A 201,972-nucleotide genomic window follows, 5' to 3' on the forward strand; every position below is an offset into this window, starting at 1 on the left:
CAAATCTTAACAGAACATTAAAAACTGTAAAACTTTCATCAAACATTTGTTGAGTATTCCAATGAGCCAAATGTAAATAGTTCAATAAAAGCTATATTTCAGACTATAAATTTCGTTTGTTCAGCCCTTTTCATGAGTTGTTTGTTTCAACATCATTTTGACCTGAACAATTTTTTATGTAACGTATAGTTCACCATATCGTTTTATTATGCACTTTTTACTATTGTTCGACCATAATTCAACTGACTCGATTAATTGCAGCTAACGATTGTTGGATGGGACGGCAAATCCAACAAGATGCAAACGAGGTTTGGATTAAGGCCACATCTAATCCGAACACATTTGAGGAGATTGACAAGGAAGCAATTGAGTAAGTTTCTTGAAAGATGACAATTTCACGGTTTGGGAGACTACCCTGTCGGCATTTTGGGCAACTGCACAAACCGCCGAGCCAAAGGTACAATAATGTACAACGTAAACTCACAGCCCACCGAATGCGTCTGTTGGAAAAGACAGATCACAGATCTTTATCATACCGTACATTTTTCACTACTATTGAATGGAAACTGTAACGTTAGGTGTCAATTATCAGGAAACAGCTCATGAACCCATATTGCATCAAGAATAGCGCTGGTTGGTGATTCATTTACTGTTTCTACGTACTGATTTACTCAAACATTGACTGTTTTGAAATTCTTCATTAAATTAATTTTAATATAGAGAAAACATATTTGAAATGGAAAAGGTAATTTTGTTTTATAATTTTTACTTTCTGAGTGTTTATTCAACCCAATGCAAATTTTAATTGGACTAACAGCACCTAATACGATATGTAGAGCATATGGGAAATCACTTTTTCGAATATTTCTTCACTTTTCCAATTTTTTCTCGCCGCATGAACTTTCCTTGGGTGAAATGGAACACAACAAAATAGACAGCTTAAACCGAACGACCCGTTCTCGAGCGAGAACACATCTTGGTTTTTATTTATAAAATTGAAATAATTTTTTCACAATACACGATCGGTCATTGATATGAAATTTCACGAAGCATCCAACATTTAAGTTCCAAATTTAAATTTAATTTGCTAGAATTAATCGTATCACTCACCTTACTTGCAATATAAAAATGCCCCCGACTTGCATATAATTGCAATGTCGATTTCCCTCGGGAACCTTGGTTTTGATGTCTCTGTCAGGGAATCGCCGCATGTGTCGTCAATTTCGACCAATCAGAAGTGGGTATTTCCGTTAGTACAGGAGTTGAGATTTTTCAATTGTTCGATAGTTAGTTTCATGACAAATATTATTTTATTCAAGATAAAAATTTGTTATGGAGTGCCGAAATCGATTGACGCAAAAATTTCATCAATCCATCATGAAATGACTGAGCAATAAGCGTTTGAAATTGGACACTTTTCAAGATGTACTCGATTTTCGGTTTTCAATTTGTACCCCAATATGTTCCTGAAAGACGTAATCCTACGTCAAAACTCGAATCTCGCGTTTTCGTATTTCTATCTTCCCTTGTCACCCTTACCATCGCGTAAATTACCAGTACATAACGAACCTATATCGAGTATGTTTCTTGTGTTCAACCGTAGTTTTATAGTGCTGTATATATTGCTCTTACAAAGCATGGTTTTAAGAATATTTGAGTAGATACATCATTAGAGCACTCATGTGCAGGACTGATGATAATGAATGTACCATGAATGTTCACCACTGGTATTCCCACTCATCTGGTTAATATTGTCAACTTGTTAAAACATTGTTTATTACTCACTGTCACGGAATGCGGTTGCTTGCGATTCTGAGTCCACATGACCAATGTCATTAAAACATGTTTACGAGTCGAGTTTCGAGCACAATTTCATATCACTACGCAATTCAACGAGAACGAGCAATAATCCACGCGGTAAATGACTTCCGAAAACAAACCGAATTTGAAGCTAGGGAAGAAAATCCTGGTTTGGGAGTCTAACCATGGGCAGAGAAGTATTCCCAGCGGGTGCTCCGCTCACAAAGCATTGGCACCCATAATACTGTTCGGCCAGATATTCTCACTAATGCCGGTCAGTGGATATTTTAGAAGTTCTCCTGACGAAATAAATTTCCAGTTTAAAAGCTTGCGCTTTGCTTTAGCATGTGTGATGGTGACGACGATGATATCGATCTGTTGTCTGTTTGTTATTCATCTTTTCCAACGCGGAATCATCGGACTTGGAAGCGCTGGTAAGTACGGATCCAAAAATTTTCACGAGTTCCCAGTTAAACCTCCATTTATCTACAGCCGGCGCCATTTATTATCTCGTCATCATCTTCGCTATGATCGAGTTCATGATATTGGCTTCCAACTGGCGCTCGATCATGTTACGATGGGCGGAAGAAGAAAAACCTTTTTTGTACTACCCGTATGAAACAGGACAAGGACTTCCGCTGGCCTCACTCACCGTACGAATCGCCTTTGTTATCATATTCATGGCTTCCCTCGAAGACATCCTAAACTTTGTGTCGGCATACAAACTAAACGAACTGCACATGCAGATCTGTCCGCACGCGAACGACTTTTGGCGTAATTTCTTCCACCGTGAACATCCACATATCGTGCAACTGATACCATATCATCCAGCACTGGGTGTAGCCATTGAGCTGGCAATGAGGGTGGCAAAGATAACCTGGAATTACAGCGACGTGTTTATCATTTGCGTGTGTCTAGTGGTGCAGCGACGCATTCACCAGTTCAATGGTCGAGTACAACGGCTTATCGGACGCGACCAGCTCCCACGGGAAGTGTGGAGGGAGCTTCGAATGGATTTTTTGAGTCTCAGTGACCTGGTAGGCTTTCTTGATGCGAAGCTTTCGAGGATTATCCTAATGTCGTGTGCGAATGACATGTTGTTCATCTCCGTGCAACTGTACAACATTTTCGAGTAAGTTCTTTTTCTGTGATTTGTATTCATAATGATAACTCTTCCGTTATAACTCCTTCATTTCATTAGTTTGAACTGTAGGCATCAAACTCACCTTGTGGGGGGAATATCCGGGAAAGTATGCAATAAATAACTTGAGTTATGGTAGAACTCAACGAAACAGAACGTAAGGTCAAATCATCTCAAATGAAATTCTTATTGATCATTGATCAGAAAATAACCAGAGTTTCTAATTTTAACTCCACGATCTTGTCGCTTTTGATTACTTCATGTCACCTGACAGCATTTTTAGTGACATTCACGCCATGTTTAAGCTCAACAGATCCCCCCCCCCCCCCGTTAATTATCGAGACAGTTATTGTTTGTGTCGAATTTTGCTGGAAAAGTTTTATTAATTGTTCCGACACAGTTGAAATATCACCTAAATGTTACGGTGACTATACTCTACTGAAACAAAATTGTTTTCTCAGAATGAAGACAACTTATGACAAGTCAGTTGTTGGGTTTTTGTTGTTTATAGAGGCTTCTCTCCACCAACGGTGCTTATCAAAATTATTGTTAAAAAAAGAGGAAAACTCACATCTATAGGAAAATTAAAAAAAAAACTAGATAGGGTCCTTCGCATTAGACTAAAAACCATATACCTGAAATTTCGGTGAATAAAAATCTGATAAAAGTAAAATGACAGACAGAAATCATAGACATCTAAGGTTAAAATGACGACACATAGTCATACACAACATGAATCGAGGTTTATAAACAGCACATTCAACATTGCACGATACACTAAAATATAGCCGAGTTGTCCCATATTCCAAAATCTGCAACTGATTAAAACACAATCAAAGTTTTCTACCATATTTGTCTACCAGAAGCTTTGAACATTCCAATTTAGCATTACACCGGTTTTTTTATAAGCAATAAACTATTGTTTAACACTTAGACGGCCATGAGTGTCGCACTGCACTCAAAAATTATTCCGTTGGGGCTCATAGTTTGGCATAATTGCTTGTATTATTCTATGATTTTTATCGATATTTTACTCTTTCACCTTGAGATGGGGCCGATGGGGCAGCAATCTACACACGGGTAGTTTTTGCCCTTATATGGCAGATCGGGATGAAATTTTATGCTAGATGGGTTCCTGGCACCATCTAGTATAAGAATCAATCATTGGACCCTCCAGGTTTTTACGAACTTTTCAGCCAAAACAACATGGCCGTCAAAGTGTTAATGAATTGTGAAAGTTCCCTTCACTTGATACAATCAAGCTTGATTACAGCTTTAAAAATTCATGATGGGACAGTTATGCCTAGAATATCAACATGGAACAATTTAACGTTTTTTTTATGTTAAATAAAATAACATCAAAAAATTAATCGTAAAATAAGCGGCAGCCAGGAGGAAGTATTAAGGACACTTCATTGACGAACAATGAGAACAACAGTTGGTCTTGGTTACTTCCTTGAGGCACTCCCGAAAGATTGGAGAAACTCACAGATTGCGCAGATCCAATGTTGACACACATCCACCGATCTGTTAGATAAGAGTTCAACCATATCGTGAATCTCGAGGAAATGCCTAGTTTGTTCAGTCTAGCTATCAGGATTTTGTGATCGACACGGTCGAAAGCATCCTTAAGGTCTGTATACACTGCGTCCACCTGAGTGCCTTGCTCCATGCTGCGCAGACAGAAAGAAACAAAGTCGACCAAATTGGTAGCGACTGACCTTTTTGGGAAGAATCCATGCTGATCTTGTGATTGATAGTTCTTGCAACAGCATCATTTACGATGATTTCGAAAACTTTCGAACAGGCGCCAATTTAACTTGATGTTGTTATTTAAAATACTAGAAACAAACAATATTTTTTTTGTGTTTTCCAGAAAATTATGCATGAAAACATCCTTTTATGAAGAAGTGGATGATCTGCAACACCTTTGCAGAATATAAATCTCATTGTTATTAGGGATTCGCTAACAAGGTGTGCACGTGGTCTGTTATCCTTTTTTATTTGTTTGAGAATTAGACAATCGACAATTACGATGGGACATGGGACAATTGAACTTGATGTTGCCTTTTTAAAGCTGGGAACAAACAATAAGTTTTTTTTGTGTTTTTCGGGAAGATTATGCATAAAAACATCGTTTCATGGAGAAAAGTGAAAATTATCAAAAAGTAACATGGGACAACTATGCGTAGAACGGCAGTGTTGGCGGTGTGAACGAACCCGAATGTGCATTATCTGGCGGATCGCGAGAGCTCCGGTTTGATCGAGTCGGGACTGACTAGAGCCACTGTATAAAAACCAGACGTGTTCTCGACGAGTCGGAAAAACCAAGAACTATTTCGTGGAATAAAATTTCTAAACCATCAAGTACCTTCACAAATTGCGAGTCGCTCTCCGTCCAAGCAATTAACACAGATTTGTGTGGTGGTTTCATGCTGTGATTGGTGAATTGTGCTGGAAACAGTAGCTGTTATTAATCGGCATTAGCACCGGATGGTTATGCCTGGTGTGGCGTGGTGGATCATCGACCGAGCCGAGGACCAGAGCTGAGATTCCGAGAAGAAGAACCCCTAAAGACAAATCAACGAAGAACGCAATCTAAATCTCCGCCTGATACGGCTATCCGAATACGCGAGCGAAAGCAAGAAAATATTGTGAGCTCTGAGACTTAACACGACACTTGTGAGCAGTGTTGTCACACGTACAGATTTATCTGGAATGGTACAGATTTTTTCGCTGTTTTTGGTACAGATTCTGTACGGTACAGAGTACAGATTTTCTTCAAAAAGTACAGATTGGTACAGATTTTTTTCGCATGTGAGATTTCTTACATTTGAACAAAGTGACATTCAGGTACATGTCGACTTTTACGCCGCAGTATCGCTTGGTGCGGCTGATCATAAAAGTGTTTACAATGCAATAATTGGTCATTTTCATTAGGAAGGAATTTAATACAAGGATCGTCTGAAAGAATTCGCATCGGACGGTGCGACCGTGATGATGAGAGTTTCGAATTCCTTAATGCACTTGATGAAAATCGATTGCCCAGAATTACTAATCGTCAAATGTACCTGTCATTCACTGGTGTTGTGTGCTAGTTATTCACGTGAGAAAATCCCTGACTATCTTGAGCATTTTTTGAGAGACATATATAGCCCAAACACGACTGATGAATTCGAGGCAATTCAGGAAAAATTTGTTTCAGGCGTTTCCACGATTCTACGATGGGAATATACAAGATCTGGAGAATGAACTCTGTATCCTAAAGGTAAAATTACTCCGTAAGAAAATAACAGTTTCAGAAGACGAGCATATGCAAAATTGGATGCCCAAAAAGAATTGACGGTTCCCTCGCATTTTCGGCGCTACGATGCCATGTTTGTAACGTTCTCACTATACTTCACTCCTTGGCAACTGTCGAGCGATTTTTTTCTGAATATTATCAGAACAAAAATCGGCTCAGCTACGATATTAAGATCAAAAGATTTGATCATATATTTTTGTTTCTATAGATAGAAGAAGCTATAGGAGTGAGTTTTATCACATTAAAATCAATTTCCACTTTCGAACAAAGATCAACTTCTTTAGCGCAAACATCAAAATGACTAACAAATCACCACAGAAATGTTTCTTGTCCTCTAAAACCTTCACATGTTTGATTGGTTTTCGAGGTCAAAAACCCCTACATACCAATTCTCATGTCGATCGGTTCAGTAGTTTTCGAGTCCATAAGAATCAGACAGACAGAAAGACAGACAACTTTGGCTTGGTTTGATGAAACTAATGAAACGTTTCATCGAAACGGTGTATGTATTCGAAGACTCAATTCAAGGAAGCATGCTCTGCTCACCGTGCATACAATCGCCAAAGATATGCTGGTTATGTGAGGAGAATCCAGGAGCAATTGCGTCGCAATCCAAGGATGTTTTGGTCGTTTGTAAAATCAAAGCACAAGGAAGATGGTTTACCCCTGACTATGTCACTCGGAACCTCTACAGCATCGACGAACGAAACGAAATGTAAATTGTTTGTGCAGCATTTTGCGTCAGTTTTTAGCAAAGCTGGTCCGGAAAATCCATCCAATGAATTTCTCGATACTGTTCCTGCTGATCTTGTCGATGTTGACTGCTTCTTTGTATCCGAATAAATGCTTTTTAGAGCGGCGCACAAGCTTAAGTCTTCGTATACTCCTGGACCCGACGATCTACCAGCAACAAATCTGAAACGATGCATTCAACCACTATCAACGCCACTCCTGAAGATTTTCAGACTTTCAATGGAACAAGCAAAATTTCCTGCAGAATGGAAAAAATCATACATGTTTCCAGTTTTCAAAAAAGGTGAAAAGCGGTCTGTAAGTAACTACAGAGGCATCACTTCGCTGTGCGCTGGCTCTAAGCTGCTGGAAATAATTGTGAGTGAAGTAATTCGCTTCAGCTGCAGGAGTTACATTGCTCAAGAACAACATGGGTTCGTACAAGGCAGGTCTGTTCATACAAATCTGATGGAGTTCATCACGTTTTGCATTGACAATACTGGATCCGGTAACCAAGTTGATGCTATTTACACTGATCTGAAATCAGCTTTCGATAGGATTGACCACGACATTGCCTTGAAGAAGTTTGCTAAACTCGGATTTTCTAGTAGCCTCTGCCGCTGGTTGGAATCGTACCTCAAGGATAAAATACTGCAAGTCAAAGTAGGTTCTTCGTTGTCGAATGTTCTCGTGAATGAAACTGGAGTTCTCCAGGGCAGCAATCTCGGTCCCTTGCTATTTGTACTATTTTTTAACGATGTCACTGTACCGCTTGATTTTTTAACGATGTCACTGTACCGCTTGATGGAAGGTGCAAACTGGTATATGCCGATGACCTGAAAATATACATCGTTGTGGAAAGTTTGGACGATCACTACGTTCTACAATCACTGCTGAACAAATTCTACGACTGGTGTAAAAAGAACAGAATGACTATTAGCATTGAGAAATGTATCGTTATTTCATTCCATCGAAAACTAAGCCGTGAGATCTTCTATTTTGACTATCGTATCAATGATCAAAAGCTTGAGCGTGTGGAGTGCGTCAAGGATTTAGGCGTCCCGATTGATTCCAGATTGACATTTCGAAACCACCAGTCTGCCGTAATCGACAAAGCCAATAGACAACTTGGATTTATGTTTAAGATTGCGAGAGAGTTTGATAATCCGCATTGCCTTCGCTCTTTATATTGCGCGCACGTTCGTTATCATTTGGAAAATGCTTCAATCGTGTGGTCACCGTACCACAGCAACTGGACGAATCGAATAGAAGCCATTCAACGTAAATTCATTCGGTACGCCCTTAGAGAGTTACCTTGGAATAATCCGCAGAATCTACCGCCATACGAAGCAGCGGATTTTTGCGTATGCCACGGAACCGTTCGGATTTCACAAAAAATTCACCGTTTCAATCCATGTGTTCAGCATTTAATGAGTTTTACCATTTATTTGATTTCAATGAGTCCTCATCTGTCTTCAAACTGAAAGTGCTCCAGCTGCTTAGCTCAACTAGATAATTTAAGCGGCTTAAAAATGATGAATCTCTTAATTGTTTATGTTTCAACGTAGTGTTTGTTGCCCACATGTATATTTGTAGTTTTTGTTTCATGTAGACCATGTTAAGTCCGATGAATGTATACATAAATAAAAATAAAATAAAATAAAATAAATAAAAATCAGAAACGATTATTAACCCTTTGCGGTCGTATTAGATTTGGGCATGGGTGTCGTACTGGTCGGAATTATTTTTTCTTAAAAAAACAGTGATATATGCAAAATTACGAAAAATATACATTTTTTAAATTTTGTTTTGTGAACTATATATATATGTATTTACTTAACAGTGTTTTTTTAATGTGATGTTTTTATATAAAAAATATATTTTATAATTCGTCTTCGAGTGAAATCTTTCGAAACAGTCTCCAAGAGTAAATCATATGAGGATGATCAATACAGAATTTTATTTCTAGTATCCGCTGAATTTGTGCTCCCTTGGCCGAGTGGTTAGCGTCACAACTAACATGCCGGGTGTTCGGGTTCGATTCCCGTTCTGGTCGGGGGAATTTTTCGTCAAAGAAATTTCCTCCGACTTGCACTGTGATCACGCGTATTCTAGAGCTTGCCACTCAGAATGCATTCAAGGCGTGTTACTTGGCATAGAAATCTCAACTAAGTACTAATAAAAATGACGCAAGTAATACTACGTTGAGACGGCGAAGTTCCTCTAGGAACGTTAGTGCCATTGAAGAAGAAGAAGTATCCGCTGAATATGAGACACTTTTGCCATTGTTTCAATAAATGTGTAATTAATGCCAGCAATGCGTATCCGAAAAGATCAGCACTTTTCACTTTAAACAAACAAAGATTATTTACATAAGATTATTCAGATGACATAAGACACTTGAGCAAACAATTATTCTACTCTTTGAAAACAACTACTTCAATATAATTTAAACCAGAAGTTACTCAAATAATGATTCCTGCGTATTCGAAATGATCAGAACTTTTCACATAAGATGAACAAATATTTTGTCGCTTGAGACACTTATGTGATTATCCAAATAAAATGAGACATTCAAGCAAACAGTAGTTCTGATACTTATGAACAATCTTTTCCATCACACCAAAGTGTTACAATGGCTAAATTCTGCTTTCATGATTTTTGTCCCACATTCTTGTGCATTCAACGCACTGTACGTTGTCTTGTGTGGGTGACTACTTTGTTTGATACTGAATACCGTTATCTATTACTCATAGGAGCACCACATTCATTCGTGAACAGGTTCACTAGACATCAAGCTTCGTTTAGGAAAAGCATAAACTGATACTTGATTGAGTAAAATATGAGATTACCATGGTTTCTTGCTGTGGTGGCTGAGAGCAGACAAGCGACCACAAAGAGTTAAAGTGCTGTGCAGTATTTCGTAGTTTTGAAACTTTCTTTTCTGATCATGATACACTTCTACTTTTACAGTACACGTAACTAGTTTGGGTAACAATCGCGGTTACAATGAACCTTGTCAAAACAAAACACTTGCGATTTTAAGAAAAAATCTAAAACACAATTTTGTCTATAGCCAAACATTTCTTCGATTAATATATTCACCCTTTTGTTCCACAATCGTTATCCTTCACGGAACTTGAAAACTCCATCCTCCCAGAATTTCTTTGGTTTCACTTTAAAAAAACTGGGCAAGGTTTTTTATGATATCTGGTGAGCCACAATTCTTACAGAAATCTGAGCAAGTGATAATCTAAAGCTGCAATATCTGGTGTATACGGCGTGTAGAGTCACAGCTAAACTTAAAAAAATCCGTTTGGATTCCCAAACTTTTTGACATGTTCCTTGATAACCTGACAAACACTCAATTTTACTATTTTGATGTTTCAAACAAAAATGATCCTGATTTCTGTACTTTCTACTTTATCAGAATAAAAATTATCCGTAGCGAACATACTGGGATCCCTACATTTTTTTTTCTGGCAGATAACAGTCATAAAAACCTACGTCAAAAGTTCTCCGATCCACACTTGTATAATGCTTACTGTTTCTTTTGGTTATTTATCTATTCCGAAGTGATTCGCGTTGTCGCATGTACAGTGTCGACATTTATTGAGCCTTTACAAGGTCGAGGAAACTAGGCAAGGAATCGACTCAAACTTTAGAGAACATACTCCTCACACGAGGAAGAACACATATTAGGCTGTCAAAAAAGTCCTGCGGTATTTCCGCGAGGTATCGTTGTAAGCGCGTAGTTCTAGTTGTATTCATTGTATCGAGTCATACTATAGCTTGTTGGAAAGGTATTTTTTAATATAGTCCTTGACAGTGTTTTGTTTGGTTAAGTCGTTCGTGAGTTATAGTGTCGCATATATGGAGCAAAATAAAGAGAAAATCCGACATATTCTACAGTACTACTATGACAAAGGCCAAAATGCATCTCAAGCTGCCAATAAAATTTGTGCAGTTTATGGACCCGATACAGTTTCCATTTCCACCGCACAACGATGGTTTCAACGTTTTCGTTCTGGTGTAGAGGTCGTCGAAGATGCGCCACGCTCCGGAAGGCCTGTCGTCGAAAATTGCGACAAAATCGCTGAATTAGCCGAGAAAGACCAGCATAGTAGCAGCTGTAGCATCGGCCAAGAGCTGGGGATAAGTCATCAAACCGTTATTAACCATTTGAAGAAGCTTGGATTCACAAAGAAGCTCGATGTATGGGTGCCACACACGTTGACGCAAAAAAACATCTTTGACCGTATCGACGCATGTGAATCGCTGCTGAATCGCAACAAAATCGACCCGTTTCTGAAGCGGATGGTGACTGGCGATGAAAAGTGAGTCACTTACGACAACGTGAAGCTCAAACGGTCGTGGTCGAAGCCCGCTGAAGCGGCTCAGACGGTGGCCAAGCCCTCGTTAACGGCCAGGAAGGTTCTGCTGTGTTTTTGGTGGGATTGTCAAGGAATAATCTATTATGAGCTGCTTCCCTATGGCCAAACGCTCAATTCGGACCTGTACTGCCAACAACTGGATCGCTTGAAGGTAGCACTCATGAAGAAGAGGCCATCTTTGATAAACGGAGGCCGCATTGTCTTCCATCAGGACAACTCCAGGCCACATACTTCTTTGGTGACGCGCCAGAAGCTCCGGGAGCTCGGATGGGAGGTTCTTTTGCATCCGCCGTATAGTCCGGACCTTGCACCAAGTGACTACCACCTGTTTTTGTCCATGGCGAACGAGCTAGGTAGTCAGAAGTTAGCCACAAAAGAGGCCTGTGAAAATTGGCTATCCGAGTTTTTTGCCAATAAGGAAGCGAGCTTCTATAACAGGGGTATTATGAAGTTGGCATCTCGTTGGGAACAAGTCATCGAACAAAACGGCGCATATTTGACTTAAAACAGATGATTGTAACTAATTTTATGAACAAATGAAAATTAAAAAAAAATACCGCAGGACTTTTTTTGACAGCCTAATATTTACCTTTGGTAAAAATGAACTATTGAAACCGTTGAAAAAATTAATGACAATATATTTGCCATCGCCGTGAGCCCCAAAACACTGTTTGTCGCCGCCTTGTAAGCTCAGTTTATTGCGATTTGGTTATGCAAATATTAAAACAATATTTCTAGTGCAGCGGAAAAAAAATTCTCTACACTCTACGACTCGACTATCCCATTTGATTCTTCCCCGTGGTTTGATTTCTACTACAGATGAGCTAGATTGTTTTGTAACGTACACGAAAATTACTCACACATATAAAATAGCGTGCAGTTGTGTGCTCAAAAACACTGACAAATTTGTGAGCTTTGTTAATATAAACCCGCTTTTCTGTATGTTTTTTTTCAAAAAAATTAACTCGGAGGCAAAGTGAACTAAAATTTTGTTTAGAATTCCTCCCAAACTGCACACTATTTACTAACAATAACGCGAGGACCTTTATAGCACACCTGATAACTGTCTACGTTCGTTGATTTGAGTTCACAGTGGTAGACAATAAACCGTCCATTAATGGTGTACTACTTTTTGACGTGGGACTACGTCTTACCCGGATATATGGGGGGTGAAATGAAAAACCTAAACACAGAACATGCAGGGAAAAATGAAAGATTCCGAATGCTTATAACTCGAACATTTCTTAATAGATCGAAAAGATGTTTGCATCAATTGATATGAAATATTTCTACGCATCTATCACAATAAATGAAATGTTATTCTTCCTGAGATAAACAATTGAATAAAACTGTAAAATGTTAAGCGCTATCTAAACGCCCGAACTGCCCGATTTACGATTTCCTCAACACAGACTTCAAAACCGAGGTGTTTAGGGGATACCGGCATTGCTAATGCATGAAAGTAGGATGAACTTTGGTTCCCACCGTGTTGTGTTCCTTGACACAGTCACCTAAACCAAGGTGGCTTACAATACATGGCGTTTGTTCAAAATCTTTACTTACACAGCAAATATATTGAATTCAGTTGAATCCGAAAATACTTTCGTTCAATCAATAATTGAATCAATACCAACAAATGATTATGCCCATGCCAATGGTTGTCCCTCTTGCGGTTATATCATAGATATAACCCACCTATTTTTGCATCAGAAATCATGTTTTCGTTTCATTTTGTATGGACGTAAACACGCGGGTAACAAGATTAATATCAGGGGGAGTAGAAGTATGGATTGAAGTCAGGTTGAATGAAGAGGCAGATTTGTATTCATTAGTCACGTCAATTAGAATAAGTATTACCTACACCCAGTTTTTTTACGCGGGGGATACGTTCCTCGTGAAAAAAACCACGTTAATTGGAAAATCCGCGTAAAAAAACCGGCTTAATTGGAAAATCCGCGTAAAAAAAACCGCGTTGATTCGAAAATCCGCGTTAGTTGGGGAATCCGCGTAAAAACAACATGTCACCTAACGATAGATATCAAATGGGACTATCCTTACGTAGAACGGAAGTAAAAAGTTGATTATTACTCGCTTCCGTAAACATAGTTTTTTCCTGCAACGTCGTTGGTTACTGGTAGCTATAGTTCGGTTTTCCTCACGAATGAGTACATCTGCTGTTGCTAGAAGATTCCTTTGTGATGTGTACACTCTACTGTCGAGGCACGTGCAGTACCGCTGTTGGACCGTCCAGAGCTAAGTAGACAGGGAAATCCATTCACCGTTGTACAGCCCCGTTGTACAGCCCGCTGAGCTACCCATTACCTAACACCCAAAATCCACGTAAGAATCGTGATAAGGTGCAGCACTAATTTCTTTCATTAGCGCTAAGCTCCGTTACAAGCACTAATTACCGCAATATGCCCTGAGGAAACATAAGAGAAAAATTTTAGCGGAGGGGAAGATGTGATATTGCACTGGTCTTTTTTTACGCGGGTACCGCTCTCAACACTCGGGTCTCCTCGCTCTCAACACTCGTCAATCCATTTTCTAGTCAATTCTCATTTACGTTTCTCGGGAACCTATAAGTGTTGCCAAGTGGAAAGCGTAAATAATCGCAGCGAATATATCACAATCAAAGGAATCATCGAATCAGCATAGGATGGGACGAGCGTGCAGTGGCGTCAGATAAGTTTTGTTTTAATTTTTTTTTCAGATGCGTATTATAAACATTCTTCAATTGTTCAATTATTCTGTATTCTGTATTCTGTAATTATTTAATGACTGATACTCTAAATCTTTTATCCTTTAATTATTTAATTATTGAATTCTTCAATTCTTCAATTCTTCAGTTCTTTAACTCTTTAGTTTTTTTTTTAAATTCTTTAATTGATAAGACTCTATGGTTTGTATCTATGGGAGAAGAAATAACTAAAGCACAAGCATTTTCACTCCCACAGATTTACTCCTTTATCAATAAAAATCATATTAACATTTAACAAATCTCTTCTTTTAACTCAGCTAAAAAGGTGACAACAATCGGAAGGCTGGAGCAATTTTATTTTACTAACCGGCTCTCTCCGCAGATGCCATTTTTTCATAGTAATAGTAATAGTAATAGTAATAGTAATAGTAATAGTAATAGTAATAGTAATAGTAATAGTAATAGTAATAGTAATAGTAATAGTAATAGTAATAGTAATAGTAATAGTAATAGTAATAGTAATAGTAATAGTAATAGTAATAGTAATAGTAATAGTAATAGTAATAGTAATAGTAATAGTAATAGTAATAGTAATAGTAATAGTAATAGTAATAGTAATAGTAATAGTAATAGTAATAGTAATAGTAATAGTAATAGTAATAGTAATAGTAATAGTAATAGTAATAGTAATAGTAATAGTAATAGTAATAGTAATAGTAATAGTAATAGTAATAGTAATAGTAATAGTAATAGTAATAGTAATAGTAATAGTAATGGTAATAGTAATAGTAATAGTAATAGTAATAGTAATAGTAATAGTAATAGTAATAGTAATAGTAATAGTAATAGTAATAGTAATAGTAATAGTAATAATAATAGTAATAGTAACAGTAATAGTAATTGAAATAGTAATCACAAGCTATGTCAATAACACTGACTGAGTGTATCCTATGGCTAACCTTCCCTACTAACATATTTCCTAAATTCCCGAGATATTTATGAGAGGTTGTAGAGTTCTCTGCATCTCTCTTAAGTAAATATCGAACTAACATTCCTTCCTTTTCCTCAGCAGTTGCAAGGACGTGGCCAGGACAATTCTTAACTGTTGGAGAAAGCAAGCCTTCATCTGAGAGGTACTTCCAATCGTCAGTAACGGATGGAGGTGAACTTTTGAAGTAACAGTTCTGAATTCGTACCACCTACGATATTGTGCAACTTGCTTGTTACGGACAGCTGAGGCTTATCGCGGATCGAGTTACAGATCCATAAGATAAGCAATATTTGAGATTATATTTAGAAAAGACCTCCAAGCGAGGTATAGAAACGTTTAGAAAGGACCAATGTAAGGCAATTAAAAGATGTAAGAGCTCAAGTGTTTTGTTAGGCTAGAAAACGCTTGTAGTTCGAAATTATTGCCGGTCATAAATTCAGAATGGACGAATATTTAAATAGCGTCCGGTAAACAATTTAATGCATGCATCATTTAGGATGCATTTTTATTACCCTTTTCCATCCCTAGCTGCGCTCAGCCAGATACACCAGCAGGGTGTAATAAAATAAAAGGATGTTATTTAGAGCGAAGGATGGAAAGGGGAAATCCAAGAATAAGATAGGCGCACCGACGAGGTGCTATAAACTTAAGGTATTTTCTTAGGGTAGTGCAGCCGTCTCAGACTGCACGTTACCATACGCTAGAAGAAGGGACAAGGAAGGTAGATGATCTAAACGAAACCGATATGTTATCGGTTTTCAAGAGAGAGAGAGGAGATGTTCCTCGTCAATCTTAGTTTAAGGAACCATGTATATATTGTGAAACTTTTGAATAAATTTTTTAGTATTGTAACAGAACTCACGCGAAAGCGTTAAAATTTTTCTTTCAATAGAGAAATTTTTCATGGTGGCTCCAGAGAGGAGCAGTGAAGATTTCCAAAGTGGAAAAAAGTGAAACTCGCGAACTCTTCTCGACAGTGGATGCGAGAAGTGATAATTCGCGAAAATTTATCGGCAGTGGATGCCAACAGTGTTAATCGCGAATAAAAAGTCTTTTTCAAAGTTAATTCGCGAACTCTTCAAATAGCAGTGGATGCCAAAGGTGAAACTCTTCTCGGCAGTGGATGCGAGAAGTGATAATTCGCGAAAATTTATCGGCAGTGGATGCCAACAGTGTTAATCGCGAATAAAAAGTCTTTTTCAAAGTTAACTCGCGAACTCTTCTCAGCAGTGGATGCGAGAAGTGATAATTCGCGAAAATTTATCGGCAGTGGATGCCAACAGTGTTAATCGCGAATAAAAAGTCTTTTTCAAAGATAATTTGCGAACTCTTCAATCGGCAGTGGATGCCAAAAGTGTTTCTTTCAACCGAAATAAACATTGTGAATTGATTAAGAAACCGGCAGTGGATGCCAAAAGTGTTCCTTTCAAACGGAGACAAATATAAGTGAATTAACCAGCAAAAACCTTAAGCAGCAGTAGACGCAGCAGCACCAGCAGTAGCACCACCAGAGGTGACAACAACATCCGAGCCAGAAGGCCTCCCAGGACAAAGAGAGAATCGCCCAAGCACCAACACGGAAAGACGGAGATAGGACCGGATCAACAAAAAAGGTGTGATTTTTCCATTTTAGTTTAGTCATGTCTTATCAATTCATTAGGAATAAGAATGGCAATTGCCGCTTGTGCAATGAGCCTGATTCTAGGGACGATTTAGTCGCGTGCGATGAATGTGACCGATGGTTCCATTTGACATGCGCAGGCCTAAATAAAAAACCTAAACAAACAGAAAGATGGATATGCCCCAAATGCAAGACCATAGAGAACGAATTGTTAAGACTTCAAAAAACACAACCAACACCAATAGAAGAGATGATGAATATCCATAGAGAATCTATGCGGGCTCTAGTAGAAACTCTTAAAATTAAGAACGAGGGTAGAGAAGAAACCCCTGATTCAAATAGACTGTTACACCGGCAATCTCTCTTAGACCTCCCCTATTTTGATGGGTCATATAAGATATGGCCTAGATTTAAAATAACGTTCGAAGAAACTACCCTTCAAGGAAACTTTTCCGATTTAGAAAATATAAATCGTTTACAGAAATATCTCAAAGGAGACGCGCTGAAATTAGTGAGCGCTCTTTTAATCGATAAAGCTAATGTTCCAAAAATAATGGAAAAACTAAATCTACGGTTCGGAAATCCCGAAACCATTTATTCGAATTTATTGAAGGAAATGCTAAATGCGAGGAATCCACATTTTGGATCACCCCAAACAATGATTGATTTTGTAACATCGCTTGATTGTTTCGTGACAAATATAAAAATACTAAAACACGATGAATATCTCAATGATCCTAGATTGATTCGTGATTTAGTTTTAAAACTTCCAAACGACTTGCATCATCAATGGATCAAGTTTGTAGCTGATACAAAGAAAACAAGAGATATAATTGATCCATTTATACCGACGCTAGAGGACCTTTATAATTGGTTAAAACCTCAAGAAGAGTTGGCCACGATGCTACAGTCGGAGAGGAAAGAAAAACCTCATAAGAGCGGATATTTGAATACACATGCTGTAAAGGAACAAAAATATAGGCCGAAGCGCCTACCAAAGTGTTTCGCATGCCGAAACGAGCATAAGACATCAGAATGTTCAATTTTTAAAAATATGAACGTTCAACAAAGGAGTGATTTTATTTTTAAACACAGGCTATGTTTAGCATGTTGTAATTATACAAACCACATGGCAAAAGATTGCAGGATCGCAAAGCCTTGTGGAATCGATGGATGCAAACTTAGACACCACGCATTACTGCATAGAGCAACTCAGAGAGATGCTAACCTTAATAATACAGAAAGCGTTAATTGTCATGTAAATAAAGAGAACAAAATACTGTATCAAATCCTTCCAGTTACATTGGGCTGCGGAAAAAAGGAAATTAAAACTTTCGCATTTTTAGACCCTGGGTCATCAGTAAGTTTGATTCACGCTGATATTAAAAATAAACTTGGAACACAAGGGCGTAACAACCCCTTAACGCTGGTTTGGACTAATGGCGAAACTCAGCAAGAACTAGATAGTGAAGAAATTTCCCTAAGTATACAAGGATGCAATAATCAACGTTATAACATACATAATTTGAGGACTGTGTCGGAATTATCTCTTCCCTCACAGTCAATGAATATTCATGAATTACGACGAGAATACAATCACTTAGAAGATATAACTCTCGAAGGATATGAAAATGCTATGCCAAAAATACTGTTAGGTTTACCGCATTCGTTTTTGATAAGCGGTAGGGAGACGCGATCAGGTAAATTTAATGAACCAGTCGCACAGAACACTAAACTCGGATGGGTTTTGTTCGGGCAAACTAACGAACATAAAAAATTGAAAGGACACGTGCTGATGAACGACGAAATTGATTCATCAGATTATTTCAATAAAATGATGGAAAATTATTTTAGCCTAGAAGATTTCGGGATAAAAGTACCTGTAAAAACCTTGATGTCTAACGATGAAAAAAGATCGATTGATATCATGAATTCCACTTTGAAATATGAAGAAGGAAGTTATGAAATTGGGCTGCTTTGGAAACAGGAGGATGTACAATTTCCGCATAGCTATCAATCAGCCATGAACAGACTACGTGGTCAAGAATCAAAAATGCGTAAAAATCAATGTCTACGTAAATGGTATGTTGAGAAAATAAAGGAATATGAAACCAAGGGATACGCTAGAAAACTCACTCCCACAGAACAGCAGCAACGTGATCCAAAAATATTTTACTTACCGCACTTTACAGTTGTGAACCTAAATAAACAGCCCATAAAGCCACGGCTTGTTTTTGATGCCGCTGCTAAGGTTAAGGGAGAGTCCCTAAACACGAATTTATTACAAGGCCCGGATGCAACGACGTCGCTATTTGGAGTGTTAATACGATTTAGAGAAGGAAAATTTGCGATAACTGGAGACATCAAAGAAATGTTTCATCAAGTTAAAATAAGAAAGGAAGATCAAAATGCCCAAAGGTTTTTATTTAGGGAAAACTTTGACGAAGATCCCGACGTGTATGTGATGCAAGTGATGACCTTTGGAGCTACCTGCTCGCCCGCATGCGCACAGTTTGTTAAAAACACAAATGCTGAGAAATTCAGAGAAAGTCATCTTCAGGCAGTAGAGGCCATTCAAAACAACCATTACGTGGATGACTACCTAGATAGTTTCGACGATTTAGAAAATGCCTCAAAAATTGTGAACGAAGTTATTACCATTCACAAATATGGGCACTTCAATATCAGAAATTTTATATCCAACAGTAATGAGCTATTGGGACAAATCCCGGAAGAAAATAGAACGGAAGTTAAAGAAGACTTATTAGGAAAATTTGAGGAATCATATGAAAAAGTACTCGGAGTGTATTGGGATACAAAAAAGGATTTTATTCGCTACAAGGTGGATATTCCTGTTACACAGGAGTTTACGAAACGAAAACTGCTTTCACAAAGCATGAGTGTTTACGATCCACTTGGTTTATTATCACATATAACAATTCAATCTCGAATTCTAATGCAGGAGCTCTGGAAAAGTGGAATAACATGGGATGAACAATTAAACCCAGCACTAAAGAAAAAATGGGAGAACTGGCACACAAAACTGGAAGAAGCAAGAGCAATAAGAATACCACGTTCATATGCCAATTCTTCTCACCCAAAAGAACGAGAACTACATGTCTTCGTTGATGCATCTGAGAATGCTTATGCAGCAGCAGTATACTTAAGGAGTGTATATGAGTCACACATTGATGTCAATATCGTGGCTGCCAAGGCAAGAGTCGCACCAACTAAAATGCTTTCCATACCACGACTCGAATTACAAGCCGCTGTATTAGGAAGCAGATTGGCTAAGACAGTAAAAAACGAGCTACGTCTATCAATAGATAGAGTAGTATTTTGGTCAGATTCCAAAACTGTATTAGCATGGATTCGTTCAGAACCACGCAAGTACAAACAGTTTGTTGCCTTACGGATAGGAGAAATATTAGAAACCACATACGTAAACCAGTGGAAATGGGTGAATAGTAGGAATAATCCAGCGGATGAAGCTACGAAATTATCAAATAGTAATTCAATCTGGTTTACAGGCCCACAGTTCTTATATGATAATGAAGAAAACTGGCCAAATGAAGTTCAGAGAAGCGACACTGACGAAGAATTAAGACCACTGCACACTATTCAATCGAAAGAGTTTAGTGGTCTGAAAAGCATTCACATAAATTGGTGTTCGGATTTTGTGAGATTGAAGCGTTCTGTTGCAATTGCATTCAAATATATCGATTGGCTGAAATCAAAATGCAGGAACCAAAGCTTCAATAAAAATATTGACAAGGAGGACCTGGATTATGCTGAGCTCGTTTTAATATATAAGGCTCAATGGGAGTCATATCCCAAAGAAATGGAACTCTTACAAAATAAAATGAAAATTCATAAGGGAAGTGAAATTCGAGCACTTAGCCCGGAAATTTGCACGGATGGAATAATGAGATCAAAGGGACGTATTGAGAACGCTAACTGTTTACCAACTTCAGCCAGAACACCTATCATTCTGTCCTACAAGCATTATGTGAGCACTTTGATATTACGTCATTATCACGAAAAATATCGACATAAAAACCTGGAGACTGCCATAGCGGCAGTGCGACAAAAATTCTGGATAACAAACATCAGAGTTGCTATTAAGACAGTTAGAAGGAAGTGCCAATTTTGTAAAAATATGTCTGCGGAGCCAATTCCTCCAATGATGGCAGCCCTACCACGTTCTAGAACTACACCATATTGTAAGCCATTCACGTATACAGGCACAGATTATTTCGGCCCTTATGGCGTGTCTATTGGAAGACGCACTGAAAAACGTTGGGGATGTTTGTTTACTTGTATGACAACAAGAGCAGTACATCTCGAATTAGCACAAGATATGAGCTCAGACTCTTTTATTATATGTTTCCGAAATTTACAATATCGTAGAGGTAAAGTGCAAGAGTTGTTCAGCGACAATGGAACTAATTTCATTGGAGCAAGAAACGAATTTGAGAAAATTCTTAGAAGGCTATCAGACGACGGAGTCAAATGGCATTTTAATCCTCCCGCTTCACCGCATTTCGGTGGAGTATGGGAAAGAATGGTGAGAGAAGTTAAAAGCCTTTTACCTCAAAAACAAGAAACCATACCAGAGTATGAACTTAGAACCATACTAACCGAAGTTGAATTCCTCATTAACAATCGCCCGTTAACGCATATTCCTTTAGATACAGAAGACGATGAGGTTTTAACTCCTAATCACTTTCTGTTAGGTTGCGCTGGTGAAGCTGTCATTACGATCGACGACGTTTCCAAAGCAGAAGCAACTCGTCAACACTGGAAAAGAGCGCAATCAATTGTTAAGGGATATTGGAATCGGTGGATAAAAGAATACCTCCCAACCCTAACTAAAAGAAATAAATGGTTGGAGAAGACTAAACCTATAAAGGTAGGGGATATCGTGGTTTTTGCCGATGAAGAAAAGAAAGGTAAATGGCATAAGGGCAAGGTGATAAGAACAACAACTAATATGGATGGGCAAGTTAGATCCGCTACCGTGGAAACAATTAAAGGTGAAATTACTAGACCAGCTGTAAAATTAGCAGTATTAGATGTAAGTAAGAACAATGAAATCGAGAGCTCAAAAGATACCACTATTTCCTCACCACCTCTTAACTTTGTTGGAGTAATTAAAAGTGCCCCAGGGAGTAAAGAGGAAATTAAGGGACCGCGAAATCCTCAAGAATGGGGAGTAAGAAAAACGGTTAACATCGAGCATGTAAAAGAGCTGGCGTCAAAATTGAAACCGAAGCCACAAACAAAAAAGAAAGTCATAGGTAAAATAAGACCATATACCGGCACGATACAAAAGGCTATCGTAACCGCAATGGCAATTCTAGTACTGGTAAATTTGACAAATGCCGTCAACATCCAGCCTATTGAGGAAGGGGGTTTAATGTTTGATCATGTTGGGTCATGTATAGTAAAGCGAGGAATTTGGAGGACAAATATTGTATCCAACTTAATTCCTAACGACGATATTTCTATGCTAGACTCTATTCATTCGAACTTAGAAAGAACCTTGAAGTTCATGGGGAATGTAACTCAAGACAGCGCTTTGACAGAACTTGTAATGTCGATAGAACGACAATGTAACAATGCAAAACAAGAAATAAATTTTTTATCACGATCAAAAAGGAGTCGTGGAATACTTGGGTTTTTGAAAGACCTGTTATTTGGGAGTAATGATGTGGAAGACGAAGTACAGTCTTTGCGTATTCACGAAGAGCAAAAACTTCATGATATCTCACAAACCATGAGACTATTGAATCAAAGAAGCAAAAATATGGGAGATGAATTAAGCGTAAGAATTCGTAGACTAAATGAAGGAATGTTATCTTTGAAGGGAAAGTATTCCGAAGAAAGAACTAATATATTCGCAAGAAAATGTTTTGAGACCACAACGTTAGCTTTGCAATTGATTGATGGCATAACTCGAAAATACAGGATAATTAAGACTCACCCTTTAGCCGAAAATGAAATGCAAAAGGCAATTCAAAATATAAAGAAGCAATTACCAGAAGGATACTCAATCCTTAGAGACCCACTTGCAGTTAAATACAACATTAAAATTGAAAATGGAACAGTAAATATAATAATGGAAAATGTAATTATTAATAAGGAAAACTTCGAAGTATTCAATGTAATCCCTATTCCTGAAAATGGAAGTGTTATAAAAATAGATCACCATGTAATAGCAATTAATAATAAACATGAATTTTTTTACCCAGATGGAAATTTAATAAAGCTTAATGAAAGTCATTATGTGGTAAATCAGCCAGAATTAACCAGAGTTCCAGATTGCATAGCTGGAGCATTACTTCATGAAACGATAAAACAAAAATGCTCAACAAAGATGATGGAAGAACCATACACCATGTTAACAAAATTGAATAAGATCAACTCTATATTGTACACAACGAGCGACCCTAGCAAGATAATAATCCATTGTAATAATGTAGCCATGTCACCGCCTTATAAGAACGCGATCATAGAACTGTTCCCAGATTGTAAGATCCTAACAGAAAAAACTATTCGTTATGCCCAAATATCTGGACATAACGGGGAAGCTAGAATATTTTTTAAACCTATTCAGAAACTACCATATGTACTAGAAAAACCAAACATAAATGAAAATTTGAATACAACTATCTCGAGTAGAAATCCATATGAAAAGGTAGATATAAAGGATACAGTAATACCTGAAGACGATTTTATAAAAAAGAAACACGTATATACATTTGGAGGTACCATAACTGTTATTTCAATGACTATAATAGTAGGAATTTACGTATACATAAAATTAAAGAGAAGAAGTAATAGACAAAATAATAGAAGAAATGATGATCCGCCTTCGTTATTAGACATGATACGGCTAAATAGAGTTCAGGAAGAATCAAGAAATATTCCTATTATTTTAAACCGTGATAGTTGTCTATAATTGAGTAAATCTATGTAGTAGATTTACGGAGTCCGGAATGTTACGGACAGCTGAGGCTTATCGCGGATCGAGTTACAGATCCATAAGATAAGCAATATTTGAGATTATATTTAGAAAAGACCTCCAAGCGAGGTATAGAAACGTTTAGAAAGGACCAATGTAAGGCAATTAAAAGATGTAAGAGCTCAAGTGTTTTGTTAGGCTAGAAAACGCTTGTAGTTCGAAATTATTGCCGGTCATAAATTCAGAATGGACGAATATTTAAATAGCGTCCGGTAAACAATTTAATGCATGCATCATTTAGGATGCATTTTTATTACCCTTTTCCATCCCTAGCTGCGCTCAGCCAGATACACCAGCAGGGTGTAATAAAATAAAAGGATGTTATTTAGAGCGAAGGATGGAAAGGGGAAATCCAAGAATAAGATAGGCGCACCGACGAGGTGCTATAAACTTAAGGTATTTTCTTAGGGTAGTGCAGCCGTCTCAGACTGCACGTTACCATACGCTAGAAGAAGGGACAAGGAAGGTAGATGATCTAAACGAAACCGATATGTTATCGGTTTTCAAGAGAGAGAGAGGAGATGTTCCTCGTCAATCTTAGTTTAAGGAACCATGTATATATTGTGAAACTTTTGAATAAATTTTTTAGTATTGTAACAGAACTCACGCGAAAGCGTTAAAATTTTTCTTTCAATAGAGAAATTTTTCATTGCTCAATGCTAATGCTAATGCTAAAATTCTCATTTTTGTTTCTCGGCGAATGCCGAAGTAGTCCTAGTCGAAGCGAAGCTACAGAGAGGAGAGTCGATCTTCATTTTTCATCTTCGAAGATTTCGTTCCCTGTATAACATTTGAATACGTAAACACACATATTCAAAATTTGAAATCCGTCCATAATTTTTACAGCGTATCACAAAGTTGAATTAATTCATAAATGTTTTACAATGTGTGGGTTGCACACAATTTGACCGAAAAACCTTTGATGGATTACATCTCCATCTGCAACTCGCTCCATAAACGCGACCAAAATGCCATTTTGGATCCAATCAAAGATGATGGGCAATGAAGGGTGATGAAAATGGATCATTACGATATTGTTGAGCGTCAAACGACTTGGGGTATGCGAAATTAACCATCATTAGCTAGCCACAAAACTGGTCTTCACGCGAAGAAAGTCATTCTCTGTTTCTGATGGGGTTGGAAAGGATGTCTGTATTATAAGCTTCTACCAAGCAATCAGTCGATAAATTTCCTCGAGTACTTTTCGCCTCTGGCCAAATTAAGGACAGCGATCCAGAACAAATTTCCCGAATTAGTCAATGTGACAGGCGTCGTGTTCATCAACACAACGCCAAACTTCATATCACATTGACAACACGACACACTATTTTAGAGTATGACTGTGACATGCTATGCTAAACAGCTAAACTTGGATATTGCTCCTTCAAGTTATCACATGTTCAGATCTCTGCCAAATTCTCTCAACGGTAAAAACCTCGACTATATGGACAGCATAAAAACACTTTTAACAGTTTTCGATGAGAAAGCAAACATATGATGGAGGAAGATTGTGGAAGAAACTGTGCATAAAAAATTATAGGAGGTTGTGTCCAAGATACGACCGCATTGTTGATGTAGAACTACGCTGTTATTTTATATAAGTCGCTCATTCATACCTTGGGATATTATTCTATAATGCTGTGAAATTTTAGAAACAACTGCTTAGTAGAATAATTTCTGAAGTGATTTTTTCGTTGTAGAATCATTTGAGGATAATTGATTGATGATTCATTCTTGCCGTCGCAAAACAATACACTAGCTGATCGTATGTCGCAATTTATTTCATGTCAATGCATTGAAAATTTACCTCGAACGCTATTCCGGTGGCCTTTTTCGCAATTGACATAGACTCGGCTACAGCCGATTATATACATGTTGCACCAGCACCATTATTATTGTGTGCTCCCGTGGCCGAGTGGTTAGCGTCATAACTGACATGCCGGGTGTTCAGGTTCGATTCCCGTTCTGGTCGGGGGAATTTTTCGTCAAAGAAATTTCCTCCGACTTGCACTGTGATCACGCGTATTCTAGAGCTTGCCATTCAGAATGCATTCAAGGCGTGTTATTTGGCATAGAAATCTCAACTAAGTACTAATAAAAAATGACGCAAGTAATACTACGCTGAGACGGCGAAGTTCCTCTAGGAACGTTAGTGCCATTGAAGAAGAAGAAGACCAGCACCATTATTCCACATCACATAACTACATTAATATATCTTTGGCATCACATGGAAACAACAACAATGACAATACTTGCAAGTATCAAATATCATGCTACATGTTATTTAGCATTGCTTCTAAGGAATCGCACCTCTAGGCATCGTTCGTACAACGTAAACCAAGCGCCAAACAAGCATTCGCCATAGCATGCATACAGAGCCAAACATTGGTGGATTGAAACTACTGGGAATATAAACATACCTCATCATTTTGCGCTATTCTCAAAAGAAACGCTCCTGTTTATATTAGTGGCCTCGAAAAAAAGTTGCATTACTTTCTCATGCTCGAGAGAAGCGCAGCTGTCACTATAAATGGAGGAAGTTTTGTTATTGGCAAGCGAAACCTAATCACATACAAAATTCCAGAACGACATTTACTCTCTTGGTGACTAAACAAGCGAAATAAACTCTTTTTGTTAATAACAACCTCGAAAACAGTAGCAATGCGTCATTACGATCAATATTAGCGCAAATGCAATTCTAGTTGAAGGGAGTTTTGCGACTGGCACGCGAACCCAAATAACTTATAACATTCCAGTAAGACATTCAAGATGCTTGGTATCTCCCAAATAATTTTTTGATGCACCAAAGGCACCAACGAAGCCCTCATGGTGACGGAAAACAAACAATGTTAACTGCTTGGAAAAAGCCTGAATTATGCCACACAGCTTGTACTCTGCTGTAACACCCATCGATGCGAATTCGCTGATGAGTTTGTCAAGAGCGACCGCCTTCACCACCAGCGGGGGGAGCTTGATTTTGGTTGCTGCCTGAGTGACGGCGTTTACATTTTCGACCTGCGCCGAAATCGCCTACTTCGCTGTGGTTCGATGCAGTGTCACACTCGCGAAGGCACTCACTGCACCAGCATCGCGTGTATCATTAAATCACACTTGCCTCGAAATATTATTGCCCCTGGCAATGCGTTCGTTTTTCGCAGGGCTCGACCTGCCTTCCTCTTCTTCTTGCTCATCACACACTACGTGAAGCGTCCAATTTATGACGCGGAAAGAAAAACACACGATACGAATAACGCGCGAAAAACGAACAGAAAAACCAAACGACGATATCCAAGTTGGATTACCACTGGTGGGGTCCAATTTTAGATCGAAGCGCAGCGAAAGCAAAGTGAACTGGATTGCTCAATAGTTCGATGCCGAATGAAAGTTTGCCTCAGCGAGATCCACTGTTTATGCTCTAGGCAAGTATTCCCCTTCATTCTTCTACTTTTCCTTTGTTCACGGAGACATCAAATCCTACGATTTCCCCTCCGTTAGTCGTCGATAAGTTGCTCGTTATTGACAGATCTGTTCGGGAAAGCACACAAATGGACAGAACAAATGTGTGGGAAAATGGAAACGCTAAAGTTTTCATGTATTTGAACCATTTACAAATGAGGGGATTCTAATGTATAATATAATAAACAAATCTTACGGAATTTCCGATCGGCAAAATCCGTTCACGGCAAAAATAGTTATTAACGTTAACTTTATTTCATAAAAACGTGACCTGTTTTCTGATTAGGCACCCTTAATGAAAGACGTAGTTCTACGTCAAAAATTGAAGAAATGAATGTTTGCCTATAGAAACGATGCTTTTTTCCCAAAAATCGTAACGAACTTTCTGAACAACCCAATATGAGCTACCCTAATTTCTTCCTGATTTTTGAAAATTATTGGCAACCCTGAGTACAGGAAGGACCAAGATCAAACATCATCTTGTTGAGGAGTCATCACAACTGTCTGCTCAGACTAATTATTTTATTGTCAATCCTCGTATATTATAGACAAGTTGTTCCATTATCAACCCCTATGATATGAGTCAAGTATATAGTGAAAAGTGCCCAGTACATATGAATTTGAATGAATAATTCTGTGAACTGAATAATGACACAGTATAACAAATTGTACGCCATAAGTCGGGAAAATATAGTATATCATTTCTCTTCTACCGAAATCTAGGCCGCAACCTACCCTCTTCACAACCATCTACTTATGGTACTCCCTGCTGTTCCTAATGAGTCGCTGTTTCGCCATGCTCTACATAACTTCGGCCCTGTATGAAGCCTCACTACAACCGCTGGATATGTTTCGCAATATATCCACATCACACTGGAATCTTGATCTGGAGCGCTTACTGGATCACGTGTCTCTCAGGTGCATCGCATTCTCGGGCAAACAATTTTTTCGCATAACCCGGCCACTCATTCTTGCGGTATTTGAGTTGTGGTATTGTTTGATCTTCATCTAACAAAATGTTATTTATTTTCACAGATGGCAGGGACAATTATGACTTACGAGTTGGTTCTCTTAGATCAGGTCGCAAAGAATTACAACACTACGGCGGATTGTACTTTTTGAATGAAGGTTTATTCAAAATAACAAAATCTTCGTTACAGGTCACAATATGAAAGCTTGTCAATAAAAATGTTTAGTTTTCAATCAATACTTCGTAGCTCTTAATTGCAACCTCACTGCCACCATAGGGAATATACAGCGTTTGGTGACTCGGGTGGATCTTGCCCGGGGTCAAACTTCCCATATAGTGGGTCCGACCGATGTACAAAGTTTCCCCAGTTGACGTTCGGCCCCCGAGGACGGCGTTCGGCGGAACGCTGCCAAATCCAGCCGGAACCCAAGACACGTTACCATTGCAGAGCACTTCATAGGAATGTTTCGGAATTTCCTGGCCGTTGTAACTGACGTAAGCGATTTGTTTGCTTGGAAGCACTTTTGCGGGAATCTGATCGCCCTCGTGGAAAGCACGTCCAACGTAAATCGGAGAGCTGTCACTGTCGTTACCCGCCAAAATGGCGCCCGGTGGCAGAGGTGCTCCAGCAGAGCAGTGATGCCAGTTAGCTGAAAATCGGGTGTGTCACAAAAGAATGTTTACTGTTAAGGTTTTTTTAAACGTAATTACTTCTCTGTTGGCCGACGAGAACTTCATAATGAAGGAAGCTCTGCTCAGCTCCTCCAAATGGAATGTAGAGGCAACCATGGCTGCGATGAATTTTACCCGGAGTCAAACTTCCCTCATGATGGGCGCGACCAATGTGCAGAGGCTCCCCAGTAACTGTATTTCCACATAGCACGGCACCACTTGGAACATGACCGTTGCTACTATGCACCCAGGTGAAACCATGCCCACTTAAGACCTGTGCGATAACAGAAAAAAGAATACTTTTCAAATACAATTTCTTTTGGAGTGCAAACTAATCCTTTTTTTCTAGAATTGATAAGACACCTATCAATGTATCTCAAAATGCGTTCATCGTTATCAGTACCTCGAAGTTTGATTTGAAAATTTCGCACCCATTGTGTGACACATAGGCCGCTTGTTTACTTGGAATTACTTTCGCCGGAAGTTGGTCTCCTTCGTGGAAAGCACGGCCCACGTAAATCGCCGAACCATCTTGATCGTTCCCAGCGTAAACTGCGGCCGGTGGAACTCCCTGGTAGGCAGACCATGGCATCCAATTGTATCCTGTAGGAATGGAATTACATTAAATCAATTCAGAATTGATGAATTTCTCTGCCTTTTGCAACGTCGCCGGTGCTGATAAGCTTTCATCCACCCACTTGAGAGCACTCATCGTTTTCTAAATATTTAAAAAAATCACAAATCCAAAAGCTTGGCGTTTTGTAAGAGAAATTTTTCACCGTGGTATCCGAAATTGAATCAATTTTCAAAAAGTATTACTCACCAGCATTCATTGTGACTGTGAGGAATCGCGGTTTACGTTTCGGAACAGATGGTGTTCTACTAACTTACTTCTCGCCGGCTAAACTCTAACTGTTAGGTGCCTCTTAAAATATAAACCTTTTGTTATCACTTGTTCCAACATTACAACAGGGTGGGTGACTGCACAAATCGTTGATAAGAGGCTGTCTGTTTTCGTTTTATCTGGCAGCCACTCGAGCCGGATAGATATTGCACGTTATTGAGTATTGAGTAATTCATGGAAAGAAATAGATATCACGACGTCAGTGTTGGAAACACAGAACACACGCTACAGATGTTATGGGTGTTATTGTGTTATGAATAAAAAAAAAATGCGAACCAAATTGTCGAATACATAGGAATTTGCTATCTAGTGCAATTACGCGATTCAGCGAGTTCATCCTATGAGTCATATAAATGCAGAAAATAATGACTAAGAGGATACTGTTATCTATGATATAATCGAGCAAAGGTATCGATGATATTTTGATAGTTTGTAACAGAAAACATAGGATTCAACGAAGTCACGGCTTAGCCTTTTTCTGGAACGGACGTATGAATTGAACACTACTTTTAAGAAGAAATCAATGAAACAAATTAACACGTCGAGCCTCGCTATGCTGTTGCTGCGTTTTCCATTCAACCCGCGTCAAGAGCGCTTGCACACAATCAGTGTCGGTTCCAGGTACCAAAAAAATTAATTTTATAGCAAGAGTATATTTCGAAATTGGATTAGAACGTAGTCACATTTTGGGACATATCCGAAAACAGAGCCTTTTTTTAATTTTCCTACTTTGTAACTGTCGATTCCAGTAATCAACACTCTACTAACAAAAAGGTCAGTGTCGAACCCTAGGGACCGGCGTGAGGCTCAATGTACTGAGCCAAACCATGATCCTCAGCCAAAAGGGGTAAGCAATAACCAAAACCGTCTTCAATTATTTAATACAACACATGAATTATACCCAAGCAAAACATATTGGTAACGATGTTATTTCCTACAACAGATCAACCGGGATAACAAAAACCAATCCAGAGAGGGCATAAGAGGCCGTAATAGTGTGTTCTACGGATTCACAAACTAATGATTCATTGATCAGTGTCAACTGTACAAATTATAGCTTAGTATGAGTCTCAGGTTCCTAATTATACGAAAGTCTATCGACCAATGTATTGTAATAGGTTCATGAAATTTGTCTCAGTTCGTCAGTCTATCCATTAACCCAGTGGTACCCAACCTTTTTTTTTCAGAGGGACCACAAACACGTGCATGGTGTTGCAGGCCGCCATAATACGACCGCATTTTTAATGCAGGTAATAACGAAATTATAAACGGTAGGATAAAAACATTATAAAAATACCAGAATGAAACATATTAGTACAAACATTTGATAGTACAGGTCGGACTCGATTATTAGGAGTATTGACGAATTTTCTCTCGGTAAACGTAATTGTTTTTGCCGCTATACTCGGATTCGGACGAATTTTAGAAATTAAACTTCAACTCCTTTGAAGTTAAAAACTTCCGTAAAATTCACGACCAATTTATTCCGTGTTCATTTAAACTGTATGACTAAACTCGAACAGATACTTTCTTCGACTGACTTGTGTGACGACCGGCAGAATTCAACACAACTATATTGCGAAAGAAGAGATCACAAAAATTCTCCGATAATCCCTAAATCTATGACTGCGTTAGCGCGATCATTATCATGCGACCGAAAGAGACGGATCTACTCCAACTATCTGTGGATCACATGTTGGTTCTCAAAACTAAACAGTATACTTTTTATCTCTCGCTCAATCATATGCCGGCCGCCTTGAAATGCCTTCGAAATCAATTCTTTTTTTTTTTTACGCTAGATACCGTTATACAATTCGGTTTGTTTTGACTGTGAAGTGAGACTGCTACGATTGCTGTGTCTGGTTCTATTATGTCTGGATTGTTGTGTCTGGCGTTGCTGTATTCCTGTGGTGACTGCTTCTGGTATTTCTCGCTATTGTCCCTGGAATTGCGTTGACCTTGAACTCTGTTCCTTTGTTTCAAATCAGCTGATTTGTTGGCGACTGTATTGCTGCTACTACGGTTGTTGATTCTGTTACTGCTGTTTCTGTTGCGATCTGTGATACTGCTGTTGTTTCTGGATGTTGCTTCAACTGGACCGATTATTTACGTTGTTGGAATTCCTTGACACCAGGACTGCTTTTGATCTTCTAATAATGTTGACTTTATTTTCGTGACTGTGACGGATGCTCATTGCATTCCGCTTGTGTTGCTTATGCGTTGCTGCTGTGTCGCTATCAGATAAAATAAGAACGGCTTTTTTATTCTGTATTTATTTAATAGAAAACGACTTGCCTGGACTGCGGAGGCCACAATGGCCTCCGCTGATGCCGTCTGGCACCACTGATGTTCCCTCAGGGTTAACGAAAGGCAGCATATGATGACTGTTCGATGGTGGATGTTGAAAATGACGGCATAAACGTTGTTGACGAGATGATCGCCGAAACTAGCTGGCCATGCTTGACGACGATCAAACTGTTATGTTTGGAGAATGAATAGCGCTCTTCACCTCTAGTGCCGTCACGGGTACCTCAAAATGTCAAAATAGCTGCACTTAGTTTCTGTTTTGATTGGGCGCACAAATGCGCTGGCGTTATACGCCGATGTTAATGGACGAACTGGACGTAGCTAGATGCACTAGCACAACTGTTTGCTTGCTTCATGCAACACAACATGCAACCAACACCGAAACAACACAGATTACCTCAGTTTTCTGGAACTGGTTTCAAATACGAATTCGCCAAGATTGGCTTGCGATTGAGATAGACTGAGAAAAAAAATACGGATAAGCTTTTTGAAAAATTATAAGGTACATAACTTAACTGAAATGCGGAGGCCGACCTCGACCTCCGCCCTTGGGGGAACCCTAGTTCTCCCCATCGCCCGAAACTGTATTATCCCGAATAGGCAATATGCAAATTTTCGAGATTGCCCTACGAAAACTGCCGTACTTTGTTCGCACTGTTACAACGCGTACGTTACCATCCGGTCCAGCGTGAATTTCAGTCACTCGTCCTAGATGCCACTTTAATGGAGGAGTGTTGTCCTCCTTTAGGACCACCATTGTTCCAACTGCAATGTTGTCCTTCTGCCTCGTCCATTTAGTACGATTGTGGAGGTTGGACAAATACTGTTCTGACCATTTTATCCACATGCTTTGAACATAACGCTGAACTTTTTGCCATGCGGACAAACGATTCTCCATAATACCTTGTAATCCTGGTTCTGATATTGCGGTTAGAGGTCTGTGTATCAGGAAGTGCCCAGGGGTCAGGGCCTCAAAATCATCTGGATCATTGCTCAAAGGGGTGAGCGGACGCGAATTGAGGATTCCTTCAATTTGTGCTAATATCGTCACCATTTCGTCGTACTTCAAAATATGTGTTCCTATCGTGCGTTTAAATAAAGTTTTGAAGGATTTCACAGTTGATTCCCACAGTCCACCAAAATTTGGGGAACGTGCTGGGATGAATTTGAATTCTATCTCCTTTTCTACGGCATCCTTCATTACTGTTTCCTGGAACTGCTGGTCATTGAATAATTTACGGAGCTCTTGCAGTTCCCGCTTCGCACCCACAAAATTGGTGGCATTATCGCACATTATTAGACTAGGTCTTCCACGTCGCGATACAAATCTTCTTAGAGACGCCAGAAAAGCCTGTGTGGTTAAATCCGCCACAAGCTCAAGGTGTACTGCCTTCACGACCAGGCATACATACACTGCTACGAAGCTCTTCACAGGACGACTTCGACGATTTGGATAAGCCACATAAAACGGGCCACAATAGTCTACCCCAACTCTTTGGAACGGTGAGCATGGGGTCACTCTTTCTGGTGGAAGGTCCGCCATTAGTTGTTCGTGTATTCTTGGTTTTGCTCTAAAGCATGCCACACAATTGTGAATCACCTTCCGTGCTAGATTCCGTGCGTTCACGGGCCAGAAACGCTCTCTTACTGCCGAAACTAATATTTGCTGTCCTGCATGACACAGCTTGCGATGGTAGTGTGTAAGTATTATCTCAGCCAATGGATGACGATGATCTATCACGTACGGATGCTTGCGGTTGTTTGTAATGTTTGCATGACTAAGCCGGCCGCCAACACAAATTAATCCATTCATTAAAACTGGATTCAGTGAAATGATTCGGGAGGAAGATTGCAACTGACGACCATTTGACAGGTCTGCCATTTTCTGCGGAAAACTCTCCTGTTGTGAGAGCCGAACTACCTTGTGTAAAGCTTCTTCATATTCGTAATACGTAATTGCTCCTGTTCGACGACTGACGTGATTAACCTTTTGAGCATTGTAACGGAAACGATAGATGATTGCTACGATACGAATTAAATTCGGCAGCGCTGATTTCAAGCTGAATATTTCGCTCGGCGGGGTTGATTGCAGAATAGCAATGACAGCACTTTTCTTCTCCATAATTGTTTGATCTAGTTCTTCTTCGTGGATTTGACCACCCTTTGGCCAGTGGGATTCATCGAATATTAGCCAGGAAGGACCACGGAACCACAGCGTCTGATAATGGAGTTGCGCCGGGATCATTCCTCTCGAGATTATGTCGGCAGGATTTTCTACTCCTGCTATATGCTGCCATATCCCGTCTCTTGTAAGATGCTGAATTTCGGAGACTCGATTTGCAACAAATTCCTTCCATCTTGAAGGTGGCGACGCAAGCCAGCATCTCACTATCGTAGAATCCGTCCAAAAGTAGGATTGTGGTTTGATTCGAAGACTGGTTATAACTTTGTCGTACAGATGCGACAATAATAACGCCGATGATAGTTCAAGACGTGGAATCGACTGTTTTCTTTTATTTGTTTTTAAATTCTCTAGAGGAGCCACCCTGGATTTTGACGTTAATAGCTGCACATTCACTTGTCCGTCTCCATAAACTGTTCGCACAAAAATACAAGCTCCATACGCTTTCTCCGAAGCGTCGCAGAATCCATGAAACTGCACTACGTTCGCATGGTTGCCGATTCCAACCCAACGAGGCACCGATATTCCGTCGATTGCTGCGAGATTTCTTCTAAATTCGATCCAATATTGTTCAATATCGACGCTCAGTTTGTCATCCCAGCCGTATTCTTGTTTCCACAGTTCCTGAAGGAATATCTTCGCTTGGATGATGACCGGACCAACTACCCCCAATGGGTCAAACAGTCGTGAGATATCAGCTAGTATCGTTCGCTTCGTGATAGTCGATGAAGTCCATGCAGGTGTGCTGAAACGGAAGGTATCTGTTCGGGGCTCCCAAATCAAGCCCAACGTTTTTACTGATGAATGAGCTGAATCCAAATCTAAAATGGTTCGATCGTCACGTAGATGATGAGGTACGCTCTTCAGGATCGCCTCGCAATTAGAATTCCATTTGCGCAAAGAGAATCCACCTGATTCCAATAATTCTATCAGTTCCTTCACTAATTTTACGCCATCTTCGAAGTTGTCCGTTCCGGTCAGCAAATCATCTATGTAGAAGTCTTGCTTTAACACCCTTGCCGCTGTTGGATATTTATTTACTTCATCATCTGCCAATTTCTGTAGGCACTTCGTTGCCAAATATGGAGCCGAAGCCGTACCATACGTAACTGTAGCTAATTCAAACGTACGGATTGGTTCTATCGGTGAATCTCTCCACAGTATTCGCTGTAGTCGCTGATCTTCCGTGTGGATACCTATCATGCGATACATCTTCGCTATATCAGCGACTATAGCACATTTATGGACCCGAAAACGCAGAATGATGTCCAACAAATCCTCTTGGACAACTGGACCGACCATTAGTGCATCATTCAACGATACTCCTGTACTAGTTTTACAGGAGGCATCGAAAACAACACGTAACTTTGTTGTGGTACTATGCGGTTTCAAAACGGCATGATGTGGAAGGTAGAAGCCTGTCTCTTCCTTTTCATCCTCGCTGATAGGTTTCATGTGTTCGAGTGCTAAATATTCGTGAATGAATTCTGTATACAGGTTCTTGAGTTCTGCATTCATCGAGAATCTTTTCTCCAGTCTCATAAAACGTTTGGCTGCAACATCTTTTGAATTTCCGAGCTGATTAATCAACATTTTTTTCTTAGGTAACGTCACTATGAATCTCCCGGTTTCATCTCGTACTGTCGTTTTTTCAAAGAACTCCTCACATGCTGTCTCTTCGAGAGAGTAAGTGGTTTTCGATCTACACGTTTCCAATTCCCAGAATTTAGTCAGTTGCTCTTGGATGTCCATTGAAACACTAACATGGACCATCGACATTGATGGACCGCACGTATTCTCAGGAATTTTGCCAGCAAGAACCCATCCAAATAACGTGCTCTGCATTGCAGGTCCCTCTGACGTTGCCTTCTGTTGTCCCTCACGTAACAGCTCAAAATAATACTCTGCTCCGATAATGATATCAATTGGACTGGATTCATAAAATAACGGATCAGCTAATAGCGTTGACTCAGGAAGTTTGAGGATCGATGGATTGAAGCTAGAAGTTGGCAGCGACACAGTTAGCCTTGGCAGCACATAAAAGTGCATGTTCGTAGAATATAGCGATATGGTTTTCGTTCTGGCTGTTACTTCCGCACTGACTGCTGTAGTTGACGTGAACCGACTAGATCCTATACCTTGGACAACTAGATAGGATGGAGTTTTCTTGAACCGCAAACTTTCAAAAAATGTGGAAGTCATGAGGCAATGCTGGGACCCAGAGTCCAGTAGTGCTCGTGCTAACTTGAAATTTCCGCAAGAATCTGTCACTTTAACAATCGCCGTTGATAAGAGAATGTTGTGTGTGGGTGTAACGGGTAAAGTGGTGTAGGTTTGACTTACAGTGACCAGACCTGTAGTGGGTTGTGTGGGTGTGCTATGCGAGGTGGCAGACGTAACAGGTGTATTGTTGGTCGACGGTTGATTTTGTTGAATCTGATTCGAGCGTGTGAATTTTGGTTGTCGAAAATGTTGGTCTATTGTCGCGGGTCTTACTTGCGGTGAGGGAACTGGGGATCTTACCTGTCCTACGTGTAACATGGAATGGTGGCGCTGCTGGCAGTGGTGGCACAATCCTTTCTCGCAGGTCCTTGAGAAATGTCCCGGGTGAAGACAATTACGGCACAGTTTGTATTTCGCTACTGCTTCGATTCGCTCAGAAATTTTCATTTTCTGGAATTTAGCACATTTAAAAGCAGAATGCCAAGAATCGTTACAGAATGGACATCGAACACCTTTTCCATACGTGGTGTGACACACTGATAGTTTCGGTTGACGGAAATCTGGATTACTAGGTTTTGATGACGCTACAGCCTGTAATACTGCACAGTGATTACGCAGAAACTCAAGTAGATTGTTGTATGACGGGACATCCTTAGAATTATGATGTGTTTCCCAGTGACGTAACGTGACTGTGTCCAGTCTTGAGCCTACCATGTATGCCAAAATGGTGCTCCATTCTGCGGTTTTCTGACCTATTTTTTCTAGCATCTGTATATTTCTTTCGAACTCGCTAATGAGGTGGTTTAATCCCTCATAGCTTTCCCGTTTCAATACATCCAACGAGAATAAAGAATCCAAATGCGCCTTGACTATAAGTTTCTTATTCTCATAGATTTTCTCCAATGCCTCCCATGCTACTTCATAGTTAGCTGCTGTCTGCTCAATGGAGCTTATTTTCTGAAGGGCATCTCCAGAGAGTGAAGAACGAAGATATGTGAATCGATCCATTGGTGTTAACTGCGTGTTGTTGTGTATGAGACTGCGAAACGTGTCCCTGAATGTTACCCACTCACGGATCTTTCCACTAAACACCGGTAGATTTATTTCAGGAAGCTTGACCTTGGAAAAGGATCCACCTGATTGCCTTGTTTGAGGACAGTCATCATCGTTTGAAAATGTTTGCCGTTTTCTCATCTGTAACTCAAGCAGTTCTGCCTTGAGGTTGCAAAACTCATCGTCAAACTCCTGTAACACTCTGAAGTTCTCCTTCTCGCGTTCAGCCTCTGCAGTCTCTTCTTCACCGCACTTCGTTGACTCATCCTCCAACAGCATCTCGATTTTTGCTCGGGTCTCTAGAAAATCCTTTCCTACTTCCTCCAGCTTCTGAAGTCGCACACTGATTTGTCGATTATCTCTTTCTGAGCTGTAGTTTTCCAAGAATAATCTGATTAGATTCACACTATCCCGCAATTGACGCTCCTTCTTCAGTAATGACCTCAAGTTGGCACTCATTTTCACTTCTCACTGCACTGCACCGGAAAAGTGAAATTAATCACTTTTCAATAATAAATTGACAGATCAACCCAAACGTTCCACCCACGCGACCTCACGCGACACTTCCGATAGACAATGACGAGCAATGGTATGAATAAACAGCGGAAAATATTCAACAATTCAACGATTTTTTGAAGAATGGAATACAATAATACAACCTCTGCTACTTGCCAGAAATAAAACTCGCATGCATTTATTTATTTATTTTCATTTTATTTCAACACCACGGTCGGTCACATGCAACAAACCACCTCCCTTTCTTCATGCAGTACTTCTCTGAGTATTCTTTTATGCAATTTCATCTGCCTTCCAAACTCTCGAATAGCTAAGTCCTCCTCCAGGTATTTGCTCCAAATGATCCCCAGCAGCAGCAATCGCTGTTCACTCCAGCAATAGTGGATAAATTTCTCCTTTTAATCAACTTTTAATTTCACCGAATTTGTATGGAAAAATTCACTTTTCACAATGTCCGCGAACAATTAGTTTTGTTGTCCGATCAATAGAACACAATAGCGTTCTATACGACTTATTGTCCACAGATAATTCGTCCGAATATCCGATCCGTTATCTATAATCCGGAGATCCGGTTCGAAGGACCAATGTTTTTGCCGCTATACTCGGATTCGGACGAATTTTTAGAAATTAAACTTCAACTCCTTTGAACTTTAAAAACTTCCGTAAAATTCACGACCAATTTATTCCGTGTTCATTTAAACTGTATGACTAAACTCGAACAGATACTTTCTTCGACTGACTTGTGTGACGACCGGCAGAATTCAACACAACTATATTGCGAAAGAAGAGATCACAAAAATTCTCCGATAATCCCTAAATCTATGACTGCGTTAGCGCGATCATTATCATGCGACCGAAAGAGACGGATCTACTCCAACTATTTGTGGATCACATGTTGGTTCTCAAAACTAAACAGTATACTTTTTATCTCTCGCTCAATCAGTAATATGATTATGATTTGCACTTATTTATTAAACGGTTTTATCTAGGTTGACCCGTTTGTATGTTTGTGACTTTGTAACTTTGTATGTAGCGCTTTACCACATTAATAGAAATTTAACCCCCTTCACATTGACCGTTTGATCTGAGATTTGGAACACATCTTTATCTCAGAACCTCATCAATATGTATATCAAATGAAAGGGATTGACTAGTAGAACATAGTTGTTTATGAATCGAATGGTTATAGGATTGTCCCACATTATTAGAAAATTGAACCCGTTCCTGTTGACTGATTGATCTGAAATTTTGAAGATACCTTTAATTCTACTGTCATTATAAAACTACGTTTTCCATTATCTTGAAAAATTCAATTTTGCCGTCGCTAAAAAAATGGCAGAATGACTTGACTAGGAGAACACAAGCATAATAAACAACATAAATTCAAAAAGGTCGCCACCACTTGATGGTCGACTATGTATTATTTGCAACCCCTCAATATCGATATCAAATGCAATGATTTGACTAATAGAATACAGTACATCATGAAAATATTCCGAAGAAAATTAGATAAGAAATAAACGTTGAATTTTCATTATCCACAGTTAATTGTTTCATCATTTACCACAGGATTTTATTTTAGTCTCATCATTGCCCTAAATTAATGAAGGAACGGATGTGATAACTACTAACTGCTACTTGTCTAATTATTTTCTAGCATTTAGCACATTAAACCGTTTAACTTAAAAAATTTTTTTTAATTATTTTATTTTCTAGTTTTTAGTAAATTATCTGTTTCATCAGTATACTTCTCTGCATTAAAACCATTCAAAAAATTATTTTTTTTAATTTTTATTTCTTACCTATCTTTCTTTGGAATGTTTTGATGATGTACTGTATTCTATTAGTCAAATCATTTCATTTGATACCATTATTGAGAGAATTGCAAGAATACATAGTCGACCATTTTGAGGTGGCGACCTTTTAGAATTTATGTTGTTCATAGTATAGTGTATTCTCCAAGTCAAGTCATTCAGCCATTTTTTAGAGGTGGCCAAATTGAATTTTTCAAGATCATGGAATACGTAGTTTTATAATGACAGTAAAATTTAAGGTACAGGGTTTTCCAACTTTAAATTCCGAAAGTAAATTGAAATAAAACACACTTAGAATTCGAATTTCGATGAAACTTTTATTTCATATTAAAGTTTGGTTTATGCCATTAGGTGTGAAATATAACATCAAATGTCCACCTAGGGCTTCCTCGCACACCTTGATCCGGAACAGGTAATTTTCGATGACTTTTCGGCACATATGAGGGGGGTATCGCGGTCATAACTTCACGAATGTTGTCTTTCAAATGTTCAAGAGTTTGCGGAGAGTTGGCATAGACACGGTCTTTCGCATAACCCCACAAAAAAAAGTCTAGCGGGTTCAAATCGCATAATCTGGACGGCCAATTGGCATCACCAAAACGCGAAATTATGCGTCCCTCATATTTCGTTCGCAATATGGCCATGTTCGGTCGTGTTGTGTGGCACGTGGCGCCGTCCTGCTGAAACCACATGTCATCTGTAGCGTTGCCTGAACGGTCTTGGCTTTCTTTCATACAACTAAAACTCGACCAATCGTGTTAGCGTGCAACTCTCGACTCTTTTATTTTTCCGAAATTAATTCTACAAACTAATTCTTCTACCTTCGAATTTCTGGGGAGGCGCTTGGAGTTACCCCGCTATATCTGCCGATAAATAATTATGCGCTTCTCTAATAATCAAAAAATGTCCCGTGTGTGTTGAACTACCACGAACCGAATGGAAACTTGAGATTTGTTTCACTCGCACAAAAATAACAAAATTGATGTACGTAAAAAAATGTAGACTCGGTAACAACATAATGTAATTAGAGAAGTGTTCGATTTTCGACAAGGGTGATGCACTTTTGGATCTTGACGACAAAGCGCAAGTGTGCTTCAATGAAATATGGAAAAATGGAGCGAAGCACTCTCCAAGCGTCTCTATAATGATGTCTGAAGCGATTAGGGCCGCTTCATCCCCCCTTACTTGTACAGCTTGAAATAATCTTGAAGAGGTTATTGCAAGCAGATTATACAATAATGTAACAATTAGATAAATGTATTTGATTTTTGATTTTTACTTTTTAGTCATAGGAACTTAAATGATTTTTTTTTTCGGTTGTAATTAAAATAAAACATACTCCCTCAACTCCTGTAATTCCCCAATTCTAAATGGAAACAAAAATGGTCATATCTCCTTCAAGCTTCCCCGAAAGTCTTATCGATCATTGTTGATGAGCTTGTACAGCTTCATTTAAAAATTTCTTGGTGCAATATGTTTATTTTCATCATTCTTGCTGAATATATCTCCCTCTCATTAATTCTTTAATCTTTAATCTTTCATATTCTTTTAATCTTTAATCTTTCATATTCTTTTAATCTTTAATCTTTCATCTTCTTCAATATTTAGTTTTCTTCATTTCAATCTTTATTGTTGGAGGTAAATTCATCTCCCATGATTCTTCTTCGCTTTTATAGCGCTACTTTGTTTACATTTTTTTCTCGATAATCCCACATTTCAGTTACTCATGAACTGTTAAGTAAGTATTGGGGCATACATGTCCTTACAAGAATTCATTCCTGGTTTTCCAGCCCTTCGGTACATTCAAAAGCTATTATTGCGATTGATGGACACATTCTTGTTATAAATTGGCTGTAGACAAATATGACTCAACATTTTACATTTTGTTAAAATCCCACTTCATAGTGTGTATGTAAAGTTTAGAATCACACCTATTCAAATTATCGATAAGTACATTTCCCCATTTTTCCCTGTCCATACAATTAAAGTACGGGAGATATGATTGTGTCTTTCTAAACAGAATAAGCAGTCTTCCCAGAATTGACGGAATATTGTTAAATAATAATTATCCCTTCTTTGATTCATATTTTGATGCCGGGTTTAAATTTCTCTGCTAAATTAATTCAGTCTGTGAATTACATTCTTGAAGCATGAGAAGAATTAGATCGTACTACTTTCTTCTAGGTGCTTAATTTCCTTTCATACACATTTTATCGCCCTTATTCTAAAAATCTCCTAATTTATTTAAAAATTGATTATCCTTCCAACAGTCGATTTGAATTGATTAGGAAAAGGCTTTTCGGCTTCACTTTTTTTTTTAATTTGGTTGTTTTGAGAGGAAGAAAAAATAAATGGTCATATTCATTTTCTCACTGCTGTCCTAATTTGTTACAATGAAATAGTTTGTTTTTTCGTTTATAGTAGTCTAGCTTTTATATAAATTTTTCATATATTACATCTGTTTTTTTTTACACTTTGAACCAACGATTTGCAAGGTTTAAATCGGTCTCACATTATTTGTTTTACATAATTTACTAGAATTCTTTATCTGGTTTCCACACATGGTTGCTATTCTATTTATTTTAGTGTTGGATTCTCAGTACATAATAAAAGATCATGGAACGCGGAATCCGATTTAGATACTTCATGTTAACTTTGAATATTTTCCAAATATGACAATCGTCTAAATATTGACACAAAAATAACTGCCTCGCATCTAATACGATTATTTCCCTTGATGAATTAATTGGCTTTTAATCTTATTTTGATAATTTTTTTTTTAACTTTAATGCTTTATGGGAAAGTTGATGGAATATCATATAGCTCCTATGTCTAGTATTACCGAAATTATTGCTCCTCTAGATTGTCACCTTGTTAGATCCGTATCGCAGTGAGATTACTGTCTGTCCGACTCACATTTGCTCCTTCGAGAACTGACGTTTGTTCCTGTCTTCCTTCTTTTGACCAACGGATAGTTTACCACATTTGATCCGATGTAGATAGACATCTCGGGACCACAGTCCAGCGAAAACTTGAATCGTGAATCAAACTTCTCAGCAGACAACGATGGCTCAACCAAATGAGCTTCTCCAACCGACTCCGTGCGGGAATCATTTTTCTTCAACATGCTTTCCACTTTGCTTTATATGCTTGACAGCATATCCTTATTGTTCGATCAACAACAAGCGATTCATTACCGGAATTTTCTTCTTTGGAGATCACTACCACAGGGGGATGGTTTTTCTTGGCTCAACTATACTAATAATTTCCCACATTTTTTTTTCCTACTGTATGTTCATTTTCGAACGTCACTTATTGTACCGCATTATGCTGATTCATATTTTTTCGATTTTTCTCCTCTCTCACTACAATCTCTGTCCACGCACATTTTCTCAACTAGGGATTCTGTTCGATTCCCAGATTAACTTCAAGGAAATTAACACTTTGTAAACACCACGATGGGTGGGCTGCTGTCCCCACTTGGACAGCATCCCACCGCTGTCACCACTTGTAACGTTGCCTGAACGGTCTTGGCTTTCTTTCATACAACTAAAACAAGACCAATCGTGTTAGCGTGCAACTCTCGACTCTTTTATTTTCCCGAAATTAATTCTACAAACTAATTCTTCTACCTTCGAATTTCTGGGGAGGCGCTTGGAGTTACCCCGCTATATCTGCCGATAAATAATTATGCGCTTCTCTAATAATCAAAAAATGTCCCGTGTGTGTTGAACTGCCACGAACCGAATGGAAACTTGAGATTTGTTTCACTCGCACAAAAATAACAAAATTGATGTACGTAAAAAAATGTAGACTCGGTAACAACATAATGTAATTAGAGAAGTGTTCGATTTTCGACAAGGGTGATGCACTTTTGGATCTTGACGACAAAGCGCAAGTGTGCTTCAATGAAATATGGAAAAATGGAGCGAATCATTCTCCAAGCGTCTCTATAATGATGTCTGAAGCGATTAGGGCCGCTTCACATCCGTATCCATATCTTCAATTTGTGGCAAAAAAATCGGTTAACATGCGGCAATAGCGCTCACCATTCACAGTTACCGTCTCGTCGTCCTCATTTTCAAAGAAATACGGCCCGATGACTCCACCAGACCATAATGCGCACCAAACAGTAACTTTTGGCGGATGCAATGGCCTCTCAACAATCACGTGTGGATTTTCTGAGTCCCACATACGGAAATTTTGGGTGTTCACATGGCCACCGAGCTCGAAATGTGCCTCATCGCTGAAGAAAATTTGATGCGAAAATTCAGCATTTTGCTGCTGTTGTTCGTTCACCCAATCGACGTATGCCCAACGCATTCTATGGTCACCATGCTCTAATGTTTGTACCAGTTGGACTTTATATGGATGTAGGTGCAAGTCCAAATGCAAAATTCGCCACAATGATGTGTTTGACAAGCCCAATTGCTGAGCACGCCGTGGAATCGAAACATTCGGGTCATCCTCCACACTGGCAGCAACAGCAGCAATATTTTCGACCGAACGCACATTACGATGATGCACAGGTTTCACAATATCCGCTACGGATCCAGTTTGTTCGAATTTACGCACTACATTAGCGATTGTGTGCTCTGTAGGCCGTCCATGACGACCAAAATCCGTCCGTAATGATCGAAAAACATTTGCCGGTTTTTCATCATTTTTATAGTATAATTTAACAAAATTAACACGTTTTGCGATGCTAAAACGATCCATATTGTAAAATGGCAGACATTCAACTAACGATATGACGCTGTGGTTGACAGCTATGTCAAACGGTTGTCAGCGCAGGGCTGTATACTTTCGGAAGCCCGAAATGGAAAACCCTGTATGTTCCAAATTTCCGATCAATCAGTCAACAGGAACGGGGTCAATTTACTATTAATGTGGGACAGCCCTACAAACAGTCAAACATACATACCAACAGGGCAAGCTGAATGGAACCATTAGAAAGTAAATGTTTATTTGGGAACTGCGGTCATCTTGAATTTGGATTTTTCATGATCTATTGTGTTCTACCAGTCGAGCACTTTTATTTGATACCCATATTGATGGAGCTTTGAAAAAAAAAATAATCCAACAATTTGGTGTGGCCGCCATCTTGCATTTGCATTCTACTAGTTAAGCCTTTTCATTTGATACCCATATTAGCTATTCAATATGGAATTATTATACAAATTATTCAAAATTTCCGAAAATCAAAAATAAAATACTCCGGATAATCGAGTCTAAAATCCGGATAATCGAGTCCGACCTGTACTGACAAGAACGATAAATGAATGCTTTCACTGAGTGAGGGGCACGAACGTTTCGCGAAGCAATAAAACGCCGATTTGAGCATATTTCAAAGAACACTCAGAACGGCAACAGAAAATCCGAACCGAATCGGGAGTGTGATGGGAGCTCTCATCGCCGAAAAATACCTTCTCCATATCCGACTTGAAATGCGCCGAACTTTGGCGCCACTTTTAACCAGAAAACAATGCTCGAATTCACGAAAAATATTTGATAGATCGGAGAAAGTTACCAATAAGTCATTCACGATTTATCATTTATCCTGCTAGCGACCAGATGATAGCGAAAGCGAGGTTTTCGAAAACCTCAAGGCCAAGTGTTTATGTAGTTCAATTCTCCTCAAGGCCAAGTGTTTAGTTTAGTTGTTCCTTTTTAAGGCAAGAAGCGAATGCAAAATATCAGCATAATTACACTAATAAATCCGAAGACACTCTTATGGCGGGTTTGCATTAGGGAGATCTATAGCTATAGATGGATTTATTCACGTGAAATAGGTGTAAACGGGTGAGAATAAATATGATACAGTTATTCGAGGTATATATAACTTGAATAAATTCAGCATATGTAAACGCTTGTGAATTTCTCACTGGTGAGAAATCACTAAAGTTGGATGCAGTTCTACTTCAGGTGAATAAATTCACCGAAGATATGAATATATTCATTATAGAAGTTCACGCTAGTGTAAACGGTTGATGCGATTTCTATAAATCTCATCATATTTCTGATGAATATATCACTAGTCTAAAACCACCCTTTAATTCATAGAAAAACATTTTAAAAAATCAATTTGCTTATGATTACTCCGGTATTATTTTAGAACGCATACGTAGAAGCAGTTGTAGATGGGAGATTCATGATTCATTTTTGTTCTCGCAAGAACAATGCATGGTTATCCGACTACAAGCATCAATTGCTGACCAATCTTGATATCGGTGGATTTTCAAGCATATTTATGGTTTTTTTATTTCACAAATATTTATAGATTTTTGTGATTTCAATAGTTTGCTTCCAGCATCAAATGCATCATGTGATACATGATCTTCTATCTCCGGGTTACTTCCCATAGACGATTCCATTTTTGCGGATGTTACATTTTCAGTTTTTGAAAGTATTCAAAATACAGAATACAAGAACAAACTTAAATAAGTTCGTCACTTTTATCTGCCTGGTTCGTCACTTTTACCTGTCATTTCGGAACAATGTTGGGAGTGAGAATGGTAAATCATTAAAAATTATTTGAAGTTGAAAAAATCTTCGGTCACACCCTTAATGAATGTTAGTGTTTATACCGAAATTCTTGTAGAGAAAAACAGAGAAGTTTAAGAGAACAATTTGTAGATATCTTTTAATAGAATCAAAAAGTATCTGATAATTCTCCTCGTTTTCAGTCATCTTTCTATTATGTAACCGTTTGTTACAGTTTCGCTAGTTTTTTTTAAAGATTGTTGATGTTTTTAAAGTATGGTCACCTTTTTGTAAACATTTTTAGTAGGGAATGTTTTTGTAAAGTAGGGAAGTAAATATAATTGATGTGATTTATATTTATAAAATCGGGCGAAAATGGTGGCGAGTCGATAGGGTAGAGCATCACGAGGATTGCGAGAGAGAGAGAGAGAGAGAGAGAGAGAGAGAGAGAGTTAGCAAGAGTGCACAGAAAATGGACGCTGTTCAAAGGGACCAAAGAAGAAAAGGATCGAGGAAGGATAACCCTCTGGCCAGGTTGGCCATAATCACAAAGAATCACATTTTTTCGTTAGGGAGACACATTTCCATTTTAGGGTGGTCCGAAAAATAATTTTTTTAACTTTTTCCCAAAAATTCCTTTGTTTTTTAAATTCATAACTTTTGAATCACTGAACCGATTTAGATGATCGATATTTCAAATTGAAGCCAATGAGCTAGCCTTTTGTTGAAAAATATTGAACTTGCGAAGACAATGGATTTTGTTTTCATAATTATTGATTGTAGTTTTTTTTTTGTTTTCATGGCTTTGGACTAGAGGGCACTATATTTTATTAATATTTTTCCTTGAAGGCTGAGAATTTTTTACATAACATATCTCAAAATCAGAGATGCATTTTTTTTTGTTTTTGAGATATGATTTTTCAAAGTTGGCTCATTGGCTTCAAATTGATATGTCGCCATACAAATGAAACACAAATTTCTGCATTATTCGAGAAAAAATGCCTGTCATACAAATGAAACACGAATTTCGGCATAACTCGAGAACTAATCAAGCAAATCGAGACAAATTTGGCATGTGGAGGATTGTATCGAGAATCAACACTCCTCCCCTCTCTCTAAGGGGGAGGTGGGGGCTACCGTACAGATGAAGTTTCTGAATAACTCAAGAACTAATCAAGCAAATGGAACCAATTTCGATATATGGAGGTAGTAGGGGGCAATACACGTTTCTATGGTTTGATGAAAAATTTGTGAAAATTCAATTCCCATATGTTCTAAAATTTCATAGTGAAAAGCGTTGTTAGTTTATTTAATGTTTGTGCTAACGGAATTGATCTTTGTTCGAAAGTGGAAACTGATTTTAATGTGATAAAACTCACTCCTATAGCTTCTTCTATCTATATAAGTAAAAATGGATCGCCGAATGTGTTGATAATAACAAAACTCGAGAAAGGAATTGTCCGATTTAGGGTTGCTTTTTTTTTAAATTTCCTGTATCAAACATTTATTCAAAGTAACGGAGAAAATGTTATTTGCAAATGGTTGGAAAATCTTTAACGGGAATTGTGTCTGAAAATAATCCCCCAATAATAATATTATGATGAGGAGTTTTGGTAAAAGTACTAGGAATTTTATAATAAAAGGTAATTTTAAAGGGTAGATTAGAAGATCAATCAATGAACAGTTCTGCGATTGGACCCATGAACGTGCGCTTAGTAATAAATCGTGAATGTGATAACGAAAAATAAATTTTGGCAGGACGAAGTTTGCCGGGTCAGTTAGTACTGTATAAATTGTCATGGAAGATTGAATTAAATTGTTGTCTAACTCTTTTTCAGTGAATTTAGCATGCGATATTTTTGCATGCACCATAGAAATCATTTTTAGGTTAGTTTTCGTATAAAAAAGAAGAGGTGAGCGTTTTAATCGACCCTGAGAACAACTGAGTAGAGGTTAGCTAGCTCGGCTGACTTCTCGTCCGCATTGGAAATGGGTGGAAATCTCCGGAATTCCCTATCGTTGATTGGACTTAGATGACCCGAAAACTGATTGCTGTTTCTATCACAACCAGCATCCATACTCAATAGGGTTGGATTGTTGGATTGTTGGATCAGTTTTGTTTGTAATCTGATCCCCTTACTCGATCTCTTGCATCACATTGTATAAACAAATATTTCTGTTTGCAGCTGGCCGAAGTGAAAATTGAATGAATGCTACCAGTTGATAACAGCCAACGGCGACAGTATATCTCGACGCTGTGACAGGGATTGAACTCTGACCATCTGAATCAGAGAGATTGACACGGTGACCACGATGACATACAACCACCGACGCCGCCTGTAAATAATACGTTGAATATATTAATAATTCATTACCAATGTCAATGTGAAACAACAATTCGCCAAACCGCGAGAACCGCTCGCGCAGACAACAAAAACAAACGCGCGCTTGGGATCGCCACTTGAACAGCATTCTTGCCCAATATTAATAGAATCTGTCAGCGTCGAAACATTATTTTTGTTAATATAAATGGCCTACAGTTGGCAGTATTCTTTTCAGTTGGTTTTCTCTTTGCGCGGGCTTTGCACGACGTTATCGGTGTGTTACGTTGGTCAGTTCTTTTCATCATCCTAGAATCAAATGCTTCGAAACGGTATAGACATTTATGGATCCCGAAGGAGCCATCCTTTGGAAGATTTCGTGAATACATTAGGTGAGGCGCTGTGGGATTCACAAAAAAACCGCTCCGATATGAAACGCGATTCACCTTGCATTTCTAATTTAGGATCGTGAAAAATCACGGTCAAGAGGGCAACACTCGAACTATGCGGTTTAACTCTCTGAAAAATATTATTCTAGTGTGTAGTGCTTCGTAATACATGAATGTGAATGAAAAATTGTTGATGCTTTCACATCCTCGAGAATGTTTTCGGATGAAAGGAGATGAGAAAACTGATTTACCAGTCATCGATTTGGATTTTATGAATGAGAAAATTTATGTTGTGGAACAATTAAATTCTAGAAGTTCACTATTAACATTATTTCACTAACACAGTGAAACTTCCCGTTCGAGCATGATAAAGGACAAGCGAAGACTCGAAAAGATTATAACTATAGCATTATTCGTAATTGAAATTACAACAAAGAGGACATAATAGTTAGAGTCGTGTAACGTATTGGATTAAATTTGTGTTTGATAAAGTTACAAGAAATTAATGTTGAATTGCTTGAAACGCTCAAAATATCGTATGCGTGATAATACAGGTCGGACTCGATTATATTAGGCTGTCAAAAAAGTCCTGCGGTATTTTTTTTTGAATTTTCATTTGTTCATAAAATTAGTTACAATCATCTGTTTTAAGTCAAATATGCGCCGTTTTGTTCGATGACTTGTTCCCAACGAGATGCCAACTTCATAATACCCCTGTTATAGAAGCTCGCTTCCTTATTGGCAAAAAACTCGGATAGCCAATTTTCACAGGCCTCTTTTGTGGCTAACTTCTGACTACCTAGCTCGTTCGCCATGGACAAAAACAGGTGGTAGTCACTTGGTGCAAGGTCCGGACTATACGGCGGATGTAAAAGAACCTCCCATCCGAGCTCCCGGAGCTTCTGGCGCGTCACCAAAGAAGTATGTGGCCTGGCGTTGTCCTGATGGAAGACAATGCGGCCTCCGTTTATCAAAGATGGCCTCTTCTTCATGAGTGCTACCTTCAAGCGGTCCAGTTGTTGGCAGTACAGGTCCGAATTGAGCGTTTGGCCATAGGGAAGCAGCTCATAATAGATTATTTCTTGACAATCCCACCAAACACACAACAGAACCTTCCTGGCCGTTAATGAGGGCTTGGCCACCGTTTGAGCCGCTTCAGCGGGCTTCGACCACGACCGTTTGCGCTTCACGTTGTCGTAAGTGACCCACTTTTCATCGCCAGTCACCATCCGCTTCAGAAACGGGTCGATTTTGTTGCAATTCAGCAGCGATTCACATGCATCGATACGGTCAAAGATGTTTTTTTGCGTCAACGTGTGTGGCACCCATACATCGAGCTTCTTTGTGAATCCAAGCTTCTTCAAATGGTTAATAACGGTTTGATGACTTATACCCAGCTCTTGGCCGATGCTACGGCTGCTACTATGCCGGTCTTTCTCGGCTAATTCAGCGATTTTGTCGCAATTTTCGACGACAGGCCTTCCGGACGTGGCGCATCTTCGACGACCTCTACACCAGAACGAAAACGTTGAAACCATCGTTGTGCGGTGGAAATGGAAACTGTATCGGGTCCATAAACTGCACAAATTTTATTGGCAGCTTGAGATGCATTTTTGCCTTTGTCATAGTAGTACTGTAAAATATGTCGGATTTTCTCTTTATTTTGCTCCACATTTGCGACACTATAACTCACGAACGACTTAACCAAACAAAACACTGTCAAGGACTATATTATAGCCTTTCCAACAAGCTATAGTATGACTCGATACAATGAATACAACTAGAACTACGCACTTACAACGACACCTCGCGGAAATACCGCAGGACTTTTTTGACAGCCTAATATATAGTCGACCTTTTTTTTTCAATAATTATTTTCAATTTCTATACATAATCGAATCTCAAGAAAACAATGTTTTCATTAATGTATGAATGTCAAACATTAATAGAAAAATAGCTTTTTGTGATTCGATTATGTATTGGATTGCTGCAATAACGGCCTCCACACGCCTTCGAAATACAAGTGCAGGTCCTAATAATGTAGCCTGAATCCATTTCTCTCCAGATACGGGTCAATGTTCATCTGAGGCTTGTTGTGCTCGAGTGGCATTTAAAACAGGTCTTCTTCTTCTTCTTCTTATTCTTCTTCTTCTTTTTTTTCTCCACCTGTCTTGACAAACACAAAAACACAGCGTCGTTCGACGCTCCTCAGCAAACCGTGTCCATTTCAGCAAACATCAAACGACATTCTTGAAATGGATTTCCGTGCGAACACCAGCTACAGATTTTTAAATATTTCAATTGCCTGTTTTCAAAGCAATCGGAACTACTTTTTGGGCCTACAATAAGTAAGCATATAAGGCATTCTATCTTTCGGATAGAGTGATTTAAAACCACTTCGCTTGAAAACAATGATTAACGCTCAAAGGACCAATCGAGCTCTCCTCTAAATTACCCAGCACAAATAACACTCCCCTTGTGGCATTCGTCAAAAAATGATATTAGAGCTCCTTCTTTCAACAAACGATATGGTGCAATATTCTCTACACCATATCAAATATTTCATTTTTTCCGCGATCAGATTCATAGCCAATGTCACCATTTGTAAATAATCTGTATCGAACTGTCATCCACACTTCGTTCTTCGCTAAAGCACAGCAGTGGAACTCCATACAATTCACTGACTAAAAAGTGTCCACATTTTCATCGCTTGTTTACGTGAAGAATATAATTTTTTCAGGCACACTTGATTTGAGAGTGTATGGATTTCTAGCTGTCTTGACGCAAGGTCTTTAATGAAGAATGAAAAGATGGGAAGGTTTATATAAACATGTTTATAATAACATAAGTTTATTCAAATATTAATATTGCCCTTATTTAACTATTCAGTGCAATTTTATCAAAATTTGAAAGAGAAATTAGAAAAGGAATGTTTTTTTCAATATTTTCATGAGACGTCTATTAAAAATGCATGATTACCTTTGCTTTATTAATTACCCTCCCATTATTTGTTAGTTTTTCTTGCTTTTCGTTCTTTGACCTATCATTTTGACAATTCATTTTGAGAGGTTTAAAATTGTGACAAGATAGAAATTTGGTGTGAAAGAGCGAATTGTGGAAAATTAAGTCGCAAATTCTCTAAACTTTATAATTAAAGTTTTTATGTAGTATTTAATTTTTGAGTTTGTTTGAATGACAGATTGAAGTTCATAGAAGAATAAGATTTCATTTGATATTACGATTTTTGAAATCGACTCAATGGTTGTAAAATTATGACGTTTTGGAAGAAATCTTACTTATTTAATCAGCAAAAGGCCCCAGTGGCATGTGCTATACACAAAAGTCGTCTCCATTCACATGAATTTTATATATTTTTTTTCCAATTGTTAACTATCAAACTTATTTCAAGGATCAACATATCATATCTTTCCATTAATCCACAAACATGCCTAGTAGTAACTTAAAAAAAACAAACTCATAAACGACAAAAAGAGTCTTCGATCGTATATTTTTTTATATATTTTTCACAGTTTTATAGTACCATTTGCTTATTGGCGCTTTTTTAGTTGGAGTGCCTTTTAACTGGCAGTTCGCCAGTTGGAGCACGCGCCAATCAAGAAGCAATTATCCGTCATAATTGTATGTCAGTTTTCAATGTCATTTTTATTGAAGGGTCTTTGAACGTTAAACTAAAAAAATGAAGGCACAGCATAAAAGTATTTAGTTTTGCAGTTTGTTTGACAAATGTATTCGTTTGAAAATATTTATTAATATATATATATATATATATACATATATAAAGTAGATTATATCACATCCACTATGCAAGGAAGTTAATGCGTGTTTTTGCATTTTATGCGAGTTTAGATATACATGATCGATATTTTGATTGATATTTTATGCGATTGTGATTTGATACGAATTTATATGTAACTTATCATGTGCAAAGTTATACGATTTAATGCTTGCTGGTGTGATTCGATTTTTTTCACTTTTTCCCAAAAATGACTTTTATCAAAAACTCATAACTTTTGAACCACTAAGCCGATTCAGATTATCGATACATCAAATTGAAGTTAATGAGCTAGTCTTTTTTGGAAAAAATATCAAACTTGCAAGAAATTTGAATATTTTTTTGTAATTCTTGATTGTATCCGTTTTTATAGTTTACATGGTTTCGGGACCAACGGCGCTATATTTTTCTATATTTTTTCTTGAAAACTGAGAATTTTAAACTCAAAATTAGATATGTTCTTTTTTTCTTTTTTGAGTTATAATTTTTTAAAGTTAACCGATAGTTCGGAATATTTATTTCTTCCCCTTTATCCTATTCTCAAAAATTCATAACATTTGAACTTCTAGAGCGATTCAGATGATAGATATATCAAATTAAAGCCTAGAATTTTTTGGAAAAATATTGCACTTGCGAAAAAAATTAATTTTGTTTTCGTGATTAATAATTGTATCTGTTTTTTCTAAATAAAAAATTATAGGAGGTTGTGTCCAAGATACGACCGCATTGTTGACGTAGAACTACACTGTTATTTCCTATAAATCGCCATACATTGGTGGCTTGAAACTACTACGAATATAAACACTTCTCATCATTTTGCGCTATTCTCAAAAGAAACGCTTATGTTAATATTACTGGCCTCGAAAAAAGTTGCATTACTTTCTCATGCTCGAAGCGCAGCTATCACCCTTAGTGGAGCAGGTTTTGCTACTGGCAAGCGAAACCTAATCACATACAAAATTCCAGAACGTCATTTACTTTCTTGGTGACTAAACAAGCGAAATAAACTCTTTTTGCTAACAACAACCTCGAAAACAGTAACAATGCTTCATTATGATCAGTTTTGCGATTGGCACGCGAACCCAAATTTCTTATAACATTCCAGTAAGACATTCAAGATGCTTGGTATTTCCCAAATGATTTTGTGGCGCTCAACCTTACGGCCTGCTTCGCCATAACGTCAGTTTAATGCATTGATGCATTCTCAAAGGCACCAACGAAGCTCTTATGATGACGGAAAACAAACAATGTTAACAGCTTGGAGAAAGACTGAATTATACCACACAACTTGTTCTCTGCTGTAACACCCATCGATGCGAATTCGCTGATGAGTTTGTCAAGAGCGACCGCCTTCACCACCAGCGGGGGGAGCTTGATTTTAGTTACTGCCTGGGTAACGGCGCTTACATTATCGACCGACGCGCCGAAATTGCCTACTTCGCTGTTGTTCGATGCGGTGTCACACTCGTGAAGGCTCGGTTCAGTGCGAGCGCTTTTCACTGCACCAGGATCGCGCGCAGCATTAGATGACGCTTCCCTCGAAATTTTATTGCCCCTGGCAATGCGTTGGTTTTTTGCAGGACTCGAGCCTGTCTTCTTCTTCTTTTTGCTTATCACACACTATCAAAGCGTCCAATTTATTACGCGGAAAGAAAAACACACGATACTAATAACGCAAAAAACCAACAGAAAAACCAAACGACGATATCCAAGTTGGATTACCACTGGTGGGGTCCAATCTAAGATCGAAGCGCAGCGAAAGCAAAGTGAACTGGATTGCTCAACAGTCCGATGTCGAATGAAAGTTTGCCTCAGCGAGATCCACTGTTTATACTCTAGGCAAGTATTCCCCTTCATTCTTCTACTTTTCCTTTGTTCACGGAGACATTGAATCCTACGAATTCCCCTCTGTTGGTCGTCGATAAGTTGCTCGTTATTGACAGCTCTGTTCGGGAAAGAACACAAATGGACAGAACAAATGTATGGGAAAATGGAAACGCTTAAAGTTTTCATGAATTTTATCCATCTACGAACCAGGGGAATCTAATGTATAGCATATTAAACAAATCTTACGGAATTTCCGATTCGTTTAGTATGTAAATCGCCAAAATCCGTTCGCGACAAAAATAGTTATTAACGTTAACTTTATTTCATAAAAACGTGACCTGTTTTCTGATTTGGCACCCTTAATGAAAGACGTAGTTCTACGTCAAAAAATATTTTTTTGCAAGTGTGAAATTATTGACTTGAATTAACTATGTCGATTATCTGAATCGGTTCAGTAGATCAAAAGTTATGAATTTTTGAAAAACATAATTTTTGGAAAAAAGGAGAAAAATGATTGTTTGAACCATCGGTTAAATTTGAAAAATCATAATTTAAAAACGAAGAAGAACACATTTTTGGATATGTTATCTAAAAAAGACGGGTGGGTAATGTCGGGGACATAACCGAAGTGACGTAGGACTATACAAAGGGGACAGCTTTTGTTAAATATATATTTTAAATATATTGTTTTATTTTCTTCTCCTACGTGAATACCTACCTATCTACCTTAAAAATGGATTAGTTTACTGTTTACTCTTCATGAATATGTTGATGGTTCTGAAAAGAACCTTTGGTGTTGTGTTTTTGTTATCACTCGATATTCCCATCTTGTTCGGTTAAACCTTCCTGTTTAGCTATTGCGTTTGCCACTCGCCACAGCTTTCACAGTTGGAAAATTTCTTCCCATCCAGCTTGTGACATGTTGTTCAGTAAATTACATTTGATGCGACGTGCCGGAGAAACACTTTGCCACTCACTGAAACTAATTGTTGCCTTGATGAGCGCCGAACCGAAGCTGCTTTGTTCTTGATGCGGGTTTCCTGATTGTCGTGAGCAGCTTTGCAAGCCAACTCGAGCACTCCGACGGCCGAAACTCTATAATCGCTGTTAGGAATACTGGTGCTCCGGCACCAATCCGTTCGGCCTAGTTACCCTTGCGGAGCAATCAGTGAATGCGACCAACAGGGAACTGGGAACACGGTTCGAGTGAGACCTTGCCTTTCCCTAAACTTGTCCTCCTTTGTTACGTCCACGATGCCGATGCCGTACAACCACACGGGTTTACGGTTTGAAAGAAAATAAGATATTTTTTTGGGGTCCGCGTGTTTTATACTCTAGCGGTACACACTCACAGGATAGAGACAAATCGGCAGACTCAGCCAGAGGGGCGAGTCCAACGAGACGAACGAATGAGCGTTAAAAGGGAGTGATGGCAAAAAAATACATTCATTACGATTTGTTCGCTCGTTGGATTCACATGCAGGCTAAAAAGGGTCCTTTTCAGGATCACAAAATTATTTTCAATCTAAAGAGTTTATTGTTTTGTTATCACTCGATATCCCCATCTTGTTCGGCTAAACCTTGCTGTTTAGCGATTGCATTTGCCACTAGCCACAGCTTTCACAGTTGGAAAATTTCTTCCTATCCAGCTTGTGACATATTTTACAGTATATTACATTCAATGGCACGTCGCACTACCACCACTCAGTATCGGATTGGAGGTAATTTTAACCTGTAATTGAACATTTGCGATGACAGTGGTACAGTGTCGACCTTCAATGTGGGGTCATAATTTGGACCCCGAACTCTATGTTTACGAAAATGTCCAACTAAATATGTCGCATTACTGGTCCGTCCAATTAGCTAAATGTCGAGATAAGTGTAAATTACTGTACTTTCAATCTAGAAGCAATTTAAGAATTGGTGAAAATCAATAAGCTCAGAACAACTGCCAAATTCACATACTCATCATATCCTGGCAAACAAATTATGAAAAAATCAATTTGTGTTTTATTATTATTTTGGATATTGTTTTAGAAAGCATTGAACTGTATTTCCTAAACTCTTTTTTGGAAGGTTTAATGGCCCTGAAAAGCGCCTTGTTTTATGGAATGGTTCCAATTTAGAAAATTTAGTACTCGTGGTTTTGAAAAAAAAACATTTCGAACGCCCTCGATGCCGCCTTGTTCTGGATTTGCCACCAAAGCAGTGCGTATAAAGAACAAACTTTTTTCTTCTGCTACCTGATGCCGTTTTGCGATTGCGTTTGCCACTCGCCACTCGCTGAAACTGCCTGTTGTCTTGATGTCCACCGAACCGAATGTGTTCTGTTCCGAATGCGGGTTTTCTTATCGTCGCGAGCAGCTTTACCAGCTAACTCGATCACTTCGGCGGCCGAAACTATATAACGCCGGCTAGGTGGACTGGTGCACTGGTACTAACGCGCTCGGCCTAGCTACCCTTGCGGGGAACTTCAGATCAACACGGTTCGAGCGGGATTTTGCCTTTCCCTTCACTTTTCCTCCTTTACCATGTCCAGACATGGCTGCTTGTGTTGGTTACCGATGTGGTGTACGGTTTGAATGAGAATGATCGTTACGGAAGGAAGGAAGGAAGGTCTTGTATTATAGAGACTTTAAACTTTTGCAGTTCATTCGTCTCTAGCCTTGAGAAATGCCCTTTGAAAACTCTACTCTACTCTATTACTCTACTCCAGCGCTACCACCTCCGCCCTCTTGCCTTGAGAAAGGCACTCGATCCCTCGCCGTCCAGCTCGTCCAGCAACGATTTTGTCCAGTCGGTGTCCACACAAAGAATGATCGTTACGGCAGCGGAGCGGGAATTTTTAAGCTGGCTCGAGAATTACGCATGTGTGAGACTGCGACCAATGTTTCGTTCATTTTTCTCTTCTTCCTTTCCTATCGTGCTTCATTCTATTTCGCTGCTGCCGCTGGTTGCCCGATTTGGTCGGTACGATTTGAGGAGCACAAAATGGACCATTCAAAAATGGGCACATAGTGCATTTTGACAATGCTTGATATTTCACAATTATTCAATTATTTATCTCAAGAAAAATGAAATGTTATTCGTAATGATAGATGCGTAGATATATTTCCTATCAATTGATGCAAAAACCTTTGCGATCTATTGAGAAATGCTCGAGTTATAAGCGTTCCAAATCTTGCATTTTTTCCTACTTGTTCAGTGCCTAGATTTCCATTTCACCCCCTATATCTTCCGGTTAGACGTAGTCCTACGTCAAAATCCTCAGCTTTCGAGAAAAAATATAAAAAAATGTAGCGCCCTTGAATGAAAACTATAAAGAAGAATTACGAACAATAATTGGCATGGTATATATATAATACTGAAAAATATAGTTTGGTGTTAATTTCCCCGGCAGCTAAAAAGCTGATTACTAGAAACTAATTGAATTTAACGTTTCATTACCTTGTAAATTCTAGATACAATACCAACAGAGGGTATTTAAAAAAAATGGCTTTTTACGGGGTGTGTTCGAAACTGAAAAAAAAAAGAAATTTATTCAGAAATCATATTTTTATGTTGTTTTTTAATTTTTTCAGTTCAGTTTCTATGGCGAAGCTTCATTCGTAAATTACGGCACTGTTATGAATAGCACAGCAAGTTATGATTACAATACGTATGGGATTATTTTGATAATGCATTATACATAAGCCGATAAAAATGCATTATAATATTTGTCCACAGCGTTTCAGCGTTTATATGTATATTTTATTCAATTTTCAGTTCATAATTTCTATCCCATTCGCCGTGTTTATCATGATGATGCTAACATTATATACGAACCTCCCACCTTATATATGATGTCTCCCACCCTCTTAGAGACATCTTAACAATATGTTCAATTTTTAGAGCGTAAACCATCTGTCAATTTTTACACTGTTTACATTTTCTTGCCACAAATCGTTGCCACTTTTTTCTCTCAAGTTCCACTTCTCTTCTCTGGCTAAAGGCTCTGTTCGTTCTGACTAGAAAAGAAATGAATTGGGAGAGAAGAACATAGTGTTTAACACTCTGACGGCTATGGTGTTTTGGACAAAAAGTTCGTAAAAAACTGGAGAGCCCAATTGGTTGATTCTTATACTAGATGGTGCCAAAAACCCATCTAGCATAAAAGTTCATTCCCATCTGCCATATAAGGGTAAACACAACCCGTGTACAGTACTGCACACGCGGCCCCAACTCAAGGTATACAAGTAAAATATCGATAAAAATCTTTAGAAAACATTTTATTTTTTCGAAGTTACATAATACAATAATACAAGCAATGACGTCCAATGTAACATTTTTCGCTCCATGGCTTTAACTTTAAACCCAAATCACGGAACAACAGCTACGATTGGTTTTTCAGAGTTATTCTTGACCGCTAGTGGTGAGAGGAGCGATAAAGATCGATATCTTTTAAGACAATGCTCGCGGAATAATGCTCGGGTCTTCAACTTCGTTTTTCTCGAGTTGACGAAAATGTTACATTGGACCTTTTCAAAAGTTACGCGAGATTTGTTTTCACGTAAAACATGTATTGTGCGCACACAAACTTTGGATGATTTCGCGTGTGTAGTGCTGCACTCATTTCCCCAGCGGACTAATTTTTGAGTGCAGTACGGCACTTATGGCCGTCTAAGTGTTAAGCGAGCGATCGAGACCATCTTCCCGTCACTTTCCAATCACAATTAAAAAGATTACTGAACGGGCGCCAGCTTATATACAGATTTGTGTGATTTCAATAGTCTGTTTTCAAATCATTTTTTAGACTATTGAAATAATTTTTCGAATCAATAAGTAACAATCATATAAATATTACACATGTTATCTTTTGAATGAAGTGATTTTCATCCCACTTCAGCCGCCGAAGAGTTATTACGTTCAAAACCTTGTACTCCAAGTTTCACGCTCTCGTTTTTAACCTACACCCCGGTACAGTAATTAAAGACGTAGTCCTACGTCAGCAAAAAATCATTTATTTAACGTTTGACGTTTAACATACCGAACCAGTTAAAACGCGAATGTCGATAACTGGTCTTCCCTTTTCGCCCAGTTAGTGAATGTTTACTCTATACGTCATGAATAGTGAAGAAAAAAAATGTTTCACAAATTGACACAAAATTGTATCCCAAAAATGCATAATAAACTTTATTGTATCTATCAACCAAATTGAAGCTCTCTAACCGCTCTACAATTTGTTCTTTGGCACCCAACATTTATCTTTTTAAGTTTTGCTGCAATACCATTCAAAACAATTCCTGGTGAGTCTTTTATAAAAATCTTCAAAATCACGATTTTTACTCCACTCCATTTTTATCAAAGATAAATATGTGTTCTTCCTCATGTAAGGATTATGTTCTCTGAAGTTGGATTCGATCCTTTGTCTAGTTCCCACAGCCTTATAAAGGGTTAAGAGTAAAGAAAATAGTCGGATCAAAAAACTACTTTTTTCTCTAATTCGGGATTATTCGTATTGAAATAGTGTAAGTTCACTGGACGTTATTCTGATACAAAGGTGACCACACAAAAATACTCCTTTCAGGTCACAATTGGGTTCAATGGTCAGCGGGCGCAGGCGTTCATCCCCCCAACGCGGTTCGAGGGGGAGCTGATATGGATGGATCTCCGATATACATTGGCCGCGCAGAGCATAATGGGAACATCCTCCCGGCCAAAGTTATTCCCATTCGTAGAGTAGCGTACGTTTCGCCCCACGGAACTGAGATATCAAAACCCCACTTCGAGGTGAATTCAAAATAATAAATCTACCAAATGATTTGTTCATATTTCACAAAACATTTCTTCAGGTTCTTTGTGGCCTCGGATACACGTGGGTTCCCAGCGAGAATGGTGAACTGCCGAAAGGTGCTGTTTGCTGTGGAAAAACATCCTATGGTGAACCGCTGTACATTGGACGGGCCCATCACGATGGGAGCGTCACCCCGGGCAAAATTATACCAAGTCATGGCTGTTTGTACGTTTCTTTTGGTGGCTTCGAGCGTGGTCACCCCAAGTATGAAGTGTTGGTCGAATCTAGGGAGTGTAAGATTCAAATTTGGTTTTTTAATTAAATTTTTTTATGGATCTACGTTTTTTATAGCCAAGAAGCAGAGCGTTGGAGGGCATTGGGTTCGCTCCTATACCAAAGAATCCGTTCCTCCGGGCGCTCTTCTCGCCGGTTACGATAGCGATGGTAGCCAGATTTATCTGGGACGCGTGTATCGACACGGACTGGTTTTGCCGGCGAAGGTGATTCCCCAGAAACAAATGTGTCACACTGGTGATGAAGCATTGGAGTTCGATATGCCCGAGTATGAGGCACTCTGCAGCGCTAATGTGTCCTGGGTGCCGTTCCGTGGCGTATTCCCTATCAACGCTATTTTGTGTGGAAAGGATCGACTTGGTGAGAAACTATACTTTGGTCGAGGTTACTACAACGGTAGCTTGACGCCGGGAAAAATTCTTGAGAGTAGCAAAATACTCAAGATTCCATTCGATTGGAAGGAGATTCCGCTGCGGGAGTTCGACATTTTGGTTGATAACAGTCAGCCAACTACGAAGTGCTGTCAATCGCGTAAGAATGTTATATTAACAAACCCAAATATAATGGTTGAATAAAATTTATCTACAATTTCAGTTGAATGGCAGCCGGGAAGCAATAAATCACCAGCACCGAAGGGCGCTATTCTGGCTGGAAGCGATAGCGATGGTTCTCCTATTTACTTGGGCCGTGTCACGTATCAGGGTAACCAACTGCCAGCAAAGATAATCCCCCGTAAACATCAGTGTCGTACATGTCATAACGGAAAGGAAATCGACATGGTATCCTATGAAGCTTTGTGTAACACGAGGGCTCGCTGGGTACCTTTCAATGGTACCATCCCTTCGAAAGCGATCGTTTGTGGTCAAACGCTTTGGGGTGAAACAGTGTACATTGGACGTGGCCGACACAGGGGCAGTGTGACTCCGGGAAAAGTGCTGGAAAATGAGAAGGTGTTGAAGATACCGTTCGATTGGAACGAAATTCCGATCACTGCTTTTGAAATACTGGTTGAACAATGAGCTGTTCGAAAGTTGAGATGTAGTAAAAAGAAATCCATTTTTACATAAGATTGAAGGCGGAAATCGGACCGTTTTTACAATGTCAAAGAAAGTCTTCAATTGCAAATGAATTTCTTTTCACTACACTATATAGATATCCTAGGTCGATTTGTATAGAGATATGTATTACCATGTATGGTAAGTCGAAAATAAAATAATCTGCAACGTTGGAGGCTACCTGGTCCACATTATCCCAAAACCTGATTTGTAAATCAAAGGATGACAGTTAGAAGTTCAGAAACTTTCATTTCATTGTAGCCCGAAAATATCAAACATATATAAGGAGTAATATGATTAAAAAGCAAAATATTCAAAATTTCGGACCTTCATTACCGTAACGGCGGTTAACCAGCGTCTCTTCCCTCACCGCTCTTCATACACCGGCGTATTCTCAAGTACAGACAAAAGGGCGCTTTTTCCACTGCCACTGACGCTACTTTTTGTTCAGTTCCAGAAAGTTCTCTCAGTAACGGTTTCTAAGCGGTCGTAGTGCTTTAGTGCGGTGTAGTGTTTTTCTCCAGTGTAAAGGAAACAAATGAAAAAATTTCAAATCCGTGTAATGAAAAAAAAAGTAACGCCTTCTTACGACATTTTTTTTCTTCCACTTTGCGAGGTGTTTCGGAGTACTTTCGCTTAGCAAGTATTTTTCTTCAACGTTTACCGATGATATACAGTAATCGTTCGCTAACTGGTCCTGGTTTAACTGGTCTGCTTTTTAACAGGGCGTTGAAAAGCAGAATTTCGTAAACAATCGACGCCATATTCAAACGGAAGATTTGCTGTGAAGGGCATTCGAATGTAATTTGAAATGTTATGAAAATTGACATTATTTTCGCATGACGAAAACATTGATTAAATTACAGAAAAAAAATCCTCAAATTATATTTCATACCTGTTGTCGCACTCAATGCGAAACTTCCATTGGAACCCTTTTTTAAAGCTGATTTAGACGATGCTAGTCAGCGCTCTAGTTGAAGTATCCAGTGAACAGAGAACAGACACTCTGTTCAAGTTCGAGGCCAATTACTTGTTCGATACTGGTACAAGTAACTTGAATAGAGTGTCTGTTCTCTGTTCACTGGATACTTCAACTAGAGCGCTGACTGGCATCGTCTAAATCAGCCTTTAGTTCCCCTTGATTTTATTTGACGTTTAACATACCGGACCAGTTAAAACGCGAATGTCGATAACGTGTCTTCCCTTTTCGCGCAGCTAGTGAATGTTTACTGTGTGCGTCAAGAATAGTGAAGAAAAAATGTTTCACAAATTGACACATAATTTTATCCCAAAAATGCATAATAAACTTTATTGTTTCAATCAACTAAATTGAAGCTCTATAACCGCTCTCTAATAAATGTGTTCTTTGACACCCAACTTCTATCTTTTTGAGTTTTGCTGCAATATCATTCTAAACAATTCCTGGTGAGTCTTCTATAAAAATCTTCAAAATCACGATTTTTACTCCACTGTACTAATTGTAGTCAACTAAAATTTACCTAAACGTTGAAATATTATAGTTTTTATTGAAATAAGCCATATTTGAAATATAAATAAAATCAAACTGAACACAGACAAACCTGTTTTTATGGGTGGGATAGGGACCGCACAAAACAAAATCGCATAAAAAAATCGTACTAAACTTCACCAGTAGCTTCAAAAAATAGTGTTCGCTACAGAATTTGAAAAAAAAAATATTCGGTATATAGGGACGGCATAAAAAAAAACTTTCCTTAAGGGGCATTCTAGTGTAGAGACACGAATTTCGGACGTTTTTTCGAGCTCCGTAAAAATAAAACAAAGAATATTTTTACTATCCATTATATCATTATTTGTTCATCTATTTTTTAGCAATAGAACAAAAATTGAACGGAGAAAAAAATATTCATAACTAGAATAGTTAAGAGCTGATGAAGTGAGAGGGTTCAAAAAAAAAGCCATGGCGTACACGATTCCAGCCCTTCTGGTTATCTTAAACCAAAAAACCGAACCGATTCTGAATCAGTAAAGATGCCGCTATCGCATGAACCTCGGACAAGTCAAAAACATTTTTTTTTTTGACAAAATGGCAGCCGTTTTAAAAACAAAATGCGGTTTAAAACGTTTTTTGTTATGTTTCCCGATCTTTTTAAAATAGTGAAATTTAAAAAATATTATTTTTAGAGGTTCATGTGATAGAGAGATGCCTGCAGATTACATTCAATTAAAAATCCGAGATGAATCGGTTCAGTAGAACTTGGGATACCAGTTTTTAAAACAATAGTTTCGAAAAAAACGCGTTTGAAGTTTATTTTTATTGCCGTACCAGGTTAGATACCTCATCAGTAAAATGGCTCTAACTCGGTATATATCACAATTGATACGCCCATACTTTGCATTGAAGATCGTAGGAACGATCCCCGATCTAAGATAATCTGGATTTTCATGGATTTTCTCCTTCATGAACAGATCAAAATGTACAGAGGAATTGATGTAGTCAGGAAAACAAACACGGTTGGGAATATACGAAGAAGGAACAACCTGCATGGAGGTGAATTCATGATATGAACTCATGAATCCGGAATGAAAATTTAGCTTGATCAATTGCTCAAAGTTTCCGATCACCAATGAATTCATAACCTTACACCGGATGAGGAACCGAAGAGATAATAAATTGAAGCGATCTTTTAGTGGGAGTACGCCTGCCAAAACCTCGAGACTCATGGTATGCGTTGAGGACATACATCCTAACGCAATACGGAGACAAAGATACTGAATTCGCTCGAGTTTAATGAGGTGTGTTTTGACAGCTGATTGAAAACAGAAACTGCCATACTCCATCACTGAAGAATAGTTGTTCGATACAACATTATAAGATCTTCGGGGTGGGCTCCCCACCAGGTGCCGGTAATTGTACGGAGAAGGTTTACTCTTTGATGACATTTTTTACTCAGATACCTAATATGGGCCCCCAAGTACATTTGGAATCGAACCGGACCCCAAGATACTTGAATGACATAGCATGAGTGAACGGTTTACCCAAAAGTTGAAGCTTTGGTTTTGCTGGCCTATGCTTCCTAGAAAAAACCACCATCTCTGTATTCTCCGTGGAGAATTCGATCCCTAGCCCAATGGCCCAGGTTGAAAAATTGTTCAAAGTAACTTGTAAGGGTCCTTGCAGGTCGGATTCGTTAGATCCTACGACAGACACCACTCCATCATCTGCAAGTTGTCTTAGGCTGCAATTTTGTGTAAGGCAATTGTCGATGTCGCTTACATAGAAGTTGTACAGAAGGGGGCTTAAACATGAGCCCTGGGGGTAAATACATATCAAAGATAGGAAAAAAATTAATGATCGACGACTTCAGTTTTTCAAATATCGCACAAAAAATCGCACGAAATTTTTGCACCAAAAAAAATCGCATAAAAAAACCGCACAAAAACAGGTTTTACCGTATAATCGAGTCTAAAATTGTATCACCTGTATTTCAATTGGTGGTCTTTTCGGTTTTTCTTCATGAAAATCACATGTAATCAAGACGAGTTTTTTGTTTGTTGAAAAGCCCCAAGCCTCTAGTTTGCGTTCAAATTATTCAAAATTATAAGGTAAATGATTTTGGTTTGTCCAGTCGAAAATATGATCATGGTTTGTCCACTTTTTTGAATGCTCTAATTCAGCACACCTTTGTCAAATCAGGTATTCAAATATTTCAAAACATATAAATAACATTGTCTTCTTCATGATTTGCAGTAGTTGTATAGTATATTTTTACGGATTCACATGTTTTAAAAGATTATAAGATCCACATTCTATTGATCACAACTTTTAATCAACCTACAGATGATTATTTGGCACGTATTCAGACCGTTTCTGGATTATAACACTTACAAATATTATTCTTGCACACCATTTGTATCAGATTTACATAGCTAAACCATTAAATTACGCATTTAATTAACTCAATTCTGATCATGAGTTGTCCAATTCAATAATGTTGTTTTGTCCACATTATTTCTATGGCAACCGCTTGGAGCGCTGCAGTTTGTTTATTGTGTCCTTCGCGTATAACAGAAATAAAGTTTCTCTATGTTGAGTGTCTTGAGGTGAACACTTTTGAAATGCCCAAGAAAATGCGATATTCTGAGAAAGCCTAAATTATTAAGAAAGCCTAAATTAGAAAGCCTAAATTATCATCAATATGATGACAGTAAACTCAAGCAATGATAAATGCAACATCTACTTGAGAAATCGAATGTTTTCATTCAAAAATGGTGATTTCTAAAGCCGGACAAACCATGATCATTTTTTGGTCAAACCATGATCATAATTCCTCTTTGAGGGAAATCGTTAAAAAACATAAAAATTTTAATAATTTCAACGCCTTATGGTAGTATTAGCAACTAGAGACTTGGGGTTTTTCAACAAACCCAAATTCGTATCGATTATATGTGATTTTCATGAAGAAAATCGATTTGCATTTACTAGTTGCGTAAAAACACCCCAAATTGGACAAACCAAGATCATTTACCCTATGTTTCTTAACAATTTTCATAAAAAAGAAATTATGATCATGGTTTTTCCGGTTTCAGAAATCACCATTTTTGGATGAAAAAAACGAGTATTCAAGTAGATGTTGCAATTCTCATTGCTTGAGTTTACTATCATCATATTGATCCATCATTCATAATTCAGGCTTTCTTCAGAATATTGCCTTTTCTTGGGCATTTTAAAGGTGAGCAGCACTCAATAAAGAGAAACTTTATTTCTGCTTCGCAAGAAGGTCAACAGAACAAAACAAACAAACTGCAGCGCGCCAAGCGGTTACCATAGTAATAGTGTGGACAAACCAACGTCAGCTGCTGTAAATCATGAAAAAGACAATTTTATTTCTATGTTTGGAAAAATTTAAACAGCTGATTGGACACAGATGCGCTGGACTAGAGCATTCAAAAAAGTGAACAAACCAAGACCATATTTTTGACTGTACAAACCAACATCGATCACCTTATTTTGAGAGAGCATTAGAAAGTGAGTAGAAGCAGTAAAATCAGATTCACAAACGATCTCGCGCAAAAGCAGACAACAAAACAAACTGCGTCATGTATTCCGATCGCTCTCACGAATGCGCCCGAACAGACGCCATGTGCTCGCTCGTGTGGAGCACGCGGTTTTTCGGGTTTGGAGTGCATTGCCAGTTCAATGTGGAACGTCGTATGAAAAACAGTTCGCGTTAATGGCATTAAGCTTCGTGTTTTCAATTTGTGACGCGAAAATAATAATGGATTTTCAGGTGGAATATACGAATTTTTGAAATAAAAATAATGAATTGAAGTTCACTTTTCATCTGATTGTGTACTCTATGTAATAGAGAAACACATTTTCTTCGATTAGGATTACAGGGAAACTTCGATACAACGTACCCTCGTTATAACGTACCCTCGATATAACGTACCCTCGATATAATGTCACTCGATATAACGTACATTTTACCTCGATATAACGTACACATTTCCAAAGTGTAAAGGAAAATTTTTTTCAATATTTTTTTTCTGATAGAACAATGAATTATCTGTATTGTGATGCTAAAACAAGTTTTGTACCTTCAATCAATCCCGAAATACAGCTGGTTTTGTGATTCCGGATTCTAAATGAATCAAGCTTTAATCAACAGTACAAAGGGAAACATCATGAGAAAGGCTGGCTTCGTCTTCTGATTGAAATTATTCATTAACTGTACAAAAACAGCAACACAATAATGTATTATAGACTACGTTTGTGAGTACTTTATTATGCTTCGATATAACGTACAATTCGATACAACGTACAATTTTGAAAGTAAAATGTACGTTATATCGAAGTTTACCTGTACTTCTTTCGGGATCGTATCGAGGGTGCCAATTGAGGGGCTCAGAATGAAAGGGGTGTAAGTGACTTGATCGATTCTCTCTTCATCAACTTTTTCTATCGTTATTAACTCTGCTGCAAAAACGTTCGAATTTGAGTTTACTGTAGAAACAGATAGATGAGGTTCTAACCTATCGTCTAAGAATGTGTTTGCAGCTAAGTTTTGACCAAAAGAGAGAGAGTCGATAAAGAGAAGATCTAACATGTCATTTACACCCTTTTCCTTCTGAGCAACTCAATTGAAAAAATTAGAATAAGTCGCATCGCGAAAAATTGTTCAATTTCGAAACTTAGTAATTCTCTTAGTAATTCTCTGGTGAATAAAAATTGTCTGAAAACAGGTCATTGAAATCATGCAAATCTATATATAAACTAGTGATATAACGGATAGTAGTTCGGCCATTCAGATTCAACTTTTTGGCCACTCCCCTGAGCTAGCCATTGGGATTCAGCTTAAACGCTTTCACGACACGCTTGTGACCCTGATCACTAATAGAACATCCATTAATTCGCATTTCTCTTTCCGTTCGATGCTCAGAGTTTCGTAGTAACGTTTGATCACAGGACTCACCGTTGACTGCACGATTCCGAGTTGTTTTCTGATGTCCAAATGAGAGAGTTGAGGATTTTACAGGTGCAAAATCAATTGAGGGGCTTAGAATGCAAGAGGTGTAAGTGACTTGATCGATTTCTTCAGTTAATAACTCAACTGCAAAAACGTTCCAATTTGAGTTTGCTATAGAATCCGATAGATGAGGTTCTGACCTATCTTCCGCATTGTCAAATACAGCTGGGAATGTATTTGCAGCTAAGTTATGACCAAAAGAGATAGTCGATGTAGAGAAATCGATCAAATCACTTACATCCCTCTCATTCTAAGCCCCTCAATTGACGACATTGTTTTTCGGGTGATGCCCTTTTTCCCAAATTTCACAAAACTGACAGCGATAAAAATACAGTATAAACAATACACTCTAAACTTCTTCCACCCAAATTTCCAAGAGAAAATATTCATTGGATAATTTTCTACAGCGTTTTTTCCGTGATGTAATTTGATGTGGGACACCCTTTATTACTTTTATTACACCCTTTATTGTTATTTTCATGAATGCCGCAATCCATGGATTGTCGGTGAGGGGGTATTGATTGCGCTGAGTATTTCCGAGGGGGAATCGATTCCTCCTTGGAGCATTAATTATTCTTTTCCGGCTAAACGATGGGTATGATAATCACTTTATTCGGAAGATAAAATGCCCAATTCGATTAAAATAAGTTATTCTTCATTTCCATTAAATGACAAATTATTTTTTTCTTATTAATCCGTTTATTTTTACAGGTTCAGTTTCATAAGTTTAAAGGAGCCAAACTCTAAACTATATTTCTAAAGGGTGTGTCACATCAAATTGCATCACGGAAAAAACGCTGTAGAAATTTAATTTTTAGGAATTATATCTTCAGCTTTCGCTTATAATCAGATAAGAGTGTATAGATCACGTTGGCCATGCTCACTGTCAATTTTTCGTAAATTTGGAAAAATGTCGTCGAACGAAAAAGAGCGTCGTGAATTAATCCTGTGCACTCATTTCGAGAATCCGGAGTTGTCACATCGGGACATCGGTAAGATGCTGGGAATCGTCCAATCCACGGTCAGCAGAGTACTAAAACGATACTTCGAGAACTTAACCATCGACCGGAAGGTGAAGAACGGCAAAAATGGATGCTCCGAAAGATCACAAGCGCGTAGTTAAGCAGTTTAGACGTGATCCGAGAAGTTCGGTCCGGAATGTCGCCAATAAGCTGAATTTGTCAAGTTCATTCGTCCAGCGGACCAAGCAGCGGGAGGGCCTGCGTACATACAAGGTTCAGAAGGCTCCTAACCGCGACGAAAGGCAAAACATGGTGGGAAAGACGCGAGCCCGGAAGCTGTACACCGAAATGCTTACGAAGCCGCATTGCCTGGTAATGGACGACGAAACCTACGTCAAAGCGGACTATCATCAGCTGCCGGGCCTGTTGTTCTTCTCCGCAGAGGACAAATTCAGCGTTCCGGAGGAGATTCGCAAGCAGAAACTATCCAAGTTTGCCAAAAAGTACACGGTGTGGCAAGCGATCTACTCTTGCGGAAAGCGGAGCGCCCCCTTCGTGATGACCGGCACGGTAAACGGGCAGGTTTACCTTAAGGAGTGCCTACAGAAGCGCTTACTAACACTATTGAAGCAGCACGAGGGCCCGACCATCTTCTGGCCGGATCTCGCTTCGTGCCACTATTCAAAGGACGTGTTGGAGTGGTACGAAACCAACGGTGTCACCTTCGTGCCAAAGGAAATGAACTCGCCCAACGCGCCGGAGCTTCGCCCAATAGAGAAATATTGGGCGATTATGAAGCAGCCCCTCCGGAAGAACCCAAAAGTTGTCGGACTTCAGGAGAAAAAGGGTTTCTGTTAAAAAAAAACTACAATCTGACGTTGTACAGAACCTTATGGACGGGGTAAAGAGGAACGTGCGAGCATACGGGCTTGGGCTCGAAGTATGAATAAAAAGAAAATGCCAAAAGTTGTTTAATAGTTTTTATTTTACTGTCTAAAATTTTCAAAAGGATCGGTCTACTGGGCGAATTTCTACAGCGTTTTTTCCGTGATGCAATTTGATGTGACACACCCTTTACTAGCATATATTAACATGTTTTCTAATTCTATGGTTGATAAAATAGAAAACCGATTACTCGCAGTCGACTCGAGTTCAGAAGGGTGACACATTTTCATCAGGAAAAGGATGGGATGTAAGGAGATGTGTGTTCACACTCACACTCACATTCACATTCACATTCTCATTCACACTGACACTTCACACTCAATTCTTAAAACTTTCCTTACATCTAATATGTATTTACAATTTAACTTATTCTAATGTTAGTAAGAAGGGATTTGATTTCTCGCGAAGAAAAAGGAAAAGGAGAATATAAGGATATAAGGACAATCACACACGAAGATCGATAGCTTTTAGGAAGACATATATTTAGACATGTAATCAAGGTCTAACCGAGCCAACACATCTCTCACTGGCACATTGGGCTGCCTTCCTCTGGCCCGAAGAGAGTTCTCTAAATTCGATCTGGCAACAAGATACACCTCGCACGACCAAACAACGTGTTCGATGTCGTGGTAACCTTGGCCACAAGCACAGATTTTGCCATCGGCAAGATTAAAACGAAAGAGTAGCGCGTCTAACGAACAGGGATTGGACATGAGTCGGGAGAAGGTGCGAATAAAGTCCAGACTCAAGTCCAAACTTTTGAACCATGGTTTGAGGCTAACCTTAGGGATAATTGAGTGGAGCCACCGGCCCATTTCATCTTCGTTCCATTTGCGTTGCCAGTTAGCAATGGTATTGTTACGGACTAAAGAATAAAATTCATTGAAGGCGATTTGACGCTGATAAATGTCGCACCCACCTTTGCTAATGTGTCAGCCCTCTAAATGACAAATTGACCCAAAAACTTGTTTCAATACCTCAAAAATTGCTTTGAAAGCAAGTTATTGAAATAATAACAATCTAACTCATTGATGATGCTTACATTTAACTTACATTAACTCGTCATTATGATATGAATTTATTTTCAGGCACAATTTTCGCTTATGAGTCTTGATTCACCTGCAAAAAAGATGTTTCTTCGTTACATGAAATACATGATTGATACACAAAAGTAAATTTTCATTGATAAATTTTATTTCCAAATCACGTTATTCCATCTGAGAATTTACACCAACATTTAAACAACACCAACGAAATACGAAGCCTTATTCTGCCAACGTGAAATCTAACGGGCCTAGGAACGATGTCATTGTAAAACATATGAGAATTAATTTTTCTCCAACTTTCTCTCAAAGCTGATTTGAAAATTGTAATCATAACATAAAATTTATCTACGGGCAGAGACGAATACAACAAAATAAAGATAGTTCAAATCGGACGATTCCTTTCTCGGGATTTTCGCTAACCAACACATATGGCCCACACATATGGGAATTAAATTTTCTGATTTTTTTCAAAGTTTTCCGAAAATTTTCCGATTTTTCTCTCCGCTATATTGATCTACAGGAAGAGGCAAAAAAACAAGATAAAAACGGCTCAAATCGGACCATCCCTTCCTCGGGTTTTCCGCTTACCAACCCATTCGGCCTTCCATTTTTATTTATATAGATTCATTGAGATTTGAATCAGGTGCAACTTTAAACAAATGTTTACCGAACCAGCGGTAGTCCTAAGTCTACCTTGCGGTTCCAGTTTTTTTTTTAATTTTCATAGTTTTATCCAGCTTTCTACTTTTTTCGGCATTTTCATGTTTTTTCATGATTTTCTTCTCTTCCACTCGGGAGAATCCTGCTCATCCTGATTTCAAGACTAATTCAATAAAATTTTACATTAGACGAATTTCATTCCAACTCGACTGGCCTCGACCCGACTGGATAGCAGTGAAACGTTGGGGGTGTAAAGAAATGGGTCATTTAAGCAACTTTGAAAACTTGAAATATTCAAAAAATAATTAGGCAACTTTTTGGAAAAAAACAATTTTTTTTTTAATTTTTACAAAAAATTGTAACTTAAAAACTATGATACCTAAAAAAATCATGTCAATGGATGAAATGTAGGAAATTGTTAAAATTTATACGAAAAAATACCTAAAATTTTTTGAAAAAAATTTCGCTGAAAAAACATATTTTGAAAATTAGAATTCATTTATCTCACAAACATATGCTTTTAAAATTTTGCAAAAAATAGATATAAATAGCCCTAGAATTTCCAACAAGTTTACCATACATCGGAAGATGGGCACATTTACATAAATAAGTTTTTCGGACAACAGTTTTAATTTTTTTCTTTGGAAATATACTACTAATGTTTGATTCGTAACATTTTTATGTATAAATTATCGCAATTCACATACTCTGCTAACTTTTCTCTATTTGGAAACATGTCAAGAACATGTCAAACGTGAAAATTTACACACAAAAATGTACCGAGCAAAACATTATTTTTTACAGGAGGGTTCATACAAAAATTACATATATTCCAAAAACTATAACAGATAGAAAGTTGACGTCTTCGACAAAAGTTCATGTTTCAATAAGATCTAAAACTTTGTCGAATGCACTGTATCGCTATCTTAACTTGAAACAAAATTAGGATTAGTTGTATTTTTTCAAAGAAAAATTAAAAATTTGTTGTTAGAAAAAAATTTTCCTTGCCCATTCTATTTTTAGTGCCCATCTTCCGATGTATGAACGACTTGTTGGAAATTTTAAGCTATTCATATATATATTTTTGAGAATTTTAAAAAAATACGTTTTTGAGAAAAATGAATTCTAATTTTTAAAATAATTTTTTGTCAGCGAAACTTTTTTTTGTATTTTTTTTAAACAATTTCCTACATTTCATCCTTTGACGAGAATTTTGTAGGTATCATAGTTTTTAAGTTATAAATTTTTGTAAAAAATTGAGAGAAAAAATTTGGCTTTTTCCAAAAAGTAGTCTAATTGTTTTTCGAATATTTCAAGTATGCGAAGTTGGTTGAATGACCCATGTCTTTACACCCACAACGTTTCACTACTATCTGAGATGGTGCTGCCAACTCCTAAGACGAGCTGGCATGAAATTCGTCATTACACTCTGCAATCAAACTCTAAAACTTTTTAATTTCAATGATCCTTGAATTATCAACATTGCGATAATTGATTGATAGAAAAGAAGCATATGTAATTCTTCCCCTTCTACAAAGTTATTATACTCAGGATATCGAGTTTAGAGAGATCCGAAATCTTGATTTTACTGACTTCACTGTAAACAAAGGGGCTCTCAAAGCCAGTATGCAATATCTAAGCTTCGGGGGTCAATATAGGCTATATAGTCAATATCGGCTATATTCCTTCCTCAGGTTTTTCGATTACCAACACATTTGGACTTCCATTTTTATTTGTATAGATTCATTGAGAATTGATTCAGATGCAACTTCAAACAAATGACTACGAACCAGCGGTAGTCCTACGTTTACCTTGCGGTTATATCACATATGTAACCCATTTCTAGTTTTTTTCATCACCTTCCTAATATAGTCCATTTATTAATACATACGTTAGTCCTTTTTATATCGCTTCTTTACAAACCGATGTTGAATTCCGATATCGATGCGGCATATAGAGCAGTGTTGCCACACCTACAGATTTATCTGGAAAGGTACAGATTTTTTCGTTATTTGTGGTACAGATTCTGTACGGTACAGAGTACAGATTTTCATCAAAAAGAACAGATTGGTACAGATTTTTCCACGCGTGAAATTTCATACATTTGAACAAAGCAACATTAAGATACATGACGTATTTTACTCCGCAGCATCGCTTGATGCTGCTGATCATGAAAGCATTTACAATACAATGATTGATCAGTTTTTTAAGGACAGAATTCCTTACAAGGAGGATTCGCGTCGGACAGTGCGACGTATGTTTTGCCCCAGATCAACAGATTGAATCTTTTATTCCAGGCTGAAAAACCTGAAACCACGATGCTACATGAACAGCTGAAGGATTTTTATTTGATAATTCTCCCTAATATCTACAAGTTGTTTCAATGTCCAATGCTATTATTTAAAAATAAATATAAATATAAATATAAATAAATAAATAAAAATAATTGTTATTTTAATAATAACATTATTAAAATAAAAATCATTTTAAAAAGCGGCATGAATTTCTAGGTTGAAATATCAGCAGAAGAAACTATCAGAATAATGGACAGGAAAGGCAGATAATTTTTAAGGATATTTGTCCCAGTTTTTTCGTGGAGCGGTTCAAGCAAATGAGAAAAGGATTCGATTTCGATGATGTGACGTTCAAGTATGCGGCAATGTTGAGTCTCAGAAACTTTCCCAATTTGACAAGATGTAACGTTGTGTTAGAAGCGTTTATAGGATTCTACAATGGGAATATACAAGATCTGGAGAATTAATTCTGTACCCTAAAGATAAAATTGCAGAACTGGTGGACAAAAATTGAATGTCTAAAAAGAACTGACGGTTCGCTTGCATTTTATGCTCTTCGATGTCTTGTTTGTTACGTTCTCATCATAAATATAATCAGAACAAAAATAAGCTTCGGAATCGGCTCAGCAACGATACGATGAACGCTATTTTGGGTTTAAAAGATTTGATTAAACTTCGTGGCGGCAGCACGAAAATTTTCATAAATGATATTATGCAATCTAGATTCAGAAAAAAAACTATGTATGAGCATCATGAAACACACGAATGACTTGCAAATGTATTTGAAGTAAATAAATGAGTATTTTTTCATGCTAATAAATTATTTTTTTCCCTACAACTAATATTTTCTATGGTACAGATTTTTGGCCTGTGGAGGCGATCTGGCGGAGTAGTAACATTCATACCTCTCATGCCGAGATCACGAGTTCAATTCTCACTCCCGACATTCTTCCAAAAATGGAAGTAAAAGTGACGAACCAGCCGAAATGTGTTGAAAGTCACTATATAATAGAGACAAAAAAAAACATTTTTGGTACAAATTTTTGGAAAAAAAGTACAGATAAGAAAGATTTTTAACCCCTCTGGTACAGATTAAAATGTGGCAATACTGATATAGAGTATTGTGAGCCAACTGTTCAAACACTTTCACATATCAGTTAATAATAGGTGTTTTAGAAGCAATGCTTTTTGTTACGCAATAAGCGAATGCGCGTCCGTTGCTTTTATGTGCCCCTACCTGAACTCGTCGCCATTGACACGAACAAATGAGAAAAAGTTTCACGATAGAACTAAATAAGGTAAACATTAGTCATGAAGAAGTAGAACTCCATTCGCACTCTTTTGATCTTTCCTTCGATACTAAAATCTTAAATACTATGCTGAACTTGAAAAAAAGGATGAATTCAAGGTAAAACTGAGCTTACAAAAAATGGTTAAACTAAATATAAATCGCAGATTGTAAATGAAGGATATTGCTGAATCGCACGCAGAACTGTAGAGAAAACAATAGATATCAACAACTTACCTTAGCAAACGCTCTCTGGACATAGCAAAAATTCAGAGAAGACACACATTTTTCGGAAATCGGGTTATTCGGATACATTTTTAAATTGTTGGTCACAGCTGTCAATTATTTGTATTTTGTTTGATTTGCCATTTTATCATGGATATACCAGCACAGGAACAACTTCTGCAGATTGTACAGATTGTTTATCGAAATTATGCCTCAGTTCGGGATTCGATCGATCGACATTTCTACTCTGCAAGATGACACTTCTCATCAAAGATGTACATTGCGTGACGACGCTTGAATCGCTTTATGGACCAGTAGAAACATTTTATTCGAAAATGATAACGCGAAGAAACGTTCGACGAACGAATAATTTCGCGTAATAAACTCGTGAATTGGTCTCCAGGATTAGGCGATTGACCACAGTTGAACTATTTTTGGCGAGGCTTCGTGAAACATCTGGTATACTCCTATAAACTGCGGATTAAGTATGCCTTGAATGACAGCAATCGCAATGTTTATTGTGCGATTTAGAACTCTTTTGGATGACAAATATATGATGTTGTTTGATTCCGGACAATCAGAACAACAACTGTCGTTGCTATCGATACTCCCACTGCTTCGACATGATTGCTCAATCGAGCAAATCGCAAAAGGATGAGGGTAATCAGTGTTTACGATAGAATGTGCCTGCCTTTGCAATTAGATGTTTCAGTTCACGTTAAAGTTCATGACAGTATTTACTCTGAATTGATGACAACAATTCCATCACATGAATCACCACTATCTTGTCGATGGGAAAATTGTTTAGTTCAATAAAAATCGTTCAATTTTAATTATAATGGCTTGTTCATCTTGGCGCTTATTTCATACATTTTACAATGAACCAGCACGAAGTACGTTCATATGTCTCTCAAGTTTTTCCTTTAAATTTGCTGATCAGCATATGAAAATTTTAGATTATAACTCAAACATAACCGTCCGTTCCCTTAGAACAGCTCGAAATGCATTATTTTTCGAATGACCCACAATAAACACAAAATAGTATTACCCAGGCTTAACTTCGGTTTCAAGGTGGAGGAAAGTTTTCCTCGTGATGTTATCGAAGGAACTCCAAGTTTTCTGAATACGATTCTAAATGGTATATTGAGCTAAATCAATGCACAATGGTCCAGGAGATGCACTTAAGTGGAAATTAGTATTTAGAACGCGACAGTTATTCTCTAGACAAAAACTGTCTTAGACAAAGTTGTTACATATGATAGAGCGCTCATTTTCATATTATCAAAAATAGGGTGACCAAAATTGTCGATGAAATAAAAAATATAACTTTCTTATCTCTATGAATAGAGATAAACATAGTTCGACAATAGTGTGATAGAGCGCTCATTTTCATGATTCCAAAAATAGGGTGACCAACATTTTCAATGAAATAAAAAAGTTTTTCTGCTCTAACTTTTATATTTCAAATTCTACATACAAACTATCTTCGAAAGACATTTAGAACATACTGATACAAACATTTTGCGATGCAGAACTTGTCAATATCTCAAAATCACTCAAAGTTTTTGATATTTCTTCCCAAAAAATACGTTCTCTTCAATTGCTTGCCATTCTTTCTGGGGCAAACATAAAAAATGTTTGTTGACGGAATTTGAAAGAACCAATTTCACTCTATATTATATGTGATTTTCAAAGATATGTTATTGTATGTATTTGAGTAAATTAAAATTGAAATAATGAATTTTTGAGTGAAAACCCATCAATAACTTTCAGCAGGATTAAGATATTGACGAATTCTGCATCGCAAAATGTTGGTATTGATAAGCTCTAAAAGTCGTACGAAGACAATTTTGATGCAGAATTTTAAATATAAAAGTTAGAGTAAAATAACCGGTTTTTCATGGCTATCCTAATGCAACTTAGTTAAAAAACAACCTTGTGGGAGATATTTATTCTTCAGACAAAAACTGTCTTCGCCAAAGTTGTTACATATGATAGAGCGCTCATTTTCATATTATCAAAAATAGGGTGACCAAAATTGTCGATGAAATAAAAAATATAACTTTCTTATCTCTATGAATAGAGATAAACATAGTTCGACAATAGTGTAGCCCCAAGTATTTTAATTAACTTTGTAGAATGAAGCTTTTTTCTATCTTTTCATATAATCGATTTAGCGCTTTTTTCCTAGCTTGCATTAGGGTGACCATGAAAAAGCGAGTTTTTATTGCTCTAACTTTCATATTTCAAATTCTACATCAAAACTGTCTTCGTACTTTTAGAACTTAACAAGACCAACATTTTGCGGTGCAGAACATATCAATATCTTAATCCTACTCAAAGTTATTGATGGTTTTTCACCCAAGAACTCATTAAATCAATTTAATTTACTCAAACACGAAAAATAACATAGTTTTGAAAATCACACATTATGTAGAGTGAACTCTGTTCTTTCAAATGCTGCCAATAAACTTTGTTTATGTTTGCCCCAGAAAGAATTGCAAGCAATTGAAGAGAGCGTATTTTATGGGAAGAAATATCAATAACTTGGAATGAAATTGAGATATTGACAAGTTCTGCATCGCAAAATATTTGAATAACTGTCGAGCTCTAAATGCTAATTTCCACATAAATACATCTCCTGGACCATTGTGCAATGGTGAAAATTATATTGTTCATTGAGGTTCTTTCAAGATATGATGATGTATTGCTTCACTCTAAAAACTGTAAACAGTTTCCGAAAGCCCTGTTTTGATGCCATTAACCTAACTCACTCAGCCACGGATACTTCAAATTCAATAATTTTTTAAAATGATTGAAAAAATGCGCAAACAAAAACACGTTCCCGCCGGATCGAGTGACGTTTTCCGCCGGTGGCCAGATGATGGAAGTTGCCCATAAACATGGAATGAGCCACATCAGATTATACGTGTCCAACAACATCGATTACATTTATTATCCGGCACATCTACGTTACAATCGTCGCCAATATCCGTTCTATGAATTACAAAGCAAGTCGAGTCTGCAGACAAGGAAAGCAGGACAAAAGCAACTGCATGAATCGCATCATCCGTGTTATTCACCTCAAGCACATCTCTGTTTCACTCCTGACTCCGGCAAAGATACTTTTCATCCCCGAGTAATGCAATTACCTGGACGATTATTAAAGAACATCTGAGAGAATAATATGAACACAAAATGAGAGAATGGAAATCTGGTTCAACTGCTCACGCGGTTCTCTGCCCAATCAAACCATACCTGTTGAGAAGCCTCGATTACAGTAATTTCTACCCCTGCGGCGCGTCTGGATTCTTATTCTCGGAGGAGCGCGCGTGTCGTTCACATCAGCTTCGTCGCGTTCTTGATCAGTCGCGTCAATCGGTGTGATTGAATAAAACGCCTTTATTTGAGATTCAGTTAGCGTTCAGGTGTAATTTTTTTTCTGCTGTTATATGTTGGCATCTCATCGAGATTAAGAATAAATTTTGTTCGTCGGAGACGGATTAAGATTCTCTGTATTGACGCAAACCACCGCCGAAGAAAAGTTTGTTGACATCGACCCACGCTGAATATTGTTTTTGGTGAGTGAACATGTGAACTGGAAGTGAATATCTAGTGCGATAAAAGGCCCAAGATCTGTTATCACAAAGCTGGAATGTGACAGTGGATAGTTGAACCAGCATGAAGATATTGTTAATAAAAATCGTAAAAAAATATTTTGTGAGTTGGTATGCAGTTGGGATGTGATTTATGTTTACATAAATTAACGTCTGTATATAGATCATTATGTTTTGAGCTGGAATACATTTCAGGGTACTTTAGAACAGAAAATCTTGTCATATTCAGACAATGATTACATATAGGGGAAGTGGGAGTAAGCGGACATGTTAGGAAGAACTTCAATTGTATCTTTGGAAACTCATGTTTCACAAAACTTGCAGGTAGTTTCTCACTATTCAATATACTGTTTTTCGAAATAACAGCCAAATGTTTTACAATAAAAAAAGTTTTTCAATATTTTTACTGAAATTGAAACAGATCAAAAAGTAGAACATCTTTTTCGATGCGGATAATATGGACAAATAGGGGGGGGGGATATATGGTCATGTTTGTAATATATGAAGTGTACTGTCATAATCTCGGAAAGTGACGTTAGCGCCATTGTTGACGTTTCTTTTTTTTGTTATAGATCGATAAAGAACACCAAATAATTAAAAAAAACTGCGATGTTTTGCAGAAATGTGAAAAAAGACACCGTAAAGCTTGAAAACGGAGTGGCGTAAGCGCCATCTCCACTATGATGAGATCAAGCTGATTGTGATGCGATGTGATTTTTGATCTGATGTGATGTCATAAAATGAACGAGCTGGCACAGTAAGGATCACACAACAATATTTTTCATAATGGACATGTAGCATAATGAGAGTCACATGTATTTTTTCTTGTAAGAAACCACTTTTCAGAAAAGCTCGTCATTTAAATCAAAAACAATCTATCCTCATTCAGTGCTACATTTCTAATAACCATGTTCTTTTAGAACTACAAATCATGTATCTAGCATCTCTGTTTAACAATCTCGTCAAATATTTAATTGCACTTCGGAAATTATTTCTCTGTCCGCGATCTATATTCGCAGTATATCATTTCTTTTTTGACATATACACCTGACGCAGACTTAGACAGATCAAGTCTAATACTGACTGTTCAAATCCGTTGCTCCGTTCTTGAGTTAAATCGTAAGTAACATACACCAAATCATATTTATTTTTATAGATATACAAAACTTGCCAAAAAATGACTTTCCATTTTTTTCAATTTCCGAATGGGTTTGAAAATTTTCTTAGCATATAAACCTGACGCAGACTGAGACACTTCAATTCTGATACTGACTGTTCAAATCCGTTGCTCCGTTCTTGAGTTAAATCGTGAAGAACGGACACCAAATCATTTTTATTTATATAGATACACTAACTGACCCGGCAAACTTCGTCCCGCCCAAATTTTTTTTCTTTGTTATCAATACCTTCAAACATTCAAGTTTTCCTACTAAGCGCAAGTTCATGAGTCTAATCGCAACACTGTTCATTGATTGATCGACCCCGTTGAATTTACCTTTTACTAAAAATATCCTAGTACTTTTACCAAAACTCATCATTATAATATCAAATTATTTTGAGACACAATTCTCGTTCAATATTCAATCACTTGCAAAAGACATGTTTCTCCGTTACATAGACTAAATGTTTGATACAGAAAATATGATAGAATAAAGACAGACAAAGACAGAGGAGTGTCCATTCACCATAGAAACGTTTCGTGCCCCCTAAAATCTTCACATGCCAAATTTGGCTCTATTTGCTTGATTAATTTTCCAGTTATGCCCACCCTAAGAGAGGGGGGAGGGGTGTCGAACCACCATAGATACATTTATTGCATCCTAAAACCTCCACATGCCGATTTTGGTTTCGTTTGCTTGATTAGTTCTCGAGTCATGCAGAAATTTGTGTTTCATTTGTATGGGTGACCCCCTTAGAGAGGGGGGAGGAGGGTCGAACCGCCTTAGAAATGTTTCTTCCCCATAAAACCTCCACATGCCAAATTTAGTTCCGCTTACTTGATTAGTTCTTGAATTATGCGGAAATGAATGCTTCATTTGTATGGCAGCCTCCCTCCTCCCTCAGAGAGACGGGAGGAGTGTCTAACCACCATAGAAACATTTATTGCACCCTAGAACCTCCATATGCCTAATTTGGTTGAATTTGCTTGATCAATTCTCGAATAATGTAGAAATTTGTGTTTCATTTGTACGAATTAGATGTAACTTACTGTATGTCAAATCGAAGGCATGGATACTACTCTGCTATCAACATCTATAACATCTTATGAATCGTCGTTTCTTGGTGGATTTACAAGAATTTTGAATTTGTCAATAGTTAATCTGTTAAACGTACCTTAATACGGACTAAAACCATCTTACACCGATAAGGTACAAGTAAGTTGCGGTCGCTCTCGTACCCACGCCCTTGTCGCTCTTGTAGCCGAGCGACTGAATATATAACAGCTCGCCACGATTAAGCTGAAGTCATTCATTCATAATTCATCGGGTCAACAGCTTCAACATGCTACAATATGCAACCAATATCCAAGCGTAATCCTACATCAACTATGCGGTTTTGTCTCGGACACTACCTCTTAACTATTTTTTCCTGTATGGCGTAGGACATTGTATCTCCTACAAAGTTACCTTGACGACTTTCGTAGCATGCGTTCAAGCATTGTCATCAATAAAGATTACATTTTCATGTATTTTGTATCAATCGAGGTTTGTGTGCATTAACGAATCCATTGGTATTGAAAACGTTCTCCTATGATGATTCCGTTAGGCTGCCGAAGACTTCCCTCAACTTATTTCATTAGATGCACAGTATTAGTGACTAACCATGAATTTTTGGTGTGGCTATCATCTATCAAAATCTACCCCCAACACTCTGCTCTTCAGGTTGTTGTAGTGGATCCACTTTTAACCTCCCGCAACTGTTTTAACAAAAACAGCTCTTCTGATTTTGCCTAAGCGTCAATTGTTCGCATGTGAAAAAGGCGCTCGAAACGTGGTACACCAAAATGATATTTTTTAGAGATGAAACGGATATCCGGTAACTATCCAGAATCCAGCTTATCCGGCTAATATTTGCTATCCGGCCGGACGTTGTGTTCATCTCCACCCAAATTAGAATGATAGAATACTTTTGGTGAGTATTAAAGATAAATAGGAAAATTTGAAGAAATCGACTACGTATATGTTCTACAGCGAAAGTAGGTTCGACAAAAAATCGATTCCGCATTTATTTTGGAAAAAAAAAGGAAAATGGAAAGATTGTCCAATTGGAGTTAATTTCTTTGATTGAAATAATTTTTGAAGACATTGAGATTCATGTTTCATTATTGTGAAAATAATAAATGGATTTTCAGGTGGAATATGCAGATCTAAATATTCAATATTATTTACGGAAACTTGATACTTTATTAAGAATCTAGCTGACCCGGCAAACTTCGTCCCGCCCAAAATTTATTTTATGTTATCAATGCTTTTAAACATTCACGTTTTCTTACTAAGCGCAAGTTCATGAGTCCAATCGCAAAACTGTTCATTGATTTATCTTCTAATCGACCCCGTTGAATTTACCTTTTACTAAAAAAATCCTAGTACTTCTACCAAAACTCATTATAATATCAGATTATTTTCAGACACAATTCTCGTTCAAAATTTTTCAACCACTTGCAAATAACATGTTTCTCCGTTACATGCAATAAATGATTGATATATAAAATTAGAAAATATGATAAAGACAGACCCCTCCCCTCTACTCCTCTTAGAGATGGGGGAGGAGTGTCTATTCACCATAGAAATGTTTCGTGCCCCCTAAAATCTTCACATGCCAAATTTGGCTCCATTTGCTTGATAAGTTTTCGAGTTATGCAGAAATTTGTTTTTCAGTGGAGAGGGGAGAGGTGTGTCGAACTGCCATAGAAACATTGATTGCATCCTAAAACCTCCACATGTCAAATTTGGTTTCGGTTGCTTGAGTAGTTCTCGAGTTATGCAGAAATTTGTGTTTCATTTGTATGGGAGACCCCCTTACAGAGGGGAGAGGAGTGTCGAATCACCTTAGAAATGTTTTTTCACCCTAAAACCTTCACATGCCAAATTTAATTTCATTTTCTTGATCCATTCTCGAGTAATGCAGAAATGTGTGTTTCATTTGTATGACCGCTTCAGAGAGGAGGTGGAAAGTCTAACCACCATAGAATCATTTATTGCACCCTAAAATCTCCATATGCCAAATTCCGTTTCATTTGAGCTTGAGCTTGGGTAGACTGTACAATTCGTAGTTGCTCTCCGTGATTGACCTGAACCAACCAAATTGCACAAAGAACAAACAAAATGACGCTTGGGACTAGCAAATCATTCTCGTTGTACAATTTTCGGTGATTCGAGCTTTAAATGGTCAATAACGACGCCGGCCACGTCCTTACAGTCACCAGGGGAAGGGAAGGAATGTTAGTATGATATTCGCCGCCCGAAGGCCAGAAGGGTCGCCTCTATAGCGTGGTTCCCTAGCGTTTATCATAGAAGGGATAGTTGTTAGTGGGAATGGTTAAGAAAAATCAGGATTCACTGCGGTAAGTGATGTGATTCTAAAAACGTTAACTCTCAACTATTCGGCGAAATGAGATTTACATAGATATTTTTCCTGACCTGAGAAGGTCAGAAATTAACTTCTTTAAAAACTCTCGATCTATATATTTTTATTATATCGCGGTTAATTTTGGTAACCTGAGAAGGTCGCTAAAAACCTTTTTAATATTCCTCTAATCGACGATATATTCTTAACCTGAGAACCTTAACCTACAACATTTTTTCTCACAACTTTTTGAAACTTTTTCCTACGACCGCCAATAATTCATTATGTAATCGCACAATTCATGCAGCTGACCCTGCAACACCTTGGTTGTGGTTAATCTTTTTGCTTATAAATTATTCTAACCTCTCTCTCTCTCTTCCAAACATACTAACACGTTCACACGTTCATTTTATCTTCACGCTATTTTCGCATTGGTGTAACATGCTACGCTCACTACAGAAATCACCGTTAATTCCACTAACAACAACAGACACTCTTTACGAAAACAAAACTAAAGCGATGTAATCTAAATTTACTCTACAAATGCTAATGCCAGTTGGCTCTACATATATTTCATAATATAATCACGAACGAACACCGGAAAACTCACCAGGTGAAAAAACAAGGTATAACAAGCCACTTTATACATTTGGGGTCGTTAAAATCTTTGATGTCAAGTTACAATAAAACTTTTCTTATGAGCATCTCTACATATCTTTTCTTGACTCATGAACTTTATTTTAGAGAGCGGCGTTGTGATGGAAACAGTGAGCAAATAGTGAGTGAGCGGAAAAAAACGATCCTTAACCAAAGCTCCCTGCCTCTCACAACCACACATACATAGAAAAAAAAGAGAAGAGGAACAAATTGTCCCAGGAATGCTATGATGTCGTATACTACTACCATCACTTTGTTAGAAAATATAAATCAGTTAAACAGTTAAACTTAGCTGGGATAATTTGAATCGTATTGAGGGGACCGCAGGGCTCCTCATCTTAGTGATAATATCACGGCTGTTCGTCATATGTGCTCATGTTGAGCAAGTGTTGCGTACACTTTAGAGAGCATCATTATGACACACATATCCACATTGAATTACGCAAGATAGAGAGGAGAATAACAGTACATAGGAACGCGAACGAAGATAACGCGGAACTTTCCTGCCGTTAGCACTTTACATGAAGAAATTCGGCATTTTAATTTCTGCTAAAGCATTCTTCTTTACATCACCATCCTAATTTCGCAACATGCTATGAGCCACATCACAAAAACAAAGATACGAAACTAGAATAAACCGACAGTAGACGCGCACATATTTTACTTCATGAACATGAACACCGCTAGCAGAGAAAAACAAATGAAAAAAATATTCCAGCCTTTTCAAATTTCACGATTTTCACCGATTTTCGAATCTCTGGCCAATCGACAATTCACGTTTACTAATTATACCGTACAACGGATTTAGCCGAAACACGATTAAACAGGTCGGACGAGGCAAAAAAAAACAAACAAGCGCGGTCCGACGACGGTCCGATCCTTCCCTATGCCAAATTCCGTTTCATTTGCTTGATTAATTCCCGAGTAATGTAGAAATTTGTGTTTAATTTGTATGGCAGCCCCCCCTTAGAGAGGGAGGAGGGGTCTCAAACTATCACGGAGGCCTTCCCCGGTCCCAAAAACCCCTACATACCAATTTTCATGTTTATCGGCTCAGTAGTTTCCGAGTCCATAAGAATCAGACAGACAGACAGACAGACAGAACTCCATTTTATATATAAAGATATTCTTTATATACAGAAAATTTAATCAAAGCTCATTGTTTTTATGTAAAATGTGTTTATTACTTACTAAAATGTGATCCTTTATTTGCTTCGTACATAAATGGAGTTTCTCTCAGTTTCATACTCGAAAATGAAGAGCCGAATATCCTGCCATTCGGCCTCGAACCTTGCCGGATATCCGGTATCCGGCCAAACTACCATCTGTTTCATCACAAAACATTGTATTGTAAAAACAATCAACCAATAAGTCACTTTACATGAATGGTCCTAACTAAATACTCCAGCGTCGTCTACTTTCCACTGTATCTATCAATGATCTAGCCTAGCGAGCTACTGAGTGCAAGATTTAACACGGTTCGAGAATGTAAAAATAATTCAACGAACGATTTGAGGAAATCATTCAACTTTGTGTGGCTAGATAATTTTATAGTTATGAGTCAAACATTGAAAGCCGAGTCTTAAATGTCTGATTGGAGCACTTTTACATTCAAAATGGTTGAATTGTGATTAAAATTCACAATAAACAGGAACCACTAGAACATGCACACGCTCTGTTTATTGAATGTATCGATAAATCCTTCATATTTCTAATCGCACACCTTTGATTTAAAACTATTCTATAGCTCCCCATAAAATCATCAGCTGTCGTAAACGATCAACCTAACGAAAAGACATTGAACTCTCACGTCATAGATCCGTTCACATTACACAGGTCAATGAAGTAATCATTCATTCGTTCGGGCGCTTTAAAAATTGAGCTATTCATTCAAAAAGCAAGCCTATGAAATTTCCTTTCACGTATTAATTTACGTACTGAACAATCAATATACAGTGATAGACATTCGTTTAGCCGCACTTGAAAAAAAACTTGAAACACTTACAAAACAACTAGGAATGTTCTTTTTATCGGGATACTTATTTGCTGTAGTGATAGTATATTTAAGTCACTTTTATTGAAAGGACGTGCGTCACAATCACACACATACAAGGCGGCATCGGTGGATATAAACATTCAAACGTCGTTTTTTCCCGAGACTTACGTTTAGCCGCATGGCATAAAAATCGAGTTTTCGCATAATCACCAAGCCTTTATCCGTGTTTTTTGAAAAAATACTTGGGAATGTTCAATTTACAAGATAAATATTAGATGTGCAACGTAAGAAGTTGGTCAGATTAGTGATTTACGTAGAATTTAAAGGAATGGCGAAAGGTATTCTATTGACGGAAAAGGGGCGGAAAATAATAAAGATATTCAGTGAACAAAAGTTTTCTAATCGCTCGATCGTAACAAAAACTGGTCTATCTGAGAAAGTGGTACGGAATTTCTTTAAATAGTGCCAGAAATATGGGATATAACGACCAACAAATGGGAACACCAAAGTTACTTTGCGTCTTAAAGGTCAAATAAGACACGAAGCAACCGTACGTTAAGGCAGAATCGGTTGTTCCAGTAACGAAAAGGGCATATTGCGCGCATCTTGAATAAATCACCAAACATCACGGGAAAAAACCTCAAGGGAAGCCGAAACTGCCCGCCACCCATAAGCAGAACCATCCCATTTGCGCCCGGCAATACATGGAATGGAAACTAGAATGGAGAAATGTTGTATTTACCGGCGAAAAAAGTTCAATTTGGATGGTCCGGACTGTTACAGTTGCTATTGGTACAATTTAAGTCAACGGCATGTCGCGAGATCGAAGCGAGGCGACTTTGGGGGCGGAAGTTTGACAGTGTGGGGAGCCATTTCCTATCACAGCAAGCTTCTCATTTGTTTCATTTTCACCCGAATGAACTCCGAAAAGTATCTTCAATTACTGGAGGACGTTTTGATTGGCCATTGAGAATAACGCTACCGAGGATGTCGTTTTTTCAGCAGGATTATGCATAGATCGACGTTTCCAAGCAATCGAAAGCGTGGTTTGCCGAGAAGGACATTCCGCCTCTTGAATGACCTGCTTGCAGTCGATTGCAATCCCATAGAGATCCTATGGAGAATCTTGCAAATGCAAACGGACGACAATTTGACAACATTCCAGTCTCAAGGCAGTAATTCAGGAATGTTGGGCTATAATCAATATGACAACACTTTAAACGCTCGATGACTCGATGCAAAATCGAGTTTTCAAAGTGATCCGAAATGGAGGTGGACATACTAAATATTAGCTACCGATTGGACTCGAAATTTGCCGCACAAATTTTCTTTTATTGAAATTTTAGGATGCGGCTAAACGAATGTCCACCCTGATTCCACATATTTGAATTACTTAGAAAACAAAAAGTGAATTTATACTTTTTTTTAGAATGAATTCAATGAAAATAAACAATAATCGTCTTTTATGAGCAAAACTGTATTCTTTGACTTATTTTAAAAAATACTGAGGAAAAATAATGTGCGGCTAATCGAATGTCTACCACTGTATGTAAAATGAAGTGATGTCTGTTTGTCTTTCTGTCTTTCTGATTCTTATGGACTCGGAAACTACTGAACCGATCGACATGAAAATTGGTATGTAGGGGTTTTTGGGGTCGGATAAGGTTCCTATGATAGTCCGAGACCCCTCACCCCTCTCCTAGGAGGGGGCGGGAGGTCTGCCATACAAATGAAACACAAATTCTGCATTACTCGAGAATTAATCAAGCAAATGGAACGCAATTTGGAATGTGCATGTTTTAGGGTGCAATAAATGATTCTATGGTGGTTAGAGACTCCTCCCCTCTCTTGGGGGGGGCTGCCTTACAAATGAAACACAAATTGAAAATTTTCGGAAAACTCTGAAGGAAAATGGGAAAATTCGCATATGTTCTACAACTACATTTTGACAAGCGTTGTTAGTCAATTTGATGTTTGCAGTAACGAAATTGATCTTCGTTCGAAAGTGAAAATGGATTTTAATGTGATAAAACGCACTCCTATATCGTCTTCTATCTAAATAAATGTGCTGTGTTGATAAGAGCCAAATTCGGGAAAGGAATTGTCTGGTTTAGGGTTGTCTTCATTCTATAATTTTTTTCTGTATCAAACATTTATTCCCTCTAACGGAGAAACATGTTATTTGCAAGTGGATGGAAAATCTTGCACGAGAATTGTGTCTGAAAATAATCTGATATTATAATGTCGAGTTTTGATAGAAGTACTGACATTTTATAGTAAAAATAATTTTAATAGGTAGATTAGAAGATCAACCAATGAACAGTTCTGCGATTGGACCCACGAACCTGCGCTTAGTAAGAAGACGTGGATGTGATAACGAAAAATAAATTTTGGGCGGGACGAAGTTTGCCGGATCAGCTAGTATGAAATAAATCTTGCGGGATCTGTGAAATCTTCTATTCTGATGTTTTCGAGACCCACGTTTAATACTCTACAAACAATAACCGGATCCTGTTTATTGATATCACTCTCAGTATTAATCACTCATCTTCAGGAGTACCTCAAGGTTCCGTTCTTGCCGTCACTCTCTTTCTCGTCGCCATGAATAGTCTTTTCCAGGTCCTGCCTAGGGGAGTCTTCGTGTTCGTCTACGCGGATGACATTCTTCTGATGGCCGTGGGTGACACCCACAGGATCCCACGCATCAGGATACAGGCAGCTACCAACGCCATTGGCCGGTGGGCGGTCGAGAGAGGATTCAAACTTTCAGCGCAGAAGAGCGGCCATATGGTGATATGCGGCCACAGGCACCAAGGTCCCACCTCCAGGATCCAACTATACAAAGAACACATTCCTCGTCGAAAAACATTAAAGATCCTCGGGGTGTTGGTCGACCACAAACTTAGCTTCCTCCGCCATTTCGAGGAAGTTAAAAAGAGCGGTGCCACCCGGTTGAACCTTCTGAAAACCATTTCCAAACCGCACAGGAGCAACAACAGGAAGATCAGGTTACGGGAGGCCAAAGCTATCATCAGCAGCCGCCTTACCTATGGTCTCGAGCTGACGTGTTTGGCCGGAGATAAGCTCCCAAAAACTCTGGCACCGATTTATAATAAGGCTCTACGGACTGTCTCCGGCCTCCTACCATCAACACCAGCTGCCTCCGTCTGCGCTGAAATTGGGGAACCCACCTTCAACCTAACCATCGACTCGACCATTGTAACTAGGACTGCCAGTTTTTTGTCGAAAACCAGCGGTAGGGGAGAGACCCACCTGATCGTCCTCAGTAACACGATACTGCAGCGGGTGGCGCATTCCAACCTTCCCCCGGTGGCAAAACAATCTTGGTTTGGGGCGAACGACTGGAGGTTCCCAACTGTTCTCGTGGAGAACGGCATCAGGAACAACTTCCGAGCCGGGGTGAGCTCTGCCGGTCTGCCAGAGCACTTCAAGGCCATCATTGCAGAAAAATACCGTCTCCACGAAATCAGGTATACGGACGGCTCAAAAGGACCATCAGGAGTAGGATTTGGGGTAAGCGATTGCTGTAACAGATTAATTTCCAGCAAAAAAGTCGCAGACATCTGCCAGGTCTTCTCGGCACAGGTGGCCGGCATTTTCGAGGCAATCACCATCCCATCTCCCAAGCCGCTGCTGGTCGTCTCCGATTCTGCAAGTGCCATTGATGCCATCGGTGTGACTAGGTCCAGACACCCATGGGTACAGGCCGTCAGGAAGAACCTATTGCCCGACACCGTGCTCATGTGGGTTCCAGGACACAGTGGCATTGCAGGGAACGAAGCGGCCGACCGATTTGCCGGAATCGGTCACATCGGACCGTTTTTCACTCGAGAGGTGCCGCTTGATGACATGAAGTTGTGGATCACCAACTCTTTCCGCACCTTCTGGTCCGAACAGTGAATCGCAGAGAGAGGGCAGTTCCTCAGAAAGGTTAAGGGCTCGATTGCAGGATTCGAGGACGTTAAAATGATGCGAGAACAACGAATCCTATCTAGATTGCGAACCGGACACTGCTCGGTCTCGCACGGATTCAGCGGAGGACCTTTCCGTCTACTCTGCGACCACTGCCAAATCCACAACTCCGTCGAACATTTCCTGTGTGACTGCTCCAAATTTGATGATCTGCGAAATCGCTATGGAATCAGCGGGAGTGTACGGGACATATTAAGCGACGATTCGGCGAGGGTAGCAGCGCTTTTCTGCTATTTAAAAGATGCTGAATTGTTCTTCAGGATCTAACACGTGAACAATGGATCAGCCACGAAGATCCTTGTTCCTTCCCCTCCACGATGAAGGGGAATAAGAACACTTCGGCATCTTCAACGGCAAGGCTTCCTCTCCACTGGCCTGGAGCCATGGTCCGAGGACATCCTAGCCATCTGATCCAACAAGTAGGCAGCAAGTGGAGAAACACCAATAATGTTTATTTAATTAGTTAAAAATGTATTAAAATATTCTTAATGTTATTATTCTAGTTCAAATTGTTGTTCGTTCCATTTAAAATTTATGTTAATTTTTATGTATATTTTATGTCATTTGTTTAACCATGCGGCAATGTCTACTGCCGCCGCTACAGAGGCGAACCAGCCCAGGAGGCTGAAAGCCTCTCAAATAAAGAATAAAAAAATGGGTGGGTTATATCTATAATATACACCAAGTAGTTCGGCACATTCTTCGCCGATTGCCCGAAGTAACCAGACGAAGGAAAGTCGCGTCCAAGTTCCGTTATCGGTTACCGCGTGATTGTTGTTTTTTTGCCGCTGAAGAGTTAATTTCACTATCTGGATAGTGAGTGAAGTGCCCTGCCTGCAAGTGGATAAAGGCTTTCATCCTCGGAAAGCCAAGCATTGGTTTTTGTTTTGTCGCTGCTTCGCCGACATTGGAGATTTCGCCGAGTCATCGTGCCAACAGTGACAGTGCGGGTAAGCTTTCACCGACGACTGTGTGTAGTGGTGTCGTAGGCACATTCCCACCACCAACGAGCTTTCAGCACGCTCCCGTTCATCTGCACTGGAGTGCGTTCATAGGTGAATAAGATTGAATATACTGAGAGAAAATATTTAATAATTATAAGTTTTTTTTTTTTTTTGTTTTTGTGAATTATTTTATTGTGAAATATTGTTTAAAAAAATACTTAGAATATAAGTGAAAATTTAAAATGGCAGAGAGTGGGGGACCTTCGGATATGGAGGTCTCTGACTCTAGTTCCCTCCTAACGGATAAAAAAAAGTCACTCAAACGTGTTCCAAATACGGAAGATACTTCTTCTGGGGACGAGTCAGCTAACCCTACCAAGCCTCCCTCCAAAAAACTAGCAAATCTCCCATCTGCCCTTAACGATCCCACTCTACCTTCAACCTCGTCTTCTCCCTCTGTTCTTCCCGCTCCTTCTCAACCTTCGCCTTCCCACTCTCAATCCCCGTCCTCGCCTTCCCCCCCTGTTATTCCCACTCCCCGTGTAAAGGTCTATCCAGAAGATGCGCCCGGAACTGGTCCCTGGGTTGTTTTCTTCAGGCCTAAGCCAAATGGAAAGGCGTTGAGAGTCATGCAGATCGCGAAAGATCTGGCAAGGTATACCTCCGTTTCGGAAATTTCGAAGGTTAGACCAAACAAATTGCGAGTTGTCGTGAATGATCGAAAAGACGCAAACAAGATTGTTGTCGATCAGCATTTTACAATTGAGTATCGGGTCTACATACCCTCTCACATAGTCGAAATTGAGGGTGTGATAACCGAAACGGGCTTGACGTGCGAATACATTACGAGTGAAGGTACCGGCCGTTTTAAAAAACTGCCCTCGACGACTGTTAAGATCTTGGGTTGCCGCCAGCTCGGAACAGTCTCCCATGAAGGAGAAGAAAAGAAATTTACGCCGTCCAACTCGTTTCGAGTCACCTTCGCTGGTTCAGCTCTCCCTGACTACGTGATGGTAGATAAATTGAGGTTAGCCGTGCGACTTTTTATTCCAAAGCCAATGACTTGTCTAAAGTGCAAGTCAGTTGGTCACACGGCTGCTTATTGTGCCAATAAAGAACGATGTGCCACTTGCGGAGAACAACATGAGGGGAAATCCTGCAGTGCGACTGAGCATAAGTGTCCATATTGCGGGGGATCCCCACACGTGCTCTCAGCTTGTGAAACATACAAGGCTCGCTGGGAGAAACAGAAGCGCTCTTTGAGGGAACGCTCTAAACGCACTTTCGCAGAAATTTTGAAGGGCGCTTCTCCACTGGCTCAAGAACAACAACCAATCAATACACACAATGTCTTCGCTACTTTGCCAGTTGACGAAATGGAAGCGGATACAGCTAACGGGGGCACGCCGTTTATTTCTCAAGGGAATCCCCGGCGCAAAAATGTGACCACTCCCAAAGTTCAAGGACAAGTCCCTCCGGTGATACCCCCTGTTAGCTTGCCCAAAAAATCGAGTGCAGCGGATAAGCAAAATCAGGTCCCTCCTGGCCTCCGTGGTAATAGTTCACCTTCGAACGACCCAGCACTCGAGGGGACATCAAAAACCCCAACTGTCCCTGTTTTTCCGTCAAGTTCAACTTCCCAATCGGGATTTATAAAGTTGTCTGACCTTGTGGATCAAATCTTCACGTGTTTTAATGTTTCCGACTCCATCAGAACCATTGTCACCGCAATGCTTCCAGTACTAAAGACAATTTTGCAGCAATTGATGCAAACATGGCCCCTCCTTGCAATGATTATCTCTCTTGATGTCTAATTTAAATAGAGAGGTCGGAGATATCACTGTTTTACAGTGGAATTGTCGTAGTCTTATCCCTAAATTGGATACATTCAAATTTCTAATTCATAAACTCAATTGTGATGTTTTTGCTCTATCCGAAACCTGGCTCTCTTCTCAAAATGATCTCTCTTTCCACGATTTTAATATAATACGCTTGGACCGTGATGACAGATACGGAGGGGTACTATTGGGGATCAATAAGTGTCACTCATTTTTTAGAATTGACCTTCCACCTACTGGAGGGATCGAAGCTGTTGCTTGTCATGCAAACATCAGAGGCAAAGACCTCTGTATAGTCAGCTTGTATTGGCCTCCGAGAGCTGCGGTTAGCCGCAAGCAACTTGATGACATGTGCTCACTCCTTCCTGAGCCACGATTAATCTTGGGAGACTTCAACTCTCACGGAACTGCCTGGGGGGAACAGTACGACGACAATCGTTCATCGTTGATATATGACCTTTGTAACAGCTTCAATATGACCGTTTTGAACACTGGGGAAACAACACGTGTACCTAAACCTCCTGCTAAACCAAGTGCTCTTGACCTCTCGCTTTGCTCGAATTCACTATCGTTAGATTGCAAGTGGAATGTAATCCAGGATCCCAACGGTAGTGACCACTTGCCAATCAAAATTTCTATCACCAATGGGTTGAATTCTTCTGAATCAATAAACATGGCATACGACCTCACAAGACACATTGACTGGAAAAAATATGCGGACGCGATTGCTCTAGCCATCAATTCCAGAGATGGTTTGCCTCCATTGGAGGAGTATAACTTCATTTCTCGTTTGATCTATGACAGCGCGGTTCGCGCTCAAACGAAACCCATCCCAGGTTCCACTATTCGTCGAAGGCCTCCCAATCCATGGTGGGATGGCCAGTGTTCCAAGCTTTATGGAGATAAATCGAATGCATTTAAAGCTTTTCGGAAACGTGGAACCCCTGAAAATTTTCAGAAGTATTTGGACCTTGAAAATCAATTTAAAAACTTGATCAAAGGGAAAAAACGTGCTTATTGGCGAAATTTCGTGGGAGGTTTGTCACGAGAAACGTCAATGAAAAAATTATGGAATGTGTCTCGAAACATGAGAAATCGCTCTTCATCCAATGCAAGCGAGGAATATTCACATCGATGGATTTTTAATTTTGCACGAAAGGTTTGTCCCGATTCCGCTCCAGTGCAAAGAATTATTCGAGATATACCACAAGATAGGTGCGATCTTGATTCCGAGTTTTCGATGGTAGAATTCTCTCTTGCTCTCCTTTCATGTAACAATTCTGCTCCGGGATCGGATAGAATTAAGTTCAACTTGCTGAAAAATCTCCCTGATGTGGCGAAACATCGCTTGTTGAATTTATTCAATCGGTTTCTGGAGCATAATATTGTTCCAGATGATTGGAGACAAGTACGAGTTATAGCTATTCAAAAACCCGGAAAACCCGCGTCCGACTTCAATTCGTACCGCCCAATAGCAATGCTGTCTTGTATACGGAAATTGTTGGAGAAAATTATCTTGTTTCGCCTTGATCGATGGGTTGAAACGAATGGCCTACTCTCAGATACACAATATGGGTTCCGCAGGGGCAAGGGGACGAATGATTGTCTTGCGTTGCTTTCTTCAGAAATTCAACTGGCTTACGCCGAAAAAAAACAAATGGCTTCAGTATTCTTGGACATAAAGGGGGCCTTTGATTCTGTTTCAATAGAGGTTTTGTCAGACAAATTACAATCTCGGGGTCTGCCGCCTCTATTGAATAATATGTTATATAACTTGCTTTGTGAGAAACATTTGAACTTTTCTCACGGAGATTCGGCAGTAAGTCGGGTCTCTTACATGGGACTCCCCCAGGGCTCATGTTTAAGCCCCCTTTTGTACAACTTCTACGTAAGCGACATTGACAATTGCCTTACACAAAATTGCAGCCTAAGACAACTTGCAGATGATGGAGTGGTGTCTGTCGTAGGATCAAACGAATCCGACCTGCAAGAATCCTTACAAGATACTTTGAACAATTTTTCAACCTGGGCCATTGGGCTAGGGATCGAATTCTCCACGGAGAAAACAGAGATGGTGGTTTTTTCTAGGAAGCATAAACCAGCAAAACCAAAGCTTCAACTTTTGGGTAAACCGATCACTCATGCTATGTCATTCAAGTATCTTGGGGTCTGGTTCGACTCTAAATGTACTTGGGGGGCCCATATTAGGTATCTGAGTAAAAAATGTCAACAAAGAATAAACTTTCTCCGTACAATTACCGGCACCTGGTGGGGAGCCCATCCCGAAGATCTTATAATGTTGTATCGAACAACTATTCTCTCAGTGATGGAGTATGGCAGTTTCTGTTTTCAATCAGCTGCCAAAACACACCTCATTAAACTCGAGCGAATTCAGTATCTTTGTCTCCGTATCGCGTTGGGATGTATGCCCTCAACGCATACCATGAGTCTCGAGGTTTTGGCAGGCCTACTCCCACTAAAAGATCGCTTCAATTTATTATCTCTTCGGTTCCTCATCCGGTGTAAGGTCATGAACCCATTGGTGATCGGAAATTTTGAGCAGCTGATCGAGCTAAATTTTCATTCTGGATTCATGAGCTCATATCATGAATTCGTCTCCATGCAGGTTGATCCTTCTTCGTATATTCCCAACCGTGTTTGTTTTCCTGACTACATCAATTCCTCTGTGCATTTTGATCTGTCCATGAAGCAGGATATCCATGGAACATCAGATTATCTTCGATCGAGGATCGTTCCAACGATCTTCGATGCAAAGTATGGGGATATCAATTGTGATAATATGTACTTTACTGATGGGTCCTCTATGAATGAGTCCACAGGATTTGGAGTGTTCAACGAATTTTTTAGCACCTCACACAGTCTTCAGAATCCTTGCTCAGTGTATATTGCTGAATTGGCAGCGATACACTGGGCGCTGGACAGCGTCGCCTCACGACCTGTTGAACACTATTACATTGTAACGGATAGTCTTAGCTCTGTCGAAGCTATCCGTTCAGTGAGGCCGGAAAAGCACTCGCCGTACTTCCTTGAGAGAATACGAGAAATTTTGAGTGCTTTATCCAGACGCTGTTATGTCATTACCTTTGTCTGGGTCCCTTCACATTGCTCAATTCTGGGTAATGAGAGGGCTGACTCATTAGCAAAGGTAGGTGCAATTGAAGGCGATATTTATCAGCGTCAAATCGCCTTCAATGAATTTTATTCTTTAGTCCGCAAAAATACCATAGTTAACTGGCAACGCAAATGGAACGAAGATGAATTGGGCCGGTGGCTCCACTCGATTATCCCTAAGGTTAGCCTCAAACCATGGTTCAAAAGTCTGGACTTGAGCCGGGACTTTATTCGCACCTTCTCCCGACTCATGTCCAATCACTGTTCGTTAGATGCGCTACTCTTTCGTATTAATCTTGCCGACAACAATCTTTGTGTTTGTGGCCAAGGTTACCACGACATCGAGCACGTTGTTTGGTCGTGCGAGCTGTATCTTGTCGCCAGATCGAATTTAGTAGTCACCCTTCGGGCCCGAGGAAGGCAGCCCAATGTGCCGGTGAGAGACGTGTTGGCTCGGTTAGACCTTGATTACATGTCCCAAATATATGTATTCCTTAAAGCTATCGATCTTCGTGTGTGATTGTCCTTATACCCTTAGTTTTTCCTTTTCCTTTGTGAGAGATCGGATCCCTTCTTAAGAATAAGATGAAATGTAAATACATATTAGATATAAGATAGGTTTAAGAATTGAGTGTGATGAGTGTGATTGAGAGTGTGAGTGTGATCAATGTCAACATATCCTCATATCCCCTCCTTTTCCTGAAGAAAATATGTCACCCTTCTAAACTCGAGTTGACCGCGAGTAATCGGTTTCCTATATTATTAACATTAGAATTAAGGAAAAATGTATATATACTAGTAACAATACAGTAAGGAGTTCGGCTCCTTTAAACCTATGTAACTGAGCCTGTAAAAATAAACGATTTAAATAAAAAAAAAAAAAATCTATAATATAACCGCAAGGTTGACGTGGGACTACCTAAGCTTAGCAATCATTTTAGTGAGCAGAGGATATGAAGGCATATCCTCCAATGCAATCTTGAATAACCGAGCCAAAGTGTTATGTTCGTACCCGTTCTTGTAATCCGTGTTAGGAAAACACTTTTCGGAGTGCAAAAAAAACATGCGGGTGCAGAAGTACCTCCGGCTTGCATGAATCAACAACTTCTACTTTTAAACCTGAAAGTTCATTCGCCTCTAGTGTCTGTACGTTTTTCCCAGGTCCCTAAGTTCAGGAGACCGTGTTAAGGAAACATATTCTAGTTTGCACAAAGGCAAGCGAGTACAAAAGTACTCGCAGTTTGCAATTATTTGCAAAGCCGATTTCCCCAGACATCTTGGTTTTGAAGTCTGTGTTAGGCAAACACATTTTAGTCGGAACGAAAATGTCCCCGACTTGTATGAATTTGCAATGTCAATTTCCTCAGATACCTTGGTTCTGATGTCTGTGTTGTGGAAACACATTTCAGTCGAAACAAATACACCCCCGACCTGCATGAATTTGCAATGCCAATTTCCCTACGCTCCATGAATTTGAAGTCTGTGTTAGGGAAACACATTTCAGTCGGAACAGAAATACCCCCGAACTGCATGTATTTGCAATGCCAATTTCCCTATGCTCCATAGATTTGAAGTCTGTGTTAGGGAAACACATATCAGACGGAACAAAAATACCCCCGACTCTCATGTATTTGTAATGCCGATTTCTCCAAGGCTGCTTGGTTTTGATGGCTGTGTTAAGGAAACCGTAAATCGGGCGAATCAAAACGAGGCAGTTAGGGCGTTTAGATAACGCTTAACATTTAACAGTTTTTCAATTGTTTATCTAATAAAAAATAACATTTTATTAATTGCGATAGAAGCGTAGAAATATTTCCTATCAATTGATGCAAACATATTTCCGATCCAGTAAGAAATGTTCGAGTTATAAGCATTCGGAATCTTTCATTTTTTCCTGCATGTTCTGTGTTTAGGTTTTCATTTTACCCCCCATATACTCCGGTTAGACGTAGTCCCACGTCAAAAAAAATCACTCATCTACAGAGCAGCTGATTGGAAATAATCAATCAAGTGAACCAAACTGGCTACGGAACAGAGTGAGAAAATTCCCCACGATTCTCGAAGTGATATAAGGTATTAATTTCATCGCAATCCACAGGTGATAGCAACATGCACCGTAATGTGGAATAATGTGGAAGCTGCGTAAGGGAAAGTATGAATTGCACCATAACAAGACAGTGTAGCGTCCTGATTCTCAGGCAAAACACGCAGAGAATTCCAACCAAAAGTCTTCGCCGGTGGTAACGCACGCGTGGGAAACGAATCGCTGACAAATTGAACAAAGGAAAAACAAAAACAAACCGTGACAGAATGACTTGCAAAATCACCAAAAAATAGGCAGCAGCCACGTTGCATAGATATGACGCACTGTTCCGAATTCAAATCAGGTACGGAACAGGTTGCAGTAAAAAATATATGCGAAAAGGCGCGCGCGTTATTCCGATTAATGGCTTGATTAACACCGGGGAAATTAATTTTTTTTGTTTGATTTTTTCCCTCACTGTCGGCACTTTTAATGATACCAATTGTCATACATAAAACTGAAACGCGTGGGGATTATCATTGTAGGCCCCCGTAGAAAATAAGCTTCGAAGTAAATGTTACAAAAATGGTTTTCTGACTATCACATATAATCCATTCTGATGTAAGAAGTATGTGAAATTTTATAGAAGTAGATTCTAAGAATAAGTCAAGCACTTCGAGCATTTCCGCTAGAATGCGGATATACGATAGACAGATGGATCATTTCAGATGCTTGTTACTTGTTAGCACAATACCAAAAAGATAAACAATGATGAAAATAATGTTGGAACGATTTGTTCATCAAAAACGTGAAAGAATAAATAAAAAAGGGGTATTAACTCGACAAACACTATACGGATAATTAAAAATAGCAGTGATGCGATTGCTAAGATCTGTTAAAATCATTTCCACTCAATTGGCGTCATTCAAACACATGATGTCAGAATCCGAATTAAATAATATACAACCATGAAACAAAAAAATTGTTGCAAGAATTTGTCAACAAATTGAGTAGGACTTAAACTGTAGCTTAAAAGGTGATGGCAATTTATGTATGACACGCTATGGAATGAAGTGTATCAAATTAATTGATAATTTAATCGTATATCATTAAATTATTTTTAAACAAATCTATTCAGTGTGCGTAAGCGTAAATTGGGCCCTTGCTCTTCAAAATCCCTAAATCAATCAAAAATAAAACCGGTAACTTGTGTGAAGCAATCACGCTAATCATTTCGTAAACATCGCACAAAATTGAATGAGTAAACGATAACTCAAGGTCATCTCCGTGAATCAAGATAGGTCAATAAACGCAAATCCACATAACTAATACCCGTTTTGTTCTACTGCGGTAAGGTGAATGATAATCGAATATGGCATATTGGGGTGCAATACAACTTCTGAATAAACTTGCCCACCGAAACAAAAAATTGGATCACCACCCAGTTTGTACTGATAGTGTGATGTATAATCATGTCAACTTTTGTCAAAAAGGCATCCAATCTTTTTTGAAAGTTTCACAAACCCCCATAATCCCTTCATTTGTTGCCGAAATCAAACAATTCTCTAATTAGCAATGAACATATCAATCTCCACGGGGCTCAGAATGGTTATTGAAAAGGTGGTGAGCTTATTTTTTATTTATTTATTCTTGTCGCTCAACAAGTTTGCGTTATGCTCGAAATGGAATATTCTGGAATTGTTCTACCTGGCATATTTCGAATCACATTTTGTCTTCTCCGTCGGTAGATTTCACTGTCAGGATGTTATTGCTGTCTTAATTCCTGCGATCAAATGATTAGCAGTGACGGTGCTAATCACACACACATTGTGTTGGGAAATTCGGGTTAAATATAAAACTATATGTAAGAAAACTAAGATGGGACTTCGAAGTTCGTCTAAGGAAGGTAGTGCCATTGAAGAAGAATATTATTGCCATTCTGTTGGATGCAAATCTTTCAAGGTTGCATACATTATTTTGATCTACGTCGTTAGAACCGCTACATGCTCATATTTTTCTGTTGTTTCATGTCACATATTATTCTCACTTGGTAGAGATTAAAATGTTTAATAACACGCTGTCAATGTGTGTAGATCTTATTTTGAATCTTTCGCTCAAATCGATTGTAATCTAGAGTTTGTCACGCGGACTAAGTCAAGAAAAATTTAACGAGTATTGTTAGGTTGAACATTTGCAGGAATGAACGACAGGAAATCGGTAGACTTTCCTCCTAGAGTAAGCTTCGATTGAAGCTCCTCTTCCAACAGTAACCGCGGTTGAGGCACTCTTCAGGTCACTGGCGTAAATGGACTGCATTTAGATGGACTAATGTAAACTCTTTCGGGGTGTCTTGAAAAAGACAATTTTGCCCCTATCCACTAGTGATTATGAAAACCCTTTTCATTTCAATTTAACCTTATCCTATGTTTATTCCACTTATGTGATGTTAGCACTACTGATGGGGGCTTACCATAGGGAGTCCGGGGACGAAGGATCGGCCCAAAAGAACCAAATGGAAATTTTTCAGCTTACGATCTCAGCCAAGATCGGAACTAAAACCACCGCAACTCCCGCTACATTTTTTATAACTTGTAGCGCAGAGTAAAAAACGCGCTAATTCACTGCTGACTTTATTTATTTCACATTCAGCGATGGAATTTCACTCAAAAGACACCTTTTGGGATTATTTTTAAACGATTTCAAATTTCTTTTTATTCACCGTTCATGCTTACAAATTGATTGAAATATAATATTGGACTGATCTCTTTCTCGTTCGGAATTGAACTGAACTGTGTGAAGATAAAAGAGGTTTTTCGTTCTATTGCGTAAACCACTTTTTGTTGATTGGATGGTTAATTGAACTTTTAAGGCTGCACGAAAGTTTTTGGGTACTTTGTTTAAATTTCGTGCAGCTACTATATACAATAAAACAATGATTCGCTTCGTTCTAGGTTGCCTCCCTTTATACCCGAATAATTAAGTCAGCTCATTGAATTTAAATACCAATCAGCCACATCATGTACAGAGCATGCATAATGAGCATGTTGCTGTTGCTATTACAACCGGAACGTGTGCATTGAAACAAAAGGCGATTAGAGGATTCTAGAAGGCGTGTTTATTAGCGCGACTAGAATGTTCTAGAAAAAAAAATTAGTAATTGTGGGAGCCGTAGATAGTACTGGACTTGATTTTCCATCTAGAAGATCGAACAAGTATAATATCTTTTACAAATTTAAATATTTACTTACAATAAGAAAATCACAATTCTCATAAAACTGTTCTCCCGTCAACCTTTGCAGACGCATACGCAATATCTTCTTCTCATAGCAAAATACTAGTATTGGTGTGACATAAAAACTTTATAGATTGTAACAAACTGTTTTTGTTGACCGTGAAAATCATTCTTACAGGAACTTATTGGGGGTACAACATGGAAACGGAAAACTTTTCGCATTGCGAAAATGATCCAATTTCCAGAACTGTTGCTGGAGACTTCAAACACAGAGAATCCATTCGCCCCTGGTTTGTCTTTCAAAATTGCATTGAAAGTCCCGCCCCTTTCTGATTCATTAACCAACAAGAAAATATAAAACCGACGGGCTAGTGGCGAGGAGAATAGATAAGGTTTTGACCTATCTTCCACAGTGTTAATTACAGCCGAGAATGAGTTTGCAGCTAAGTTATGACCAAAAGAGAGAGTCGATGTAGAGAAATCGATCAAATCACTTACACCCCTTTCATTCTATGCCCCTCAATTTTATTCTATTGATTTTCATGACATGAAACGCTATGACTCAGGAATAACATTTTATTGAGTGGTTCTTATAGCCTTTTTCGATGATGTTGTCTGGCATCAGTGTCGAAAAAATAACGATGCTTTCACCAATACAAACGAAACCATTGCCGAAAAATGAAAAATGAAAATTTAACTTTCAGAGCACTAGTTTGAGTTTTCCGACGTTTTTCACTATACAGTGCGACAGCAGATGAAAATTTAATATCTTGTGAGTAATCGATTAGAGTTTGGTTGATATTACTTGATGGAAAGCATGCAAAAACAATAATTTTCTTCACACTGTTTCGCAAAATTATTGATTTTCGGGCGAGGGGTGAGGGTGTCAGATGAAAGAAATGAGCACCATTGTGGCAGCCATTTGTGGCTAGCTTCCACCGTCACCTTAAAACGCTGAACCTACAAGGTAGATGTGAATGAGAAAGAAAAAATGGCTGTTCGTGTGCTGAAGGGTGAATTGAACAAATAAAAGCACCTTTTTCAAAAGCTTTAAAATATTTGTATGTATGGGAGCAGACATCTCTTTCTGTCAGACTGGGATTGTACCCAAAGAAAGTCCAAACGATGTCAACGGGGATCGAACCGGCGCCGGCTGGAATGCAAGGCTGTTTTACACGACCACGCTATCCACATAGCTTCTGGTGCTGATGCATAAATGCGTACTAATATTACACCTCATTATAAAATGAAGTTGGAAAGTGTTTTCTAGGTGTAAAAAGAAGAGCATAAACGTGAATCTATGTCCGTCCCGGTCTGGGCCATGCATGTGGCAAAGTATGGGGAAAGGTTTAATGCGTGCTTATTTGCAATGTGTCTTTTGTTTCGCTCGCTCAAATTACTCTTTTATTGCTACAGTCAGTGTTGCCACATTTTTATCTGTACCAGAGGGGTCCAAAATTTCTCTCATCGGTACTTTTGACGTAGAACTACGTCGTTCATTAAGGGTGCCAAATCAGAAAACTGGTCACGTTTTTATGAAATAAAGTTGACGTTAATAACTATTTTCGCCGCGAACGTAAATCGTAAGATGTAAAGTCTCCGTGAACAAAGGAAAAGAAGAAGAACTAAGAGGAATACTTGTATAAACAGAGGATCTCGCTGAGGCAAACTTTCATTCTTCGTGAGGAAATCGACTGAACAACATCGTTGCTGGGCGAGCTGAACTGGTGGAGGTGGAGAAGTAGTGTGCTCCCGTGGCCGAGTGGTTAGCGTCACAACTAACATGTCGGGTGTTCGGGTTCGATTCCCGTACTGATCGGGGGAATTTTTCGTCAAAGAAATTTCCTCCGACTTGCACTGTGGTCACGCGTATTCTAGAGCTTGCCACTCAGAATGCACTCAAGGCGTATTGTTTGGCATAGAAATCTCAACTAAGTACTAATAAAAATGACGCAAGTAATACTACGTTGAGACGGCGAAGTTCCTCTAGGAACGTTAGTGCCATTGAAGAAGAAGAAGAAGAAGAAGAAGAAAAAGAAGGGTGGTGGAGTAATATTATGGACAAAGTAAAGTTTTCCGAGGGCTTTTTTGAAGGTTAGAGACGAATGAACTGAAGAAGTTTAAAGTCTCAAGCAAAGAAGGAAGGCGAACTTTCAGTATCGTTCTGTATTCAAAACAATGAATATCGCTTGTTCTTCCTTGTTTTGCGTCATCACATGTCTTCGTTTTTTGAGCTGAGGACTGTGGCTGTGGACGCGACCAAATTACTCACTCGCTGATGTCTCTGGCATTGCAATCATTGCATCAAACAGACGCCATTGCATTAAGGTTCTGAGTTACCCAATTGTGTGGGGAATCATCAAGCTAGGCTATCGTCAGCTCACCAGGAAAATAAATGTTCTATTTTGTCAGTGACTTGGTTTCGCTTGCCAGTAGCAATACTTTCTCCACTAAGGATGTTAGCTGCACTTATCTCGAGCATGTATTATTCTGCGAGCACAAGAATGAATTATCAAACAATTATCGTCAAATGATTCTACAATTTAAAAAAAACATTTCAGGACGACCAAAATGGTAGAATGGTTATTTCAAAATTTTCGTGACATTATAAAATAATATCCGCAGCTATAAACAAGCGACTTGAATTAAACTACAGCGTAGTTCTACGTCAACAAGGCGGTCGTGTCTTGAACACAACCTCCTATAATTTTTTTCTTCCAAAAATCTGTACCATCGAAAATATTCGTTGTAGAGCAAAATCCATTTCATTAGCATGAAAAATATCCTCATTTATTTACAAAAACTACATTTAAATTTGTTTCTGAATCTAGATTGCATACTATCACATACATACCATACATGTTACCACAATGTTTAATAAAATTTTTAGGCATCTAATTTTTGTCCACTAATCCTGCAGATATTAGTGAGAATGATCAAATAAAAATCATTCAGCTCTTCATGTAGCATGGTGAATTCAGGGTTTTCAGCCTGGAACAAACGATTCTATTTGTTAATCTGGGACAAAACATACATATAAAAAAAAGAACAGAGGCTTTTTCATTAAACCTTTGGGGTAAATATTCTGCAAGCTTCAAGCTGATTTTTGTCACATTTATACTGAATGGTGAAAAAACAAAATTATCTTTAGAAATCTGAATGCTGAATTACCTACGGACAGAGATGCCAACCTTCCTGATTTTTCAGGATTTCCCAGACTTTTTAGCATGCTCCCTGATATCCTGACGAACACTCAATTTCACCTGATTTTTCTGAAATGATCCTGATTTTTCCTGATTTTTGTACTCTTTATATTATTCGTAATAAATATACTGGTTTCCATGTCAATGATAGTTCTCCGGTTCTGTCATGATAGTTCTCCGGTTCTTACATTAAGTTAAATTCTCCAGACACAAAGCTGTACTTAACTTTTTTATACTCTTCCCTCAATTGTTTCGTGGCTTTCCAAAACAGTGCTAGAAACATTTATGAAACCAGATTGTCTGTTGAATTTATGAAATTACAACGAGGAAGAACATTGCTTTATTGAAGATAATGTGTGTAGATATATCCCCAGAGTTATTAGTGTAAAAATACGTTTAAGAGTGTAAAGCTACTCAAGGAAAAAAATTTAAAATCCACAGTCAATATAAAAAGATTTTATATGTTATTTGTTCGTCTGATTCAAAGTAGAATCAACTTTAATGATTAAATTAGAAAAAAAATCAGCAAGTCTTTCACTGCTGATGTGCTTTCCTCATTCATTCCAAAGTATGGATGATGAATTTAGTGAAGATTTCAATATTGATTTCTCTGCAATCAATCGATTACGCTTATGCGAGGATTTATATCATGCTTATTAATTCTTTTACATATCCGGACTTCGCCCGAACGAAGATATACTCTGTTTCTGGTGGGATTTGGAATGGATTCTGCATTATGAGCTACAACCAAGCAACCTGTTTCTCACATGTATGGCTCGCAGCAGTTATGGACGAGGAAGCAAACATGTTCTAAGAGGATAGAATATTCAAGTTGTGTGAAAGATGGCGAAAGATTGTGAAACAGGACCATGGATATAAAATTAAATTATAATGCTTTGATTGAAAATTATGTTTTTGTTTTCCCAAAAATCGACATTAACTTTTCGGACAACCCACTATGAGTTATCCTGATTTATTCTGATTGTTATTTTCATTCTTCCTGATTTTGTAAAATTATAGTTGGCAACCCTGCCTACGGATGTTATTTTTTTTCGAACAATGCCAATAAATCATTATAAATCGATTGAAGAACTGTATTTTTTTTAAGTTTTGTTACTTTCTTTTTTTTTTGCTTGAAGAGACTGTATATAATCGAGTCCGCCCTGTATATCATTTTTATGTATGTTTTTATCGACACTGTATAATCGAATAAAAAAAATGTTATTTGTTTTTTATACATATTTTATTCGTTTTTTTAATTTTTGAATCAAAGTCATAAAAAATCTCCCTCATATAAAAAATCCGTATTTTTTTCAGGGGGTGATAGAGGATCAGATCTGGTGGAAAAATCCTTTTACGCGTATGTTCAAATTTCAACAACGACTGATTTATTAAACTTTTTCTCTGATTCGGACTCTGTTTGAAATAAAAATTATTATTTTTTAATTGTATGCAATCGAGTCCGACCTGTTCCAGTATGCGGGAGTAGCTGTTATGTTTAGGCTCTTTTAATGTAATAAATTGGGTTGCCAAAACATATGCTAAAAGCTAATTTTGGGTGTATCAGCAGTTTGCTTGCAAGGCATATAACTCGTAGATATTTTGTCTTTCGAATGAAGTGATAATCATGTCACTCGACGCTGCTCAATGATTTTGTCATCGAATGCTTAGGTTAGCATTTTATGCAACTATTACATAGCAAAATAAATTTTAATCTAACGACAATAAACAGAACCAGGTTGAACAAAAACTAATTTGGACTCATACACCAAAAAACCATAGAAAAGACAATTTTAAGCTTAACCAATATTTGGGGTGTAACACATTAAAATAATCAGTGTAAAAGTTCATTTTCACCATCAGTTCCAAAACATCATTGACATACTGTATATATCTTTGTCTGGTGTGAAACCCAAAAACCTATCACCAAATCATCTTTCCAGAATGAATCTGGATCTGAAACCCAATCAATGAATGAATCTGGATCTGAGTCCCAATCTGAAGAGCAGTCTGCGCAAAACCATTTTGTTCAAATCACACATCGTTATAAAATCATTAGTCATATACAGAATCAAGTTTGCTTATCGACAACGTACAACACACGCGCGGAGTGGAATAACAAACATCTTCCTCTTCGTCGCTAATGAGGCACACACCTCCGGTAATATCTTCAACGTGTCGAGCGCTATAATTCATTAGAGAAGCAGCATATGTTCTACATGAAGTCCTCAACGCAGTTTACACTAGCAGCTCCCAGTAATGGATAAAAAAAAATGTTCGCATTTGCGGCAGTGGATGCACACGCGACGTGTTGAATAAAAGATTGCGCATTGCACGCCTCGCAGTACAGAGAACCGCTTGAGCAGCAATATTTCGACGCCGCTAAGATCTGTTGTTTCTCTCAATTACCAGCTTTCTGTACTTAGTGCGCAGAGAGCTGGTAATTGAAATAAGATCTGACACGAATTTCGAGGGAAAACGCCAAGCGCCAGACGACGCGGAAATTGAAACTTCATGGTAATTGTGGTAGCCGTTACGGCAAATTTGCGTAGCGCAAACTTGAACTTGACACTCTACCTATGCCACTACTGGCGTGGCGTTTAGTGTAGTAATAAGCAGCTTCGTCTCATCAAAGATGAATGGGCAACCGATTAAAAACGTGATGTGAGCTTACATGAAAGCAAATACGAGGGAAACAGTTATTCAATAATGACTGAGAAGAAGTTACATTTGAATGATTTAGAGAACTTTGAATGATTTAGAGACTAGCACATGTACTCAGCAACAAATCGCCATGCCGAGATCTCATCTGCTATACAATGAACCGGTTTTCGCTTCTTTTGAATCGATCTGAATCCCAAAAAAACTTATGAAATGTGTTATGAAATTCTACACGTATAACAAATAGGAGAGAGTGGTCATGAACCAAAGCGTTATTTAAATCATTAAATCGACCTATTGCCCTCAGTACACGGCAGGCAGGTTTAATTGGAATTTTATCGGATTGAAGATGAACCATGTTTTCACACAGATGGCTTCTTTCCAAGGCTTTCCAAGGTGGCGCTTCGGGAAGCGTCAATTACATTTGAAGGTCGATTTCATGTCAACATGTTTATTAAATTTCTGTTTATGAGTTATTATTGTACTTTTTAGTACGTATGCTCACTAAACTGGTTAGAGTAACACCACTCATAAAGAAATGGGAATATTTAAATTACGAAAAAGACGGGATTCCCCTAATGTTGTTTCTTCTTTATTCTACAATATCACGGAAGATGTCTTAAACCATAATAGAACAGTGAGATTATTGAAAGATAGGAAGAATGGATATCATAACTGTCAATCGCATTTGTGAGTGCATTGTGCTCGTCATAATATCGCATGGCTATTTTCTCCGGCTTGACTAGCAGCCTTCAATAATGAGAGACTTCCAGGTTCACAGATGTGAGTGATGAATGCTTCACAGGACATTTGCACAGATGCGGTGATACTCAGTATTATAAACCGAACGGAGCGCATTGATTCGTGCAAGGCGAGAATGGCTGATGTGACATCACACCTCTTATGGAAAATAATTCCAATATATTATTTTTCATTACTGTCATAGATTATTACGAAACCGAAACACTAAACTCTCTTTAAAATTCTAACATATTCATTATGTTCATACGCAAAGTTAGCGATCATCGAGACCATCGATGAAGAGACTGAGCCACGCGCTGTTCTTTCCGATTATCCAAGGTGTCATCAGCTGACACGAAGAGAAGTGTTTTGTCCCGCTTATTTCCTGTGAATAATCCCACAAGATATCCTCAATCAAGTGGAAACAGAAGGTGGGGAAATAAATCGCTTGTAAGTGTCAGAGTTTTAGCCTTGAACTTGAAGTATGCATAATTGTCGTATATCTTCATTAAGGGTAGCAAATTCCTAACACAAATGTGTATTACAAAGGGGAATTTGCACCGCGATAGCTTGATTGAACTCATTCTCACTTTCAACTAAACGTGTTCCGAATACTGAAAACGACACATTCGCGGCATGTGAATTTTAATATCATTGTTTTTTTCCAAGTTTTGCCAGTCACATTTCCAAATTCTAGAATTCGGTATTCCTAGTAAATTATACAATTGAACGAAATAAAATGAAATTCAGCACGAAATCATTATAAAATTAACACTGTAAATATTTTGTCTAGTAATCCCTAACAGCTTCATGCACTTGCTTGGTTAAGAGAGCTGCACGAGAATAATTGCCCAAACTCCTATCGTCAGCACAATGTACTTCTGCCGGCATGTACTTATCCGAACACTTGGTTTTAGTCAAATACTGCTGCTCATGATACATCACTGCCACTGCCAGGCCCAAGTTACCTCGCTGGACTCACCACTGTTTTTGGAAAAGTTCCGAGCCCTTCGCGACGTTGCACTGAATTTCATCGGCACAACCGGAGAAGATGCAAACAAATTCAAAATCAACCTCATACGAGGGGTAAGTATCGCTTATCTTATTGAGTTACATCACCTTGGCACTCAGAAAATTGAGTGAGGTAAATGATTTTGGATTGTCCAGTCGAAAAAATAATCATGGTTTGCCCACTTTTTTGAATGCTCTAATTCAGCGCTCCTTTGTCAAATAAGGTAATCGAATGTTTCAAAACATATAAATAAAATCGTCTTCGTCATGTTTTACAATAGTTTTATAGTATATTTTTACGGAATCACATTTTTTGAAGGATTATAAAATACACCTTCCATTTGTGTCAATGCGCCCCTCATTCGAGCCAACTTTTAATCGATCACCAGATGATTATTTAGCACGCATTCAGACCTTTTCGGGATTATAACATTTATAATTATAGTAAACATCATGCTTGCAAACCATTTGTATCAGATTTAAATAGCTAAACCATTAAATTAACGCATTTTGATGAACTCAATTCTGATCATGAGTTGTCCAATTAAATTTCATGATTTCTATGGCAACCGCTTGGCGCGCTGCAGTTTATTGATTGTGTCCTTCGCACATAGCAGAAATAAAGTTTCTCTGTGTTCAGTGTGTTGAGGGTAACACTTTTAAAATGCCCAAGGAAAGGAAATATTCTGAAGAAAGCCTAAATTATTAATGAATCAATATGATGACATTAAACTCAAGCAATGATAAATGCAACATCTACTTGTAAATTCGAATGTTTTCATTCAAAAATGGAGATTTCTAAAACCGGACAAACCATGATCATTTTTTGGGCAAACCATGATCAGAGTTGGTCAATCCATGATCATAATTCCCCTTTAAAGAAAATCGTTAAAAAACATAAAAATTTGAATAATTTCAACACCTTACATCTTCATTATTTACTGCACCAACGTAATCGCTTCCATCGTCATTTTGGTCCTCTGCCTGTACGCCATTCAGGTGTTTTCGAAGTGCTGCCTCCACCTTTCGGTCACATCACGTTCATTCGTCAGTATACTCCCATCCTTATTCCGACACATTTCTGCTCGCGGCACGATGCCTTTTCGGGATGCATTGAGTTTCTGGCAGGACTTTCGCGTCTCATGAGAACGGTGCAGTTGTTCGAGTTCTTCACACTCCTCCTCTTCCTGGCGGCGCTTCATTTCCCGGAAGAGTTGGGTTTGCTGTCTCCGCTTTTGTCTATATCGTTCCACGTTCTGACGGGTAGCTTGACGCTGCATGAGCTCCCGCGCAGCGTTCTTCTCCTGTAACACTTGTTGACACTCCTCATCGAACCACTCGTACCGTCGGCTTCGTTCCACTTGTCCTAGGATGTTCTCCGCTACGCTGTTTATGGCTGTTTTAATCATGCTCCAACAGTCCTCAAGAGGAGCATCGTTAATTTGGTCCTCTTCCGGCAGCGCAGGTTCAAGCGAATGTGCGTAGTTTTTGGCGACATCTGCTTGTTTCAGTCGCGTAAGATTGTACCGTCGCGGGCATCGGTACCGAATGTTGTTCACAACGGAGAGTTTTGGGCGAATCTTAACCATCACTAGGTAGTGGTCCGAGTCGATGTTAGCGCCTCGATAGGTTCTGACATCAGGTATGTCCGAGAAATGTCGGCCGTCTATCAGAACATGGTCGATCTGAGATTGTGTTTGATTTGGTGACCTCCAGGTGTATTGGTGGAGGAATTTGTGTTGGAAGAAGGTACTGCGTACGGCCATATTTATAGAGGTGGCGAAATCGATGAGTCTTAGACCGTTTACAGATTTGAACTCCTGCTCTTTACCGATTTGGGCATTGAAATCTCCGATGATGATCTTGATGTCATGTTTTGGGCAGCGTTCGTATTCGCGTTCCAGCTGCGCGTAGAATTCGTCTTTGTCATCATCGGGACTTGCAAGGTGAGGGCTGTGCACGTTAATGATGCTGATGTTGAAGAATCGGCCCTTAATCCTCAATCTGCACATTTTTGGGTTGATTGGCCACCAACCAATCACTCGCTTCTTCATATTGCCCAACACGATGAAAGCTGTACCTAGCTCGTGAGTGTTGCCGCAGCTCTGGTAGATGGTATGACCATCGCGAAATGTTCGTACTTTAGATCCTCTCCAACACACTTCCTGCAGCGCTACGATGTCAAACTTGCGGTGTTTCAATAGTTCGGAAAGCACACGAGTGCTTCCGATGAAATTGAGAGATCGACAATTCCACGTCCCGAGTTTCCAATCGTTAGTCCGTTTTCGTCGCCTGGGTCTGTGTTGATTAGTCCGGTTCAAATCTTCTTGTGTATCGTTCGTTTCTTGGTGTTTTAGTGGTGCGGCTTACAAGTCCTGCGACCAACCCCACTATCTCGCAGGAGGACCATCGAGATACTGCTGCTTAACGTCCCGAGTACCACCAGGACTGGGCAAAGACGCTTATAGCGGCGTCAATTCGCTTAGAGGAGCTGTTTCCGGGTTTTTGTGACTTTTCTTGGGGACTGGCAACGCCCAATGCTCATCCCACCACACCCTAGACAGTTCCCCTTTACCAGTGCCAGCCAGAAAAACGATCTATGACGATAGAATTTCTGACCCGAATGGGAATCGAACCCGAAGCGCCCATCTTGGCAAGCGCAACGCTTACCACTAGGCCATGGGGCCATAGGCCTTGATCTAAGACATTACACATTTTTTATCAAATTAGATATCTGTGCGAGATAGAATTGCATAGTAAAATTTTTGCCTAAGCCTGAAAATTGAAAAATAGTATTATTCAGAAAACTATTGGCTAGCTATACCAGCTTAAAAAGCAAGCAAGCTATACACGAGCTTAAAAATATGGATAAGCAGAATATATACACTTTACTACAAGTATGAGATTATTACTTCGTACGTAAATCTAACGCAAAAGTTATCAGGTGCAAAAACCGCAATAAAGATTCCAATACATATTTATTATTTTCTCAACAGATAAAAAAAAATAGCTCGGAAATACATATTTCAATGTGGTAACAGGGTATATATTTGCTGGCTTTACGTGGATACCATCAATAATCAATAAAAACTATGCCAATCAATGATACTAAAGCATCGAAAATTGACTTTGCTTTAAAATTGGACTTACAAATTTTATACAAATTTCAATACAGATTTTTTGAGAAAAAACTAAGATAAAAAGATTTTTCAGATCAAAAACACAGATTTTATCATAGCAATCCTGCTAAGGTTCCGACATTGTATAGAAATTCCCCCAACATTATTTTCACTATGAAAAATGGTTGAAAATCGAGAACGGTTAGTCCTAGGATAAAACGTTATAGATATAGTTTGGTCACGATTTTACAAAGCATTCAATTTTCAAAAATTTTAATAATTTATATCTTCGTTTTGGTGAGTTTACCACGGCACACAGTGGTCCCTGAGAAAATTTAGGCGGCCAAAACTCAGAAAAACCCAATTTTTGGCAGACTGGGGTTTTCGGAAACGCAGAGTTCGTTTTTCAACTCGGTTTCACCAAAAAACAAAAAGAGGAAAAAAATATTTTTTGAACCATCGATTAACTTTGAAAAATCATAACTCAAAAACGAAAAAAAACGCCTCTCTGGTTTCAACATATATTATGTGAAAAATCCTCAGCTTTTCAGAAAAAAATATGAAAAAATATAGCGCCCTCGGTCCCGAGACTATGAAAACAATAAAAAACGAATACAATCAATAATAACGAGAACAAATTTCGAATTTTCTGCAGATGTATTTTTTCAAAAAATACCAGGTGATTGGATTTAATTTGATATGTCGATAATCTGAATCGGTTCAGTAGTTCGAAAGTTATGAATTTTTGAAAAAAATATTTTTTTGGAAAAAAGAGGAAAAAGTTGATTATTCGGACATTCCTAAAATGGAAATGGTCACCCTACTGAAAAAAAAAATAAGGGTCTAATGTTTTGCGATAAAGAACAAAACTATCACTTTTCTCGAAAATCTGAGAACCACTATATCGGTTTGGCATGGAATGATTTCGGGTTAATATTGAGAAAAAATCCAAAAGGGGGGAGTTAGGGTAAAAACGGTGCTGAGTGATAAAAGACACTTTGAGGAACACTTTCATCAAAAAAGTTTTGCGGGGAAATGCGGGGCATATTTTATAAGTCCATCCGAAGCAAAATTAAACTTCCAAAATAGTACATACCTTGTGTGGAGTTAACACATACTACAACCAACCGAATTTTGAAACTGACAACAAATGTAAATTCTCCGTTAAAAATGCTTCAAGAAACATAATGAGCCAAAAAAAATTCGTATAATAACATCACCAAAACACATGTTAGAAAAACACACGGGAAATAGTGGCACCGGCGAGCTGGTATCTTATCGCGTTGCCAGAGCAATGATGCGCGCGCGGAATGGGGTGAAACACGTGATCCTAGATGCCTTGAACATCTTAGAATAAGGGACTGTAAGATTTTTGTGTTTTTATGCAACTTCATTTTTTTGGTTTTGGCTGCCTAAATTTTGTCAGGGATCACTGTGCGGCACCAGTGTACATTGAATTTTGTTAAATGAGAAAGGTTTTCCAATAAGACCATGCAAAAAACTATCGAGAGGGGTGGTTTATTTTGAGGGTTGTGTAACATTTACCCGAACACCATTCACCCAAAACACGTTTATCCGAAGCACATTTACCCGAATGTAATAAATGCATTCATTCACCCATTCACATTTACCTGAATTTAACAAATACCCGAATGCAACATTTACCCGACTGCACACATGTGCCCAAATGCAACAAATACCCGAATGATACATTTACCGGTAAGCGTAGGCACAATTAATATGCCGTATTATAATTTTGTTCTTCGTCACAAAATAGTAGACCCGCATTTTTTTTTGTTTTTCGCTAGGGTGACCAACTCCATTTTAGGGTGGTTCGAAAAATGAATTATGCTATGCTATTTTTATTTTTAAGATATGATTTTCCAAAGTTATGGTTCGAAAAAACAATTTTTTTATATTTTTTCCATCACAAAAATTTATAACTTCTGAACTACTGAACCGATTCAGATGATCACATATCAAACTGAAGCTTATGAGTTAGTTTTCTTTGAAAAAATATTTGGGAAAAATTTTGATTTTCGTTTTTGTAAATATTGATTGAGTCAGTTTTTCCTAGTTTTCTCGGTTAAATATAGTTAAATTATGGGAAGCTGATGATTTTCTACATAGCATATCTCGATATCAGATTTTTTTTTTCGTTTTTGAGATATGATGTTTCAAATTTAACATGTTTTAAGACTTCGTTAAATATTCCTATGTGACTAGACTAGACCTATGCGACTAGAATCCAGTCTTACCACACGTGTGATATTTTTTCAAAGAAGGCTAGCTCATTGGCTTAAATTTGATATATTTGAAGTTTTTGAAAGAAGTCGTTTGTGGGGAAAAGTTGTAAAAAATGATTTTTCGGACAACCCTAAAATGGAATGGTTACCCTAATGACAAAATAAAAAAAATACTGATTTATATTTTGCAATAAAAAACAAAACTACCATTTTTCATGGAAATCTGAGAACCACTATATCGGTTTGGCGGAACTACTGGACCAATTAAGATGATCGACATATTAAATTAAAGCCAATAAGCAAGCCTTATATTTGCAGAAAATTTGGATTTTGTTTTCGTAATTATTGATTCAAAAGATCGACATATTAGATTAAAGCCAATTACCTAACCTTTATTACAGTAGCAATTAGGTTTTTTGACAACAAAAAATGAGCGCTCTATCATATGTAACAGCTTTGTCTAGAGAATAACTGTCGAGCTCTAGATGAAAATTTGCGAAAAATGCTCTTCTTGGACCATTGTGCATTGGCTTCAATTTGATATGTCAATAATCTGAATCGGTCCAGTAGTTCAAAAGTTATTGATTTTTGAAAAAAATCTTTTTTGGAAAAAAGGAGTAAAATGATTTTTGGAACTATCGGTTAGATTTAAAAAATCATAACTCAAAAACCATGTTATGTAAAAAAATCTCAGCCTTCGAGAGAAAATTATAGCGCCCTTGATCCCGAGAGCATTTGAACTATAAAAAAACAAATGCAATCGAAAACAAAATCTAAACTTTCTGTTTGTTTCCAAAAAAGGCTAGCTAATTGGCTTTAATTTGATTTGTCGATCATCTGGATCTAGGTAGTGCGGACTGAATCAAAACGGCTGTCAAAAAATATCCAATTGAAATGTCAAAAGAGATCCAACGATCAGGAGTGTTATTTTTCTTATGATAATCAACACTATAAAAGAGGTATTGTTGTCAAGGGCAAAAATAAGTAAAATTATAAAATGAACGAACTACATTTTTCCGTCAATTGTTTAATTAACCATTGCATCTCTAAAAGAGCATCTCAGCCTTTCACTGAGCAACGCATTTTTAATGTCCCCTCTCTTTGTCATAACGTTTTTCCGAACGTAATAAAAACAAACAAAGTCAGAGTCACGTAAATGTTTACTCCTGCGATTTGGAAATATTCGATAAAAAGTGGAAGGAAGAGCTGCCAGATGATTTTTAAAAAAAAGTCTGTAAAAACATGTGAATGTCTGTTAAAAATGTGGAAAAGTCTGTAAAAGTGTGCAGATCTATAGAAATGTCTTTTAACGTTAATTTTCACTTATTCTTCAATACTTTGTACATCACGATGCACGTAAGATTGTATTCTGTATATATATATATACAGCCATTCCATGCCAAACTAATATAGTGGTTCTCAGCTCTTCGTCAAGAGTGGTAATTTTGTTCTTTATCGCAAAACATTAAACTCGTATTTTTTTAATTTGTCATTAGGGTGCCCATTTCCATTTTAGGGTGATCCCAAAAATCATTTTTTCCACTTTTTCCCAAAATGACTTTTTTCAAAAATTTATAACTTTCGAACCACTCAACCGATTTAGATGATCGACATATCAAATTTAAGCCAATGAGCTTTAATTGAGAAATATTTAACTTGCATATAATATGGATACTATTTTTAATATGGATTGAAAGCTGAGAATTTTTGCATAAAATATCTCGATTTCAGAGATGCTATTTTTTTCGTTTTAGAAATATGATTTTGCAAAACTAATCGATGGTTCGAAAAACAATTTTTCTCCATTTTTCCCACTACAAAAAGTCATAACTTTCGAACTATTGGACCGATTCATATCATCGACATATAAAATTGAAGCTTATGAGTTATTTTTCTTTGAAAAAATATTACTTGTGCGAAAAAATTGAATTTTGTTTTTGTAATTATGGATTGAGTTAGTTTTTCATAGTTTTCTCGGTTAAAGATAGGAGCGCTATATTTTTTTATATTTTTTATGGAAAGCTGAGGAGTATTTACTTAACATATCTCGATATCAGAGATGCTATAATTATCGTTTTTAAGTTAGAATTTTGTAAATTTAACATGTTTTAAGTCTTCGATCAATATTCATATGTGACTAAACTAGACCTATGCTACTAAAATCCAATCTTCCCGCAAGTGTGAATTTTGCTTATTGGCTTCAATTTAATATATCGATCATCTAAATCGGTTCAGTAGTTCAAATGTTATGATTTTTTGCAGAAAGTTATTTTTGGACAAATGGGGAAAAATTATTTTTTTTTAAAATCATATCTAAAAAACGAAAAAATAGCAACCCTGATATCGAGATATGTTGTGTAAAAAATCCTCAGCTTTCAAGAAAAAATATAAAAATATATAGCGCCCTCTAGTCCAAAGTCATAAAAAAATAAAAAACGACTACAATCAATAATTATAATTATGTTTTTCGCAAGTTAAATATTTTTTTATAAAAGGCTAGGTCAATTTTATATGTCGATCATCTTTTGTCATTTTTGTCATTTTTGGGAAAAAGTGGAAAAAAATGATTTTTTGGACCACTTAATAACTTATGTGCTGTAAGTGTGTTTAAATGTTTCAACGATCTACACATACATACATACACACACATACACAAACATACGCGTTGTTAATTTTTATAAAACACAGTATTTCTCCGTTGATATATTGGACATCCACCAAGGCTTGCGGTCTTGTCGTTTTTATTTATAAAAAAATGCAGTGTATATTTTCCATCCGCCATGCAAGGCTATACAAGTTTTAGATCACCACACGGCCATGAACCATGTCTGTCGTAACAATATCGAACAGTAACCCATATTTCGTCATAAGCAGACCCGAAAGCAAATGTAACTTGTTGAAAATAGAATGAAAATTTTTATTCGATGTTGTTTAAATACTTAGAAGACATAGTCCTGACCCTAACTTAACTATTTTTCGATAAATCTCCTTGCATTTCAGCAAAACAATCTTGTCTAGAACAGAAAATAATTATCAGAGACAATTTTCGTTCAAGATTTTTCCTTACCTGCAGAGAATGCAATTTTTCATTAATTGTGAATAACCGTATCCTCTTTTTCGTCTGCAATGATGTCAAGGCAAAAGTACTTATGTGTATGAGTTCCGAACATCATACACACCAGATGGGCCAACAAGAAGGACTGCCGGGCCGCAGGTTGAATATCGCTGGTCTAACGTCATGTGTATTGATATATACTAAATATAATAACTTTTCTGTATTAAAACTATGGAAAAATGTCATATGGTGAGTCAAATATTTTTGATGTGATGAATGTTTTACAGATATGTCTGTAAATTTACAAACATATTTGTAAATCTGGCATCTCTGGTGGTCTGAGAATTTATTGCAAGAAATCGCTTGAAAACATGCATGAATTTGCTTGAGAATGAAGTGGATTGAGTCCGCAGCACTTAGATCTGGATTGGTTTAGTAGTTCAAAAGTTAAAAATTTTTGAACGAGGTAATTTTTGAAGAAAAGAGCAAACAAAAATTTTAATGAAAAAAAATGACAAAATAAAAGGATACGGATCCAATATTGGTTGTGCCCCATTCATCCGAATACCAGCAAACGCGTTTACCCGAATGTAACACATACCCGAGTGACATTCATTCGAAAATAACAAATACCCGAATGCAACATATACGCGAATGGACATTTACCCGAATATAATAAATACTAGAATGCGACATTTACCCGAATGTTTACCTGACTGAAGAAGGAAAAATTCAGACAAATCAGATTATGAGTTTTGTTGAATATCTTGTGAATAAATAAGATTAAACCAAAGAACATGAAAGAGCAACCAAAATACGAAATAAAATGAGAGATTGTAATGAGGAAATTCGAAAAAGATGTTGAAGATTTCGCTGTATCATTTTTGGAAATAAGTGTAGGTACAATTGGCATGCCATCTTCATTCCTTTCCGTAGTGCACGTTAAGACCAAAAGATCCTTCAAAAATGAACATGGGTTATGGAATATTCCGTAAATTAAGCAGGCAATTTTAACATAAAAAATAAAAAGCATAAATGCCATGAAAATGTGAAAAGAATTGATAAGAAAAAAATTGTACTCACGTATTATCCACCGCAACGCAGTTTTTATCATGAATTTATTATTTCGTGATGAAATTTATTCTGAGGTGAATGTAAGGGGAGCGAAGTCCCCATTTAACGAGGACAATGAACTGAGGCGGCACCAAGTCACCGAGGTGACTCGATCTGAGTTGGCCGCCGACCTGCCGTAGGAAGCGGCGGCCTCTCGCAAACAAACCTGTGTTCCACCGATTACCCGGTTTGTTTGAAACATAGGAGACGATCCTTTAGTAAGGTCCAACCGAGCGTTACCGAGCGTCGGACGGCATACGTTTACCTGGTGCATTACGTTTGCACGGTTAATTATGCATGTCATGCATTTTGATTACCTGGTTACAAACGTGATGCACCAGGTCCGACCTAACTACGGCTTACTACGGCAGATCGGCGGCCGACTCGGATTGCGTCACCTCGGTGGCTTGGTGCCGCCTCAGTTCATTGTCCTCGTTAAATGGGGACTTCACCCCCATTGCATTGACCTCAGAATAAATTTCATCATGAAATAATAAATTCATGATACGTATGTACCATAATACGTATGTACCAAAATTGTCAGCTTTTTTTCAAGTAAACGGGCTACGTCATCTATACGAATGGATAAACTTTATAATCAATTTATATAAAATAGGATCTCTGTCTGTCTGTCTGTCTGTCTGTCTTTCTGATTCTTATGAACTCGGAAGTTACTGAACTGATCGACGTGAAAATTTGTATGTAAGGGTTTTTGGGACCGGGAAAAGTTCTTATGATAGAACGAGACCCCTCCCCCACTCTGAGGGAGGCTGCCATACAAGTGAAACACAAATTTATACAGAACTCGAGAACGTTTTTAGGTAAAATTATTTCAAAATCCGAAAAATATTTTTTTCAATAATTTCATTTAGGGTATTTGAAAAGTCATCAGCTTGAGAAACTAGATTTAATGAAACGCAATATTTAAAAAAAAATATTCTTTATCATCTTCAAATATTCACGAAACCTCATAAATGTGCCAGCGTCAAAGTGGTGTAACCCATCGATGCGTAGAACAGAGATTACATTCATTCCCTATCATTCTTAGAAAATCCAACCACAATACCCACCTGATCAACCATTCTTCTGTAACACCACCGGAATGCGCAGCTTCCCGGCTCCAACGTCGGCACACAAAGTGCGACCGGGAGACATCGACATTGTGGGTGCGATTGGGGATTCACTTACCGCAGGTAATGGCGTGATGGCAACAAATATCCTAGAGGTTTTTGTAGAGAACAAAGGTCTGTCCTGGAGCATTGGAGGCCAGGGTAATTGGAGGCAGTTTCTTACGATACCGAACATCTTGAAGGAATTCAACCCAAACCTGTACGGTTATCCGGTCAAGGATGGCATCTCAATTCGGAAAGCGTCACGGTAAGAGAGAGGTGAATATTTTCTTGCGATTGTTTCATAAGTTGCTTGCTTGTAGTTTCAACACTGCCGAAGCAGGTGCTATGAGCCAAGATATACCCCAACAGGCGAAAAATTTAGTCAAGCGAATGCTATGTGATCCTAAGGTGAACGTAGAGAAACACTGGAAGTTGATAACACTTCTTATAGGAGGAAACGATTTTTGCTCGAATATCTGCTATCTGAATCCACCGGAGAAGAGCCTGGCATATCACGAAAACAACATTCTGGCGGCACTGCGAACGTTCCGTGATTACTTACCCCGCACGATAGTGAATCTTGTGGCCAGCCCAAGTAAGTACAATTCCGCATTGTTATCAGTGTCATTCTACAACTGCAGATAATTTTTCCACCAGATGTTGACATACTGACCAAACTGAAGGCAAAACCGCTCGAATGCGTCAGCACACATATCTTCGAATGTCCCTGTTTTATGGCTACCCAATTTGCTCGGAATGAGAAACGCTACGTGAAAATCATAGAGTATTGGAATGAGCTCCAGAAGGATATCGCTGGTAGGGAGGAATTTCAAAACAAACCAGATTTCAGCGTAGTTTTTCAGCCGTTCATCATAAATATAACCGTACCGAATCTACCCAACGGGGATTCAGACGTCAGCTACCTATCCATGGATTGTTTCCATTTGAGTCAAAAGGGTTACGCCCGGGCAGCGAATGCACTGTGGAACAACATGCTGGAACCGGTTGGGGCTAAATCCAACAATTGGGAGCCAGAGTTTTCGAATTTCAAGTGTCCCACACCAGAGATGCCATACTTGAGGACACAGGGTAATAGCTAGGAAGGGGGTTCGCCCTCGTATGGAAAGTGATATTTGTGAACTGTGATAAAACCGTCGATATTCGTTTGGTTGAATAAGACACTACGAGGCAAGGTAACTTACAAATGTGAAACTCGTATACGTAAAAAAATACAATAGATAGGTTATGGAATATCTGGCGAAATAAATTCATCATCGAATAAATCAATTATTCCAACGGAAATCCAACATTCATTTTTGATGACTTCAATGTATTTTTATCGTTACGAGATTTGAGCTCTGTACCATATACCAGAACCGAATGAACTCGAACAAATGTTGCTGAAACTAAACACAAAATCGTTTTGGGAGATCGCTTATCACTACAACTGAAGCATAGCGAAGTGGGTTCGCAACTCGACAATACTAACCCACTTGAAAATGTTTGAATGGTAAGTCCCACTCCATCCGCTATATTTACCAGATCGTTAAGAATGTTGAGGATTTCATTCAAGTTCTTATGCCTTGTTTTGATCGATGACATACAGTCTGGATGATTCTCATGAAAATTTAGTATGCAAAGATACTCAATTGGCTATGATATCCACATTTATAAGGTTTGGATGAAATGGGAGAGGGTGCTGACCCCTCCGAGGCGAGTTGGTGCGGAATTCATCATACAGAACCACCATCTTCGATTACGCTCCCAGTGTTCTCGCAACTCCATCTGTCGAAAATTATAATTATATTTAATTCAAGGTCTCAACACATGAATCATCAACACTATGGAAATATAATCACTTATCCAGAATACTCATCCAAAAACACTCATCGACTTAAACAAATAGAGAGTATTGATCATCGATCGTTTCGATTGATGATGTTCAAAACATCCCTTCATGTTCAAAACATCAAATAATAGAACAGCCAATCATACAGAGCCCGGTTATAATTTTTAAAAAAACCGGTGCTATGATTTATGAAACGTCAATAATCAATCAGCTCCTGTTCGAACCAAAACCCAAAAATAGCGTAAACTTGTTTTCTCAAAGAACTCAAGAAGACATGGAACGAAACGAAACCACGCACACCGCGCAAACGCCAGTCTCGACTCTCAATGACTGTCGAAAATTATGCGAAACAAATGCTAATTGAAACGGCTTAGCGCGTTTTTCAAGTGGAGGTGCGATCGTCGATTAGACTAATTGAATTATCGAATCGATTCGCAATACATTTTGAAGACGCACACTAGAAATTAGTAAAGTATTAGATTATCACAACTTTTTTGGGGTTACCTGAGCATAACATTATTCACGTGAAAAGCCGATGGAGTTTTCACAAACAGCGCCCCGCATGATCATCGAGGTGTTATCAAACGATGATCATTATATTTGACCTTAGGTTGGAACAGTTCCGGTTCTTCGTTTTGCATCATTTAAAATAATTACGTTAATTCTCCCCATATAATCATAGAGCGAATAAAATAGAACGCAAAAGGTCAGGGGAATAAATCCACTGTAATTCGCCAATTTGATATTTTGACATCAATACTCACAGGTTGATTTGATGAGTATGGTAAATCTTCTATAGGGAGTTATCATCTCAGCAACATCTCTGATTAGTGTCATAGAAATAAGTCTCGCAAAAATATAAGTCAATCATATGAATTGATGAACTTTACGTACGGGGTATCTTAAAGTTTACCTCAGCTGCAATTAAAATAATATTCTAAGGAAAAACACATTCAGACAATAAGAACCCCACAGTTGATCAGACAAATGAAAAAACAAGCACAAAAAACAAAGGAACGAGAATCTATATGATTGATGTAAAAAGCTTATGAAACTCTGAAACTCAAACTCAAGAGTTTGTTTAAAGTGATAAAACATGAGTATTGGCGTTATCACGGCACCGGCTTCTCAGAGATGACCGGTATTAGCACGTCTTAATATGGTTGAAAATTCCCCGGTAGTAAAAAATTACACCACGTATGATATTTTGAGTTATACGATTTCGTTTCAGTACTTTGTATCTGTAGTTCTAAAAAAAAGCTAAAGCTAATGATAAAAAGTTTAAAGTCGGTGGTTTTATACTAACTAGAACTTATTATATAGAACACAGACATAACTTCAAAATATTCCTAAAAATTCGCTTTTTTTTTCCCAAAATATATATTTTATTAAGGCACATATGGCGTTAGCCTGACGGGGCCGGGAGTTCAATATTTTGACAATTTTTGTCTTACGACTATGTTAGTAATATGTAACCGATTACTCGCGGTTGGCTCGAGGTTAGTATTACAAAGATTCTCACAATTGGGATGTTGCAGTCTCCAGTACTATGTATGTGTGGCCGACATGGGATACTTCCTATTGGGGTGCAACTGATCATTAATCAGCGACGTCCCCCTAGTCTGTACCTCATATCAATCGTGGTGCATATCTCTTGACTCGAGGAATCCAGGGTAGAATAGTTCACGTTTATTAACTAATGAATAGTAATAAATAATAGAAAAACAAATGAGATCTGCGAGCCACCATAACTGTCTTCAAAATAATTCGATTGCAGTCATTTACGCGGAATACGCTGCCGACTTCTTCAATGTCGAATGATAAAAAGCCAATCAAAAAGCATGAAGTTCTGGTAAGTACCATTGCAATGATGCTAAAAAGTAGTTAAGAAAGACAACTTCACAAGTCTCAACAAGCTTCAACAAGAATCATCACAACAAGCATACCATTATAGAACAGGTAGCTATATTCCCATGAAGTAGACATCGAAACCAAAACAAGAGAATAAGCTCGAAATATTGAGAATAAAAACCCTGGAGTAGTTTTGTTGACTAATGAGCTCTCGGTAAGGAGAATCACCTTAGGGGGCGTGGAGGCGTTCTGGCGTAGTGGTAACATCCATACCTCTCACGCAGAGATCACGAGTTCAATTCTCACTCCCGACATTCTTCCAAAAATGGAAGTAAAAGTGACGAACCAGCCAAAATGTGTTGAAAATCACTATAATAAGAAAAAAAAAAAAAAAAAAAAAAAAAAAAAACCTTAGGGGAGGTGGGGGTAAGAAGAACTTCAATTACATCTTTGAAAACTCATGTAGCCCACAACTTAAATGCAGTTTCTTACAATCTAATATAGGGTAAGTCGGGATGAGTTAGACATACGGGGTGATTTTGGCCACCCCTTTATCTCAAAAAGTACGGCTTAACTTGGTTTTTTTTTTTTTTTCTTATGTAACTGAGCCTGTAAAAATAAACGATTTATTAAAAAAAAAAAAAAAACTTGTTTTTTTTATAATGTCATTTCCTTTTACTGTTGAACCGTATGCACCCAACGTGGAAAAAACTTTGGTAAATTTCGACAGGTGGAGAGAAACGGTAGCATGAACAAAGCAAGCAATTTGATTGTAGAAATGAGGGGCTTAGAATGAAAGGGGTGTAAGTAATTTCATCGATTTCTCTACATCGACTCTCTCTTTCTCTCTTTTCTCTCTCTTTTCTCGATCAAGTCACTTACACCCCTTGCATTCTAAGGGTGGGTTTAGACTAGTGATATATTCATGTGAAGAAATATGATGAGATTTATAGAAATCGCATCAACCGTTTACACTAGCGAGAACTTCTATAATGAATATATTCTTATTTTCGATGAATTTATTCACCTGAAGTAGAACTGCATCCAGCTTTAGTGATTTCTCACCAGTGAGAAATTCACAAGCGTTTACATATGCTGAATTTATTCAAGTTATATATACCTCGAATAAGTGTATCATATTTATTCTCAACCGTTTACACCTATTTTCACGGGAATAAATCCATCTATAGCTATAGATCTCCCTAATGTAAACCCGCCATAAGCCCCTCAAATATAAGTCTGTCGATCTTGGTTTTAATGTTTCTTTTTCCGTTGATTGAACAAACTTTTCGTGTATTGTGCAGCTAAGTTCTGTTCGCCTACAGAAGAGGAACAATTTGAACTGTAAGTTTGACAACAATAAATGAAATGAATTCCATATTCATTTTTGCATGTTGTGTGAGGTGATATGGTCATGCTTCTGTGGGGTGAATTAGTCATACAGGTTTGAGACTTTTCTTTGACCTAATTGGTTCCAGATGCCGCGGAATTAAAAATAAAGGATGGACAGATAACGTTGGAAGAAGGAAGAGCTCGAAAAAGCAACGCAGGCCATCAAGGACGGATTATTGTACAAAGCATCGGAAGCGTTTGAAAATACTCGAACAACAGTGAAAAGATTTTTGCAGAAATCGAAATTGGCTCAATACGATTTTTTGCGATATATGAAAAGCAACATGTTTGACGAAGTAATCGTCTATTTAATTTTTTTTATGTTTTTAATGCGAAAGGAGCATATTTGCGTCTGAACTATCCACTTCTCAAATCACTCCCATATTTCCATGAAATGTACGATGTTGCGCATGACATGTTTTCTAAAGACGCATCCACATTACGCCAATCGGCCTTGGCCGCCCGGTAAAGCCGACTAAATGTGGACGTGCCGCCCGGGCCAGTGTTGCCACATTGAAATCTGTATTTCCGAGCTAAAACATCTTTTTTATCTTCGGAGAAAATAAATAATCTACATTGGAATCTGTGTTGCTGATTTTGCTTGATATTTTCTGCTTATCCATATTTTTAAGCTCGTGACCACTTGTATAACTTGCCAGTAGTTTTCTGAATAAGACTATTTTTTCAATTTTCAGACCCATGCAAAAGTTTACTGTGAAATTCTTTCTCGCGAAGAGGTCTAATTTGATAAAAAAAACGTAATATCTTAGATTGAGAGTTTAAGATACATAGAGAATTATGCCAAATAAAAAAAAAACATTTAAAAATGTATTTTTAGGGAAAATCGACAGAAAAAGTTTATTTCATTCATTTTCACGCATTTATTTAATGCTCACTTTCCTCGTGGTGTTTATACATGCTTTTGCAGAATTTTGCCTCGATGTCGTTTGACAACTGTACTAAGGCATTTCCTCCCCGGATTTTAACAAATAATTTCGTTTTGATAGATGCGTTCATGCGTTTCTGTAGCGAGACTGTTTCAAACTTTTGGTTTTGTTCGCATTATATTGCGAAAAAATATGTTTTCCATCAATACCATATTTGATACATTTGACAATAGCAAAAATAGTTCAGTTCAGTACTGTTCGAATTGTCTGAGTTTGTTTATTGTTGCGTGAAATGATCCAATATTTAAAAATTATTATTGTTACATAATCTGTATAAAATCTGCATGGATATCCAATAATCTGTAATCTGTATATACAGATTCTTGGCCAAAAACCATGCTGAAAATCTGTATCATTACAGAAAAATCTGTATATGTGGCAACACTGGCCCGGGCTTGCCGACGTGCCGAAAACCGACTCGAATCAAACCGAACCCAACCCGAAACAAATGGGTCAAGATCGAAGAATGTCGAACCAAAACAAAACGAAGTAAATTAGCTTCGTGTGTTCGTGACGGCTTTGTGCATCCGATGACGCGTCCACATTACATAACGAACCGAATATGCCACCTGGTACAGGCCGATTGGCATCATTCGGTATAATGTGGACGCGCCTTAATAGCAACAAGTTCCAACATGCAACAAATAGCGAATTCGTTTTTGTTCAGTTTCAACCCCACTGCCGCACTAACTGCTGTCAAAACGTTTTTTTATTCACTCAGTTTCGCACTAGTTCGCCCCGAAAGCTGTTAGTTTCGCACTGAGATGTTTCACGGGTTGGCACTCGGGTTCACCAATACAACTATACTGAACTGTCAAGTTCCGAGTATTGTTTTGAAAATCTAAAAATAAAGACTATGAAAATGGAAAACCTGCTGCTTTTGCTTTTGTATTATTGAAATCGTAATCCAATTCGGATTCGGATTTTGAAGAGTATATTCGAGTAGACGGCATTAAGCTACGTGTGCTTCCATTGGCAGGCAAAAATAATGATGGATATTCAGGTGGAACAAACCTGCTTTAAAAATCAAAGTTATGAATGAAAATTTACTTTAACGTATCGAATATTTATTTTATGTGATGAAATAAGGGGCTGTCCACATACCACGTGGACATAAAAAGTATGATTTCAGACACCCCCCTCCCCCTCTGTGGACAAGCATGGACATTTTCTAAACACCTCCCCCGGTTGTACACGTGGACATTTCACCATTTCTTGGAAAAAAAATGAATTGTGCCTAAATTCAATTTTATGTTTGTTTGCATTCTTTATCTTATTTTTTACATTATAAAAATGTAAACTTAATTAATAGTAGCGGTTCCTTCTCAATTCTTTGAACAGCTTTGGGTAATAACAACCAGTATTGCTGTTTGTTTTCTTCCGAATTCCATTTACGTTATGATCATGTTATACAACATTATATTTACGTTTATTACATTTATTATATTTACATCACACGTGAAACTAATCTCGGACATTTTCTATCAAAAGTCGACGCAAGCTGGCTGAACTGTTTGAGTTTTATGAAAATCAGACAATGAAATCAAGTGCTTCGTTATTGAAATTCAATTATTAGAAAACATTGAAGAAAAACTGATTCTCGAAACAAGACAGCAGGTGTATAAAAATCGATTCAACTCTAAAATTGCCGGTCAATCAATTAGATATAAGTCAATGCCTAATATCTGATGACGTTCACTTAGCTGATCCGCAAATTCATAATCCCATTAAGTTCGATTTATTATTGATGAATCTTTCCTCGCCTGAGCTTGAATAATAAGTCCCCGTGTTTCACCTACAAATGATCTTTCTTCATTTAACTTTATAAATCTTAGGAAATATTTAGTTGCTTTGAATAACCATGCCCATTTTTGGGAATAAAATCGTAAGCAAAACATTTCAGATTTTCGTTTATTTGATTCTATGTGCACCGTTTTGTTCCACAATCTTTCGTCATCCTTCATACAACTTGTAAAATCCATAATCGCAGAACTTCTTTGTTTCCTCGTCAAAAAACTACGCAATACAATGATTCTTTACTTTAAATATTTTTTCCTGACGGCCTGAACAAGTGATAATCAGAGGACGCAATATCTGATGATAGCTATCCGTCTCTAAGGAACTCTAACAATTTTTGGCGGGCTGTCAAAGAAACCTAAGGTTTGGCGTTATTCTAGAAGAGGACACAGGCTAAATCGGAACGTTTATTCTAGATTACCGATTTTGATCCGATTAACTGTAACTGTAATAGTACTTGTTGGAATCGATTGATTGTTTGGTAAAAGCTCATAATGCACAATTTCCCTCCTACCCCACAAAATATAGGAGGATAAATATCTAATAATGGTTCATTTCGCTAACCTCAAAGATGTTTTGTTTTCGCTCAACATTGTTGTAAATGATTATGTTTTTCTTCACCTGTCACAATTTGCTTCAAACTGCGAGTTTTCATTGCATTTAGAAAGCGAGTTGTTGATGGAGAAGCGATCCATTTAATGTTTTGGTTTTGGAAAAGTGTAGAACTCATACATTGTAGCGTTTTACGTAATCAAGCTTCACCAGGTGCTCATGGACATAAATATTTGTAAGGAACCTGCTAGATGTGTCGTATACCGAGGGTTATTCTTGGTCAGCGTCTCGATTCGATTATCATCAGTTGCTCACACAAACTTGCTGGACAACCCAATAACTAGAATAACTAGAAACGGTCCATTTGTTGACAGTAAAGATCTTAATTTAGTGTACTGCCCTAAAATAAAAAATAAAAAAAACATTTTTTTCAGTTTGAAAAATTTTAAAAATAAAATAAGATGCACGTATTTTACTGTTGCACTATCGGCACCATAAACACCATTCACAATTTCAGTGGCTCGGCTTGCATTTTCGCATTTAGAAAAGAAAAAGTGTAAAATGTACCGAATTTTCTCTTTGTTGACCTCAATTATTAACACCCTATAACTTACAACTGAATGGAACAAACAAAAAACAGCAAATCAATTTTAGCATAAAATGTCACCTTTACACCGAGCCTATACTTGAAATTGTATGTTCGATATTACGCGAGATATTGATCACTGGAGCCAACTATCGAGAAAATAATGGATAACTTTTTCCCCAACCTAATATATGAAAAATAGTCTGCATTTCCGGGAAATTTATTCATATTTATGAATAAAAGACTATCTCATAGTTGAGCGCGATAGACGTTTTATATTTCTTCATATATTTGAAATTCTGTGCTGAAATTTGTATTCTGGGAGTATTGCACATGAGTAATATTGAAAATACACGACATTTTTTTTCGATGTTCCGATTCAGCTTCCGCTGTCAATGTAAAACCGCTTAGTTTATGTGTTTTAGGAACTCGAAACAAATTCTTTCCCGGGGACCGTATCTTTCGAAAAGTCTCACTAGCAGCGATACTCTTCTTCGATGAATTGTAATATTTTTTGGAATACGATTCTAGTTATTGGGTTGTCCAGCAAGTTTGTGTGCGCAACTGATGATAATCGAATCGAGACGCTGACCAAGAATAACCCTCGGTATACGACACATCTAGCAGGTTCCTTACAAATATTTATGTCCATGAGCACCTGGTGAAGCTTGATTACGTAAAACGCTACAATGTATGAGTTCTACACTTTTCCAAAACCAAAACATTAAATGGATCGCTTCTCCATCAACAACTCGCTTTCTAAATGCAATGAAAATTCGCAGTTTGAAGCAAATTGTGACAGGTGAAGAAAAACATAATCATTTACAACAATGTTGAGCGAAAACAAAACATCTTTGAGGTGAGCGAAATTAACCATTATTAGATATCTCACCTCCTATATCTTGTGGGGTAGGAGGGAAATTGTGCATTATGAGCTTCTACCAAACAATCAATCGATAAATTCCAACAAGTACTATTCTCAGTTAATCGGATCAAAATCGGCAATCTAGAAGAAACGTTCAGATTTGTTTCTTATGTTTCTTTGACAGCCCGCCAAAAATTCTTTCTTTGTCTGATTTTCATAAGACTCAAACAGTTCAGCCAGCTTACGTCGATTTTTGATAGAAAATGTCCGAGATTAGATTCACGTGTGATGTAAATATAATAAATATAATAAACGTAAATATAATGTTGTATAACATGATCATAACGTAAATGGGATTCGGAAGGAAACAAACAGCAATACTGGTTGTTATTACCCAAAGCTGTTCAAAGAATTGAGAAGAAACCGCTACTATTAATTAAGTTTACATTTTTATAATGTAAAAAATAAGATAAAGAATGCAAACAAACATAAAATTGAATTTAGGCACAATTCATTTGTTTCCAAGAAATGGTGAAATGTCCACGTGAACAGCAGGGGGAGAGGTTTAGAAAACGTCCATGCTTGTCCACAGAGGGGGAGGGGGTGTCTGAAATCGTACTTTTTATGTCCACGTGGTATGTGGACAGCCCCTATCGAAAGCGTTTGAAGATAAACCACACTACATTAGAATTTTCAACATTCTTATCCCAAGTTATTACCTCGAACCAATTCAAATTTTGGGAATCATTTACAATTCAACCGATTGGGTAGATTTTCCAAACCGTAGAAGATCACACCCATTTCAGTGTGTAACAACAACAAAAAATGTGATACGTCTGCATTTCTGCTTCCTATATTATTGTTTTCTTTTTGTGTTAATTTTAATGTTTTTCTACCTCCAAAAAACCGGCTCGACAATTTATTCATTAGATATAAATGAAAGTATACAACAGTAGCGTTATCGTGTTAACTAGTCCTTTAAAAGTTTTGGCGAGCTTTTGAACGGTATCAATGAAAAGTTATTTGTGTGTTTAAATAGTCACAAACCATGGGATCGACCTCGGTTCTAACTCTGCTGACTGTCCTGAGTGTGTTCACTGCACTGTTTGCAGTGATATTCCAGGCTTATCTAGCATCAAACGACTTGATGAAGCTAACTACCATATTACAGAATATGAAGACATTAGAAAACCAGATCCCAAGCCACAAAGCACGAGTCGCAATCGGGTATGGATCCTGTAGCGATCTCTATGTTAAGGCAGTTGATTTCCTGAATTTCACCGAGAGCCTTGAAAATGCGTTGAGCCAAGGAACGTACAACGTGGATGACATTAATACCGAGGACGAGTTTCTGCAGAGCTTCGCGTATTATTTCCAAAGGGGTGCTGCCGCTGAGTATAACATATCAAGTGTGTTCTAAGTGTTCATGAACCAATTCTATTCTCCTTCCAGGCGCTTCACTTCCAACAAGGAATTGTTTCAGAATTTGGTGAGATTAGCTAAAAAATCTAGCACAGCTGAACCGCGATGGGCTTTGGGAGGCAACGCTCCGGTCATTGGTTCTCGATTGGCCATGGAGGGTGCTGAGGTGATGCTGGCCGCCAAAATGTCATCGAAGTAAAAATAAGCGCATATTTGGCACAGAAATAAATATTCATTTATGTCCACTTCTAGACTGAAGAGTCATCTTAGGCCTGATGTTCGATTGGTCGGTAGTTCGATTGACGACGATGATATTCATTTGATTCTTGAATACAAAACTGGTGATGAGTGGGGAACTCTGAAGTCCCCGCGAGCAAATCGATATATTCTGCACAATGATCATAACAATCCTTTCATCAATTCACTCGAGGAATTCGAACTGGCACTGCCAGAATTCAACCCGCATTTGTTTGTGGTAAGTGGTCTACAGATGATGGATAACTATGTTTATCAACCGGGCGTTCGAGAAAGTCGAATCGAAAAAGTTCGCGCACAAATGCAATCGCAGCCTTCGGATACTTTGGTGCATTTCGAAATGGCGAGTTTTGTTGAACTTGAGTTATTTCAGTTACTTTTGAAGGATGTCATTCCATACAGCGACTCGCTAGGTATGAATGAACAGGAACTGGACAACCTTCAACAAGTCCTTGAAACGGGCAAAATAAGTCTTGTCGCTGACTGCAATCCACGCGTGGCGCTGTCTCTCGACCAGTTGAGAGCAGTTATCAGGATACTCAACAATGATTACTATATGAAGCGGGATGCCGATCCAAACCGTCGGATGTTATCACGGATTCATTTGCACACGCTAGCGTACCAAGCGATTGTTACCGCGAAAGGCACATCGTGGAATAATACGAAAAATGCCGCAGCAAAGGCTTCTCTAACCGCTCATCGTCACGTCTGTGCGAGCTCGATTGTAAATCCAGATGCGGCGTACAGATTACTCGACGATAGCTTCGCCACGTCCACGCTCGAAGGAGCTAGGAGGATTCCATTTTCAAAGGAGGATCCAGTTTCCTGTTGGAACGAAACCATTCCAGTGAACAATCAACATCAGCTGGAGGTGGAGATCTGTGTGGCTCCTGTACTGATATGTAAGGTGGCAAAGCAGACGGCTGGCGCTGGCGACAACATCTCCGGTGCGGGGCTTGTTCTACAAATTTGATCGTAGCACTGCGATAAACTCTTGTTATAACATTCTGCATTTAAAAACTTGGTTGTAAAGATTTCCTAAAGATTTTATGAAAATTCAAGACTAATGTAACAAATCTAGCTACAGCACTGTATACAGAAGGCTTTCTCAGCATATCACAGTTTCGACTGTGGATGCAAGAATGTCTATATTTTACATATTCCGACCTTTTTTAGATGTAAATATTTTTTCCTCAATTTTTTTTTATGAAAGTTAATGACTAAACATTCCTGTTATTTTCCTATTTTGTCGACAAATATATACAAAGAAAAACGTTAGTTGAATTTTATTTTCTCTATAGCATTGTCAAAGTAGATGATGAAACATCGGAAAATTGCTGTCTTTCGATAAGAAACACCCGAAAGTCATTCAAATTCTTTTAGTCATGAAAACGATCGCATGCCTGATTCTAAATTAATGAGCAACCCGTCATTTTATTCTACCTTATTCTATTTGAAACGCATTTTTCTCGAAACTAAGTTTTGCAAACTGGTCCATCCGATTTTTATGGAATAGTTTCCCCAGATTCTTCACTTCAATTTCCTATCATCGTACGTAGGACTTTTTTTATTCTTGAAAAATAAAATTTTGGTGAATGTTTTTGTTTCGATTTTTGAGGCAAAATTATTTTTCTTTACAAAAATTGTCGCCATTTCGTCAATAATCCATATTTTGAAAAAATCATACGTACGATGACAGGATATATATTCAAGATTACGTAAAAAAATCATTGGTTGAAATCGGCCCACTACAAAAACTCATGGGACTCCCTCCAGATTACAAGGTTTTGGCTGCATCAGTCCAATTGACACCAACATTTTTTGTTTGTTAAATAATATATACCTAAAAAAACTATGATAGCAGATTAATCATAGTAATTTATTTTCTCGTTGAAAAAAATCGGGAAAATCACATACTTTTTCTTAGGTGAACCGGTAAGTTTCTTCGGTTTTACAACATATGGCGTAACTTGACTGTTATTCCAGTGAATCAAAATTCCAGAATTCGTAGGAAAGCTACTGTCATTGCGCATCTTTTTCAGTGTATGTCAAAAAGTTGAAGCGTAAACAACATAGTTTTTTGCCACGTCGAATATGTCGAATTTCGTATCATCGAGAGTATTTTTGCGGACAGTGTTACTTCATTACTTCAATATGAAGAAAAAGGCTGCGGAAAGTCATCGCATTTTGGGGAAAGTTTACAGTGACCATGCTCCAACTGAGTGAACGTGTCAGACGTGGTATGCACGGTTTAAAAGTAGAAATTTTGACTTGATAGACGAAGAACGTTCCGAACCGCCAAAAAAGTTTGAAGATGAAGAAATGGAGGCTTTACTCGATCCAGATCCGTCACAAACGAAACAAGAACTTACAGATACACTTGGAGTAGCTATGTTGAAGTATGTTTTAGAAGTGGCATCGCATCATCAAACCACAAACCCGTTTCTGTATCTCCCCCATCGCGATGAAAGCTGTACCCAGCTCGTGTGTGTTGCCACAGCTCTGGTAGATGGTATACCCACCTTGGAACGATCGCACCATAGAACCTTTCCAGCACACCTCCTGCAGCGCTACGATGTTGAACTTGCCGGCTCTCAATATTTCCGAAAGAATTCGGGTACTCGCAAGAAAATTGAGAGACTTGCAATTCCATGTTCCGAGTTTTCAATCTCTAGTCCGTGTTCTTTGCGTGGGTCTAGTCCGATTGCCCTGTCTCGAATTTCTTTGTAAATTTTCCGGATGGCTTGCAGGGCCTGCATCAATCTCCTGTCTCGCCGGAGGATTATCGTGCACAGTTCTACTTACAGTTCCCGCTGGCATGAAGACAGTGATCAACCGCCCCTGACAAGGGGAACAGACGCTATTTTGAACAGCATATCCATGGTGAGCAGGCGCTGGGATAGGCCCCCTTCCCTGTCAACATACGACCAAGATCCCACCGGGGTGGCCATGTGGTCTCATATGGATGACTCGTTAATACAAACATTTGGTAGCACTAATAAGAATTTTAAAAGAAATTTTTCAAGGCTAGAGACGAATGAACTGAGTTAGTTCGAAAATTTGAAAAGCCTATAAAGTTCTATTAACCCCTTGAGCGGCAATTTATTCTCAGTCAGCACGGCTCTGGCAGACGATAATTTTCTATCAAAGCAGTTTGTGAACTATGGAAAAAAGATTTTGGGTAAATAAGTAACAAACATTACGCATACACCTTTTATCTTTCGAAAGTGATTGTCATACCACTTGGTTCAGCCGAAAAAAGATATTAACCCTTTGCGGTCGTATTAAATTTTCATATGGGTGTCGTACTGGTTGGAATTAACCCATTAACGACCAAACTGTAAAAAATATTTTTTTAACAAAAGTCATTGGTGTAATTTTGATTATTGGCGTTACAGAAATCCCAATCTTCAATAATTTTTTTTTTCCGTTATTCCGTTTTCCGGAAAATGACAAAAAATCAAAAAGGCGCCAAACAAAACCATTGGCCGGAACCTACATATTTGTTCCTGTAGGAGGTTCAATCCAATGGTTTTCTTCCTACATCACAATGTGTGATCTTTTATCAAAGTAACATTGTAGAAAAGTTTACATATTTTCAAATTTTGTAAGGTTTTGTTTTTTGTTAGGTTATGTGAGGTTATGTACTTTTCGCACATAGTTGCTTTAAACCAATTTTTATGCTCAATAAAGTAATAAAAATTTGAATGAAATTGATAGTAGGTGGTAACTAATAGACTAAGCTATCATTTGATGCCCAAACCTCACCATATGGTTCCTTCCCAAAGCCATGAAAAAAATATCGAAGTTGCTGTTCGATTTTTCGAACGCTTGACATAAAACGGATTAATTTCCCTTGAAAGAGCATATATCACTATATGTATCATGTAAGACTATGAAAGCTAAATAAGATCTGTTTATTTTTTGTGAGTTTTAAATATGCATTTACTGAATAATGTGTTTTTATATAACAAATATATTTTATAATTGTGTATATCACACGAGAATAAACTCAAATCTTACGAACCAATCAACGACTGACAGCCATTCCACCAATTTTCGTACACATTTTGGTACTCCTCTTATATTCATATCATAGTTTAAAATAAAATTTCGATTACTAACGTAGACTCTTATGTTTCCACACTATTTATACTAAGGACCGTTATTCATTATTCATAGAAGCACCATATTAACTCGTGAACAGGTTCACCAGACATTGAGATTTGTTGAGTTGAGAAAAAGTTTAAATTGATACATGGCTGAATAAGTTTGTTTGATTAGTTTGATTCCTGTCTGCGCTGGCTGAGAGCAGACAAACGACCGCAAAGAGTTACCACTCAAATCCTTACACACCAAACGTAAAGTTCTAGTTTTCGAAATTTTAAACTTACACCCAGGAAAGATGCAGAAATGATGCGGTGCAAAAATACAGAAGCACTCTCCACCAGAAAACATAGAAAAACCATTGCTGAAAGATGTAGCCCTACGTCAAAAAGGTAATGATTTCTGAAGTTTTCGATATTGTTACACATACAAAACGGTTCAAAATAAAGTCAATAAGAAAATAATGTCGGGGTACACAAGGCCCGCAGGCCACATGTTGAGTATAACTGTTTTTGATCGAAGTGTAAAATGGCTTTCGGAAGAAACAAATCTAATGGAAACAGACTTTTAACACAGTTCTGATTATAGTCCAGGCATAACGTAAGCAATATTATCCAGCGTATTCTGAAACAACTCTTTCAGGTGTTCCGTATTCGTTTGCAACCCCGGGATATGGATCGATAGACACATCAACGGTCCTAGTGAGCAAAGTAAGCTGTCCAAGAGAACCGACAAGCTTCCAGAAACGGCGATCTGACCCTACGCCAAAAATTATGAATATAACACTGAGCTCCCAAAAACACACAAACAATTACCTCATGTTCTTTAAGTCGCTCTCCGATTATGGTTAAGCTATCTCCCAGAAGTTTCAAATGAGCAGCCACATCTGTGGGTTGAAAGCCAGGAGCTTTACTGTGAGCTCCTGTTTTTGTCGGAGAGTCTGGAGACTGATGATGATGGGCAGACACTATGGCACTCTTCGAATCGGTCGGAGACAAATTCGCTTTCTGTGGCATTTTCTTAGCTCGAACATGTGTTCCATTCGAACCCCCACTACTGGTCGTTGGCGTGACTGGCGTTGAAGGGGCGGCACCAGCAGATCCGGACTGACCAAGATGCAAATACCGCTTAACGAAAGGTAATTCTAAAGCTTTATCATTGCTCTGCTTAAATTTATTCGCAATCCGCTTGGCTCTCCGCTTCCAATTGTACTTCTGATTACTCGGTACGTTTGCCCACATTTCTCCGAGTCGTTTGGAAATCGTACCAAAATCAAGATCAGGATTGCTAAGCATTTGCTTGCGAGCTTCCTTCGCCCATAGCATATAAGCGGTGAATCGTCGCACGCCCTTATCCTTGCGCTGTGTTTTTCCCATTACAACCTGCGCTCAGAATTGTGCAATGAATTAGACTAAACAATATTATTTAGCTTACCTTTCCATCCTTCAGCATCTTCTTATATTTCGAGGATTTCTCCGTCATATACAGGCTTCGTTTGGGAGCCAACTCTATGACCAGCTCACCCTCACTTTTATCGTCCTCATCATGGGGTTCCTCCAAATCTTCAATGTCCAGCACATCATCATCGTCGGAATCCATCGAAGAATCGTTTCCATGATCCCCCGAATCGGAGGATACATCACTATCATCCAGGGGAACATCATAATCCGGTTCTGATTTGATTGTATCCTAGAAGCAAAGGTGTTTTAAAATATTATCGTATCTTATATTTCAAACAACACACCGCCAGATAACCGAGCGCAGAAGCATTCCCGGCGGAAGTGTTCGGAATTTTGGACTTCAGAGTTTTCTTCTGCTTTGAGTCTGTGATATCGTCCGGCGATTGAAAGTCCATAAGCTTCGAGGATTTTTTACATACTCGCCCGCTACGGGACACTCCCGTTACCTCCAGCTCAGCTTTTGAAATGAGTTAAAAATAATAGCGACAAAAGATGCATAATCATATTTAATCTACCATGAGCTTTTGGCGTATGTTCCATTGTGTACAGAAACGTTATACTTTCGAAACACTTTATTCGTAAATACTAATGAATTCATAAATCGACTAAAAAACTAGAGAAAAACAAATGAGTATCAAACATTTTAATGTTGATGTTTCGAAATGCAGATGCGTTGCTTAACACATCGTTTCATTCGGACACTTGAAGAAACTCAGGGTATGTTTATGACAAGGTCGCCTGGACTGACTAGTGCATCAATGTAGTGAGGCTGTGGCGTGTAGCTTTGCAGGTATCATGGGACGGTATAATAAATTTGTCTAAATAAGTTTATTTCTATTGTATTTTAGCTTAATGCATGTATTTATTCATTGCAACATAAGGATAATACAATTAGGTTTTCTTCCTAATCGAAACCTAGGGGAAATTGTGGTTCGGTAATTCGGATTTTAGCTTTCTGAAGCTTTCTGTAGCTCTCCGATACCTCTTGTCGCAGTGCTTGAATTAAGTGCGATTCACATACAACATCCACGTCACGTTCACGTTCCGTCCCGTCACGTTGCGTCAATTATTCTTCCAAGCAGTTCTTATGCAAACATTCACATACACCGGCAACGGGAACTTCGACTTGCCGTTGCTGGTGTATGTGAATGATTCAATGGGAATTCCATGGAAGAATAATTCTCGCGTAACTTTTGAAAAGGTCCTAAGTAACAAATGTAAACAAATCGAGTTAATGGATGCACACTATTAGTGCTCAAACATTGAATGCAATGCAAAAACAACCCTTCAAGTATCTATCCTTTTCACCTTTTTATTACCGATACAAAAAATGTCCAATGTACAGATTCGAATTTTAGGCACTCGACTATTACTTCGGACGCCACTTTCCTCTGACGCTCGATACGTCCGAAGTAACAAAGCAATCAAAACAACACGAAGTCGCACTTCGGACATTTTGAGTTTTTTGTTATTTTCTGGTGTTGATATCATTTTTAGTGCAATTCAACGAGTTATAACAATAATGATCATCTTTCAGCACGAAGTGCAAGTATTTGAACCGTTGTTCAGTAGTTATTTGCAAATTTTCATCGTACAACGTAATTTGTCCAATGTACGAAGCGGCCGATCAAAACCTCCAATGTAACATTTTTCACTCGGAGGCTTCAATTTCAAACTAAAATCACATAACAACAGTTACGATTGGTTTTGCAGATTTATTATTAACTGCTAGTGGTAGAAGTAGCGATAAAGATCGATTCCTTTTGAAACAATTCGCGGAACAATGTTCCGGTCTTCAACTTCGTTTTTCTCGTGTTGATGTGAATGTTACATAGGATCTTTTCAAAAATTACGCTAGAATTGACGCATCGTGACGTGGCGGAACGTGAACGTGACGTGGATGTTGTATGTGAATCGCACTTTGATCTATCAGAACCGACCGAATCGCAAGGTTTCTCATTAGAGATGTTGATGGTGCTGAACCCGATTTACTTTGACGGAATATCTTCTAGGAGATAGGATGAATAGGATGGATGTTTCGTCTGTTTGAATCTTTGTCGAAATTCAGATTGAGTCTATTCGTTGATATTTGGATTCTCCATAAATAAGAAGAGATGTGAGAGCTTTGAGAGAGAGCAAAATAGTTAAGAGAGCGTAAGAAATACGCATCGATATGTCTTCATGTTCTGACTGAAGATCACAGCGAGAGAATGAGAAAAACGAGAGTTTCGTGTTCCACTTCTGCCAACGTGTGTCGCATGTTTTATAGGATGACTAGTGATCCCTGATTTTTGAATTTAATCGTTCGTCCACTAATCGAATACTTTTCAGCAGTTTGTTATTCGATACGATTAATCGCTCCAAATAATCGATTAATCGATTAAGCTTTTTTTGGGAGTTTGGGAGAGCGTCAGGGATAATGATTGATTTTCAGGATAAAACTGCAGCGGCCGTACGGTTTTTTGATCTGGATTTGGAAATTAATCGTAAATTATTCGTTCACTTCGATTATTGGTTGTTCAGTATTCGTTTGATTAATAATCGATTTCTGTAGGAAGTATTCGATTAATCGATTAATCGAACGATTATCGAATTAAGGCGCAATTCGGTATAAAAAACATCAATTTTATGATGTACATTGTCGTAAAATATATTCAATCCGCATCATATGCGTATATTACGCTGATGCAGTTTGTGTGTCGTATAAGCGTATAATTTAAATCGATTCAGTACTGTAGTAAATCGTGTTGCATGCTGAAGAAAATCATGAAACAGTAAATCATATTAGATCCTAATAATGAACATATTACATCATATTGAAATGTCGATGAAATGCTGATGCACTCGAAAGTTTTATCTGCTGTTGAATTAAATTTCAGATAGCTGGTGGATGATAATTCAGACGACCGGAGTTCGAACCCACATCGCAGCAGTTTTCACCAAACATCAATCTGTGCCATTTTAAACATTCATATTCCACTCCCAACACAAGTCAATCAAACAATTATTATTTCTACAAACATAAATACTCATATATAAAAATGGCGATTCGTGAGGCTATAATAAACATTTCACGAAAATATTTTGCGCCATTTGTTTTTTACGCCTGTAATAAATCGTATATGAGTATGGAAAAAGTCGTATTTGGTGCTTTGACAATTCATGAATATATTCACATTAGATCGCAATTCAATTCATCATTATCGCTATTATAGCCGGTCAAAGTTGCATATTCATCCAAACAAATTCGGTAAACATTTGTTTATGGCCTCCACTTTTGCATGCATATGCCAGTTAGGCGCATTATATGCGAACCAAATTTTAGAGCATATGATGTTATATACACGCTTGTTATGCGATTTAATGTTTGCTGGGTGGGTGGGAAATGAAAAACAAATTTCTGCATAACTCGAAAACTAATCAAGAAAATGAAGCCAAATTTGGCATGTGAATATTTTGGGGGCACGAAACGTTTCTATGGTGAATAGACACTCCTCCTCCTCTCTAAGGGGAGATGACCCCTCCCGTCTGTCTTTATTCTACCATATGTTCTGTATTAAACATTTATTCCATGTAACGGAGAAACATGCTATTTGCAAGTGGTTGAAAAATCTTGAACGAGAATTGTGTCTGAAAATAATCTGATATTATAATGATTGGTAGAAGTACTAAGAATGTTTTAGTAAAAGGTAAATTCAACGGGGTCGATTAGGAGATCAATCAATGAACAATTCTGCGATTAGACTCATGAACTTGCGGTTAGTAAGAAAACGTGAATGTTTGAAGGTACCCAGCAAACATTAAGTCGTATGAATAGCTATAATTGGAGGCGATATACATACAACCAAGACACATTTGTATGATATATGATGCAGATAACTAGCATATACACACAAAAGTGGAGGCGATATACGTATATGCCATATTTTGTACGTATATAAAGCCGTATATAACGATATGCGATGCTTTCTGGACTGATATGCGATTTGATACGACAACATTACCACTCAATCCATCAATGACATGGAAAATCGTGTTTTTGCATTTTATGCGATTTCAGATATATATATGATCGATATTTTGATTGATATTTTATGCGATTGTGATTTGACACGAAATGATATGTAACTTATCATGTGCAAAGTTATACGATTTAATGTTTGCTGGGTATGATAACAAAAAAACAAATTTTGGGCGGGACGATGTTTGCTGGGTCAGCTATAGTTTTATTTATTCCTTCGCAGTCGAGCCGCCGTAAAAAGATCAGTTTTCTGCACAGCAGCACAGAAAAAACACATTCTGGGTACTAGTTCCGTTAATTTAACTTTAATGGTTTAGTAACTCCTCTACCTCACGCATTTTTGACGTATATGCAATACAGGGGAAAAGACTTAATATTCACAACAAAAAACACTTATTTTGAATTGCTTTGCGATCGCTTCTTTCCGTCAAAGCTAAGATGTCATAGTTGAGAGTGTATGAGTGGATCGTTACAACTTCGTACACACGTACCCTGGAAGAAACTCAACAAATCGAATGCAGTGCTTATAGGGCTCTTGCTACACATACATGCAGAGTATCTGTTGGGCAAACAACATTTGTTTATATTCGTAGCTTCTATGCAGCAGAAGCGGATTCATTATCAATCGACGTTCTTGTAGTTGATTTAAATATAGTTGCGATCTGAGAGAGAGGAGCCAGCTCGCGTTTGTTGTGATCACCCTTATGTCAGCGCGAACCAGTCACGGTGAACCAAGGGGAAGTATTGAAATATGTAGAAAATTTCAACATGACATTTTTTTGCAAGACGTTTTATGTGAAAATAATGTTGACGTCGGACTACATCTTTCATTTCTATACTGGGGTGTGAGTTCAAAGCTTCGAGAACGAGAGTGTTACATTGGAGAAACAGGATTTTGAGCAAACCCTTTTCGCCGGTTGAAAGAAATGGTATGATAACCGCTTCATTCGAAAGATAAAATGTCTACGCGTTATATGTATGTTACTTATTGATGCAAAAACTTGTTTCAATAGCTCAAAAATTGTTTTGGAAGCAAGCTATTGAAATCACAAAAATCTGTATATAAGTAGGTGCCAGCTCCACTCAATTGTAATTGTACAGCGGTTAGATGATTTTGGAACAGTTACTGCTGCAAAAAAAACAAACTTGCTGCTGTGAAGAAGGCGACCAGCAAAAAGAAAGCTGCTGCTACTGTTGGTGTGGCTGCCCGAAAGCAAAAGTCAAACAAATCCTCAAAAATCGTTGCGTGCAAGCCGAAAACGCCGAACTCATAAAAATCAGTAGCAGCTTCGAAAAAACCACACATAACGCACAACACGAGAGAAAACAAGATAGTGTTTTCAGCAAATCAAATCCAGTTCTTTTCAGAAAGAGTTTATCAAATACTGCGGTCAAATACATTCTTTTTGTAATTTCTTCGATCAAGTGCGATCAACGTAAGATTACATCTTTCGAGCACTTATTAGGAGTACAATGAATCTTGAGAAAGACAATTCATTCCTGCTCGACACTCGCACAAAAAATGTTCACTCATCAATGTCACAAACGGGAAGTGGGTGTTGTGAGGGAGGGCAGAGTGAGCGCAACATTTATGCAGACTGATTGGAAGCGACAGATATGTTGTATATGGGAAATGGTATACAAATTATATCACACATAAAGGGGAGAAAGAATCTTGATCCTTTTAGTCTTTTGGACAAGACTATTGGTTCACCTTCACTATCGGTCAATTCGATTGGATCTTCAGTGATACTATTGCCTTGATTTAACCTGCATGTCAAATTTGAATATTGCATATGAATGGTCCATCAGTGATATCATATCAGGAATATCATGGCAAAGATGATGAGAGACTGGTAGTATAATTCTCATCTTCATCCGAATGCCTGTTAAAAATGCAGACACAGCATCCTTTTTAGTCAACCTAGTATTATTTCCATCGGACACAAACAAAATTCCCTCAAAATGCACCTGAAAGAAATCAATGCTGGCTATTTTCATTGGAAGATTAGTTCTTATTTTTTGTATTCCACAGACACACTGGTTTTTTTTACGCGGGGGATACGTAGCTCGTAAAAAAAACCGCGTTAATTGGAAAATCCGCGTAAAAAAAACGCGTTAATTGGAAAATCCGCGTGAAAAAAACCTGGGTGTACGCTGCATATTCAAATTGCATCGGAGATAGACAATCATCGCCCACATTGCAAAAAGCGATTCGTCGAGCTTGCAGCAATAGATCAATCTGAAACCAGTGAATGAATACAAGAATTCGCGAAAACTGAATAAACGATCAGGAAAAGTCACTAATGGGCCCAAAACACCCATAAATTCACACAAGATCTCCACCGACAAACAAATCATAAAAGTCAGTTTGCTTCTAATTTTGGATTTTGTTTTAGAAATCATCGAAATAATTCTTTAGGACAACTATATCGAAATTATCAAAAGTAAAAAATGTTTGAATGGGCCGATGCCGCTAGAAGCCATGATGTGGGCTGACCTGGTACATCTTTTATTATTTCCTACATGATCAGTGTTCAAATTTTTACCCCCCATATATTCCTGTTAGACGCAGTCCTATGTCAAAAATCAAATCGGGGATAAAACGCACAAAAGTACTCACTAACAAAGGTTCACGTCAAGTTTGAACACTTTTCTCATAAATGAATGACAACAACTTGCTTGATTGAAATTGTCAGTTTGGAATTTTCTTGATGAGAATGCGTAAAAAGAATAAGAAGAAAACAAACTATCTGTCATTCAGCTGGCTCCTTTCTCTCAGGTTGCGATCTTTCTATAAGCGCGAAATATTTCATAGAGCTAACAAGAGCTCTGTGAAACAGTTAGGCAAGCTATTTACCGAACAAGAGCTTTTGTGTGACGCATATTGCTTAACTTACTAGCACCTATTTCACGATGTTCATTGAGGGACTTTCCCACTAGATTTGAATCGGAAAAATAACATGAAAGGATTATCTGCATGTTCGGACCTAGATTCAAGACACAGAGGCTCGAGCTCACGTTCGAATGCTTTCTTGTATTTTCCATGAATTAGCCAATTGATGGATTTTCTTCGTTTCTGATCAATTTTCTTATAACCATATTTCACATCTCCGCAGAGCATTCAGGTACCCGGAAATCATATCTAAGGGTTGGTTGATCTTTCTGGCTGAATATGATCCTAATTTCAACATAATCATCTGCCTTTTGGCGGAACTAACCGCCGATTAAGGATATCTGCACACGAATATTCATTATAGTTTACTTCGTCACGAGACCAGCATTTCAGGGCAAAGAGCACGAAGCCTAAATGGGAGCACACTTCTCCTAATCCGGCTATACAATCGCAATGTGCAATTTGCATCGTTTCGGTCAAACTTTTTGAGTAATCAATCTGCTTCTATTGATATGGATCGTAGACATAACAGAAATTTCTATTTTTCTCTGTGTATATGGCATTGACGCTAAAAGTCAATATTTTTATGTAAAGAGACATATATTCGCATGTTATTAATATAGTGTAGCGCGTAATTTCTATAACTATTTCACTAAAATAATTATTTAAACAAAGCTCAATCTTGTCGGTCCATATTAATCCTATGCAGCGATCTCTTTTGCCTGCCCAACAGATCACTAATACATATGCACGCTGCAAACTATTCTCTAAATTCAATGACAATTTCAATTATTTTCATATGCGATGTTATGGAATATAAATGGTTTCTATTTACAACTAATTTTTGCTTAGAATAGATTCTCAGTGTGTTTGTCCGTGTTATGATAACCGTGAAGCATCCAGCAGAGCTGCTGCAGTTACCATCTTTAAAGCTAGCATTGACGGCATTCAACAAAGGAGTTTATTGTTCCCGTTTGCTGCTTGTAACAATACAAGGCTCGATTTATCGGGCACAAGGTAAAGACCTGTCCGATAAGATTTTGCGAGTATCGCAGGTGCCCTTTAGATACCATTTTTTTCATTTTCATGCACTGATCGACTTCGCTTGTTCGTGGTTAACAATTTGCCATTGAAACTGGACGGTGGCATTGTTTCTGGCCTAGAGCGTCATTTTGCTGCTTCGATCACCGAACACAATTGGACCATTGTGCACCGTGGCGTCCCTAGCCACTTTGTATTCATCTGGAAATTCCCTTCAACACGTGCTGTGACGATCCCCATCGAGGATTTTTCGTGCTGTGGCCCTCTGCTTCGTGGTTTTCGGTAGATCTGCTGCAGTGCTGCAAATCTGTGGCGACACGCGCTGCAGTGTTGGACCTATTTTCCTGTAGCTGCCCCCTCGTGGCAGTACACCGCCGAGTTCGTTGGATTGCTGTGTCAGTGGCGATACTCGCTGCTCTGTAGGACGATTTTCCCTTTCCGCCACCCCCTGTGGTGGATTCGAGCTCCCTTCGTGACAATTCCGAGACGATTCTCAGTACGGAAGGTACTGCATCGAGTTCCTGTTGGCTGAATAATAATACAAGGCTCGATTTATCGGGCGCAAGGCACATTTTGCCTTGGATCAGGTCATCCGGTGAGCATCCATTGCTGATTCATCAAGCCTCTGTGGAAGATGGCGGAAGCGCGGACGAAGGCGCAGCTTCTATCCCGGCGTGAGACGCTGCTTACATCGCTGGGTCGGGCAGAAGCTTTCATCGAAGGATATGTTGCAGAACGGGACCAAGCGCAGGTTTCAGTGCGTCTTCAATACCTCGATGGCATCTGGAACGGGCTCGAAGCAGTACAGGCACAGCTGGAGGACGACGAAACGACGAATGAAGGTAGGGCAGAGCATGCATGTGTTCGTGAGCAGTTTGAATCTCGGCTGTTTGAAATTAAAGCTAGTCTTCTTGCAAAATTACTTCCGCCTCCCATTATTCAAGACCTCAGCCCTCCTCCCATTCGTAGTTCCTACTCAAGTATCAAGTTGCCTACGATCTCTTTGCCCGAATTCGACGGTGATTACATGCAATGGCTTGCATTCCACGACACGTTCATGGCGCTCATCCACTCGAATACAGAGTTGCCGGACATTCAGAAGTCACTATCTACGAGCAACTGTCAAGGGTGAAGCTGCTCAGCTGATAGAATCCATCGGGATCAGTTCCGTTAACTACGCTTCGGCTTGGAGGACTTTGGAGAGCCGTTACTCTAACGACTATTTGCTGAACAAGAGACACCTGCAGGCACTCTTCGACATCCCTCGCATGAAGAAGGAGTCCGCTGCAACGTTGCATAGCCTGGTGGATGGCTTCGAGCGGCATACGAAGATTCTGCAGCAGCTGGGGGAACCAACCGATTCCTGGAGCGCCATCTTGGAGCATCTTCTGTGCATGCGACTGCACGACGACTCACTGAAGGCTTGGGAGGACCACGCGTCAACAGTGGAAAACCCGGACTACGCCTGTCTCATCGATTTCCTGCAGAGGAGAACCCGAGTGCTGGAATCCATTTCGGTGAATCACCATACCGCCGATTCTTCAAGTGGTCATTCTCATTCGTCGAAGAGAAATCACTCTCATTCCCAGTTTCGCCTCACTTCTTGCGCATCGACTACCAGCTCTGGGGGTAAGTGCAGTGCTTGCGGCGAAGCGCACTTCATCGCGAGGTGTTCCAAGTTTCAAAGCCTTCCGATGAGAGATCGACATAAGTTGGTGACTTCCAAACGGCTATGCCACAACTGTTTGAGCAGTGGACACTTCGTTCGCAATTGTTCCTCCACTCTCAACTGTCGCAAATGTAATCGACGGCATCACACTTTTCTCCATGAAACTGATTCACGAAAAGCCAGTAGCCAAAATGCTTCTTCCGGTTCAACAGCAGTCTCGTCAGGGTCATCTTCCACTCCATCAGCTACGGTCGAACCTTCTACGCAATCTATAGTCACTGCTGCCGAAAATGCTCCACCTGTCGAGGTCAGTATTGCTCTACAACAGCCGCGTGAGAACGTCTTCCTGCTCACCGTTGTCGTGAAGGTCATCGGTTCCCACGGTTCGGAATATCTCGCTCGCGCACTCCTGGACAGTGCATCGCAACCAAACCTCATCACAGATCGGATGGCGAGGATTCTACGACTACGTCGACAGTCTGCAAATGTAACGGTCCAAGGCGCAGGTCAGCTTTCGAAATCGATCACTGAATCCGTCTTCGCTTTGGTGCAAACCAGGAAGGGCAACTTTTCTTGTGGTGTGAATTTCCTCGTGATGGATAAAGTGACCGCCGATCTTCCGTCGCAAAGCATTTCCACTGCAGGATGGAAAATTCCGGAGGATCTCTTCATGGCTGATCCTTCGTTCAACGAGAGCTAACCAATAGATATGGTTCTAGGCGCCAGGCACTTCTACTCCTTCTTCCCCAGCAACGAACGCATCCAGCTTGACAGAAACGTTCCACTTCTGGTCAATAGCGTCTTCGGATGGATCGTGGCCGGTACTTCGTATGCTGGCCCATTCACGCAAGCATCGATGCCAACCGCCTCGTGTAGTGTAGTTGAGGTTTCCATGGTTTCTCTGGAGGAATGTTTGGAGAGATTCTGGCGAACAGAGGAGCTGACCAACACCGATACATATTCTGTAGAGGAGCGAAGATGCGAGACCCTGTATCAGTCTACTGTCTCCCGAAATGAAGAAGACCGCTACATCGTGCGTTATCCCCGCGAACCCGACTTTGAAGTCATGATTGGTGAATCCCGAAACAATGCCCAGCGACAATTCGAACACTTGGAAAAGGAACTGGAACGGGATCCACATTTGAAAGAAGAATATCGCAAGTTTATCAAAGAGTATATCTCTCTCGGTCACATGCGGTTGGTCGAAGCTGACGATGATGATGCTCCTGTGTACTACCTGCCCCACCACCCCGTAGTTAAGGAGGAAAGTACGACGACCAAGGTTCGGGTCGTGTTTAACGGCTCAGCGAAAACTTCCACCGGCTTCTCGCTTTGCGTGGGTCCCGTGGTGCAGGACGATCTTCTGGATATTATTCTTCGATTCCGTACCTTCCCCATCGCTCTGGTTGCCGACATTGCCAAAATGTACCGGCAAATACTCGTACACCCCGATGACGTCAGGTTCCAGCGCATCCTGTGGCGATTTTCCGGGAAAACACCAATTCAAGTGTACGAGTTGCTAACCGTGACGTACGGCTTGGCTCCATCTTCCTACCTGGCCACACGCACACTGCAGCAGCTAGCGGAAGACGAAGGCGCAGCGTATCCGATTGGCGGTCCAGCGCTCAAGAAGAACTTCTACGTGGACGACTTCATTGGTGGTGTGGCACTACGCCTTCCAAAATTGAACTTTCCCACAGATCTCCTCCAACACTTTAATTACAAATGTTTCATCTCATTTCACACTTGGTGAAATTCAATTATCCGAGAACCCAAACCCTCTTTAACCACAGGTCATAAATTGTTTATCACCCACCAAACAATTAATGACCGCAGAAACAACATTCCCACCAAAGAAGTAAACATGATACTTGAACCGTGTGTACAATTCGTCGCACGATGCAAGCGTCAGTGTTTTATTTCAATGACCCACTTGAGACATGCTTGTGCGTGCAAGGCGGAAACCCAATTGCAAGCACAAGAACATTTCTCCGTCCTCGTTCCATCTCTTTCACTTTCTACTTGCACCGTTTCCCTGTGCGATGCTCCGCCCAGTAAATTACGTTACGTTTTGTGTAGAGTTAAGAAAATAAGTGTAAACTAGTATTTAAGCAGAGTCATGGAAATAAACAGCAATCTTTATTGACAGTCAGTCTCAGAGTTTCTTAGTAGATGCTACAGTGGGGCCCAATCTATTGAAGAAGCGATCCGTCTGCGTACCGAGCTCGACGAGCTACTACCGAAGGGTGGTTTCGAGTTGCGGAAGTGGGCCTCTAACCGTCTTGAGGTGTTGCAAGGTCTCAGCAACGAGCAAGTTGGGACACAATCCGCCCTTCAGTTCACTCCTGAGGAATCCATCAAAGCGCTTGGGATCATTTGGGAACCTGAAGGCGATTTTCTCCGTTTTGATTCCAAGATGCAGTTACAACCAAGCGGTCCATTCTGTCCGATACAGCCAGGCTTTTCGATCCTCTTGGACTCATCGCCCTGGTGGTCGTTCGTGCTAAAATCGTTATCCAGGAATTATGGCTGCTTTCCTGCGACTGGGATGACCCGGTACCAGAACCCCTCCGTTCGAAATGGGAATCTTATCAACAGGAGCTATTGAAGATCTCCGAACATCGTGTAGATAGATACGCCCTTCTTTCCGATTCCGTCGTTCAGATGCATACTTTCGCTGATGCATCCCAGTCCGCATATGGTGCCTGCACCTACGCCCGATGCGAAGACAGACAAGGGCGAGTAAGAATCCAACTTCTAGCTTCGAAGTCCCGTGTAGCGCCGCTGAAACGAATCACAATCGCCCGCTTGGAACTGTGTGCGGCTGTGGTCGCCGCTCATTTACACTCTCGCATCAAGAATGCCATTGACATCAAGGTTTCCGCTTCTTACTTCTGGTCGGATTCCTCAGTGACACTGCATTGGTTGCGGTCACCTCCAAACGTCTGGCCTACATACGTGGCAAACCGAGTGGCTGAAATACAACAGTACACACAAGGCTGCGAATGGAAGCATGTTCATGGAGTTGACAACCCTGCCGACTTGGTCTCTCGAGGAATGACGGTCGAAGGCTTCCTGAACAGCGACTTGTGGAGTCGTGGTCCCGATTGGTTATCTCAGCCATCTCAAAGCTGGCCAATTTCGATTCCTCCGGGTGTTCCAAAGGAAGAGTTGGAGGTGAAAACCATCGTGGCGGTCACTCAAGCGTCACCAACAATCAATCCGTGGTTCTCTCGCTGGTCCTCCTATAGTCGCTTGCTTCATATCGTCGGATACTGTATGCGCTTCGTCAGCAACACTCGATCGAAAGTCCGCACACAACCTTCATACTCAGCTGCTCCCACTTCACACCTGCTCACCGTAGAGGAGATCAATAAGGCCAAAGCATATCCGACCCGATTGGCCCAGGAAGATGGCTATTCCGCCGAAATAAAGCAGCTGAAGGAGGGTAAGCCCGTCGCAAAACAGTCGCACATCCGTAAAATGACTCCATTCTTCGATCCAAAGGGAGTCTTGAGAGTGGGAGGACGTCTTGAATTTGCTCTTATGCCCTACCAAGCTAAACATCCTGCCCTAATCCCTACCAACCATCCGTTCACCCACCTCATCGCTGAACACTTCCATCGCAAACTGCTTCACGGCGGCGGGCGCTTTCTGTTGACTGCCATTCGCGAGGAGTATTGGCCACCCAGAGGTCGAAGGCTCGTCCACAGTGTGGTTCGGAACTGCTTCCGATGTACACGTCTCAACCCAGTACCGGCTCAGCAGCAAATTGGACAGCTGCCTTTCCATCGAGTCGTTCCAAGCCGCCCGTTCAGCATCACGGGAGTTGACTACGCTGGTCCTGTATATCTTCGCCCAATCCACAAACGCGCCTCGTCATCAAAAGCGTATCTGTGCCTCTTTGTGTGCTTTTCGACCAAAGCAGTGCACTTAAAGTTGGTCAGCGACCTATCTACTCAAGGTTTCCTGGCTGCTCTTCGACGATTCATTGCCCGACGTGGAAGACCTTCCCGCATCTATTCGAACAACGGGAAGAACTTCGAAGGAGCAAGAAACGAGCTAGCTGAGATGTTCGCCAAATTCCACGACCGAGCCCAGCAGGACGAAATCGTTGCCACCTGCAACGGCGAAGGTATCACCTGGCACATGGTTCCTCCAAAAACTCCACATTTCGGTGGCCTGTGGGAGGCAGCCGTCAAAGTGGCGAAAAAGCACCTCTACTGAACCCTGGGAACAACTCGCTTATCGTTCGAGGAAATGGCCACCGTCCTCACGCAAATTGAAGCAGCCATGAACAGCCGACCATTGCTTCTGATGACCGAAGACCCCAACGACGTGGCCGCTTTGACTCCAGCTCATTTCCTCATCGGATCATCGCTGCTTGCTCTGCCCGACCCAGATCTGCGACACCTGCCTGCGTACAAACTTGACCACTACCAGCAGCTACAACTGCATGCGCAGCAATTTTGGATGCATTGGAAGAAGGAGTATCTGCAAGAGCTGCTGAAGGACACCCGATGTTGGATGCGCAACAACGACATTACTCCGGGAAAGCTTGTCATCGTAGTCAACGAGATGCAACCACCGATTCGATGGCCCCTTGCTCGGATCGAAGCCATCCATCCTGGAGGTGATGGATTAACGAGGGTTGTTGATCTACGGACCGCTGGTGGCGGTATCATCACTCGACCTATTGTCAAGATCTGCATGCTTCCGTTCCGTGAACGACGAAGAAAACTCCAGCACCATCGTTGATAGCACTAGATAAGTGGATTTTTGTTTGTTAGCTTAAGATAAGAAGTTCCTAGATTTTAAGACAAAGCCGTAGCCTATATAGTTGAAAAAATAATGTTTCGTGTTTATTAGTTTTCTGTTGAACATAATAGTTCACGGCGGCGGGTATGTTGGTTCTGGCTGCATTGCATTTGCCTTTTTTCTATCATAACCAGGGACTGGTGCTAGCGGGCGCACTTTAGACCAGTTCAAGGCGCCTCTATATATACCAGGTGAAACAATCATATGAAATGCACTTTCAGCCATATTGGAATTGCTGTCGGTATAGTTTACAAACAGCATCAGAACGCTGCCGGCGGTTCTCTACAAACTGCTACGACGCTTATTCGAACGATGCCTACTATGTTCGGCTTTCGCGAATTTATGTGAAAAAGAAGGGATGATTTTGTAGAATTTCATTCTCATTTCCACTACTCTCGCATGTGAAAATGCAAAAATGGCGTATCCTAGCAATAACAAAATAAACAACCCCCGCTCCACAAACCGCTATTCCCTTCTTATTGAAGTGATGATGTTGCTTCACCTGTTATTCATTGTTATAAGCGCCTTGGACCAGTTCTCTCTTCTCTCAACTGTCACATCGCGAGCCGGCCAGCCAGCTTACCCGACCGACCAGCTGCTTAGAGCAGTCATATTATAAGTTGTTCAACCCGCATTAAGGAAAGACGTAAATAATATTTAGTGCATGTGAAGAGAAAATTGTCGTTTTAAAATCTTGAAATAAATGTGCATGTAGTGATAAAGTTGCTTTGCTTACTTACCTGTGAATTGCCCTCTGATACTTACCTGTGGGTCCACATGCGAAGAAAAAGCATAAACTTACCTGCTGCATGCTGTTTTATTGTGAAATACCGCTGCCTTTAACCTGTGTGGAATTACTGCTGCTCCGCTGTGAGTGGATTGAGTTGTATACTGTTGGAAGAATTATTGCCGACCCGTTGCTGTCCCCCGGTGCTGGCTCAGAAATTGGTTGCTACCTGCAAGTGCTTGGTACGACGGCTGAAGGAAACACAATGTAGGGTGAGTGCACCAACATATATCATGTCATGCATTTTTGTTTCTCTCTCGAATAACACAAGTAGGGAAGAAGAATGTTCAGGTATTTCTACTTATTATAATCAGGAAAGTGAATAAGGTGTACATTATTCATATAATTCCTGACGATAATACGTAAAAACATTTCCGAAATTGACTTTTTCCCTTTTTTGAGTTTTATGAAGAAAAAAGAATACATTTCGAGTGCATTTCAAAAATGAATCCATTATTATATGCAACCACACATTAAATTTAATTCCATGTGCAAGACTAATGTAATTTATATGCTTGATCGCAAAAATATGTGTCGTACAGATAAATCTGATATGAAAATTTTCTCGGTGTAATTGGACATTTTTGTAAATATGATTTGTGTAAGTTTCTACAACACGATAAATTTTAAGGTCACAGGTCACAACCATCTCTGATGCGACACTGAGTGGTGACTTAGCATGTCCAATTAGAGATAACTCACTCTAAATTACTCTTTAATCTGAAATGATTTGATTCATCCAAATTGTGGTTCCAATCGATCACGCAAAGCAACTTCGAAGTATGCAGTCTACCAAAACTCAAGCTTCGGAATGTTACTTTATATTAAGTAATAAGTAATTTTAGACCACTGTTTGTTTTCTCTGCTTTCGAATACCGTTTTCGTGAAATAACTGACTGTCTGAAATTTGAATCTATTGCATTTTTGCATTCAATGAAAAAGGTTTTTATTTAGCGTCTAAACTATAAAAAAACACCACAAGAAAGTTTCCATATCTGAGTTATCAATTCAAAAAAAAGTCAATGAGAAGAATCCATTGATGCAGATGATTTGAAATGTTTACCAAGTGTTTTGATTCGGTGTTGTGAAAATTTGTTCATGCTACCAACCACTACCCGTCTATGGCACTGTGTACAGTTGGAATTGACAAGCTGTAGCCGTGGAAGCTGTGGAACGGTGAAACAGGTCGGTACAGATACAGTGATTGTACGGAGATGCTTGTATGGTATTAGCGCTGTACATGGTAACAGACATACAATTTTCGAAGTCCAACGCTAGTATAGTTGTATGTCTGTCAATGGTATTACATGATTCTAGCGCTGTACATGCTGACATGCATATGATGTTCGGAGTACAACCGTACAACGCTAATACAGCTGTATGTCTGTCATGAGTATATCGGATGAGTTTTGATCATGTGCGTAATCATCCTAAAAATTTAACCCTGATCCACACCCTAAAAGATTCTTAACAGGCTGCAACCTGTCTACGAGACATTTCACTTACTTCTTCTTCAATGGCATTAACGTTTCCCGGGGAACTTCATCGTTTGCGATGTGTAAAGTTATATATCAGAATGGCATTTGTAAATTTGTATATCAAAACAAGCGTGATGGTGAACCAGTAGTCAAATCGTTATAGGCGCCGCGATAGAATAAAAGTGAAGAGTGTCGATGGAAATATTTTGACCTGAGGAAATTTGCTATACGATTTCAACATGGTGCAATTTGGCGATTTGTAAAAGAATCACTGCTGCAGGATCGCATGAAGCACTTCATTTTAATTTTAGGTTATGATTTCTATGCTCATGATTTTCTATGATGGCTACAAAAAGATGACGGCTTAGCAGCCACCTACATTGTGAATTTTTCAGGAGTGTACACGCATATGGAAATGAAAATTGCCGTTTATTTAAAAAAAATTAAAAAAATAAGACTGGAGAAAAATTAACTAAATGCCACTACGAAAAATGTTTCCCCAGCAAACATTAAATCGCAAAACGAGCGTATATACAGGGTGGGCCATTTAAAGTGGAAGGATTTGTTTTTGCAATAGCAAAGTAAAGAAGTGGAATTTGAAATTTTTTTTTTGAAATTCATTTATTTTGGTCCAAGGAGATTTGTTCTAACTACTTTTTGATTATGATATCTCGTAAATGACCGCCTCTGGCCTTGACCGCAAAATGTGCCCTTTTTTCGGCATTTTCCATCACTTTGCCCAATGTTTCGGCCGATATGGCAGCAATTTCTTGTCGGATATTGTCCTTCAGCGCAGCCAGGGTCCTTGGTTTACCAGTGTATACCTTGGATTTTAAATATCCCCATAAAAAAAAGTCAGGAAGCGTCAAATCAGGTGATCTCGGTGGCCAGTCATAATCGCCGTTTTTCGATATTAATCTTCCGGGGAACATTTCGCGCAATAATTTGGTCGTGGCAGCCGCTGTATGGCATGTAGCGCCGTCCTGTTGGAACCAGTCCAATTCATTTTCACGAACAAATGGCAATAAAAAATCGGTTATCATTGTCCGATAACGCTCCCCATTCACGGTTACCGTTGCTTCATTTTCGTTTTCAAAGAAGTACGGGCAGATGACTTTATCGGCATGAATGCCACACCACACAGTAACTTTTTGGTCGTAAAGAGGTTGCGTTTCGATGAATTGAAGGTTTTCAGTAGCATAAAACCGACAATTTAGTTTATTCACTCCTCCATTCAAGTTGAAATGCGCCTCATCAGACATTATGATTTTTTGCCAAAAGCCACAATTGAGAAGTTATTTTGAATGTACAGCTGAACAATTTCAGCGCGTTGTTTAGGTGTGTATTGTTCCATGGTTGAAATTGTACTGAAATGACGCTTCCAACGCGGTATGACATTTGTTAATCTGACATCTCTGTCAAAAGTTATGGGGTTGCCAGATGCTTCCACTTTAAATGGCCCACCCTGTATAACATCATATGCCCTAAAATTTGGTTGGGATATAATGCGCCTAACTGGCATATGCATGCAAAAGTGGAGGCCATATACATACATGGCAAATGCTTACCGAATTTGTTTGGATGAATATGCAACTTTGACCGGCTATAATAGCGATTATGTTGAATTGAATTGCGATCTAATATGAATATAATAATGAATTGTCAAAGCACCAAATACGACTTTTGCCATACTCATATACGATTTATTACAGACATAGAAAAAAACAAATGGCTCAAAATATTTTCGTGAAATGTATATTATAGCCACACGAATCGCCATTTTTATATATGAGTATTCATGTTTGTAGAAATAACAATTGTTTGATTGACTTGTGTTGGGAGTGGAATGTTTAATGGGATGGGATGTTTAAAATGTTTAAAAATGGCACAGATTGATGTTTGGTGAAAACTGTTGCGATGTGGGTTCGAACTCCGGTCGTCTGGATTATCATCCACCAGCTATCTGAAATTTAATTCAACAGCAGTGAAAACTTTCGAGTGCATCAGCATTTCATTCCCAGCAAACATTAAATCGTATAACTTTGCACATGATAAGTCACATATAATTTCGTATCAAATCACAATCGCATAAAATATCAATCAAAATATCGATCATATATATCTAAAATCGCATAAAATGCAAAAAACACGATTTTCCATGTCATCGATGGATTGAGTGGTAACGTTGTCGTATCAAATCGCATATCAGTCCAAAAAGCATCGCATATCGTTATATACGGCTTTATATGCGTACAAAATATGGCATATACGTATATCGCCTCCACTTTTGTGTGTATATGCTAGTTATCTGCATCATATATCATACAAATGTGTCTTGGTTGTATGTATATCGCCTCCAATTATAGCTATTCATACGACTTAATGTTTGCTGGGTTGACATTTCAATATGATGTAATATGTTCTTTATTATGATCTAATATGATTTACTGTTTCATGATTTTCTTCAGCATGCAACACGATTTACTACAGTACTGAATCGATTTAAATTATACGCTTATACGACACACAAACTGCAACAACGTAATATACGCATATGATGCGGATTAAATATATTTTACGACAATGTACATCATAAAATTGATGTTTCCCAGCAAACATTAAATCGTATAACTTTGCACATGATAAGTCACATATAATTTCGTATCAAATCACAATCGCATAAAATATCAATCAAAATATCGATCATATATATCTAAAATCGCATAAAATGCAAAAACACGATTTTCCATGTCATCGATGGATTCCCAGCAAACATTAAATCGTATAATTTTGCACGTGCCAAGTCTTACAAGAAATCCGAATAAATAATAATCGCATATAATATCAATCAAAGTATGTATCGTGTATATTTGAAATCGCATAAAATGTAAAAACTCGATTTTATATACCATTATCAAATTAAGTCGCATATCGGTATAATAAACATCAATTTTATGATGTACATTGTCGTAAAATATATTTAATCCGCATCATATGCGTATATTACGCTGATACAGTTTGTGTGTCGTATAAGCGTATAATTTAAATCGATTCAGTACTGTAGAAAATCGTGTTGCATGCTGAAGAAAATCATGAAACAGTAAATCATATTAGATCCTAATAAAGGACATATTACATCATATTGAAATGTCAATGAAATGCTGATGCACTCGAAAGTTTTAAACGCTGTTGAATTAAATTGCAGATAGCCGCGCGAGATAGCTGGTGGATGATAATCCAGACGACCGGAGTTCGAACCCACATCGGAGCAGTTTTCACCAAACATCAATCTGTGTCATTTTAAACATTCATATTCCGCTCCCAACACAAGTCAATCAAACAATTATCATTTCTACAAACATAAATACTCATATATAAAAATGGCGATTCGTTAATAAACATTTCACGAAAATATTTTGCGCCATTTGTTTTTTTTTCGATGTCTGTAATAAATCGTATATGAGTATGGTAAAAGTCGCTATTATAGCCGGTCAAAGTTGCATATTCATCCAAACAAATTCGGTAAGCATTTGCCATGTATGTATATGGCCTCCACTTTTGCATGCATATGCCAGTTAGGCGCATTATATGCCAACCAAATTTTAGGGCATATGATGTTATATATACGCTTGTTATGCGATTTAATGTTGGCTGGGATTGAGTGGTAACGTTGTCGTATCAAATCGCATATCAGTCCAAAAAGCATCGCATATCGTTATATACGGCTTTATATGCGTACAAAATATGGCATATACGTATATCGCCTCCACTTTTGTGTGTATATGCTAGTTATCTGCATCATATATCATACAAATGTGTCTTGGTTGTATGTATATCGCCTCCAATTATAGCTATTCATACGACTTAATGTTTGCTGGGTTATTATACCGAATTGCGACTTAATTTGATAATGGCATATAAAATCGAGTTTTTACATTTTATGCGATTTCAAATATACACGATACAAACTTTGATTGATATTATATGCGATTATGATTTATTCCGATTTCTTGTAAGACTTTAATGTTTGCTGGGTCTAAAAAAATTATACGATTTAATATTTTCTGGGTCTCAACCTAGGACATGCGGAGTAAAATAAATCTATTTTTCATATGCATTTTGATTAAAAAAAAATTCTTGCAACATTTTTTAAACATATCTTGTGTTGTACTTATCGCATCGGGTCGTACTATACGGCTATTTAAAGACGATAATCTGTGCTACAAGTTTTGTTTAGACAGTGTTGTGATTTTTTTTTTTATTAAATCGTTTATTTTTACAGGCTCAGTTACATAAGTTTAAAGGAGCCAAACTCCTATTTGTATAGTTACAAGTATATATAAACATTTTTTATTAATTCTAATGTTAATGAAGTAGAGAACCGATTACTCGCGGCTTGCTCGAGTTTAGAAGGGTGACATTTTGTTTCAGGAAAAGGATGGGATATAAGGATATGTTGACAATGTTCACTCTCACATTCGCACTCACATTCATCATACTCAATTCTTAAGCCTATCTTATATCTAACATGTATTTACATTTCACCTTATTCTATTGTTAGTAAGAAGGGATTTGATTTCTCGCGAAGGGAAAGGAAAAGGAGAATATAAGGATATAAGGACAATCACACACGAAGATTGATAGCTTTTAGGAAGACATATATTTGGGACATGTAATCAAGGTCTAAACTAGCTAACACATCTCTCACCGGCACATTGGGCTGCCTTCCTCTAGCCCGAAGAGAGTTTTCTAAATTCGATCTGGCAACAAGATACTCCTCGCACGACCAAACAACGTGTTCGATATCGTGGTAACCTTGGCCACAAGCACAGATATTGCCATCGGCAAGATTAAAACGAAAGAGTAGCGCGTCTAACGAACAGTGATTGGACATGAGTCGAGAGAAGGTGCGAATAAAGTCCCGACTTAAGTCCAGACTTTTGAACCATGGTTTGAGGCTAACCTTAGGGATAATCGAGTGAAACCACCGGCCCAATTCATCTTCGTTCCATTTACGTTGCCAGTTAGCGATGGTATTTTTACGGACTAAAGAATAAAATTCATTGAAAGCGATTTGACGCTGATAAATATCGCCTTCAATTGCACCTACCTTTGCCAATGAGTCAGCCCTCTCGTTACCCGGAATTGAGCAATGTGAAGGGACCCAGACAAAGGTAATGACATAACAGCGTCTGGATAAAGCACTCAAAATTTCTCGTATTCTCTCAAGGAAGTACGGCGAGTGCTTTTCCGGCCTCACTGAACGGATAGCTTCGACAGAGCTAAGACTATCCGTTACAATGTAATAGTGTTCAACAGGTCGTGAGGCGACGCTGTCCAGCGCCCAATGTATTGCTGCCAATTCAGCAATATACACAGAGCAAGGATTCTGAAGACTGTGGGAGGTGCTAAAAATTTCGTTGAACACTCCAAATCCTGTGGACTCATTCATAGTGGACCCATCAGTAAAGTACATGTTATCACAATTGACACGCCCATACTTTGCATTGAAGATCGTAGGAATGATCCCCGATCGATGATAATCTGGAATTCCATGGATTTTCTCCTTCATGAACAGATCAAAATGTACAGAGGAATTGATGTAGTCAGGAAAACAAACACGGTTGGGAGTATACGAAAAAGGATCAACCTGCATGGAGATGAATTCATGATATGAGCTCATGAATCCTGAATGAAAATTTAGCTCGATAAGCTGCTCAAAATTTCCGATCACCAAGTGTTGTGATTGTCCTTTTCAGTCTCAAGTTATAGCGCGTCAAAGATGGAGTCCACCAAGCAAGAAATTCATCATATTTTACGTTTTTAATACCTGCGAGGTAAAACTGCAACGAAGGCGGCCGAAAAAATTAGTGTAGTTTATGGACCCGATACTGTTACGATTCGTACAGCACAGCGTTGGTTTGATCGATTTCGTTCTGGTGTAGTAGCTGTCGAAAATACACCCCGTACTGGTAGGCCAATCGTCATGGAAACCGATAAAATCGTTGAAATCATCCAAGTAGACCGGCATGTGAGCACTCGCTCGATTGGCCAGGAACTGGGTATAGACCATAAAACCGTTTGGAACCATTTGCAGAAAATTGGGTTCCAAAAAAAGCTGGATGTATGGGTGCCACACGAGTTGACGCAAACAAATCTTTTAGACCGAATCAACGCCTGCGATGCACTGCTGAAACGGAACGAACTCGACCCATTTTTGAAGAAGATGGTGACTGGTGATGAAAAGTGGATCACGTACGACAACCTGAAGCGAAAAAAGTCGTGGTCGAAGCGTGGTGTACCGGCCCATACCATCGCCAAGCTCGGATTGACGGCCAGGAAGGTTTTGCTGTGTGTTTGGTGGGATTGGAAGGGAATCGTCCACTATGAGCTGCTCAACTATGGCCAGACCCTCAACTCGGTTCTTTACTGTGAGCAGCTTGACTGTTTGAAGCAGGCGATTGACCAGAAGCGGCCAGAAATGATCAATAGGAATGGTGTTGTTCTCCACCAGGACAACGCTCGTCCTCACACATCTTTGCTGACTCGCCAGAAGCTACGGGAGCTCGAATGGGATGTCCTATTGCACCCACCGTATAGTCCGGACCTGGCTCCAAGTGATTATCATCTCTTCCGGTCCATGCAAAATGCTGTTGGTGATACTAAGTTGGCCTCAAAAGAGGCTTGCAAAAACTGGCTGTCTGAATTTTTTGCAAATAAGGTGGCGAAGCCATTGAAATAAATTATTAATTTGTATAATTCTTTTTTTTTGTTTTAATGAGATAAAAAAAAATGAAATAATATAATTCTAGCGTACAGAATCATAAAAAATTGAGTTGAATTATAATTAAGTTAAAAACAATTGTGAAGTCAATAATACTGAAATTTCAGTATCTGCCAAAATACCAGTTGGGTCCTTACGATTTTAAACGCTAGCATTTATTGATGAAAAAATGTAGTTCGTTTCTACCTTCCTGAGTATTGGATCTCTTTTGACATTTCTATCGGATTCTCTTTGGCAACCAATTTGAAACTATCCGCATGACCCATGCTATCATGTCTGCAATCCTTAAGTTGGATTGTTTACATTTGAAATGGACTGGATTGTGATATTATTAAAAGGTCAAAAAACGCGCGATCTGGAGTAGTATTTCATAGCACGCGATGAGTTTCGTTTTCGTCCAATTCATCGCATCGCATTTACTATGTCCTCGGCATAAATAATTACATAAAATATTTAATATTAGATGCGATGTTTTCGTATTACAATCACTTATTATTTGTAATCATACCCTTAGAAAAAAAACTACTAAATACATTTGGTAATGCAAAATTAGTAGAATGTACAAATTTTCTGTACATATTGTCAACAAACCCGCATCCCTACCAGAGATTAGTATATTTTACTCGATAACATTAGTAAGCTTGGATATTGTCATATCTGAAAATTGGTGAGAAAAGCGCGTATTAACCATTTTCATTGTTCCCATAATGTAATACGGAGGTATAATAAGGATATAATTCTGATACGTGCATTTTCGGCGAGAAAATGTAGCCGATATTGGACTTCCGAATCATGGTTCTGCTTGACATATGTGTTTATTAGTACGATCGAAAATGACTATAGATTGGTAGTATTTACCAAAAAATTCGTTATATTTACTAATTATTTCTCTCAGTGTATATTCTGAAACAATATTCAAAATGGCTCGAATGGAGTAACAGATTAGATAAATTAAACATATAACTCGGAATGAGTGTGTACGAAATATCGACGAAGTATCGACAAAAATAACTACCGATGCAGTTTGAATAAAAACATAACTGCAGCTCAAGTTTTGGAATGCTCCAGTTCGAGCGGGAAAACGAATGTGTAAACATATGAATTAAGATCTAAGCGGATGCATTTTTTTCACTCTGGAAAAAAGTAAACTTTGTATTGTGTTCTCGTCTATAAGTGTGATGTTTTGTGCCTGTATTAACTCTGCATGAATATAACAGACGCACCGTTCGAAGACCAGGTATTTTTTTTGGAATAAATAATTCCGAACAAAATGTGTATTGAATGTTTTTTTTACAGTTTCAAAATATGGCCAATCCAGAAAACCCTCGGACTCGCCCAGTTCTCGCAGAAATCCCGACGCGATTGGGCCTTCCGCTTCGCCAACGGGTTGTAACTCCAGTAACAATGCAGCGAAGGAACGCATTGAATCGCATACTTAACGGTAATCCACCAATCGACATTCCGGACAGCTACCTGTCTCCCCGGATGTCACCAGATGAAGCCCTTATTCAGCAACGTGGCCGCCGTCGAGCACCGGTTATTTGGAGTCCGGAGAAAGGACTTTACATTTCACCACAAAAGACCCCTACGAAGAGTATATCGGCAATGACTCTCAGAAGTTCACCTCGCAAGCGTTCGCTTATGAAAGAGCTCTCTGCTCTTCCGACACCTGAAGCCAACAGCTGGTCATCTCCGGGTAAGCGAGTTTCAAAAAACTCGACCGGCAATTCTAAGAGAATGCGGATGGATGAAGGATCGATAAATCGCAAAAATCGTGATGCCCCGTTGGAGGTTCTTTTGAGAGGTCTTAGCCATGAGCAGCTGATTTCCATAATCACAGGAATGACACAAGGAAGGCCACAATTAGAGGAAACTATCCGCGATGAGCTACCCATGCCGGACACTGCTCCGATGGATGAACAGTTGAGCTATCAGAAAAAGAACATCACGAAAAGTTTACCCTCTACCAGATTGGTCAGCAAAACCGATAGTCCAGCGTATGCACGTGCAGCAACACACCTTGTTGCATTCAAGAAGTAAGTTTATATTGATTCTTTGAAGTGCTTTACATTAAGGTATCTTTTTTTTTTTATTCAACAGAACCCTCGTCGATCAGTGTCAATTGTTATACAACTCTAAGCATTGGGATGCCCTTCTGGATTACGTTGTTCTGGCTTGGAATCATGTACGCGAGACACCTATTTGGGACAATCCAGCCCATAACGCAGTTCGGAAACATTGCTTCAAGATCCTTTCGTATCATGCCACCGCCGCAATCAAGAATGGACTGACAGATTTAGGACGGGATCGGTTGAAGCGATTTCAGCTAAATGTTAAGGATATGGTCGTCGATTGTGAGGATATCAAGGATTGCACCGCTTACCTTCCTACCATTCTATCCTATTTGTAGGACAAATCGTGAATGTCCCTGATGTTGACCGTTGATTGACACGTAAATTGCATGAAGGTTTGTAAAAGTGTCCAAATTATTCGAAACCAAACTACTTATCGTTCTGTCTAGTAGCAAGTGTCAAGCACGAATTTAGTTCAAAATGTTATCACAATAATAGGTTTTTGGTATGTAATATGTTAGTATCGCTACTGGATGGACATTGGAAGAGAATGAATCATTTCATTTTATTAGAATCATTACAAATAACGTCGACTGATAACCGCATATTTACTATGTAAATTACTGATACCGTTTATATATATATACGTTAAATAAAGATATACACGAAACAATACTTTGTAACGCTATCTCGAAATTTGTCCCTAACTTCAATCTTAATAATTCGCATTATATTTGTACTTTTATTATTTATTATTTGTAATACCGGTATATGGGTGGAGTACCGGTAAGTTTCTTCGTTTTTTGTCAAAAATTAAAGCATTATTCTGCAAAAATGGTTACAAATTTAATATTTAATATTTTTATATATAAGTATTGCCCACCGCTAGTCACAACTTTTCCCATCATTCTGGCAAGAATCGATCCAATTTTTGACTTCATCAAAATTGGAGAAATGCTGGTAAACCAGGCCATGTTGCATCGATCGAAAAAGGTAGGTATCGGACGGAGCAATTTCCTCTATCCTGCATCGCGAGTGACGTGAGATGATGATGATGATGTTGGATTAAAGAGGCTTTAAACTTTTCAGTTCATTCGCCTCTAACGTGACGTGAGATAGCAAAGTTTCTTGCTTTATTCTAGAAGCGCCCTTCATTTTTAGCTCCTATTTGATACCCGAGTGAATAGCATACGAGGACACGACTTCAATTCTCAATTGGTGCTAAACTATAGTCACACCATTCGCCTTTGGAAGTTCTGTCACTCTAGCCATCTGTGGTCATTTGCCCCGCAGAATAGAGGGAAATGTCTGGAGAATACGGCGGGTGGGAGGGGACCTCCCATTTCAGCGTTTCCATGTATGTTTTGATCGGATTCGCGACATGAAGCCGAGCATTATCGTGCTGCAAAATAACTTTATCGTGTCTTTGCTCGTATTGTGGCCGTTTTACCTCCAGTGCACAGCTCAAACGCGTCGGTTGTCGTCGGTAGAGGTCCCCCGTAATGGTTTCATTCGGTTTTAGCAGCTAATAGTACACCACACCCAGCTGGTCCTATCAAATAGACAGCATAATCTTTTGGCCGTGAATATACCGCGCGGCCGTCGATGTTGATGCAATGCAAATGCAAAATAATCGGATAGGGTTTGTTGAGCTACTCCAAGTGTATCTGCAAGTTCTTGTTGCGTTTGTGATGGATCTTGATCGAGTGAAGCCTCCGATTCTTCATCGTCAAACTTTTTTGGCGATCCGGAACGTTCTTCGTCTTCCAAGTAAAAATTACCACTTTTAAACCGTGCAAACCACGTCTGACACGTTCGTTCAGTTGGAACATGCTCACCATAAACTTCCACCAAAATGCGATGACGTTCCGTAGCTTTCTCTTCATATTGAAGTAATGAAGTAACACTCCCCACAAAAACACTCTCGTTGGTACGAAATTCGACATATTCGACGTGGCAAAAAACTATGTTGTTTACGCTTCAAATTTTTGACATATACCGAAAAAAGACGCGCAATTGCAGTAGCTTTCCAACGAATGTCTGGAAATTTAATTAACTGGAATAATATTCAAGTTACGCCATCTGTTGTAAAACCGAAGAAACTTACCGGTACACCTAATATATACAGTGATTTGCCGCTTATTGTACATACCACTCAGAGTCGCATTAGAGGTGATTGTGGCCTGTAATTGGACATATCAACAAACACAACACAATGTGAAAATCTAACAAATAACCATTACAAAAGTGTACAAAATACATAATCACATAAACACACAATCTGATCAAATGGTTTAAAACACTTCTAAAAACTTATCTTGTTGTACAAATATGCCCAAATGCCCAATCGGAGAAGTTTTACCATTTCATATGGTCAAGTGGCTTCAGTTCTGAGTCGAATTGATCTTGTAAAGATGTAGCCCATGATCTTCTCGCAAAATACGTCACAATAAGGTTTGGGAGACGCCCAATTTTCTAAAATGTCGGGCAATGGTCTGATTTGAGTTATTCCGGATGGATTCTTTTGCGGCTGCGAAATTTCGTTTGCTTCGTACGGGGCAGCTTCTCGTTGGTACGGGAACTTCCAACAACGAAATTGTAGACTCAAATTTGGTCGCAGAATTATGCACAGTCTGGGGACAGGGACGATTATTACGGCCGAAAATTGGAGAAAGGGCTCTTAAAGCTGCAACCACCGATTCCGAATGCTTGTCGCCTTAAAGAGGGGGAGAAGGGACGAACAACCATAGAAACATATCGGAAGGTAATTATATTAGTTTACTTGCAAAACTTCCGGCAGTTAACCGGAACATTCGCCATGGCGGACGAAAACATGCGTGTAGGCATGTTTTTGAGTTCTTTCTTCGTTTTATTTATCAATTCCTTCTCAGTTTTCGCGACAAAATTGTTGGAGTAGATCTTACGTTTCAGGTTTGCCCAGAAATTCTCGATGAGATGCAGCTGGGGGACGTTGAGCGGGTTCGTCGACTTGGTTACCACATCGATATTCAGCCGCTCCATCTCCTCGAACGATCGCTTCGAGTATTGGGAGACGACGCCAGAACGCCGCGTCTTCGCCCTCATGGTATTTCTTGATGAACGACGCATCTTCCGACAGGCACTTCGTACTATAAATTTCCCCGTTCACGGCCAGTCCGGAGCTAAAGAAGAGTAACTTTGACATTCCCTTCTTGCTTGTTGTCATCCACAGCAGTACCTTCTTGGGGAACTTGGTGTGTGAAATAAACCTCACTTCGGAGCTCACTTCCTTCGTTGGGGAAGTAAAATACGAATTGCCCTGCCAGTCGTTGCCATCCAGAGTGAGAAAGGTCTCATCGTTCACCACTATCGCCACGTCGCGATTCGCCGGAAAAATGGACTTGACCATCTTATTCAGCCGCTGCCGCTGCGTCATTGCCTGCAGCTCCGAAGCTAGTGAACGGCACTTTCTCCTCCTGACATATACGATTCCTCAAACGATTCCGACAGATTGCTTGAGATCCGCGCACTTCACCGCACATCGTTCATCGTAGTCTGAATCAGTCTTGCCAGTTTTAGGACTTCCGGGGAAAGCCGTGATCTTACATGATTCACCATAGCTGTCGTTGGTCGATTGTATCAAATACGCCCTTGAAATCGACGAAGATGTAGTGGGTAGGGACCTGATGCGGCACTTTTGGAGGATCTGCCGTAGTGTAAAAATCTAGTCCGTTATCGAGCAACCGAGCATGAATCCGGTTCGATAACTTCCCAAATTTATTTAGTATTGGCGATAGACAGCAAAAGAGAATCTGAGACAAAATTTTGTAGTCACCATTCAGGATCGTGATTGCACAATCCAGATTGTCACATTTTTTATATTAATGGCAGATTACCCCATCCTTCCACTCCTCCGGTAGCTGTTCTGTGTGCATACACTCTACAAGTTTTCCCGGACCTCCCTTGAAGAGTCCCGCTGCAAGGCCGTACTTACCAGCTATTTTGTGGCTCTACAGCTGCTACTGACCTGTATATGAGCAGCTATAACTTCCATAAAGTCGAGAGACTTGCAGTTCCATGTCCGGAGTTTGCAATTTCTAGTCCATGTCCTTTGCGTGGGTCTGGTCTGATTGACCTGTCTGGAATTTATTTGCGAATTTTCCTGTGCGTTTGATTTTTACGGATGGCTTGCAGAGCCTGCACAGACTCCCAGTCTCGCCGTAGAACCATCCCTGCTGGCACGAGGACAGTGATCAGCCGCCTGTGAAATGGGGAACAGACGGTATTTTGAGCAGCATCTTAATTGTAAACAGATGCTCGGATGGGCCCCCTTGTCAGTATACGACCAAGATCCCACTGAGGTTAGTTACCCTTTCTTCACTATGGTTACTCGTACCCCGGTCGGTACAGCGGGGAGGTAGGGATACGAGTTACTGGACGGAAAGCTAAGGACCACGAATGGGGTCCCTCACCCTGTTGTCTACGTGGATATTCCTCCAGTTTCTGGAGAAAAAATCAAGAACATTCTGTATTTTTCGATCAAGATTTCATTTCAATTTTTTGACGTAGAACTACGTCTTTCATTGAGGGTGCCAAATCAGAAAACAGGTCACGTTTTTATGAAATAAAGTTAACGTTAATAACTATTTTTGCCGTGAATGGATTTTGGCGATTTACATACCAAACGAATCGGAAATTCCGTAAGATTTGTTTTATATACTATACATTATAATCCCATAGTCTGTATATGGTTTAAACTAAAGAAAATTGGAAGCATTTCCTTTTCCTTATACATTTGTTCTGTCCATTTGTGTGCTTTTCCGACAGGGCTGCCAATAACGAGCAACTTATCGACGAGCAACGAAGGGGTATTCGTAAGATGTAAAGTCTCCGTGAACAAAGGAAAAGAAGAAGAACGAAGGGGAGTATTTGCCTATAGTATAAACAGTGGATCTCGCTGAGTCAAACTTTCATTCTTCGTGAGGAAATCTACTGAACAACATTGTTGCTGGGCGAGCTGGACGGCGAGGGATCGAATGCCTTTCTCAAGGCAATGGGGATGGAGGAGTAATATTATGGATAAAGTAAAGTTTTCCAAGGGCCTTTTGAAGGTTACAAACGGATGAACTGAAGAAGTTTGAAGTATCAAGCAAGGAAGGAAGGCAAACCTTCAGAATCGTTCTGTATTCAAAGCAATGAATATCGCTTGTCATTACTTGTTTTGCGTCATCACATGTCTTCGTATCGGATTGAGCTGTGGACGCGACCAAATTACTCACTCGCTAATGTCTCTGATATTACAATCATTGCATCAAACTGACGCCATTGCATTAAGGTTCTGAGCTATACAATTGTGTGGGGAATCATCAAGCTAGGCTATCGTAAGCTCACCAAGAAAATAAGTGTGCCGAAAATTTCGCCCGTCGAACAGCTTTTTCAGAGATTCTTTCTTATTTTTCGCCATGATCTTCGCCTGACGGCCACTACCGGTCTTCCGCTCGACGTTCTGGGATGCCGTTTGTCTGCTCTCAGCCACCACAGCAAGTAACCATGCTAATCTTATATTTTACTTAACCAAGTGTCAGTTTATGCTTTTCCTAAACGAAGCATGATGTTTAGTGAACCTGTTCACGAATTAATACGGTGATCCTATGAGTAATAGATAACGGTAACAAAGTAGTCACCCACACAAGACAACGCACAGTGCGTTGAATGCATAGGAAGGTGGGACAAAAATAATAACAGCAGAATTTAGCCATTGTAACACTTTGGTGTGATGGAACAAATTGTTCATAAGTATCAGAACCACTGTTTGCATAAATGTCTCATGTTATTTGAATAATCGCATAGGTGTCTCAAGCGACAAAACCTTTGTTTATCTAAAGTGAAAAGTTCTGATCATTTCGGATACGCAGAAATCATTATTTGAGTAACTACTGGTTTAAATTATGTTGAAGTAACTGTTTTTAAAGGGCAGAATAATTGTTTGTTAAAAGTGAAAAGTGCTGATCTTTTCGGATACATATCGCTGGCATTAATTACACATTTATTGCATCAATGGCAAAAGTGCCTAGAGAAGAGTCTCGTTCGAGCAGTCTTCGTGTGCACACGCGTTCTGAATTGCTCCTCGTTTGTTTTTCTCCGAGTACACGTTTGACTTCGGTTGAAATTGTTTTTTTCCTAATTGGGCGTTGGATTGAAATCCGGTGTGGAAGAAATGTGGATTCTAATAAAAGTACAGTGGAACCTATATGAATTTCTTCAAAATTCCCAGGATCATGTTCGTTTGAGGATTGTTCTATAGATGCAGATATTTTCGGTTATCATACATATGTGGCGCGTATTTTTCAACCGGTTCATACATGTTCGCCTTGCTCGGTATTCATTTTTCGTCTTTCAACGACTGTGTGTATGTGTGGGATTAATGTGTAGCAGCTTCTGGGTACGGTTCGGTTCGAGTACAGTACAAAATCATTTAGCCGTCGAAGATTTTTTTCCTGCTTCAAGCGACTGCTGTGCGTAGCCTTGTGTGCGTTGCATATTCGACGCCTGCTTAGAGAGCATCGAGGAGATGGAATTCTGCCCTCGTGAAATTATTTGGTGGGATCGTTCTATGTTATAAAATTGAATGTTCGTTAAGATGTTAGATATTGAGGTTTGTGCCTATGGGAGAAGAGAAAACTAGAGCAATGTCACTCCCACAGGTTTACTTCTTTATCAATTAAACGTGTATAAACATTTTGCACACCAAATCTTCTTCTTTTTACACAGAAATTAACGTGACGATATTCGGAAGTCTGGAGTAAATTTGTAACATTAGGTTATAGTTATAGTTATTAACAAGCTACGCCTGTAACACCGGCTGAGTGTATCCTATGGTTTACCTTTCCTATTAACACATTCCTAAATTCCCGAGACATTTATGAGAGGTCGTAGAGTTCTCTGCATCTCTCTTAAGTAAATGTCGAACTAACATTCCTTCCCTTTCCTTAGCAGTTGCAAGGACGTGGCCAGGACAATTCTTAACTGTTGGAGAAAACATGCGTTCATCTAAGAGATATTACCAATCATCAGCAACGGATGGAGGCTAGTTTCTAACCTGACAGTATTGAATTCGTACCACCTACGATATTGTGCAACTTGTTCAATGCTAATGCTAATGCTAATGCTAATGGCAAAAGTGCCTAGAGACGTCGGTTAATCGTTCGATTAATTCAAATAATCGAATATCTCAAATTATAATCGATTAATTTTGTATCGAATACTTTGAAATCAAAATATGAAAACATCGAATAATTGCCACTGTAATCGCGATTAATGAAAGAAGGAATCTTTCACAAGGTTAATGCATTTTTGGACTAAGAATTAGACTATTTATTTTTTTTTAACCATCATTTTTTATCCAACCATCTAACATCGATAACCCGATAGATCACGCGACCAGAATGACAACGTGAAACGTGATTACTTCAAGAAATAAATATAAATATATAAGACAATTATTCGAATGAATCGAATATTGAAAAATGCCCCAACGATTAATCGATAATCGAATAAATGAAAAATTTAGACATCACTAAAAGTGCCTCTTAGAGCCCCCACAGACTGCCGACTGACTGGTCGGTCGATAGTTCGGTCGGCTTCTTAATCAGTACGGAGAGGTATGCATATGCGCACATTATACCGATTCAGTTGGGTCGGTTTTTGCATCAGTAGGCCGATCCGACCAAACTGTCGGCTGAAAAAAAGTCTGTAGTGTGCGGGGTCTCTTATTCAACGGATAATAAAAATAAAATTATGTAATGATAATACTTCATTTGACTTACCTTTGGTGACTGTTTCGAAAGATTTTACACGAAGACGAATTATAAAACATAATTTTTGTATAAAAACATCACATTGAAATAAATTGTGTCGCTATATATATATATATATATATATATATATATATATATATATATATATATATATATATATATATATATATATATATATATATATATATATACTTAAAAACTTTAAAATAGTTTATTTTTCATAATCTTGCATGTATCACATCTTTTTCAAGGAAAAATAATTCCTGATTCCGACCACTACGACATCCATGCCCAAATTTAATACGACCGCAAAGGGTTAATTCATGTGTCGTGTACTGAGGATTGATCTTGATAAGTGTCTCATCAATTGTCATCAGTAGCAGCATGGACTTTCCAGACAACCCACTAGAAGCGCATTACAATGAGTGCGGTTGTGAGTGTGTTCGGTCGATCTCGTGTTACGACCAGAGTTGCACAGTTTCATCAATATCAATATCACTCACTTGCTACTGACGAAATTCTTGGTCAAATGGTGACTGACGGAGTACGATGCAACACGATACCTGTTGCCGAGCTCCGTCAATACGCTTTAACCGATCAAGTAGGCTGTAAAAATGTCCGTAACGAATTGTTGATTGTCGTAGATTGTATTTAATTTTCAACGAGCAAAGTTACGATTTCCGTTCCGGTTGTTGAGTTGAGTGATTTTTGTTTAAAGAATTATTATGCCGATCGGTGAGAACAGTAGTGTGGGGTGTTCCTCTATGCAGAGAAAGCGAGCTCACGGCAGGAAAAGTTTGACCGAAATTGCCAAAGAGTGTTGCAAAATCGAAGGCATTAAATATTATTGTGCTATTGATCCTGACAGTGGTTGTACTTATATACAGGAGAATTTCGATTCAGGAAATTTGGTACGACACTTCCGGAACAAACATAAAACGGCAGCGGAAATTAAAGGGCTCTTTCTCGATGGAAATCAAGAAAAAAGGTCACGAGTAATCACTAAGCGCCTTGTGACAAGCGACAAACGAACGTATGTCGAAGGAACCATAAAGCTTGTCACGCAACACAACCTGCCTTTGAACTGCTTTCAATGGGAGGGTCTGAAAATGTTGCTTGATCCTATAGCAGATGCTGTGAACATAAAAGTATCCAGATCAAACATCAAGGTTTGGATTTCTGCAGCAGCTAACAAACTAAAATCAATAATGGCAGTCGAAATGAAACACAAGCTGGTATCTATCAAATTGGATTCTGCATCACGGCATGGTCGTCACGTTCTCGGAATCAACGCACAGTACGAACTCAACGGAAAATTGGTGATTCGAACCTTGGGTATTTTCGTTTATGTATATTTCTTTATTGCCAACGAATTAATGTTGATCTCTGTTGTAGGAATGATTGAAGTAGACCAGAGACAAACTGCTGTGTTTTTGCGTGATAAAGTTTTGGAAACATTGCGTGTCTATGATTTGAAGTTGGAGCAAATCTTTAGCATTACGGTGGACAACGGCAGCAACATAGTTGTTGCCGTAAAAAAAATTAAATCTTTGCTGAATGAGTCCATTGCAGTATCGACTTTATTGTTCGAAGATGATGAGAACATACCACAGGAAAGAGACCTCATTGAAGAGCTAGAGTGGGATGCACGATATCCCTTGTTCGGTGCGCGGTTCATTCCCTCCAACTTGCGATTGCGGATGTTTTTGATAAAGCTGATCCGAATCTTAAATGCATCACGGAAGTAGTACGTCATCTACGTCAAATTAAATATAAATCATTCGTCGAGGTTCAACAACTTGCCCTCCCTCCGCTCTGGTCACCAACACGTTGGGGCGGTAAATACAAAATGTTGTCTAGCATTTTAAAGCAAGAAGCGAAATTTGTTGAACTGGGAACTCAGTATTCTGAAATGTGTAAATTAAGACAATTTAATCGTTCCAATAAATAAATGTAAGAAAAAAATACATTTTCAGGTTTGGGCAAGGATGATTGGAGATTTATCAGAGATTACGTTGATGCTACCAGGCCGTTATATCACTGTACAAAGGTTATGCAGGCCGATCATTATCCCTTGTCACAATTCTACATCGACTGGTTGGTTGCCATTCAGGAGGTCAGTATGCTGAAAGGCAATCCTTTCTCTAATGCCCTTGTATCAACATGCACAAATCGATTGGAACGTCTTTGCAACAACATGGCATTTAAGGCATCTTTATATTTGGATCCGAGGTTGAACTTCCTTGATTCTACAGTTTTTGAGTCTACTAATGAGAAAGCAGAAATTCAGGTATTTTTCAGTAACGTGCACGTACACCCAACCTTTTTCTATTTTTTTTTATGTAAATGAATTATAAAATTCTTTTGGTAATATATTTTTGATTTTTTTTTTGTTTTTCAAACAAAAAAACATTATTAGACATTATTTTTATCAATTCTTATGTTGAATTATGTTAAAATAATATGTTCTTTTCAGAATTTTATTGCAGATACTTGGAAACGAATTCGCTCTCTAAGCCCAGTGGTGTCTTCTGATGAAAAGGAACACATGAATGCATTCGACTTTAACGACAAAGTCGATGATATATTGACCAAAATGTTTGGTGGGACATTCAATACAAGCTCTGACAATTCTTCAACTTTTTATAATCAAATAAGAGCTTTGGATACACAGGATCGTCAGCCCCATACTTTCAATGTGTGGAAACACTAGGTAGCTCGTAAATATACCCACCCGGAACTACACTCCGTAGCTATGGTTGTTTTAGCTACACCATCCAGTCAGGTATCGGTTGAAAGAGCGTTCAGTGCATTGGCGATAATCCTTTCTGATCAGAGAACTGGTTTAGGAGCGGAAACCCTTTCTAATATTCTTCTAGTCAAATTGAACAAGGATTTTTCAGATAAGGTTATGTCAGACCTTTACATCTGGAACGACACAATCACAGAGATGAATTCAAGCAACTAGATTGCAAGACAGGTTTTATATTACTAGATATATGTTAAGGGTTATTATATGAGAACAGATGTTTGTTGAATTGAGTTTGCTTGAAGCAATGTTTCAATAAAAGACGAACTTAATCTTGTTAATAAAAAATATAATTTAAAACAACTTCCCACCTCTTTTCTTACAAAAATTCCAATACAACTCTCTCGTAACATTTGAAAATTTCTATAGTTTTTGTTTCATTTTTCAGGTTGCTCTTTTATGAATCAGTCATGCCAAATCGATAAAGTGGTTCTCAGATTTTCATGAAAATTGGTAGTTTCGTTTCTTATCGCAGGATATTAGACTCGTATTTTTTTATTGTTCCATTAGGGTGCCCATTTCCATATTAAAATTCAGTGGTCCAAAAAATCCATTTTTCCCCTTTTTCCAAAAGTGATTTTTTTCAAAAATTCATAACTTTTGAACTACTGGACCGACTTAGATGATCGACATACCAAATTGAATCCAATAAGCCTAAATTGAAAAAATATATCACACTTGCGAAAAATTGGATTTAGTTTTCGTAATTATTGATTGTATTTGTTTTTTATAGTTTACATGGCCAAAAATAAAGGACGCTATATTTTTCATGTTTTTTCTTGAAAACTGAGATTTTTTTTATCCATATCCAATAATCAGAGAGGTGTTTCCTTTCATTTTTGTGTTATGATTTTTAAAGTTAACGTGTTTTTAGACTTCGTTCAATATTCATATGCTACTAGACTGCCATGTGCCTACAATGATTTATAGCGACTGTATCATGGTTACATTATCAATACTTATTATAATTTCTAATCCCAGACTATCATGTTACACGTAAGGTCTTAAATCAATTTCGACGATTGCTTTTTTAATAAGATTGAATTTAGATGAAACTTGTTAACTTTGAAAAATCATAACACAAAAACGAAAAAATCATCTCTTCGATTTTTGGATATGTTATGTAAAAAAGTTTTCAAGAAAAAAAATAAAAACTATATTGCCTTTGGTTCCTAAATCATGTAAACGATAAAACACAAATACAATAAATAATTACGAAAACAAAAGGGCAATGGAAATATTTTTCAAAAAAGACAAGCTCATTGGCTTCAATTTGATATGTCGATCATTTGAATCGGTCCTGTATCTAAAGTTTATGAAATTTTAAAAAGTCAGTTTTGGAAAAAAGGTTAAAAGTTGATTTGGCGGACCACTCTAAAATGTTCGGAAAGAATAAAAAATAATGAAAAATTAATAAAAAAAACGGATTCAATATTCCGCGATAAGGAATATAACTACCAATTGTCATGAAAATCTGAGAACCACTATATCGATTTGGCATGGAATGGCTGAATAACAAGCTTGATTTTACCAGAATTTGGCTTGCTTAACACATTGAGCCCCATGTCAGTCCCTAGGGGCCGACATTGAGCTTATCGTTAGAAAAACATTAATCACTGGACTGACAGTTACTAAATAAGGAAATAAAAAAGGACATGGTTTATTTTCGGATGTTTCACGATATGTGATTTCTCTCAAGCCAAATTTTTGACTAAAGGGTGTGTCATATCAAATTGCATCACGGAAAAAACGCTGTAGAAATTCGCCCAGTAGGCCGATCCTTTTGAAAATTTTAGACAGTAAAATAAAAACTATTAAACAACTTTTGGCATTTTCTTTTTATTCATACTTCGAGCCCAAGCCCGTATGCTCGCACCTTCCTCTTTACCCCGTCCATAAGGTTCTGTACAACGTCAGGTTGTAGTTTTTTTTGAACAGAAATCCATTTTCTCTTGAAGTCCGCCTCCGATTTGACAACTTTTGGGTTCTTCCTGGCCCTCCTGCTTCATAATCGCCCAATATTTCTCTATTGGGCGAAGCTCCGGCGCGTTGGGCGGGTTCATTTCCTTTGGCACGAAGGTGACCCCGTTGGCTTCGTACCACTCCAACAGGTCCTTTGAATAGTGGCACGAAGCGAGATCCGGACAGAAGATGGTCGGGCCATCGTGCTGCTTCAATAGTGGTAGTGAGCGCTTCTGTAGGCACTCCTTAAGGTAAACCTGCCCGTTTACTGTGCCGGTCATCACGAAGGGGACGCTCCGCTTTCCGCAAGAGCAGATCGCTTGCCACACCATGTACTTTTTGGCAAACTTGGATAGTTTCTGCTTGCGAATCTCCTCCGGAACGCTGAATTTACCCTCTGCGGAGAAGAACAACAGGCCCGGCAGCTGACGAAAGTCCGCTTTGACGTAGGTTTCGTCGTCCATTACCAGGCAATGCGGCTTCGTCAGCATTTCGGTGTACAGCTTCCGGGCTCGCGTCTTCCCCACCATGTTTTGCCTTTCGTCGCGGTTAGGAGCCTTCTGAACCTTGTATGTACGCAGGCCCTCCCGCTGCTTGGTCCGCTGGACGAATGAACTTGACAAATTCAGCTTATAGGCGACATCCCGGACCGAACTTCTCGGATCACGTCTAAACTGCTTAACTACGCGCTTGTGATCTTTTTCACTGACGGAGCATCCATTTTTGCCGTTCTTAACCTTCCGGTCGATGGTTAGGTTCTCGAAGTATCGTTTTAGTACTCTGCTGACCGTGGATTGGACGATTCCCAGCATCTTACCGATGTCCCGATGTGACAACTCCGGATTCTCGAAATGAGTGCACAGGATTAATTCACGACGCTCTTTTTCGTTCGACGACATTTTTCCAAATTTATGAAAAATTGACAGTGAAGCATGGCCAACGTGATCTATACACTCTTATCTGATTATAAGCGAAAGCTGAAGATATAATTCCTAAAAATTAAATTTCTACAGCAGAACATACCACAGGAAAGAGACCTCATTGAAGAGCTTGAGCTAGAGTGGGATGCACGGATATCCCTTGTTCGGTGCGCGGTTCATTCCCTCCAACTTGCGATTGCGGATGTTTTTGATAAAGCTGATCCGAATCTTAAATGCATCACGGAAGTAGTACGTCATCTACGTCAAATTAAATATAAATCATTCGTGAAAAATTGACAGTGAAGCATGGCCAACGTGATCTATACACTCTTATCTGATTATAAGCGAAAGCTGAAGATATAATTCCTAAAAATTAAATTTCTACAGCGTTTTTTCCGTGATGCAATTTGATGTGACACACCCTTTATTTTCTATTTATACAATAAATATCGATATTAATATTGTGCAAATGTTTTTGATGCGTATTGAATGTAAACCGCAGCAAAAACAATCCGGGGCTTAACGGGGCAATAATTTATCCTCAATTAAAATTGACCTTATCAGTTCTCCCTCATTATTCCAGCATAAATGTCATACCGCAATTGCAGGTGCGCCACTCCAACCCAATCATTCTCTTAGTTATTTATAAATGTTTATACACTACTAGAATTAGGAAGCATTGATGTTAACATACTACTAAGTCCCAACGAATCACCTGAGAATCTATGGAACTCATTAAACAAGACGACTGGTTTAACTTTCCTTTCAAATAAAAATCTGATTGAAAATGGGAAGGATTAGCAGATATCTTTTGATTCTATTAAAAAATATCAACTAATTGTTCTCCTCAACTTCTTTTAAATTTCAATAAATTACCATTAAACCCAGACACACTAAGATAAGGAAACAGTTCGTTACATGTATCAATTCCTTACTTTACACATAAGGTGTTTATAGCGGTTGAATTCAGGACATAAATTTCAACTAGCAATGACAAATCTTCACATGTGAGGATAATGAAGAAATTCCTTCGATGAAATTATTGCCCGGCATCCAAATGCACGTATTTGGCAGATCCTATACTCATTTATATATTTTATTCTCCTTGATGTTTAGCATTTTTAAATAATAAGGATATTCACGAAGCCCTATAAACCCTGATAAATGTGTAAATTTCCATTAAACAAATTGAAAAAAAGTATAAACTTTCATAACACCAAATGACATAGTATTTTCCGTCTTGACCACAATAGTGCAATGACAAGCAACATACTTTGATCGTCAGAGCACTCTGACAAACCATTCATCAGCAAAGAGCGAACAACATGTTTTGTCGGTTTGTGTTTTGTTGCACGTCGTTCGATAGTAATGTTGCAATGGTCGTCATAGTAGCTAAATTATGAGCAGTGACAAAAATCAGCTCTGGTTACGACTTGTTTCTTGTGCCATCGCGTATCTATCAAGTGCAATCAAATTTCGCTCCTATTCGTCGAATCACTGAATTGAGAGGAGTTTTAGAAGAATTGCGATCATCAAAGTGTAATCGTGTTGATGAAATTCCTGTTAGAAGTGTGTTCTGACGGTGTGCCGTTTCTGTTTTTTTTTCTTGTGTGCATACTCCGTGGCACCAAATTCAATAGCAGTAGCAATGAAAAAGAAAATGGCTGCGCTCGTATGCTCAATGCAGGAACCGAAAATTTTATTGTGTGTGTTTGCTCTGCTATCTTGAGTAGAAGAGGGAGGAAGATAGGTACATAGTGAGAATATTGCATTATGCTACGGCTGTGACGACTACCAATTCATGAGCTTGTGGTGTGTGCAGTGTTGCCTCAAAATACTTGTTACAGATTAAGTAAAAATGGCGAACATGTGATGAAAAACTGTTACCTTCTCATGGAAAGATGAGCATGAAAGTGGAGTGTCAAAAAATCCAAAAATTTGAATTATAGTTGGTTTGATTTTAAATTTTTAAATGATTGTTAGATTGATGGATTCAACCGAGTGTAATTGTTTTGAGTGTTGCTTTCTCGGAAGGTTTGGTTTTAAGTTAAGCTGGTTTAATGATGTAGCTGAATTGAAATATGCCTAGAGATGGTACTGTGGTACCAGTATAGTTTAGGCTTGAAATTAGTTTGAACTTGCAAATAATTGAAATATTGCGCCATAATAGTATCGTTAGTTCATTTTTGGAAACTTTATTTTCTTTGTTAGGGTATATAGAAAGTGCAAAGAAATTAGTTTTTTTTAAATTGTTTATGCGTGAATTCTAATAATTGCTTGCTAATAAAGAAAAAGAAAAAAAGGTTAATCAAATATCTATCTTCAGATAAGTATCATTGGGTCGATTGATTTTAGAGGAGCTTTCTCGGTTACCTTTTCAGGTTTCCAAAATATATAGTTCTCCAACATATCGCTGGGATGATTGGTTTAGCGGAGTTTTCTCGTTACCTTCTCAGGTTTCCTACAGTTAACTCAGACAGTAAGGATTTCAACAAAATAGTATGTGAGTTGAATAGTAGAATATATAGCCGGTCGAATTGATTTAACAGGTCTACCTTTTTAGGTTACTTAAAAATAATTTATGTCGCGCGTTGTAACGCAAGAGAATTTCGCTTCGTTGAGTGGTCGATAGTTCGCGTTCACATAATCACATCACTTACCACAGTGAATCCTGATTCTTACCTCTCCCACTAACAACTATCCCTTCCATGATTTTCGCTAGGGAACCACGCTATAGAGGCGACCCTTCTGGCCTTCGGGCGGCGATTATCATACTAACGCTCCTTCCCTTCCCATGGTGACTGTAAGGACGTGGCCGGCGTCGTTATTGACCATTTAAAGCTCGAATCACCGAGAATTGCACAACGAGAATGATTTGCTAGTCCCAAGCGTCATTCTGTGTGTTCTGTATGCAATTTGGTTGGTTCAGGTCAATCATGGAGAGCAACTACGAATTGTACAGTCTACCCAAGCTCAAGCTCAAGCTCAACCCACTAGTAGCGCATTACAAAATATACCAGATATCAATAAAGAAAACCATCATTGCAAGAAACAGATCTCCAGAGATACGGCTCGTGCACCCATGGGAGAATTTGTTGTTCGTTTCAATTTTCCGAATATCTTGGGAGTTCTCGAAAAATAAAACGAAGCAGTTTTGTCGTCAAGAGCGGAAGCTGAATCGAGAGCCGCTCTTAAATTATGATTATGAATAACACAAAAACTCCAACATTCTTGTGTCTTTGTCCTGACAGAATTCATGGTCGTCTATTACCGATTGGAATAAATTGATGGATCCTAGTCCATATGCGTTCCTTTCAAAATATACATCTCGGGGAAGAAGTTCTGCCTTATGAAAAATTATGGATGGGATTATGGAACTATGGACGTGGCGTGAAGTTTTAAAAATCTTGTAAATACAGAGCAGATCTCAGTCAATTTTGACTATAAACATGAATGTTTTACTATATTTTACGTATCCACGTGGACATTATCTGAACCCCCTTCCCACTCACTGTGGACAAGCGTGGTTAGCGTCACAACTAACATGCCGGGTGTTCGGGTTCGATTCCCGTTCTGGTCGGGGGAATTTTTCGTCAAAGAAATTTCCTCCGACTTGCACTGTGATCACGCGTATTCTAGAGCTTGCCACTCAGAATGCATTCAAGGCGTGTTACTTGGCATAGAAATCTCAACTAAGTACTAATAAAAATGACGCAAGTAATACTACGTTGAGACGGCGAAGTTCCTCTAGGAACGTTAGTGCCATTGAAGAAGAAGAAGAAGAAGAAGAAGAACCCTTGAATGTATTCTGAGTTGCAAACTCTAGAATATGCGTGACAGTGCAAGTCAGAAGTAATTTCCAAAAAGACTGAAAATCTCCCGGTCACAACGGAAATCGAGCCCGAACCCCTTGACATGATATGTGTGACGCTAACCACTCGGCCATGAAAGCACGTTGCGTTCATACGAAGGACGAATATGCATAACAAAATTATGCATTCGTTTCAACCTAAGATGGTTCAACTAGGGGTCGTGATTATTAAAAACGTGTCAACACCTCGATCATAGCTGTTTGGTTTCTTTTTTTTGTAAATGTCTGATTTCATCCTATGTACACAACTCACTCAATTTATTTTGCAATCGCTTTCAACGACATGGATTATTCAGTTATCTCTTCCTTCACAGTTACCTGTGATTTCTGCTCCAAGCCGGTTTTATCGTTATCATGAGTACTTAGGTGTATTACTAGAGTTGAATTGCGCTTAAATTCTTTGGGGCAATGTGGACACGAATAGGGACGTTCACCTGCGAGGGAATTACTCTGTTGAATTATTCATTGTAGGGAAACGTTTTTACCCACCCGTATGAACTCGAATGTGCCGCTTTAGAGTTGCAGAGTCCATAAACCCTTTCGAGCAATGTGGACAGGAATAGGGACGTTCACCTGCAAAAACAAATCCTGGTGAACGATTCATTACAGTAAAACATATGTACCAACCCGTATGAACTCGCATGTGCTTTTGAAGCGGCGAAGAATGACAATATGCCTTGGGACAAAGTGGACACGAATAGGGTCGTTCGCCTGTAACAAAAAAAAATCTGGTGAACGGCTCAATACAGTAAAATACTTTTACCAACCAGTATGAATTCGAACGTGTCGCTTTAGCGTTGCAGGATCCATAAACGCATTCGAACAATGTGGACATGAAAAGGGACGTTCACCTACAAAGACAAATTGTGATGAATGATTCATTACAGTAAAACATATTCACCAACCCGTATGAGATCGAATGTGCCTTTGAAGCAGTGAAGAATTTGGAAATGTTTTGGGACAATGTGGACATGAATAGGGACGTTCACCTGTAAAAAAAAGATTCTGGTGAATAGTTCATCACTGTAGAACACAGTCACCAACCCGTATGAGTTTTAATGTGCTGTTGGAGCACTGAACTTTCCGTAAATGCTTTGGGACATTGTGGGCACGAATAGGGACGTTCACCTGCGAAAGAATGGCCCTGTTCAATCATTCATTGTAGGGAAATATTTTTACCAACCCGTATGACTTCGAATGTGCCGCTTCAGCGCTCCACGGTCTCCGTACGCATTTGGACAGCTTGGGCAAGAAAAGGGACGTTCACCTGAAAAAAGCGTCCTGGTGAATAGTTCATTACAGCAAAATTTACTAACCAACCTGTATGAGAACGAACGTGAAGTTTGAGTGTTGAAGGATTCCAAAACGCTTTCGGACAATGTGGACAACAATAGGAAGGATTATCTGCAAAGGAATTACCCTGTTGAATTGTTCACTATAGTGAAAAAACAGGAAGTGGGTTATATCTATGGTATAACCGCAAGGGTGACGTAGGACTATCGTTGATTTAGAGATCATTTGTATGAAGTTGAATCTGAATTCATTCTGAATGAATGAATATTTGGAGAACTTCGAAAACGAGAGCGTTACGTTGGAGGCACAAGGTTTTATGCATCCAATATTGGATACGGAAATATCCTACTGATGGGGAAGAATAATCTTCAGAAGCTATCCTGTTGATTGCGATTGATTGAAAAATCACAAAACCTAATGTATTTGGTCACAGTGTTACATGGATAGAAAACATTAAAATAAACTCTTTCACATGAATATATTTTGAAAATTCCCAAAGGAACTGGCAGATTATTTTCAGTAACGATTAGATATTTCCACATTTTCCTCGATACTGGAAGCCCACCAGTGGTTAATGCCAACTCGATAACCACCTGTTAATAGCACTTGATTGAAACATATTTGGTCACAGTGTTACATGGATAGAAAACATTCAATTAAACTCTTTCACATGAATATATTTTGAAAATTCCCAGAGGAACTGGCAGATTATTTTCAGTAACGATTAGTTATTTCCACATTTTCCTCGATACTGGAAGCCCACAAGTGGTTAATGCCAACTCGATAACCACCTGTTAATAGCCGCGCGTGTATGTGTGTGTAGCGATGTCTTCCCAGGGAACCGTTTGTGGCATCACTCTCCTCCCGATAGATTCCCTTCTGGCCTAGGGTGCACAAACAGGCTCTTGGTGACACCATTCATCCGCGCTTTCATGAAAAAATAAAGAGCTTCACCGCAACAGCGACAACATGCTCCAATCGCTGTTCAATTAGAACTGAGTGGATTTCCGAGCGCCGCTCGCTTATATACCAATTGGTGATTTCAATAGCCTGTTTTGAAAGTAATTTTAAGACTATTGAAACAAGTTTTTGGATCAAAAAGTAACAAGTATATAACGCGTAGACATTTTATCTTTCGAATGAAGTGTTTATCATACCATTTCGTTCAGTTGTTTAGGAGCTATTAACGCTCAAAATCTCGGTCTCCGGCGTAACGCTTTCGTTTTCGAAACTTTGATTTTACACCCCGGTATAGAAATGAAAGACGTAGTCCTACGTCAAAAAATTTACTAACCAGTGTGAGAAAGAATGTGTCGTTTGAGCGTTGTCTCATATTTAAACGCATTCGAACAAGTTGGACAAGAATAGGGACGCCCATCTGCAAAGAAATGTTACTAATGAATGGTTCAATGAATAGAACCTTTTTTTTCATCTAACCTGTATGAATTAGTTCGTGAAGTTTGAGTCTGTATTTTGTGTGAAATGTTTTTCCACACTTTTCACATTTAAGCGGATTCTTTCCTGAAATAGAATATCATGATCAATGTTTATAGAAAATGTAACTTTATGTGATCTTTCATCGAACCTTCATCCACGTCGTGTTCATTCATTTCCTTGATGGAGAACCCCTCCACTTTTTCTGCCGCGATTTGTATTTCGTCTTCCTGTTCAATTGGCACAAAGTCCGCTGTCGAGTCTGTCTCTGAAATGTTCTCATGATTGGACAGTTCGTGGTCATCTATCATTAACTCTGGTTCCGTCTTGATGACAGTCGGTTCGGCGATGGATAAAATTTGAAAGCAGCTCTTGGGAATGTTGTGGACGGATATGAATTCTTGGTGACATTTGTCACACGTAGGATAACTGCTCAAATGCGAAGGGAAACTGCTAAATTTCTGTAGTATAGTTTTCAACTTCTGCTCTTGGTATTGAGTGGAGACCAGTACATGACGAAATTCTTCATTGCATGTATCAGTACAGAAGCTGCATTGGTCGCTGTTGAAATGAAAGGTGGAAATATTTATGCTGATCGATTAAAAGCAATTTTTCGTTGCGAATTTCCGAAGCATGCATGATCGTTCGTTAAATCGTATGTTGAACACAGTGTCATGAAAAAAAATGGAATACGAAAGTAGTACAATCCAACTATTCATGTTTTTTTGTGATTTATGTATGAAAGTAGAATAGTATTCTAGTTGTGGGAATATACGTAAAAGCATCACAACAAACGTACAGATTGTTGCTAACCAAAGCCATCTCACTTCAGCGAAATTTTATTTATTCAAATTAATTTAAAGTAAAACTGTACAATCGCACTTTCATATATCCCAGAATCAAAACAAACCCTGAGCAACGTATTTTGGCAGTTACAAGGTATGCTAGAAGGGTTGTCGCGCTAGTGCTAGTAGGTGTTTTATGTTGAACGGTTTAATTGTGATCAAGGGGCGTAGAAGTATATCGTAAGGTGGGCCAACTTGCTGAAACCACTCTTCAGCCATCTTGGAAGTCTACTGTGTTTTGTTTGTAAACAAAACCCAATACGCTAGTGCCGAAGCTCGCTCCTGATCAGTCTGTCTCTTTCACGCTTCAAGGAAATTATTCCCCTTCTGCTTTCTTCCGTACTGTTTTCATATACCGCTCCCCTAACCAACTTAGTGACGAAACGGCCTCACCTAGTACCATAGACCCGTCTTGATTGTGATTAAACATAATAATGTACTAAAAGCTAGAAAATAATAAGGCAAGTAGCAGTTAGCAGTTATCACACTTCTCCCTCAAAACAAACCCTGAGCAACGTATTTTGGCAGTTACAAGGTATGCTAGAAGGGTTGTCGCGCTAGTGCTAGTAGGTGTTTTATGTTGAACGGTTTAATTGTGATCAAGGGGCGTAGAAGTATATCGTAAGGTGGGCCAACTTGCTGAAACCACTCTTCAGCCATCTTGGAAGTCTACTGTGTTTTGTTTGTAAACAAAACCCAATACGCTAGTGCCGAAGCTCGCTCCTGATCAGTCTGTCTCTTTCACGCTTCAAGGAAATAATTCCCCTTCTGCTTTCTTCCGTACTGTTTTCATATACCGCTCCCCTAACCAACTTAGTGACGAAACGGCCTCACCTAGTACCATAGACCCGTCTTGATTGTGATTAAACATAATAATGTACTAAAAGCTAGAAAATAATAAGGCAAGTAGCAGTTAGCAGTTATCACACTTCTCCTTCATTACTCTAGGGCATTGATAAGACTAAAATAAAATCGTGGGACATATGATGAAGTCGCTAATTGTGGATAATGGAAATCCAACGTGCCCCACGATTTAATTTTAGTCTTATAAATGCCCTAGACTAATGAAGGAGAGGTGTGATAACTGCTAACTGCTACTTGCCTAATTATTTTCTAGCTTTTAGTACATTATTATGTTTAATCACAATTAAAGCGCGACTCACATACAACATTCACGTCACGTTCACGTTCGGTCACGTAACGTTGCGTCAATTATTCTTCCATGCAATTCCAATTGAAGCATTCACAAACACCAGTAACGGCAAGTCGAAGTTGCCGTTGCCGGTGTATGTGAATGTTTGCATAAGAACTGTTTGGAAAGATAATTGACGTGACGTGACAGGACGGGACGTGTACGTAACGTGGATGTTGTATGTGAATCGCACTTAAACCGTTTAACTTAATTTTTTTTTACTTATTTTATTTTCTAGTTTTTAGTACATTATCTGTTTCATTAGAATATTTATCTACAATAAAACCATTGTACTGTATTCTATCAGTCAAAACATTTCATTTGATACCGATATTGAGTGGATTGCAGAAAATACATAGTGTGTTCTCCAAGTCAGGTTCGTTCGTTTGATACACAATATCTTTTTTTTGAGATGATATGGAATCAGCTTTTTTGTAGTGGCGGCCAAATTGATTTTTTCTAGATAAGCAGTTTTAAAATGACAGCAGAGATAAAGGTATTTTATAAATTCGGTCAGTTCCTATTGATCAAATTTCTATTAATGTGGGACAACCCTACAGACATACAAACACACATACGAACAGTTCAAGCTAAATAAAACCGTTTGATAAAGTAATTGGCTATTTTGTGATTGCAGCCATCTTGAATTTAGATTTTTCATGATCTACTGTGATCTACTATTCAAGTCCTTTCATTTGATACTTATAATAATCGGGCTTGAGAAAATATGCAGCCATTTGATAGTGGCAGCCATCTTGGATTTGCATTTTTCATAAATAAATAATTGTGTTCTACTAGTCAAGCCCTTTCATTTGATACTTATAATAATCGGGCTTGAGAAAATATGCAGCCATTTGATAGTGGCAGCCATCTTGGATTTGCATTTTTCATAAATAAATAATTGTGTTCTACTAGTCAAGCCCTTTCATTTAATACCCATATTAATGAGGTTTTGAGAAAATATGTAGTCCGCCATTTTGTTGTGGCAGCCATCTTGGATTTGCATTTTTCTTAAATAACCGTATTCTACTAGTCAAGCCCTTCCATTTGATGCCCATATTATTGGGTTTTGGAAAACCCATATTGATGAGGTTTTGAGAAAATATGTGATCCGCCATTTTGTAGCGGCCGCCATCTTGTATTTTCAATGAAATACGCAGTTTTATGATGACTACAGAGATAAAGGTGTGTTCGAAATATCAGATCAATCGGTCAACAGAAAGGGGGTTAAATTTCTATTAATGTGGTTCAGCGCTACAGACAAACACGTTACAAACATATAAACATACACACAGATTACAGGGCAAGCTAAATAAAACCGTTTAAAAATGGATCGCCGAATGTGTTGATAAGAGCAAAACTCTAGGAAAGAATTGTCCGATTCATGGCTGTCTGTGTTCTATCATATTTTCTGTATCAAACATTTATTCGATGTAACGGAGAAACATGTTATTTGCAAGTGATTGAAAAATTTTGAACGAGAATTATATCTGAAAATAATCTGATGATATAATGACGAGTTTTGGTAGAAGTCCTAGGAAATTTATATTAAAATTAAATTATAAAGGGTCCATTAGAAGATGAATCATTCTGCGATTGGACCCATGATCGTAAATAAGAAAACGTGAACGTTTGGAGGTATTGATAATAAAAATAAATTTTGGGCGGAACGAAGTTTGCCGGGTCAGCTAGTCACCTACATAATTGGGGGTGTATGTCATTTCCGGGTAATTGGTAGTAGATTCGCTGCAAAAATAGGGAATCGGTTCAGGACCATTTTTGCCATTTTTGAACATGTCGAAAAAAGGCCCTTCCTATTTGGACACTGTTTTCCTCTTTCCTCTCACTCAAGAACCATTTCGACTGGTAGAAAAATTAGCTAAAGAGTTATACTATACATTTGAATGCCGAAGTAGCCAAAAAACAATATTTTTATGTAATGAATTGCCATTGCAGTTTAGGGGGTCGGATCTGGGCCACCTTCCCCTACATATGCGCTCTGCAAACGGCCTATAAGCAGCAGTAAATGATGATAAAAAAGCTCACATTTGACATATGCGTTGATTATCGAGCTTTATTTTCTGGTATCGTTCCATAGGGAGAAATCGTTAACGGACCCTCATTCTTATATGGATTTCTGATTAAGTAACACCCAAATAAATTTACAACAATATCTGACCATATTAAATCGTTATGCAGAACTATTCAGAGCTACGCTCATTTATAAGAGAGAAGAAAAATGTATATAATTATATTGGCGTCGGTAATATCTTGACCACAGCCCGCAGAACGTCTTCCGTTTTGAAGCACCAGTTGGCAATATCTTTGCTCACCTGGCACCACTCTTCGCCGTGTTTCGGTTCGGCCGCTATACATCTCTCGACTAGTTCCTGCTGTTGTTGCTCCGTTCCGTGTTGTGTTTCAAATTTATAGAAATATGCCCATGCATCGCCGTAATCCGGGTCGATTTTTATCTGTTTGGTGAGAGAATAACGATTAATGGATGAATAGGTGATTGAGCATGTTTTATTTTGTCATACTTACAGTTCTATTGAACCAATCGCGACACTTTTGAAGCTTCCGTTCGCTCCAGAACAATTTCGACACTGCCAGAAGCACGTGGGGATCATGCTCGCACTTCTTCAGAGCGTCCACCGATTTAGTTTTCCTTTGTGGGCGCGCCTCCAAGAAAATAGATTCCGCCCATAGTTCCCCAGCGTTTGGACAGTCCTGCAGAGCTCGGGCCATCAGGGTGTTCGCCATATCCTTCAAACCGGCACGAATTTCAATTCTTACGGCAGCCAACCAGAGTGTTGGATTTTTGGGGTTCTTCAAACGACCTCGCTCGAGCACGGATCGTGCCTTGGTGAGAAGATTGCGCCGTTCTTCCAATGATGACAACAGCAGCCAGAGTGGAATCGAATTTGGACACTTCTTGAGACCTGCGTTGTACGTTTCAACGGCTCGCTCGAATAGCTTTTCCTGTTCCTCGATCTGACCCTTCATCATCCAAAGTTTAGCGTAGTCGGGGAAGACTTTCACGGCGTCGTCCAGCAGACTAATGGCCGCATCGAGATTATTCAAAGCCCACTCAAGTTTGGCCGATTTCATCATCACTCTCGGCGTTGGGGCTGAAGCTCGCGCTTTGGCCAGCAAACGTCGGGCTCTCTCGTATTCTGTGTTCTCAGACTCCAGCTTAACAGCAGCGAGCCAAATGTCCTCCGAATTGGGATTGGCCTGGAAGGCCAGCGATAGAATCCCTCGAGCCGCCGGCACATCTCCAGCCAACCATTTTGATTTGGCTCCCATAAGCCACAGCACTTCCGATTTCGGACAATGAGCAACAGCCTTCTGTAGAATCGCTTCCAAACTTTCGCGGGTTCCATGGTTCTTCTCGAAGTATGCAGCGCGTAGCCAAATACTTTTCTTCGACGGAAATTCCGAAAGAGCAAATGTATAGACGGCTCGGGCGCACTCAAACGCTCCATCTTTGGCGCAATTTTCAGCGTCATCGATCCACGTTTGCTTGCGATCTTCCTCCTCCACGCCAACGCTAATCACCGCTTTAATAATAGCCTGACAACATTTGATTGCCCCAGCCTTTTCCGCCTCCATTGCCTCCTGCAGCCACTGATCTCGATTGATTTCAACTCCATTGGCGCTGAGAGATGACATGGCTCGATCGATAATCTTCTCCACCATATGATTATTTCCATTGGCTTCCTCCAGCTTAGCGGCCGTGGTCCAAATCTGTCGATCCGTAGGAATGCTCTCACGAGCCTTATTCAACACTTTACGAGCATTTTCGTAAGTTTCCAATCGCGCCAGCGCCAGCCACAATTCCACACTTGTATTGCAACATTCGACTGCCCTCGAAAGAAGAATCTTAGCATCCTCAGGATTTTCCAACTCGACAGCTGCCTTCCAGAGACGGACCGAGTTCGGAATATGTTCCAATGCTTTGCGAAAAACTCGTCTCTTAGCTTTAGTTTCTGTCTCCAAATCGGCGGCTTTAATCCAGATTCGAACAGAAGTTGGAATGTGTCTTGCTGCCTGGGCGATTACGCCCTTTGCAGTATCCGGAGGCTGTAAGCGCGCCGCTTCCAACCAAAGATCCTCACTCAGTGGATTCACTTCGCATCCGCGCATGATCAAGTTACGCGCCATCTGGACTTTACCGGTGACCTCTTCCAAACGAGCACTAGCAATCCACGCGGGTGGATGATTGGGATTAGTTTCCCGCACACTCTTCAGCAACAGTCTGGCCTTCTTGATATCATTAATATCTCCGCCATATGTTGGAATCATACTTTGAAGATCGGTCAAATAACCTTTCGGATCGACTACAGTCTGTCCCGTCACGGAATCCGAAACCTGTGACAGTTTAACATTCATCAGTGTGTTCCTAGCTTGACCAATCTTTCTCAGATCGAGGTCACCACTGGGTGTGAGCATCCCCGGTGTCGCCACACCCGGAATCATCGAAGCCAGCCCCGAACGAGTATCAATGGAGGTGGTGGATTCCCCTCCCAAGTTTCGAGACAATACACTATCCGGCAATGGAGTGAATTTCTCCGCCCGTGGATTCCTCTGCTTCTTGTTTCGACTATCTCCCACCTCCGGCAAGTTGGCCCACTCGTCTTCGCTGACGGTTATCAAGCTACGTTTCAAATCGGAAAACTGCTGTTGAATTTTCGGTCGCTCCTGGCGATACCGTTCCAAATCTTCTTTCAGTCGTTTTTCCCGGTACTCCTTTCGCTTTTCATCCATACGTTTATCAATGCTTTCGTAAATAGCGTCAGCCTCGGCGTCGTCTTTGTCGTAAGGGTCCTTGGAAAACAGTGAGCCACTGTATCCGCTGAATTCGTCGTAGTTGGAATCGTTAAGATCCTCGTCGTCTTCCTCCTCCTCTTCCTTTTTCTTCCGCTTCGCCGCTGGAGGAGCGTGCCGATCGTCCCTGTGGGAATTCTTATATTAAACACTTTACAATATTTTAAAGATATTAGAAATACTTACGATACATCGTTGGCATCCCTCGCAGGACCAATATCAGAACGGGTTGTGAATCCTGTTGCACTGAAATATAATTAAAACGTTTCCATATAAAATTGCTACTAATTTAGAACCTGAGCCAACTTACCCACGACCTACACCGGCGACATAGCCAAGTGGTGCCGGAACGCCCAAGAAATGCTTCTTGCTTTTGCTACCCAAGGAAGTTGCTGGGATATGAGCCATTCTCTAGTATTTCACAAGAATTACAGCGCTGAGAATATCGTGCGTAAACACTAGTAAACGTTTACTGAGCGGATAACAACAAACACTTCGGTTCCGAAACTGTTTTGTGTGTTTACTTTAGTTGACGGATGATGATCTCGGAATTCGTTTGCAGAATCCATCTCCACACTGAATAAAGACAAGGTGAACAGAATGTTGTGAATTTTGTTTTTTTACGTAGGACTACGTCTTTGATTTCTATATAGGGGGGTTATTCCACGAAATTGAAAATGTGGCATTACTTAAAACACAAACTGTGAATATAGTAAAAAAGGTAACAAAAGAGTATGTTATTTCGATATTACTAGCCACTCGTTTTCCTCCACAACGATACGAAAAATCTTTTTACCTACAATTCGGGCGTTAGCTCACAATGTAAATCGAAGTGTATTATGAATTATGCTCAATTTGCCGGTAATAGGCATTCATCAGTTGGCAGAATTAATGAAGGAATGCTCTTGGAGATGATCTTGGATGGCTTTACTTTATTCTCCCTAAACATTTGATGAGAGCCTGGCTCAAAAGGCTAACCGTTGATAGAGATTTTATTAGATTGATGTTCAGGTGGTTGTCCAATCAATTCGTTCTCAATTCACGTTTTTATCGTGTAGAATTTGCTACTAACAATTTATGTAATTGTAGTCCAGGATATCATTATATTGAGCATGTTGTTCGGTAATGTAAAAATTGCAATGAAAGAATTTAACTGGCTGCTGATTTAGCGGTTCGACAGGGTATGCTCATGTGTGTCTGATCATGATAGCTTGAGTAATTACCATCTTAGCATCATGTTACACATATATGTCTTCCTTAAAATTATAAATTATTTAATGTTGTTATTTTGCCCGCTTCACTTCCTTGAACTCACTTGTCCATTCTCTATTCTCTCCCTAGAAACAGTGATAGCATTTTGACTGAAAAGATACACCCGCGCGCGAGTTTCATGCCTAAACTGAGGATACAATCATTACTCACCAAAGAGAAACCATGCGATTTTTCCTTTCACCGGCGAATATATAAAGAGTCAGTGTGCGCTAGCTGGGAGCAATCTTGGTGCGAGCGAGTCACACTTTCTTACACTCTCTTTACTCTTGGGAGCTCGAGTGTGCGAAAATCTGTGTCCAGCACTGAAGCGCGCCGATCTGCACTCTGCCACACTGAGGAGTACACTGAAAAGTGTAATCTCGTTCGATATATAATCCACACCCATATTTCACCTAGGTTTACTTTTTCCAGCGAACCACTAACGTTATCAGCGAACTAATTGAAAGCTAATTCTGTTCTTTCACCTGTGCGCATTCACCAGAGCGTTAGCCAGAGCACTAGCCAGAGCGCACAGGTAAGCACTCACCAAAGTATACTCTCCAGTGAATTTATTCGCTGCACTATAGAAAGTTTGTGCACTCTCTTTCCACACTCTAGCGCGACCATGGTGATTATTGACTAAAGAAGAGCACTCTCGTTGGAGATGACGGAGAAGGTGGGTTAATTGAAGTTTCTCTTCGCTGCATAGAGTATATTGACATCACTGACTATAAATAAGCAGAACTTAGCACCCGATGAGATCAATTTACTGCAGCAGCTACACGAATTTCCCAAGAGAGCACTCACGGTCATAGGATACTTAACCCCTTGCTGTACAATTTAATTTCCAACAGCACGCTCAAACACGAGCACATCGAGTCGTTGCGCGTCTCTGTAATATTGCTATTGTGTATTTTTAGGCGCTATTGGTACTTATTCAAAGAAAAAGATATAATTGAATGAAAAAAAACTCCAGAAAATATTTTTTCTTTAACTTCATTCAGTTATAATAGTCATTTAATTCAGGCACCTCATTCATTCTCTGTTTGTCAGAGATCTATGCGCGAGTATAGGAAGGTTACAATCAGTCATCCCGGATATATTATGTTATTCATAGCGTATACACTTTATCAAACTCAAAACGCGGAGAGTTATCTTTGGGAAACCTGAAAAGATAACCAGAAGAACTCTAAAACCAATCGGTCTGGGGATATATTCCGTTATTCATCTATATCGAACTTTAATTTCGAAGGGGAGAGTTATCCTTTGGAATCTTGAGAAGCCGAGAGAACATCTCTAGTAACAATCGTCCTAGAAATATGTTCCATTATATAGAGTCTTTCTTTACGTAATAGCCATGGATAACAACTATTACAACCGTCCTTTTTAGGGGCTTTGGACCCTCTGCTCTGGTTCTCAATAGTTTTAAGTTATTTTCCAGACATGCTACTAAAGAGATCCGTCATTCGCATGCGGAGTTTTATTTGTTTCACATTCTTCGTGAGTGCGAAAAAGACAGTAACGAAGATAATCCAAAGAAACACTACAGAAATGTCCAAATTAGTTAGAAGGAAAAGAACAGAGGATTAAGGTTAGGTTTGATGCTGATCTAGAATGATCTAGAATCGGAAATCGCACCAAGCACCTCAATTAATCATATTGTCGAGCAATAAATACGAGATTTTGCAAATTTTATCCAAATAAAACTGTGTATTCTAGAGGTTCAAGAAGAAAAGATGCTTAATTATTGTTTTACAGTAATGCTCGAGTGGCGGGAAACGTTATTTTGACCTGCTCGAATGGTTTATTCCGCTATTTTATGAACTACACATGAATATTACACGAAGGTTCGAGGTAAATTTTGTTTCTCAAGCACTGGAGTAGGTAAAAAATTATTTTAGATAAATCAAAGCCGAACTTCCTAAAATAAAACGATTTTTCAGGATCCAGTTTTCTTCCAGTTTTTTTAAGAGCAATCTTCCAGTTTTTTGAAAAATTGTATTGGCAAGCCTGGTCGTGAGCGTGTGGCTGGCGTGAAAACGAAAACACTTAACGCCGGCCATATTTGTACTTCACCGATTCTCTGTTGCATATGTTTGTTTATAGTAGTGACATAATTTAAATATTTTTGGTTTTCTTTTTATTTTTTACGTTTTTAACCCTCCGAGTTTTTAGCCGAATACGTCCAACGATGTTGGAGTATTTAAAAATAAACCAATTTTCATTCTTTCATTCAAAAACACACATTGACAATTTTCATAAAATACGTCGAAAACATGGATATTTTTCTGGGTGATAGCCTGCCGGCATTTTCTGAGTAGCAAGCTACCACCCAGAAAGAGCGGCTGATGGTGCTGGCGAAAATTATCTTTCCGGCGTAGCACGACGTCTTGGTCATACTGGATGACGGAGCCTACTTGAGGTTTGGCGACAACAGGGGAGTGCCTGCCGGAAATTGCCGCCTTCATCAAGAACTATCACGCGAAGGAGGATGTGGACTTTTGATTGAACCAGTCTTCGGTCCATTATACCAAGAGATCACTGGAGGAGATGGAGCAGCTGATGACATACGTTGTACCTAACCCTCCTTACGTTTCCCAGCTGCGACCGATAGAAATACATACCAGAAAACATCCCAGCTTGAACGATGATAAAAAAAAATGTTTTTTGGTGGCCAAATTGAGATGCAGCTTATCCCCAAGGCTATGAAAGAACGAAGGCCATGAGAACTGAGGTTCCAGCTGCCGTAAGACCATCCGGCCGACGCAGCCTCAGCACATCCCTACAAATTTCTTAACGAATCAACCTGTGGAATCGTATTAATATTCACGAAGGAGGTTCGTGTAACATTCTCTCTTCTCTCCATTATAACAATCACGTGTTCACCGAAGGGCTGCAACGTTCGACGAACAGCGCTGCCACGAAGAAATCGTCTCAATAAATTTTGAAAACTGTAAATCTAAAAAAAATAATTTTTTTCTATAACTTTTTATTTCGAACAAGTCCTATTGGATTTTTGTTTTGGTTGTGGTAGCGTCCGTGGTAAAGTGAGTCCTCCTGAGTTCGGAAGCTGATTCTGAGATAAAATGAAGAGGGGAGCTGGGCGATTATGGAATGATCCTTAACTTTCACTGGGAAACCACGCAATAGAGGGGCTCCTGGCCACGAATGTCATACTAACATTTCTTCCCCCTTGCTAACCGTAAGGACATTTCTGGGGTCGGATTTGACTATTCAAAGTTCGGATCCCCGGAATTTGTACTACTATAGTGGATTCTACACCCAAGCGCCTTTTAGTGTATTCTTTGTACAATTTTGCTCAGTCACTTAGAGCAACTACAGAGTTTACCCAAGCTCGAGTGAAAGTGTGTCATTAAGCGGACCTTACACGGTCAACTTTATTGACAATATGATGACATTTGAGAGCATAATGACAGCTGAACATGGCCGACGACGCAGAAATCCGGATTTTCTGATTTTCGAGCATCAATATCGTGACATTTCATATGGATGCATGATGTTGACGTTTTACCTCACGGACTTCCAGACTGAGTTGCCAGATATGCAAGCGCACATTTAATTTTTGTTAGTCTTTTTTGCGATTGCAATTAAAATTTATAAACTACTGAAATTGTAGGAATCATAAATGGAAGCTTTTGGTTTGGAAAACCGATACTTTGAATAGCAAAATACGGTACTTTTCACGATACAAATCAAAACTTCAAAGTAAACTGACAATATGATGGTGAGAGAGTGAATGAAACTTAACAACGTTTTAGGAATTTTTTAACGTTGAACTCGGTCATTCTTCGCGCTAGTGAGCGGGTTGTGTGTTTCTTCACACTCCGCTATAAAATTTGGAGAATGATCTGGGAAAATCACAGATGAAAAAACATCATGTGTTAATTCAAGCTACAGTAGAATCCCGATTATCCGCGGAATAGTCGGGCAAACTCACCGCGATTAACGAAAATCGCGGATGACCTATTAAAGGACAAAAAAATGCAAACACGAAAAGAGATGTTTCAACATAAAAACTATGTTCTATCAATACAGAAATCAATCAACTATCCATCTATGAGGTCGTGTACACCAGTGGCTAAATAATGTAAAAGCCATGACCACAACAAAAGAGCATGGGCCTACCACTCACTAACAAATTCCGGAAAGGCCTATTGATTTACTATGGAACTCGCAGTCACGAATAATCCGCACCCGCTCGCGGATAATCGGGGTTCTACTGTCATAGTCTCATTTATGGAATAAAAACATTTGCTTGCAGATAAAATAACTTGCATATATTTTCGCAAACTAAAATAATCTGGCATCTCTGAAACTGAAAGGAACAGTCTGTGTTTGTGAAACGCGTATTATGATGTATTTTTGAGAAGAAAAGCCGATTTCTAAAGTGTAAATTATGAATGAAAATTAACTTTTACGAATCAAATTAGTATTCTATGTGAATGCAAATCACTTTTTTTCTGCAAGTGGTGAGAAAATCCCATACAAAAATTATGTCTGAAATTGAAATTATATTATAATAATATATTTTAGTAGGAATATCTGAAAATTCAGGGGAAATAGGTTAAGTTAAGGTTAGGACTACGCGCACCATTTAATAAATAATACCAAGTAGATATTTTCATTCAAATTTTACCAATTGAAAATTGCCTTTTAGCCTTCTAATCTGATAGAGAATAGTTTGGATCCCAAACTCAAATGTCGCCACTAGCCATCGCGGATATTTTCGTTGTCTCGGGTTGAGGGCGATATTGACCGTGTAAGATGGAAAAATATTGATTGAGGTTAGATCAGATGTTGAAAGCCTAGCTGTCACGATATTGAAGACACTTATTGTCAATCCGGTTGATCGTGTAAGGTGCCCATTACACTTGTAATATTGGTATTGATCTATTTGGTTTCAAAGGTATCCATTCCATTGCTTTGAAAATCAAAATATTAAATTATTCAAATTTTACCATTTCTAATGCAATTGAAATCAACCCCTACTCTGGAAGGTCGAAAAATAACGGACGTTAGAACTAGAGTTGAGTGTTGAGACATTTTGGTGTTTGATTAATGTGTATTCGAAAATGTTTTTTTTTATTGTTTAGATGCCAATGTGACGATTATTATGCTGTTGGCAGTCGAGCGCGTGGATGCTATCTCTAAAACTGGTGGTACGTTTTTCTCAGAATCTAGTGGACCGATCTGGCTGAAATTGCAAATGCGTCTCACAATGCGAACGAGAAGCAAGTATCCCTATTTCCATATTCCAATTTCCATCCCTATCCTTTTTCCCATCCAAGCCCCTTTCTTCCGAAATGCAGTGTGTGGTGCATAACACAACTACAACAGCAGCATATCCCGATGCCGAACAACAGCCGAACGTATACGAACAAAATAAAAGTGCATACCAATGCTATGCGATCATTCCAAATCCAACTTTCCAATGTGTAGCATTGCGAAATAAATCCACCAGTGTTGAAAAGTATTCATATGTTTAATTTTCCAAGTGTTAGAAGTTCCCAATATCCTGAGATATCATCCTGGCCTCCTTCAGCCGAAAGAACCGCCATTTCCCTAATGCACAATGGTCCAGGAGACGTATCTAAGCGGAAATTAGCATTTAGAGCTCGACAGTTATTCTCTTGAAAAAAAGTGTCTTGTCTTGAATATTGACAAGTTCTGCATCGTAAAATGTTTGTATTAGTATGTTCTAAAAGTCTTTCGAAGACAGTTTGTATGTAGAATCTTAAAATATTAAAGTTAGAGCAAAAAAACCCTTTTTCATCATGGTGAGCCTAACGCAACCTAGGAAAAAGCGCTATATCGATTATTCCAAGAGATAGAAAAAAACTTTGTTCTACAAAAATGTCTAAAATAACTGGGACTACAACATTGTCGAACTATGTTTACCTCTTTCTATAAAGATAAGAAAGTTAGTTTTTTTATTCCATCTAAAATTTTGGTCACCCTATTTTTGACAACATGAAAATGAGCGCTCTATCCTATGTCAAGACGGGTCTATGGTAGGATATACTTCTAGGCGCCTTGTCCTATGTAACAACTTTGTCGAAGTCAGTTTTTGTCTAGAGAATAACTGTCGAACTCTAAATGCTAATTTCCACTTAAATACATCTCCTACACCACTGTACAATGGTGTGATACACCAAAATGTAAAAAATAATTATCTAAATAGTTACGTAGCCGTTTATTGATATTTTCAATTATTTAATTTTTATGATTTTTTCAACAGTTTTCTTGTTGAAAAAACAGACAATTTTTGATTCGGATGGTCACAATTTTGGCAATTTTTCGAATTTTCAAAAACCGCCACGAAACAATTAAGATAATTCATTTTTCCATTTCTACATGCACATTTCAGTCGGTCTATTAGATTCTGAGAAAAAAGTACCAGCAGCAAGGAACCGTTTTAGAGAGAGCACAGCTGCTAACAGCATAATAAAAAAATAAAAAATACATCTTCGAATATACCGTATTTAATCACCAAAATGTCCCAACACTCAATTTCAATTCCAACAACCGGAAAAAATTACGAAAATCTGTTATTCCAGAGTAGGGTTCCCCCTTAAGGACGTTCCGAATAGTTCAACAGCCTGTGCTTTATGAAATTCAATATTTTTCAGCGGAAATAATATTCGAGCACAACAATATCATGTTGCGAAATAGAACGATTACACAATTTGGCCGGCATATTTTGCGCTGATAAGTCAGTTCATATGAGATGAGCAACAAAGTAATCTTATCGTTAGTAACGCTAGTATAATTTGTATCATAAAATGTGGAAAAGATAAGCATCTTTACTTGCGTCTGCATATTATACGTTAATCTATCTGTGTTACAACAGAAAGCGATGTGATTTAATCCAAAAATAATCAGGACTGGAGTCTGAATATACAAGATTTAACAAGCATTATTCCGATTCTCCAAAATCATTTACCACAAGTTTTGTGGCTTTGGAGCTTCAGGGCCGTACAGGTTTGAAACCGAGTCAAACTTTCCGATGACTGATGCTTGCGCGAATCGCGGTTTATTACTTACCGCACTGAGATAATACTAATTATTCTAGCCACGTTCTGCTAAAATTGAAAGGTTCTGCTACAAATAATTCTCAAAAGTAAACAAAACACACACGGTGGTTCACGGTATAATTAATCATTTAGTGATTCCCGGTGAGCATTTGTTCAAATGTTGATATTTTGTAATGTATCTTTGTTCATTGTTGTTTTTTGATGACAATTGAAAGTAGAAATTCCCCGTCCAGAAATATTCCGGGAAATAATTCACTTTGAATTCTGGATAATATGAAACTTGATATATTTTCAATCATATTAGATTACCAGAATATCAAATATAACTCTCTTTCGTCTGCGCAATTCGTTATATTTTCTAATAACTCCTTTTGATAGACAAAATTGCAATTGGCTATCGCTCTGATTTGAATCGAGCATTGAGGGATCCTCCTGGTTCCGCTGTCCAATGAAATCATCAAATCTGAGATTTGCAATTCATTGGTTAATCCAAATATTTAGCACTTCCTAATATGAACATTTTCATACATGATCCCCATCAACAATGTCGTATTTCTAATTCTACCGATGAAGGTTCTCATTAATCCTCTATTATAGTTTTTTTTTGTCAATTAGTTGATTCGGTATTATACGGCATACTTTAATGAGCTACATTATTATTACAATGTTTGAATGCTCTAAAGGTTGTTGAATGTACATGGTATCGATTTATTCTGAGTTTTTGCTCGAGTAATCGTTTATCCGCAGTCTATTCGACGGTTTGGGCATTCAAGAATTGTCATCACTGAAACTAAGGAGTATAAAGAATGATGGAATTGGTAGAACGCTTTTTTTCAGCCACAGTGAACTCGGAAGTCGGCAGTAGTATAGAATATTAACGTATTCACGAGATTACCATACACCGTTTTCGCTACAAAGTAACTGCACCACCACCGCTCCATAGGAAATGCATTACTTTCCTTCCGATGAAAAATGATGAGAGATTTTTCCCTCCAAAGAGCCCATCTTAATTGGTTGAGATTGGTTATAAGTACCGTCAGTTCAAATCACACGACTATTGGCACTATCCAGTTCGATCTTAGAAATAAAATCCAAGTTGAAGAGCCTAAGCGATGTAGAAAGCCCGAGTTGCCGCAGGGCATTTCATGATTCGATACAATAAATGAATATAACCGTAACCATCGATTCTCCTAGAATTATGCCTCGATGCTATTTCTGGAGCTATTTAAAGGCTCGAACTGCTGGACTCAAACGTGGCTAAAACGAGACGTTGCTTTATAATGGTACATAAACATAACATAACGGTACCTAACGAAGGTCAAGGCCAATTCGCCAAACGCCGAATGTCGAGGTTTTCTTCCGACGCTAACTGCTGTGGGAGCATCCCTTTTTTTCACTGATTTCCGAGTGATTGTTGTTTCGCCGGCTGAGATTTTTTTTCTTGCTTGCCGTCCATCATAAAGCGTGATAGAACTATCCGAAAAGCGAGTTTATTCGAGTGATATCCAGAATTTCAAGCGATTGTGCTTTGATTGTTTTTTTTGACGTAGGACTACGTCTTTCATTTCTATACCGGGGTGTAAAATCAAAGTTTCGAAAACGAAAGCGTTACGCCGGAGACCGAGATTTTGAGCGTTAATAGCTCTTAAACAACTGAACGAAATGGTATGATAAACATTTCATTCGAAAAATAAAATGTCTACGCGTTCTATACTTGTTACTTTTTGATCCAAAAACTTGTTTCAATAGTCTTAAAATTGCTTTCAAAACAAGCTATTGAAATCACCAATCGGTATATAAGCGAGCGCCGCTCGGAAATCCACTCAGTTCTAATTGAACAGCGATGGGAGCATGTTGTCGCTGTTGTGGTGAAGCTCTTCGTTTATCATGAAAGCGCGGATGAACGGTGTCCCCTGTTTGTGCACCCTAGCCCAGAAGGGAATCCATCAGGAGGAGAGTGATGCCACAAACGGTTCCCCGGGAAGACATCGCTACACACATATACACGCGCGGAATTCTTTCCGTTTGGCTTTCCATTCAGCATCGAGATAGTTCCGGAAAGATCTAATCATTGCTGGAAAATAATCTGCCAGTTCCTCTGGGAATTTAAAAATACATTCATGTGAAAGAGTTTATTTGAATGTTTTCTATCCATGTAACACTGTGACCAAATATGTTTCAATCAAGTGCTATTAACAGATGGTTATCGAGTTAGCATTAACCATCGGTGCGCTTCCAGTATCGAGGAAAATGTGGAATTATCTAATCGTTACTGAAAATAATCTGCCAGTTTCTCTGGGATTTTAAAAATACATTCATGTGAAAAAGTTTATTTGAATGTTTTCTATCCATGTAACACTGTGACCAAATATGTTTCAAGCAAGTGCTATTAACAGATGGTTATCGAATTAGCATTAACCACTGGTGAGCTTCCAGTATCGAGGAAAATGTGGAAATATCTAATCATTACTGAAAATAATCTGCCAGTTTCTCTAGGAATTTAAAAATACATTCATGTGAAAGAATTTATTTGAATGTTTTCTATCCATGTAACACTGTGACCAAATATGTTTCAATCAAGTGCTATTAACAGATGGTTATCGAGTTAGCATTAACCACTGGTGCGCTTCCAGTATGGAGGAAAATGTGGAAATATCTAATCGTTACTGAAAATAATCTGCCAGTTCCTCTGGGAATTTAAAAATACATTCATGTGAACAAGTTTATTTGCATGTTTTCTATCCATGTAACACTGTGACCAAATATGTCTCAAGCAAGTGCTATTAACAGATGGTTATCGAATTAGCATTAACCACTGGTGGGCTTCCAGTATCGAGGAAAATGTGGAAATATCTAATCATTACTAAAAATAATCTGCCAGTTCCTCTGGGAATTTAAAAATACATTCATGTGAAAGAGTTTATTTGAATGTTTTCCATCCATGTAACACTGTGACCAAATACATTTGGTTTTGTGATTTTTCAATCAATCGCAATTAACAGGATAGCTTCTGAAGATTATTCTTCCTCATCAGTAGGATATTTCCGTATTCAATATTGTATGCGCCCGCAATCGATTATTGCTCAGTCGCCGAAAGTTCCGAGCTCAGAGAGTTCATTCCCCTCTAGTTTGCCTTCCAAATTGCCATCGTAAACCACGCCTTCTCTCGATTCAATCACGCACAAAAGCATACTTAAGCGATATTCTGGTGGTGAGACGCATTCATTTTTCGTGAGGACATCGACAAGACAACATCGTTGCTGAGGATGCTGGACGGCGAAGGATCGAGATCTGCCCTGAAACGCGAGCAGTTTGTTTGAAACTGTGAGGGAGCACAGAGAAGCCGATCCTTCAGGAGAAGAGAAGGTGACCATCGAAGCAGCCGCTACACATACACATACACGCCCGAAATTTTTCCGTTTGGATGCCATTCAGCATCGAGAAAGATCCGGAAAATAATCTGCCAGTTTCTCTAGGAATTTAAAAATACATTCATGTGAAAGAGTTTATTTGAATGTTTTCTATCCATGTAACACTATGACCAAATATGTTTCAATCAAGTGCTATTAACAGGTGGTTATCGAGTTAGCATAAACCACTGGTGGGCTTCCAGTATCGAGGAAAATGTGGAAATATCTAATCATTACTGAAAATAATCTGCCAGTTCCTCTGGGAATTTTAAAATACATTCATGTGAAAGAGTTTATTTGAATGTTTTCTATCCATGTAACACTGTGATCAAATATGTCTCAAGCAAGTGCTATTAACAGATGGTTATCGAATTAGCATTAACCACTGGTGGGCCTCCAGTATCGAGGAAAATGTGGAAATATCTAATCGTTACTGAAAATAATCTGCCAGTTCCCCTTGGAATTGAAAATTACATTCAAGCGAAAGAGTTTATTTTAATGTTTTCTATCCATAAAATATCCATATAATACATTTGGGTTTGTGATTTGTCAATCAAGTACAGTTAGCAGGAAAGCTTCTGAAGATTATTCTTCAGAACAAGGTTTTTCGTATCCTATATTGGATGCATAAAACCTTGTGCCTCCAACGTAACGCTCTTGTTTACGAAGTCCCCCAAATATTCATTTATTCATTCATTCAGAATGGATTTAGATTCAACTTCAA

At 38.8% G+C, this 201,972-nt stretch overlaps 13 protein-coding genes and 1 long non-coding RNA gene across 17 annotated transcripts; 8 read left to right on the forward strand and 6 right to left on the reverse strand.

Annotated features, from left to right (window-relative positions):
• The first annotated feature begins 1,921 nt into the window (after positions 1-1,921).
• Positions 1,922-28,327, forward strand: LOC129766681 (gustatory receptor for sugar taste 64a-like). The gene is made up of 4 exons (XM_055767268.1): positions 1,922-2,234; positions 2,293-2,932; positions 27,891-28,143; positions 28,203-28,327. The coding sequence occupies exons 1-4, from the start codon at positions 1,922-1,924 to the stop codon at positions 28,287-28,289; spliced, it is 1,293 nt and encodes a 430-aa protein (XP_055623243.1). The 3' UTR covers positions 28,290-28,327.
• Positions 28,277-29,782, reverse strand: LOC129770323 (uncharacterized). The gene is made up of 4 exons (XM_055773061.1): positions 29,633-29,782; positions 29,213-29,412; positions 28,849-29,083; positions 28,277-28,787 (listed from the first exon to the last, which is right to left on the reverse strand). Exons 1-4 carry the CDS (start codon positions 29,640-29,642, stop codon positions 28,360-28,362), a joined length of 873 nt encoding a protein of 290 aa, XP_055629036.1. The 5' UTR covers positions 29,643-29,782; the 3' UTR covers positions 28,277-28,359.
• A 2,797-nt stretch (positions 29,783-32,579) lies between these two features.
• LOC129766682 (uncharacterized) lies at positions 32,580-37,937 on the reverse strand. The gene has a single exon (XM_055767269.1). It carries the CDS (start codon positions 37,935-37,937, stop codon positions 32,580-32,582), a length of 5,358 nt encoding a protein of 1,785 aa, XP_055623244.1.
• A 10,906-nt stretch (positions 37,938-48,843) lies between these two features.
• Positions 48,844-62,168, forward strand: LOC129767861 (uncharacterized). Its single transcript, XM_055769104.1, has 5 exons — positions 48,844-49,004; positions 60,188-60,390; positions 60,453-60,687; positions 60,746-61,219; positions 61,283-62,168. Exons 1-5 carry the CDS (start codon positions 48,932-48,934, stop codon positions 61,705-61,707), a joined length of 1,410 nt encoding a protein of 469 aa, XP_055625079.1. The 5' UTR covers positions 48,844-48,931; the 3' UTR covers positions 61,708-62,168.
• A 16,831-nt stretch (positions 62,169-78,999) lies between these two features.
• On the forward strand, positions 79,000-121,222 carry LOC129770267 (phospholipase B1, membrane-associated). Of its 3 annotated transcripts, none has more exons than XM_055772980.1 (5): positions 79,000-79,253; positions 109,069-109,361; positions 119,868-120,196; positions 120,252-120,526; positions 120,589-121,222. In XM_055772980.1, exons 2-5 carry the CDS (start codon positions 109,149-109,151, stop codon positions 121,029-121,031), a joined length of 1,260 nt encoding a protein of 419 aa, XP_055628955.1. In that variant the 5' UTR covers positions 79,000-79,253; positions 109,069-109,148; the 3' UTR covers positions 121,032-121,222. The 3 variants fall into 3 exon arrangements, with proteins under 3 accessions (XP_055628955.1, XP_055628956.1, XP_055628957.1); XM_055772981.1 differs by having other exon boundaries at positions 109,193-109,361; XM_055772982.1 differs by lacking the exon at positions 79,000-79,253 and adding an exon at positions 108,636-108,725 and having other exon boundaries at positions 109,193-109,361.
• Positions 121,223-130,588: 9,366 nt separating this feature from the next.
• Positions 130,589-132,722, forward strand: LOC129768051 (ADP-dependent glucokinase). The gene is made up of 3 exons (XM_055769425.1): positions 130,589-131,165; positions 131,223-131,387; positions 131,445-132,722. Exons 1-3 carry the CDS (start codon positions 130,819-130,821, stop codon positions 132,418-132,420), a joined length of 1,488 nt encoding a protein of 495 aa, XP_055625400.1. The 5' UTR covers positions 130,589-130,818; the 3' UTR covers positions 132,421-132,722.
• A 3,394-nt stretch (positions 132,723-136,116) lies between these two features.
• LOC129768681 (HMG box-containing protein 4) lies at positions 136,117-137,700 on the reverse strand. Of its 2 annotated transcripts, none has more exons than XM_055770467.1 (5): positions 137,530-137,700; positions 137,299-137,471; positions 136,989-137,243; positions 136,370-136,915; positions 136,117-136,313 (listed from the first exon to the last, which is right to left on the reverse strand). In XM_055770467.1, the coding sequence occupies exons 1-5, from the start codon at positions 137,552-137,554 to the stop codon at positions 136,137-136,139; spliced, it is 1,176 nt and encodes a 391-aa protein (XP_055626442.1). In that variant the 5' UTR covers positions 137,555-137,700; the 3' UTR covers positions 136,117-136,136. The 2 variants fall into 2 exon arrangements, with proteins under 2 accessions (XP_055626442.1, XP_055626441.1); XM_055770466.1 differs by having other exon boundaries at positions 136,370-136,936; positions 137,530-137,698.
• An 8,540-nt stretch (positions 137,701-146,240) lies between these two features.
• Positions 146,241-147,341, forward strand: LOC129766683 (uncharacterized). Its single transcript, XM_055767270.1, has one exon. The coding sequence runs from the start codon at positions 146,241-146,243 to the stop codon at positions 147,339-147,341; it is 1,101 nt and encodes a 366-aa protein (XP_055623245.1).
• Positions 147,342-147,350: 9 nt separating this feature from the next.
• LOC129766684 (uncharacterized) lies at positions 147,351-150,868 on the forward strand. Its single transcript, XM_055767272.1, has 3 exons — positions 147,351-148,307; positions 148,791-149,031; positions 149,097-150,868. Exons 1-3 carry the CDS (start codon positions 147,351-147,353, stop codon positions 150,866-150,868), a joined length of 2,970 nt encoding a protein of 989 aa, XP_055623247.1.
• Positions 150,869-161,521: 10,653 nt separating this feature from the next.
• Positions 161,522-163,255, forward strand: LOC129767951 (uncharacterized). The gene is made up of 3 exons (XM_055769261.1): positions 161,522-161,745; positions 161,805-162,544; positions 162,609-163,255. The coding sequence occupies exons 1-3, from the start codon at positions 161,713-161,715 to the stop codon at positions 162,916-162,918; spliced, it is 1,083 nt and encodes a 360-aa protein (XP_055625236.1). The 5' UTR covers positions 161,522-161,712; the 3' UTR covers positions 162,919-163,255.
• Positions 163,256-172,036: 8,781 nt separating this feature from the next.
• Positions 172,037-173,089, forward strand: LOC129766685 (uncharacterized). Its single transcript, XM_055767273.1, has 3 exons — positions 172,037-172,292; positions 172,353-172,666; positions 172,853-173,089. Exons 1-3 carry the CDS (start codon positions 172,226-172,228, stop codon positions 173,087-173,089), a joined length of 618 nt encoding a protein of 205 aa, XP_055623248.1. The 5' UTR covers positions 172,037-172,225.
• A 7,040-nt stretch (positions 173,090-180,129) lies between these two features.
• Positions 180,130-183,597, reverse strand: LOC129768622 (zinc finger protein 771-like). The gene is made up of 12 exons (XM_055770379.1): positions 183,465-183,597; positions 182,817-183,226; positions 182,669-182,752; positions 182,526-182,609; positions 181,259-181,342; positions 181,122-181,205; positions 180,983-181,066; positions 180,844-180,927; positions 180,706-180,789; positions 180,566-180,649; positions 180,428-180,511; positions 180,130-180,372 (listed from the first exon to the last, which is right to left on the reverse strand). Exons 1-12 carry the CDS (start codon positions 183,485-183,487, stop codon positions 180,227-180,229), a joined length of 1,335 nt encoding a protein of 444 aa, XP_055626354.1. The 5' UTR covers positions 183,488-183,597; the 3' UTR covers positions 180,130-180,226.
• A 3,280-nt stretch (positions 183,598-186,877) lies between these two features.
• On the reverse strand, positions 186,878-190,078 carry LOC129766526 (pre-mRNA-processing factor 6). The gene is made up of 4 exons (XM_055767092.1): positions 189,843-190,078; positions 189,719-189,778; positions 187,247-189,659; positions 186,878-187,176 (listed from the first exon to the last, which is right to left on the reverse strand). The coding sequence occupies exons 1-4, from the start codon at positions 189,938-189,940 to the stop codon at positions 186,952-186,954; spliced, it is 2,796 nt and encodes a 931-aa protein (XP_055623067.1). The 5' UTR covers positions 189,941-190,078; the 3' UTR covers positions 186,878-186,951.
• An 8,396-nt stretch (positions 190,079-198,474) lies between these two features.
• LOC129771197 (uncharacterized) lies at positions 198,475-199,368 on the reverse strand. The gene is made up of 2 exons (XR_008742312.1): positions 199,147-199,368; positions 198,475-199,095 (listed from the first exon to the last, which is right to left on the reverse strand). It is a non-coding gene; the product is annotated as an uncharacterized LOC129771197 (long non-coding RNA).
• Between the last annotated feature and the right edge of the window lie 2,604 nt (positions 199,369-201,972).

This window comes from Toxorhynchites rutilus, chromosome 2 (assembly GCF_029784135.1).
Source record: "Toxorhynchites rutilus septentrionalis strain SRP chromosome 2, ASM2978413v1, whole genome shotgun sequence".
In the NCBI taxonomy this organism is placed as follows: domain Eukaryota; kingdom Metazoa; phylum Arthropoda; class Insecta; order Diptera; family Culicidae; genus Toxorhynchites; species Toxorhynchites rutilus.

What these genes read in the sequence shown, in the direction of transcription:
- LOC129767951 (XM_055769261.1), top strand. Translation starts at nt 161,713, where the DNA reads ATGAATATAACAGACGCACCGTTCGAAGACCAG. An exon ending in ACGCACCGTTCGAAGACCAG is followed by an intron (nt 161,746 to 161,804) that starts GTATTTTTTTTG and finishes TTTTTTTTACAG; the next exon opens with TTTCAAAATATGGCCAATCC. An exon ending in CACCTTGTTGCATTCAAGAA is followed by an intron (nt 162,545 to 162,608) that starts GTAAGTTTATAT and finishes TTTATTCAACAG; the next exon opens with AACCCTCGTCGATCAGTGTC.
- LOC129766526 (XM_055767092.1), bottom strand. Translation starts at nt 189,940, where the DNA reads ATGGCTCATATCCCAGCAACTTCCTTGGGTAGCAAAAGCAAGAAGCAT. An exon ending in GTCGCCGGTGTAGGTCGTGG is followed by an intron (nt 189,779 to 189,842) that starts GTAAGTTGGCTC and finishes ATTATATTTCAG; the next exon opens with TGCAACAGGATTCACAACCC. An exon ending in AGGGATGCCAACGATGTATC is followed by an intron (nt 189,660 to 189,718) that starts GTAAGTATTTCT and finishes GAATTCCCACAG; the next exon opens with GGACGATCGGCACGCTCCTC.
- LOC129770323 (XM_055773061.1), bottom strand. An exon ending in TTTTCAAATCAAACTTCGAG is followed by an intron (nt 29,084 to 29,212) that starts GTACTGATAACG and finishes GTTATCGCACAG; the next exon opens with GTCTTAAGTGGGCATGGTTT. An exon ending in TCTCGTCGGCCAACAGAGAA is followed by an intron (nt 28,788 to 28,848) that starts GTAATTACGTTT and finishes CCCGATTTTCAG; the next exon opens with CTAACTGGCATCACTGCTCT.
- LOC129767861 (XM_055769104.1), top strand. Translation starts at nt 48,932, where the DNA reads ATGCTTCGAAACGGTATAGACATTTATGGATCCCGAAGGAGCCATCCT. An exon ending in TATCAAAACCCCACTTCGAG is followed by an intron (nt 60,391 to 60,452) that starts GTGAATTCAAAA and finishes ACATTTCTTCAG; the next exon opens with GTTCTTTGTGGCCTCGGATA. An exon ending in GTTGGTCGAATCTAGGGAGT is followed by an intron (nt 60,688 to 60,745) that starts GTAAGATTCAAA and finishes CGTTTTTTATAG; the next exon opens with CCAAGAAGCAGAGCGTTGGA.
- LOC129766683 (XM_055767270.1), top strand. Translation starts at nt 146,241, where the DNA reads ATGAAGAAGGAGTCCGCTGCAACGTTGCATAGCCTGGTGGATGGCTTC.
- LOC129768681 (XM_055770466.1), bottom strand. Translation starts at nt 137,554, where the DNA reads ATGGAACATACGCCAAAAGCTCATG. An exon ending in ACATACGCCAAAAGCTCATG is followed by an intron (nt 137,472 to 137,529) that starts GTAGATTAAATA and finishes TCATTTCAAAAG; the next exon opens with CTGAGCTGGAGGTAACGGGA. An exon ending in CTGCGCTCGGTTATCTGGCG is followed by an intron (nt 137,244 to 137,298) that starts GTGTGTTGTTTG and finishes CTTTGCTTCTAG; the next exon opens with GATACAATCAAATCAGAACC.
- LOC129768622 (XM_055770379.1), bottom strand. Translation starts at nt 183,487, where the DNA reads ATGGCTTTGGTTAGCAACAATCT. An exon ending in TCACGAACTAATTCATACAG is followed by an intron (nt 182,610 to 182,668) that starts GTTAGATGAAAA and finishes ATTTCTTTGCAG; the next exon opens with ATGGGCGTCCCTATTCTTGT. An exon ending in GCACATTAAAACTCATACGG is followed by an intron (nt 180,928 to 180,982) that starts GTTGGTGACTGT and finishes TTTTTTTTACAG; the next exon opens with GTGAACGTCCCTATTCATGT.
- LOC129766684 (XM_055767272.1), top strand. Translation starts at nt 147,351, where the DNA reads ATGGTTCTAGGCGCCAGGCACTTCTACTCCTTCTTCCCCAGCAACGAA. An exon ending in ACGACTTCATTGGTGGTGTG is followed by an intron (nt 148,308 to 148,790) that starts GCACTACGCCTT and finishes CTTTATTGACAG; the next exon opens with TCAGTCTCAGAGTTTCTTAG. An exon ending in GATCATTTGGGAACCTGAAG is followed by an intron (nt 149,032 to 149,096) that starts GCGATTTTCTCC and finishes TGTCCGATACAG; the next exon opens with CCAGGCTTTTCGATCCTCTT.
- LOC129770267 (XM_055772980.1), top strand. Translation starts at nt 109,149, where the DNA reads ATGTACTTCTGCCGGCATGTACTTATCCGAACACTTGGTTTTAGTCAA. An exon ending in TCAATTCGGAAAGCGTCACG is followed by an intron (nt 120,197 to 120,251) that starts GTAAGAGAGAGG and finishes GCTTGCTTGTAG; the next exon opens with TTTCAACACTGCCGAAGCAG. An exon ending in GAATCTTGTGGCCAGCCCAA is followed by an intron (nt 120,527 to 120,588) that starts GTAAGTACAATT and finishes TTTTTCCACCAG; the next exon opens with ATGTTGACATACTGACCAAA.
- LOC129766685 (XM_055767273.1), top strand. Translation starts at nt 172,226, where the DNA reads ATGTTGTCTAGCATTTTAAAGCAAGAAGCGAAATTTGTTGAACTGGGA. An exon ending in AACTCAGTATTCTGAAATGT is followed by an intron (nt 172,293 to 172,352) that starts GTAAATTAAGAC and finishes ATACATTTTCAG; the next exon opens with GTTTGGGCAAGGATGATTGG. An exon ending in ATGAGAAAGCAGAAATTCAG is followed by an intron (nt 172,667 to 172,852) that starts GTATTTTTCAGT and finishes TGTTCTTTTCAG; the next exon opens with AATTTTATTGCAGATACTTG.
- LOC129766682 (XM_055767269.1), bottom strand. Translation starts at nt 37,937, where the DNA reads ATGAGTGCCAACTTGAGGTCATTACTGAAGAAGGAGCGTCAATTGCGG.
- LOC129766681 (XM_055767268.1), top strand. Translation starts at nt 1,922, where the DNA reads ATGACTTCCGAAAACAAACCGAATTTGAAGCTAGGGAAGAAAATCCTG. An exon ending in CAACTGTACAACATTTTCGA is followed by an intron (nt 2,933 to 27,890) that starts GTAAGTTCTTTT and finishes ACCGAAATCTAG; the next exon opens with GCCGCAACCTACCCTCTTCA. An exon ending in CCCGGCCACTCATTCTTGCG is followed by an intron (nt 28,144 to 28,202) that starts GTATTTGAGTTG and finishes TTATTTTCACAG; the next exon opens with ATGGCAGGGACAATTATGAC.
- LOC129768051 (XM_055769425.1), top strand. Translation starts at nt 130,819, where the DNA reads ATGGGATCGACCTCGGTTCTAACTCTGCTGACTGTCCTGAGTGTGTTC. An exon ending in CAAAGGGGTGCTGCCGCTGA is followed by an intron (nt 131,166 to 131,222) that starts GTATAACATATC and finishes TTCTCCTTCCAG; the next exon opens with GCGCTTCACTTCCAACAAGG. An exon ending in GCCGCCAAAATGTCATCGAA is followed by an intron (nt 131,388 to 131,444) that starts GTAAAAATAAGC and finishes GTCCACTTCTAG; the next exon opens with ACTGAAGAGTCATCTTAGGC.